Source organism: Vicugna pacos, chromosome 20 (genome assembly GCF_048564905.1).
Source record: "Vicugna pacos chromosome 20, VicPac4, whole genome shotgun sequence".
Lineage (NCBI taxonomy): Eukaryota > Metazoa > Chordata > Mammalia > Artiodactyla > Camelidae > Vicugna > Vicugna pacos.
In genome coordinates this window covers 43,218,842-43,502,304 of record NC_133006.1, presented here as the reverse complement: position 1 = coordinate 43,502,304, position 283,463 = coordinate 43,218,842, and the positions used below count along the sequence as shown (strand labels likewise).

Genomic DNA, 283,463 nt, shown 5'->3' with positions numbered 1-283,463 from the left:
CCGTGCTGTGAACATCGACTCACCAGAGGCCGCATTTTGCCTCATTCTACTGCGCAGGTGAACGCGGCAGAATCTGAACATGCTGGTCACGGCGCTGGCCCCTGTCCGACAGGACAGCACATGCAGTAACTCGGGGCGCTTCTCACAGTGCGTGACCCGTGTTGTCCTAAAACGCAGCCCAAACAAGTTTGAGCTCAAGTCCCTTTTTTCCGAGCAAACTTCTGACTCAACCCAAATGGCCTAAGCGTGTTGTGTGGACTTGGTGCCCCCCACCCCTCGAGGTTGTTCAGGACACCCGAGCGGGTGTTTTGCTGCTGAAATCATGGTTTTGACCCATGAAAGATGTGAAGTGTCCTGACAAGGACAGAGAAAGGAGGACGGCAGTCATGCCTCCGGCCAGCGGCGTCAGACTTCAGTGTCGGAGGCATTTCAACACCGTGTCATTAGAACTCTCAGGAAAATAGGGGTCCAGGGGAAATTCCTTAGCTTGAAATGCAAAGCCACAAACACGCCACGACCAACAACGGGCTTCCTCCGTTTTCTCCTCTAAAGCTGGAGACGCCCAGGGGGGCGTACTGTCTCCAGGCTGTCATCGCTCAGAGCTGGAGGGCCGGCCACGGTGACAGAAGTGGAGGAAAGACCAGAGGACGCCCCCGGCTGGCTGCCTCTTCCCCGCGGGGACGTGGGGGTGGGGGGTCGTGGGGGTCGTGGTTTCCTGGAAACGTGGCTCGTGTGAAGACATCTCCTGGCTTTGCCTGCCATCTGCATGCGGGGCTGCTGGCCGCGGGGTCAGTGTTGGGTCGATGGCCTGGAAGCGTTTCCCCAGCCTGGGGAGCAGAGTCCCCGAGGCAGAGCGGGGCTGCCCGTCACACGGGGGCAGGTGTGCTGTGCTCTGTCTCGCCACACATGACACCCAGATCGCCACCGGCGGTCCCTGCCTCGTTGCCAGGGCATCACCAAGGGTTACTCCAAACCCCAAGAAGCCACACGACCACAGGATTAACTGACCACTGGGTGCTGGAACTTCCTCTGCAAAGACCCTTCTGGCTGCAGGAACGTGCACCGGGGAGCAGGTGCAGAAGGGCAGGGCCCTGACTCTCCAGCATCATGGACCGGTCCCTTCAGCAGGGCCAGTCCGGCCCCCACTGTCCCTGCCCCTCGGGGTGAGCAGGGAGCCGGCTGAGAAGGGCCTGCAGCGTCTGTGGCCACATCTGTGACCGCGGGGCTGTGACGGCAGCGTGGTTTCCACTTGCTCCTCGGAAGCCTGTCAGCTTTGCATTCCCGCATCTAGATGATGTCACCAGGCTCATCTGATCTCAGATTTGTGTATTTCCTTGTTGTTTAGCGACTTAAAAAAATCTGTAATAATGCTTTTCTACCCTGATGTCAAGTTTGCTCTTACTAACGTCACCAGCTTCTGTCTCCTCAGAGTCTGGGGAAGCGGGGCCCCTGCCGGGAACTCCCAGGGGAGACCTGCCCCGGGTCCAGAACCCAGACAGACTCAGGGGCCTGGGGGCAGGACCCCTCCATTCCACCGGGTCTCTGGGACGCATCCTTCCCAGCCCCTTGAGGGTGGTTTGCAGTTCTCGGCGGCCCCCCACCCACCCCAGGTCACACTCAGACTCCCCGCCTGACCCCTGGAAGCAACCCCGCCTTTCTCGCAAGCTCAGCGCCACCTTTGAAAGCACGTTTGCTAATGTGTTCCTGGCGCTTAGAGACATTTGCAGTTGGAGGGATCGCAGGCTGCTTCCCACCACATTTCTGGAACCAGAGAGCCTTCCTGAGAGCTGTTCTCGAAGGCCAGGAGTGACTCAGCTCTCGCCTCCAGCCTCTCTTTGCTCTAAAATGTATCCAAAGATTGACTCAACCTCCCATCAAGATGCAGCCATCAGAGCACGTCCCGGGTTGTGGGGAGGCCGCCTGGGACTCAGGAGGAACCCACAGCCCCTGTGTGTCTGCACCTTGGCTCACGGAGCTGGACGATGTGAGACACACAGACGCCCACGCGGCCCCTTGTCCCCGGAGCAGGACGGCTGGACAGGACGGGGCGGAGCTCACGTCCAACACCGTCCTTTCCACCCCAGGTGTCCTGGCCCCCGACCGCACGATCACGGCCCCTTTGGACCAGAGACCCACCCCAGTGCCCCCATCAGGCCTTCTCTTCTCTCTCCTTCTGCAAGTTAAGTACTGGGATTAGAAACAGTGACTCATGACGGTTTCTCCCAAACCCCAGAGCAAGTCAACGGCAGGACCGGCTTTTCACTCTGTCAACAAAGTGCTCGTCAGGGCCCGACCTCATGTGCGCGAGCACGTGGCATACACACACACAACTACACACATGTACACACACGCACCACACACAGGTACACACATACACACGTGCACAGGGCACACACAGACACACCCACTGCACACAGGGACACACACATACACACATGTACACACATGTATACACCACACACAGGTACACACATGTGTGTGTGTGCACACAGCCAGCACACACCACACACAGGGACACACATGTACACACCACACACAGGGACACACATGCACAGGGCACACACAGACACACAACACACCCACTGCACACAGGGACACACACGCACACACACGCACACACATGTATACACCGCACACAGGTACACACACAGGTGTGCACACACAGTCACCACACACCGCACACGGGGACACATGCACATCTGCCTGACCCCGTGACCCATAGCCCCCAGAGCGAGTGGGCTTCCCCCACGTGCTGTCCTCTCGACTGCTGGCTCTTCCATCACCTTTCCTCGTAAAACATGTTTATCGAGTGCCACCGTTGGAGACCCCTCGGGGGTGCGACAGCCAGGAGCACCAGCAGGCTGGGTGGCGTCCTGCGTCACCTCTCACTCTCCTCTCTCCCTGTGAGGTGGGATAACCCATCGCACAGAGAAGCTGAGTCTTACAGAGGATAACGCACCTGCTCAGCCTTCAGAGCTGCAGCCCCAGATTCGGGGTCTCACTCTTTTCTTTCCGGGGCCAGTCTTCCCCAAGCAGCAGACAGATCCACTGGGGGAAGCTGTCACTGACCCTCCTTCCGGCCCCCGGCCCCCCGCTGCGAGGCACCAAGCATCCAGCACGGTCACCTGCCTCCAGGCACCGCCCGTACCCCGTCCATCCCGGTGCCGCCAGCGCTCAGCACAGCTCCAGCTGAAGGAGGAGACACCGAATTACCCAACGAGCACTCCTTCAGGCCGGGCCTGGCCCTCCAGCCTCCTGGTCAGGCCACGCGGTGGTGACTGGCTCAAGGTTGTACACACAGTGCCTGGACGTCTTTCTCTGGCCTCTTCTGCGTCTCCCACCGGGCTTAGCCGTGTCTCGCCTCTGCTGGACCCCCCACCCACAGCCTCCCCGGGGAGCTGTACTGCTTGCCTGCGGCACCGCGGTTTCACTCTGAATGCGAAATCTGTCGTTACACCTCCTCCGTAAAACCACGGTGGAGGTTGACTTCTCAACATCGAGATGAGTTCTGCTTAATAAAATGCACTTCTAAAACCTTTTCAAAACCTCGTAGCTGATGTTCCAAACCCCAGCCTTCCCAGAGCGCACGTTTCCTTCTAACCACCCTGTCCAGGGAGTCACTGGCTAAGAGACGGTCATGGCACACACGTGTGAAGCGCCTCCCGTGCGCCGGGCACGAGCATGAACGTGTGGGCTCCAAGGCCCTCCTTCCTTCAGCCGTGAGCTCATGGGTTAAGAGCTGCCGTCATCACCCCCGTTTCAGGAAATTAACCCCCGGAAGCACAAGGTGCCAGAGCCTCGCGTCCGCTGGTTCTGGGGTCCGCCGTCAGCCCTGTAGTTTCTCGTCTACACGGTAAGACGTTCACCTGAGCAGAGAACCAAAGCAACCGCAGAGGCAGAAGCCTCGCTCCCCCCGCCTCCTGCTTTCCCTCTGCCCCTCAGCCCGCCCCGACTCCAGCTCGCAGGCAGCAACTTGCGCTAGTTTCTTGAGCGTCCTTTTTCAGTTGTTTTTTTAAGAATGTCTTCGCTGTGGTATGGCTGCTGGGCAGTAAGCCGCGCATGTTTCGGACGTACAGTGACGCGATTCTGATGGACGTATCCCCCACGAAGCCACCACCATCAGGACAGCGAATGTTTCCATCACTCCCCAGGGGGTGCAGATTTCTAAATCCCCGGTTTATCCCTTCCCACCCCTTCACCCCCGGGAAACCAAGTTTGTTGTCTATGTTTGAGTCTGTCTCTGCTTTGTAGATAAGGTCACTTGTGTCCTTTTTTTAGATTCCACGTTACAGCGATCTCACGTGGCATTTTTCTTTCTCTTTCTGGCTTGCTTCACGTAGAATGACGAGCTCCAGGTCCATCCATGCTGCTGCAAACGGCATTATTTTAATCTATTGAGTTCTTAATGCCAGTGAAAGAGTGTGGAGATAAGTGGAAATCTACGTCCCTCCGCTCCTTACACACGCCTGCCTCCCCTGCACGTGGTCCCCGACGAGACCTTCCCTCCGCGGCTCACAAGCGCCCTCTCACCCTTTCCACGTGGCGTCTGTCCCGCGCACCTGCCACGGCTTAGGCGCCCAGTCCCTCCACGGAGCTTTGGGGGGTTCCGCTCGTGCCATTTACACAGCGTCGCCATGAATCCGCCTTGTCCCGTGTGCTGCGCTGTCCATAGAGCAGATTTCCAGAAGAGCGTTTCCACGTCGAAGGGAGAATTTTTACGATTTTCTTAGCATTGACGGGCCCCCTCCGTGCTAACTGGCCACCCGCACGCCTCCCTGCAGGTTGAGTAAACGCCGATCTCGGTGTGCTGTTCAGGGGGCTTGGATCCTGGTCCGTCTCACAGGCGAGCAGAGCACCTCTCGGAGCCCACGTCTTCCCCGCGGCCCAGGTGGAGCGGCTTCTCCCGCGCTTCAGCTTCTTTCCCACGAGCCGGCCAGCCTCGTCCCTGCGCCTTTTCAGCCGGTTTGTCGGCCTTTTTCTCAGTGGGATCTGGGGGGGTCCAACCAAGTCGTCACAGCGACTCCCAAGAGGAGCGAAGACAATGTCAATGCGGGTGACTGAGGTAAATGTAGCTTTATCGCAGTTCTTTCCAGTAGGAGTTTAAAACCTGCCCGATTACTTTAAACATTGGACTCTATTCATCAAATGAAATGATTCATATTTTGTTACACAGATTCTAGTCTACTGGCTGCTTGTTAGTGTAACAGAGAAAAGCATCGCGAGACAATCATGTCAGAATGTAAGTAACTGGGACTGAGGTTCAGGCCCCAAGAATTTCACAAACAGCAGGTGGTTAACTTGTTCCAGTCGATTCGCAGACCGTCCCTTACGGGCGTGACGGAGCAGCCGCCCGCCACTTCTGTCCCGACCCTCTGACACTCCGAGCTGCAGCCCTCAGGTCCCAGGCAGCGGGCTGTCTCCAACTGCAGGTGCTCAAAGCCGAGGAAACACTGTTTAGTCCCCGCGCCTGGCGGCGAGAGTGCCCGTGGCCACCTCCCTGGGTGGTCGTTGCCCCAACTCTCCAGTGACCGGCGTCACTTGTGCTCAGAGCGTTTGGATGAGGCATCCAGGGCAAGGGCTGTGCAGTCCACCCTGCTCAGCCTCTGCCCAACCCGGGCCGGGCTCCGAACGCATCCTTCTGGCCCAGCTGGCACCACACGACCCTCCAAAGGGGCATGGGGGGAGTCCTGCCTGTCCAGCGCCACCAGCGCTGACCTTAGACACCGACAACTCGCTGCACGGCACGATGTTAACACGGTCCTCCCCCGGGCACGACTCCCGGTGGACGAGCGGCTGGGCTGAGTGACCTCAGGTGGGCTTCGTGCCTCGGGGCCTCAGTGTCTCCATCAGGAAAATGGGAAGGAGTCTGACGCTCCTTGCCCCTCTCCGCCCTCAGATGTGCTGAGTCTGAGCCCTCCCTCCCTGGAAAAGGCGTCTGCAGCGCCGGGCCCCGGCGGTCACAGCCACAACCTTTGGGCTCCATGGCGACCTTGCCCTGAGCCCTGGGAGGAAGCGTCCTTTGTGGTTTCCTCCCGTGACTGGAGTAGGGCAGTTTGGGGGCTCCGTTGGTCTTCTGGGGGGTCTCGGGCCGGGGGGAGAAGAGGATGTGGGGGTTATTCCGGCCACCATGTGTGCCCGCCCCAACTGCTGCTCTCTTGGAACCAGGGAAGGGGCTGTGGTAGTGCCTGGGCCCGGTGAGCCCGGGGGAGGCAGGCCTGACCCGGGACTTCCCTCATCCCGGCCCCCGGGACCCCCGTGCTGCGCCTGCGCAGGAGGGAGGCGCTGGTCCGCCGCGAGCAGCCTGTCTCCCCCTCCAGTCACCGCTCCCCTGAGAGATCCCCAGACGGTCTTCCCGACAGATCCCCGCGCAGAGAGGGCCTGAAAGCCGCCCGGGGCTGGCGTTCCCTCCGCACTCGGCCTGGTGAGAGAAGCTGCGGACGATACGAACAAGGTGCTGCCCCAGCGGATGGCCCTTTCTGAGTTACAGCATGTCTTCCAAGAGTCCTGGGCTCCCTCGGGCGGCACCAGGGAGAGCCCCACCTCCACGCCCTCCGACACGAAGCCCGCCAGGTCACAGGCCCAGAGGTGTCACCTCCTTTTGGCCGGTAGGATAGCAGCCACTCTGTGCCAACCTGCTGGGGTCACACGGTCATGACGGTGCAAAGCTCAGCGCCGCAGACTGTGGACAAGGGGACCCCCCCGACCAGCCCCTTCAGCTGACAGAGGCAACCTCAGCCCAGAGAGGCTGGGGCTCACCCAGAGGCACCTGGGGCAGTTGAAGGCAGAGGACTCCGTTTGACACGGAGCCTAAGCTCCGGGCTGTTGCCTGGACGTCACACTGCCTGGAGGCCAGAGGTCAGTACTTACGGAACAGACGTAAAAGCTGAGAAAATTACAATCTTGTCCTCTGGCAAATGCTTGCATTTTCTTTGGGCCAGCTTTCTTTGCAATTATCCTTAAGAAAATACGCAGAAACGAAATTTAAATGCAGCCTAGTGGTTCTTCCAAGGAATTCAAAGTCGATTACAGGAATACTATGTAAGCGAGAAGGAACATCTTACTGAATGTTTTTTGGAAAACACGAATATGCCACGAAACTGTAAAATCACACCTCATCATATGTCTTTCCTGTCTGCAAACCTCAGTGACTGAAAAAGAGACGCAGGCAGAAACCCATCTCATCCTCACGCAGGGGCTGCTGTGCCAAGAACGGGAGGAAGAGACGTGCGCAGAGAAAGGCAGTCAGGACCGAGGCCAAAGCCGCTGCCTCTCCCCGTGGGCAGCCCCTCTGCCAGCCACGCGGGCCCCAGAGGGCCCGCCTAGGAGGCGCTGGAGAAACCGGACTTAAATGTGACCCTTTCAGCACCAAGACACGTGACTCACCCTCGGCCCGAGCTCGGCCTCGGTTTGGGTACCAGCTGGGGCTCCGGGGAGGCCTGTCTCCTGAGAAGGGACCCAGGGACCCCAGCAGGCAGGGTGTGTGAACCCTCCAGCAGGGCCTGGCGACCTCGCAATGGGCCAGGTCACATGAGCAGGTCACTAGTCCACAAACGGACACGCACGACCCAGTGGAGGGCCCCGAGCCGCCCGTGCTCCCCGGCGGGGACCGCTCCCTCCCGGGGATGTTACTGTAACCTCCTCCACGTCGCAACGCTCTCCCTGGCTGAGAGAACACGGGGACAGAGCGCAGAGTCCTGAAATCCCCTGATTCGGGCTTAATCTTCTGTCAGGCTCTCAGCGCGCACGGGAGCGCGAGTGTCCCTGAGCGTGTGTGTGTCCACGTGCCCTTGGGGCTGGCCTACCTGCAGCATTAATTTTCAGAGGACACGCCCGGGGGGTTGTGAGGTGACCTGCTAGAATGTGGACGTTGTAAAGGGAACTGACGCTTTTCCAGGAGCAGCAGGCAGGTGAAGTCAAACGTGAGGGGAGGGGTCGGGGAGGAGGGAGAAACAGGAACAGGAAGGGCAGCTTTGGCGAGCTGAGGAAAGCACGCGTACACCCGCTGTTCCGCACCCCGAACACAGCCCGGAAGGTTCTGGGCCGGGGGTGGGATCAGCTGCTTTTACTCTCGTACAATCCATTCACTGCTCATTAGGCCCCCAAACCAGCCGTCCGGTGCAGATGGAGTGCAGGAAGGGTGCCGCTTCTAAACCGACTGGACGTAAGGACGACTTTCCGACCAGCTCAGAGCCGGGTTATTTCTCGAGGGGGCGGGAAGCAGGCAGGCCCTCTGGCCTCACCCAGGCGCCTGGGGGAGACGTGCGTGGAGCCGGGCGGTGGGCGCCCCGCAGGCCGGGATCACCCTGTTTTGGGATAAACAGGCCCCGCTCGGCACAGAGACTGGGGACAGCCAGGGTCGCCCGTGGGAGCATTTGCCAAGTCGGGCGCTACAGACGCTGCTCCTGGTGCAGCCAGAAGACAGCCACTTCGGGGGTCGCACAGCCACACCCTGGAAGTGGCCATGAGCAGGGCCCCTCACGGCATCAAGGACTCCGCTGCTGTCTCGGAGCAGGAGCTGGGGGCACGGTGGACCCCCCGGGGACCCTCGCCGGCCTGGGGAAGCCTCTCTTTCCCTGCCTCACAGTTGTGACGACAGAGAAAAGTCAATCTAACAAGGAGAGAGAAAACTCTTACTTTACCAGAAGGCACAGATTCTGGAGTAAATCTCAGTCTGAGGCCGGGCGGCAGTCCCAGCCCCTCTGACAGTCACTTCAGTCCTCCTCCGAACCGGGCTGGTGACAGCGGTCCAGCCCGCGCCAGCAAGGAGGCGGGAGACGGAGACAGGATGGTAGAAAATGCTTCCAGCACCTCGGAGCCGGCAGCACACGCAGGGGCCACCCCTCAGCGCTGCCACCGCTCTGGTCTGGGGTTCCAGCCCTTGGTGCCCCCAGATTTCCGTGCTGACTCCTAACCCCAGCATGATGGCGTCAGGACGGGGGCCTGCAGGAGGCGAGGAGGCCACGAGCTGGAACCCCCGTGATGGGACTTGTGTCCTTATCCGTGACACCCAGACACCCCAGTCCCTCCCCCCAGTGGGGACACAGCCAGAAGGCTTGGCCGGAGGGGGGCCATCACCAGAACCACCGGATGGTGGGCTCCCAGCCCCCAGAGCCGTAAGAAATAGGTTTCTGTTGTCTGTCAGCCACTGGGTCCCGGGGCCGTCACCGCCGCCCAGGCTGACCGCCGTCACGGCCTTGTCTCCCTGGAGGGGGGAGGACGGGGTGTGGGGCTCAGCCGCTGAAGCCCAGGGCCCCGGGGCCGGGTCGGTGAGCCGTCCCACGCAGGGGGGCTTGTGTTCCTGTCCCTCTTCTCCCCGAGTCGTCAGAGAGCCACCCCCTGGAGGAGGTGAGTCCCCAGGGCGGTGGAGACGGGCCACGAGGCTCTCCTCTGTTCAGGCCAAGTGTCTGTCAGGTCGTCCTGCTCCTGGAAAGGCAGCATTTTCTGCTTTGAAAGTAACCTGGGACGTGACGCCCGGGGGTCCTTCCATCCGCATCTTAGTCACTGCAACCCAGTCTCCGTAGTGTTCTTTTGTGGAAGAGCGGACCCCACATGTTTTAATGCATCTTTCCAGTAAAAGGGTAAATAGTTGCGGGCTCAGGCCAGTTAACCCTACTTGACGGAAAAAAGTAGTTTGAAAAAGCAGGACTCAGCTCTACGTTCAGCCGCTACAAAGTGGAGTGGAATTAAACCCACTGGATCCAGACAGAGGCCCCTGAGCCGGTCGCGCAGGTCACGTGACGCAGAGCCGGGTGCCGCACCCTCTAAACGCAACGCCAGACGCCGGGTCTGCATCCCGGCGGGACTCGAGACCGCGGGCTGCGTGAGAGCACGCACTCGCAGAGGCGACGCTCTCTGAGCAGTCTGTGTGGGGCTCTCTCACGGCCGCCTGCCTCCATGGAGTGGCTGAAGGAACCTTACAGCATTTCTGGGTACCTGGCTCACTTCCGGGAGCACTGGGGCAGGAAGCTCTCCAGAGCTGCCCAGGGCCTGCCCCAGACCTGAAGGGACGCTTCTAAGCCAGAGGAAGACAACTGGCCACTGCTCACCAGGCGTCTCTTTCACCAGCTTACTCAGAATTGGTGGGGCTGCTCGTCTGCGCCGGGCGGTCACGTGTGAGGACGGGGGTCCCGCCCCCCAAGCCGGGGCCCTGAGAGCCGGGGGAGGGGGAGCCTGGGGATGACGTGGGCGTGGCTGGGGGCTGCTCACCCAGGTAACGCTGTGCGCTGGACAAATCGGGGTCCCCGCAGCCCTTCCTGCAGCCTCTCCCGGCAGGCCTGTTTTCCCTTCTCACCGCAGGTGTCCTCCGGGCGGCCGAACCTCCCTCAGTGTCTGCCACTGTCTTGGGGGCCGGCGCCTCTCCTCAAGGGGCTGTCAGCTTCCTGAGTAGGGGAGCCGCGTCACCTTCACCGTGGAGCCCAAGGCCCTCGGCAGGTGCGGGGGTGGCGGTCCTTGCGGGCCCCGTTCGTCTCCCACCGCCCGGTGCCACACATCCCGGCTGCTCCCAGTGCACTGAGCACAGGGCGGGGCTGGCAGCCGCTGTACCACATGCAGCTGAGAACTGCGTCCCCATCCCCGCGGCCCAGGATGGGGACTCGTGCTGCACGACGCCCACGTCCTCATTCACGCTCTCTGTTCTGACCCGCCCGTCCTCGTCTGCCCTAGTTAGTTCTCAAATGCTGGAAGCAGGTCACCAAATGGTCAGCCCATCAGTGCTGTCCAAGCTCTGCTCTGGGTTTCTGACGTCGCGAGAAGCTGCGGTCGCAAAGCTGGTCCACGTACAGAAAGAACTCAGGGGAAGTCATGCATTTGAATCTTCTGTCGTCGCCATAATCACCGTGTCTGTGATTAAAGTCTCCTTGTTCTGTCATCCCTGCTCATGAGTAAAATGTACAAGCTTAAATTTCTCAAAAAACAAACAAAAAGAGCAGGACCCAGCCCCAGCCCCCAAGAAACTCACTTTCCAGAGGGCGCAGGGCCACCACGTCGAACACTAGCTTTTCCGAAATCGGCACATGTTCGCAACTGCCGCTCCTCTCTTCCTAGAGGAGCTGTCACTAGACGGTGGCGCGTGCCAGGGCGACTGGCCTCTCAGAGAGGAGGGGACGCCCACAGTGCCGTGTGAGGGGACGAGTCGGCCACGACGCTGCTGCCAGAGCGCGCGGCCTGCAGACGCCCCGCGGGAGGAGCAGCTCCTTGCGCGTCCCCAGTGGCTGCAGGGGCTCCCAGCCCGAGCGGCCCACTCCCTGGACTGAAAGGAGAGCTTCAACCCAGAAGCCCTCAAGCTGTTACCACCGAAGACCTGATGCCAGGGTCACCCACGAAGCTGGGCTGCAGCATCCTGGGAGGCTGGAGAGCAAGGGCTTAGGCCTTGAAGGTGGCACGTCTCCCTCGCAGCGACCAACTTCTGCTCCAGTGCCCCAAACACGTAAGGAAGAGTGTAGTTTATGGATGCCAAGCTTTGAATTCTGTACCATTTTCCTGCCGTGAAACCTGTTTTTGACTTTTCTTCGACATTTGAAATTGTGGAAACCATCCTTAGCTCGTGGGGTGTACAGACCAGGCTGGGAGCTGATCTGTCTCCGGGACCGTGGTCTCCTGACTCTGTTCCAGCCTCTGAGGATGGAAAGTTTTCGTCTCCCCCAGGAGCTGCAGACCCTGGACCACAGGCGCCGGGCAGTTTTCTCCTGATGTCCGCACCCAGCACGGTGCCGGGGCGAGGATGAAGCGTCGTTTACAGAAGGTGGCCGTGGGGCAAGGAGCCTGCGAGCGACTGCGGCTTTTCAGAGAGGAGGAGAGTTTATGGACGGCTGGCAGGGTGTCCGCCCACCAGTGCTGTGGGCACAACTCCTCTCAGGATACGGGGAATAAACCCACCTTCTGAAACAACCATGCTCAGCCTGACACGTGGCTTTTCCATGGCCAGCGTCCCCGGATAAACGGTCACCTGTTTCACGGTGTGTTAATCCAGCTTCACCACGCAGAAGGCGCACAGGGCCCAAAGGGCAGCGAGCGGATGGAGGGGCCGCTAGCCAGGTCATTCTGACCCGCGCTCGGGGCCAAGGGCAGGGGCTCCGGCCAGACGCCGCTGGCGGGTCAGGGCCCCGGCGGTGCTAAGCCTCAGGCAAGTCCACGGCCTCCCCCGGGGCTCCCCGCCCCCTCACAGACGCACCTGTACTCCTCACCACATGGAGCGCCTCAGCCACGCCTCCCCTTTCTGCATCTTTGCTCCTTTATTTACAAAACTAACACATGTCGACTTTTACAAACAAATCCAGTAGCATCCGAGCTAAGTGAACAGAAGGCCAGCCGCCCCTTCCCCCGCCAAAAAAAAAACCACGCTAGCAGTGTGGGGCGTCCTATGTCGTGGAAACCCGTGTACTTACATCACCATGGGTTTGGGCCGTTTTTGATGCCCACAAGGTCCCCGGCCACGTCACTGTGTGTGGGGGCACCGCGCGTCATCTGTCTGCAGGGCGCACCTTCCTCACCTGCCGGCAGGTGGGCACGAGGTTCTCACCTTGGGCAACGCCCAGCTCTCCGCCCAGGAGCCCCGGCGCACGGTCCGCCAAGGTCAGCGGCTTGCTGGGTTGCCGTCCTCACCCCGCGAGGCGACCACACCTGCAGACAAGAGGGAACTTCACCAAAGCCAAATTCCTACAGGCTGACGGGGAGGGACTTGCTGCCAGAGGTCCTTCCACAGAGCATTTTTTGGTTTCAATGCTTCTGGAATGCCTGTTAAAATAACCCCAGCCAGTCAGGTGACAGCTGAGATACTGTCTGGGCAAATCTGACTCGAGAGGATTCCTCCAGTCAGAAGTGTCTGACTGCGTCTGCAGAAACGTAGCCTGGGGCGCCCCTGCCTAGTCAGGCTGTAAGAAGCCAGAGCCAGCGTGGGGGCACGGCCGGGGGCAGAGCGAGCGCGCAGCTCTGTGTGGCCCCGTGTGTGCACCAGCACACGGCATTCACGCTCCTGAACACACAACTGGATGGTTTTCAGCCAATTCACGGAAGTGTGGCATCACTCCGGTCTAACTTCAGAACATCTCCTTCCCTGGCAAAGGCTTGCCCCCGACTGCATGCACCCCCATCCCCACCCTGGGCCCCCGAAGCACCAACCCACTGTCTGTGTGCAGGCTTGCCTTCCCTGGAGCTCTCATACGATGGACCGCGTGCTACGTGGTCCTCAGTGACGGGCTTCTTTCAGCGTACACGTTAGCGGCTCGTCCAGGTTGAGGCATGTGTCCGAACTGCTCCTTCTTATGGCTGAGTCATGCTCCACCGAGTGGGTAAGGCCGTGTGTCTGTACTCCACCAGCTGATGGACGTCTGCATCATCCCCACTTCTCTGGCCACTCTGCGTAAGGCTGCTGTGAGCATGTGCGCACGAGTCTCCGTGGACGTGCACCCGGGCTGTTCTCGTTTATCCTGGGTGGACACTTCAGGGATTTCTGGGCCATGTGGTGACTCTGCCTTTAACATTGTAAGAAATAGCCAAACTGTTTTCCAAACTGCACCAAATGTAAAGCGTGTTTCTTTGCCACTTGCTCTTAAAAAAGACCTTAGGTTTGTTTTTAACTAACTTGGCAGCAACTCAAGATGACGCACGGCTCCTTGTCGGCTATTCTGGGGGAAAGGTGCTTGTTTTCGAGTTGTTCTGCCCATAACCAGTTTCACCCCAATGGTCTGTGCTGATGTGTAACGTCCAGGGGTCTCCATCCAGCTCAGATTCAAAACGACAGCAATCGTGTTAGGGGACTTTGCCCCATTCTGACCATTTCCACCAGATCTGCTGTGCGGGTAGCTAGTGTTTCTGACTAAAGGCTCTCCGTTGCGTAAGGCACGGGGATCCAGGCAGAGACAAAGAAACCCAGACGCAAATTCACTCCATCAGTAAACGCTTACTAGTCTGAAAATGCTTGTCCCCTTTTCTTTCTTAAAACGTCTGCTCCTGAGTCGGTCGTGCCCTCTGCCAGTCATAATGAGCGAGTGTATTTATGCTCAGACACAGTCCTGAGGGTTTCCGGTCTCCAGTAGGACTTCACGTTGCGGCCACCGAGAGGCGTCTCTGTCGTTCTGACAAGTGCGCTCAGAGACGGCGATGGCTGGGTCTTGAGAGCCCCTTGGGAGGGGGTTCGATCTAGCAGATTAGGACTGAGCTACATGACTTTGTTGGCCGCGTGGATTAGAACTCAGTCTTCCATCTTGCGTTGAGAACAGCGCTGGGCAACCAAGAAGCAAAACTTCCCCGAGGACATCAGCGTCCTAGGGCCAGAGCCAGGGCTCCCGTTCTTCTCACCCTGAGGCCCCTCCCAGGGACCATCCTAGAGCAGCAGCCACACACGCAGTCAAAGCGCCGCCTTCAGGGCTGGCAGGGCGGCGAAGCCCTGGGAACTCCCAGCTGCCCACCGGGAGGGTCACTGCCCAGCCCTGAGACCCTCACAGTCTCCCACCCTCACCGTCAGCTGGTGCTCAACTCACTTCACTTGTCTTTAAATCCACTTTAACCCAGTTACCCTTCTAAGTCTCAGGAGTAACGTCCCAGACGTAACAGGGACGTGCAGCAGCTAGACGTTTTCCTCTGATACCCAGCGGCATAACGCGCTGCTGTTGGAAGATCCGTCTGTACGCCAGCGGAAATCACCTCGTACAGCCATGACCCTTGGTCTGATAACTTAAGGAAACCATGTGACATCCACACAGCAAAATATTACTCAGCTATTAAAATGTGGGAAACTGTTTACATTGTGATGTAAAGTGGGGTGATAAACACAGCATGCACTAAAGTTTTTAAAACTACGTACGTGAAAAATTGAGTGGAGATACACAAAAATGCCTGACTGATTGTCTCTAGGTGGCGAGGTTCATTCCTTGCTCTTTCCCTCTGTATTTACGACAGTGAGCAGGCAGCACGTTTAAACCAGGGGGCGGGGAGCTTTATCATCAAGCCTTTCATTAAGGACCCATTTGAGGAGTCTGTGAGCTGCAGGCCCCTGTGATACAGAAGAGGGGACAGAAGTGGGCAGAGGAGGGGATGCACGTGGGCAGAGGAGGGGACGCACGTGGGCAGAGGAGGGGACACACGTGGATAGGGGCCGTGAGCGAGGCTGGTGCATGCGTCCTCCCCGTGGAGCGCCCTGCCCGTCCCCTCCTTACTGCTGACATCAGAGCAATGGAAGGCCCTCTGAGGACTAGCAGATGTCCGGCAAGACCGCGTGGTTTGATTGGATCTCTGATGGCTGAGCCGCCGTAAAAGCGAGCCCCGGGGTGTTTCGCAGGGTTCTCCACTTTTACAGGCGGGCCGCCTGGCCTCCTAAGACCCAGGAGAATCAGAAACAGATGAGGGCTTGGCCCCGTCCTCACACGTGAGAACTGCTGGCCCCCGGAATTCTCACAGTTGATGTGGGGAAGCAAAGTCAACCTGCGCTCCCAGCAGTCACCTCGGCGGTCGTGGGCGATGACGTGTGACAGTGAGAAAGGGGGCGGCGTTCGCATGCTGACAGTCCGCTGACAACGGTGACAAGGACTACTGCTGGCACGTCTCCGCGGGAAGCCGAAGTCTGGCTGGACGTGAACACTGACCGCCGTCAGGGCTGCGGGACCAGCCGTGCCCTGGGGACTAAGGGCTGAGGGGCACAGCGTCCCCGCCTCAGGGTGCCCGTCGGAAGCCGGACTCAGACCTGAACGCTCGGCTGAAAAGGGAAATTCTGCTTTTAAAACCAAGTTTTGCCACATAACAAAATTTTCTCATCCTTCTGTGGGTTTAGTTCTTCCTCTGTTCAAAGTCGTAGTTACAAGCATCGCGCCGACACAAAGAGCAGGGAAGCCTATTCGGAACGAAGCGTCTGTACGCGGGGAAGTGCGGCGCGCTAATACGGGGCGATTCTGACGGAGCTGACTGTTCCAGTCCGTAACAACCACAGAGTCCAGGAAGCTTTACAGGGATTGCAGTGGGAGCAATGACTTCTAAAATTTCAGTTCCCATTTTAGAACCAGAACCAGGAAGTTGAAATGTCCAAAGAACCACCTAGAGCTGAGCCAGGGTCTGTCCAAAGCTCGTTCTCGTTAAAGAAAGTGAAGGGTCCGAGGAGGGGCCCGCAGGAAGGGAGGCCTCCAGGCTCAGGTCCCCGCATCCCCCAGGACACTCCCACTCCCACACCCAGAGACACACACACACTCACACACACACAGACACACACACTGACCCGCAAAAAACACCAATGCACAGCGAAAACATTGCACACCCAGGCCATCTTAACCCCCACACCAAGACGACAAGGGCCCCTTGGTGCCGGGAGCCCTGAGGATCCCAGTGGGTGGCCCAGGTCAGGAGGGAGCAGCTCTCAGAGGATAAAAATCTCGGTACAAAGGATGCCTGGGAGGAGGCGCGGGAACGGTCCTTTCCTCGGGTTCTGCCTGAACGCTGAACACCAACTCAGCTGGCCTCCCACACCAGCCCACTGGTCCCTCTGCGGGGCCAAGGGGGCACCTAGTTCTAACACTCTGGTCTCTCCCAGGTGACCCAGCTCCAAGCACACGGCGCAAGGCAGGACACGCACGGGAGACCCCGGCATCGGTCCCTAAGCGTCCTCCCCCGAGGCTCCCTCAGAGCCTCACGTCAGACCGAGGCTCCATGTGGCCTAGGAACTTCCCCACCCTCGAGCGGGAAGGAAGCCCCAGCGGACTCGAGGCACACGCTCCCGGCTTTGTGCCCAAGCAGGTGCAGGGACCGCCCCAAATCAGGGTCGACACTCATACAGTGTGGTCTCTGGCTAAATTCACATGAGAATCAAACGTCTGCTTGTTCACACGTGACAGAACAGCGCACGACTCGCAGCCTGTATGAGCAGAGTGCTTTCTGAGCACAGAGCATGTGGGACGCTCTGTAAAGGCTCTGTCTGGGGGAAGGGGAGCAGCTCTGGGGTTGAGATGCTTAATGCTGCCTGGAGAGACAAAGCTATTTTATTTTTCTCTCATTTGTGGAGGTGTAATTGATGTGTGATGTTACATTAGCTCAGGTTAACAACAGACGGAAATGACTGCTCCTCGCTGCCTCCCCTCTCCTCTCCTCTCGGGAACAGAGCCTGGGTGGCAGCCAGCAGGTGGCCCCCAGGTTCAAAGCTGCCCCCGCCAGCTATGCTGGCCCCAAGTGTGGCTGCGTGACTGTGTTCAGGGCAGCAGGCTGAGACCGTGAGCCATCTCCCGAAGACGCAGCCTGGCTGTCCCTCCCTAGGAGTCGGGAAGGCCGAGGGCGGGGTCACGGGTGGAGGGCAGCAGAGCCGCTGGGACAGCCCTGGACCACCCAGCCCACCCGCGAGCTCCAGCGACGAAGCTCCGCCTCACTTAACCCGCTCCGTTTGGGGTCTTCCACAACCTAACTCACTGAGACAGAACCGTGACTGCACGGTCGGATGGAGGGCGTGTGGATGGAGGGCGAGTCAGAGGCAAGGAAGGAGGGACGGAGCGCACGGCGCAGGTGGTCCGGTGGGACGTCCCCTGGCAGCGCCTGGGCTCTTCTCGGGGTGAGGCGGGTAGCCCGGGCCCGGCACCGTGCGCACGGCGGGCCTTGGCAAGCGTCTGAGGGGTGGCGGCGCGGCTGGAATGTGCGTCTGCGGCCCGACCCCCCGGAGGAGCCGTAAAGCGGCAGAGGGGACGTGGGCGCAGAGCTTGAGGAAAATCAGCTTGGCACCGGCGTGCAGAATTGGGTGGGCGCTACAAAATTTTAAAAACAAGCAGAAAAACCCTGCAGGCTAAGGTAATAACTTCTCCAACGGGCCCAGTCAACAGCGAGCAGGGTGCCTGCTGTCACTGCGCCAGGACACCAGGCACGACCGGGGACATCCCCGGCGAGCCATGAAAACCATCAGCTCAGATCCAACAGGGGACTTGAATGGCCTTCCAGGGGTGCTCCTGGGTTTTAGCACCTGCTTTGACAACCCCACCCCCCAAAACTGTCTACACCGACCTGAGGGGGGTCTGGCTTCATTCTGGCTCCAAAGAGTGGGCCAGTTTTGTGTTCTGTGCGCCACTGCGCTGGCTGAGAAAGGACAGCATTTTTCAAGACCTTTTCTCGTTACTCGGGAAATAAACACTGGTTATTTTTAGTCACCTCCTCTTCCGCCACACTTTCTGGAGTAGGAGCCGGTGGTAGCAGACCCTCCCGCGTTTGCGTTTTTCCCCTCCACACTATTCACAGAAATAGGCCGATTCTGTCCCACCTGGTGTAGACGGGACAGCGTCGTGGGGGCTCCTCTGTGTGGAGCCCGCATCCCGGGCCAGGCTGTGGGGTGTGGACGACTCTCGGAAAGGGGCGCCTAGAGCAAGAACGGCACCCTGAGAGTGCCCCGTAAGGAGTCGGGGGACTAATTCCGCAAGGTTGGGAGTCTCCACTTTTCCCTTTTAAGGCGTCCCGTGTTAACAGGCTTCCAGCACTGAGCCCCTAGGAGGGGTCTTGGCAGGGGTTCACCTGCTCCGTGGTCGTGCGCTGTTAGTGTGTTTGTGGATTTATCACTTCAGGGCACAGACCAGTGTCCCCGGTCTCGGATCTCTCATGGACGTAAACTCCAAGCAGGAAGGCGACAGCCCTCCTCCATGGCCCCGGGGGTCAGCCTGCCTCTGACCCGGGCAAGGGGAGTGTGGCCCCTGGGGGGTGAGGTGCTGGGGAGCTTCCAGGCTGCCAGGCAGGTGCAGACAGGCTGGAGCTGCCGCCCAGAAGTCAAGCAGCTACCTGTCCCAGCCCGACAGCCGCAGGCCCAGGCGCACGCCCTGTGCCACTTCGTGGACCCAGGGAGGATTCTGGGCCCCACAGCCCCCACCCACGATCCGAACGGACATCCCCGTCACGTGCAGTGAGAGGAAGCCAGAGTCTGGGGCCTGACCGAGCCGCACCTTCACTCTATACTCAGACGAGGGGGCTGAAAGCTCCCACGGGCGTCACCAGGGAGGGGCAGGGCTGCCGCTGCTGGCTCGGTCCAAACTCATGGCCCTGACACATCAGAAGAGCTCGCCGGGCTGGGGGTGGGGAGGAGAAGCAGAAGTGGGTGGGGGCGGCCAGGCTGGTGACCTCTCGGGGGAGCCAGAGCAGGCCCAGAGCTGCGCCTCACTGGGAGGGGGAGACGCACGGGCACCAGTGTCTGCTGGTGCGTCTGGAAGCACCCGCGAAGGGCAGGCCTTCTCTGCCTCCTGACCTCGAGGGCGGCTCTGAGCAGGGAGGCCCCGAGGGTGGGCGCAGAGTTGGGCGGCTTCTTAGATGGCAGAGCCGGCCATCTTAATTTCAAACCCACCGTCGGTGCCTTCCTGCGCCCGCCTCCGACATTAGCCTTTGATACTCACGTCCAGAAACGGAAGGCTCTTTCTCAGTGTCTGGGTCACAGTTTGTGTTTAATACAAAAGCATGGGCTCCAACCAAGACTCAGAACAACTGATACTCTGTCTGAAATGTAGCTTTTTATGCCCACGTAGTGCTGGAAACCCTGTGGAGGGGGAGGCGGGGGCCGGAGGGGCAGGTGTCCCTTGGCTCTTGTTTAAGGAGGCGATTCTGTCTTAGCCCCTTGTCGACACGCAGAGACCTCGGGCCGCGCTGGAGGGTTCGGGGGGCCTGAACAGGCAGCTTCTGCACGCACAGGCGCCGGCGCACCTGCACACACACGCTTGCTACCAGGCTTAACGCTGCAACGCCCATGGGCTCAGCTCTCCAAGGGCAGCGTAAGGAGAAGCAGATCACGAGAGGAGGCAGGAGGACGCGGCCCGCGAGGATGCAGAGATGCCCGTGTCGGAGCAGCCCGGTCGGCCATAGGAATTCTGGCCACGAGGCCTGCACGGAGCAGGCCTCCTGGGACTGGGGAGGGAGGGGTCCCACCTGCAGGGTCAGAGCAGGGACCCTGTGCCCAGGGGGACTTGGCAGGAAGATGTGTGTACCTCGGACCAAGAAGGGGCCCTGTCCACATCTCTACCAAGGTCTGCACCTTTCAACCTCCGCCTCCACATTCAGAGTCCACAAGAGCCACCAGCTGCCCACGCCTGGCTCCATCCCACACCCTGGGACAGGGAGAGGACACACCGGCCCCTTCAGGGTGCTGCATAGAGATGGACCGCCCACGGGTTGGGGGGGGTTTCTCCACGTGCAGGTGGTGCAGACGCCGGCCAGCAAGGCAGCAGCACCAGCTGCCATGTCTGCTCAGCGCAGGGAGAGTCGGTCACGTGCACACGTGTGCGGCTGACGGGCGGCGAGCGGGGATGGTGAGATGGGCGTGGGTGTCTGCAGGGAGAAGAGAGACAGGAAAAAAGGAGGTAGGAAAAGAAGGCTAGAGACCAAGGCTGTGAAAGACCGAACGTTGGCATCGCCACGCGGCGTCCATGGCCACGTGTGACCTCTTCTCACATCAAGGAGTCGAGAACTTCCAATGAACGTCCTCAAAACTATGAACATACCAACAGCTGGGTGTGAGGAGGGCAAAGGTCTTACTCTCATTGCTAAAGTCACACCTTGTCGAGGACGAGCCTTCAAAGGGCGGAGTGACCACAGCTTTGATGCAACACCCTGGTCTCAGGACTTCACTGGAAATGGAACCAAAGCCACGCCAGACACACCTCCCCCCAAATTAAAGCCCTAATTCTTATCCCCTTCTGGAAACCACTTCACAATCATCAAATCTTTTCTGTTTTTGAAGATGATTGTGGTGGGGCATCTCTGGTAGGACCAACATGAAACGAGGACTGAGCAACCGTATTCATTCATTCTGAGTTCTGAGCTGTTTTATCCTAGTTTACATACATCCCTTCGTAATATGTGCATATTTTTAAAAGTTATTCAGCAAGAACCCATTTAGGAAACAATTTGTCCCAACTTGTATCAAGTAGAAGTTGAACAACAATGAAAATACATAATAAATCACAAATTCTCCTCCAAATACGTGAGACAGCCACTAAGTACCATGGTTGCTGATCACCACAGCTGTCACCGGAGAAGCCCCGGGCTCGGGCAGCACCACATGCTGGAGGCAAGATGCGCCAGAAGCCACGGTCTACGGCCCTGAGGTCACCCTCGGGGCGGCCATGGTCATCACCACCCACACTGCTTCGTCCCTCTCGTAAGAAATAAATGTACTTTTATAGACCTTCCTCCACAGCCTTCCAAATGCAGCGATCTGGGGAGAGGGCGACCCAAATTCAAAGGAGAAGCCCTGAGCCCCTCTGCATGGCCCGGAGGTCCCAGCACTCCCACCTGGACCCTGAGCACACACGACCTGACCTCCTTCCACTCCTCAGCACGTCTGGAAAGCGTGCTTTCCCAAGTGAACGGGCCTGGTTCAGGAATCCTGACGTTCCACTCACACACGAGGGTGGGTTGCTGAACACTAGCTGCGGAGAGACAGATGGACAGGGACACGCACAGCGTCATCACATCTGGGAGTGGAGCTCCACGGTCAGACCGCGGGGGAGGGGACGTCGTGAGACACTCAGTCCCACAAAGGGCCACCCCGACCTTGGAAGATACAGTGTCCACCCCTGCCACCAGACCCCCGCCCCAGGCTCGGCCCCAGCAGCCCCCGCGGGCCCTCCAGACCCTGCACCAGCCCCGGGGAGGCCCAGGTGCCTAGGCGCCCTTTGCTGGCTCCCTCGTTTTTCCAATTCCAAAGCGTAACTCCAAGCAGCCAGACACCGTGACCACCCCCTCCACTCCCCCAGGGGAACTTCAGCAAGGCCTTCACTTCACTGGCTCCTTGCAGCTGCCGGACTATGCCAGCCAGGGGCCTTCAGGGTCAGGGATTCGCTGGGGGACCGGGCCGCAGGGCACTGAGGGCCGCAGTCTCTCCAGACCTGTGCTTGCCAGAAGCATGAAGATCAGCTCCGTGGGTCTGGGTGGAGCCTGAGTTTGGGAGGGTCCCCTCCTGTTTGCTCCATGGCCACGTTCTCGCCCCAGAGGGAGAGATGGAGGTTGAGTTCACTGCCCGCTGGGCTGGCTCCACAGGGAGCCCTGCAGAGGCTGCTGGCCCGGCTTGTCCAGTGTCCAGTCAGGGTGGTGGGCGGACGAGGGGTGTCCACTCAGAATCCACAGCCAGGATGGAGGTGGGCCTCCCACTCAGGCTTCTGTGACTAAATTCAATGTTTTTCTTCAGACTCACGTTGAAACCTTCCTCTGAGGTTCTCAGGTTCTCAAGGTCATAAAACAGGCTCGCCCTGGCTCCGCCAGCATCTGATTCACCTAATGGTTTAATCACAGCCGAAGGCACATCGTTTCTGGAAGGACCTCTTGCTGACAGAGGTTGTACTGGAAACTTTGCCTCCCAGCAATGGACTGGGGGGTCCCAGCAGACAAGGAAGACCCTGCCGACCCAGGGACCCCAAGCTCCTGGCAGCAGCCCCGTGAGCAGGGGTGACCCCAACAGGCCAGGGGTCCCTGTTTAGCCACTTGGATAAAGAAAAGCTGGTGGTTCATGGCTAAATAGCAAGTCGCAGGGCAATTCTGCAGGAACTGGGGACAAAAAGGCTCTTGAGCGTGTATCACTGTTGCAGGTACCGAAGCACAGAATTAAGGCAATCAGCCTCCACCCCAGGGAGCTGGTCCCTGCACCGCCAAGCGCCTAAGAAGCCCCTTGAGGTGGGCTCACCAGGGGCCAGAGGAGGGACCACCGCTCCACAGCTGAGGGACTCTGCCGCTTCCAGAAGCAGTGGGCTGCTGTCCCTGGAACAACAGAGTAGACTCCAAAGGGGACTTGGATGTGGATATTTGGGGACACATAGGAGCTTCGGGCAGGACAGTTTCCTGGAAGGAGGATGAAGCTCTGGGGACCCTTCCTGGGCCATCTCTTGGGGGCTCCTGGACCCACCCACCATCTGCCTCTGGGCTCCTTCCTCTGTGTCCAGGGCCCAGCCGCATCTTCTTCCTCCTGGTCAGCCGGCCTGCTGGTATTGGACTGACACGTTACAACAACCTTTTCCTGGCTCAGGTGACAGCTCCTGTGGATTGTCCCGGGGCACCAGGAATGCCCCGGTGGGGGGGGGACCACAGACAGCATCATCCCTGGCCCCGACAGGCAGGGCGCAGCACCCTGTAAACCTGGGACTGCTCACAGAGCAGCCCCTTGTGTAGGAAAAACGCTTGTCAAAATATAACAGCAACTACCTGAAGGCACTGGAGAGAAACCTAAAGGAGGCAGAAGTGGGAGGGAGTCCACACTTGGGAGAAGCGGCCCAGTCTGGAGAGACAGCGTTTGGAGTTTCAGTTCAGTCGCGTTGATCATGTGCTGAAATGAAATCCAATACTCTGAAGAGGAACATACCGTAATTCAGAGTCCCTGCAACGAATCAGTCACTTTTTCCAGAATAGGATTCAAAACCAGACACTTGAAGAATGTCGTAAGTTTTGATGGGAACTGACCCAAGGTGACCCAGATGCAATTAGCAACATCTGCTAATTAAGTTCTGCTTCAGGACATAAAGGAAATCACGCTTGCAATTAACGAGCAACTAGGAAAGCTCCTGAGAGGAACGGACTTCCTTTAAGAACCAGACTGAAATTCTAGACCTAAAAGATGGAGCATCTACAAAGAAAACGTAGCAGATGAGCTTAACGGGAGAGCGGAGACGTCAAAAGGAAGCCCCAGAGAGCCTGAACACCGATCTGTGGAAATCAACCAACCTGAAGAAGAAAGAGCAAAAAGAAGAAAAATGAGCGCGTCTCGGTGACAGAATGAGACGACCTGCAACGCACACAATTCGTGTGGTTAGAACGAGAGGGAGGGGGATGGCACAGCACGTTTGAAAAATCAATGTTCAAAATTTGGTGGAAGACAAAATTTTACATATTGGAGAAGCTGAAAAGAGCCCGAAGACTTGAGAGTGACAACGTGTGCAGCATCCCTACTCAAGTCCTCATCAATACGCGCTCTTGCTTTGTGTGCCGTTAGAACCGACGATTCCACGACAGTTGAGCCGTGTCTTGCTTCTGAGCACCTTGTGGTTACCGTGGAAACCAGCCTTCGCTTACATCCTTGTCCTTGCTCTCACAGAGCATGATCAGAACACGTCTTCCTCTGGTGGGTTAGCTGTTCCTAAATTAATTTAACAGATGAGAATGTTTTAAACTCTAAAACAAACATTTGAATTCGCAGTACTGTTGAACCTAAAAAGACGGTGTGGGTTTCAAGGGAAGCACGAAATTTCAGATGGCATTGAAGAGAGCCTCCTATCTTTTGCTTTCTTGGCTTCCAATTCACCTCACGAGGTGACAGCATGAGCGCTGGAACTGCGGCTTCTTCCTTCCAAAGGGAGAGCTTAATTTTGCAACAGCTGGAGCCAGATTGTTGGATTCTGGCCCCGATTTCTCCACCCCCTGACATAACAGGAAGGAGTCATCCTATGGTCGCGGCGTTACCCTCCTCGCTGGGCTGGGAGCGTGTGTCCTCTGAATCAGCCTTCGATGCCCAGGGCGCACCCAGGTCACCCGGAGGTTGTCAGTTGTGCAACCACCTGAGCACTTTGGACAGGAGAACTAGGAAGAGGCCTGCCCAACTGCCAAGCAAAGAGGACCAGCGGTGGCTCCCCAGACCTTTCTCCAGAGCAGAGGCTCCACTCCCAATGGGCCCAGAAACCTGCCTTTGGACTTAGACCAACAGCACAGGCAGCACGTGGGGCCCGGGCCCTGGGAACCGTGTCACCGGCGTCCTGGCCGCCAGCCCCGACCCCGCAGCACAGGCTCCGTGCAGACTGGACGCGGCCTCCCTCTCTCGCTGAGCGGCTCTTTCTTACTAGCGTCATTATGCAGAGGAATGTGGAAAACCTGCTGTGTGTTGCAGAAAGTCCCCCGCTGCCGGAGCCTGTGCCGCGGCCGGGGTGAGTCAGGGCCCCGGGGCTCCCTCCCGACTCTGGCAGACGGCCCCTTTCTGCAGGGAAGAGCCAGCCCAGCAGCTGAGACATGTGACCTTCCCCAGCGCCACGGCTAGTGCCAGCTCATGGTAAGCTGGGCTCCTAGCCTATTAATAGTGATGACTCCATTAGTGCTGGCAGGCGCTGGTTCCAACACCAACTGCGAGTGAACACAGTCCTGGCGGTGACTGGTCAGGTGGCAGTGGGACGGCCGCGTCTCCCCGGGCTCCCACAGACTGCAGCTCGGGGATCAGACAGATAAGACGCACACTGTGGTCGGGAGTAGGGATCGGAGCTAAAATTAGAAACATGGATGGCTTGGCACAAAACCTTAAATTGCTGCAAAAACAGGACATTAAAATAAAAACACCTCTCCGCAGCAGAGCTGGCCCCTCCCTCCCTGTTTACACACTTTCCCTGAGCAGCACGTAGCCTTCAATAAGACCAGAATCCCACCCCTGGGCGGTCTGCCCGTTGGCCGCGTGCCCGCTCGCTTTGAAATCTAGTTTATTGAAATTACCACACAAATACTTGAAGAAGTTTGAAAAGTGATCAATGCATCTCAATTCACACGCGTACACTTCAAGAAAGGTGACGTCTGCCACTTTGACAGGCCCCCGTGCACCTCGAGACAGGCGTGAGCTGGTCGGTCCCACCGTTTACCGCCGGTGTCTGAGCGGAGGCTGCGAAGATCGTCTGCCAGGTAAACACGAAGCAGCTCGAACCTGGCCGAGCTAGGCGTGAGCCCCGTGACGCACTGCGGCATTCTGTGATTATCTCAGATGATAGGACTTGCCCCACACACAGTGCATGGAATTTCTAAAAACAGCCTGCTGCTTTGTAAGATCAAGCGAATTGCAAAGGTCCCTCCGAGAGACGGTCCTGACTTGCAGCACGAAGAATTCCAATGACATGGGGTCACTCCCCCGTGGTTGCCATGGGGATCTGAGGTCACAGAATCCGTAACACAGGAGAGCAATTCGTCGCACATCATCCCAAGCTGGAAACTGAGTAAGCTTCACAGCAGGGTTATGTGTAAACTGCAGGTAATGCTCGTTAGTCACGTGTGCATTTCAGCCCACCCCGCCCGACGCTGGAAGCACCCAGGCGAGGAGGGAGTGTCGGGAGAAGGGGAAAGTGACGTTCCTCGTTCTCTGACCGTGGACGCGGTGCACCCCCAGGCTCGCAAGGCTATTCCGTTACCCGGAGGAGTCGGAAACGGCCCGAGTGACAGAAGGGCTAATTGGAGTCAGGAGAGCTGTTTCACAAAGCTCCGAACGGCTAAGTGGCCTTTGCACTTCTGTTTCCCATAAAACCCAATGCACTGCAAGGCCCACCTCGTTGCCCCACAGACAGAGTGACGGCCTGAAAACCGAGATCTGCCCAGGAGGTTTCCACCGCCGGCACACACACTGGCCTTGTCGCCAGCCTGGGCTCCTCCCCTGCCGGCGTCTCCCCAGGCCCCGAGCTAACCAGCTGCACACAAAGCCCCCCCGTCACGGTGCTGGATGCGAGCTGATCCACCCACCTCTTCCACCTGGAGCCACACACACCTGTGGAAAGAGCAAACAGCATGTCCCCAGGAGGGGAGGCCAGCGGGGGTTTTCCCTGCCTTAACCCAGTTGCTTCCATCAGCTTCACGCATACCAACGAGCATTTTTAGCAGACACTTCAGTTTGGGGCTGAATCCCGAGGGCTGTGAGGGGCCTTATTTCTTTCCCTGATTTCCTGAGCTTCCCACCCCAACCCCAGCCCACGCTAAATGACACAGTTTGCACCAGGGACAAAATCTTCGCAGAACTGAGAAGCAGAAAGTTGATCTCTGATGTATAACATAGTCAACCTAGGTACTAAAATTTGAAAATAAAACCAACCGTGTGACTTACGAATATGAACTGTGCCAGCCTTAGAGTTTCTGATGACTTTACATGAATTACTTCTCCTCCCTGACAAGGTTGCCTAACTATCTTACTGCTGGGGTGTTATATAAACGAGCCAAAGATGGTCCCATTATGTTTTCACTGCACAGTGGGACCTATCAGCTCCAAAGTCTGCTGGAACCAAACTCAAATTTGTACACACCCAATTATTTTGAAAAATAGCCCAAACAAGCAGATTTCTGGCCATCAGAGTCTGTCTGCTTTGCACCCCCACGAAGCATCACCTGACAGTTGGTTACAAGCAAAAGGCTGGAAACAGATATGCTAACACCAGTCAAAGGAAGCTTCGGTGACTAACGCCAGACGAGAGTAGATTTCAAAGCAGTTTCCCAGGACAATTGGATCATTTTCCAGAGACAAAAGGGGTTCGCTACTCGGGAGGACGCAGTGATCCTAAAGGTGTATTTCTTTAATGACAGGGTTTCAAATACACGGAGCAAATAAAGAGAGAACTGTGATGAAGAACAGATAAGGACACAATTACAGCTGGAGATTCCAGAAACCTCTTCTCTGACGCTGGTAAAACAAAGAGACAGGGGATCAGCAAAAACGTAGCAGACTTGAGCCAAACGTCAAGCAGCCTGGCCTAACTGCCGTCCACAGGGCATTCCCGCGACAGCAGAACGCGCCCTTCTCGGGGCAGCTACCAAGACAGGCCGTATCCTGGGCCACAAAGCACGTCTTAGCAAACGTAAAATCATTCGGGTTGTGCAGATTATATTCTCTGATCCCAATGGAGTTCAACTGGAAATCAGTAACAGAAAGAGATCTGGAAGACCCCCCCAGTGTTTAGAAACCAAATAACACACTTCTGAGTAACATTTGGCTCAAAGAAGAATCTAAAGGGAAACTAGAAAGTGTGTCGACCTCCCATAAGGGCTGGAAAGGAATTCCCAGACATCCACACCCTTTGATGGTGTGGAATGATGAGCTCTGCACTTTTAAGTCTCTGGGTAGGTCTCTGACACCATTAGGAGAAGCAGTTTTAAGCCCGACAGGAAAAGGAAGGAATTCAAGGTCCTAGCTGGAGGGAAATGTGGTGTCCTGAAAATCGTAATGAAAAAATGCTAAGCTTTTACCACGTTCATTGAAAGTTAGCTCCCACTTCTGAAGCTTCGGACATCTCGCACTCTGCCCACCACCCCCTCCTTTTAAACTCACTTGCTCAGGTTTGCCCTCGGCCTCAGGCCTTTGCTGCAATCCACACTGCAGTCTAACGGTGCGACCCGTCTTCCCGCCCAGGAGCCCTCCCAGCCTGTCTCCCGACCTGGTCTGACCAGGTGGGACCATCACTATAACCCTCCTCCTGCAAACGCGGTGCTGAACCGGCCTCTGTCCGGCTCTTGGAAACCCGCCCCTGCATGGAGCCTGGGCTGGACCTCCAGCGGATACCCCACAGCCGGGCGCGCCCAAGGGCCGTCCCAACGGGGCTGCCTGGGTCCACTCTGGATGCGTGGCCTGACCACAGCCGTCCTGCTCTGTGTCTCAGGAGGGCTCACCACCCACCCGTTCTTCCTGCCCCCGTCCGTTCCTCAGCAAAGTGACCTCACGTGTCGACAGGACCGAGTTTCCCTGCTACTGAAGCCCACCCGTGGCTTGCAGACGCACTGCGGATAAAATCTGCGGTCTTTGCTGGGCCGACCTCTCCACTCACTCAGCCATCCTCCCTCCGCTCACCTGCTCAGGCCGCACCCGGGGGAGCCGCAGGGGACGGTCACGTCTAGGTGCTGTGACCAGTCCGTGGGATCGCCTCCTCTGGGCAGTCCTCCGCCTGCAGCTGCCCTGCTCTGTCGCTCTTTGCTTTGTCCAGATTCCCGCTGCCGTTAAAGTCTACCCCACACCAGAGTGACTCTGCGACTTCTGTTGCTTTTTTGTGGCTTTTTTCACACTTGGACTGTAACCTTGTAGGAAAGAGACCTACGTCTTTTAACTCCTGTCTACAGTCTGACCACAAAATGGGCCTCAAACATTTGAGTTTATCACATCATAACACACATTATCCAGTGTTCTGTGTCTACTGGATTTGATTTGCTGGCATTTTCTTTAGAATATTTGGACCTATGCGCATATATATACACATACATTCGTCATGACTAAGTGAGGCTCAACCCAGGATTGCAATGTTGGTTTAGCATTCAAATATCATCAATATATTTTACCATATTAATAAACTAAAAAAGAAAAAACATTTAATGATCTCAAGGACACAGAGTATTTTACAAAATCCAGCTTACAGTAAACTAGAAACAGGAGAGGAGCTTCTTCACTCTGAAGCACTGGTGGGTTATTCCTGAGACCGAGACGAGGACCGTGGCTTCCAGCTCTTCTCTTCTCGGCTGCACTGAAGGGCCCGGGCAGGCCTTTCGGGCGAGGAAACGAACTCAAATGCATCCAGATGGCAAAGGAAGAACTAAGCCTGTCTGATTTACAGACAACATAACACCCACGCAGAAGGGCTAATGGGCTCTAAATAAAGTGATGCAGGAGTTAACATGCGTATCGGGGTGCTGGGGACAAGCCTGACAATGAAAGTCAAGTGCACCTCTGTGTACAGTCAGCCCTCGTGTCCACGTGTCCTGTATCCTCAGAGTCAAGCAACCACAGAGCAAACATATTTTTAAAAAATTCCATAAAGTCCCAAAAGGCAACACGTGAATTTGCCACGTGCCAGGAACTGTTTACGTCGCATTGCACTTACAAGTATTTACGTAACAGCCGCGCTGTCCCCGGCACTGTGCGTAACCTAGAGCAGACGAGCGGAGGTGGCACACAAAACTGCAACGTTTCACAGAGGAAGGGGGCGTCCTTGCGTCTGGGGCCCCGGAGCCCGTCCCCGCACCGCAGGCCGATGGCTGCACCAGCGATGACTGAGGGGCTCTTGGGGATTTTAACTAAAAGCACAGCCCCATTTGCAATGACCTCAACCTCATGACTCAATCGAACCTAAGGCGTGTGAGACCCACACACCAGTGTGAGAAAGTTAAAGGCCCACAGGAGGGGAGAGACACGCCTTGCGCAAGTGCAGAGTCAGCCTAGACAAGAGGTCAGCTCCCCTCAACTGACCCACAGACCTGGGGCAGTCCCGGCTGGCACCCCAGGGGCCGTCTACGGCCCCCTGGGGACCCTCTGCTCACATCAGCTCCATCCCGCGTCTGCCAGTGTCCGAGACAAAACTCAGACCCCAAGGCAAGGAAGCCTCGTCGTGGCCGCGGGACACACCACGCCCTGACTTTTGTCGCTCTGTCTCCTCCATACGTCGCCAGTTTGTTCTCTTTTTCTTAAATTTTGATTTTGATGGATCTATTTGTAGGGAGAAAAGAAAAAATATGTTTGTCACAGGAAGATTATTGAGACCAGCCAGGCAGGCGAGGCCAGCCTGTGAGGGTTATTCCAGGTCTCCTGGAGGCCCTGACACTGCAGCCAACGTCTGCACAGAGCTTGGGGCCTGGAAGGCAGCCCGCTGCGATGCGCAGGGCCCCGGCGGGAGGGCAGGAGCCTGGCCGCCCACCCGTCCAAACAGCAGCGGTCCGTCCACGTGTGGGCGAAGCCTGGCACCTCCCACCTCCTCAGGCAAAAGCAGACCAGGCCTCCCATTTGGGGTCCCGTTTGGCGGCTTCCAAACTCTTTGAATTGTACACGCCCCCTCCAGGAAACCCCTCGAATATCTACGCCCAAGAAGTACATTTACCTATTTGTAAATTACATGTATGTGTCTGTCCGACCACATCAAATTATCACATAAACTGGAAAAAAGTTGCAGAAATGGCTTCTTCAAAAATGAGATGAAAACAAACAGATGTGCTCACTTTGGAACAGGCTGAAGGCGGAGCCCCACCTTCCGTCGTCACTGCGGGGGTGGGGGATGGAGGGACCACGGGACCACAGGCCCTGAGGCCACGCCGGCCCCCACGAGCGCCACCCCTTCTCTCCCCGTATCAGAGGTCCACGGGCGGCGTGAAGTTTGAAAACCATTAAACGAGACGTTCTCTAAGGTTCCTTTTGTTGAAGAACCTAATTCCTCCTTAGCGTCCCGCCATGTACACCATGAGGCGCTCCCCCCGCCTAGCACGTCCGCTGCCTCTTCGGCTTCTGTTTGTTTTGTTTCCCACGTGACCTGTGCGGCTGTCACTACCCACACCGTGCGTAGCGGAGAAGCCGGGGCAGATGAAGGCTCCCATGAACGAGGTCACGAGCACGTTTTAGCAGCTAAATACAGCCAAGGAAGCGAGGCCCCTGCGTAAACCGCCATCCCCATCCCAATCGCCCGAAGGAAAGCCCGGGAGGGGCGGTCAGCTGGGACTAGGTGGCACCGGCGCCCGGGCGAGGGGCCGCGGCCGGGCCACCTAGCAGAGGGCCTCCACCCCGCGACGCCCCTGTCAGCCTGCCCACGTGCAGAGGAAGGAAGCGCAGCGTGTCCCCTGCTTCAGGGCAGGGCGGCGCCCCCACCCCCCGCGGTTCTGGCCGGGCCCCCAGGGGGCAGCGGCACCGACGAGCTTGGGGGGCTTTTGTTCCACGTTCCCAGAGGAAGTTCAAGAGGCACCAGAACAAAACTCCTGTTTCCTGCGACTGCAGCTTCGCCCTTGAAGTGAGCTTTCTCTGAGGTAGCTTCCCCCGAGTGCGACCTGGGAAGAACAGGAGGGCTTTCCTCCCAAAACCGGGTCGCTGGCCCTTGAGGTGCAGCCAGTAGCCTCCAGGCCACTCAAAGTGCTCCCCGGGACCCCACCGCCCCCGCCCCCACCCCCGCCCTCAGCGGGGGGGCTGAGCCCTCTGCCCCTGGGCCGCCCGAGCGCTGGGAGGGCGGACCGAGCGGTGGCGCAGGCCGTTGGCGTGAATTCCAGGGACATTATCCTCACACATTGGGCTGCAGCCCCAGCGCCTTCCCGTCGCCCAAGCGCCATGAGGATGATGCAGGCTTTGTGCTGTGCCGGCCCTGCCCCCACAACCGCGAGCACGCACAGCACATCCTAGACGTGGCCCCGCGCAGACCCAGGCCCTGCCCGGCGCTGGAACTGGGCCACCGCCTGCGGCTCTCTGAACCAGCAGACCCCAGACTTCACAGAGCAGGTCGCAGACCAGCGTCGAGGGCTGCAGAAGACAGAGCCCGTCTCCGGTCAGAGGAGCCTCGAGTCCCCCCAGACGTGTGCGGACGGCCTCCTCAGCTAGCCAGGCCCAGCAGTGACCCTACCGCACACCTGCTGGGGAGGGGCAGCGGCCACACAGAGTAGGATCCATAGACTCTGAGAGGAGCTGGCTTTCTCTGAAAGAAGGAAATAGGTGTGCCGATGTGATGGCACAAGTGTCCTCCGCTGTCGGCAAGCGGTGGGGGGGACAGGACCCCAAGCCGGGCCACCTGCCGTGTTGCCCTGGGCACTGGAGGGCACGCACACACACACATGCACACACACGTGCACACATGCACACATACACGAGCACACACACGTGCACACACACTCACTCACACACACAGGCTTAGAGACGGGCAGAGCGCACAGATCCCCAGCCCTCTTCCTCTCCAAAGTGATTCTCCTCCCCCGAGCCCCACAAGCCAGTCAAAAGCCTCTTCCCTATGAAACACCCCCTTCTCCTTGCACAGGAGGTGGTGGTTTGCTGGTGGTGACGTGGTGCCCCGGAGCGGGAGGCAGAGTGGGGGCCCCAGGGGACGCTGTCATCTGACCTGGCAGGGCCCCCACTGCCCAGGTGGCCCTGAGCTCAGGCCTGGCAGGGCTGTGACCTACCCTGAGAAGGCGCGCCCTGCAGTCCCAGGGGTGGGACTCCTGCTCTCCAGGCTCAGCAGCCCTGTATATGGTCTCTCTCCCTCCTGGGGTCACGGTCCTGGGCGCCCAGGGGGCACATGGTCATAGACGGTCAGATCACCCATCGCCCTCACCTGGAGCTGACCAGCCCTGCTCCGGGTTCCCGCCTCCCCCAGCACGGCCTCTGCAGGACAGGCACCGAGCACCCGCGCCACCCTCCCATCACCCGCACTTTCCTGCAGATGAGTAGCTGGGCGGGGGCTTCACGTAGGCCAGCGAGACCGAGCACGGAGTCTCCTGAGAAGAAACATCGGCAAATCGCTGCAGACGGTGGCCGAGGCTGCGCCCAAGCTGCCGGGGGCGGGCCAGCCCCCCACTGACCCCCATCCCTTCCTCCGGGTGCCCCTGGTTCTGATGACCAGATGGGCTCACGCAGAGCGGCGCTGGCTGCAGGTGCTCAGGAGGCCCAGGGAGGCGGCCTCGAGTTACTCAGGGGACATAATGAGGGCTGCTTCTGGTGGCAGAATAGTTAGTAACTTCTGTTCACCCGTTTGTCAGGTTTATCTGTGAACAGCCGATTCAGGACAAAGTGTTTCCTGAGTGTGTGTGACGCACAAATGCCCGCCTTGTGCCTTCCGTTCAGGTCACGACTGCCGCTGGCTGTGCTCAGCTGGGCCCCACGGACATTGTCTGCGACGGGCCAGGCAGTGACGTTCAGGATTCATGGGCTGTGAGGTCACTAGGGACGACCGAGCCTGCCTTTGTCACCACAGGTGGCCGTGAAACGGCCCCAGGGGCCGCAGGTGTGTGGTTTCCTGACCCCCGTCTTCAGCCACCTTGGCTCCCGAACTAAGAGTCTAGAAATAAGAGGAGACAAAGCCTCTGCGCATCCGAGACATCAGCGACCCCCCACCCCGTACGACCCCCACCCCGTACGACACCCCCACCCCGTACGACCCCCACCCTGTACGACCCCCACACCCTGTACGTCAGGGCTGCCCACCCGCGGTCCCCGCTGACTTAGTGCCATGTCCTATGATCTCAGGATGGTCGGCTGATTTTTGTGAGCCTGTGCAGGTGCACAGCTGAGCCCCTGTCAGGCGTCCTCTGGGACCACCGTCCCCTGTGGCCGCGGAGGCAGGACTGGGACCCAGTTAGACAGAAGGTCTGCCAAGCCCTGCGCGGCTCAGCCCTCCAGGACCAGCCTGGGGATCCCGACCTGGCCCAGGGCTGTGGGGCGTGGCTCTCCCTCAGCTTATCTAATGACGGGCCACTGTCGGCAGCGCCTGCACGTGAAGTCCCGGAAGGGAACAAACACGGGGCCTGGTAATTGAAGTGAAGCCAGCGAGGGAGGCTCAGGCAGGAGCGTCGACAGCTACGTCCCCGACGAATGCTGACTCCGGCTTCCCTGAAATGCCACTTCCAGCTTCCTCACTAACTAGGGCGACTATTATATTTGCTTGGGTAACGGCTGCTCTTCATCTGCCCTCCAGTAAATTAAATGCAGGTGCAAATATTCAACAGACGCCACAGTAGTTTCCATCCTCTGACCTTTGAAAACGTAGCCAAGCTTTCGTGAGGGCGGGGCTCTTCGGAAAAAGGGGCAACAGCCAGGTAATGGTGACCCCCTCCCCGCCCCAGAGAGACAGTGACCAGAGGACGGTGACGTGAACGAAGCTGGCCCAGGCGTCCCAGGGAAGCGCTGCTGCACAGTGAGAGCAAACGCAGGGCAGTGTTCCACGGTGCCGGGCGGGTGCGATCCAAAGCGTGGGGAGGGCTGGAGTCCCGGCGGCTCTGAGCCGGGGCTTCGCAGACGAGCCTCCTGGACACACAGCCGCCGCCATGCAGCCTGGTCCGGGATGCCCCACGGCTGTCCCTTGCAGAAGTGAAAGGGGGCAAATGCTCAAACAGGGGGATGATAATTGTCCAGAGAGACTTTAAGGATGGTGAATTTGGGGACCACACCCCGGAGGCCCTTTGGCTGGGTCCCTCCCCACACCTGCCCTGCCCCTGCCCCGCCCCCTCCCCTTTTCCTTTTTCGTCTCTGTCTTCTCTCTGACTTGCCCCTGGGCCCCTCGTCTTGGTAGAGCACGGAGTCGCTCCCCCAGCCATGGGTGGGGCTGGGGGCCGGGGTCCCAGCTCTTTCCCCACTGAAATTGCAGAGTGAGAGGCCCCCAGGTTCATGCAGCTTCCTCCCGGATCGGAGGTGTCTGGAACCTAAGTGCGTCCCTTCAGGCAACAAAACGCGTCCTGCTCTGCCTTTTAATGCTGACGGGCTGACGCGCGTTCGAGGACAGCTGCTGGGTCTCGTCTAATCAGTCGTTCACATTGTCGTCTCAGTCCTGTCCTCTCCTCCAAGGAGCTTTCAGTCCAGCCGAGAGACAAAACCAGGCAAACACTGCGGAAGACAGCGAGTGTCTCAAAGGCACAGCGCACAGTGGTGACACGGACGGCATGTCGGCATCCCGCTGCCCACTGAGCGCGAGCCTTCCCCACATCAGAACTGTCCCTGGGCTGCTGACCCGGAGCCCGGGACACTCAGTGCCAGCCCGAGCCCCCTGGACACCCCCATGCCCACGCAGGAGCAGGGACCTCAGAGGAGAGCCCACACTTCCATCCACGGCCCCCAAGTGCCCCGTGCAGCCCTGCAGACCCGCACAAGCCGAGGGTCTGCCTGGAGGCTGGAGCAAGTCAGACGAGGGCGGTCAGGGGACCGAGGGCCGGACGTGGTCCCCGAAGAGGAGGAACGACCCGAGACCCGGCCGCGGTGTCGGGCGGCTCCGGCAGCGGAGGAGGAAGACGAGGACCGTGTAGGTGGCCGGACAGCCTGAGGGGCGCTCGGCTGTGAGAGCACAAAGAAGCTCTGGAGGAGCGAGTCAGGGGCTCGGGAGGCGGGAAGAGGGGCTGGAGGGAGCATCCAGAGGCCTGGCCATCCTCAGGCCACAGAGCCAAAGCCAGAAAGGAGGGCTGAGTCCCCGGGGCGTCCAGGGCACAGAGCGACTGATCTTTCGTACAAACACTGACCCTCCGTTGGATCAAATACCGGAGGGCATGTCAGGCACCGGCTTCGAGGGGCCACGTCAGAGCCGAGACCGGCCGTCTTGTTTCAACAGGGCAGGACCGGGCCACGCAGACATCAGGCCGGTTCACGATGGCGTCAGCCTGTGTGTCCCCTTCCAGATCTTTCCTTGAGCTTCTTCCCAAGGTTCAGTCCAGTGTCAGTGTCCCTAACTGCTGCAAAGGACAAGCGGTGACCCTGGGAAGGTGACCTCGAGGGCCGGCCCCAGGGGCGGAGCACGGCAGGGCGCCTGGCTCGTCCACGAGCCCCCGGTGGAGGCCTGGCAGCCATTTAAGCTCCCGTGGTCACAGCAGGCGTGGCCACAGGGCCGATTTTAACACCGGAACGTCGACGGCGTGGAAACAATGTTCTCTTCTCTTGGATTAACTCAGTTAAAATCGAAGAAAGTCGTCTAATGCTTTGAAGAATGGTGCACGTCTCTCTTTTCTGGTTCAAAGATCAGAAAGTCGTGGACGGGGAAGGGAAAGTAAGTGCACCGCTCATCACCATCTGTTTCCACGTCGACTGGGAAGGAAGCCCACTTGAGTTTCACTTTAAAGGAGCGTATGTAGGATTTAGAAAAATGAAGCCGATTAAAAATCCATATGCTGTTTTTACAAAAATAAACATGGGGAAACAGACAGAGCATGCAAGCCTGCTGTCTGCGGTGCAGCGAGCACTTAAACGTGCGGGGTTTATCCGTGGCGGTGGCCGTCCCCCTCCCAACCGGGGTGAGTGTCCTCCCTGCGTCCACGAGTGCGATGTTCGATTACAGACACCTCAATTAAGAACCGAACACACACAAACCGCATTAATAGTGTGCTTCCTCGTGTAGTGGCAGAAGCAATCTGAGAGACGTCATTAAAGGAGCAGTGCTTAAAGTGGACCGCGTCCCTCGTCCTCCCGTTCCTCCCCTCCCCCAGGCCCCCTCCTCTTCCAATTCCCCCTCCTTCTTCCTGAATGAAAACTGATTTAACTGAAGGCTTTAAATCAAATCTGCCTGAGATCATTCATGAGAAAAACTTAAACCAGTTTCTAAGCCTTGGCAAGAACCCACTCAGAGGAATTCACACACTGGCTCCGAGGGAAGCTGACGGAGGGGAGAGAAGCTAGGGCGCTCGGACTCAGGGCTCGGACCTGGGTAAAGCCCAAGAGCGTGCGGGGCGCGTGGTCTTGAACTCCGTCAGCCGAGGAGGACGTCCTCCGGCCTCTGAGCGACTACGTTGGCGTGTGGACCCACAAAACACTCACTTTGCACCTCGTGTACACAGAGGCCAGGGACGGAGACGCTTCTCAAAGGACCTGTTCTCCGGCTCAAGAAGTGAAAGGGGGAGAGAGTACCTGGGTCGATCTGTTCTGAAGACTCGGCTGCTGCCTCCGGAAGAGGCCGTGGGAACATTGCTCGAGACATTCCTGCTGAAACTGGACCAGACCCTGGGGGGAGGCTGCGTGTCCTCCGGCGGAGACGGACTTGCTGAGACATCCCCCGGAGGCGTCGCCCTAGGGGAAGCAAGCTGGTTCGCAGGGGCATCTGTGACGCGCGTCCCGCTGAAGTTCTGCCCTCCCTCTGCAGAGCCCTGTCCCCCCGATGGCTCCTCTCAAAAAAAGAAGCCCCGGTTCAGCCAAACGCACAGCGTGGCTGACAGAAAGAAGTGAGGAGAGGGGCCAGGGCCTCGCTGCAGGCGGCGGGAGCGGCAGGCTGCGCCGGCACCCCTGGCTGTGAGCCTCTGCCTGCGGGGCTGCTGACCCCTCCCATCGGAAAAGCGAGGCGGGTCTAGATGCGCTGTCCTGCCTTCACGGGACCCCCCCACCCCAGGGGCCCAGACCCTGAAGGGGGTGATGAGGACCTCCCTCCACCGCGACGTTCGCGTCTGGAGGAATCGTGCTGGGTACACAGACCAGGGTCCTTTTCCGCCATAACGGCGGTTCCCACACTTCGGTGTGTGTCAGAATCACCTCTTCCTCTGAAACGTGGTCACAGCAGTGCCAGCCACCGGCTGTCGCCAGGCGCTCCCTGCCAGGCACGATTTGACTTGCTTTATTTTAATTTCTCTACGAGGTAATCAGGATGAAGCAGAGATGTCCCGCTACACGTTTAATCACCGGTTCTGAGAAAACACAAAAGCCCCGTCTCTCAGCGTTTGCCACTCTCTCTGGTGAGAACTCTCCTGCTACAGCGGACGGCAAGCCACCAACGTGACATCGCCAAAGCAGGGTGGGCAACTGACTCTTCCCCGTTTTACCAACAGAGACACAGAGGCGCCGAAGAAGTCCCCTGGTTTCCAAACCGGGACTCTCTGCTAGTGAAACCCGAGCGTGGATATGTTGATGCCACCAGCTCCGCTGACGGTGTGACGTCCCCAAGAGAAGTAACTCTGCCGAGGGCTGTGCTGCTGTGTGGCCACCGCGTCAGCCGGGACAGAGGGAACCAGGGCACGGGGGTGCGCTCGTGTGCTCGTGTGCTCGGCGGAGCCAGTTTCAGCCAAACGTCCTGGAGAGAATTTGGACCCCACGGGGAAGTGAAGCTGTAACACCAGAGCCCAAAGGAACATCAGACTCCCCCCGGATGATGTCCTGAAAATCGTCCCCTCCAGGCAGAGGCAGAAACAGAACGAGGAGCCCAAGAGTCCTTGGCCAGTTCCCCGGGACTCAGGACTCTGCGCACACTTGCAAGTTACTAAGGGCCCCAGAGGAGCGTTTACAGACACATATGTAGACATACATGGATAAGGTTTTAAAGCATTAAATCATTCATTTAAAATGGAATAGCAGGTTTATTACACGTTAATGCACATATCCTTATCAGGAAAACCTGTGCTCTCCAAAACAACAAAAAAATTAACTTAAAAACAATTTTAACAAATTTTCTCAAAAAGCAAGGAAAGGGGCGTTGTTTTGCGCTGTCGCAAATCTCTCTCACGCCCAGCTTCATGTGAGGTGGTTGGACTCGTATCAGCTTTGGATTCAATCTTTTGCAAAAGCGTGTTGTTTTGGTTCAAGCACGTGAACAAAATCCAGCCCCACACAGACCCAGACGCGCGGCTGGGGAAGGGGAGGGGCTGCGGCGGCGCCCAGGTCACTGTGGGAGCTCCTCTCTGACGCCTCGTCGGTCCTGGGGAAGCAGTCGCCCCTCAGAGCCGAGCCGCAGTGTGGAATCTGAGCCGTTTCGAGGAGCCCCTCAGGCCGCGTCTCCCCGAGACCCACGGGCCTCTTGCTCGATGCTGAAACACCCACTGAGCTCTGCAGCTGGGTCTCCCAGGGTTGAAACTTTCACTGTGCAACATTAAAAGTCACCTCTGTTAAGATTACCTCTGGTCCTATTAGAAAAATATTTAAGGATCGGGAAGCTGTAAGCTTACAGTGTGGATAGAAGTTTTCCAAAATTCTAGTCATCACTTCAAAACTCAGTTTATCGTTGGCAAGTGCGTGCAGTTGGTTCTCTCCCCTAAAGGAACAGACTCTCCTGCATCTTTGAGAAACTATCTGCCCCCTGGCTGTGTCCGGATAACCGTGATTTTCCCGCCCGTGGTCCTTGCACGTGGCAGTGCTGTCCCAGGGAAGCACCTGTCCAGCAGGCACCACAGCCCCCGTGTCCTCTTCTGTGGATGATGCTGCACGTGGGAGGGCCTGTGGGGACGTCCTCCCGCTCCAGACGTGACCAGGACCTGCCCGGGGCCAAGACCGGACCCCATCACACTCGCTGCCCCTCGAGGACGTCTGTCTGCCCACGTGCTTTCACGAGGGATGCGGACAAACATGGCCAGAAGCCAGCATCTTGCCCGCTGCCACTTTGGCTCCATCAGGAGCAGTGAAAGGGGCCAGCGCCCGGGCACCTCTGTGCCGGAACCGGGAGCGGGTTTGGTGGGAAACAGACCCTGGAGCAAAACCCCGGCCTGGTGCCCTGCGCGGCCTGGACTCAGGCTGGGCCACGGAGGCGCTCGTGTTGGACAGCCCGCCACGTGCTTAGGGCTCTCTCTTCTCTCTCACGTGGGGACAACGGAGACACATTAGCCCTGCAGGTCGTGACTCTGCCTCCCAGGCCCCACGCTGCAGAGGCAGAGCTCCAGCATCCTGAAGCGAGCGGCTCCATCAGCAGCCACGCGCTCCTGCCCCGGGCCCTCACGCCAGACGCCTGGGGCCTCCGAGAGCCCGGGGAGGGGGTCGGGACCGGGGACACCTCCCTCCGCAGACTTGGCAACACGGGTGCTGCTGAGGACACAGACCCCGAGCTCCGACCGTCTTGGACCCACCCAGCGCTCCTCCCGTCGGTGGGAAGGTAAGCTCCCACCCCCGGGAATCCCACGACAACCCCGGGGCCAGGGCAGGGAGGGTGCCGGCACCTCGCCAGCACTCGGGGGGGGGGGGCGACGCTGTTGGCTACTTTTAAAGCAAGGGTCACCACCCGCTCGCTGTTTAAAACATCACCTACAAGAGGTGTTCAGACTTTTCTGCCTTTGCACCAACAAAGAAGGAAAATTCCACCCGAGAGACGTGAGCTGATGACGGCGCTGAACGGCGCCCAGCAAACTGCCCGGCTGCAGGTTATGTAAACTCTGCTAATTTATTAGCGAGGGAGTGGCAGGTAGAGGATCAAGGTTGATTTGTTCATGTCTGGGACAAGGAAAAAGTCATGATTTTCAAGTCTGACCATGTCAAACGCTGACGGTTAAATGGGCAGACCTCACGCTAATCCCCAGGGGAGCGGGTGGGGTGGGGGAGGGAGGGTGCGGCGGCTGGGCAGGGAAGCTTCCTCAGGCGAGTGCAGGACGGCCTGGCGGAGACCTCCCCACACACAGGCCCCCCCTGCAGCCCCGCTCCCCTGCAGCAGCCGAGCCGGTGACCAGTGACCCCGACCCTCCAGCCAAGTGCGTTCTCACGCACGTGTGCTCGCGTAGGCTTTGGGCAGACACGCAGATTTCCAGAATGGTGTTTACAACAAACGGACAGAAGCATGTGTTCGTGTCTGCAGCCGGAGGAAGGGCAGAGTGGATACCTACTCACTTGTAAAGAAACGCCTGAGAGGTCACCAATCGGTTAGGGACGCACTGAGCGGCAAGTGGCAGAAGACTGGACTACGACGGCGTTAGAAGGGCTCAGGTCTAACATAATGGCGCGTTTCAGCGTAAGCAGCATATGCAGCTGATCAGTGATGCCAGGCTCACGTCTCTGCACCTCTTCTACCCTTCCCCGCATGGTTGCAAGACAGCTGCTGCAGCTCCAACCATCACACTCACATGCAAGGCAGGAAGGAGACTGAAGGCCACACCAGCCAGATCTGTTTCCTTTTATCAGGAAAGACGACGCACCTCAGAGGCCCACAGCAGACCTGGGCTTGCGTCCAGCCGGCTTGACGCGGGCTCACCTGTCGCTGTGACAGACGCGTCACCCCGGGTACCAGGGAGGCTGGGAGATCCTCTGGGTTATCCCTCGCCTTCAACCTGTGTGGTTCCACCCGCAGGGAGCGGGGAAGGAGGGCAGTGTAGGCGACAGGTTCCAGGCAAACTTGTGTCCTGGTCGCCACTGACCCACTTGCTGTCACTACGCTCAGCCACCAGCACTGACGGAGAAGCCGGCTTGGACAGGGGCAGTGGTGGGGCTGCTGGACTTCCCAGCCCGGCTGTGGGCAGTCCTTGTGATTCTGTGGACACCGGGACGATCCCTCCCTCCCTGTGAGTTCTCCTGTCGCCAGAGGCCCTGGAATATTGGCCCAGAATGGACACGCTAGAGGAAAAGTGAACCGGCCTCAGCCACAGCCACGCGGTCTGCGCGCCAGACGTGCTGAGCCGCGGGTGAAGAAGCTGAAATAAGAGGTTGAAACCAGGACAGGTGTGGTCATTCCACTGCGCCGACTTCCCGTGTGGCTGAAAAGAACAGCTTGAAGGGAAGGGAGTCTCGGGGACGCCCTCAGAGGTGGCGGGTCTGTCCCCAAGTCAAACCTGGGCGGTGACGCTGTTTGCTTTGCTGGGCCACTCCTCTTTTAAGGTCTCTGTGTTTAGGACCAAAACTGGGACAGGTTAAACTCTTTGTGAAACAGGTGCAGAAATTACCACATTTGAGAGGGTCCCCCGGCACCTGTGTTTCAGCAGGGCCGGAGCAAACAGGGAGACGCCCCCGGCCCTGCCCCAGTCTCTCGGGGGCTGCACTGGGGGTTACACGCAGACAGGTTCCTGTGCGCCCTTAGTATCTAGTAGAAGCCACGGTGATTTTCCAAAGTGAAGGCTGCAGAGCCACGTGTTCAGAGAGAATCAGGGTGAACGGGCTACAGGCGTGGGTGTCACCTCGGGATCCAGGGAAGAGGCTCAGAGTTTCGCTCCTCATCCTCGGGGACTGGTTCCTGCGGCGGGTGGGGGGGTGAGGAACAGGGGAACACAGTGGAAATCTCACTACAGATCATCCGTCTGCACCCACGAGGAAGGAGGCGAACGGCGGGGTAAGACAGACGCAGGGGTGGACGGAACAAAGACGCCGTGACAGAGTGACAGCCGTGCGGACCACAGACATGGCCCCTGTGCGGTCCACAAAGACGTAGCTTTTAAGCCCCGTGGGTGGGGAGAGCACAGGGGAGACCCGCATGTACATGCCCCCCCACGTGCTCCACGTGCGTCTCGTCACGTGTGCTGCTGGGGTTTATAACAAGAAACCCGTGTTCGCTTTTTGTTCAGATTCTGGCGCAGAGCTCCTAAAACCGTGGGACTCCCTGAGTGTTGAGGCGGTGGAGGTGCTTTTCGTCTTGTTAACGAGGTGGTGTCTGGGGACACCCGAGGACAGGTGGGTTGCCGGGGGACGCACCAGGGTCCGCGGGTCGGAACTTTCAGCCCCACCTCCTGACCCCCGGCGAGGGCGGGGGCTGCGGTTGAGTCGGTCACCAGTGACCAGTGATCCAGTCAATCGTGCCTCCGTAATAACTGCAGAAGGACGGTTTTGCAGAGCTTTCGGGCTGGGGAGCGAGGCGCCTGGCGAGGGCGGGAAACGTGCCCCGTCCCTGCACCTGCCGCTCTCGTCCTCCCGCGTCACAGCCCCATGTGCGCGCTGGGCGACCTAGCTGGCAGAGTGTTTCTCTGAGCTCTGGGAGCTGCTCTAGCAAGTTCGTCCAACCAGAGGAAGAGGCCATGGGGACCTGCAGACCACAGCCAGCTGGTCAGAAGCACAGGGGATGGTCTGGACTTGTGACCGGCATCCGGGGTGGGGCCGAGCCTTGACCTGTGCAGTCGCTGGGGGGACGACGGGGTCAGAGCTGGGCTCGATTGCGTGGCGTCTGGGGGGGACAGCCTGGCCCCCTGCTCACCCGAGCCGGGCCCGGAGGCTGAAAGACACTGTTACACAAACACGACAAGACAGCTGGTACGTCACAGCCTCTCTTGTGTTCTCTTTTCTTTTCTGAGTTTACAAAACTACTCTGTTTGCTGTGTTTCCCACGACCGGCTCCTCCTCCTGATTTCGTGGGCTGAGAAGCCACCGGACCCGAGGACGCTCTCACATTGGGCCAGGAGCGCCCGCCCAGGCGTCCAGCCCAGGCTGGAAAGGCAGAGCACCTGCAGTCAGACGGCCCGCGGGTCCGAGTCCTTTGACACAGTCTGCCGCGCTGTCCGCGCCTTTGCGCTTTCCCGAGAGGCCCGTCTCCTTGGTCCGGTTCTCCCAGGGGCTCACATCCTCAGCAGGCCAAGAACATTTCTCTTACGGCAACCAGCTCGAGACCTTTACCTGAGGCAGTTTGTGGATATTAATAATTCAAAAAGGTTAAAAGGACCCTAACTCACACCGTGTGATATGATTTGGTAAAAACTTACTTACAGACTTTCAAAAATAAGTTTAGCTTGAGCATATTCAAGAAATTCAAATGACAGAACTAGACTTTATACTTAGGTCTAGCTTTTCAGGAAACTGTGTGAAATAACAGTTTTATTCTTTTGAAAGGAAACTGATACTTAAAAGGGCCTTGAAACAATGGTTCTCCTTGGAAGTTTAAGCAGGTCCGTGTAACTTTTCTTAACTGTCAATTTACTTGTCAAACCCTTTCTTTTGCTGGTAGTTCAAGGTGAATTGGTTCAACTTTTGTCTAAATTCCCACACGCGCCAACGGGAGGAGCTCCAGTCAGTTTGTTGCACAAATACAGACGGTGAGCCAGACGCCAGGCCCCGCGTCAGGTGACGGCCCCTGGTGAACTAGTTAACATCGGCTCGGACGGTCTCACAGCCGAGGGCAGCGACGTCTGTGGACCTGAGGGACTGGCCGCCCTCCTTCCCGGGCCTCGGGGGGCTGCCGGCCATGCCCCGCCCGCTCCGCCAGGTGCCAGGGCAGGGCCCAGGCAGCACCTGCCCCTTTAATGCTCTTCTGTAATTGTCTCCTGTTTGTTTCTAATTCTGGCTACGAGCGCCTCCCCGGCCGGGTTTGAGCCTGTGTCTACGGGATCCAGCGCATGTTTGGTGCTAAGCAGGGGCCGAATGAAAGGCGAGACCCTTTATAAGCCGGAAACCAGCATAAGAATGCAGGGAAACAGACATGCACTTGAATCCCGCTTCCTCTTTCTCCTGAAAGTTCTCATTTAGGGAAGGAGCTCCATGCTGCCTGACGTTCTTTCCACAAACACAGCGGAGGGACCGGCAGTGGCGCCAGGGTGCCGTGCCCGCCTCCAGGTGCGCCCCCCGTCCCGCTCGGGGGCACCGACGTGCCGCCGCTTGCACGGGCCCGCGGCTCCCTGCTCGTGTCGACGGAGCCTTGCCCAGCAGGCGAGCTGTCTCCCTGGCAGGTCAAGCCCGAGTGTGGCACGTCTGCGTCGCAGGGGAAGGTTTAAGGCACCGAGAGACAGTCACCCTCGTTGCATCATCAACAGCTAATTAGCCGGCGGTATTTCCAAATGGCCTCTGATTAAAGCCTCCGAAGCCGCCGCGGTGAAGAAGAGCAGGGCCAAGTCCTCGTTCATCAAACAAAACAGACGCCGCCCACAACAGGCAAACCTGGAGCTCTGGCCAAGAAAGAGGACCCCCTGGGACGGGCCTCACCCAGCTCCCTGGGACCGGGGAGGCTGTCCCAGCCTGGAGCCTGCGAGATGCCCCCTAGTGCTGGCAACACAGAGGCCCAGAGCCACTTTCCAACGAGCCCACGGCAGGCCCCGCTGCCCGGGCAGAGAGCACAGAGAATGAACAGCAGCTGTGGTGGCGAGGCCAGCTCTCCAGGGTCTCCTCCGGGCACACGTGTGGATGGCAGCTGCGGGTTGAGCTGGACTGAGTCTGGCCGCATCTTCGGCTCCAGGCTGCTTGGGGCCGGCCCCTCCCTGCCTGTTCCTGGCATTCCCCCACCCCCACACTCGGCCTCTATACAGCCATCACGTCTCTGCTCCGTGTCTCAGCGAGATCAAAGGCTGTGCGACGTCAATAAATCACGTCTAATGAGAAAGGCGGTCGGCCGTGTTGCTGCCCCACCTGGACGGCAGGGCGGTGCAAAGGGAAGGCTTTGTCCTGGGGAGGAGGGCTCCTGCTGGGGCCCGTTCCAGGCCTCCAGGTCCAGCGCGGCGTCCACCACACACTGCGTGGTGCCAGGTGCCCCACGAGGAGCCGAGGATGAGGGGTGGGTGCGCACACCCCTGCTGTCAGCTTGTGCGATCCCGCGGGGCCTTGCTGGGCGGATTCAGGGCAGTGGCCTGGTCTCCCCACAGGGGAGCTTGGTCATGGGAACCTCTGCTCCAGGCTCCCTCCCCCACTCCTGTGGAGGACCCTGGTGACTCCTGGGCTGGATGGGCACGACCAGCTCGTGGGCAGCTGTTTAAAGACTGAGGCAGGAAGAGGGCATGTGTGTCAGGACAGCAGGTGCCGTGGGGCAGCCCAATGGCAAGCACGTCCTGGCGCAGGGTCTGTGGGCCCCCGCCGCCCATCAGCCAATGGGGCCCGGGCTCCTAGAGGCCTCACGTCCGCCCCAACAGCCCTGCTCCCCGAGGCTGAGCGGGGCCTCTGCAGAGGCTGCCTCCTGCTCTCTCTCCCTCACCTATGCAGTAACTTGGGTGCCCTGAGGGTCTCTTGAAATGCAAAGAAAAAAGTAACCCCAGATCCACCAGATCTTGTCAAGGAGAGACAGACACAGACCTGCAGGGATTTCTAAACAAGAGGAGGCCCGCGGTACACACCTGCCCTGGGTTGACCTCCAGGACACCGTGGCTTTCCTTCCGGTTCGTGACTTAGATTAAGACTGGACCCCTCGTGGGACTAGAAGGAGGAAGGAGCCACTGCTGCTGGGTCATTGCGCCCCCGCTCCCCCACACGGCACCCCTCGCCGGACCAAATACAGGGCTTTCTGTGGCTCCTCCTGCGTGACGGTCAGGACTGAGGAGCGACGAGCCGTCTCAGCTGAGCCCTGGGACAGACCACAGGCCTGTGTGCGGCCCCACCCCACGGGAGTCAGCACTGCTCCACCCGCCTGTAATCACAGCATGATTCCTCCTCCAGCCCTGAACCCACAGAAAAACAGTAGATAATAACCAGCTTATTAATAAGAGACAAAAGTGTTATTTTTAGTTTAGGTTAACCTGGGAAAACGGTGACTCAGTTGGGTTTACTCAGATGCCTCGGACCATGTCCACTGACGGCACACCTGTGTGTGTGCTCAGCCGGGCCCCGGCTCTGAGGACACCGCAGGACGGCACGCACGCTGCGTGGATGCCAGCCTCACCCTGAGTTAGCACCTGCTCGCGCCCCCTCCAGGTGCCTGTGATGGGGGCAGGCGGTCAGCGCAGGCCTGACCCAGTGCAGGAGGGGCTGGTGCTCCTCGTCAGAGCGAGATCCCACTGGAGAGAGGTCACTGGTCACCTCTGCCCCAGGAACTAACTTACAATGAGGAGAAGTGGTGAGAAAATCTCTTTTTCTCAAAGAAACTTCTACTCATTTCAGCAACTTCAGTCGCTCCCACAATCAGATGAGAGGATGGTGTGCCCACGCTACAAGCGGAGCATTGGGCCCAGGAGACCCATCACTGCAGAACAAGTTCCTGCCAATCCTGGGACAAACCTCGGTGTTTCTCATTTCACTTCAGTGCCGGGACCCAGGCTACGTGCATTTCACCATCTGAGTGGGCTGAGTGAGACCACGGAAGAGGAAGGGGGCTTCCAGGTCAGAGCCGTCGACACAGCACTTTTGCTCCTGCTCTAGCGGAGCAGCCTGTGTCAATCCAGCCATCCCCCTGAGAACAAGGGTAAAATCTGGACAAAATACTAAAGGAGTTGTTGAAAGACCATGAACGGCACCTGCGTCAGCCGGGACTTGAGGGGCCAGGATCTCAGAGGAAAGAAACTCAAGTGACCCCAATATTCTCGCCTGCTTTTCCCGCAAAACATCTGCCACGTCCTGGGCGATGCTCCGGCTCACGCAGAAGGCAGAGACGTGGCGTGTTCACAGGCGCCAGGGTGGAGCCCAGGGCCCCCAGGGCAGCAGTGCCGGAGAAGCCAAGGGTGCGGAGAAACAGAATCCCAGAGAAGGGAGCGTGGCGCCCTGCAGCGCCCTTCAGCTCGGGGCCCGGCCAGTCCCCAGCCCGTGTGCAACGAGAGACAGGAAGCCGGGAGGCGAGCGCCAGCTCGGAGGCCACAGACCTGAGCAGAATGTCCATGAGCCTCGTGGTACCGGAGAGAGAAGACAGGACCCGACGGCCAGGCCCTGGTGGTCAGGGGACGTGGGGCTAGTCCCGCCCACAGAGACTTGGGCTGGCTCAGTCCCTGAAGGGACCAAGGTAACCTGCTCCCCTCTAACTGTCTGCTAGAAGGAAAGAAACTCCTACAAAAGATGCAAGATAACATCATGCAGAGAGCCTACAGTTCTGTACACAGTACCCAGCATCCAATCATAAACTACCAGGCATGCTAACAAGCAGGACCCGAAGAGCGAAAACCAGGAGAAAACATAGACGGTAGAAACAGCCCCAGGTGACCGAGGTGTCAGTTATCAGGCGGAATTTTAAAGTAACTAGGATCAATGTAGTTGAAAGAATAGAGGACAAAGATGTGGCACTGATGTTTTTAAAGATCTGTAAAAAGTAAAAATTCTGGAAGTAAAACATAGACTCATCAGAATAAAGAGGGCAGAGAGGCTGTCAACAGTGAGCTCAGCAGAGCAGTGGACAGAGGAGGGGAAACGGCCTGAAGGAGGGCTGGGCAAAGAGAACAGTGATGGGAAATGCGCACAAGAAGATAAGGAAGTTCCCACACAGTCAACAGGTGTGGCACACGTGCGGTCGGAGCTCCGGGGAAGACAGAGACGTAGAGGAACAGAGGCAGTGTTTGAAGAGGGATTGGCCAAGAAGTTTCCCAAAACGGTACAGACGCAGATTTAAGAAGCTCTACAGAACTGAAGCAGGATGAATACAAAGGTGGGAAAACACATTTAGAAACATCAGAGTCACATTGCACTGAAAACGTCACTGGTCAACATGCTGAAAACCAAAAGCACAGGGAACCTCCCAAGTAGCCAGGGTGAGACCTGACGGCAGCAAGGAGGCTCCATCCCATTCAGGGGAGAAAGGGTCATGCTCACAGCTGAATTTTCAAAACGAAAAAATCAAAAACAAAGACAAAAGAAAACAGTGGAGCCCAGACGACGATGGGTAACATCTTTAAAACGCTGCAAGAAAGTAGTTGGCAAATTCCAGGCACAGAAAAATATCTTTTAAACGAAGGCCAAGGAAGGCATTTCGTTAACTCTGCTGACACGTAGCACAGCGGACAGAGCTGTCAGCGTGTGTCCCAAAGACTCTGTGCAGCACGTGCTGCCAACACGCACGCTCCTCCCGCGAGGCTCAGACCTGCGAGGGACCGACGAGAGGAAACCGGGCGTTACGAGCGTCAGACGAACGTATCTCCTGTGCCCCCCCGGCCCCGTTCACAACTTTCCGCCAACTTCCTCCTTTGTCTTCAAACACAAAAAACACTGGGCCTACACAACTGTGCGTATATAAGCCAACTGGTAACTCAAAACCGGAGGCAGTGAATGTGTCTCGCCGGGCACCGCCCGGGGCTGAGGAGGGCGGGGAGTGCCGGGCCCCCTCCTTCTGCGTCACCTCCTAATGTGTCCGCGCTGGACACGGGACGCTTGGGGCCGAGGGCGGAGCCGAACACAGGCAGACACCATCCTCTGAGGGGAGCTTCATGAGGCATCTGAAAACGCAATCGCACCTTTTCCCAGGAAAGCCCGTGGGGTGTGAGGGGAAGGTCGCGGGCCTTGGCAGCAGACAGATCTCTCGACGACTCTTCAGCCTCACCACTTCCCAGCTGAGTGACCAAAGCCCTTACTCTCTCTGAGCCTGGTTTTCTCCATCTTCTAAATGGGAGTACTAACACTCACCTCAAAGAGCCGTGCGCCTTAAACTAGGTCGCAGATACGGGGCCCCGAGGACAGTGCGTGCCCCGGTCGTGACCGGCCCCGACCCAGCGGGGACTGCTTCTATCTGCAGGTCTGTCGGGGCACCGGGCGGGAGGAAGGTGCTGCACGACAGAGCAACGAGCAGGGAAGGCGGATGCGTCCCTTGTCACCCGAGAGGTGGGGGCAGCGGGCAGGGGACTGACCTAGCCGCGTGCGTGGAGTCGTGCGCGCGGGCTCCCCTCTGCAAGCTGTGAAGCCGAGTCGTCTTAGAGACAGCACGGTGATTAGCCACCAGCAAAAATAAGCACAGCGCTGAGAATTTACAGGAAAATGCATTTAATTAAGCGCCATTTGAGCCACCCACACTGCAAAGGAGGGTTCTGGCAACAAGGGGGCTATTGTTGCCAAGTTCCTGCCAAATGTTATTTTCCTAAGTTCGGGTGTTGGTTTTTTCTGACCGAGGCCTGAACAAAGAGTTCCAGATGGCAGCGGGGAGGGAGGAAGTCCATCCCCTCAGACCAGAGGCCTCCCGGAGCCCCGGGAAGATGGGAAACCTTTAAACATACTTCCCCTGGCTGGAGGAAGGGGGCGGGAATCGCAGCAAGTGTGAAACGGGGACCAGTGGGGCTACACTTGGCGGACGTGAGCCGGTGTTCTTTCGTCGCTGACCGTGCCCCTCCCCGTGGGGCCCGCACAGCACAGGTTCTCAGAAAGAGCCCTCGGGGGCAGGAGAACACGGGGGCCCGAGCCATGAAAGACGCCCGTCCTGGCCCCGCCAGCTGGCTCCTCGCGCGCGCCGCTCCCTGCGTCCTCGCACATCTCGGCCGCAGTGCTCAGGTGCAGGACCCAGGCCCAGAGAAGTTAGTTTGCCTGTTGCCACGGGCTCGCCAACAACAGAGCTGCACTCCAGCCAAGGCCTGTCTGAGTTCAAAGGTCGCCTCCTGCCACGGCCCTGAGAAGCTGGGCGAAGTTCTGAAAAGTCCGCCTTCACATAAATAGGTAACTAAAAAAATCAATGTGCAAGATTAAGCTTCGCCAATAGGGGAAGACTGGCCCGTAAGAGAATATAGGTCAAGAAACACACAAAGATACCTGCTGTGCTCGGAAATCACAGCACATTCTGTGTAACAAAGAAGTTCAGGGTCATGAGGCTAAAGGTAAAACCATCCCCAGAGTCACCGAGGGCCAGGGGGTCGCCTCAGCCCCCTGCTTTCGCCGGAGGAGCAGAGCTCACAGACGCGCGGTCGTGAAGTCCCGCAGCCTCGTAGGGGCTGCAGTTTGTCCTCCCTGCTCGCTCCTGAGCCGGCAGGAAAATGAGGGTGTGCAGGCTGCGAGTGTAAATGTGAAAACCGTTTGCCCCTGTTGAATTTTCTTCTGGATGTCAGGTGTGAGGCCAAAGAGAGACGTGGACACAGGTCTTGCTTCCATAACGCTTTAGAGACAGAAAACACTGCAGTGTGGGAGCGAAGGCACTTAGGTGGGGGCTGCGGCGCAGTTCTGTGCCGTCTGAGTGGCCGCCTCCGCGTCCCGGGGCACCTGGACCCGTCATCTGTAAACTGAAGACGCCTGCGTCACTCCCAGCTCGCTCTGCCGCGCCGCCACGCCACATACTAATGATCTTCCCAGCAACCCCAGTCGTGCGTCACAAACAGTCCGACTTCAGTACACCCAAAATTGAGCTCAGCATGGTGCAGCCCAAATGCAGTCTCTCTTTGGTGCCCCACGCCCCACAGGGACAGCCGCTAGAGCTTTGACGCCCCGTCTGTCTCCCTCCACGTCCAGTCAGCACCAGCCTCTGCCAGGTCCGCCTCTGTGTATCCCTGATCCAGTCCCACTCTCCGCTTCCAGAACCGCCTCTTAGCACGTCATTATTTCTCAGCTGAAATAAACCAAGTCCCCACTCACTCTCCCTGTAGCCTTGTTCCCACAATATCCACTCTCCACACAGCATCTAGAGTGGTCTGCATGAAGTTTGATCTGGTCCTAACCCTTCAATGGCAAAAAGCCTTCACTTTTTCTCCAGACACTACTGTGCCGGGTCCAGAAGTCTGGGCAAGATCCCCCGTGATCTGTCATCTCTCCGACTTCGACTCTTGACATCCTTACCTGTTTCTTCTATAATCTCATCAAACCAGACAGACATTTTATTTCAAAGTTTCTATAATAGAGGAAATGATAGATAGGAAGACAGATAGATAATTGATAGACAGATAGACAGATAATGGATAGATGATAAAGAGGTGCTGACGAGCAGACAAGTGCATAAACACATAGACAGAAGGAGCAGGAGAGCGGGAGCAGGGTGGACGCCAGCGGACGGCCAGAGCAGTCAGCCCATCTTTGAGATGGAAGTTATGGTCTGACCCCACAGATGGTGAGGCCTGTGGAAGACCAGCCTCCTGGTGCAGAAGCTGGGAAGAGTGAAAGGAAGGACAGACAAGAACTAAACGAGCAACGAGGAGAACAGACCGCGGAAACAAGCAGACACCGAGCAGCGGGGACGGACGCGGTCAGGCTGACACGGGAGGAGAGCCCGTCGGGAAGGAGGACACGGCGGTGGGAACGGCCCTCAATTCAGGGTGTGGACTTCTGTTTGGGACAGAGTGACAGGGATCCGATTCACCCTCCTGCCTTTACTGACAACAATAAAAAGGAAATTGGAATTTCAGACATCGGCCAACAGGCAGCACAGGAGAGTGACTCCTGAGAGAAGAGAACAGACGAGGTCAGCCCTGGGATGGCACCGCTGCTGCCTGGAGAGGGTGCTCCGTGAAGCAGCAGTGCAGGAAGGAGGCACCTGAGCAACGCCTGGCAGCCTCCCTAAGCCAGGCGGGTGCGGCTAAGAAGTCAGGGTGTCGAGGCGGCTGAGCTTGCCAAGCAGAGTAACGGGGAGAAGGGAGCTTCGTGGGAAAGAGAGCCCTGCCAGGGGCGGCGCTTCAGGGGTGTGCCGAGGGTCCCCCCTTCTCTCCAGCGGCGTCTGACCAGAACGCGGATGTGAAAAGGCGTACTGAGAAGGGAAGAAATACCCCTAAAGGGAGGTTGCTCTGGTGCCATGCAACCAAGCTCGAAAGCGAGCTCCAGGAGGACGGGCTGTTTTCAGGTGGCTCGCGGTGTCCCAGGACAGAGCCCGAGAGAACCTGAAAGAACACGAGAACACCGGACACCCAACGAGACAAAAACGGCAGTGCCTGCCACCCACTCGGAAATCAGCAGACACACAAGGAGCAGGCAAACGCAGTCCACGGTGGGGGCGTCATCAAAGCAGACAGACCCGGAGACCACGCAGACCAGAGGAGTCACAGACCAAGACACCGAGACCGTCGTAAGGACGGCCCCACAGAGGAGGAGACTGAAGAGCGGCTCGGAGGATACGCACGTGGGAGAAGAAGGCCTCTGCGCCCGGGGTGTCCCCGAGATGCGCGGGAGGGAGGCAGCGACCGACCTGCATCACCGGGAACGGCCGCACCCCTTGCTGTCCAAACTCGGGCGCTTTCGAGAGCGGAAGGGCGCTGCTGGCCATGACCTTGGGAGCACAGGCAGAAACTGAGACGACCGGGGGCACGTGACGTAAGGGGAGGAAGCGTCCCCTCCCAGAGCTCAGCAAGGCCGAGCTCAGGCCGAGGAACTCTGGTTCACGAACGTCGAAGCTCCTGCGCTTCAGGGATGAGCCGCTTCCCGGGAATCTCAGCCCCGACACCGATCGCCAACGCCACAAGCCCGTCTGAGAGCAGCCCGCCTTTGGCAGCCCTCTCGCTCCGCTCCGGGGCCGCCTGGACCTCTTGTCGCTGTGTTGTGTCCGACTCTTCCACTGGAGGCGCAGGCTCAGGCTCTCGGGTCCTCCATCTAACCCAGCTGCCGCGTCTCTGCCCCACAGGACCCCACTGCCCGCTGCTCAAGGGGCTGAGATGAGGGTCGTGATGGAGTGAAGGAGCTCCTTGGAAAGACAGGTGTGTCATGCGTCACCCTTGGGAGGTAGAGCCTAGACCAGGGACTCCGGGAGCAAGGACGCCAGGGGCCCTCTGAGGCAGGTAAAGCGGCCTCACAGGACAGCCCTGAAGGGACACCGCTTTGCAAGCTCCATTCTGACCAGGGGGTGGCAACCCCCCCGCCAGGTGGAATCCACCAGCACTCCGAATTATTTGCCCAAGAGAGCCCAGGAGGAAGGTAATCTCTGGAAGGGGAGAAACCAGTCTCGTGACACGTCCAACTTTCAATCTGCTGGTGAGAAACTTCAGTCCAAGGGCAGAGCATGGAAAGGCAGGGGCGTGTGGGCAACAAGAGTGTCTCCCATTTCAATGAGCCTCTGTTCCCGTGAGTAATTAGATTATCACAGATCCTAACTTCATGCTGCAACCTGATTGAAACCCGGCCCCAGCCCTGTCCTGGAGCCTGTGACGGGCCAGACGAGCCCGGAGCCCCGCTGTCACCACCTCTCCAAGCGCCGGCGTCTTAATTAAAAAATTACAAGCTAGGCTTCTGCCAGGGGTTCAGATAAAACATCAGAAGTGGGGGCGGGGGGGTCCTTATTCCAGTTAAAGGGCAGTGTCAGGGCTGCGGGTGGGGCAGAAGCCCCCAGGAGGCTCCCGGGCCCTGGACGACCAGCCGGGGTGCAGCCCGTCCTCCCGGGGGGCTGCCCTCAGGGGAGACTGCGCGGCCGGTGGCCACGTGTGGAAACAAGCGCGCCCCGCCCACCCCAAAGCTGGTCTCTTGGAGCGGGCCTGTCGCAGCCTGTGGGGAGGCACACAGCACGTTCGGCTCAGCTGGAAACCCGAGTGCGATGGAAACCAGCCAAGAAGTGGCGTCTCGTCGGCCACCGACACTGCTTTCGACCCTCCCGTTCCCTGCAGGTAGGTGGGCGCCGGGACCTGGCCTGGGCTCCCGGGAGAAAACTGCTTAACGCCAGGAGCACCTGCGTGCACGTGGCAGCGTTCAGGGCTGGGACGAGATGCGGGGAGGCCAGGTTTGTTAGTGTCAGGCGTCCCCTTGAGATGACAGAGCTGACCCACGCCCACCTTGAAGCCAAGAGAAAACCTTCCTCCGCGGGCTTACAGGGACAGCGGCCTGGCGTCTGGGCGTTCAAATGAACAGACTTTTGTGAAACGACTAATTAACGGCTGAAGGTTGTCAGTGACGCTGGAACACTGAAAGGACAAGGGCTGGACTTGGTTTATGTTCAGTATCTTCCATTTCTATGCCCCCTCCCTTCGCCCCTAGAGTGACCACATCCTGGGACTTGGACAGACCTGAGCAGAACTGGGGTGACATACAGACACGACCCTCATCCAGGCCCCCCGCACTTGGGTGCCCAGAATTAGGTCTTTTCAAAGGTTCGGACACACGTGAGACCTCAGGGGCCTCTTCCCCAGCCCCGTCTTCGCCCTCCTTCCAGCCCAGTCTAGAGTCTGAGCAGGTGGTTCTGGACGAAGGCGCAGCCCGAGAGGTCACGTGTCTCGCTCCAGCTCCTGGTTCGTACATCCTGGAAAAAGCTGTGGACGTGGAGGGCTGAGGCTGCCTACCAGCATGGGTGTGACAGGCCCTAACACAGGGCCTCCCGCTGTGGGATGGAGACGTCTCAGAGGCACATTCAGCTAAAGACCAGACAGTCAGACTCTGCACGTCCACAGGTTGCCCTGCGTGGTCACTGACAGGGTGTAGTGCGGACGGCGCGGAAGACTGCAGGTGGAGGACCCTTCGCCGGGGTTCCCAGGGGCCTGCGGGCAGCTGCCGCCTGGGGCTCCTCCCTAGAACCTTGCCAATGAGACAACCTCCAGCCACCAGCTACGCGGGACCCAGGTCTGCCCCCACTCAGCCTGCTCTCTAGCCTGGCCCTGTCCACCCAGCCCATCCCCGGCCCAGCCCTGTCTACCCGGCCCTGGCGCTGTCCACCCAGGCCCCATCCCTGGCCCGGCTTTATCCACCCAGGCCCTGGCCCTGGCTCAGCCCTGTCCACCCGGCCCAGCCCCGGCCCAGCTGGGCAGGAGGAAGGGCCACTCTTGCTTCTGCCTCCTTTCCCCTCCTATCCACCTCTCCCTGTTGCTGCCTTTATGGTTTCTTTCCAAAATTTGTTCCTTTGGGTATAAATCCAGAAAGCACAGATGGTACCATGTAACTACGAGAAGCCAGCATGCAAATCCTCCACGTGGCTGCGAGAGGGGACCGGAGGGCCGTGGGCACCTCTCGCGTTGTCACGAGCACAAAGGTCTGGGTGCCTGTAATTCCCCTGCTGTGTGTGTGTTTGCGTGTGAAATGACTGTCACCCTCCGTGCGTCATTCCTCTTCATTTCTTTCTTTGGAGAAGGGTTGTGGGTTTGAGTGCTCGGCCCTCTGCAGCAGGCCTCCCTGGTGTGAGGTGTGCGCGGGGCGGGTGGTGGGCGTGCGCACACTTTCAAAGGTCACAGCTCCCCCCGCCTGGTGCGCCCCAGCCCCAGCCGGCACGCGCACAGGGCCCGCCCCTCACCTCCAGTCCCGGCTCGAATGTCAGCTGTCCCCCCCCACCCCCGTCTCCACAGCCCTGATCACCCCCTAAGGGACTACAAAGCGTGCTCATTTAATCCCCGTGTCGTTTGCTGCCCAGTTCCTCTCATAGCGTTCACGCCCCAGGAGGGCTCTTTCTCTTCTTCTAGCGTAGCTGCCCGGCGCCGGGAACAGGGTCTGGCCCGTGGAGATGCTCAGAAAACTCATGGTGGAAAATCAGTTGTGCCGCGTCCCTTCCCAAATTTTACTTCCTCACTGCCGTCTCCCACTGGAGAGGTGAGTGGGTCCCTCCCACCCTCGGCCTTCAGGAGAAACTGCAGGCGGACTGAAGGAGCAGCCGGCCCTCTGGGGGACCAGCCAAGGCTCTCAGGGGTGCCGAGGAGCTCGGAGCAGCCCTGCCCGCCTTGGGCTGCCGGCCCTCTCCTCAGGGGCCGCGTGGCAACGTCACAAGCCCTCAGCACACGTGGCTTTTGTCCAGGTCCAGGGAGGAGGGGTCCCTTCTGGCCCAGATTCTGTCAAGATAAGATGCAAGTGTGTGCTGAGCGGAGGGACACCCCTGAGGGGTCCTGGGAGAAAGCTTTTCCACATGCTGATGGGAGGTGTTTAAACTTCGCCACTGAGAATGACAACCCCTGGTCAGGAAGGCAGCCAGTCCCGAGGAGCGGACGCCGGACGGGAAGCCAGGCCCCTGGGCCCCGTGCTGGGCCCGCCAGGGGGCTGTCCAGAGGGGGCTGTCTGGGGGAGGCCTCACTTTCCTCGTCTATAAAATGCCGGGGTGGGACTAGATTACCCCCAAGGTCCTTTCAGCTCTAATTTACTGATGCTCCTGGCACCTGGGGGTCTCTGAGGTCACCTGGACACCACCCGTGGCACCTCTTCTGTCAAATGCTTGTCTAGGTGAACCCTCCGTTGGATTAACCAGAATCATTCCTGGTGAAGAGGCTCAGTCTGAGGGCTCAGAGCAGCAGCCAAGGACACAGGACACAGGACACAGCAGTGTCCATCCACTGCGGGCGTCCGTGGAGCCCCCAGTCGTGCTGACCACCGCCCAGAGGGGCCGGGCACCAGGCGCACAGAGGGGTCAGGCCAGATCTTCCCGGTGGTTCCTCAGCTCTACCTTCAGGGACGGGAAGTCCCACGACAGTTCTCAAAGACACCCTACAGGGCTCTGCCTGGCCAACCAAATGCCAGGCAGCTTGTAGGTGGGTAAGAAATTACACCAGGGCCAGGCAGAGCCACGGGGCCCACACAGAATGAGCCGTGATGAATGGCACCCAGGAGAAGAGCCAGGACGCGTGGGCCAAAGAAGAAAGAGAGGGCTCACGTCGTCAGACGCCGACACAGATGTAAAGAGTGATTTGGGAGCAAGAATCAACAGCGGATCGACGGAGCAGGGCCAAGGACGAGCCCGGACTCAGACACAGATGTGGAGGTTTATGTAGACGCGTATGTGCGACGGCGTCACGTTTGATAAAAGCTGCGTTTAAAATCAGAAGGGAAAACGGATTATTTGATAAAGAATCTTACTTCTAATTCACATCACACACCCAAATAAATTTCAAATGGACTGCAGAATCACACACAGAAAATTACCAGGGATAAAACTAGAAGGCAATAAAGCTCACTTCTCATCTGAGCCCTCGTAGGGACAGTGTTCCAAAGCATATGTGCAGAAGAAAATAAAACAAATGAAACACCAACATTTAGAACTACATAAAAATTTGAAATTCTCTCCATAGAAAGAGCATTCGTTCGATTAAAAGATGAACAATAAACCAGAAGGCGAGAGCTTAAAACGGTAAGACAGGCAAGGGGCTAAAATTCTGAACGAAGCTCTTGGTAAGTCACACCGTGTTACTGACTGTGAGCGTGGGTGCCTCATTTACCCCTCATAAACTTGTATTATTTTAATGGAGATAATAATTGCTTGTATCTCGCAGGAGGTGAGGGTTAAAGGATATAAAACAGCATTAGCGCCTACGTGTTTACTGTCATTATTACCACTAGGATTAAACTGTTTATTAAATAATATTAAATATTTACATTCACAAAGAAGACATTTTATTATGAAAGACCTCAATAGAGTTATGAGCAAGACTTGGAAAGGCAATTCAAACCAGAAGAACACAAATAGGACGAGGAGAGTGTCGAAGCAGACGGGACAGCAGGGCGTCTGAGAACACAGCGGGGGGGGCGGTGCAGAGAATTCTCACACCTGCGGGTGGACGTGCCAACTGGTGTAAACTTCCTATATGGCAATTTATCAAAACATATCAAAATGGCAGAAAACGGCATTTACTTCATGATGAATGACATACTTACTGACTCTACTTCTAGAATTTTATGTAAGGAAACAATCAGATTCGTGCAAAAGAAAAAAGTATCCTGAGATTATTAAGCACGATAGCAAACGTCAGAAGATCCCGCAAAGGACGCGCTTTCCCAACGTGCAGCAGAGTTCTGTGCAGCCCCTGAAAAGCACACTGCAGAGGAGCATTTAGGGGCCTGAGAAAATGTCCACAATTACTTGTTCAACCAAAAAAAGCAAGTTACCACTCTGTTCTGTATGTTATTTCAACTTCTTAAATTCATGTATTTTAAAATTTATCGACAGACCTTTCTGAATAAGCAGACATACACACGTGTTCATGTATGTATCTGAAACAGAAACGCACTGTCTAGATCTGGGCGGCAGAAATGCTAGTGATTTTGATATTTTTTTGTATTATCTTTGTGCCTTTCTCTGTTCTCTGGCATTTCCTTTTTATTTATGTGCACACCTTTTTCTTGTTAGAAAAAAATGCAGCAAATGTTGCTTTAAGAGCCCTTGAGGTGGTGCTCATCCTCATCTCAGACCCAAGCTCATCTTCTCATTGCAAATTGGAGATCAAGAAGGCCAGCCAATCGCTCACTGCAGCGTCCTGTTTCCACCCAGTCTGGTGTGAGAGCCTCTCTCAAGAGTCTCCTCCCGAGTCAGTTACTGCCCGACCAGACAGTCCTGCTGGCCCTCGCCCGCCTCCCCGCCCCCGTTCCGGGAAGCAGAGGTGCATGCAAAGAGCTCTGGACTTGGAGCCCGTGGTCCTGGCAGCCGTCCTCGTCCTCGCGTTCTCGCTCTCGTTCCCGGTTCTTTTGTTTCATGTCACACATTTTACTTTGTAACGTTACAGTTGTTGGTTGGTTTGAGATTTGTCTGTCTCGTGCCCTAGACTCTAGCAAGGCAGGACCACATTAGGTTTTCTCAGCACCAAGGACAGCTTTAACACATAGTAGGTACTTAACAAATATTTGGTGAATCAGTGACAGGAGAGTCACCGCTCAGTGGCGAGCACGGCGATGATGGTGGAGGTGGTAACCGCGACGTGATGGATGAAGATGCGCAGAGCAAGATGAGACCAAGACGGGGAGGGTAGCCTTTTCCACCCTTTTGAAGTGGGTAATCGAGAAGAAAGACTTGCTGCAAGAGGAAGGGTTGATTGTCCTTGAAATATGAAACAACAGATGCAAGTAGCTGGGATAATAAATGGGGGAGGGAATCTAGTTAGAGAGAAGAACATCCGGAAAGCGAACGAGGCACTAAAGAGAATGAGCACTGGGGGGTCTGCCAGTAGCCGGACACGGTCAGAGCACAGGATGTCGGGAGCGAAACAAGAGAATGTGGGCCAGGTGGCGGCCGCCCGGTCACAGAGAACCTCTGGTGCTGTGACAAGGAGTTGAGATTTCACCTAGGAGACCTTTGGAGTCTGAGAAATCCTGAGCAAGGAGTGACGAGCGAGTTTGTATTCTAGAACGCTGACTCTGACAGTCTGGAGAATAGTTTGGGAAAGGGGGAAAGGTGGAACAAAGAGGAGATGGTCTGATGAGGGACGTCGATTAGGCAAACAACTTGGCAACCAGCCTGGGCGACAGAGAGATGGTGTGCAAAGCCATGAAATAAGGAGAGTGCAAGAAGGCTCCGCAGGAGAGGAAGGGAACGAACGTCCCCTGGGATACCATCAGATGGTTCTGTCCCCATTTTTGCGCCAACCCCTTGCACTCTGCCCAAGGCAGCCCTGTCTGGCCACACCCGGACCGCCTGACCCTCTAATCAGGCCAAACGCACCTCCTTTCAGATCCGTTTTCCCTGGGCCCCGGAGTCAGCTGAGTGGAAACGCAGTAGCGGGGCCACAGCTGCAGGCCACGTGTGCAGGTGTGGTCACCCCCGGGCAACCCTGAACGTTTACTTCAACAGCGGCCTTGTTGAAAACGAGCAGGCTGAACGAGTTAGTTTGCCTTGGCGGTTCTGCCCAACTGTAACCATTTTCTTTACGTTTACTTGCGTTAGTATTTTAACGCAATAAAAATTTGAGGGAAAAAGCACAATAGGAGAAAAAGAAATGAAGAGCAAAATGTGCCCATAATACTTACGGTCTTTGAAAAAGAAGGCTTTCTAATGGGGAAGCCATCAGCAAGCATGTGGGCGGCACTCAGGGCAGGCAGGGACAGGGACTGTGTCCTGTCCCGCCTCCTGCCTCGTGCGTTTAGAATCCAAAACCAGAAGCTGGCTCCTTAACGACCATAGTGACTAAGGTAACAGGATGTCTCCGGCCCAGGTACCCAGGTCCGCACACCAGGACTGCCACCTCCTCGTTCTGTGGCCTTGGTCTCTCTGTTTCATCATTTCCTCGTCTCCAAAACCCTGACAACCGTTTCTATCTCACTGAGTTGCTGGGAAGACATAATGAGGCTCCGTGTAAGTTCTCAGCTCACGGTTCATCGAGAGATGGCAGCTGTTTCCAGAGGTAGTAAGATTCCTAGGGCACCTCTGTGCGTCTCCAAGACTTGCCGCACCTGTATGGTGAGGAGGCTCACGCTTCTCTGTGCATCCTCAGAGCTGGCGACGGGCCGACCACGCGCTCCCCGGGAGCGCCAGGTAAACAACGCGAGACACAAACAGCATCAGGCAGCAAGTAAACAGCCGTGCAGTGAAGCAGCAATTAGGGCAATTAACTGAGCAGAGGCGACTCAGCCAACTTCAACCAGCGAGCATCCCGCTGGCAGCCTGCCGCCCCCTGCGCCTCGCACCCCCGAGGGTCGGAAGGGCAGGGAAAGCGTACAGCGCAGTCCCCCGACAGCAGGACCCCGGTCCGCGGGGCGCGCTCAGGGTGGGGTGGCTCCGGGACTGGGCCCGGCCTCTTTTAAGGCTCCATCGTGTTTCCCATCTGGAGGGCAGAGGAGGGGCTGCGGTCCCCGACGGTGGCCGGGGACCCACTGGACCTACCTGGACCTACCCTCAGACAGAGAGACACCCGGGAGGAGGATGAAGCCCCCCACCCCCTGCACCCCAAAAGGAAGAGCAGAGGGGCCCGTGGCCGGGGAGGTGACCCATCTGGGGAGAGGACTGGGGCTGGGGCCTCTTAGGGGTGAGGACATCGTGTAGCCCCGCAGAGCCCGTGGGGGGAAGCCCCTCATGGGGGCACGGCAACCAGTCACCCAGGGAGCTGTGCCCTGGGCATGGGGCTCCCGGCCCAGACCCTGGGCACAAACTTGGCAGAAAGCATCAGAATCAGCGGCCTGCGGACGACAGCGCAGACACACGCAGTGTGCACTGCAGGCCGGCCTCCCGACCACGGTGAGCAGCGCAGCGGGCACCGCGAGTCCTGACCGCACGGGGCAGCTGGGGCCCCGGTGCCGAGCAGACTGAGTCTCTGGCTACGCAGGCCAGAGGGGCCTCAGGGTCAGCTTCCGACAGGGAAATCATTCTGATTTTTGCTGTGGTCGGTGGCGGTGCAAGTGTATTCCCGCTGCACCAACATGCCTCCAGAGCATCGCCCTGTGAGTGTATTTCAACGGTTAGCTTGTGTGACGGACAGGGCTGCAGTCACGGCAGCAACTGGCAACCCTGCTCCCCCCTCCCCGGTGCCGCCCACAGAGGGTCCCGGCCCGGCCTCTCTCCTCCCATCTTTGCTCTTTGACGGCCTCTGCTCGGCCAGAGGGAGCTGCGGGAACACCGAGGGTCACGGCCAGCACCGAGGAGAGGGGAGCCCGGTCCCCGCTGCTCTCTGCCGGGCGGGGCACGGCCTCTGCCCTCTAGGGACCGGCTGGAAGGCTCTCCTGCGTCTCCCAGCCACGTTCCTCCCTGGAGTCATTTCCTGGCTCGAGAGGAACCCTGCCCAGACCCTGACCTGAGGGACCTGCTCCCGCAGGTCGGGCAGACCCCCCTCCTCACCCGCATCCTGGGTCCCTTACGAAACCGCACAGCCGTGGGCCATTCCTGCCCACCTGGGCTGGGGGCAGAACCTGAACTATGGACTTTGGCAAAAGAGATGTTCCCCCAATATGATTTTTAGGAATAGAGGAAAAAATTGTCACATGTGCAGGAGAAAGTGCTCCGTTCTTTATAATGACACTAACACTCCATGTAGCCACCTGCCGAGGCCCGTGCTCTGCGCTTCGAAGCCCTTCAGCCTCCACGTGGGCTCTCTGACCTCACCCGCTTTGCGCTCCGAGAGGCCCCCGCTCATTCGGGGTGTGTCTCCCGAGGTCGCCCTTAGTCGCCGGCTCACTCGCCGCTTACACGTCAAGCTGTAAGGCTGCTCTGCGTCTCCGCAGCCCCCAGCCTTCCATCCCCGCCCCTCCCGGGCGGGTCATTACCGGCCACGCTCACCCAGGCTCGGGCCTCCCTGCTCACCCGATGCTTGGCGGCACCCTCGACCGCCTTCCCAGGGTCAGGTGTTTGCGGCCCTCTTGAATTTTGCTAAATCCCCTCACCAGGACGGTGACCGGCCTGGGGCAGGGCCGTGCTCTCGCATCCACCCCACAAGCCCCCGCGCACGCGTGGGCCTGGGCCAGGCGCGCGAAACCCTCGCCCAGTTGCATGAGGCGGAGGCCCGTCTACACCAGACGCTCCCGCCACCGTCTGCCAGCCGAGTTCTGACCCGCCGCTTCCCACCCGGTGCCATCTGAACACACGCTCTCCAAGCCTCACTTCCATAAATGTGACTCCTGGACCAGCTCCTCTAAACAAGAATGCTACGCGAATACACAGCAGTGGTGACGCTAAGACGAGAACGCTTTGTGACCTGCGCCTCCGGTGGAGGCTGAATCCAAGGAAGAGGTCAGCTTCCGGAGGAGTGTCTGTGGGTGGGCTTGCTGGACCACGCACCCCGGGGCTTGGCCTTTATCTGAAAGTCCGGGAGCTGGCGCATCCGTGCCCTGCAGGAGGAGACCCGACGCAGTGACTCCAGGCGGAGTGTGGAGGCCGGGACACAGGAGGCTGCCACGGCATCAGAGTGAGGGGCAGCCTCCCTCCCTCGGGGAGACGGTGGGAACGCCAGCCCTAAGTGCTTTGAATGAGAGCTCCCGGGGCACACCGGCACCTTGAAACCTCCGTGTCCTAACCCAGCGTCACTGGAGCTCCAGTCCGGCCGGTGAGTTCCCAGGACCCTGCTCGACGTGGCCCTGGGGTAGCGGCCCCGGGCAAGGAGGGGTCAGACTCGGGCCCTGCCACCTGCTGGCCGCACGAGACCGACCCGGGCGAGCCACGTCAGTGACCTCAGCCCTCGTCCGCTGACACGGGAACGAAGGCGGTCGGGAGGGTTTGGTGCGGACGGCCTGGTGGGCGCAGTCCCACGCAGGGGGCACCTGACAGACATTCATCACTTTACTCTTAGAGTGATCGCACGCAAATCCTGCTTTCCTCACAATGTGAGCCGAACTTCACAGAAAGACATTTAAAGCGAACGCTCCTAGTGGGTGATGGTAGCTTTTCCCAGGAGGGAACAACAGCCCAACCGGCCCTGCAGCTGTGTAAATGGACTCCTACTAACATCTGGCCAGAGCTGGGAGAAGCAGATGGATCCAGAAAGCACAGGTCCCTGGTCCTGACTGACCACACCCAGCCGACGCCCTTAGGATGCTTGCTTCGCCGCTTCAGAGGAGCCACGCGAGACGAGGAGGGGAGTTTAACTCCCCTTGATCGAGCCCTCAGCGCTGAAGCCCGGCGCTGCGAGGGGTCCAGACACGGGGGCGACCCTGCACTGGGTCTGCCAGGAGGAGACAGTTAATAAGGCAGGGTGTGCACCGAGAGCCCGCCTGCGTCAAGACTACATTGCTTTCAAAAATAAAAACAAAATCCTGTAATTAGACACTTAAAGTTGTGACTAAATTACTAAAAACATCCAGTAAACCACAGGAATGTGTCTGAGGAGCTGGTCCGTCGAGTAGCTGGGGCTATTTTCACACCCACACGCGGCAGTGCCCACCGCCCGGTGAGGTCGGCTGCGGTGTAGACAGGGGTCCGGGTTCTTCCCGAAACGCAGCCTGGGGAAGAAACACTGAACCCGCAGAGGCAGCGGAGCATCGCCGACCCACGGCCAGGCCAGCACCCCAGCAGCCCCAAGTCCAGCAGCGTCCACATCCCAGAAATCGGCAGAAGACCCATTGGAGCTGGTCGGTGGCCCCCCGCTGCCCCCCGGCTGGGGCTTAGACGCTTACCAGAGCTCCTCAGAGGTGTTCAGTCTGGCCCAACCAGACCCGAAACTGCAAACCCAGAGCTAGAACCTACCTGGAGCTCGTCTTATCAATGGCGTTCTTTACAGAGACGGTCAGCGTGAAGGATTTATCCTGCTTTTATTTTACATGTGTGTGTACATATATTTGGAATTAATACATGTTTTTGTGGGAGAACAGAGGCTTCGTCCAAAGAGAGGAGAACCAGACGAGTGAGTGAGTGGGGCTGGCGGCCGAGCACACGGAGGGTCCTGCTCATCGTCCGCCTGCCGGGCCTCGCGCGCCAAGCACCACACCCTTTAGCGTCAGTGACTGATCCGTGTCCTTCTCGTTCATCCTCCTCCTCGCTCTGGGGAGGGCTCGTGGTGAGCTCTGTCTGTGAAACTGCTGCTGTGTGTGTACAAGGCTGGCCTTTAAATGTGGGCGGACACACGAGCAGAGTGTGCCGCCGTGGACAGACACCAGCAAAGGCAGAGTCACAGCGTTAATTTTAAAAAGGTGTAATTTAAAGGTTTCTTTAGATCATTAAGCAAATTCAAAATACATAAAAGCCACAAACATGTATTCAGCCAAAAACAATTACAACTAAATTTGTCAATACACTCCTTTCAGAATTAGGTCTAACAGAAAAAAGTAAGTTAGGATATTCTGATTGTAATCCAACAAAATTAGAAAAATACAGTGACAATGGCTTTCTCAGAAACTAAGTAATCCACGTCACAGAACCGAATGCGAAATTTTAAATTAACTCTGTGTAGAAGGCAGTCACAGGAAACGTCAGAGCCAAGCACGCAGTGACGGCGGCAGTACCTGCTCCGTCGGGGGACAGTCTAAAACAAAGCAGGATGAATCAATAAAAATAAGCTGAAATTAAAAAAAAATAAGAAAAAATAGTAGAGAAGAGAAGTAAATCCTAAAGCTGATTATTTGGAAAGACCATTAAAATAGATCACCCCTTCGTGGGCCTGATAAAGAGAAAGAAAAGTTGACAAGTAAATATAAATTGGGGAAGAGAAAAATGCAGACAAGAAGGGGTTGTAGGAGCAGTAAGTGTGCAGCATGTAGCTCTGGGGCAGAGAGGTTCAAGCCTAGAAGGATGACTGATTTTTCTAACCAATACAGAAAAGCCAAAACTTCCCCAAGGAGAAGGGAAGCCGCGCACGTGCTATGGGAGAGGCTGGACGAGTGATTAAAGACCTGCCATCGACCCCCGGGACAGCTGGGCCGCGTCCTGCCCGACATTCCTTTAAAGTGAATCTGAGTGTTGTAACATACTAGCCTATGGCATACGAAAAGGTGGAGATTTCCCTAGTTCAGTCTCTAAAGCTAGCACATCTTTAATAACAAAATTTGACCAAATTAGCACAGAACCCCCCAAATCCCATAGACAGATATCATTTATGAATTTAAAAATTTTAAGTTCCAAATGAAATCCAGAGTGTCTCAAAAGAAAGACGGAATATGATCAAATCGGGTTTAACCCGAGAGTGAGTGTGCATAACTGTTTGGAAGCACAGCCAGACAGCTCCCTCCACCCACAAGGGGAGTCGCACAAACGCACCGAGAAGCCTTGGGTAACAAGTCAGTGGCCGTCCCACCAATAAACGGGGACAGAAATTGCACATGCCCTGTGTCACAGACGACTGAATGCGACGGGCCTCGCTGTACACGAAGGATCGGTGTTTCTGCACTGAAATCTGGAAGACACAGGGATGGCCGCTCCTGCAGGTGCTACTCAGAGAGGGGGTGATCTGGCGAATATGATGAGGAAAGAAAACAGTCGGTATGAAAATGGGGAGTGTGAGGGCAGAGTTTCTGTCCCTGCTGGCAATGTGGTTCTACACGTACGACATTCAAGACACCTCAGGAAAGAAAGTTAGAATTCATCAGTGGATTTCCACGGTATCTACCCACATACAAGATAAACACACAAAAGGCCATAACTGTTTTCTATAGTGATATTAAATCACTAAAAATGCATGTTGGGGAAATGTTTAATTCATGATAGCAATGTCTATAAAACAGGAAACCAGCCCGTAAGAAACATCGTTTACATCAAGTGAAGAAAACCATGACGTCTTATCAAAGGACGTAAAACAAGCTCTGAACAAAGGGGAAGATCTGTCATGTTCTTGAATGAAAGATTCAATATGATAAATGGTCAATCACCCAAAATTAATATATAACATAAAACTGCAATTTTCATCTTACTGGATTTGGGAGGAATGTGGGTTGAATAAAGTTATCTTAAGTTTCATAAGGAAAAATCGACGACCAAAGGTAGCAAAGAGAAAGTTCCAAGCACATGCGGGGCTGCGGTGGGGCGGGGAACGGCCTCGCCAGCTATTGAGACCCAGTAAGTCACTGTCAGGCCAACGGAATGAGGCGGCGTTGGCATAAAGACAGGCAAGCAGGCTAATGAGACAAAACAGATTCTGGAAACAGATCTGCATTTCTGTGAGGATGAAATAAATAACATGGTTGGTATTTCATTTTGGTGGGTGGAGGTGGGTTTATTAAATAAATGAGGTTGGCCACATGGCAAACCATCTGGAGGGAAAGAAATTGAGAGGGACTCTGCCTCACACCACACGTGAGACTAACACTGAGTGGGGGGGTCCACGTGCAAAAGATAATTGGTGAGAATTCACAGCAAATTGCAGGACAATGCGAGTGACGTGGAGCACGGGAAGGTCTTTGAGCAAACAAGAAAAAAGGGGTGAAAAGAAGAGGGGTTAAGAATGTACACACGCACACATCACGCACAGACACACACATACACACACACTACACACAGACCTCACACACATACACACACACAGCACATACACACAGACACACACACACACACAAGGCTGACTCAGACCCATCCAGTTAGTCGCTGTATGGTCTCGTCCCGGGGCTGCTGGTCGAATCGTTCAAATCCAGCGTCCCTCTCAGTGGGGAGCGGTGCCACCGGTGCCACCACTAACCCTGAGGAGTGACGTGGAAACAGAAACAGCAAGCACCTGTCACCACCTCCACACAGCCACGTGAGAGGAGACGGGAGAGAAAGCACAGAAGATCATCCCGAGACCCTGAAGCTGTCAGGTGGGTGATGACGCCCTTCGTGGAAACAAAGCTGCTGAGAAAGGGAACCAGCTGCGTCGCTGTGACTTTGGACGTGTTGAGCTTGAGACGCCTGCGACGCATCCAAGCAAAGACCCTCGGGGAATAGCCAACGACAGGAGGCTGGAGGCAGAGCAGACCTCGGGACGAGCGTCCCAGCTTCGGGGCGACAGCTGGGGGCGTGAGACCAAGACGTTTGCTGGGGACCGGAGCGCGGTTGCACTGGCGGAGCCCGGGCCGCAGGGGGGCCCCGGGGAGGACCGAGAGAAAAGGAGTCGGCGAGGAGACAGAGGACCGAGCTCGGACGGAGCAGAGGTCCCGGGAGGAGGAGGTTTAAAGGGCAGCGCGTGGCTGTCAGCACTGAACGCTCCGCGGAGACCAAGAGAAGGCAGAGGGAAGGCCGGATAGTGCCCGGCGGGCGTCAGAAGCGCGAGAGAGGCGGGTGAGGAGGGAACAGACCAGCTTCTCATGGAGGCGCTCGAGGGAGACCGGCTGTTTGAGAAGAAGCAGTGGGGGGAGGTCGGGCTGGAGGACCCCCGGGCAGGGCCGGGCCGAGCAAACACATTCTTCTTTAGACTGAGAGCTCTTTACCCAAGTCCTTAAAAGTGGGGGGAAGTGATCTCCACTGGGTCGACCGCTCCTGTCCGAGGAGGGGAAGGAAAAGAAAGAGCAGAGCCATTTGACGAGTGAGGGGAACGGGAGAAGCTTCCTTTACGCGTCAGTCTACATCAGGGGCCGAGAAAGGCCGCGCGCTTCCCGGTCAGCCTGAGACACCAGAATCTTTGGGGTCGATGTCCAAGTACAGAAACGCACCGCATGGTAACCGGGCGGCGGCTCCAAGCGCAGCCTCGGGCCGCGATAGGCTTGCATCGCTAGGAGATCCTCCTCCTCCCTTTTCAGGTTAGACTCCACAGCTTCCAGGAGAAACTCACGCAAGATGTTTGGCATAAACCTGCCAATCAGTGCTTGTATTTCAAAAGCAGGGGTAACGGATTAGCTCGGTAAGTCTGCTTCAGTGCCAAGGGAGGAATGGCAACACTGCCCTGAAGTGGTTCCAGCGGCTGATGAGCCGTATAAAAGAAACGAGAGGCAACTTGGAGGAGCAATGACGACTGGTGAAGAGAACGGCTTGCTTGCTGCTTTGGCTCGGCCCCGGGTCCAGTTACACGAACGTCCTCTGTGAAGCTTGCTACGGAGTCAGGAAACTCAGATCCAACCCCGTAACTGCAAAAGTGTGTTCCACATTCTTAGCAAAACCCAGAAATCTGGGTCAAGGGTAATCATCACCTAAATTTGTTCTACTTGAAATAAAACTTTATACAGCCATCTTTTTAAACCCACCTTGTTCCAAAAGGTTCTAACGTTAAATGTGTTTTCTTTACAAAGACACAGCCTGTCCTAAATTTCATGGTGTAGCTCATGACCAAACGTGAGCACCCGCGGCACAAATAAAGAGCGCCGAGACTCGCGGGCGCAGCCTCCGCTGAAGAGCACGTGCAGAATCAGGACCAGCGTGCGAGCAGGAGACTCAGGGACCATCCACCCAGCGCTCCTCCAGCAACGTGTACACGGTCGGCAAGCCGAGGCCCACGTCCGCGAAGCAAGCTGCCTGGACGTGCCTTCACCTCCGATCGTAGAAAGGCCTGGACCAGAATCTCGCTTATTTTACCTTCAACAGAATTTTATTTCCTTCCCTGAGAGCGACCCCTGTGGTCGGCGTAGATTTTGTTAATAGCAAAAAATAAGTAAGAATAGCAACAACAATCATCATAAACCTTGGGTTTGGGAAAAACACTGATAATGTTCAAAGCTCTTGATTTCTGGTGGGAGCTCACGGGAGCGAGAGTCAGCTCGCCTGCCCCGCCAGCCCCCACCAGCGGAGGCGAAGAGCCCGGGCTCCCAGCGGCCTGGGGGCCCGGGCTGGTGGGACCCGGGACGGGGGCTCCACGTGGTTGGAATTCCGAGCACGAGGATGACCACACAGGACTTTAAGGAGGAGTCCGGCCGTGGGGGTCAGCAGAGCCTCAGCAGGACACTTCCCAGTGCCACTTGTGTCCAAACTGTGCCTCGTACCAGGCAGCTCGGGGGACCCCAGGGAAGATTCGAAGCAGACGGGGCGCCGTCACTCTGCCTCCCCCTCCCTCTCAGGCCGCTGCTTTTCCAGCTGTCACCGAGCAGGTGTCCAACAAGCAGGGGCCGAGACTCTGTCACCAACAACCTGACTGGAGCAGCAGACCTCCGGCTGCCGCTGCATCGCAAGACATCACCGTCGCATGAGCCCCCCAAACCAGGCTTCTCACTTCCTTTCGCCCAAGTCCCTCCTCCTTGGGGCTTGACTCTCAAATGGCAGTGACTTCCAGCATCGAGAATGACCCTCCTCTTCCTAAAACCAAGTAATGGAAGGATTAATGGCTTTCTCCACTATGTTCACGTTGCCTTAACGCTTTGGAAAAACCATAAAACAACTTGCTATGGTGCCGGCCGGCGATTGCCCGAAGACCGGCTTCTGTTCGGTGATCAGCCAATGCTGGGGTTTGACAAGAGCCTGTCGTGCAGAAAATGGTTCTCAAAGAAGAAAGAAAAGAAAGCCTGCGTAATATGCCAATCACGCTGGATCTAACCTGCTAGAGTTCTGACATCTATGAATGCAGAGAAGAGAAAAGTCTTTTCAGTCTGACTCCCCTGGTCAGTGGCCTTGCAGCCCCAGACACAGGTGAGGAAGGACCAAGAAAGGGCGGTGGAGGGGAGACGTGTTGGGTAATAACTCGCTTGGCACGGATGCTGCTTCCGATGCCCAGGAAAATGCATTAGCTTGAAGCAGGCCAGTTCTCTCGTGCTCCGTTAATGGTTTCCGCGGTGAAGGAGTTTTGTTGAACAGGGAAGAGTTGTGACCACTTCATAAACTACTGTGAAGCTGACAGTCACTCCCAGAGCAGCACCCACCCCAGGTCCGAGGGAAACCGGGCAGGGTCCCCACAGTCGGACGGCAAGCGCTCGGCACGCCGCAGCACTTCCCGGGACACGCTGACCACCCAGAGTCCACGTGGCCCCGGAACCGTCTCCCCGGGACCCCCACAACCCAGGCAGGCCTCGGCTCCCTGGGCTCCAGTGTGAAACGTTATTCTCAAGTCTCTCGAACAGCCATCCTTGTAAGTAGTTTGAAAAGGCCACTTGTGATCTGTTTTCACTGACCGTTTTCTTGGTGAAGTCCTTCCTGGCAGGTAACCCCCACGCAAACACTGCCCAGGGCCGCATTAGACCTCAGGTCAGAGTCAGGCAGGTCTGAGCCAGCGAGGGTCTGGGCCACACGTGTGCCCCCGATTGTGACAGCCCAGAATGTCTCCAGATGTTGCCAGACGCCTGCTGGGGGCACAGGCCCTCCCGCGGGGAGCCTCTGACCCGCCCCCCACAACCCTGGGGCCACTCCTCTCTGCCCTATTAAGTCCCTAAGTGAGCCACGGGAGAGAGAAAACACACCCCCGGGAGGAATTAGCTTCCTCCGAGAACAGACACCACGTCGCCCTGGGGGCCAGTGTCAGCCCTGCTCCAGAAACAGCCTAGAGAAACCACAATTCGTCCCACATTCTCCCCGGCCCCAAACACGGGGGGAGAGATGGTTAGTTGAGTGTGTGCCTTAAGAGCATATTCAGAACTTACAGCTAAGGCTCCCCGGATGCAAAACAGCCACAGAAATGAATACCTAGCTCCGTACAGGTCACGGGAAAGCCTGCCCGGGTGTTCCCAGGAGGGACGGGGGCCCCCAGGTTACGGGCAGAGTCTGCGTGGAGCGGCGAGCCTCGTGGCCACACGCGGCAGTGACGGTGAGCGGAGCAGGCGGACCATGTCTGGGCACAGGCGGCCAGGGGCCCCCACAGCACCGGGCTTGTGCAGCCGACCCTCCGGCTGCCGGCGACTCGCTCCCCTCAGACTCGCCGGTCCCCAAGTACCCGTGCAATTGCCACCCTGGCGTCTGTGTCCAGCGAGAAGCCACATGCAGACATCAACACCACCTCCCTGAGGAGACTGACGGCCACACCTGGAACAAACAGGCTCCCTGCGAAGCGCGGGTGGCCGAGGGCAAGCACCGACGGGCTCCGGGCAGGCGGCCTCCTCTCCTCACACCGGGGCCCCGGCCGGGATCTTCGGGGGGCAGCACTCCCAGCGCCGCGCAGGGCAGGTTTCCCGAGGGCTTTGTTGGAGTCAGGGACTCGCGGGGCTGACCTGCATTTAGGGAGAAGCCGGGCCTCTGTGCTTCTCCCCGGGGAGTCCTCCCCGCCCCCGACCCCATTTCATTTGTGATCACACTTCGGATGCCGAGCTCAGCCTCCGCAAAGTCTGCCGTTAGCGGCTTAGATGCTCAGCAAACGCACCCCTTCCCGCCTCGCGCCTTCAGCTGCTGGTCGGGTGGGCGGCCCTCGGAACCGCTCTTCCACGGAGCGGCTGTGAGACGCAGCTAATGACCTGCTTTTCAGAGAGGCGCGTGGGTGGGGAATCTGCCCGAAGCCCTCTGAGAAGACCCCAGCCTCGGAGCTGGCCCTGGCCCCCACCCTCCGGCCACCTGGTGGGTTTCTGAACATTTCCAGCCGCAAGTCTCCCCACTTCCTCAAGGGGGGCCAAGCCCTCCAGGCAACAGCCGTGGGCACCGGCAGGAGCCTTGGCCTCATCTCCGTTCAAGACGCATACTTTCCAGATGAGCCCAGAGCGCGGCTTCTCCAAACACTCCATTCCCTGCGGCGGCCGGCCGGGGTCGGGGAGGGGTGGGGCTCGGCGGGTTCTCTTTGCCCGGCAGCCCGGTGTACTCTTCTATTTCCTGCCCCGGGGCAGCCGCGAGGCTGGGGGAGAAGCTGTTTTCTGGGCAAAATACCTCTGGACGAAAAAGGCACCTTTTCACCTGAAGCTGGGGCTGCCCTGAAGGAAGCTGGCCGAGCCGGCAGGACCCCCGGCCGGAGACCAGGGACGGCGAGGGGTTCCCTGGGGGCGTCTGTCACCAGACAAGAGTGAGGGCGCCTCTCCACGCACCTCTCCGCTTACACAACTCCTCGGCCGTGTTTGCTGGCACCTGCGGTGAATTCAGCTCTGGCCGCGGACTTGGGACAAGAGACAAAATTCATGGAAGACATTCATTCATCTAAAAAGATCTGAGGGACTCCCGACCAGCAGGCCGTGCTGACCAGGAGCTCAGTCTGCAGGAGAGGCCTGCGTGCGGACCAGGCCTCTCAACCTCGGCTCCGCCGGCCTCTGCGCAGACGGCCCTTTGTCGCGGGGCTGCCTGTGCTGGAAGATGCTTTGCAGCGTCTCTGACCTCCACCCTCTGGTGCTGTAGCCCCCACCCCCAGGCTGTGACAACCAAGAACGTCTCCAGACAGAGCCAAATGCTTCTGGAGAACAAAATCACCACATCCCCCACCTCCCACCCAAACCCACCCCCAGCGATTGAGGACACAGGCAAATGTTTGCCAATATTATAATAATAATAATAATAGTAATAAAAGCTTAGGGGTAGAGGTCTATGCAAACGAGGGGATGCACTGAAGGACGTCTCAGCCCCTCTGCCCAGGAGGGAACTCCAGGGGGCAGTGCCAGACGGGGCCTTGCAAAGAAAGCAGGCAAGCAGCGGACAGGTGAGACCGGGTGGGACGTGCAGTCCAGGCGGGAAACCGTGGGCGCAGCCAGGAGGCAGGAGACTGCAGACACGTGGAGCCCGTGCGAGAGACGGCCAGAGAGCCCAAGAGAGGCTCTCGAAGGCCTGGGCGGCCCGCAGGAGCCCGGCCCCTTCACCTGGAAAAGATGGCTGTACACGCAGAGGTGTGGCATCAGCAAAGTGGGTTTTTCCATTTTTCTGTCATTGTAAAGAGTGTCACAATTTCCAGAGTGAATGTTGCATGTGAAGGAAGCAGCGAATGCCGAGCTCCACCCCGGCACCTCGACGGCAAGTCAGATGCAAAGAGCTGTCGCCCTGACGTGCGTGACTCACGCGCGAGGAAGCAGGAGGCTCGTTCTTGCGAGAGCATCGCTTCGGCACCCACTGGCTCCGTCTCGCTCACGGTGCTGCTCCTTGCAGTTCTGCAATTAACCCTTAGTCACACCATTTTCTTACATAAGAACGACCCGGACTGTGTATAAAACCCGTCTGTGTCCGCGAGGCCTTTGATCTGCAGCTCCGGTCCGCGCGGGACTAATGACGGACGGTTGTGAAATTCTGAGAAGGGCTGAAATTCTCTGTGATGTTGCAGACAGCAAGATCGTTACGTTTTGCTGCTGTTCGTCTGAGCGGCGGTGCTTTCAGTCTAATTATTGGTGGTAAATCTCTTAGCTGAGTGACTCTTTTAAGGATGACTGTTATGTGAGGACAGATGGATCTACTCCCAGGCCTGTAAGTGCAGTGCAGTGTGTAAAAGGCCCGAACACTGGCTCAAATTGGACGGCTAATCCCCTAATTACCCACCGAGGAACGGTTTCGGGAGTAATCACAGGGCCCGGCCCCACTCACATGCACGGCTAATCCTTCCCAAAGCCTCACGAAGCTCTTTGGCTCGACGATGTCCTGAGGCTGAAGTTGCCGCAGGTTTCATAGACGATTGTTTTAAAATGCTGTCCTGGACACACATACAAAACAAACATATTTGCTTTCAAAGAGCCCCCGCATTTGAAGTGAGCATCGAGGCAGGAATCTCTCCCGGGCTCTGCGTGCGTGGAGCCAAGCCCTTTCTCTTGAGGGCAGGGTGGCCGTTAGCAAAGATCAGAGAGACTGACTCTCAGCCTAACTGACTTCTCTTTGCCCCGAAACTATTTGCTCCTCCACGAAGTCTTTGCTGAAGGCCTACCTGAGGCCAGACAGCCCCCTTTCTGCCCCGCTGGGCCCGGGGCCTCCTTGCTCTGTGCAGCGCCGCTGCTGCTGTTGCAGAGAAAGGAACAAGGCACCCACGGGGGAATAACTGGAAAGCAGTGAGGTCTGCTGACTGCGACACAGCGAAGGCCAGAGGAGGCCCTGGGCTTGGAGAAATCCAGGAAGGCTTCAGGGAAGGGGTGAGCAAACGCAGGAATCACTCAGGCACTTTCCAAAGACCCTCCCGGGGCTGCGCACAGGGACAGGCACACCCTAGAGCAGCCACGTGGTTACCATAGTCAGTGAGGCGGCTCTCGCCCCAGAGCGAGTAAGTACAGAGCGAAAAGTCCACGCGTCTTTCACACAAGACAGATAGATGAGTCAACGCCAGTAGAACCTGGTGGGATTTTCTTTGGACCCCACCCACCATTTCTCTTTTTTTGGTTCTTTCCACCAACAGTTGCGTCCCCTCCAAACCCCGTCCGATCTGACGGTGACTGCGGACTCGCTCATTTTGAGGTGAAGATAATGGGAAGGGTGGCTCGAGGCTGCGGGAGCGATGCTCTCCCCAGCGAGTGGACGCAGGAAAGGGGGGACTTGAGGCAGAGCGGGAGCGGGCACTTGGCGTTCTTGCTACACCACCACCACCTTCGCTTAGTTTCTCAGTTTAGGGATGCCACGAAGGCCGTGACGGGAGGACAAGGCTGTCCCCTCTGTGGAAGCGGACCGTCGCCTCCCCACCTCCCTTGCAGCTGACGCACAGGCAGGAGCCACCCCGATCAGCACAGGTGGCATCTAGTGTCCCCTATGAGGCGGCCTCAGTGACGTCAGCACCGCAGGCACCAGGCTGCAGTCACAGGACTCTGCCCCCAGGCTGTGACATGCAGCAGGGGCTTCCCGGCGCTGCAACCTCCGGGACCGGCCGTCCAGGCCTCCCAGAGAGTCTGGCACACTTTATATTTAATACATTCCTATTCTTCCAAAATTATCCAAGTTGGCTTCTGTTGCAGCTGAGAACTCTGACTGGAGGGAGTGGACGGAGCCTTGGAGAGCGGCCCCAGGACTGCTTCTCCAGGGTGACCTCGGCTGAGGGATGAACTTTGCGTCCATCTAGCCACACCACCCTACACGTCCCAGCAGGACGCAGTCCCGGGAGGAGAACGCGGCCCATCTGCCCGCCTAGAGATGGGGTTTCTGACCTAGAGGGCGGAGGGAGTGGGGGCGGGAGGGTGGGCTCATGCCCCCCGTTCCTGGAAACTCACCAGAGGGCATCATGCCCCCTCCCACAGGTGCCAACAGACCTTCTCTGGGTGCCCCCACCTTCCCCTGAGCACACACAGCTCCGCGTCTCCCTCCTGCGCTGCGTGGGAGCAGACGCAGCCACTCAGGCCCATCCGTGCCCCCTCCCCAAGCGCCCCCTCCTCTCCCCTCTTCTTGCCAGTGCTGCCAGCTCTGGTCATCCACGGTCCTCGGCCAGCCCCCCCGGCAAAAGGGAGGCTGTGCAGGTCCAACGAGCTTGAGAAGCTGGGAGCCGGGGGGAGCGCAGGACAGCACAGAAGCCGGGGGGGGGGGAGGTAGCATCTCCGCACAGGGTGGAAGGGGGCCGGTGTCGGTCGGGGGCCTGGAGGCTGCAGGGGCCAGCTGCTCTGTCTGCTGCTGACATGAGCACTGGGGGGAAGGACCACCACCTCCACTCCGTACAGTGCGCCCGTCAGGGCCAGTCCCTGTGCTTGGCTATCCTCAGCACGATAGCCACTAGGTGCGGCTGCGCGTGTTGCGCTCAATCTAAGTTTTATTTTATTTCAATCCTGAGCCTCGTTCTTGCTTGCTCCATCTTCTGTTGTCCTGCTAACATGCTTTCCTGATCAGACTCTAAAAACAGAGGGAGTGTCAGCTCAGCACGACCGCATTGTTCCAGCACCTCCCAGCGACCTCCTCTCCCTTCTCTCTCATCTCCACCAGGACCGTTTTGGAGATGACTGTGTATGTGATGAACTGGAAATCAGGGCACATTTAAAAGGTATAAATACTATGGAAAGTCCATCAGGAATTATGCAAGAGGAGAAGCCTAATCGCGGTAGCGACCCCCTCACCACCCCTCGTGACGTCAGTAACGTCCACAAAGCTACGGCTCCTCTAACGGCACAACCCTGCAGCAGTGGGGGGTCCCGACGTCCCTGGCGCTCAGCCCGGCATGTGTCTGGGACCTACGGTATGAAGGTCCTCCACTCCCTGGCTCACAGCTTGCACCTGTTGGGGTTGTGTGTCCTTTCAGCCCCGGGCACTCTGGAGGTGGGGCTAAGGGGAGTCAGGGACGGACGGGGGTCCCGAAGACCCTAGGGCGTGTGTCGAACGAGAGGCACCAGCATCCCCTGCTCCCCAGTTCTGGGCTTTCGCGCCTCTTCTTACACAAGTCCCCAAGGTCCAGCAAGTCCAGGTATGAGCGTGGGGGCCCCAGATGACGGGGGTCTGGTGGGGAGGAGGACCCTGGTTGCCTCGGGACTTCCATTCCACAGCTGACGTGAAGTTCTGATCCACGTTTCCAACGCATGACCGCATCACACCATGAAGACCCACCATCGGACCCCACAGATGGAGCCTCGCTCCCTCCCCGCTGCGGGAGGACAGGCCAGGGCTCTGCTGGGGGAGCCGTGGTGCCGGGAAGGAGGTGGGCTCTGGAGCCTGACGTCCTGAGGCGAGCCTCCGCCCTGCTCGTGACCTCCAAACTCCATGGCCCTGGGGCACGGCACTGAGCCTCAACCTGCTCACCTGGCAAGTGGGCGTCCTCCTGGCCCTGCTGTTGTGACGGGCCCGCCTCCAGCGACACGGGGCGTGCGTGTCTCCTCCCTCCCGCGGGCAGGAAATTCAGGCGACCGGCTCCTCTTTCAGCTTTTCTTGCTGTTTAAATGAGACCAGCAACAATGGCTGCCGGGTCCTGCCCTCAGGCGCTTCGAGGACCCGTCGGACGGTCGTGTCTGTAATCCGTAACTGTTTATCTCCTCAGAGCGAGGAGTCACACAGGAGATTTAGTTTTCCAAAAAATAATAAGCCGTTATTATTCTACCTGTAATTATCCAGTTGTGATACGGTAACTTTACTACGGCCGGCTGTGCGGCTGCGGAGGAAACTGCTATTTAAAGCTAGTGAGGCAGAGGAACACCTGTGTGTTAGGTAAGATGACCAGCGCGCCCGGTCCTCCAGCAGGAACCCCCTGCGCTGGAGCCGCCAGGGCGGCCCCGCACGGCAGGGGCGGTCCACACTCAGTGTCCGCTCTGTCTTCAGTCGCCGGCTCTGGGGGAAGCAGCTGCCATCCAGGAGATACCCGGGCGCCTCTGGAGACGTCCTCAGGGCAAAGAACTGCGACCCCAGCCTGCAGGCCCGAGCACAGATGTCCACTCACGGCCACGTGAAGAGGACACCCCCGCAGCTGAGCCCTCGGGTGCCTCCAGGGCAGGGTGATGACAGACCTGAGCTAGAAGCGCTGGCTGAGCACCCCTGGACTCCCAGCCCACAGACACTGGGATGCAGTAAGTTACCTCCAGTTCCTACGTTTGGGGTGATTTGTTTACTCAGCAGTAAGTAACCAACAGGTTACCTAATAACACGGACAGTCACACACGCACGTGCACATACACATCGCCGACGTCCTTGCCACAGGGTTTCGGCCTGGTCCCTGTACTGCATTCCAGAGCCCTGCCCTCAGGCTGTCCACACAGAGAGGCCATCCCATCCTGGTGCCCTGCAGTCCTTCAGCCAAGACGCTTCAGTCCTGGCGCCCAAGAGGCTCATCCGACGCCAGACTTCATCCCACACCAAAGAGTGTTCTCCCAGTTAAAGAAAGGAGACAGACCCTCTTGGTGCCATGTCTTTTCAGGGAAAGACAAAAGGAAACTAAAGATTCCCCTACTAAACAGAAAAGCCCTCGTCAGAGCCTCCAACAGAATGAAAGGATTCCAAACGCTTTGACCTGTGGCTATGCAGAGTGAGGTCTGTGGGCCCTTGGTACGTTGTCTGCTGGTCAGAGAGATTCTCCTGAAGCATTTATAGTGTGGGTTATTATCGAAAATAAATCAAAGAACCAAAATGAAGGAACAATGTATGCATATATGAATTCTTATGCTTTGAAATACATGGGAGGCTTTTTAAGAATCCAGAGATATTAACTACTCAGCAGTTACGTAAAACACAGTATATAAATATATTCATAAAGATGGAAAAGATTATGCCTCAGATCTGTCACAGCCATTAAATTCTACACCCATCATGTGGTTAATCCCCAAATGCTCTGCCGTCATCACGAGATGAAACACCCTTGATCAACAAACTGACTTGCTTACTTACATAAAATAAGTCATGAAATAAAACTTTATTTCTGGTCCAGGCTATAAAATCCAGTAACAGTAATGCTGTCATGAAATAAAATGCTGTAGATACTAATAGTAATACCATTAACTGATATTGCAGAGGTGAGCAAAGAAGAAGTAGGCAGAAACCAGATGTGTAGAGCAACCACTGCTGACTGAATTTGGGGGCGGTGGTCTGCAATTTGAGTTACTAACATGGTTTTCAGACAAGTCTGGCATGTTTTATTCTGGACCTTGGCTTATTAGAGAATGAAAATCTTCCTCATAATGCCATTCAAAGACTAGGACGGCCGCCCGGGGGCCTTGAGAAGAAAGACATTGGGCCTGAAAATAGGTGGCATTGCTCTTCAGACTGAAGACAAACAGATCAAACGCCATGAATTCAACCAAGTACCAGATAACTCCTCTTTGAAGAACTCTCTGCAGTCTACTCCTATTTAATTCAGACTCAAATGCCTAGAAATTTCCTGAAATCTCAGTCTTTTTTTCAATTCAGATTTGAATCTTCAAAGGCCAGAAGTTCAGACAAACTAAAACTAAAACCACTGAAAGTATGTGGTCACTGAAATATATGCACAAAAAGCATTTGCCAAAATGTAACACCCATTAATGATTTTAAAAAAAACCTCTTAGTTGTCTGGGTACAGAAGGGACATCCTCAGGCTGATAAAGGAATTTATAAGCAAAACCTAAAGGGGAAGAGTGAGTGTTTTGCTTTCCCCCCAGGGGAAATGGCCTCGCCATTTTATTCAAAATTGTACTGGAAATCCTAATCATTGCAATAAGGTGAGAAAAGAGACATAAAGACCAGAAAAGAATACGTAAAACTGTCTCTCTGTAGATGACATGATAGTTTTAGAAAATCCTATAAAATATATAAAATAACCACTAAAACTTACAAGTTCTCAGGATACAAGATTAATATGCAAAAGTCAATGATATTTTTAATATTAGCACAAACAATTGGGAAAAAATTTTTTAATGTCATAGCACTGAAGACATGTAATACTTAGGAGTAAATTTAACAAAAGAAAACTATAAAAATATTACTGAGAAAAAAAATTCAAGAAAACCTAAATAGAGGAAGAAGCATACCATGTTCATGGACTGAGAAACGCCATGCTTTTAAGAAGCCAGTTCTGCCCAAATTCAGCTACAGAGTCAATGCAGGGTTTTTTCATAGACATTAACATGGTGATTCTAAAATCTCTATAGAAATCCCAAAGACCTGGAGGAAGCAAGGCAATCCTGGCAAAGAGCACGGCTGCGGTTTATACCGTCTGACTCCAAGGCGTATCGTGAAGCTACGTTCACCGGGAGAGTGTGGTGTTGGCACCTCCCCTCTCACCTTACTTTACCCCACGTACAAAAATTAACTTGAGATGGCTCATTAACTAAAGTATAAAAGCTAAAACCTGAAGCTTTTAAAGGAGAACATAGGGATATCTTTGTGACTTTGAATAAGCAAAGGTTTTTCAGAGAAGATATGGAAAACAATAACCAAAAACTAAAAATGATTGACTTTATCAAAATTTTAAACCACTGGTCATGAAAAGATACCGTTAAGAAAATGATTAGACAAGACACAGACTGGGAGAAACGTTGCAAAACACACATTCCAGTTACATAAAGAACTCCTAAAACTCAATAAAAAAAAAAGGAAAGAAAAGCAAGGTAGAGATTTCAGCACTTCAGACAAGAAGGGATACAAGTGGGAAACGTTCAGCGTCCCAGTTGTCAGGGAGCTGCAAAGAGAAGCTACCCTGAGACACCACCTTGAACCCACCGAAAGGCACAAAATGAAGAAGGACTGACAATGCTAAACGCTGGTGAGGATTTAAAGCAATGAAGTGAAGGTATAAAGTGGCATACTTGCTTTGAGAAAAGATCTTGTAGTTTCTTAAACACTAAACATACATCTACCTATGATTCATTCATTCCAGGTAGGCATCCGCCCAAGAAAAATGAGAGAGTATTTCTACAAAAGATCTGTAAAGCGTGTTTACAATGGCTCTGTCTACAACGGCCAAGAGGGGAAACAGCCGGTGTCCATCTGTTGGAGGATGGGCACGCTGACTGCAGGGCTCCCCCGCCGTGGACTATTCAATGGCCAAAAGCAGTGAACGTGAACCCGAAAGCATTTTGCTAAAAGCAAGAAGGCTTCACCCAAAGCGTACGACAGTCCCACAGCGAGAAGTGACCCTGAGGATGTGGGGTGGGGTGAAGAGGCATCATGGGACTTTTGGGGTTGATGGGAACGTCCTGCATGTTGACAGCGGTCTGGGTTACACAGACACCTTCACCAAAACCCAGGGAACAGGGCCCCAAGGTGTGCATTTCACGCTAAGCCAATTCTACAGCAGAGGGAAAACTGTAAATAAGTATCAAACTCTCTCAAGGCTAATATCTGTGGGCACAAAGGCATTCCTGACGTGTATCTGAAAACAAGACACACTGACACACACTGGAGGAGCGGGTGGGGGCAGGCACGCTGCAAGGCTTGCTGGGCGGGGGGGGGGGGGGGACCTGTGGGGCGCAGACACCAGTCTCCACTGCGAAATTCATTCAACTTTGCCCGCGTTTTTAATCTTCATAATAACGTGTTGGGACAAAATTTCTCCAAGGCCATAAGTTCCTAATAACTACATTTTTTAGCATCAGACTGTCATACAGGGTTTGATTTCTTCTTTCTTTTGCCTACAGAACACCTTCCAGTGGTCTAAACACGGTGACAGCCAGGGGCCTGGCCCTGTGCGTCTGGCCTGAGGAGAGCTCACGTGGCCGTCAGGCTCAGGCCTGAGGAAACAGGGACGGCCCAGCACTGTGCTCGTGAGGAGACAAGTTGCCAAACTGACCTGTAACTTACGGATGGGAGATACCTGCAAGCCCACGGAGTTTATAAGTTAAAGTTCAAATGCATTTGGACAACAATCGTAAGCCAAGTTTTAACCGAGATAAAATTATGACTGTTGGAGGCAACCAACAAAACTTTAAGTTATCACAAATCTGAGTAGGTTAGCAAGTTTAAAAATCTTGTCACAAATTTGTTTTTTAAAAAAAGACTTCTAAGTGTGCTAGTTTAGTAAAGGATACAGAAGCAGAAAGTCTGATCTGCTTTGCAAAGAATAGAGATTTGATAACAGAAACAAAACAAACTTATAGAAAAGAAGCAGGTAGCGCTGCCGTGTTGACCTGTGAGACAGATTCAGAGTCGGCCAGATGCAAGCCCGCGGCGCAGACTGGGACGAAGGTGAGCAGGATTTAGGCCTAAGGACACCAGCTCAGGTAAACGGCGCAGCAGGTGGCAGCCCTCCAAGTGCCTCCAGATGTTTCTTATGGACGGAGAACTGCTGTGAGACACACAGGGCTGGATACACTCTCGATCTTATGGATGAGCTAGATCATTCGGCGGGAACGCGGTCGGATGGGGGCTCAGGTCCTCCGGCCCCTGGCTCTCGGGTGGGAGGGGAGGGACTGTGTAATCACACCTGGGGGCATGGGGATGGGCCGGCGGCTCGAACGTTACAAGGCTGGACCAGGAAATCAAACTGGATGAGTCAGGCAGGGCCTGGCGATCACAGACTTGGGAAAGGCAGCTTGGTGGTGGAGGATGCAGCTTTGGGTGTCCAGCTCCGGGGTTCTGTCCTCACACCCAGAGCCAGCGTGTGACCCTGGGCAGGCTACCAGCATCATCCAAAAACTCTGAACACGTTCAGCACGCCAGCCTCACTTCCTCCCCTCCAAGGGGCCCCTGAGCTGTCTGAGCCTCCAGACCCCAGAAGCTGGGTCTTTCTTCTTCTTTGCAGTATTAGCACCTCATTATTTCATAACACACATCGTGGGGTCTTGTCATCCTGGACGGGGTGGCCAGGGGGATGGGCTGGGAAGGAGGCTTCCTCCTCACGGCCAACCTTCGCCCCCCAGGACCCTACCCCAAACGTCTGCTCTGTGGCCTCTCCAGCACCAGGGACATCAGCTGGGACAGGCACCTGACAAACCTGCGTGCACCAGAACCTCTCAGAGCCCAGCTGGGCCGTGCTACATGCACTTGGAGGGCGACCCTTCGGAGACTTTAGGCACCAGGTTTCCCCTGAATTGAAACAAATCTCATCGTTGCCTAGAGAGACGCAACTCAGGTCTCCCCTTCTACCTATGGGCCAGCATCCAGGGGCCGGCTCTCACACCCATGCCGCGACTCTGTTCCACTCAGGGTGAACCGGCCGCACGCTCAGATGTGGAAAGCATTCGTGCGAGTGAGCCCTCAGCGCTCCGGGAACCCCCAGGCTCCCAGTAATGCTGGGCTGGTACCACTAACTTCCTTCCTGCATGCTAGGAAACTGGGGCTCAGAGAGGCTAAGAATCTGCAACAAGTCACCCAGCAGCTGGGTGGTGGAGCTGGGGTGCGAACGCCAGCAGCCATCCTGCAGCTGGTGATCCGGGCAGCACCTGCTGGGCCTTCTAAGTGCGACGGAGTCACTGACCGGAGGCAGCGTGACCACTCACCACACCCAGGCCCTGAGCCTGAGACACTGTATAAAAGGGCAAATGGCGGCAGGACCAGAAAGGGTCTCTAAAGAGCCCCTCCCCCAGCGCTCAGACACAGGAGCCTTTGGAATCTGTCCCGCCCTGTCCCCCGTCCAGGAGGAACCGTCCACCCAGCGCACCTGAGACGGCTGGGCACCACCTCGTGTGTGCTCCGTCTCCTGAGCCAAACTGACCGGGTCTGCGGAGCTCCGGGCTCCTGGTGGGGAAGGTGAGCTGAGGCCCAGGAAGGGCTGTTCACGCAGATGTCAGCTTTGGAACAAGCACGGTCAGGCGGGCAGTCTGCACGGGCGAGGACGGTCCAGACCGTAACAGACGCCCTTCATCGGCGCTCAGGGCAAGCGCTCAGTTGCAGAGCTCCCTGAGCCGGGCGACCGGGCCCCTAGCCTCCAGCTCCGGGGCTCCGGGCGGGGCGCAGGCCGGCCTCGGGCGGGTGCTCTCCGTGTGGACGCGGGCCTGGGCCTGGACGCCCAGCGTCCACACAGCAGGGGCCCAGATAACGTGGAAGCTGCAGAGGCCTCAGTGGGGTGTGTCCCTCCCTGTCCATAAAACACCGCTTTCTTTTATTTTCTCTGTAAACAGAAACGCTTTCTTCGCGTTGCTTGGTCGCTCAACCAGGAAAGAGGAACTGTTTCTTTCCTTATCATCTGCTGTTTATTCAGTGCACAGAGGAGAGCCCGGCGCTGGAAAGTCCCCCGTACAGACTGGAAATTCTGGCTCCTTAAAGAATCTGTCCACGAAATTTTATTCTCCCTGGATGTCAAGAGAGTGGTTAATCCTGCCCAGGATGCTGGGGGGTTTTGGTCTTTAAAAGAACTGCAAAGCTGTGTGAGAGCAGGAAAGTTGAGGTAATTTTTTTCCTGTTCCTTCTGTTTCCTTCCCTGTTTTAAAAAGAAAATGCGCTAAAGGAAAACTGAAGACAAGAATAAAAATGTCCAAATAATAAACATCTTTTAAATAAAAAAAAAAGTGTCCGTGGGATCACGTGTGTTTGGACAAAAGCCGTCCGTAAGCAAAACAAAAAAGAAAGAAACTTCAGAAAATTTAAATTGTGAAGTTGGTCCCAAACATTTTAGTGGATATTCTCTAGAGCGTTCACCAACAGCACAGAGTGAAAAATCCTCTACATCTGTTTGTCCTCGTGGATGCAGACGAAAGGAGGATTAAAAAAATGCTCAGCAGGAGAAATGGGCCCCTCAGACTCTCCATCCGAGGGCCCTGAAGCTGCGCGCACAGGAAGTGACCCAGTGGCTGGGTGCCCGCTGGGTTTCCTGCAGCTCCCAGCACAGCACCGGCCAAGGAGAGCCGCAAACCCCGCGCTGTCCAGACGGGACGCTCTGGAGGATAAAACTGCCCCCGATGTTCCAGAAACAGCGCTGGGCCCACGGGGAGGCCCTGGCTCCTGCCCGCCCGCTCGTGGTGCCGCGGGGCCGCGGGTGGTCTGGACTCGCACCTTCTCCTCTGTAGAGGGCAGCTCGGCCAGGATCTCCGAGGCCGCGCAAGAACTTGGACCTGCTGTCACGCACGTTTCTGTCATCACTTTATTTCTTGCTTGCCTTTCGTTCACACCGTTAGTGTTCAGGAGTATGTCCAACACATATATACTCAACTCTTCCTTCAGACACGTTCTTATAATCCCATTTCCGGCTCTGGGGGACCATTCGATGCCTCGGGCTGGAAACCTCCCTCCAGGTGTGGGAGCCTTGCGGCTCTTCCCCACAAGAACCCTTCCTGCTAAAACCGCCCTGTTCACCCGCATCCCGACAGCCCTTTGGAGAAACGTTTAGGCCGGCAGAAGACGCCCCGCGCAGAAGGAGCTGAGCCCAGGGTGACAGGTGCTGTGGCCCAGCACAAAGCTCTTGCCTGTCAAGGGGCCATGTCCTCACCTGGGGGGATTCCTACGGACTGCAGAACGGCTCTGCCCTCTCCCATCAAGACCTGGGTTGTTTAACCTTCGTCCCCTCACCTAGACTCACGGGTCAGGCCACGCCGCACCTCCCTGCCCCTGCCCAGCGCCGCAGCCAGCGGCCCCCGGCACGGGGACACCGGGCCGAGGTGGAGGAGGGGCCTTCAAGCCCAGTCGCATGAGGAGTTTGACAGACACAGTTACAGCTGTGTCTGCTTGTGGCGGTGGCTGCTTTGTGCCTGCCCCGATGCGTTGCTGCAGTCAGCCCCCAGGACCTCAGAATCTGACCTTGTTTGGTGTTGGGGGGGGGCGCGCATGTGGGACATTCATGCGGAAAGCTCACGGGCCCTCACGACGGGCTGGACTCCAGCCTCGTCTCACGCTGCGGAAGCATTGCTCCTGGAGGAGGTTTCCAGTGAGTGGCAGCTTTCACAATTCTTGCTCTAGAAAACGTTTTCTTGGGACATCTCTGCCCATAAATGCACACGAGCAGGCCGGCAGTGAGGCACGGACGGAGCCGGTGAGGCCCTGCGGGTCTGGCCCGGAGGCAGCCGCAGCGTGAGCGCCTCTGGAAATGGGGGCCTCAGTGGAAACTGCGCTGCGAAGGCCCCGGGACACGGTGGTTCTCACCAGAGGCAACTGGAAAGGATGAAAGAGACTTGTTTTGAAGTCATTCGGGCGAGACATCAAACAGGGTCTCCCCAGGCTCCCCAGGCAAACCGTGAAGTCCCCGTGAGCGAGGGCCACGCCGGCCTCGCGCAGGAAACGGCTGGGGCCCAGCAGGGGGGATGCGGACGAGAGCCGCCTGCGGGGCTTGGCTCCCCATGGGGCAGGCCTGTGTCCCCTCCAGCCCAGCACCGGGGAGCCGGGTCGGGCTCGCAAGGAGCGCGGGCAGGGAGATGCTGCCGCCACATCAGCCCGACACCCTCAGTCCACCGTTCTCATCCTCGTGAAGGCGGAGAGGGTCCACCCTCGCAGAGCAGCGCGTGGATGTTAGAGAGGTCCCGGGAGCGCTCAGGGGAAACAGGGATCCTCACCACACAGCAGGCGCAGTGACACTCACACACACTCACACACGTGCAGAGCTTGACTCAGACGGGTGGGCGGTGGGCCTCCCTGGCCCCGCCGCAAGGCCTTAATTCAGGCGTCCTTCCCTCGGCTACCACTGTACGCAGACCAGGTGCCAGTCCTTCTGTGGCTGCGCTGCTGTGTCTGCACTGACCTGGGGTCTCAAGGCACAGAAGGGAAACACAGTGGCACCTGCTCTCAGGTTCCCAGAAAACAGCCATGCACGTTTCCTTATGATTCTGTGTAAAGCACATAATTTTTAAATTAAAATACGGATTTTTGCTGTGTATTAAACCAGAAATCAGAATCTGAAGTTACACATCTGTTTACACGTTTAGCATGTAGCAGTAATCACAGTCTACAAAATCCTTGTCCATCAAAGCAGCTTTTGTCACAAAACGTATGGCTCTAAGGGACTGACTTAACAATGACAATGACGCAGCCTGGATTCGCCGCGGGAGCCCAGGAAGGCCCACGCAAAACCACAGAGCTCAGATCAGCCCGCGCTTCTGAACGCAGAGCGGAAGGCCGTCCTCGGGGCCGCAGGGAGGATGTGACCCGAACCTCACGTTCCGCCACCGGTCAGCGCGCCCAGCAGTGCAGGGTCTGAGCACCCTTGTCGCGGGCCTCCTGGGCTGCTCTGAGCGTGAGGAGGGCCGCACGTGGGGCCCACCCTGTAAACAGTGCCTGAGTCTGAGTCTAACCCACGGTCAGACACGCAGGGACAGGCTCGGTGAAGGCGCGCCCTCAACGGCTAACCGTGTGGGGCGGAAATCCGAACAAAGGGACATCCCGGCACTGAATACGAAATAATGCAGCTCGTGCAGAGCCGCGAAGTGAAGACACAGGCCAGCAGTAAGGACGGCAGGGAGCAGCGCTGAGCACCTGCTGTGCGCCACCTCGCGCTGCACCTGACACGGACGATCCCACCTAATCCCCATAACTGAGTGGCGGGCTGCTTTTCCCCCATTTTACAGACAGGGGTACCACGCCGGAGCCCGTGGCACAAGAGGGGGAAAGCCGGGGCCCTGGGTGGGACCCAGGAGGCAGGGAGGCCCAGCCCCTGGACCAAGAAGGGGCCAGCCTGCCCCAGACAGCCTTCCCCTGAGCAGCTCCTGCCGCGGGGACGGGAGAGGTGGTCTGACACGACCGAGTCCCTCCTTCAGGTAAGCAGGTACCAGCGAGAGGCACGGCCAGCTGAGATACGAGGGAAGCCTGCTGGATATTTAGGAAAAGGTACAGAAAAGAAGAGGCTGATTCTGTGACACCAAAGCCAACAGACAGGCTCACCAGCTAATCTAGATAAAAGTGAGCTATCAGAAGAATTCCCTTGTGGCCCATCTTCTTTGAGTTTCAGGCCTAGGCCTCTGGGTCCACACCCTGTTGCAGAGGCTCGGGTCAGGCACCGACCCCTGCATCTGTGAAACCCGCAGTGCCGTGGTGCTGGGGTGCAGTGGTGCTAGAAACCGCTGAGTCATGGCACACCTGCGGTAGAAAGGCTGCACTTTGCACCTTGAGTCTTGTCTCAGTGCGTGTGTGCGCACACGTGCGAGTGTGTGTGCGTGGGTATGTGGGTGTGCATGTATGTGCGTGCTTGCGTGTGTGTGCACGTGGGTGTGCTTGCACGTGCGCATGTGTGCACGTCTGTGTGTGCATGTGTGCATGCGTGTGTGTGCGTGCGTGTGTGGGACCACAGTGGAACGCTGTGTGTCTCGGGCAGGAGGCTGAAGGGCAGGGCCCGGTGGTCCGTGGAGCTTGTGTGCAGTGACCATGAAAACAATGGTTTTCCGAGTTGCTCTGCAGTCACAGGGGACAAAGCCAAACCAGCGGGGACAGAGGACTCTGACTCCCGTCCCCCGCCAAGCCGCAGTGCTCTTTGAGCCCTCTCCTCGTCTGAAAGTGAAGATGTACGTCGTGCTCGGCCACCAGAGGGCTGCCAGGCGGCTCGGAGGGCGCGGCGAAGGTCGCGGCTGACCGAGGCTGCCTGTGAACCTCCAGTTTACGGTGGTTCCAGTCACGCCAGGAAGGGGAGAGATGGCTAATAGGAAGGCTGGGAGCTACTGGGGTGCCCGGGGGGTGTCCCAGGTCCCCCAAGTCCTGCAACACCGCATCCTGCTTGTTCCTCTACGTGTCCAGCCAGGTGACGCCTCGGGAACCCCTCCGTGCGGTGAGTCTGAGCACCCTGAGCAGAGATGCTCCACGTCTGTTTGGCTGCGCGCCACCGGCCCTGGGCTTGTCTGCGAGAGCGCCTGTCTGTCTGATGCTGACCGGATCTTTCTGGCTCCCCCACCCCTGCGGAGCCTTGTCTCTGCTGGCACAGGGAGGCAACGTCAAGTGTGTGCCTTTCACTGGAGCCAGCGTGGAAAGGCCTTGCAAAACCCTGGTTCTGATGTCTTCCTGCCTGACTCATAGACTGAGGAATGAAGAAACACTTCTGATTGACAAACAAGGAAAAGAGAAAAGGAAGAAAGCTGCAGTGGTGTGTTCTTGGACCGTGACCCCGAATCAATCTACGTGAGTACAACCAACACGCAGATCTCCGTTCACAGGGGAGGCTGCAAAGGACCGAAAAAAAAATAGACACACAAAAATCAAACAATAAAATCAGTCCCCAAGAAGAAAGGAACGCCAGCACTTTGAAGTGCATCTTCCAAACTTGCTCTTTAACTGAGCTAATAGGCGTGCAGACATAAACGCAGGCACCCGGCAGGTGTCACCTTGCAGCCCGCTCTCCGTCCACCCGTGCGTCAGAGCGCTTTCCCAGGTGGCGAGGAAGGCCGAGAGCCCTGCTGCTACGCTTGGCGCTGCTGCAGGGGTCCCTCGTACGATGAAGCCTAGCGGGCTCACCTGCCTCACCGAGGGGCTTCTGCGTTTCTCACGGAGACACAGTTGACATACAGCGGTCTGCACGTGTAAGGGTAAAGCAGGTTGGCCTCGTCCGCTGATGGTCGCTGCTGAGTTGCTGCTGGTGTGAGCCGTATTTACACATTCAGCCTCCTGCACTCGTCCCCTCGTCTCTCTGGGGCTAATTTCCAGGAGGAGAACCAGCCAAAACCGTCTGCATTTCCGGCGTTCACGCAAACTGCCAAGTCGCCTGTGGAGACGGGGGGCCGAGTCCACTGCCCAGAAGTGTAGGTTCCCTCCCCGCGCACGCTGCCTGCCCCCAGTCGGGTAGGTAACAGCAGTGCTTCACTGAGGCTTTACGCTCGTTTCCTTGACTTCAGCACGGGGAGACGTTACCAGTGTTGCTTGTGATCCAGGCAGCTCTGCCACCAGCAGTGAGCGGCTGACGTGCCTGGAGAGCAGGCTGCGCGCCCGGCCCTGTGCTTGGGCCCTTCTGGATTCTCTTTAACCCTCGTGACAAGCCCTGCGGGGCGGGCAGGCAATGCTACCATCGCGATTTCACAGAAAAGAACAAAGACTAAGCCGGGTAACGGCCGAAGGTCGCCGGGGCGATAAACACAGAGCCCAGAGCTCGGTCAGGTAGACCTGCCCCAGGCCACGCAGCTGAGCTGGGCTGTGTGTCCACTGACGGCCACGCAGGTGGTGGGTCTGTGTTTCTTCCACGGGGGTTTTCACACATGTGATGTGTTTGTGCCTTTGCCCATTTTACCCAACAACCCTCTGTATTCTAGACTATTAACACTGTCGTTCTTGCCGCTGACTTCCCGAGGCAGGGAGCGGCGATGCCCCTTCAGTGGCTCTCCTGCTGAGTGTCCCCCGAGCAGGGCTTCCTCTGCCGCTTCCGCCCCACCCCAAGACGTGGGGCTTTATCACTCGGTTCATCTGAGCTAAACCTCTTCTTCTGTTTCCCAAAATTAAATCACCCTTTACTGAAGCAAAGACTAAGCTCTGGCCATGGACCATTTTCCAGAAAACAAGGCACGTGCCACAGAGGGCATGTGGGGTCACGGGCCTGCAGGGCTCCACCTTGATGTGGGGAAACTGATAACCACGTCACACAGCAGCTCGGAAACAATCATCAAGGCTGCTGCCTCGAGGGCCCCAAGTCCTCCGCAGGCGGCCCTGCCCACCCGCCACCAGGGCCCTTAGAGACGGAGCTCATGCAAGAGAGAGAGGCCTGGTGGGCGCACGGAGGAAGGTGAAGGCTGCTGTGCCTCGGCGGCCCCGCTGTCCACCTCGGACCTCAGCTCCCCTGTCTCCCAGTCACTCCCTCCCACGGGACAGTGAACGGCCCAGCTGGGGGCTGTGCGCTGGCTCTGTCCGCCGACCACAGCCGTTGGCCCCAGTGGCTCTTCCAGAACTGTCCACGGTCCCAGAAGCTGCTCCCTTCTCCCTTTGCCTTTGGTTATACAGGACAGCAGAGGCAAAATTTACAAAGAAAACCCCAAGTACATCACAATCCTAGAAGACGGATGAGATCAGCGATCCACTTAATTCACCACCAGGACCAAAGCCACCCCTCCCCAGCTGAGACCTGCTGGTCAACCCCAGCCCCCCTCCCAGCACCCCCCTCCCCCGGCCTCGGGCTGAGCCAATTCCAGTCACGGTCTTCCTTCCGAAGCACTTCAGACTCAAAGGACACGTTCCTACCACGCCTGCAGCCCTGCTCTTTGCAGAGGAGGAGACGTACAAGCAGATGACCAAAGTGCAATTCAAACCCAGGGGCGCCTACCCGTGCCTGCCCACCGAGCCCAGCGTGCTCTCACCCTGGCACTTGGCAGAGGCCTTCCACACCCGCCACGTGCCCCGTCTTCCTGCAGACCCTCGGGCAGCACAGCTCCCCGCCTCCACCTCCCGATGGGAGACCGGAAGAGGCTGCAGGTGTTTGCACCCACCGTCACAGAGGGGGAGCCAGGCTTCAGCCCACAGCACCCAGGCAGCCTGCACCACCCGGCGCCCCCACCGAGCAGCGCACGGCCCCCCGAGCAGCCCTCTGTGGAAGGAAGACACAAGGGTCACATTTCAGCAGATCCAGGTCAGGGTTGAGCAGCTCGCTGGGAGCCTGGGTGCCCGGGCTCCGGGCGCCCACCCTCCTCCCCGGGGTGGTCACGCTGGCTTCAGCGAGCGGGTGCTGCCCCCAGTCCTCCAGCCTGACCCCAGGGCCACTCCCACAGCTCAGCCCACCTGTGAAAGCTGTGACATAGCCAGCCCTCAGGGCCACTCAGCGGGAGGTAAAACCCATCACAGCTCTTCAGGGAGCTGAAATGCGGCCGAAACCAGCGTTGCCCAGATGAGGGATTAGAACAAGCCAACAAGGGAGGCTGGCACGACGGGGCAGCACACCCGAGTTCAAGGGCACAGACACCAAGGACGGCTTGTCCGTGAGAGGAGCCGCTATTCTGGCTGCTTCAGACAGGAGTCCTTCCCGCCGTGGAGTGTTCGAGCTGAAAGGGCTCTGGGATAATCCCGTCTGATCCTTGGGTTTCACAGTTGACGGAACCGGGGGCCAAATAGGTCAAGTGACCTGATGGGTGACGACGGCAGGAAAACGGCCAGAAATCAGGAGGCGGGGCTCCAGGGCCATCGTCACACGTGCCCAGCACCTGGGCTTGCCTGCAGTGCTCCCTCCTCCGTGTCAGCAGCACATGCACACATGCTCATACACACGCGTGCACGCATGCACACACGCTCACACACGCACACACGACACACATATGCTCATACACACATACGCTCATACACACACACGCACGCTCATATGCACACATGCATGCACACACGTTCATACACACACAAGACACACATATGCTCATACACACATACGCTCATACACACGCACACACGCATGCTCATGCACACAAGACACACACACGCTCATTCACACACACGCACGCTCATATGCACGCATGCATGCACACACGCTCATACACACACAAGACACACATATGGTCATACACACGCACGCTCATACACACAAGACACACATATGATCATACACATGCACACACACTCATACACATGCACACACACGCTCATACACACGCGTGCACGCATGCACACACGCTCACACATGACACACATATGCTCATACACACATATGCTCATACACACATATGCTCATACACACGCACACACGCATGCTCATACACACAAGACACACATATGCTCATACACACACGCACACAGTCCCACAGACACACATATGCTCACACACATGCACATACGCTCATACACACGCACGCACGCTCATATGCACACGCACGCACAGGCACACGTAGGCACTCGCATGTGAATAGACACATGTACACACGCACCTACATGCACACATGTGCTCATACACACAGGCGCACACACTTCTCCACCTGATGCCTCTGACCCCACCTGTCTCCTCTCACCAGGCAGGAACACGTCCCGGGGCGAGTGCCCCACTCCTCGTGGGTAAAAGCAGACACTTCCAAGACACGTGTCTTCAGGCACCGCTCCTCTGGGGCCGTCTGCCCCCATCAGCACCTGGCAGGAGCTTTCCTTCCCTCCGCCCCCTCCCCACTCCACAATCCTGTCCCCCCCGCATCAAGCCTCTGTCCCCACCTCCGTCTCAGGGTAGCCTGGACTAAGACACATAATCCCCACAGTAAAAATCCAACCACAGCTCTGCAACCCACAGCAGCGGAGGTCTTACAAAGGACATTTCTGTCGGTTTCTGCTCCAAGGAGGCGGTCGGGGGACACAGCCGAACACTGGAGGGTACAGAACTCCAGGGCAGCGTCTCAGCGGTCTGTGTGGACAGTCAGCCAGAAGAGTCGAAAGAGGGCCTCTCCCCAAACCCGGGCTGTATGGTGGCTGTGGCTGTACCAGAAAGTTACACGTCACTGCCCTGAGGAGCGTGAGACGAGGAGGCCAGGAAGACAGGGTCTACGTGGCGAGAAGCCAAGGACGGGCCACGTCAGCGCTAAGACGCCATCGCCACACCTGAGCTGAAATGGCCAAAGCAGCTTTCGAAACATGCCTTCCAGGAAGTTGAGACCAAACACCCCATGCTAAAATACTTTACCTTAGAGGGATGAGCCTCTAAGGAGTGGGAGTGCAGAGGAGGAAGGAACCCTGCCGCCGCAGTGCCCCAGAAGTGAACAGCATGGAGCCTGGGAAGCCAGTGTCGTGCTTCACCAAATATACGAAACCTCGGGGATTATCCCAGGAGGACGGGGTAGCTGCAGACGGACTGGCTGCGGGGCTCGGCCATGCTGGGAGCACACCTGCATGCGCTGCTGGCTGAACTGCCCAGGGAAGAGCCTCCGAGAACTGGAGAGATGCTTGGGGGATTCCCGGACACTCGGAGAAACGAGGTTCGAAGGCAGACCCCAAGAGCACACCTGCGCCGCCATCACCACCCCAGCCACAGAGAACCACCAGCGTCGGCACTTCCGTGCAGCTGTCCTGACGGGGGGACCGGAGAGCCTTCCGACGGTGGCCCAGGGCGCGGGGCACAGGTGGGTGTCAGCAGGGACTGTAGGCCAGGAGCTAAACGAGGCTGTCCAAGTCCCAGATCATCTGTGCCCCAGTTTCCACATCTTACAAAATTAGGTTGATCATATCCCAGAAAAATCTCGAGGAAGAAGACATGAAAGAGCCTAGAGGAAAGGCTTTGTGAAAATAAACAGCAGCCCGTGTACTGTGACACTGTGAGCACTCGAGCTGGGGCAGACGGGCAACTTCACTTAGGAAACTCTGTGTTCATGAGCAAATGTGTCAGCCCCATAAACTAACATGAAAGGAACTATTTAAACAAATTTACACTACAAACAGCTTTTACAGACCCTTAAGCACCACAGAAGCATCCTTGTCTCTCGTGCCTCCCGGGGGGGGGGAAGAGACTGCAGGGTGCCTCCCCGGCTCCCTCACCCCCGGCAGCCCTGCCAGAGCCCAGAGTTAATCAGAGCACACCCGGAAAGTAACGCGTATGGGCTGATATCACCCAGGCTGGCCTCCCTCCAGTTTGCAAAAATGGGGCAACTTTTCCTTGAGCAAGTTTAAAAACATTCCAGTTTTTCTTGGAGCTCCAATTTGTCACTGTACTTGATGTTTTGAAAACAAGTACATGGAAATAATAGCCCAACTTGCATAGCCTAGAAATTCATCCTCGCTGAGGCCCAGCGTCCACGACAAACCAGCAAGTTAGAAGTGCTTCGGTCCCGTCACTGAGCACCAGTGGCTGCTAACACGACAAAAAGACGTGCGCCTCTTGATGGAAAAGCAAACCAACACCTTCAGAGTCACCTCAGGGGAGAAAACTAACCTGAATCCGGTCACGTCTCTAAAAGGCGTCACCGGTTACCAGGGAACAGGTATGGGGAACAGGCTAAAAGACACCACAGGAACGCAGGCAGTGGCGACCAGAACGCGGGAAACTCGACGTACGAACGTGGCCGGGTTGCCCACAAGAGTAAATGGGAGGAAAAGGGAGTGAGGAAGGTGAAGGATGGACTTGATTATTTAAAAAGGCAAAAAGACACACCAGCCAATCAAATTGTGTGAACTTTTTTGAATCCCAATTCAAGTATATACACTTTTTTAAAATTATGACAAATTCCTGGCCATGAAAGACAAACAATAGAAAACTGTACAAAATCTAAATAGAAAGCTTTTTTAGACATAAGTTATCAAACAGTAGGACCACGATCCCTGAGAAAAAGAAGCTGAGTTTTACAGTTGTCCTGGATTTTGCCCTGAAAGCAAATTTAAAACGTCAGCAAAGGGGCAGGAGAAGCCAAGAGGAACCCGCATCTGGGGGAGGGAAACAGACCGGCGCTCAGGGAGGCTGAGCCTATGGGCAAAGCTGCAGACAGAACTGGATGAGGCAAAGGTTCAGAAACCTTCCCGGGGCCCCGGGAGCCGCTGGTGGAACCCGGATCCGGGCCTCTATGGGGTGAAAATCCACGAGGCTGGACAGAGAGATGAGAAGGCCTGCAGGGACAGCGCCCAGAGCCTTGGCAGGGCTGGGAGGGACGCAGGCCCTAGCCGCCGCCCCGAGCCCCCGGGGCCGTGCGCAGCAATGCTGGAGGCCGCACCTCCGCTGCAGGGCTGACTCAGCCCTGAAGGACAGGCTCTTCTAGAACAGCCCTCCAAGGGGCTCAGAGACAAATCTGGTAAGGAGGAATCAGAAACTAACTTAATGGTCCACCAAACAAATTCCAAAACTCTTTAAGGAGGAAAACAAAACAGCACAAACCTCATAATGTCCTGCACCCCATCAAGTATTACTAGACATGCGAGAAATAAGCAAATCGTGACCCACAACAAGGAGGAAAATCAGCCAAAAGAAACAGACCCATAAATGAGTGGGATATTGGAAACTGCGGGCAAGGATTTGTAAAACGCTGTTATACACGTATTTAAGGCCTCAAAGGAAAACACGCCTGTAATGAAGAGACAAGTAAAAAATACTTTTAAAAGAATCAAATGGAAATTCTAGAGAAGAAAAATATAGTATCTGTTGGGAACGAAGCATTTAACCTTTTCCACACAAACTGAATTTCCGAGCGACAGCCCGCTGGTGAGGAAAGGCTTTCTTTACGCAAGTTTGGAGCTCGTAAAGAAAGCAGAGAGGGCGGGAGCATGCTGTCCCCTTGCCACCCCTGACCGCGACGGCGCTGGGCAGGGACGCCGCAAGGACCAGGAGGTGAGACGCCCACGGGGAGCTTTGCAATAGATGAGTCAAGTTCACGCTCAAATTCGCCGAGTAGCCATAATTCACCAAAGGAGCAGCAAGCCGTCACAATGGGCCTCCCGGCAGAAATCCACAACTTCAGGCTGTTCCTGGAAACCCTCAGCAGTGAGCACAGTCAAGCCTCTGGATCCACCTGCCAGTTCACCGGAAACACAGTGGACAGAGGGGTCCGTTAACCCACAGGCTGCGTCAGCGAAGCCCAAGCGCAGGAAAACGCTACAGGCAGACAACCTGAGTTTTTAACCATTAAATTTAAAACAGGGAGAAAGATCGCTCGGCTCGAGAAACTCAGGAGACCTACTGATCAAACGCAAGAAGGCTTGTTTGCATCCTCACCTAACTGAACCGATGCTTATTAAAAATGAGGCCACTGGGGAACTTTAAACCCTGGCTAGATATTTAGAAATATTACGGAAATACTGGCAACTTTTTGCGGTTTGATAATGGTACTGTGGTTATATTTCTATTTTTCAAAGAAAAGAAGTCCACATCTTTTATTTTTAATTCACTTTATTTTGTGGGGGAAGGAAGGTAATTTGGGCTGTTTGTTTGTTTACTTAATGGCAGTGCTGGGGACTGAACTCAGGACCTCGTGCACGCTAAGCAGGTGCTCTACCCCAAGCTATACCCTCCCCCAACCATATCTTTTAAAGATATTTAAGTAATTACAGAAGAAAAAATATTATGTCTTGGATTTGCTTCATAAAAACCTACTAGGGGTGGGGGTAGGAGTTGGGGAGATGCAGATGAGACAGGAGAGGCCATAAGTGGACAAGCATTGATCAGGGTGATGGTTCCATGGGACTTCCTTACACTGGCCTCTTTACTTGGGTATATGCTCGAAATTTTCCATGATGAAGCTGCCTGGTGGACAGACAGACAGACAGACAGGAGCTATGTTCTTCCCAGCTCCACCACAGACTTTCTTATGCGATTTGCTAATGGGTTTTATTCTTTCTGCTCAATTTTCCAGAAAAAGAGCTGTGGACTTTCCTTTGGGGGCCCAGGTGCTCGCCACACATCAGGTCTAAGTGGCCCCGTTCCCTTGGGGACTTGTCACTGTTCCAATTTTCACCCGAAAACTTCACTTGGTGTTTTAGTGCAGGGAACCGCCCACCTGTCCTTGCAGGACAACCTCCCCAAGAATGAAAGGGAACGAGAAAGACTAAGAGCATTTGCTAAGGGCTGGAATCTAGAGTTCAGCTGTTAGAGCTCCAACAATGCTTCTTGTTCTAGATTTAAAAAAACAGAAGTGAGGTCCAGGGACTTGCCTGATGGAGCAGAGACCCAAACCCGAGGTTACCGTCTCCAACATCCATGCCAGGTCAGAGTGACAACACCTTCTCTAGGGTTCGTGGGGGCGTTCACTCCACCTGCACCCCATGCACAAGCCCTGCCCGTGGTCCAGGCACTGGGTCAACCGGCCAAGGCAGGGACGACGCAGACCCTTCCCCGGCCGCGGGGACGGCTCAGCAGGGGTCCTGCCAGCACCAGCCAGTTCCAAGGACACACCAGACCTGTGCGCTACCCGCCCCTCCCTCGCCAGCCTGTGTGACAGTGGGAAATTGGAGCAGGACCCCCCAGGTTCTCCTCAGTCTCCTTCCCTCGACAGACATTGAGCAGGGTCTGATCTTCAGTGTATTACAGGGAGTGACCGTCTCAAAGTCTAAGAGAAAACTGAATAATTCACGGCAAAGAGAAGCTCGATGTCTCCTGCTCTGCTTTTAAAACTTACGAGTTAAGGAACTTCAGGTAAAAGGGGAACTGGACAAACACTGACCGGGGGGTGCTTGGACACGGGTCAGCTCTGAGGACGGGCTCAGAGTCTGGCACGAATGCTTTCATCTCACTGTGAGAAACCATCCAGGGCTTTCTTTCACTCTTTGATATCTTTCACGCCTGGGCACGGTTTTGTCTGTGAACTTCAGATCCGGCCGCTTTGGCCTGACCTCTAACCCCCGATGCTGCGCTGGTCTCGGATACCTCCCCGCCCTCTCCCCTGTGCCCTCCCCAGTCCATCCCCACTTCCTCCCTTCTCTGGCGTCACCAGGCCAGCCTCCCTGCCCTCCCCACTCCCAGGACCCCCCGCCTAGAGGGGGCACTTAGAAGCTCAACAACCCCCAGCTCAGCGGAAGCCGGTGGGGTTTCCTGTGGTTGTGACCCCTAGATTCTCCAAAGAGACTTCAAGCACAGCCCTGTGTGTGCACATGGTAGGGCTGCCAGACAAGAGGCTGGATCCTCAATTAAACCAAAAGGAACTGTGGGAACAGAAGTGGCAAAGTGCAAACCAGCAAGGCAGTTCTGTCCCACGGATGTGCACAGACACCTGGGCTGGACCTGCCCATGTGCCCACCCCGCACCTCTGCGGGCTCCTCCCTCCCACGGGCTCCATGTCTGCAGGAGAAGGGCTGGCTCAGAACAAAGTACAAAGTGCCCCCTTTCCTCCTGTCTTTCCACTCAGAGAACGGGATGTGCAGAGAGCTGGGCTTGAGCTCTGAAGAGGACCCTCAGGCCCCGACTTGCAGCCCCCTCTGTCCCCAAGCAATTGTGCTTAGACATAAGCCTTTTGTGACGCCCAGGGCCCACCACATGCGCATGTTCCCGGTGCCCCAGGCACAGAGGGCTCTTCGGCTCTGGATAGCATATAAAGTATACCCTCCACCCAGATCCCTAGGGAAGGCAATTTTAGGTTCGCCTTCTCTTCAGACCCAGAGGCCAACCGGGCCAGAAGCTCACAGTTGCTCCCAGGCTGGCTGGGTGAGTGTCACAGAGATGGTTCCCTGTCCCATCGGTGCCAGGAGGCCGGGCGCACTTCTAACGCACGGGACAAACTGCCCATCTTTCCACTGGGACTCAACGTCCCGTCTACCAAGTTACCATCTGTGTTTCTGGAACTACACGTCAGTGTTCAGGAACTGGGGCAGAGAAGCACTGGCAGATCGCAGTGAGCACTGAATTTGCAGATAACTAAGTTAGTTCTGGGTGTCTGGAGGTGGGCACATTCTCTTCCTTTGCCTGAAACCACTTCGGGGAGCCCAGGAGGTCACTGAAATGTGAACTCATCCTTTGCCAAAGTTTCTTCACTTGTCCCCACGGAAATTAAAGGGCAAAGGAATAAACCAACTAATGGTCTTTCATACCTACACAGATTTGGCCAGGCTCCTCCTACAGGCATTTGTTACTAACCCATCAAGGGTGGGTCCCTGGAGGATTGAGAATTAAGCAGCAGAAATCCCCAAGCACCTCCAGGGAATTTCTGAACTAACAACATAGCGCATGTGAAATGCCTGCAGTATCTGAGCTGGTAACACGCGCCGACCTTGAGGGAGCGGTGGTCAGAGGTGCAGGAAACAGATGTCCTTCTCCAGCCAGCTCCGTTTTCTTCTATCTGCAGAAAATGAAGGACTTCCCGGGTGGGAGAGAACAAGCAACGGTGAAACACCAAAAGCAATCAGGAAACAAAAGATAAATGCAGCATCTCCTCAGAGAGCGGCCTGGCGTGAGAGCCTCGCAGCCAAGACTGGGCTCACAGCAGAGACGGGGAAAGGCAGCCCTCCTGGCCCAGTGGGGGCTCACATTCTAGCTCCTGGGGGTCCTTCGAAACTTCTAGGTGGCCCCCTGCCCGCCATTCTCAGTGGGGCCTTCCTTTCCAAAGCCCACCACCCTCTCCCAACGCTCTAAGTCTCTCTGAAACAGAAAAGGTTTTCCTGGTGAGAATTCTCCCACCTCCATGCCACTCTTTACCCCTAGACCTCAGCCAGCGGCCCACCAGTGGCCCCAAGGCCAGGGAAGGCCCTCCCTGTCGGAGTGCCTGGCTTTGCCCACCTGAGAAGTGGGGTGGGGGCAGGAGAGCCTGCTGCTGCCGGCGGGCGGCGGGGGGAGGCTCTACCTCCCCGGCACTGACCAGTGCTCCTTTTGTCGCAGGAGGGGAGATGCTAGGTGAGGAGCAACCCGTCCACCCAGCCCCTTCCCACTGGGCTGGGCACCTGCATCTGGCTGCAGAGTGAGGCGTGCACCCTGGGGCCCTGCGATGGCCCCAGAGGCAGAAACGCAGTTCCTTGAGAAAGAACCAGCCCCAAAAGACCACCTGCGCAGGCATCTCTTCTTTTCAGGCAGAGGAGGGTGAAAGGCAGCCCCCAGGCCCCGTGGTCCCGTGAGTGTGGCAACTGGGCCCAGGGACTGGACAAAATCCCCATCAACACGCCCAGCTCTGGCCCTTCCCAGACTACCCTGAGGGCCCCGGAGCTGGGCGATGGGGCTTGCGGGGGGGGGGGGGCAGCAGAGACAGAGGTGAGGGTGCTGCAAGACCAGTAAAGGAGGCCGGGGAAGGGAGCTGCCCACCGGGTGAGTGTTACTGCCTGGGCTGCTTCGGGGCAGGGGTGTGGCGGCAGCCGGTGGCTGGGCCAGCAGGAGGGCGCACCTGTGCCCAAGTCTAGGATAAAACTCGTGCCAAGGCCCTGAGTGTCTCAGCGGCCTCCCTTAGACCCAGTAGCCAACCTGGCCTACATCTCAGCCTGCCGGCTTACTGCTCCCATAAACAGGCCTTGGTTCTGCAGTCCTGCCCGCCTCCAGAGCTCAAACGATGGTACACTCATTATGAATGGCTTTAGCCCCAGCTCTCTGTGTCTCTGCTTTCTTGTCTCAGCCCACTCCCCTCTCCAGGTCCAGGGGCCCACCAACTCCCAGGCCCAGAGCTGAGCCCTCCAGGGCGGCTATCTCCAGAAGGAAAAAAAAAAGCCATAATCCACCCGCTCTCAACTCGCGCAGGCACGCAATAAGCAATAAACGTCAGTCTAATCTCTAAACGAGATCTTTTCCCCAAACACAAAAACAACAGAGCCTGGTCAGGTCTGTCATTTTTCGCACCCCACGCTGAATGCCTTTAAAACTGCCTGAATAAAGACAAGAGATGGTGTGTACATTTTCTGCACAAATGGTGGAAAGTAACAAAATAAACATCCAAGGTGGGCTTCCACGTACTCACAGCTCTGTCGGCGTTTGCAACAAAGGCCGGAAAAGGACAAAACCTCGGTGTGGAAGGGCATCGGGTTAGAAGTGCACCCTGGGGGCGGGTGCAGGGATGGGCACCCCTTCCTGGAGCATTCATGGCGCCTGGGCATCAGGCCCTAAGCTCCTGGCTCTGAGAGAGGACCCTCTTTCCCCACCGTCCGACCCCAGTGCCATGGAAACACAGCAAAGGTTCAGGAGGAGGAGGAGGACTGGACAGAGACTGCTGTCGACACGCCACCCCCAGAAGCCGCCCTCTCGTGGGTGGGAGACTCGCAGACAGAGCCAGCACCACGCCCAGGCAGAGGACCCGACGCTCCTGGGGGAACCACCAGCCAGGTAAGGGAAGAGGCAAGGAAGACAAAAGAAAGTGAAAGTCTGAGGCCAGCATTCAAGCAAGAGTCAAGGTCATCCCAGCAGGCTGAACCAATTTCAAGTCCAGTATTCTATTCATTAAAGAAGGAAAGAAGACAGGGGTGGTCCTCAAACTGAAGTCACAAGACGGACACACCCTGTGGCTCCGGTGGGAGTCACTGCAAAGTGTGTCCTGCGCATTCTGCGCTGTAGGGCCCCTCAGCCAAGGCGAGAGGGGTTCGCATTCGGAAGAAGCACCGTTGTCACCACCAGAGAAGTCAACACATCGCGTGTAGTTTAGAAAGACGGCGGGCCCCAACAAGTCCCTGCTGCCCGGGCCCTGCCCCGCCGGGTGTCCCTTCAGGTGTCCCCCCCCCACTACCACCGTGCCCACTTGCCCAAATCGCATCCGTGAGCTCCAGGGCGCAGAGGCCCCTCCCTCCCAGGCGGCTAGGCGCTCCCCCCACCCCACCCCGCCCCGCAAGCCGAGGCACACATACACAATCACGGACTCGGGGACATGCACACTTGCACACACACTCGCACACGCGCACACTCCAGCCGCGCGCACACTTCCCATTGGCAGGAGGCGGAGGGCGGGCCCAGGCGGACCCAAAACAAACAACCTGAGCCGGGAGACTGGTCGCGAGCCGCCGCTTGGCCTCCGCCTGGTGCGCGCCCGCTCGGGAGCCGCGGCCACCTGGGCCACCTCGCTCTCCACCCATCTCCGTCCGCGCCCAGGCCCCGCCCCCGCGGAGCGGCGCATGGTTATATTGGGCCGGGCCGAAGGTGGAGGCGAGACGGAGCTGCGGCCGGCCGGCGCGGAGATGCGGCTCCGGAGGACAGGGGTGGGAAGGAGGCGGCGGGCGCCACGGCCTCGGGGACTCGGCTCCGCGGGCGCTCAGGGCTGAAGGTTGGCACGCGCAGCAGCCTGCACCGTCTCGGACAGTGGGGACGCCTGCCCGGGGCCTGGGGCGTCCAGTAAAGGGACCCTCGTCTCAGGAACAGAGGGCGGATGCGCACGCCGCCTTCTCCAGCAGGATCTCCAAGCTCCGCGCGCTCGGGCACCAGAGGCTGGAACGGCAGCCCTGAGCGTCTTCCCCGAAGTCTCTAATCGTCGAACTGAAGACAGAACCCACCCAATTCCCTCCTTTCCGCCCCTCCCTGTTCACCCTCCCAAGAAAAATTCCAGCGGAAGAGGACGCCTGTCCGGAAAGAGACTGTCTCTCGCAAGAGGAGGGCGAGCTCCGGGAGAGAGAAAGGCGAGGACCTCGGCCTCCGAGCGCCACCCCGTCCCCGGCGCGCGCTAGCCAGGACCGCGCGGAAGAGAAGGGTACGCGCCGGGGAGGGACGGGCTCGGGCATGAAGTTGGAGGTGTTTGGCCCCCGTGTGGCCCTCGGGGACAAGCCCGGGAGTGACCTGGAGGGCGCGGGCGGCAGCGACGCGCCATCTCCGCTGTCTGCGGCCGGCGACGACTCCCTGGGCTCGGACGGGGACTGCGCGGCCAACAGCCCGGTGGCGGGTGGCGGCGGCGCCGGGGCGCTGGCGGACGGCGGCGAGCGGAGCGCGGGCGGCGGGCCGGGCGCCCAGGAGGCGGGCGCGGCGGCGGCGGCGCCGGGGACCGCGGAGGCGGGAGCGACGGGGACGGGCGCGGGGGGCGCGGGCGGCGGCGAGGGCGCGCGCGGCAAGCCGTACACGCGGCGGCCCAAGCCCCCGTACTCGTACATCGCGCTCATCGCCATGGCCATCCGCGACTCGGCAGGCGGGCGCCTGACGCTGGCCGAGATCAACGAGTACCTCATGGGCAAGTTCCCCTTCTTCCGCGGCAGCTACACGGGCTGGCGCAACTCCGTGCGCCACAACCTCTCGCTCAACGACTGCTTCGTCAAGGTGCTGCGCGACCCTTCGCGGCCCTGGGGCAAGGACAACTACTGGATGCTCAACCCCAACAGCGAGTACACCTTCGCCGACGGGGTCTTCCGCCGCCGCCGCAAGCGCCTCAGTCAGCGAGCGCCGGCCCCCGGCCCCGGGCTCCGGCCCGCCGACGCCGCCGCGCCACCGCCGCCCGCGCGCGCCGCCCCGGCCCCGGCCTCGCCGCGCGCGCGCTCGCCGGCCCGTCCGGAGGGGCGCGCCAGCCCCGCGGGCCGGTTCTCCAGCCCCTTCGCCATCGACAGCATCCTCAGCAAGCCCTTCCGCAGCCGCCGCGCCGGGGACGCGGGCCCCGGGGCGCGCCTGCAGTGGGGCGCCGCGCCCTGCCCGCCGCTGCCCGCGTACCCCGCGCTCCTTCCGGGCGCGCCCGGCGGGGCCGTGCTGCCGCTCTGCGCGTACGGCGCGGCCGAGCCGCCGGTGCTGGGCGCTCGCGGGGCCGAGGCGCCGCCCCTCCTGCTGGCGCCCCTGTCCGCCCCGGGCCCCGCCAAGCCGCTCCGGGGTCCGGCCGGCGGCGCGCACCTGTACTGCCCCGTGCGGCTGCCCGACGCCCTGCACGCGGCCCCGGCCCGCGCGTCCGGCCCGCACCTGCCCTGCCCGGGGGAGACGCTCCTGGCCTGAGCGCGCTGGAGGCAGCGGCGGGGAACTCGGGCTCGGGGGCTCTGCCCTTTCCACCCCAGGACAGAGACTCGGAAAGAGAAGTCTCCATCAGACGTGCCTTAAAGCTGATGCGTTTTGACACAAGTGTTTCACTTAGTTCAGAGTTATCTCCCCTCGTCTTGCACGTTACAGAGAACCAAAGCGAGTCTTCACAGCTGTTTTCGTTTCTAGGCCAAGCCTGTCCCTGCTTCCCTCTACAGAGACTTTCCCTCCCCGCTTACTGCCCAGGCTCTGCCTTAGTCCTACTGTTTTTGTTGCACCTTCAGTGATTTGCCCCTTTAAAAACAAACCAAGCACATCAGGGAACCTTTCGTATGTCAAGGACATCAAGGACGTGACTACTGCTGGGGGCTCCACGCCCTCCTTGCACGTGGGCTCACAGGTGAGAGAGGGGCCAAAGAATCTTCAGTCACTTCTCTGATAATGACCAATGTTTCACTGTGCCAGGAGGTAAAAAAATATATATATAGTTGGGTTTTGTAATTAAATTATTTATATATTTTTAAAACCTGAGTGGCAAATGTTGCAGGCAACGGTTAGGGCTCTACGCGCGGTCGGGTTTTCTCTTGACTGTGGTCTCCTTGGGCAAGACAGTTCCTTCCAAGGAAAAGTTAGCATTATGCACGTGGAGTGCCAGGGCCACTGCCGCGTGAGAGCAAGCGTGATTTTTATTTTTAATATTATTTTATTTGTGTCTGTGCATATTCGTGTATAAATTTCATGAAACCCAGGCATAGTGCTTATTTTTTAATAAAACTCACAGTTGACTTTAGCACTTTGGAGATGGAGAGCTTTTTACCCCCCAACATGGGTTCAGGTTTGACTCTCAAGAACTTCCTGTGGAGTTCAAAATATTTTCCCAAATGATTCAGGAAAGGTGGAGGCAGTCAGTAGGTTTCCCCACGTGACAGACTGCTGCGCGAGTCTCCAGGCTGGGGCTTCCGTCACGGGGCTTCCTTAAACTTTAAACCAATGGCCTCTCTAAGGATTCACTTAAGAGTTATCAGAACAAATGAGAAGGTGCGTGCCCTTCACACAGGCCACGGGAATCCTTCAGCGGACAAGTTCAGCTATTAACAATCTTACAGTTAAACGGGGGTTTTCACATGAATTGGTTCCGATTGTGCTCAAAAAGCTGGATGCAATCTTGGCACAAGACTGTGTTAAACCACTGAAGATTTCTTCAGGGCAGTTTTAAGAGCAACTTGGAAGTCACTTGTTTTGGGGCGTTTTTTTTTTTGTCAGAACGAAACCATCCACCTTCCTAGGAATGTAGAAGTTCGTGTGGGTGGGAACCCCTCAGTAGAACCGTGTCACGCCCCCCTTTTGTGTGAGCATAGCCTCTAGAGGTGGGGCTGCCAGGCCTGTTCAGCTGAGATCTGGAGAGGGAAGCCACCCCCCGTGGGGTGGAGACCATCGCCCACATTAAAGATGGAAGGCTCCATCAGAGGAAGTACCAGGCACGGGACGGACGTTTCTCCGTAAATCCAGAGGCAGTGTGGCTCCAGCAGTTCACGGATTGCAGTGTTCTAAAGGGTAGCACAGAACGAACACTTCCAGGACCAGCCCCCCTGTCGTTCCCGAGGTCAGGCAGGTGCCATCTTATCCAGGACAGGAGGATAGCGTGGGGCCGCTGTGCTGTGAGAGGGGAGGGAAGTGGAGTTTACTGCAGGGTGCTGCCTTCGTCAGGAATGGGAGAAAAAGTCCCATTCCTGAGTCTAGTTAACAAGAAACAAGTCTTGCCTGATTTCGGTCACATCTGCTTAGTAGCCATGGGGGGATAACGGGGGTGAATTGTGACAAAAGGCGCCCATTTCAGTGGAGGTTTGCGCCCACAAGGTCAATAATTAGACCAGAAAGGAAAACTGAAACAGAGGTGGGGGGCCTGGGCTCGCTGGGCTGGAATGATCAGGACCCCTTGCTCGGTTCTTTGCTTGTCTGGAAAAAACACTGGAAGGTTGGAGGAGAGCCCCCTTCCCCACAGGGGACCACTCCTCTTTCTGCCAGGCCTCTGGAGGCCAGGTGCCGCCTACTTTTACACGGGTTTTTGTAAAGCCACTGTTTTCATTTCAGCATGGACGCACAACAGTTCTGCAAACAGAGACCTTAAATTGCTGCTGATTTATTTACGTTGAAGAGCAAGAAGTAGCAACGAGAGGAAGAGCGCTGTGTTCAGCCACAGCTCTTCTCCCCTCCCCTCAGAAGCCCTTCCTGACGAACGCTCCGGCATCGGGTCCCCTCCCTTGCTGGAGTCCCCTTTGCACGTCCTCAGGCACCACCAGGTTTTCTAGAGAATGGCCAGGGCCACAGGACCTTTGTGCCCCTGTCTGGTGCCAGGGCCACTTGCAAGCTCCCACCCCCATGATGCTGTGGCCATCACCCTCAGTGGGCCAGGGCCAGCGCAGTGGAGGGTGGGGGTCCTGCTGCTCCACACCCCCAGCCCCAGGAACTTCAGCCTCCCCTGAAGCAGGTGGGGCAGGTTCCCTATGTGACCAGGCACGACAAGCCCATGAGAAGGGTGACCCTGCCAAGGCCCACCCCTTCCGCATCTGCCCAGAAAATCTGGTTCCTCCTCTGTACCCCAGGACCAGGATCGCTCGGTGGGCAAAGGGCAGGGCCTGTGCCTCCCTGGCCCCCAGCCCCTCAATCCCCCACTTCCTCAGCCCCTCCCCCTCCCCCTGGTCCCAGCCCATTACCCTCCCCCTCCTCCAGCCCATCCCCTCCCCTATCTCACCCCACTCCACCCCCACTCCCAGCCCATTCCTCTCCCCCAGCCCACCCCGTCCCCTAACCAGCCTCAGTCGTCTCCGCAGCCTCCAGGCCACAGGGGCCAAGGCCCACCTGTGCAAACACCAGGCTGCCCAGAGCAGCTGACCCTAGGCCAAGGCAGGGGCATGGACCTCAGGGTGGGGATGAGCGTCTGTTTGGTTTGGGAAACACCCTTTGATACCTGGGAGCCAGGGGTGTGGGCCAGGGCGCCCGGGTCAGTTTTCAAAGACTCCCACAAACACCCTGCCCCAGCTCCGCGGGGAGCGCTTTGCAGTCCCCTCTCCCGGCCCCCTGAGAAGAACCTTCCAGGCCTGGGGGCTACAGCTGTGGAGAGACGTGCCGGACCCACCCACTTCGGTCCAGCGGCCCTCAGCCTGAAGGGCCTGGACCCGCCCTGACGGCCCGGCCGGCTCTCCCCCCAACCCGGGGTCAGTCCGCTGCCTTGGGGGCTGAAGAGCTCTCCCAGATACGGGGGCACAGTGCAGCCACCGCAGCCACCACTGCAGATGGCCCCTGCAGGCCCTCGGCTCGGGGTCGCGAGCTGACGCAGGCTCCCTCTAGAACTGTGTCGGGTTCTTGGTCCCACGTGAACCCCCAAAAGAGGGAAAGAGAAACGGAGAAAGCCTCCGGCTGGCAGATGAAGATGCACCCCTGGCGGGTTGGGAGGGGACACAGGAGGGGGAGGGAGGGGGAGGGGCAAGAGGGGGGAGGGGGAGGGACGGGAGGGGCAAGGGGGAGGGGGAGGGGCTCCCCAGAGTGGGCCGCGAGCTGGAAGCATCGAAGGAGAGTCTCCACGCCCAGTCAGGGTCCGCCGCCGCGGGTTCACGGACTGGGCCTTTTTCAGCCTCAGGGAATGTGGGTTCACACACCAAGTACAAGGTCACATCCATCGGCAAAGAGGCCCTAATCTTACGATGAGAAGACAGGGGCCACGGAGCAGCTTAAACCCTCCTTCCTGACAGACCCAGGTGGGAACCAAGCCCCGACTCCGGTTCAGGATTCTTCGCGCCGCAACACAATTACCTGGGTAATTCAGACCAAACACATTTTGGCCTGAACTTCGCTGAGCTATTCAGTTCACTTTTATTCAACGGTAGGCAAGCTTCCCAGACTGGAAGGTGGGCTCTTCCACTACTGAGAACTCGTATCCGCCCACCGTCCTCTCCTCTCTCCTGGGGGACTTGGACGTGGAGCATGGGGCGTCCCAGACATAAGCGTCGTGGTGTGAGGGGTCCCCACCAGGCTGAGGGGGGCAGGCGGGATCCGGGGCTGAGAGGGCCTCAGAGCCCTGGTGTGGGTGCCGCGCCACACGCCCCACTCTCTGGGGACAAGTGTGAACGGGGCTGGGCTCCCACACACCTCACCACCTTCCCAGAACAGCAAACGGCCCCTTTCCCACCCTGGAAAGAAAGGACATCTTACAATCATTTGCCTTCGGTTTTTAGCCTAAAACTGCCAACACGAGGCAGTCACGTGACTGACAACTTTCCTGGGTGTTGGGGGCTCTGTGGGCGCCAGACATACAAGGGTCTTGCTCGTCTGTTTCCCTGCTCTCGTCCTTCAGATCGTTACAGCTGAGCTTTGCCTGGGTTCTAGAAACTAGGACCCAAAAGGCCTTCAGGAAACATCTCCTGCTTTCTGATGCCACCGTATGTCTCTTAAGCCACAGAGCTCACAGTTTTCTGATGAGACCATTAAACTTCCGTTACACTTTGACGATGTAATTTGTTAATTCTTCATGTTGTCGACAAATGGCCCTAACGTGCGTCTTTTGAGAAGATCGTGATCAAAACCATAAAAATCTAACTTCCCCCAATTCGAAGTCCTCTTTCAAACTGGCAGAGACTCAGACGTCACCCTCTCTGTGTCCGTCTGCTCGGCACCGAGGCGGGCGATTGGACGCAAACGCTGTTCCTGCCACTTGTCACCTTGCGGACAGACCGGAGGACGGCCCTAGCCCTGGTTTTGGTGAGCTTCAGCCAAACACATGTCAGAACTTCACGCACCCTTCCCAGCTACTCGTGGACTCCCCGTGCTGCTCTTTTTGGGAAAAGCTGGGCTTAGAAGACTTGCCACAACTAAGCCTTTTATCATGTGAGTTTGGAGCCGTAATAACAATCCAGTCAACACCCTTGACGTGGACGTGTCGTTTCTGATCACCAGTTTCTAACCGTGAGGGGGAAGGTAGACAGCCCTGCAGCCCTTGGCCGGCTGCGCTCACTGCGGCCAGACGTCCGGGAAGGCTCAACCTCGGAGGGGCTGCTCAGCGAGGAACTCGAATGCAAGTTCGCAGAAGTCGAGCCTAAACTCTGGCTGAGTCCCTCGCCGCCAGGCGACCTCAGGAGAGGACGAGAGGATGAAGCCAGGCCCCCCACGCGCCCTCTCCCCTCACGGCTGTCACAGATGTCGTGCTGGCCAACGCTGCTTCTTTCCTTTAGAATCGGTCAGCTCGGGAGCAGACGTGTATTTCCGGGACAAGCTTCCTTACAACGTTATTGAACATAACGGAAGCTCTCACAGACGCAGTGAAACACACACCTCGTCGTGTAACGGGTCACAACACGGGTCTCCAAAAACACCTCCCCGTGTGTCCTCAGCTGCTTAGTTTTGCACAAAACCCCAACTCAGAATGAGATGCGAACCACCAACACGCTTATTTCACAGACGGGACAAAGGCCGAGGGGCTGAGCTGTTCTCACGCGGATTCGTGATGCGCGCAGACACCCGAGGCTGCGCGCCTGGCCCGGAGGGGGCTCCCAGCCCAGCACGCGGACCCTGGGAAGAGGGACCGGCGCAGCCCTTCGTTTGGTCAAGATCGAAGTCCACAGTTGCCACAGCCCATCCTCAGGGCAGCAGAGTCCACACAACCCAAAGATGCCTCCGGCACCGGGGACGCCGGGCAGGGGAGCAGGCGAGCACACGGCCGCGCAGAAACGTGGCAGGAACGTGAATGCTGAAATAAAACCAGTGCGGGAACTCGGAAGGGGGGCAAAGCTGCAAACTAGAGAAAAGCCCTGAAAGTACCAACCCAAAGGGTCGCAGATACTATTTGACAGAGTGTGTTGCAGACACAGCCTCAAGCCTGGGGAAAGCAGGAACAGTGAGGCCACACAGTCCCTGCAGGGACGCACCTCCCTGTGGGGAGGCAGCGTTTGCACCTGCCGGGCGGCGGGCCCTGTCATGGGTCCCGGGCCTGGGGCAGCACAAGCAGGCTTCTGTCCCCAGGACGCTGGGCCAGCCCGAGCGGCTCAGTGGCCCCTGGGGCCGCAGTGAAGTGCTCCGTCAGGTTCCGCTGCAAGTCCCAGCTCCTCTCCTCGGGGAGAACCCCCCACCAGCCCTGCTTTGGTCACAGTCGTCCGCATTTCTGTCCCTGGGGCCCTCAGTGCCATCCTGCGGGGTCGGCCCAGACATGGTGCCAGGCCTTCCCAGTGCGAACAGCCCTCCTGCCACCAGCCCCCCAGGACACCCACAGTACAGCCAAGAGGATGCAGGGACGCAGAAGCCGGGGTCATGTGCGGCGGGGTCAGCGCTGCCCGGCAGCCCTCTCCCCAGGGAGAGACCTTACACAAAGACGGGCACTCCAAAAGCAGGGGCCACCGAGTCAGAGACACGAGGCACCTCCAGAACTCGGCTGAGTGAGAGGAGCCAGTCCCACAAGGTCACCTCTGTGTGATTCCACGTGTGACACTGAAAAAAGGCAAAGGGACAGAAGTCGGATCCTTGCCAGGGGCTGAGACGGGGCTGCTCTCGGGGCGCAAGGGGACTTGGGGAGACAAAAACAGGCTTCACCTCGATGGCGAGATGGTTTCACAACTGACTACTTTCATCCAAACTCAGCTCCAAACACCTGAGGAGTACGTGCTGCTGTTTGCAGACTATACGTCGTCACCTGACCTAACACACGCTCCTTCGGAGGGGGGACCAAGACACGCTGCGCGGCCCACACCAGGGGCATTTCCCAATCACAGCTTGAGTTAAAGGAAGTAGAGCCTATCCAAGGAACATCGGCTACGCGGCCGCAGTCAGGGGATTTGCGAAGGGAAGACACACGTCCCCGGGCCTCTCGGGTCACACAGGGCTCGGCGCCCCTCCCCACGCTGGGCCAGGCAGCCCGTGGCACTGGTACCACCCCACCTGCACAAGGGACGCCGCCCAGGGCCTGCCGGCCTGTGTTGCTCCCACGTGCAGCTGCACCGGTCCCTCCATCTGGCCAGCTGCCGAGAAAGGACCGGGGGGCCGAGGGGAAGAGGAGCCGCGTCCCTGCGTCCCACCCCCGCCTGGAGCCAGGCTGGGTTCACAGAGCAGCTCCTGGGCGAGGCCGCCAGCTCGAGGCCTGGAGTAGTGCCCAGCTCCCTGCAGGGAAGGGTCACCAAGAGGGGCAAGGATGGGACCACCAGGGCGAGGCGCCCCAGGCCCACCCTGCCCAGCACCTCCACACCAACCCCAGGCTCCGGAGAGCAGCCCTGGGGGAAGCGAGCGTGCACACGCAGTCGGTCCTGCCCCCTGACCCCAGCCTGCACCCCAGTCCTGCAGCCACAAGCCAGGGTGCGGGGAGGTGGGGCCTGCGGGACACTTGACCCCGAAAGCAGTTACTCAAGTCAGCAGTCTGAACCGGGGTAATTATTGGTTCTCACAGTTATTAGCTGAACCCCTTTTGAGTAACAGCCTCTGGGGACACTTACAAACGCAATAAAGACTTCATCACTGCTAAGCGCAAAATGACGCGGCCCTTTCTGGGTTTTTACTGAAGCACGCCCTCAGGCCCGTGCAGCACGTCAGCCCGGGCTTGGGAAGGTGAGGGCTGCGCCGCACCCCTCTCCCACCCTGCCCCGTGACCCCTCGCCTCTGCTTCCTGTGACGCCAGCTGGGAATCAGTCAAGATACCCCAGAGTCCAGACCGCCAGCTCGTAGCCCCGGAAGGACCTGAGGCGGACAGAGCCGTCTGGTGGCCCTGGGCAGCCACCCCTTCAAGCCGTGCCCTCAGCAGCCAGGGGGCCTGAGCTCACTCACGTGGGCCTTGGGAACAGCTTGCCCGATGGGCCTCTCTTAACGAGTCACAGGAAATTGAAACCAGCCCCTCTTTTAGTCACAGCCGATTCCACAGCATCAGGTCCTGCCATCTGGGGCCGGCCATGGGCTGTGTGCAGCGTGATTCACGGACAGGCCCCAGGGCTTGGCGGGGCGAGGCCTCCCTCCCCACGTCTCTGCCCACCAGGCCGCCCACCCCTGGCTGCGCTCTGCTCAAGTATCACCGTTGACTCATTCTGTTAAGTTACAGGATAAACATGGGGCCTAAGTTCTCCAAGAGGGAAAAGAGAACACAGGCCTGGGGAGACTGAGGCGATCGTGTTCCGTCGCAGACACGACCCCCTCCTCACAACATGGTTGCCGGGAGCGTGGGGCCTGTGTGCGCCGGCTTGCTGGCCTCGAAGTACGTGCCATCCACAGAAACACAAATGGCTGAGTCTTCCAAAACTTCTTGGTGCCAATTTTAAGCTTTTATCTTCCATGTTTCACTAGCGGAGATGCTAGGTATGAGAAACACTTCTGGTAACCAGCGGTGAGCTCAGGTAACCATCAGTGAACTCAGGTAACTAGCTCAGGTGACCAGCAGTGAATCAGGTAACCAGCTCAGGTAACCAGCGGTGAGCTCACGCCACGCAGTGAACAGGGTAAGTGCTGCTGCTCACAGACCCTATGTAATCAGCTCTCCCTCTGGGCGGTCACTGTTCCTTTGTCCGAGGATATGAAGTGATACACATTGTGCACTTGAATAAATTTGCTTTTGAATTCCTTCCACAGATCACGCTGCTCCTGCCTCAGCCTTTTATCAAAGTTAGAAAGCAAACTCAGACTTAACCAAACACACAGTGCACACTTAGCAGTCAGGCTCCAGGGAAGTGGGGGTGACGGTCACCTGGGAGGGGCCGTGGCCCTGCTCGCCCCCCCGGCCTGGCTCTGGGTCCAGCCGCTGGCCCTGAATCAGACGCTACCTGAGGACGCCGGTGACCACTGCAGGCACACAGATCAGCTCACAGCCTCTGCGCCCTCGCAGGCCTCGGGAACAAGCTGGCTCAAACAGTCTGCTTCCCAAACGTCCTGCCTGTGAGGTCTGTTACTGCTGCCCCAGCAAACTGGTGGGCTCCCCCAGCGAAGCTCGGGTTGCTCTCCTGGCGGGGGCCCAGGCCATGTCTACTCTGGGCCTGCGGGGCCCCTCTCGTTAGGGCCAGAATGAATGGTGTCACTCCTTTCACTGAGACCCTGCGGAGCCTCCCCGGGCAGCAGGCTGGCAGTCAGCAATGCTCCACCCAGAGGGGCGCGGTGTGAGGCAGGGCCACAGCGCGAAACCCAGCAGGGATGGAGCTCTGAAGCAGGGGGCAGGAGGCCGGCGCGAGCACGCAGTCGTTCAGTCCTCAATACCGTGCACAGGGAGGTAACGGGCGCCGTTCCCACCACAGTCATAATGATGCCATGTGTCGGGCGCAGCTGCTCCTCCCCGAGGGAAGGGAAGTGTCTTCAGGAAAGGGTATGTTTCTAGCATGCTCGAAGGCCCTGAGGGCAGCTGGAGCTGGACTCCAGGGACCACCAAGTTTGGGAGCCCGCACGACATCCAAGTGAAGCCATCTACTCGATGCGTGTCTGAGGTTCAGGAAAGACTGGGCTGGAGATGTAGACAGGGAAACACCAGCACACAGACCGTTTTTACCACCATAGAAATGACGCTGTGCAGGGCAGCGTGGGTAGACTTGGGGTACAGTGGACTTTGCTGGAAATCAGTTGAAAGAAATACACAAAACACCATATTAAGCTTATATCCAAAATGGGGGTGCGGGGAGAAGGCAAGAATAAGGCAGTTCCTGAGATGAAGAGCGTCTTGAGCAGAGGGAGGGTGAGAGCCAGGCTGTCAGCTGGGGGCAGGGTGGGGGCGGTCAGAGATTGTGGGGCTGACCTCCCAGCAGGACTGGCGGCCACCGCAGGGCCAGTCCTCTCAGGACTCCGACTGATGGAGAGGACGGGTTAGGGAAGAGCTGGAAGAAGAAAGAGTCTAGAGGCCACTCTTCCTTTTTAAGGAAGGAAAAGAAAAGCCTGAACACTCTTCAGTGACGTCAGGGGGGAGGAGGGGTGCAGCCGCTGGACAGCGGCAGGTGGGGCTAGACCGGGGGACCCCATTGGACACCAGGCCCCTAATGGAGCCTCACAGACACCTGGCCAGCAGGTAGGGGTCCGTCCCCAGGCCCCTGCCAGCCCTCGGTTCAGCCTGAGGCTACAGGTGGCCAGGTGGGGAGTGCTCCTGCCCCCAGGTGCCCTGTGGACCATCCTGGGAGAGCCAGGACAGGATGTCAGGATTCCCTGGTAAATGGCAGAACTGGTGAAGGGGGCAGAGTGTGGCCGACATGGATTCCTCACGCTGGCGAGGGATTAAACTTCCACCAGAGAGCGTCCTGGCTCGCACTGTGGGCTCCTGTCTTCAGGGGAGCGGACAGTAGTGTGAGGCTCCAGGAGGACCACAGGGTGTGAGGTCACGTCCCTGTGTGATCACACACCAGGCACATTGTCAGCCCGAAGCCCTGTACCTCCATCTGTAGGGAGGGCATAATGGAACTGGCCTTGGGGAGCTCGCAGGGGCGCTGGGGCTACATCCGAACTCATACACTCACGTCTGCTTGTTGGACACAGACACAGACGCTGGTCGGCGTTAATGGCAGTGAAACAGCTTGGCCCTTAATGACAACATCAGATCCTCGTCAATCAGCGTACAATTACCACACAAATCACACAGTTTTCCGTGAGACACAGACACTTCGCGGGGAAGAGCTCCTCAGCTCCCGTTAGCTGAGCTTCCTGGAATTTGACCGACAGGATTATATTATTTCTGTTGCAAACCCAAGGATGTGGGTCTTTGCCAGCATGCCTGTCACATCACTCGTGCCGAGAAACAGAAACCTTCAATGCCACTGGCTGTGCAGTCAGCCTGCTTGGTCGTCAAAGGAAAGATGCCCCCGTGTTTGGGAACCGTGGGGGGAGAGCTCAGCCACGCCGTGAGCAAGAGCTCTTGAACTTCCCACAAGAAGGATGTCAAAACAAGGATGCCCACTGCGGAAATGCTGTTCCAAGGAGAGTAACAAGGAGGCTGTGTGTTGCTTCTCTCCTTGAGCAGAGCGGGGCGGGCGAAAGCAGAACGCACCTGCTCGGCGTTCGAGCCCAGCAACCCTGTGCTCGCATTCACACGGTGGAAGGAGAAACAGGCTCATGCACGTAGTGGTTTTGTCATTCTATTTAATCTTCTGTCTTTAGCTCACCTTCAATCTTTTCTTATTACTGAAGTAGAGTCAGTTTACAATGTCGTGTCAACTTCCGGTGCACAGCGTGGCGTCTCCACCACACACACACGTACGTGCATTCATTTTCACACTCTTTCTCGTCATAGGTTACTGCAGGACGTTAACTGCAGCTCCCCGCGCTCCACAGTAGGACCTTGTTGTTTCTATTTTATACACAGATTCTGTCATCTTAAGCTGGTGTTTTTCTCATCCCACCAGAAGCCCTCAGCCTTCCGTTTTTCTCTCAGTCTCTTTCTTGCCTTTCCTCTTGGAAACCTCCTTCAAAGTACAGCCCCATAGCCTCCTGACCTGGAAACGGGCCGAACCCCTGGTCCCGGAAGAGAATGAGGCAAGTTCCTGCTTGGGTCCTGCAACAGCCTGTCTGAACCCTTTTCTTTCCGAGGGAGCAGAAAGCCCCCACCGGCGGCAGGTCACGCTAAAGCCTCCAGGCTGGCGCAAAACCACACAGAGCCGACGGGACCTCCCCAGCCAAGCCCACACCTCACACCGCACAGCAGGACGAAGGGCTGACAAGCACAGGCGCCCACGCCAAGAGCAAGCCCGCGGGGCCCAGGAGGACGGCGCGGGAGACTGAGGCCTTCTCTGCGCGGGCGGGGCTCCCAGGGGCCTGGGGGAGCCCTGGGTACTATCCAGGGAAAGCAGGCGAACTTGACTCCATAAACACCATCAATTCCTGCGTCCTTAAAAGACAGACAAACAGGGAATGCATTTGTGGCCCAGCTGACAAAGGCTAATGATAAACAAAATCTTTTATCAATCAAATTTTAAAAACTACTAAAAGCCCAGCAGAAATGAACAGTGGCCAAGACCAGCAAGTTTCCACCAAAAAGAAAAAAAAATGCAAATTCTCCATCAACATCCTTCGTAGTATAAATGCAAATTAAAAAATAACAAACTGCCATTTCTGTCTCTCGGCAAAGATTTAAAAGCTGGATAGAGGTGGATTTGGCGAGCTTTGGAAGAAATCGGCTGTGCCCGCAATGTTAATGGGGTTGTAAACTGGGGCAACCTTTTTGCAGGGCAATTGGGCAACGAATGTCTATTAAAATGTAAAATGCACATAACCTCTGGCCCAGCAATTCGATGGCTAGGAAGTTACCCCAAGGGTACGCTCTCTCCACTGCGTACTGTGCGCTGGGACCAGTGGTGCAGCTCTGTGACCTCCCAAACTGGAGGAGAGAACTGACATCCAGCCTACAAATGAGGTGACATTACCTGAGACGCGACCTCACAGGGGACCTCTCAGTGGTGAGGGAGTGACTGTTATGGAAAGACGTCTGCTACGTGCACAGGCCACGGCCTTGTTCACTGCACGGACCTTTATGTGTGTCCACACGCACAAGTGCTCATGCAGGAAATGTCCAGAGAGCTTTCCATCAGGCGCTCAAACTGCAGAGTTACCTCTGGGTGACTGATAAGGAGCTGGGCGCGGTGAGAGCAGTTTATCTTTCATCTTACACGCTTTTATTCGGGTTGGAAGAGCTATTTTTACCATTACTGTGCACTGCTTTGCAATGTAAACAAGCATAGTTTACTAAAAGGGAAAGAAAGCAAAAGGGAGAAAAAGAGAAAGAAGGCAGAGGTGGGACAGTGGTGGGTGGGGGCAGAGAGGCTCTCGTCCTTCTGAGCAGGTGGGCCCTCTGCCTGCTTGGATGGAGGCACGCACCAGCACACTTTAAACCTCAGCAATCTTAGCAAACTTCACAGACACAAATCCTTGTAACTTCTGTAAAGGATACAAGGGAGTGCCGGGCTGCTGGGCCTGTCCACGCTCTCCCTGGTCCTGCAAGCCGCCCCGGGATAAAATCCTTACAGGCTGGAGGCCAGGCATGGCTCCGGAAGGCAGCCGGCATTTCTTCCCACAGACGCAAGTCTGTATTTTGCCTGATGGGCTTGTCCCCATGCCCAGACCCCACGGTGACAGGGGCCACAGAGCACACAGACGCAGAGAGCTGCCAGGCTTTGCAGAGATGACAGGGACATCTAGCCCCCCCCCCCCGTCCAGGGAGGCAGAGGGAGCGCTCCCCGGGGCGCGCGGGGCAGCGGCGGGGCAGGTTACACGCCTCTGCCACTTGTGCGGGAGGTTCCACCAGCTAAAGGAGCTTTGTTTTTCTCCCTGAAGATTCTGGTTGCTGACCGGAAACTACATTAATTTTTTGCACTTATTTTCTAAAGTTAAAACCATATTTGAGGTCTATTTAAGAAGGTAATGGGTTGGCGCAGAGGATGTTTTTTCAAGAACTGTTTTTTAAATATTGACCGACTTTCAGAGGGCTTAAACCTTCTGTGGGAAAGGAGGAAAGTCCAGACGTGCCTCGGGGCCAACCTCTGCAGAAGGGCCAGACCCTCTAGGAACAGCAGTGGGCCCGGCGCCTCCACACCTGACCCAGCCCACACTGAACTCTGGGGCCGGGCCGGGCTCACCGATGCTCTGCTGCACCCGCAGCTTAAACAGCTTAAACATTAACGAGCATGTAAAGGGACGGGGCTGGAAGCAAGTCCCGGCTGGATTCTGTAATTACTTCTTGCGCAACGGCTGGTGGGTCGGGTCTCCGCAGACCGCAGGCTCCCGGGCCGGGCACGAGGGCCGGGCTCTGCCAGGTTGCATAAGCGTCTCCATAGCAGAGCAGTTAGTCACAAGCAGCAGAACAAAGGGCCATTCTGAGCACGGCGTCGGTGCATCTGCTTCCTGGAAGGGACACGAGGCTTGCACCCCCCCCCCAAGCCGAGCAGGGGTCCCGGGGGCTGGGAAGGAAAGCCGGAGGCACCAGGAGGCAGCGGCCGGTGGAGCATCCGCTCCCAGCCAACTCTGCAGGCGCCTTCTGCTCCTGCCACCCGGTGCTTGCTGGGGCTGCCACTGTGTGTCCCCAGATCAAGCTGTTCCGTCCTGACCCATTGGCCCTGCACCTCCCCGTGGCCTCGGAGTTTTCCAGCCTCCTGTCCTGTCCCCATCTCCTCCTTGTCAGCGCCATGCCACACGGTTCTTTTCCGTCAGAACAAGTATTCATGAAATCTGGGTTCTAAAGTGTTGCCAGCATGGCTGCTTCTAACAAAATGGACACAGAGAATCTGAATTTTAGGGGCAGAGAACCGGCTTTAGAAATCATCTCATCTAGTCCACTGAGGTTACAGACGAAGAGACTGAGGCCGGAGGAGCCAAGAGGCTGCCTTGCAAACCTGCAGGCCTGTGAAGGCCCTGCTGTGCCTTTACTCTCAGCTGCGCAGCTACGCTCACACGCTCCCGTCTCGGGGACGAATTCAGCGTCTGCCTGAAGCCTCCACTGGCCCGTCTGTTCACCAGAGAGCCCGGCCTCGCGTGTGGGCGAGGAGATAGTCTTGGCAACACTGCAGCCTGCAGGTAAGTCTGCAGATGACAGCTGTTCACCTGGACGGAGCCACCTGGCGGCACAGGGCCCTGCCTCCAGCAGTCCCACCCCCCGGCCCTGCGCCAAGCAAGCTGTGCAGAGACGGTGACAGGGCCACTCTGGGTTTGGATGGATGTGCTGGGGCCAACAGGTGCTGGTTCCTCAGAAGCACATTTGCAAAAAATTTTCAATTTCCCAGTTTTGCCAAGAGATTTTGGTCTTGTCACCTGGGGCTTACAGACGAGGCCCCTGAGGATGGAAAACGGCCGGGAGTCCCCTTCTCCTCTGCCACAGCAGCCGTCGCCACCCAATGCCGCAACAGAGGAAGCCAGGCACGTCCCTGGTGTGAGAGCCAGAGCAGCCTAGATCGGGGGTGCCCTGGATGCTGAGTGCCCAGGTTTTCATGCCCCCCACATGTCTTGAAGAGAGCACAGAGACGTGCAGGCTAGAGACCTAAGTCACAGGGAGTTTCAACAGACTAATCAGGTGTACCCCACGGTCCAGTCAGTGGATCCGCATCTACCCAGAGGCAGGTCCCTAGTGACAGACGGAAGAATTCTTTCTCACCATATTGCCAATAAACTGGACGGAAGCACCCGCAGAGCTCTGCTCAAGTGTCACCAGCTGTGAGGTGACACCCTGCTCTCTCGCCTCCCTCCCTGCTCTGCTCCCTGCTTTATCCTCCTCCTTGGCCCTTGTCACGACCACATCACCCACGTAACTTATTTATCTTTGTTTAATGTCTGTCTTCCCTACTTGAATGAAAGCTACAGGAACACAAATTCCTTTCTGTTTTGTTTACCACTGGACCCCCTGAGCTCAGCACAGGGCCTGCTTAGTGTACAGTACGCAGTTGACAGTCACCAGATGGGTGGGTGGATGGATGGGTGGATGGAGGGGTGGGTGGAGATATTAGATGTGAAGATGACATACACTCTGGGGAACAAGGGAAAATGCTGGATGACAAGGCCATCAACCAGAAGAATCTTGACAGGTGAACCTCACAGGCTGTGTAAATCAATCCCACACTTAGTCTTCAGGAAAACAATTGCACAAGAACGAGATGGGAAAGATAACAGGGCTAAATAACAGCACGTGCAAAACTGACAGCACCTCGGAAGACGGCCAACCCCGTCTGAGTCAAAAATGACGGCAGCTGTCAGAGCGCGCGCTCTGTCCCTGGGTGCAAGGTGACTACTGGGATAATCGCCGTTGTCTGTGTGCACGTGTGCCCACACGCGTTCCTTCGTGTGAACTCGCATCTTTTCATACCAACGCGCACTATTCCTGCGGACGCGGCTGTTCCCTGCAGCTTGGCCTCTAAGAGCAAAGATGAGAAACCACCTAATTGTCCACCAGTAGGAACTGATGTGCCCTGGAGACGGAACAGCCTTCAAGTGAGGAGGACTCTTAAGCACTTACTAGTATCTCAGGCAGGCAGGTGAGTGGGGGGAGGGACAGCGCTAAGAGAAAAGAAGAGAAATGCCCGCGTCTGCTGAGCCGTCAGTCAGAGCCGTGCCCCCAGGCTGATCTCTGGCCACGAGTGGGGGCGTTGTTGAGAGCCCGTCAGAAATGCAGACCCACTGGCACAGAGTCTGCGTTTTAATAGGATTCCCAAATGGTTCCTGCACACCTTAACTTCCGAGAAGTGCTCTCACCCCGCCTCATCCACACCCCCGGAGGGCCTGCCGGCCTCGCCTTCCAGCCTCCCTCCTCACCGTCCTTGTCCCGGAGGCCAGGGAGCCGTGGGCATCCCAGTGGCCTTGGGGCCGTAGCTGAAAGGCTCTCCAGGACACTGTCAGGAGCATGGGCTTTTTCAGGGCCCTCCTGATTAGCTCCGAGGTGCCCACGGCTCAGGTGACACTACTGTCAGCTGACTTTGGCCGACTCCGTTTTCCACAGGGACATCTGGAGGTGGAAGTAATTTGCTCTCGTTGGTCACACGGCTCAGGTCAGGACGCCTGCTGCAGCCAGTCCCTGCTGGCTGGGGGTCACTTTCTGTTGTCCCCATCTTGGTGTTCAGCCCAGCTGGCGCAACCCCATTCTCCTCCAGGGACATGCCACAGGCAACGTTAACCTCCAGGCCACCCGAGGATTCTTTCCAAATTCAAGATCACCTGCTGGAACGAGGAAGGCGGTGGGGCACTTAGCAGCAGCGACATCAGAGGGACCCACCCGTCCGGGAGCTGTCAGCTCACGCGGCCCAGAACTGAGGACGCCCCGTGACTTTCTCCTCCCCCAACCAGGCGGCCAGTCTCTGCGATAGCCCAAACTGGGCAATGACAGGCAGCCTGTGGTCCTCGCCCTGTCAGTATCTTGGAGCCAGAAGCAAAGCACACACATCGGCATCACGCCGCGTGGAGGGGAGTGTGTCTGGCTCATGCCTTGTGGCCATGGTGACATGCAGCACACACTGTCCAAGGGTTGCTGTGGGTCTCAGAGGTCCCACTGATCATCGGTACCCCCGTGACCAGGAAGTCCCCACTCTGGAAGTCAGATCAGTTGGAGAAAAAAATGTGAAATTCTTTCTGATTCATTTCGGAAATAATGAAGATCTGTTCGATGGAGCTGTGGAAAGACTCTGGGAGGGGTCCAACCACCGGCTCACAGGACAGGACGAGGCCCTGCGAGTGGATGTCCACCCAGGAGCTGCGCATGGCCCTGGGGGGGGGGGTGCAGCCTCGTGGACCAGCCCAACGCAGCCTTTCCCAGCTCAGCTTCGTAGCTTACTCCATCGCTTCCAGCACAAGAACCACCTTTCCTTTCCGTACAGACTTCAATGTGTCTTACAGCTGACGTACATGTTTATGGGGCAGTGTTTCCTTCGTTCTGGAAAACTGTACTTCAACTGAAGATTTATCCCCTCGACAAAGAAGGGAGGTCACCCGCCCCGCACCTGGCACCTACAGCAGCTGCACCCACCACAGGCTGCCAGCCATCAGGCCACTGAAAGACAGAGGGGACCTTAAATGCACGTTGCCAAGTGGAAGAAGTCAGTCTGAGAAGCCTGCACGCTGTGTGACTCCAGCTACGACGTCCTGGAAAAAGCAAAACTACGGAGGCAGCGAGAAGACCGGCTTCTGAGGGGCTTCCGAGGAGCAGCGCAGGGGGTTTGAAGCAGTGACGTCGCACTGTAATGGTAAACTATAGACCTTGTTCGTACTAACGTGCCGGTATTGTTTCCTCACTTGTAACAAATGCCCCAGAGAAATGCAAAATGTTCAAAACAGGAGAAACTGGGAGCGAGTTAGGGGGTAACTGGGAACACTCGGTACTTTCCACTTAATTTTTCTAGACCTAAAAACCTAACACTGCTCAAAAAATATAATCTATTAAAAGTAACGAGTCATTTAATAACTAAAAACAGAATTAACATATGGTCAAGCAATGCTACTTCTAGGCATATACCGCAAAGAACTAAACGCAGGGGCTCAAGGAGATATTTGCACACCTGTGCTCACGGGAGCACAGTTCACAACAGCCCAAAGGTGGAAACAGCCCAAGCGTCCGTCCACAGACGATGGATGAACACAAGCGGTCCATCCACACAGTGGAATATTACTCAGCCTTAAAAAGCAAGGCACACAGACCACCACGTAGGGGGACCTGGAAGACATCAGGCCCAGGGCGAGCCCACTTACAGGAGGTCCTTGGGGTCACCAAACTCAGAGACAGAAAGTAGAACAGTGGGTGCCAGGGGCTGGGGGGAGGAAAACAGGGCGTTACTGTCTAATGGGGACAGTTCCAGTTTTGCGCATTGACAAAATTCTGGACATTGTGTGCACAACAGTGACACTAACTTGGCACTACTAACCTGCACAGTTAACGACGACTGAGGTGGCGGATTTTGCCTTACGTGTGACTTACCACAATGAAAATTAAAAATAATTCAAGAATAGGTAAATATCTGGCATAAAATTTCTCGTGCACAGGTTATTCCTGGAAGAAAACACAAAAGTGGGCACCGTAGTTACTTCAGGGAGGGATGACTAGGGGCCGAACCGGGAAGGTTTCTCATACATTTTGAACTTAAGCTTTTTTTTTTTTACTATATACATTTCTCAACTTTTCAGTTTCAGAAAAGAAGTCTGGCCGACCACCCCCGCATCCCTCAAACAGAAGCAGGTCGTTCAGAGCCAGCGCTGGTTTGGGAGGAGGGTCCCACATACGTTTGTCAGCTTTTAAATGGAGAATCTAGGTTTGTGGCTTCATTCTCTTCGCACTTACATCCCCACAAGTGGACCTTCCCCAAGACCGGGGAGCATGGACTCACGGGAGCCCAGCTCTGCGGCCTCCGCACATACAGGGGCAAAGCCCGTGGACCGCGCGGCGCGGCCTCTGCGGCTGTTCTTAGCAGCGGCGGCGGGTCTCTGTGAACTCGCTTCCTCCCGGCCCGCCAACACCACAGCCTGGAGTTACTGGGTATGTTCAGTAATTACACACATATTAGGGGTCACCGGGGTGCCCTGCTCTCGTGTGCCATCCCCTCGCAGCCCAGTGACCCGTCGCAGCCCTGCGCTGCTCTCTCCGTGTGACAGGCGAGGAAGCTCCAGAGACGGCTGGACAGGTTTTCCCAGCCTGGCCTGCAGCCTCAGGAAGATTTTGCACCACCTTTGCCCAGTGATCCCAGGGCCTGCACTAACCGTGACCGCACGCCCCGTGACAGCGCCCGTGCAGGCATGTGGCTGTGAAGCCACGGGGCGCCCGGATGCACGCGCGCTTCCGCCCCCAGCTCGGAGCACAGCCCGGGACCGAGGCCAGGAGCCAGTGGGCCTCAGGGCCGAGCGCTGGTTTCCCGGGAGCGCAGGCCCGAGCTGAGCCCCCCAGGAGCTGCGGCCGTAGGTCCGAAAGAGAAAGAAAAGTACCATGTGATAGTGCTTACACGTGGAATCTTTTAAAAAGCACATAAATAGACTTGTCTGTGACACAGAAACAGACTCGCAGACATAGGGAACAAACATGGTTTCTGGGGGTGGGGGGGGTGGGGAGGGATAAACTGGGAATTCGAAATCTGCACCCCTTGGGGAGGGGTGGAAATGTCAGTGGCTGTCCTGATCGTGGTGGTGGTTTCATGGGTGTGTACATCCATCGAGATTCAGCAAATTGTACATCTGCATTTCAGTATGTGCAGTTTACTGAACAAGGATCATACCACAGTAAAAGTGTTTTTAAAAGAAAAGTTAAGTCCATTTCCTGAAGTTCGTGGGGCCGGACTTGACCTGGTCTAGGCAGAATGCTAGACCAGTGTTTCTCACGCTCTTTTTTTTTTTTTTTGGTCTCAGGACCTCTTTACACCCTTAAAAATTGACCCCAAAGAGCTGCTGTTTTAAGGTGGTTTATATCTATCAATTTTACTGTATTCAAACTTAAAACTAAGTTTTAAAACATTAATTCATTACTTTTTAGAAATAATAAAAGACCCATTACATGTTAGCATAATTAAAATATTTTATGAAAAGTAACATCTTCCAAAACAAATTAGTGAGAATGGTGGCATTGTTTTATATTTTTGCACATCTCTTTAATATCTGGCTCGACAGAAGACAATTGGGGTCTCATATCTGAATTGCCCTGCATTTTATCAATTGTATTGTGTTGCTCCGCTTTAAGTATATAAAATAGGTCCAACCTCGCACAGATAAGGAGCTGGGAAAGCGGGGAGTGTTTTGACTGCCTTTTCAGCCACTACATCAAAACTTGGCAAGTAGCAGTTTCTTAAAGCTTAGCTGCGATGCAGAACCTGAAACCAGATCGATGAACTTTCTAACCCTGCTCCGTAGCACCGGCTGGCCTGTCTTGCACGGCCTTGTAACATCTGGAAAAACTGATTCACAGAGATAAGCAGTTTTTCTAAATTTGACTCATTTCATTATACAGCATTCTTAAAAACCATTTGTTAATATCACCAACTTTAGCTGAAACTTCTTTAAGTTTTAGGGATTTCAAGCTCACAGTGGTGGACACGAGTTTGCAAAATTCTAATTTCCGCTAGAAGGCTCAAGTTCTATCATTGCCGACAGTTAATGCTGCTGGTTGCTGTTTCCCTCGAAGTGACAGGCTCCCTTCACTCCTTTTAAAGAAAAATTCTACCAAATGCCTAAGTCGAAATAATCACAGATCGTCAGCAGACGATGGTGCGTGGAAAAGCAGCTAATGGGAACAGTTTCGTCCACACCGCTGTTCCAGCCCCGCGCTCGGCGCGCCTGCCGAGGCAGGAGCCGTGCGCCCTCCGCCTCGTCCCGGGGAGCATCGGGAGGGCGCCGCGCGAGGCGAGGCCGACGACGTCTCCGGTGAAGTGGGTGGTGGTCACCCCGCGGGGCGCGCCTAAGGAAAGGCGGGGCTTCCACCCGCGGCGGCTGCGCGCCCGCCTTCGCCGCGCTGGGCCCGGCGGCCCGGCCGTCCCGGCCGTCCCGGCCGTCCCGGGGCCAAGCAGCAGGCTCGGGAAAGGCCCCGCACGCGGGCCCGCCGCCGGCCCGCGCTGGCGGGAGCGCCTCCGACGGCCAGGGGCGCGGCGCCGGCCACCGAGGCAGGCCGGCGGCGCAGCGCCCCCCCGAGCCGGGGAGCGGGTCTGCAGGCAGGCTCCCTGCTCGCCTCCCGCCGCAGCCCCGCAGCCCCGCGTCTCGGCCGAAGAGCCGTGACAAGCGCTGCTCGGCTTTCCCAAGCGCTCACCGTGTCACGCCTGCGCTCAAAACACCTGATTCCGCTTCTTTCCACTCCTACCGACAGGCCCACGTGACGTCACGGTTTAACTGGCACCTGAATATAATTTGAGTTTCTTCTGTTGCGTTCACACAGTGAGGCGACTTCTTGGTCTGCGCGGCTGCGGGGGCAGCTCCGGTCATACGTCCCTCCTCCGTACGGCTCCAGCCGGTCCCTCGGGTCGGGCGTCTCCTCCCGCGCGTGAGGACGAGCGAACCGGCTTCTCTCCACAGCGCGGGCCTGGGCCGCCGGCCGCTTCCAAGCCAACCGTCCATCCTTAAACGTAACGGAAAACATTGTAAGTAATTCCATTTTATTTCAGAATAAGACGTTACATTTTAAGCCAGTAATACTTTCAGATAGAATTATAAAAGTTAGAAATGGTTTTCCCGAAAGTTGAAATATTACTGAAACAAATCAAAAAGTTACACTTTCTTCGTGCTAGACTTCTGTGTGGTAAACTTGAGACTTTTCTTTTTTTTTTGCCCAGTGTTAAGTTACTGTTCTCTGAGTTTTAGTGACGTGGAACATCTTTTTTATGTACAATTTTTCATGTTTCCTCTTCAGTGAGTTGCTTACTTATAATTTGTTCATTTAAAAATTAGGTTGCTTCTTTCTTAATAACAAAATTTCACCCCATTATACTTAACATTATTATATTTAGACTTTGGGTTTTTCTCTTCCGAAATGAAGCTTTTTCGTATTTACGTCATCAGATCTGCCGGTTTTTCCTTTATAGCTGCACTTCCTGCACAGTCTGCACGGCATCTCCAACGTAAGATGACAAAACTGTGCTCCACCGTTTTCTCCTAGCTTTTTATTTTGCTTTCACATTTATGTATTTCAACTGCCTGATGTAGGTGATTATTCAGGGTGTTATGTATGATTTTTTTTCTTCCACTTGGACAGACAGTTTTTCCGGCACTATTTATTGAGTAATTCCTTTCTCTCCCAATGAAGTGACACGCCACCTTTATCATAAAGGAAGCTCTTTCATGCAAGTGGACTGTCCTCACGTCTGAATTTGTCCCACAGGTGTGCCTGCCCATCCTGTGCTGGCGCCGCACTGCAGCTCCTAGGCAAGGCGCATCCCCCGGTCACTAGTCCTTACGACCAAAGATGTCCCGTCAGACCCCACGCCTGCCCTTCTCCATACACACGTTAGACACATTTTGTCTAGAGAGAGAAAGTCAATGAAATTCTGTTTAATGTTGCATTAAATTTATGTATTAATCTGAGGAGAATTCTTGTTTATTTATTCATTAATTAATTTATTATTGCCTTATTAATCAGATCTTACATTCTGTTTTTTGATAAAATACTATGATTTTTTAAAATATATATATAGTTATTTTGATTTTGCTTATCCTTGGGTGTGAATAAAATTTCCCCCTTAATTTTAGACTAAATTTCCTGCTCAGTCCTAACTGGTTTGGTATTGAGTCTCTTGGATTTTCTATGTACACAGTATTTGATTAGTAAAAATTAAATTCAATTAAATTTTAAAATCCTACTTTCTTTTTCATTAGCATATCTTTTAAAATGCTGAACACTAGAAATCACCTGATTCTGGGGAGACACTCTTAGTGTGTCACAACGTGAATGGTTCTAATGAGAGCAAAGGGAACTTGAGACTCTGAAGTCACAGTTCATGGACAACACAGCAGGAACGACAACAGGGCGAAAGCGGAGCTAACCTCTGTGATGCACACACGCACGCCTGGCCGCGCTCACCCGGAACACCCTCGGGGACGTAGGAGTGACGAGCACACGTTCCACAGCGAGCGACAACCCCGTCACACACCACGCAGCCTTGGGAAAGTCCAACGTCCGCTCATGGGAGAGGGAGGCAAGAATGAGTATCGGTGTCAAGTGTTCAGGATTATTAGGAAAGAGAGTTTCGACCTCACAGAGCCCTGAAAGGGTCCCAGAGACCCCAGGGGTCTGCAGACCAGGTTTTGAGAACCCCTGTTGTAACCCCTCCGAAAGCCTCAGGGATGCTGGATTGAACTGGTCCTGAAAGTGGAGTCTGGGAAAGAAGAAAGACCACAGCACTGGCGACCTGGGCTTTCCGGCCGGCTTAGGGAGCTTTGAAAAGGAAAAGCCTCATAAACGCTCGTGAGCTGTCGGCTTTCTCCTGCAGCTGCAAGCTTCCAGAACAGAAAGGACCCCGAGGGCAGCCTGCACGTCATCCCTGCTCCTCCGCAGCTTTCCCTCAGTTCCCAGGGATGTGTTTAGCTGAGCCGTCAGCTCCACACATGTGCACACCATTCCGGGGACGGCCGAGAACATTTGGACAATATTGACTCAATGATGGGGACATTCTGGCTCCAGACTGTGCTGAACTTTGCCCATTCCAGAAATATCCCATAAGGCATTCCCAAGGCTCTGAGTGATGCAGACCACATTTACCCACTTAGCAGGGACATTTATCTACTTCCCAGGGGCAAAACGAGACTGAAAACAGGGCCTCGGCTTCTTCCGGATAGAAGACGTGTGAACAGTGCCCACCATACAAAGCCTGCCTTCTCCCAAGGCTCACGACAGCTCTTGGAGTCCAGAGCGATTTTCTGTGGACCTGGTATCAAGCCCCACCCTCCCTCCCGCCCGTAAGCGTGGGGGTGAGGGCGTCACCCCCGGGACAACGGGGCCTGGGAACGACCACGTCAGCCCGCGGTGGTGAGCGCGGAGGGCTGTGTCCGCCCCTGCCGACAGCCTGGGCAGCAGTGAGCCTGCATTCAGCTCGCGCCCGGGCCCGGGGTGTGTCTGCCCGCCACGGGATGCGCCAGCCCTCAGGGCCGCCCGCCTTTCTATTCGGGACGCAGGGAGCCATCTGTCTGGCTCGGGCTGCTCGGGCTGCCACAACCAAGCGCCACGGGGGGGTAGCTGACACCACAGACGTTTATTCCCTCCCAGTTCGGTGCCTCTCATCCCAGATCAAGGCGTCAGCAGGGCTGGTGTCCTGTGAGCCTCCCTCCTGGGCTTGGAGAGGCCGCCTTCTCCCGTGTCCTCACATGGCTGTCCCTCTGTGTGTGTCTGTGTCCTCAGCTCCTCTAAGGACACAAGCCCTGTGGGATGAGGGCCCCCCGCAAGACCTCATTTCAACTTAATCACTTCTTAAAGGTCGCATCTCCAAACACAGTCACCTTCTGAAGTCTTGGGGATTAGGACTGAAACATGATTTTGGGGGGGACATGATTCGAGTCAAAATACTGTTTCTCCTGCAACCCATTTATGCTCCTTTAAGCTTTTCTCATAACGAGTCAGGAAGCAAACACATGCACCTCATTCACCTCTGAATCTGCAACACTTAGCAAAGGTTTCTGGCATGTAGCAACGGTTCAATATGCATTTTTTGAAAATACAGAAGTTCTACAAATATTCACTTGTAGATCCACTGGCATCACAAAGAGGAAAAATAGTAAAACAAACAAAAAATCCCGGGCCTCCCAGCCTCCAGAACTGCAAGAAATAAATTCTGTTGTTCAAGCACAAACCCCCTCCAAAAAAAAAATCCTATTTTGAAGAGACTCCGTTCTATCCATAACTTCGTAATAATAAATAATCATTTATTCTCAGACCATACCCCGAAGCGCTAGACGTAAGAGATTATTACGTGCTGGAATTATTAAGCCTTAAATTGCTTTCCTGGTGGTAACACAATGATTCTAGGACTTGACTTAGGGTCCTCACCCTGTTTTAAAGATAGAAGAACTGAATTCACTCTTAAAGCATCATTTTCAGAAGGAGACTTAGGACCAACTGATCAAGCTGCTCACCGAGTAGCCTGTGTTTTAAACTGTGCCTTCCACAGACCAAAGCCTGCCCCGCTGTCGAATAATGGCTTAGGGTCTTCACCCTGTTTTAAAGATAGAAGAACTGAATTCACTCTTAAAGCATCATTTTCAGAAGGAGACTTGGGACCAACTGATCAAGTTGCTCACCGAGTAGCCTGTGTTTTAAACTGTGCCTTCCACAGACCAAAGCCTGCCCCGCTGTCGAATGATGGCACTTTCAAGACCCACAGCATTTGCAGATTAAAGGAAAATGAATTGGAGTCAAAATTCCCCCACACGCCATCGCATGATTCAGTTTCATTTGTAAATGAACTTCACAGCGTCAGTGTTTAAAGCACGAAAGTAAGCAAAACTGGTGGCGCTTTTTTCCTTTCTCCCCTCTCGAAATAGAAAGCAAAACAAAACCAAACAAAACGAAGAATGGACGCCCCTCAAGGCACACGGCAAAGCCAGGACGGCTACATCGTCTTTCACACAAACTCACAGGCGTCTGCGTCTGTGACCAAAGCCATCGCACGCTGGGTCTGGAACACGACTCCTCAAAAGGAAAAGTGCTGCAAAATGCAGCCAGCTTCTCCAAGGTCACGGAAAAAAGTCTTGAAAAACAAAGTCGTTCTGAATTCCACAAGATTGGCCAGAAGCTCAAGCAGCTCAGATTTTTCCCTGCGGATTTTGGCCTCCGTGAGCACCACGGATCCCTGACGTACCTCCGCGGGGAGCAGCAGAGAGAAGCAGGAACAGCAGCCCCCGGCCTGCGTGGGCCGCCCGCCCACGGGCCAGCTCCTGGGCCACATGTGGGGCAGAGCACAACGTTAGAAGCGCAAACAACTGGGAGTGCCCCTGCCCGCAGATAGCCTGTCCCACAGCGGCACCTGAAGAAAGAGCTCGCTTGAAAAACGACAAGGGAGGAGAAACCGGTACAGAGAAGCCGCGTCCCCCTTTCAGAAGCCAAGTCCGCGAGACCTCGGGCACTTCGGACCCCACTTCGAAGGGCCTGCTCTGGCTCAGAAGCCAAGCCGAGGTGGTTCCCCCGCAGTAAATGAGCGGGTCTGGCCCAGCCGGCGGGCCAGGCTCAGGTTGCCCTCAGCACGCGGGCCCCGGAGGGCTGGGCTCCTGGGGGAGGTGACAGCAGGAAACCTGAGACGCACTCCCGGAGACAGAGACCAAGGACCCCGTGCGTGCGTGCGTGCGTGCGTGCGTGCGACCCAGGGAGGCTCAGACCCAGGGGACGGGGAAGGAAACCCAAGCACTGCGGCCTCGCCCAGAAGCCACCATCTGCCTCTGCCGCAGGGCAGGCCCACAGCCCTCCACCCGGACTTCATTCAAAACAAGAAGTATTTGAAAAACCTTATTTTCATGTTCAAACTGTGATAACCCAGAACAGCAGGAAACCTTTGATTGTTTTGTTTGTTTGTTTAGATTTTTTTCTCTTCTCTGTCTCTCAGACAAAGGAAATTCTTTTAAAAATAAGGAATTTAGCAAACTTCCACCAAGGTATTCAAAACAAAGTGTGGGGGGTAGGTCTGGGCCTTGGACCCACAGCCACAACCGCGTTCTTTTGAAATCAAAACGGGAAAACGTGAGAATGTTTAAGTTTTTTCATGTGAGAGGAATCTGAAGTAGAAATGGGGACAAGGGGACAGAGAACACACGGGACAGACCCTCACTGGATGCGTCGCCAGGTGCCAAACACGGCAGGACGCAAGCAGGAGCTGCACTGTCCCCGCGTGGGGCAGCCCCTGGCCGGGGACCCTCCCCACCTTCGCCCCCGGGGCCCGCCTCTGGAGGACCGAGGCTGGCAGAGGTGACCTGCAGCCACCCAAGAGCAGCCTCAGGGCGGGGGCCATCGCCGCCCCTCCCACCCCTGGGGAAGGGGTCTGAACTAGCGGCCGGCATCCACACCTCACAGAGGTGTGGTCCGTGCAGTCCCCAAGGATGGACCCTTGGACACATGTTTTCTATTTGAAAACGGAGACAGCCCATTGTGTCATCTAGGAATCGCCAAGCAGAGAGTTTACAGCCCACATGCTAAGTGAGGAGCTCGGGACGGGGAAGAGGGGGCTCATGCTGACTCCGCACTGAACCCGTACGTCTGCCGTCGAAGTGCTTACAGCTAGTTGCTGGGCCTTCTGTGATCGCTACGTCACAGGCATTAACAAGACTCACTTGTGTAAGTGTCAGCCCATCATTCCAGCTCTTCAGCGTGTGTCAGAGGGTCCCAGGGCCCGGACAGCCACACTGATGGCAGGAAGTCCCACCTCGCCAACTCCCTCCCTGCGCTCTCGTCACCGTGGGTTCTGAAAGGACGGTTCCACCCACAGGAAAATTAGTTTTCGGTCCCAGCATCTCTGAAAACTTCCGACCTCACAAGAAAAGACCCATGAAGACGAAGAACGAGCACTGCATCACTAACTCCCACCCTTCCTCCTCCACCTAGCGGTCAGCTTGCGTTGCCTTCACTCATTCAAATCAAACTTCCAAAATTTCACAGGTCCCAGGTCGGGGGCAGAGAGCAAGAGGGAAGAGAGAAGTCACCAGGCTTTGTCACTACCGGCTCCTATTTTGTCACCCTCTTAGATTGGGGTTTCACGGCTGTTCCTGAAAACTGCCTTGTACCCACGGCCAAGATGAAGACGTATGTGGAACCGGGGATTGTGCAATCCGACTGCACCTCATTCCAGCAGCCCGGGCAGGGGGGGCGGGGCGGGGATGACTTGGACCATGAAGAGCAGCCTCACTTAGACAGAAGGGCCAGGGACATTTTATAGTGAGGTTTGTAACAAAACGTTTGGGTGGGAGGGGCTGGTTGTGCAGCCTCAGGGTTGCTGCTAATAAAAGTACTGGTGAACCGCTGTGCTAGGCGGCCAGACCTATGATGTCAGCGTTCATTTTGCACATAGGAGCTATTTACTGCCCCATAAGCTGGAAGACAGGGAAATTATAAATGAAAAAATAATTTCCAAAGCTGAAATGCAATCACTCACTTGACAGCACCCTGAGGACCACCAGGTCCATCTCCAAGGACTTCTGCAGCCAAAAGCAAAGCCCTGTGTCCCAAGTGGTAAAAACCTTCCTGCCCTGATTCTGTTTTCAGTGTTTATGCCACATCCAAGCCACGACTGGGTCAGCAAGTGATCTCTCGGGGAAAGATGTCCCTCCGTGTCCCAGTGCCTGCAGTCAAGGTGCAAAGGGGGAGGGAGGAAAGGTGAGGGGAAGAGAAAGGGGCCTGAGAAGGAACCCCACATCTTGGGCCCTCTTGGCTGGGGGTGGGAGTGCAGAGAGCCTACACCAACGTCACCTCTCTCCACCTGGCTTAGACCAACCATGACCAGAGGCCGCACTGCTCCGGAGGTGGAGCCAGGCTGCAGGTGACCCACCGCAGTCACTAGAAAATGCTTGCCGAGCAAGCAAAGTAGGTGCCCCACCCTCCTGCTGCCTAGGGTAAAGGTTTCAAGCCCAAATGCTGCCTCTGGGAGACACTGCTCGTGCCTTTCCCAGCCCAGTGCAGGAGCTGTGTTATTCCAGGAGCACTGGGGAGTGTTCCCCAGTCCATCCAACATGCTGTCCATTTGATGAACAGTACCCGACACTCAATTTTCCTCCTTTGTCTGGGAAGCGGAGTCCTTCACATTCAACATCCATTTCTGGTTCCTTAAGTCAGAAAATAAGGTTATAAAGATTTTATCTTAAACTCTTGGCCAACAGAGTGATGAAATTCTAGAAACAATCTCATTGAATTGGGCGGATAAAACACCCACTACCACCAACATAATTTGGCATCGTCTAGATGTCCTAGCCAATGCAATAAAACATGACAGAGAAATAAGAGGTACAATGTTTGGCAGCATTTCTGAAAACATGTTCCTTGGAACGCTACTTTTCTGAAATGTTAAACAGCATTAAACGGTTTCTTCGTTGTAAGACTTTTGCTACGAGTCTCCAAGAGAGACACATTATCCAGCATTTCCCAAAGTTTTAAATATTAAATTGTTTTTTCTTCTGAGAATTTGAGAAGTCTTATGTGCTTTGTTTGGAACACTCTTTGGGAAATTCTGACTCCATTTGTTTCTAATCCCCAGATATTTTAATTTATGTATTTAATCAAATATATCCCCATGAACTAAAACAGCAGTTAAGAATAAGGGCTTTAGAGTTAAAAAAAAAAAAGGTTAAAATCCTTCATCCTGGACTGAGTGACATTTTTCCATGTTTCTTGAGCTTCAGTTTTCTCCTCTGTAAAATACAGAGCATGACATCTACCTTACAAAATACTGTGCATTTTAGGTTGGATAATACACATAAAGTTGCTTAATATGCTGACCAGGGTATCTTTTAAAATTCCAATTAAAAGAACCATGACATCCCACCTCCATCATGGAATAATCAAAACTAAGAAAGATGCAATGAGGTGACTCCTCTGTTATCACAGCCAGCGAGGCTGAACATTCTTGCAAAAGTTAGAGAAAGTAATCGGACAGTTTAATCAAAAGCCTTAAAATTATTCATATCTTTTGATCTAGCAATTTCACTTGTGGGGTAAGAATTATGGAAAAGATGCTTGTTGAAGCTTTTTTGTAGTAATGAAGTTTTAGAAACAATACTGATGTCCATCAGTAGGGCGCTAATAGCTGCTTCCAGGCACTAGAGAGTTGTCTGGGCTGCCCTGTGGGGATGTTTCCTCTCGGGCACAGGCTTGTTGGAAAGCAGCACCTGCCAACCCAGAAACTAGGGGCCAGAACCTCCCTCCTCCCCACAGGCCCAGAGCGGGCACTGAGTCCCACCTGACCAACAATCACCTCTTTCGAGCTGAAGAATTATGTTGATAAATTACAAGCCCTCTACCTTAGCCGCTTCCTGGTGTGTGTGCGTGTGCGAGTGTGTGCCTGTGTGTGCACATGTGCGTGTGGGTGACATCAGTGTTTTTCTGAGTCTCCTCAGAGGTGTGTTTATCTTACTCTTTTCAAAGAAACATCTTTTGGTCTATAAATTATCTCAATATTGCAGAGGCAGGTTGTACACTTTCTTTTCCTGTTTCTTTTCTTTGTTTTTTGTCTTCAGGTTTGGGCTGTGTTTATCTGTTAGAATAAGGGAGTTGAGAACAAGCTGGAATGCTGACAGTACGGGGTCAGTGGAAAGAAGGATGATTAAGTTCAGGAGAACAAGAGGGTAACAACTGAGCAGGAGAACGAGAAGGCGAGGGGTGCACCCCCAGCACAGGTGGGGAAGTAAACTTCCAACAGGAAGGGAAAGGCGTCTCCCGTTGCAACTAGAGGGAAGGAGGAAGGGGAGTTTGTAGGTGGGGAGGGTGGCAGGAGGAACTTGGGGACAAGGGTTAAGAGAGAGCTACTGTGCAGAACAGGAGAGAACTGAGTAGGGAGACAAGGAATGACGGTCAGGCCACCCTGAGAGCCCATCTGCATTGGCTCCCCACAGACTTTTTGTTTTTTAATGGAGGTACTGGGGCCTGAACCCAGGACCTCGTGCACACAAGACATGTGCTCTACCACTGAGCTACATCCTCCCCCAGGATGCCCATTTTCTTGAGACCTGCCATTAGCTTTATGGTGTCCTTCCTTCTTGAGTGCAGAAATGCCCTTCTGGCCAGGCGACTTCAGGGCATGGATTACTCGAGTGGACCCTGGTGTCCAGCAGTGGCAGCAACTACAGAGGGGTCCTTCTGCAGCTAAGTGGTGGGATTCAAAGTTGTTCTGGTGATGCAGCCTCCAGCGCTCACCCTTCATCCCTCCCCAGCATCTTTAAACATCCTTTAATAAATGCATTTTCCACTGAATCTAGCCAGCGTGAGCTCTGTTGTTTTTCAGTAAGAATTCGGACTAACATTTGTTCCTTTGCATTGTTTCACCACTCTTATTCCAGGGTCTTGAGTTCAACCATTTGCTTCTTTGCCCTCAGAATTTCTTTATGTCTGATCATCAGTTTCAGAGCTATAAATTTCCCTTTAAGTAATGCTTTAGCTGCACTTGGTCATAGAGTCTTTTTCTGTCATTAGCTCTCAGCATTTCATAAATTTCCTTATGATAAGCTTTGTAACTCTCTCCTTATTTTGTACTGGGGGGGTGCTCCCAAACGGTTTTTTTTTAAGCTATCCCTTTTATGTCCTTGTTAGATATGTCTAAATGTGTTGCACTGTGGTGAGTGAATGTGGTTCATATGATGTTAATTCTTTGAAATTTATTTAGACTTTTATATAGACTTCCTTTGAGGCCTAGGACATGGTCAATTTTTGTGAATGTTCCTTATGTGTTCAAAAAAAAATGTCTATTCTGTATTCATTACCAGTGGTTTCCAAATGGAGTTCAGCTGACAGACTACATCAGACTCATATGAATCAGTGTTTAAAAATAGAGGACCCCCAGAGAGGAAAAGAAATGTGACAATGAATATATGTGTGTTCATGTATAACTGAAAAATTGTGCTCTACACTGGAATTTGACACATTATAAAATGACTATAACTCAATAAAAAATGTTAAAAAAAAAAAACCAGAACCCCAGACCGCACCCTTACACACTGCATCTAAATCTCTCAAATCTCTGTGTTCATCAGCACCGCAGGTAACTCGAATGGTCATTTTAGGAAGCATTCTTTTTTGCCCCCACACTCAAGACAGGAACAGATTCGATTTCAGACAGAAAGACTTACAGTTTTGAAGAAACAGATCTCACATCCTCCCACACCTCATTTTTGTTGACATTCAAATCATCCCTAGTAGGTGCTTCTTCCTTGGAGGGACCTTAAATGCCTCCTCCACGGTTTCTGTTCTGCATGCACTTGGCCTCCTTCCTCCCTGAAGAACCCGGGTTTCATTTCTTAAGTCCACAGTACACGTGAGACCCACGATACCATGTGATCTAGGGGGACTGGCTCCAGGTCTAGCCCCAGAGAGGGGTCTCCGCGGGCCGAGCGCACCACCTGTGTTTGGCCAGGGTGTACGTGAAAGATGCCCGCGGGAGCTGATGCTGACCCAGAGGGAAGCATGGGATCGAAACTGGTCCCAAAAGTGAGGCGAGGAGAGCAGTCCTCCAGCCACTGGAGAACTCCGGAACGCAGATAGCGTGGCACACAGACGGCGCTGTCACTGCCGGAAGGGAGACAAGTTGTAGGAAGAGGACTCTGGGCGAGAAGCATGGAAGGAACGGGGGCGGGAGGGGGGGCTCGCTGACGTCACCGAGCGGCCTGCACCCAGAGGTCTGGTCCCACGAGAGAAGGCGTGGGCATCGCGAAGATTCCTGTGGCGGCCCGCAGCCCGAGTCAGCCTGCTGGGCTCTTGGTTCCCTTCCAGGTAAAAAACGCGACGCCCCACTTTTTATTTGCAAAGTATGACTCTCACCTGCCCAGCCGACAGCCGCGAGTCAAAGCCCTCGTCAGCTTCATGGAAACCCCAGGCTCGCTCCTCCACCCTGGGCTTTGCGTCCTGACTGCCTTCCCTCGGCCACTTCATCAGAGTGACCCCCCTCCGGGCCTCCCAGCTTCCTGAGCCCCAGACCTGCATGTCTCCTACCACGGTTGTAAGGGCGCCGACCTTGATAAGACTTTCCTCCCATCCGTCATGCACCCATTGCAATCCCACAGCCATAATCCAGAACCAACAGAGTTTAGGAATAATGGGCCTCTGTGACCAAAATGAGAAGAAATCAGCATATCTGCAAACACATGCAGGTGACCGTTAAAAGCTCTGTGACCTACTGCGCTCCTTGTAAAAGTCTGTAGCAGTGTTGTGTGACCACAGCAGAGCAGTGGGCATTTGCGGGGCGACAGCCTAGAAAAAGCAGCACCCAGAAGTCAGACGTGACCGCCGTCTCTCTCACCACACACGCCCGCCCCTGGAGGGGAGCGCGTCAGTCCAGGCACGCTGGTCCTCGGGGACCCTCTGAACGTCCCGAGGTCATTCCTGACGGCCTTTCACTCTCTGCCCCGTCTTCCCACAGCTGGCTCCTCTGAAGCATCAACTCCCAAGTCAATGGCAACCCCGGGGCTTCGTGTTCGACCACCTACCCACGGTCCACTTCTCGCCTGCATCACCCTGTTGTGTCATCACCACCCACACTGGAGGGAGGCAGACCGTGCCGCCCGAAACACGCCTCCGCAGCACACGGGCCCCTTCCATCCGGTTATCTTTCAGAGACAGCAGACAAGGGGAAGCTCTGAGAAGTGAGAAGCAGTTGCCCTCTGTAAGGGCATTTCCATTCACGAGGGACATCTCTGTGTGTAAGCGTCTCCCTCTCTGTCCCAGGGAGGCAAGGAGCACGGGAAATCACAGCAGACTCTAACCAGCGGACAAGGCACCCACCTCAATCTGCACACCCGCCTTCTCCTTGTCTGCCCTGCTTGTCCTGGCAGCCTTCCGTCACCGGCGTCCCCACCCTGCCACCACCTTTCTTCCGTTTCTAGCTGAAGAGGGTATTAAAGTGTTGGCCTGGCCATTTCAGGGAGTGCTCGGCCTTCCTGGTCTCCCCGTATCCAGGGTGTACACTGTTATTAAACTCCTGCTTGCTTTTCTCTTGTTGACTTGCCTTTTCCTCGGGGGAGCCCTCAGCCACAGAACTCAGAAGGTAGAGGGAAACCACTTTTCCTCTCCTGCGCTGCCGTCAGAACGCATCTCACTTATTCATTTGTTTGTGGTCGCTTTTCAGCCACTTTCCTCGGTCTGAGAGGTTTTCTTGTACATTTGTTTGTTGTCTGTCTCCTCAAATTTAAGTTTTGAGAGCAGAGACCTAGACTGTCTTCCCCGACTACCTCCCCGGCACCTAGCACACAGCAGCGCACAGTGACCGTGGAACAAAGGAACTGCTGATGAGATGAGAACTCCAGGGCTGGCCAGCGCCCGCCTCCAACAGTGCAGTCAGCTTACCCTCTGTCTCCTCTGCCGCCTTCCAGGGTCGGCCCTCTTCTGTTGTCAGTGGGCTTCTGCCAAGGAGCCCGGGAAGTGACGAGATGATCACAGAAGTTCCCAGCAGGCATCCCTGGCTCCTGGTCCAGGAGGGAAGAGAGCAAGCCTCTTTCTCATTATCTTTACTGATGATCCCGGAGAAGGACTTTAAGTGCCTTCACTGGGCCAGCCACTGCAGCCAAAGGATGAGTGACACAGACAAGCAGGGCCCTGGGGCAGTGGATCCACATGGAACAGCACAGAGGGGAGGGGCCTCCCAAGAGGGATTCTGAGACAATGTGGTCACTAGGAGAAGGGACTGCAAGATGCCAGGGAAACACAGAAACAGAAAATTCTAGAAAATTCTCTAAATATCCCAGAGGTTTTAAAAATATTTTTTTCTCCCATTCTCCAACACACTGCTTTCTTTTGAAACTCCCAGTTGTTACTGAAAGTGTCAAACTGCTTGACCTCAGGGTTCACTTTTAATCTTCCAGTGATTCCACTCCCCCAGTTTCAAGGGGTTGGGTGCTGTGTGTACCGCTTCCTCTCCAAAGGGTTAATGGGCGACTAGTAGTCACGTGCTGAGTTGTTCACCTTCTCTACAACAGAGTGACTGGCAAATTGGCAGGCAAATACAATGCAAGTCGTCATACAAAAGGGAAATTTAGAATCTTTTAAAATCATTTTAAATTTTCAAAGTGTAGTCCTTTCCTGAAAGTAACGTTTAACGCTTTAAGAAGCAGTTCACATGAAGGTAGCGTCGGCGAGGCCACTAAGCTTCTCCGAGTAAGGAGTGACAGTCCACTCCTGTCAGCTGAAATTCCACTGCTAACTCAAGGTATGAAAGCAATGCGCACTGCTCTAGCAGAAGAGTTACTGAAAGCAAGAAAAATATAAATATTATAGGCCGGAAAAACATTTCTAAGTGGTGTTACCTACGTTTTGTGGCTCTTGACCTTCAGGTTGCGGTGACACCCAAACCCAGACATCAATCCAATCTTGGCTTGCAAGCAATTTCCTAGGTGGGAAGGGACCAAGGACACATCACAGTGAATTCAGTGCCCCCGGAATCACCTACGTTCATGTTACTGTGGACTTGCACGTGCTGATGTTAGAAAACAAGAACAAACAAAAAAGTCCAAAACTTACTTTCCGGTCATACTTACCTGCTACACACATCTACACGCTCCTCCTTTTGTTAAATCCCTGCGTCCACAAAATGCACAGCAAAGCTTTTTCTGTAACTGGTTTACAAATGGAAAGGCCCTCAGACTCAGATCTAAGAGCCCTCCCTCTGCAGATGTTTTTTCCAGAGGTAGAAACCACCAAAGGAAAAGCCGTTTATTACATTCCATTCTCACTGAGCTCAGTAGGGCCCGTTCTCGCCGCCTGACGCCAGCACACCCCCTCCACCTGCACAAGCAGCTGACCAAGGCGGCGGTGCTTAAATCTGCTCCCCTGGGAAAGCGACCCCTAAAGGCCCCTGCCCCTCTGCCGTGCGCTCCCGATCCCAGCCCGGACCCCGAGCCCGTCTGTGCCCTTATGCAGGTGAGCTCTCTGTCCAAAAGACCACAGAAGCCCCCACCAGCAGCCGCCACCTCAAATCCTGTCTGCCGCGGGGGCCTGTGTAACTGTCCACACCCATTTCGTCCTGAGACCTGGGTTCTGGAGGCTTGGTTTATATGTTCATGTCCCCAGACAGCGGGGGCAGGGAGGTGCTGTGAGCTTTAAGAGCCTTTTTGCTGAGCGAGAAGCTGACCAATGGAAACAGCCCAGAGTTGTTCAGGCTCTTAGCAGATTTTAACTTCGGGGACTGGGAGATGGAAGAGGCGACTCTGTGGCTCGTCAAGTGGCTGCGTCTCTTAAACCCCAGACGCCGTCACAGCCCAGTCTCTCTTCCGGCTCTTGGCCATCTAACACCCCACGGCCTTCTCATTCACTAGCTAGTAACCAAACAATAGGGGCATTTGCTTTTTCCAGAAGCACACTATCCCTCCAAATGGGAAAATAAAGTTCTGAATCTACCCTCAGCCCGCGTTGACGAGGAAAGTCACACGAGCCTTACAGCAACACAGACGGCAGTTACAGGTAAAAGCACTTCGCAGCGCCACCAACCTGGAGGTGAAACCTCAGCTGCAAAAGCCAGCCACAAAAAGGAAGAAAAAGATGCCAGATGGAGAAAAGCTATTTCGCGCCAGATCATTCAGAGTAAGAGTTTATGCGAAAGATTTATTTCAATGGCTACTAAGCTGCGAAGGTGTTTATATACGTAAAATATGCATATTGGAGGAAGTCAGCTGGTGGTTTAACCCAAAGTTCATTACCAACCGTTGGTCTACCGCAGAGAGGCCTGCCCGCCCCAGGGGCCAGGGGTTCTAAAGAGGCCATTCAAGCCTCAGGTGGACCCCGTGTGTCTCCATTTCCCTGTCCTTCCGCTGCTTCTCTTTCCGAAAAAGAACTTACAGAATTTGCATTTGATGAGGTTCAGGAGGTCACTTCCCCTCTCGCTCTCGAGCTCCGGCCCGCGGAGCAGCCGCGTCCGGTCCCCCCTGAGCGCCTCCCGAGCCCGGGCCCGCGCGGGCGGCCCTGCCGCAGGCTTTGCGCCGCTGCGGGGCCGCTCCCGCCTCCGGCGAGGCCCGCCTGCCCGCCTCACCGGGCCCTGCGCCTCCCCCGAGCCCCGGAGAGGCCGGCGCCGGTCTCAACAAAGGCCGACAGCCAGAGGGTGGCCGTCTCAGGTCCGCCTTCTCCACGCACTTGTGTGGAGACAGCCCTAGATGGGGACGAGCCGGCCAAGGATCCTGCCCGGGCACTTGGAAGGCACTCCACGGAAACGCCTTCTGCCCTCTCCATCCCCGCCGCTGAGCTTGTCGCCCTCCCGACTTCGCTTCTGTTCCGCTCCCACCGAGGAGCCCCGCTCCGCGTCCGGGGTCGCAGCAGCGCGCCGCCGCCCACAGCCCGGGCAGCGCCCAGCGGGTGGGCAGCTCCGAGCCGACGGGCGGCGCCTCCGGGGCTTGGACGCGCGGCGGTCCCCCAGCCCCGAGCCCGACGCCGGCCGCCGGCCGCCGGCACCCCTCCTCGGAGCGCTGGGCCGGCGCACACCTGCTCCGGGCGCGGGCCCCGGGCCCCGGACCCCGGCCGTCCGCCCTCGGGTCCTGCGCTGGCCTTTTCGTCCTTCCTCCCGGCTCCGTTGCTAACTCTTAATTCTTACTCGGATTCCAAAACTAAAACAAAGCGCTGGAGTTTGGTTGGGGTTGGGACGGGCGCAGGGGCCCAGTTCTCCCGAGGCCCTGCGAGCCGCAACGGGGCCCGCGCCCACGCAGGTCCGAGGTGGCCGGGCCCGCGCCGCCAGAGCCAGGCCTGACGTTTGCTGCGGGCCCTCCGCGTGCGGCGCGCTGTCTCCTGGGCGCTTGACAGTATTAATCCGTTTAATCTTCCCAACAGCCCCATCGGGCAGCTGTTACAACGTCCCCAGTCACAGAACTAACAAAATCCAAGTCCATCGAAGTAGGTAACTTGCTCAAGGTCGCGTAACTACTAAGTGCAAGATCGACTGGGGGGACGGGGGACACACAGAAAAAATTAAATGAGCAAAATAGCATTTGCGACCTCAGTACATATTTAATATTAGTTTTTCAAATTGCAGGTTACTTTGCAGAGTCAGAGCTGCTAGAGCCTAGGGGGCGGGTAGCGTGTTGGCGACGAATGGTGCCCCTTGGGTCTCGGGTGACCAGGGCGACAGACCTGGGCGTTTGATTAGGGTGGACGGGGAGGGTTCTTTGCCTGCCTCGCCGCCTCAGGCAGGAAAGCCCAGAGCCCGCGCGTTCAGCAAACGGGAAGTGGGGCGGGATGGGGAAAATTTCCGCCTAAAACAAACAAACGTGTGCGACTGCTTTGCGGGCCATGCGGGTCCGCTGGGAACACTTGTCGCCCGCGCAACAGCGCGCTGGTAGTTTTCCTTCAGCGCTTCCATGCCTCCCCAAGGGCTCCGGAACAGGAGGGAGTGCGGGTCAGCTGTGCGAGGTTCCACCGAGCCCAGGTCCCGCGTACCCGGGCTGCCCGCGCGCCTGGCATTACCGCGCGGACGCTTCGCGCTTCTGCGAGGCACTCTTTCCTCGGGACAAATGATGCTCTACCCTACTTGAGTAAGCTCTTCTACACACATAGCTCATCCACACACACACACACACACACACACACACACACACACACACACACACTCCGCGCCCTGGTCTCGTGCCCTGCCCAGCCGCCGGCACCCACCCACCGTGCTGCGAGGGGCCCCGCCCGGGTGCAGCGAAAGAGATGGATCTCTCCAGAAGCCGTGAGATCTGGTCCAAGGGCAAGGTCCCCGCACCAGGGGAGAATTCGCCCTCGGCGGTGAAGCCAGGGGGCCCCACCCGCAACCCGGACACACCCAGAGAGCAGAGACCCCAGCCCGCCGAGGCAGGCTTAAACTTGTAGACAGAGGACCCATCTTTTCCTCATTAAGAACCCAACCCAACCCCACGTAAGACATTGCTCAGGGGAGGAGAGAGCCCAGGTACTCATGAAACTCACAGTATACCTTAAAACTGAACAGCGCTTTTGTTGGATTGGGCCAAAAATAACAGTATAAATGTGTATATTTCAAAATGTTAATTTTTATTTCGCCTTTATAGTCACCGTGGGAGGAGGCACTCTTAAAATTATTTTTATTATTCCCATTTTACCAGAAAATAAAAACTGAAGCTCATAGGCTTACCCAAGGTCACCGGAAGCAGGTGCAATTGTCCAACAAAATCCAGCGCCACCTGTGACACCACACCACTCAGGCTACAGGCTACACCGAGGGTGCGGGGCATGCTAACAACAACAGTAACACGTATTGTTTGGGTGGGGGAGTAGGGAAAGATATGACAAATCAACTAAAAAATATTTGTGAAATTTTTGTACAGAGTCCTGGTGTGGACTGGGCATTGGAAATTTGAGCCAATCAGTGCCTCCAGTCTACCTCTCTGGACCCCTTCACTTGCCAGCCTAGTCCAAAATCCTCCCACAAGCACTTTCCAACGATATGAAAAATTCTTCCCTGGCTGGCCACTGTCTGGGCAAACGATTTGGAAAGTACTGTTTGGTCCATGGGGATGAACACACACACACACACACATCACATACATACGTATACATATATTCGAAGGACACGTGTGATCTTGTGATAAAATTCATTCTGTATGTAAGATCTGGTGTACAGGTACTGAGGCAGGGTGAGGGTAACTCTGGTGACAGCACTAAAGGAGCATCTCTCTCTCTCAGTTTCCTGCTAAAGCATGCACCCCAGCCCCAGTGATGGTGGGGGAGAGATGTCTGTCAACCTCTTGGGGCTCCAGCAGCAGAAACTCGGGGCTGGAAGTCACTTGGGGGGAGGGGACAGTAGGACAGAAAGTTCCGCCTGTAAAATACACATCCAGAACAATGTTCCAGCCCTACATCAAACTTCCCTAAGGAAGTGTGCTTGTCTGCACCAAAATATAATTTTGGGCATCAGAGACCTAGACTCCTGGGCGTGGGGAGGGATAATAAAGTGCCCTTTTAAAACATGCCGTCTGTATTTACCCTAAAATATTTCAGCAAGGAATGAAAAAAGAAGAGATAAGTGAAGCAAAATCTGATGAGTGTTAAGTCTAGGTGATGGTATACCCCTCTACGTCTGTATGCTATGGAACCTTCGGTAGTAAAAAATACAAAAATTAAAATTCAATCTCTTCATTTAGATGGCTTTTTTATTGTACCTAAGTTAAACCTCAATAAAGCTAATTTTTAAGTAAGTTTTTAAATAAAAGATGTGATGGAGAATGCCTTCTTATCTCCTAAAAAAGAAAGTGCGGTTCCTTCTGATGACAAGTGGCAGAGGAAGGTCAGTGGGTGACATCCTGGTCTCAGGTTCCAAATCCAGCACCCCTGGACTTTCAACTCCTAAGCCCACTAGCTCCGTGCCTGCTACCTCGCCTTGGTATACAGCCTGACCCCGAAGGACCCAAAGTTCCTTTCTATTATACAGGCTTTCACCAGGACAAGGTCGGGGAGATTTCCTTGGTTAAAAGGAAGGAGAAATACAAGCAAAGGTGGTCTGTCTTTAGACCTAGAAGACAAAAGGTGCGCTTGCAGCCTCTTTGCTACGGTCCAGAGCACCGCGCGCTCCCCCCAGGCGCCTGGCTGCGGAACCAAGCCTGCTGGCTTCTCCAGGTGCTCGGAGACCTGTCTGTCTGTCCTCGGTTTTCTGCCAGACCTTGGCTCCCTCAGCTCCAGGGTGACTGCACATGAAGACGCCGCCCCTGCCCCTTGCTGGCTGTAGGAAACCAGAATGGCCGAACTGAGTGCTCAATTTCTTCTCCAAGATCGAAGCATGTTTGCAACGGAGAGCGCGTGTCCGTGGAGGGTTCCACGGTACATGACTGACTGTCTTCTTTCTGTTTTAACGGCTCGAGGAGTAGGAAAGGCAGGATGTGTCCTCAGGTGGCCAACTGAGTCCGGGGGAACGAGAATATTTGCAGGGCTCTGTCCGCCTGGAGCCGGGCAGCGGGGCTCGGCAGGTCAGGGGCTCGCGCGCGCTCGGGTCGGGTTAGGGACTCGCGGGGCCCGAGATTCCCGAGTGCCTGGCGCCACCCAGCGGAAGCGAGAGGAACTCCCGTTCCTTCCGCGCGGGCGCCCAGGGGAAGGGGAGGCCAGCCCTCCACCCCGCGAACACCCAGGACTCTCGCCAGGAAGGAGGGTGACACTCATTGACGGCTCCAAAAGACCATGCCTAGTCTTCCCCGCTCACCCCTCCCACCAGCAAGGACACCCAGCGTGACCTGACCGGAAGTACATCGGCCAGGGAGACTCCCCCTTTCCCCTGAGCCCCAAGATGAAAAGCGCTTTCCCCTAAAATGCAGACCACCCCACGGAGACGCGCTCGGCTGGACGCAGGAGCCGAGTGTGCGCTGGCCTCGCGTCGCAGGCCCAGGGCAGTCAACGTCGGGGCGGGGGCCGACCAGGGCCCGTAAATTATCTGGAGGGATTTTTGGCCTGAGTCCCTGTTTCTGAAAGGTTGCGGGACGGCTCGGACGTCGATTACACAGCTGCTCGCTTTTCAAGTGCGCGCCCCTCCCCACCGCAGCCTGTCTGGTGTTCGAGGATTGTTTGAAAGGAAGGAAGCATTCTTGAAGTGGTGTGTGATGGATCGTCTAAACCCTTCTGGGGTGTTTTGGGCGGGGGTTCGAGGCAGCTCATCAATAAAGATTCCCCCCGGAGAGGGGGGCGCTGAAAAACAGCCACCACCGCGCAGTCCGGAGGCCTCAGGCCTGGACCGGAACCTCGAGGGCCAGGGGGAGACGGGAGGGCGCCTGGGCAGGTGGAGACGCCTTGCCTGGCCCCGCCGCCACGGAAGCCCTTCACCGCGTGGGCGCTGCAGCGTGATTTACTGAGGGAGGGGGTGACGGCGGAAAGGCTGGTGGACTTCCGACACCACGGGGTCGGGGCACAGCAGGGAGAGGGCCGTGCCAGAGGCAACCTCGGGCCACCTTCTGGGCTGTCCTGTTTGCCCTTGGGCTCTTACTCCAGCTCCTCAGCCGCCCTGTTGCATGTGGCTTCTCTTGCTATAGACTTCTCTTCGGAGCCCCAACCAAAAACCTGTCCACCTTTCGCAAACTGGAGGGAGATGGGGCGTAAGGATAACCGGCTCAAGCCATTCCGAGGTTTGATGGGCTCGGAATCCCTGGAACCAAGCCGCAGACAGGCCGCAGCCGCCGACGCTGCAAAGCCTTCTTCCTTCCCGTGGAGCAGCAGCCCTGAGATGCTCCCGCAGGATCCCCTGAGCCCGCCTGGAAGAGGAGGCGGCCCTGGGGCTGGGAGCCCCGATGAGGCACAGGGTGGCCGCTCGCTTCTTGGGAAGATGCGAGGTGGGCCTGGAGAGGCAGCTTCAGGGCCTGTCTAGATGCGCAGCCGCCGGTGCCTTCCCGGCCCCCGGAGCACTCCCGCCTCCTCGTGCGGGCCTCGCGGGACATCGGCCTGAGGTTTCACCGAGGAGCCGTCTTCTCACTCCCGCGACAGGGGGTCAGGCTGCCTCCGAAACAGGACCGACGGCCAGGTTGGGGCGGGGGTTGGGGGATGAGGGATGGGGGATGGGTCGGAAAGAGGGCTCCCGAAAGGCAACTCCTCCAAGGCGGCGTCTGGGCGCCCCAAGGTCCCGAGTCGGGCTCTGGGCGCCGAGCACGTTTTATTTATCCCTGCAGAGGATGCTGGAGGACAAAAGAAATATTTGGACGTCAGAGCTGATTTATATTTTTGGAAGAGCTACGTTTCCTTTTCTGAAGAGCAGCGAGTGAGCCGCATATCCTGAGCGCAGCGGGGAGACAGGAGAGGAGTTTTGATGCTCCAGGAAGTTCATCCATCGCGGCGCGCACTCAGGGCCCGGCGCCTCGCGGGGTTCGCTGCCTGGGGAGATATTTATTTATTGGGGGAGGCGGGGCACGAGGGAAGGAGGCGAGCCAGACGCGAGAAGAAAGCCGGACCTGGGAAGGGTTGGAATCTCCAGAGCGCCTCTGGTCGGTGGACCGCAGCCGCCGACCTCGCCTCTCCGTCGGGGGGCGTCCGCGGCGCGGCCTTGTGGCCTCCGAGCGCATTCGCTTGGTGCCTCCGCAGCCCTGGGCGCGCACCCCACTTCGTTATGTGCCCGGCCCTCCCGTCAGCCTGCCCATCGTGCGCGAGGCCCAGCCACCTCCCTCCCACGCCTGGGGAATCTGAAGCAGGGCGCGCGGGCCTCCCAAGGCGGGGCCGCAGAGCAGGGGCACAGTGGGGTGGGCGCAGGCGAAGGGAGGCTCCCAAGACAGGGTCTGGCTCCACCGGTTCCTTCTCATCAGCGGGGACTTCCTCGCAGCCACCCAAGTGGACGCACAATGAACTCACAGTTGCCTCTGCCTTTTTTTCTCCCAAGACTGGGAATGGTGGGACAGGATTCCCTAGTTTTCCTTGGCCATTGGGGGCCTACTCATTCCTGCCCCCTTAGGAGATGGACAGACCCTGCCTGTCCCAGCACGGCCCTTTCTCTCCTTCCTGCTGGCATCAGAGCTGCCTTTGAGGAAGAATGGCCATCCCTGCCATTGAAACCCACTTCTCAAGGCCGAGGCCTCCCACCCACAAATGCAGCAGGCCGCAGGAGATGCCTATGACTGGTCCACCATGGAGCCGCACCCAGGCTGCCGGCAGACTGGCTGGCTCCTGGGACCACCCCGAAGTGGCATCTCTCAGTAGAACGGAGCTGGGCCTTGAAACCTGGGAAGTGCGGGGATTGGAAGGGGCAGTCTCCACAGGGGGCCCTTTTCCTCCTCCCCAAGCACCTCAGATCTGGCCAAGAGGGTGACAGGAAGGTGACCAAGTTGTGCGGGCCGCCAGGCCCAGGAGACGTGGGGCCCAACTTCGGATCTCGCAGGAAGGTAGCTATAAAAAGGGCCCTGCCGGGGACACAGGCTTTGGAGAGCGGAAGAATCTATCTAAATAAACATTGGGAATTGGGTGGCTGGCGTTCCAACCCGGAGGTCTGGGGGCTCCTGATCAAGGAAGGCGAGCAGACGCCCAACAAGGGTGTAAAACCCCCACAGACACCGCTCCTGCTCAGGTGCCCTCTCCATCCCCAGCACCACCTCCCTCCCCCCCACCCCCACCGCCGTCGGAGGATTTCCTATTGTCAACTACAGCTTCCAGCTGGGCCTCTGTGGCACACAGGCTCGAGGGCCTCCAGGGCTTCCTCAGCACCTCGCACCCCTAGACTTCAGCAGCCAGTGCCCACCGCCCGTCCGGAAAGGCCCCTCACGTGTAACTCGTACCAAAACACAGGGTGGTCAACTTCTGACTGAACTGGAAAGAGGCTTGCTCCGACAGGGCAGGCGGAAGGGGGGGGGCACCGCGGGGCAGAGGTGCCCGGAGAGGAGAGGCCTCAGATGGCCGAAAACCCAGTGGGTGCGGGCGTGTCTCCCCAGTGGGTAACCAGTTTAGTCTGAGCCATTTCGTGTAAAACCCGCGAGACAGAGGAAGCATGCTAAGAACATAAAATGTAAACAGCAGTAACGAAGAGATTTCCTAGAATAAAACGCCAATCACAGAACAAAATCAGAGAAACCCAGGCTTCCCCTGGGTTTACATTCCCCTGCGCTTGGGGCTTGGATTGTAAAGAAACCCGCAGCACAGATGCAGACGGGCACCCACTGCATCCGAGCACTTCTGGTTAACCCAGGAGCGCCCGGGCTGATCCACACTCATTTTAAGGAACCATACCTTTCCTTCCTACAAGGAAAAAGAAGTCAAGACTTTTGTTTATAAAGCAGTGAAAGTCAATCAGGAAGAGCTCCGAGACAGGGAAGCCCCCTGAACAAGGCTATTTCAGAGACCAACACAACTTTCCTTTTCAACCGTCTGCTACACAGAAATTCAGGTACTCCCGCCAGAGACACAGTTTGACATAATCTGTTACCACACACATTCTTACCCAGGAGATTTGTACAAATCAGTAGTTAAAGTTCTACCCTGTAGTGGGTACTGCACTGGATGCAGGCCCGTGTGGTCACTCGCCCAGGCAGGTGTGACTTGCACCGAATCACCTGATCCTTCTGAGCCTCTGTGTTCTTGTCCCTAAAGGGGAAGGTACTGAGACCACATGGCAGCGACACGATGTGAGCAGAAAGGCTTATATATACTGTGATGTCTATGGAACAGATGTGGGGGGGTTAGTATTTCTCCACCTGGGGGGGTCTCTGCCAGGGGAACAGTTTCCATAGGCAGAAGAGAGGTCTTCAAGAACGAGTCCTGAAGAAGAGTCCCTTCCTGCTCAGATAACTAAAGCCACCAAGCTCCGATCTCCCTGGACTGCAGGGCAGTGCCAGGGCCCCCGGGGAGAGGGAGGCTCCACGTCTGCAGACCCACTCTCCAAGGTGCGCTGCCATTCCAGGGCCTACCTGGCTTCCTGGAACACTCACCAAACTATGAGGGGTATTTCTTGCAAATTTAGAAGGGTTAGGTAAAGTGGATACCACTGTCACTTGGATGGGAAGGGAACCTTTTAAAATTCCTGATAATTTAACCAAATGAATTGGTGGAAACAAAAAAATGTATACAGTAGGGTTTTTAAAATACGTATCTCTGAACCCCTGAAATCCCAGGCAAAATGGGAGCATTTTTATTTTTTTGCAGGTAGACTCCACAGCCTCCAACTATTCTCAAAAAGACCCATGACCCCATGACCCCAAAACTGGCAACTAATGATGCACAAGGTTATCACCAGCCCTGCCCAGGGCTTTTCATTCTTCAGTCTCCGGGTCCCAAAACTTTTTAGGGCCTGAGACCCAATGTGCACAGAATTCCCAGGTGCAGGACCCCAGAGCAGGTCCAGGGGCAGTGATATATTGGCTTGCTAATCTTCCCCAAATCTGCTGCCCGCCACCCCCGTCTAGAAATGAGACGATGGCCTTCCTGCTTCTCAGCTGGGCCTGCTCTTTCCCATCCCATCCACGCACGCACACGCACGCACGCATGCACACACAGAAGGCTGTGTCAGGGACACGCGCACACGCATGCCCATGTATGCACACGCGCACATGCACACACACATATGCACACACATGCACACACACACACACAGAAGGCTGTCAGGGAAGCGTCTTTTAGATACTCTCCGTCCTCCTCACTCCAGCTTCTATTTATTTCCTTACTTTTCGGACAGTTGAAGCACTGACTTAGTGAACACACTGTATTCACTTCCACTTTCAGTTATTTACAGTTAAGTTATTTTGTGTGAAAGGACGAAAGCGGTAAGAGAAAAATACCATGAAATTAATGAGGACCAATCCAGGGAAAAAAAAGTGTCACCAGTCACTCAGAAAGGGAGTCTTAGATGTGGAAACAACAGCAAACCCCTTCCCGAACTCAACCAAAACATCCCACCCGGAAAAGGGCCGCTCGCTCCTTTTTTCTGTTGGAAATGAGCGGTAAACTGAGTTCATTTTGGCCGTGTTTTCTTAGCTGACTCTGGGCTACAATCAAGCCATTTTCGGACACATTCCCACGTAGGTACCAGGGGTGCTCTGGAGGAAGCTGTCGACGCCTGTTCAGCTAATTTAGGTTTTCTTTGTCTAATTACAGTGGAGCTTAGGGAAAAGGAGCCCGGCTGAGGGCCGTAAACTGACACTCGGTCTCTGTGTGTGGTATCCAGGCAGGGTTTGATGGAAAAAGCCTGCTTCCACTCAACTTCAGGTCACTGTCTGGGGCCAGCCCCAGCCCAGCCCCCAGCCTCCCCCTCCACCCCTCCCGCTCCTCGCTCTCCAGCCCCACCGGCTCGCTGGGCCGGGAGCCATCCCGGGGCACAGAGGGCTAGTGCAGCCCCAAGGGGCCGGCTCCGTTCTGTTCCACCCAGGCTCTTGCTGCCACCTTCTCCAGATCCCGCACGATCTCCCTTTCTCTCGGCCCCCACCCCAGCTCCCCAGTCTCCCCAGCACGTGGCACTGCACCTTGGGCCCTTCTGGGCAGAGGCAGACGAGCGCCCAGCCCGGCCTCCCCCGGGGTCTGCTGCCTGCAGCACCTCCCCAATGCTCCCCTTTCTGCCTGTGTGCCGGGCCAGCTCCAGGGCCTCCCGCCATCCTCCTCCCACTTTCAGCCCTGTCTCTGGTCAGACATTTCCTTGCACGTGGGCTCCAGTAACTAACTGGTCTCATTGGGAGTGATTCCTCCCAGGGGGCACATCCTCTCTCCCAAGCTGACTCTTACTTGGAGAGGAACTAGCCACACGGGGGTAGAGTGTTCTCCCAGGAAGGCAGTTTGGAGATGGCGCACATGTTTGGGTGGGCAGCACTGAGAGGGAGGATGTGAATCCGGTGACAGCTGCACACCCTTCAGGACTGTCACTACCTCACTCTGTCACTCAGCGTGGACTTCTCTTTGCATTTTTTAAACAAAATATCAAGTGGGAAACGGAAAGGAAATGGAAGCAAATGCAAACATGAGTCGTATTCGACCACGTTTCCAGAGCCTCTAAATCTAGAGTCTTTAAGGAGCCTGGCCTCTGCCCCCGGCTAACAGTGGCGCGGAGTCTGCAGCCCCGCAGAGGAGAGGATCGGCACGTTACCTTTGGGCGTCAGGCACCCCGGCGTGTGGCTGAGGCTGCAATGTCTAAATGAAGCTGACAGATGGTGTCAGTGCGGGCGCGGGATGCAGCGGCCAAGGAGGTCCGGCGGCGGCACCAGCGGCAGCACCACTCGGCGGAGGACCGGCCAGGAGGAGGAGGAGAGGGAGGGGGAGGGGGAGGAGGAGAGAGAGAGGAGGAGACCGAGGGGAGGAGGGGAGGAGGAGGGGAGGGGGGAGGAGGAGGGGAGGGAGGAGAAGGGGTGGGTCCGCTCCGCCGGGGGCGGCTGGCTTTGGGATGGGGGCAGGGGTGCTGTAAGGGGCCAAAAGAAGGAAGATTTCCTAAAGTCGGAGGGGGTCGACTTTTGCGGGGGTGGGGGTCGTCCCAGCCAAACGTGAGTCAGGCTGCGCTCCCTCCGATGGAGAGAGGGTGGGTAGGGGAGAGGGAAGGCGTCCGGGAGAGGAATTAAAAGGCCGAGGGGGACCCTGGAGAGCGAGGAGCGAGATAAGAGAGGGAGCCGGCGGCCGGCCGGGGGTGGGGGGAGGAGTGAGCGCGGGCCGAGCGCGCCCTCCCCGGGGCGGCGGCGGAGGGGGCAGGGCGGGCTGGGGGGAGGGCAGCGGGGGAGGGCGCGGGAGGGAGGAAGTCCCAGAGACAGAGCGAGGAGCGCTCCTGAGGGGAGACGTCGGGCTCGTCCCCGGGGTCCCGGCCGCGGTCCCCGCTCGCGCGCACAGCTGCCCGGCGCCCGGCCGCTCGGGCTCAGCGGCCTGGAGGCCGCCGCGCAGGCCGGGCCCGAGGCCCGGGGAGGGATGCGTCGGGCGTCGCCTCCGGTCCGCGGCCGCCGCCTGGAGCCCCGGCGGAGCTGAGGGAGGCGACGCCGAAGCGCTGGCTCGCAGCGGCCGCGGCTGCAGCCCGGGCGGCGGGCTAGGGCGCTCGCCCGGCCTCTGGGCCGACCGCGTCCCCGCGCCCCCGCGCCCGGCTCCCGGCCCACCCCCGCCGCCCGGCCCCGCTCCCGGGCCCCCGATGACCTCCGAGGGCGGGCCGCCGCCGCCGCCCCCGCCGCGCCCGCCGCCGGCCCCGCTCCGCCGCGCGTGCAGCCCGGCCCCCGGCGCGCTCCAGGCCGCCCTGATGAGCCCGCCGCCCGCCGCCGCCGCCGCCCTGGAGACAGCGTCCTCGTCCTCGTCGTCGTCGTCGTCCTCGGCCTCCTGCGCCTCGGCCTCCTCCTCTGCCTCGGCCGGCGCGCCCCCGGCCTCCTGCAAGAGCGCGGGCGGCGGCGGCGGCGGCGGCGCGGGCGGCGGGGGCGCCAAGAAGGCGAGCTCGGGGCTGCGGCGGCCCGAGAAGCCGCCCTACTCGTACATCGCGCTCATCGTCATGGCCATCCAGAGCTCGCCCGCCAAGCGCCTGACGCTCAGCGAGATCTACCAGTTCCTGCAGGCGCGCTTCCCCTTCTTCCGCGGCGCCTACCAGGGCTGGAAGAACTCCGTGCGCCACAACCTCTCGCTCAACGAGTGCTTTATCAAGCTGCCCAAGGGCCTCGGGCGGCCGGGCAAGGGCCACTACTGGACCATCGACCCTGCCAGCGAGTTCATGTTCGAGGAGGGCTCGTTCCGCCGCCGGCCACGCGGCTTCAGGCGGAAGTGCCAGGCGCTCAAGCCCATGTACCACCGCGTGGTGAGCGGCCTGGGCTTCGGGGCCTCGCTGCTGCCCCAGGGCTTCGACTTCCAGGCGCCCCCTTCGGCGCCGCTCGGCTGCCACGGGCAGGGCGGCTACGGTGGCCTCGACATGATGCCCGCGGGCTACGACGCGGGCGCCGGCGCCCCGGGCCACGCGCACCCACACCACCACCACCACCACCACGTCCCGCACATGTCGCCCAACCCGGGCTCCACCTACATGGCCAGCTGCCCCGTGCCCGCCGGGCCCGGGGGCGTCGGCGCGGCCGGGGGCGGCGGCGGCGGCGGCGGGGACTACGGCCCGGACAGCAGCAGCAGCCCAGTGCCCTCGTCCCCGGCCATGGCGAGCGCCATCGAGTGCCACTCGCCCTACACGAGCCCCGCGGCACACTGGAGCTCGCCCGGTGCCTCGCCTTACCTCAAGCAGCCGCCCGCCCTGACGCCGGGCAGCAACCCCGCGGCCCCAGCGGGCCTGCACACCAGCATGTCGTCCTACTCGCTGGAGCAGAGCTACCTGCACCAGAACGCCCGCGAGGACCTCTCAGGTAAGGCGGGGAGCCCGGCCCACTGGGGTGTCGCCAGCCTTCTGACCTCCTGTCACAGAGACTGCCACTTCCTGGGCTACCACGGCCTGGGGGGAGCTGGCACCCTATTTGTGGGGTAGAGGATCAGGGTCATGCTGCCTTACCCCACCACCTTGGCCCCAGCTGGTCCTCCAGAATTTGTACGGCTGGGAGGATGGTGCCATGTCGCCTGCCTTCTTCGGCTGCCCGGGTGTCCCCATGGACTCCAAGTCTCAAATCTCAGGCCTGACTTAGCTAGAGAGAAGGCTTGTGGCCTTAGGGGACCTTGGCTGGGGAGCTGTGGCTGGTTTCTTTTGTCTTTTGTGGGGTTGGTTTTGCTGTGCTTTCCCCACAAGTAACTGTCAGAAAGGGAGATGCTCCATACTGAGGGGTGCGTTGGGAGAAAGGGAACCAGGGAGGGGTGAGGAGGAAAGCAGAGGGGGTCCCAGTGTCGCCAGGGAGGGGCGCCAGGCTGTTGAGAAGCCCCCCACCTCCCCCCACAGTGGACCCAAGTTGATGACACATGGGCCTGGCCTAGGCCATCAGGACCTGGGGCCCACCGGTGGCTCCCCTGAGAGACGCCTGCCCCTTGGGCACCTCTTGTAGTGTTTCTGGTGTAAATTGTGTCGCTTGCAGATTATGGGAATTTATTGACTTGCCAAAAGCGGTGAAAGGTGGGAGGGGACAGTGGGGGTGGAGGAGGGAATCTGAATAGCCCGGTTTATGGGGACAGTGGAGATGAACCCACCCTCAATATTAACCCCTCTGAGATGCGCTAGTCCGCATGGCCAACGGTGCCCAGCTGACACTCGCCCCAACTAGAGAAGGGCTCGCAGGACGATGCACACATTACCCGTTGTGAATCGGTGCGGGGCTAGAGCGTCAGGGAGAAAGGAAGCCAGAAATGGGCAAAAGATGCCGGTTCCCTGGACGGTGAGATTTCCCAAATAGGCCTTTTAAATGCGGGTCTCAGAGGTTAACTAAACAAAGACCGTCTGGGCAGGACCACACCGGAGAGGATTTTAGCCTGACTTAACCCACTGAGAGCAGAGTCTTGTTCAATTTTATGGGAATTTCAACAAGTAACCCACACAGACGACCCTCCCCTCTTATTTTTTTTTTCCATTCCCTCGGACTGGCTGTCAATCACAGCCTGGCCCTGGCGAGCGCTCTGCACTCTCCCGCCCACCCGCTGCCCTCCGGGCTCCCGGCTCCGCGCTCCTGGCTCCCCGCCGCAGGATGCCGGGATCTGCTGCAGCCCGGACTCCGAGGCCGCCGTGAAACAAAACCCTGAACACTACAAACCACGCGGAGACTTCTGAGCCTTCTGCGGGGTCGTCCTCGCTCTGGCTCATACGCCCGGTGCAGGCACAGGTCCCAGAAACTCGGGACCCTGGGAACACGACTCTCCCGGATAGAAGGGACGCTACCTCACAGCGGCCTCCTCGGACAGTGCTCAGGGAAAGCCAGGGAGGCCGGGCCGGGCGGGGACTCCCTGCTTCTTCCTCCCTGGTGCTGTGGCTCCCGCCACGAATGCTCTTCCTGCCCGCCTAGTTGGTGTCCCCTAGGGCCCCTGAGCAGCGGGGAGGCCAAGGCGGTGCCCAGGGCGCGCGAGCACCCCCAGCACGACCCACGCGCGCACGCCGATGTGGCAGCGCCCTCCAGCTCTGGACCCCACGGCCCAGGGGTAGGGGGTAGGAGAAGGGCCCACGCCCTCTCTACGCCCTAAAAGCCAGGCCAGAAGGAGCCGGACTTTTATGGCCCCTAGGTCACATCAAAGCGCTGGCGTCGGTAGGTGTGAGCGCTCAGGGTCCTCCCGGGCCTACCGGTTAGAGATGCAGGAAATGGCACCACGAGGGCTTCCACGGGGTCAAACGCACCTGCGCCGCAGCGATAAGCACACGTCGGGGCCGCGTCCTGAGAGCTGTGCTTGTAGGGCAAGCCTGGCCACAGTGGTGTCATCGGGCGCCAAACGTGGGCCGAGGCGCCGGCCACGGGGCAGCGCGGTCGCCTGCGTGCGCTGGGCTGCGGCTGGGCCGAGGCGCCTTGGGCGGGCGGGTACGGTTCTCGCGCGGCGATAACTGAATCGGGCCGGCCCCAGAGTGTGACCTGAGGTCCCTCCACCGCACAGGAGACGGACAGAGTCTCAGGCAAACGGGCCTAGCTCCGCCCGGCACGGAGAGATGCCTGGAGCCCCGGGGCGGGAGGCGAGGAGAAAGCAAAAGCAAAAGCTGGCGGCCGGCGGCCCGCCTCGGGCCCGAGGAGAGGGACGCGGGGCCTTTGCGGCCCCGGCCAGCCCCGCTCTCCGAGGGGCCCCTGCGCGGCAGACCCCGAAGGGCAGCTGCAGCCGAGCTCTCGTCCGAGGGCAGCCCCTGCTCCCCGGGTCTGGCTCTTCTGGAAGCGCCAAAGACGTTCACCACCCGCTAAGAGGCGCGCGTCTCTCGGCCCTTCTCTGGCCACAAGATGGTTATCGCGCCGGGAACAGCCCCGCTGCAGCCTGCTCCTCGGAGAGGCCGGTTGGTTGGGAAACAAGGCAGGAGGCTTGAAACCTGAGGTGAGGGCGATGGCGGTGCTTCTGGGTCAGGGGCTCGGCCTCGGCAGCTCCGGCTAGGTGCCCTGTGCCCGGGGTCTGGGTCCAGCCCCCTTACAGTCTCGGCCCGTCTCCAGGAGAAACGGGGTCTCAGGCACAGCGAACCGGGCCTAGAGCGGACTGTGCTCTGCATGTGCCGGCAGGTCAGAACCAAGCCAGGATTCCAGAGTCCTCCTCTGGCCACAGCTTGAAACATGGAGAAACGTTACCAGTTTTACAGCATTAGGCAAAAACACAGGCCAACCTCTTTGGAGTCAAAATAAGACACAAGTTAAGTTACAATTTACAAAGTACTGTGTGCTATCCCCAGCTGAACGAATGTTTTTGAAAAGGTTTCCTTTTCTCCCTTCCAGTGGGGCTGCCTCGATACCAGCACCACTCCACGCCCGTGTGCGACAGGAAGGACTTCGTCCTCAACTTCAACGGCATTTCCTCCTTCCACCCCTCTGCTAGCGGGCCCTACTACCACCACCACCACCACCAGAGCGTCTGTCAGGACATCAAGCCCTGTGTCATGTGAACGGGGGCACCAGGCCCTCTGTCCCCCCAGGGGCGATGGCTGAGGTGGACTCGGGCGGCCGCCGTAGCAGGAAGTGGCACACCGGTCCCTTCGCCAGAACCCCCCCGCGAGCGCTGTGCACATCTGTCTACCGTTGGTGGAAGGACAGCGCCTGGCAGAATAATGCCCAAGACGCGCAGGCTCCCAGCGAGGGGGGGACGCCGCTTCTGAGCAGAGATGGCGAGAACTTACCACGAGGAAAACAAGCATGGACTCTGGGATCTTCACTGCCTTCAGAAATCAGGGTCTGTGTGTGTTTTCCTTTGTGTATGGAAAATGCACGTGCTTTTCCAGAAGGCAGTGCTGAGCGCAGGATTTCAAGAAAGCCTCATCTTGCTCCGTAGCTAAGCGGGAGAGCTGTGTTTTGCAACAAACACTACCTTTGGATACAGGTGCCAAAGAAGGTTCTCAAGAAAATATTTAGCAACAACGTGTCTAGTTTAAGAACATGGTTTTCGGTATCATGACAATACGACGTTTTTTAACAAGGTTGTTTTGTACCACATTTTAAAGCTATTTCTATGATTGTCGTGTATACTCACACTTTGCTTGTATTTTAAAAGGAGGATATATTTGCACTTACGTATACTTTTACAGTTTGCCGAACTATTTTGATGTACAATTTTTTCAATAAAATGTATATAACAAATAGTCGTTGGGGGACCGCTTTCCTCCCCGGGCATCCGATCCCTAGGTCTCTTCTCCACCAGCTGGTGCTGCAACTCTACACTGGGCTGATTTTTTTCCAAGTTATATAATTGACGTGGTGTGGGGTCTGTGCCTTGAATAACACAGGCCAGGTTCTGATTGTGGGTCTGCTCAGGAGAGAAAGAGAAGAAGCACCATTTTCTGTTCTTTTCTTTCTAAACCAAAACCAGAAGTAAAAGGAGCCTAAAAGAGAACCCGGCACGACACCAGCTCAAGGAAGCCCTGTTCTGTGCCCCTTTGTCGTCTTTCCTGTGCGCATGGGCTCTGCTCTTTGTCCTCTCCTCGCCCCACCAGCACGGGGAGGAGAGACTGGCCGGAGTGGTCACCCAGGGCCGGCCGGGCCGGGCTGGGCTCCGAGCTGGGGGCAGTGCCCAGTGAACAGGTCCCGCTCTCCCTGTGAAAGTCACAGCTCTTTGGGTGGCCATCACATCCCGAAAGTCTCCGAGCATCAGGGTTTTCCAGACTTCCCTGGAGGGTGACAGAGCGGGCTGGGCCCTCACTCGCCGTCCGCCCCACCCTCCAGTTCAGAGCTCTTGGCCCCACCAGCCCCCACGCTTCTCTCCCATCCCTCCCCGGCCCCTCGCCGCCCTCCTGTCTTTCACGAGGGAGTGACCATGTCCCCTGGGTTCCCTTCTTGCTCGGTTCCCGAGACTGCTCCAGGCCGGGCTGCTGCAGCTCTGGACAGAACGAGAGGAAACAGACCTGCTCGGCTGAGGACCTGGCCAGCCCTTCAGGCTTGAGGCCGCGCTGGCAACTGTCGGCCTGAGTGGGGACAGAGAAGTCCTTCTGGTTTTGCTTTTGCTTTTGAGAACTCACCTTTGTTTCTCATTCCCGGGAAGGCCTGTCTCCTAGTCAGTCACCAGGCACCTCGTGCAGAGGGACTTTGTATTCTCAGAGATTTCAGGCCAAGCACGGTCTCAGTAAAACTTCTTGTTTTTTAAAGTCCTAACCATCTTCTTAATCCTTAAGTTTCCTTTCTATATTTTCCAAAATTAAGCAGTGATTAAACACTTTTTTGTGTCTCCATTATCATATTTGCAGTTAAATAGGGTTGTTTTTTTTTTCTTTTATCCCAAGCTACTCGGGGGCCTGCTATAAATTATGAAGTCAGTTTCAGAGTTTGCTCCGACCACAGTGCTGTGTTTACATTCCTTCCAAGGCAGCCGGCATGGTCGTAATTTATATCCTAAACACTCGAACGTAACTTGTTTATACAGAGAATGACAGGACCTCGAAGAGGAAAACGCTGCGGCCGCGGGGGCCTCGGAAAGCCCAGCGCGCCCCCCAGTGGTGCGAGGGGGCCGTGCGCATGGAGACGCAGGCGTCTTCAAGCTGTGGGAGAACTTGCCAGGAAGAACCCCAGGAAGGACTCTGATGTGGGGACGTTGGTCCTCTTTACAGACCTGTGAGGCAGGCCTCACAGACACTGTGGGCTCCACTTCTGACCACCACAAGAAAGTACATAGTGCAATGAAGTGAGTCACAAGAAGCTTTTGTTCTCCCCGTGCGTGTCGACGTCATGTGCACACACTATCCTGGAGTCTGTTAAGCATACAGTCGCGTGATGTCTAAAAAAACAACGTGAACAGATTAATTTAAAAATACTCTATAGCTAAAAAGTGCTAACCATGGTCTGAGTCTTCAGTGAGCCGCAGTAGTGACATCCACGCTCACTCATCACAGAAAACCAAACATCTAATTGTCATCCTCATAATAAAGTCAGGAATTGGGCGAGAACTGCCCAGATGTGACACAGAGACACAAAGTGAGCACATGCTGCTGGGAAATGACAGCAACAGACTTGCTTCATGCTGGGTTGCCACAAAGCTTCAGTTTGTGTAACACCCCCCTCAAAATCTGGGAAGCCCAGTGAAGGGAGGTGTGGCTGCGCTAGGTCCTGGCTGTCGGGGGTTCGAGCCATGTCCCCTGGTCCAGTTCATTTCACATGTGCTCACTGCCGTCACTCACAAGACCTTTGCATCTGGTGTCGCAGACACAGGTGTGGTGGGGGTCCTCACTGACGCAAGGCTCCGGGGTAGCAGGACACCGAGGGCTGGTTGAACACAGGCCACTGGGCCCACCCCCGTTTCTGACACCGCCTGTCTGGGGCGGGGCGCCAGGGCTCGCATCCCTAACCACCTCCCCGGCAATGCTGATGAGACCACAGGTCCGGGAGCACAGTTTGAATTAGATACTGTACAGGTTCAGATGCGTAAGTGTTAAGGCTCACTCATTAATTAGTTAAGCAAAGGTCTGAAAAGGTTTTTCAAAAGTAGTTTGTCCACCAAAATACCCCTGTGATTGTCTACTGGCCCCTGGGGAACATAGGTGCAATTTTGAGCCCCGCATCAGGAGGCAGAAACTGCGTTTTTAATTCAGAGCAATGATACTTCTTGTTTCATCCTAGCAAACTTTGCAGAGAGGTCAGGTGGAATCACTGAAGTCTACCCATCTGGGTACAAGAAGTCTGGGGTCCTTACAGGGTCACAGCAGTGATGCCATGGTCCTCCAGACGGAAGGAGGTGGTGATTGGACCACTGAGAAAAATTCCTTTATAGGTTATAAAGTCTTTTGAGGGAAGGCAAAGAAGTGGGGCTGGGGCTTCAGTGATCCAGACGCAGATGCGTCAGGCAGGACCCTGGGGGCGGGGAGAGAAGAGAGATCGGCAGAGAAGGGATCTTTGAAAGCAGGAGTTCCTGTCCCAACATGAGCAAAGCAGCCTTTGACTCGGGACGGCCACCCTCGGAGGCTGCTGTGACCTCCCCAGGCCTCCAGCGCCCAGGCATTGGCTGTGAAGCCCGTGAATTTCCGTTTCCCTTGGCTTCTGCCTGGATTCTGGGGAAGTACGTGAATTCTCCAGCTGTGCATGCTCAAATTTTCTGAGCTGCTGCAGCAACTTCTAGAGCATTTAGGGAGGATAATCTCGACTTACATTTTAGAAAGTGGAAGTCTGATTTCCGGGGAAAACCTTCAGGCACACAGCCTGTGCCACTGTCTGGTCATAGATGGAATTAGCACCTCCCCCCTGAAAGAGAAGCTCCCCCGTAGACGCATAGACACCTAATTACTGGGCACTGTGGTGATTAATTCAAAACAGGCACCGACTTATTTAGAATGGAAATATATTTTAATATATTTTATCAGAGCGGAAATACATTTTAGCAAATCTGCCTCTATGAAACAGTATCTGAGCAAGCAAAAACACCACCAGTGCTGACCCTGGGCCAAGAGGCCCACGGCACACGGACGCTGAGATCATTTGGGAAAAGTGAAAGTCCTGGAAGTCCTTCTGGAGTTCAGAGCGTCCCGAGTCCACAGCAATCTGACTGGTAAATATGCAGCTCCCAGTCCCTGCAGGATGCGTGGTCCCAGGGCTGAACCCCAGTCCTCTTGGCATGAGTCTCAGGAGAGGAGAGGGGCCCGAAGGGCGGTGTTCCCTCCAGAAGGGCCCCGCCCCCCCCAGCCCGGGAGTGGAGGGCCCGGGGAGGGGCATGGCCAGGCAGGGACTCTGTCCCCCCGACAGCACCGGGCCACCCCGAGACCTGGTGGAACCCTCCAGAATCACAAGCCGCTCTGAATTTGAGGAGTCCAGGTCCCAGAGTTGAGGGGGAGGACCTTCTGCCATTTCACCTCTTCTCCCCGGCAAGGTGGCCCTCATCTACAGACAAGATAATGACCCCCATCACTGGGACTCTGTCCAGGACCCCCATTTCCTAAGCATGTCCCCACAGTCACCCCCACGACAGGTGATGCAGTCCTGCCCTCCCAGGCGGTTCATCACAGGCGAGGTGTGTGCTCGAGAGGCCACCGGCGGTCTTGCTGGTGGGGGCTGTCCATAGGCAGCACCTGCCGCTCCCCTCCCGCGTGCCCCGTGTCTCCTGGCTTGCCTGGCTCCAGTACCCCAGCACTGAACAGGCAGAAGCACCAGTAAACCGTGTGGGGTGAGCAGCGGGACACAGGCTGACCTCAGCTCACAGGCGTCCTTCAAGAAGACAAGGGAAGAACCTCTTTACCGCAGTGACATTCGAGGCCAGCGTTTGGTCTGAACGGGGATCCCAGAGATAGCAAGTCAGCCCCGTTATGCCAGGGTCTGCACACACGGTGGAGGGTCTCCGCCCCAGCGCCTGGCAGTGGGACCTGAGGAGCTTTGAGAAGCACCCTGGCAGGCTCCCAGGGACCCAGTCTCCAGGCTCTGCCAAAGGGCCCCAGCTGCCTGGGCTGCCTAGACGGGCCTGACAACCACTAATGAACTTCATCATGTTTATGACTCAGAAATTCGCCCAGGAGGCCTGGTCGTCACGAGCTTACCAACTTGCAGACAAGAAAGGGCCGCCCAGCTGTGCTTAGCTGGTGTCCACACCAGTGCCCCGTCTGCAGAGCGAGTGTCCCACGGCCTGGCACGCAGCCTGCCACCTGGACAGCTTCGGCAAATTGGCACCCACCCTCCCCACATGCTCACACAGAACCTCTGGGTGGGATGGCGGCGTCAGGACGTGGAAGGTCCCACGAAGCCTTGGCCCTGCTCCTCAGCGCCTGGCCCTCTGACCCCTCCTTTGCGTGCAGGGAGGACCCTCTGGGAAGGGGGACACGGCCCCGCCCTGTGCCACCACCAGGCGCAGCTTCAGGGTAACCGACCACTCAGGTCTGTCCCTAGAGGAGAGTCGGGTGTGGGGGTGCAGGTGGGAGGACGCAGGGTGGACGGGGCGGGGGCAGGGGCAGGACCAGCACGGGGAGCTGAGGCGCTCGGCCCCTCCCGGGGCAGCCGGCCTGCTGGGGGTGCTGTGTGGACCCCCAGCCTCAGGAAGGATGCAGACGCTCTGGCATAAGGGCCAAGTAGGGACCCCACACTGCCTTGGAGAGTCACACTAAGGAAGCCTGGTGCCCGGGCCACCTGCATCAGAGCCACTGCTTAAAGAGCACACATGGGCTGACATGCACACACACACGTGTAGACACACATGCACACTCACACTCTCTCTTCTATTCAGCTGTGGTCCCAGCTCAAGTACCCAGAGGCCGACATTTTACCACACCTGCCATCTTTCCAAATCTCCAAATTGACGGCAACAGTTTCATAATCACCTTCTGAGGTTTCCTTTTCTAAAGGCAGAAACTTCCCCCTCCTCTAATTCTAGAAAACAGCCTCTTTTAAATCAAAGCATTGCTCCTGTTTTCAAAGGCGACACCAAGCCACAGGCCAGAGGCACGGCCACCTGCTGGAACCCGGGTGCAGCACAAAGCCTTCCGGGACGGGAACAGCCCTGTGACTCGCTGCGTGTGGCCACACACTTGGAGGGGCCCTGGCCGCGCCCCGAGGCGGCGAGGTCCCTCCCCGTGGGCTCTGCTGCCGTCAGCCCTGAGATCGGGGTGCCCTGAGGCGAGGAGGGCGGGTCTGGAGGGCAAGCCCTCCTTCTTCCAGGTGAGCCCTCTTCACAGCGGGTCCCCTGACCCGAGGGAACCAGGCAGGAGCTGGGCAGGGCCTTGGTCAAGGTGGGAATTAACCAGTGAACGTGAGACTCCAACTAAAAAGGCACCCCAGCCCCAGGAGTTCGAGGGGGAGGCAGCCGGCCTGTGGACAGACGAAGCCCACAACAGTCCCCTCCAGGCCACAAGGCGGGACCCTGGGCAGGGCTCCTGGAGGGAGTTCCTGCGCTAAGGGATGTGTCCCAGAGGACTCCAGACACCCCTCCACCCTCACACCCACAGGGCCCTTCCAAGTGGGAGAGCCCAGGTCCTCGTGCAGACCCGGCAGAGCTGCCTGGCTGGCATCCTGTCCCTGCTGCGGCTGCAGGGCCACGGGGTCCTGGTACCAATCGTGGGTGTGGGTGGGGTGACCACAGGGCTACAAGGCAGCCAGCGCCTGGCTGCAGAGACGCAGGGTGTGGGACAGCTGCAGCGGCCGGCCTTCCGACGTGGGACCGTCCCGAGCAGGCGGGAGCAGGCCGGCTGTGCTCCACACCTGCAGACGGCGGGACGGGGCACAGAGGGCTCTGAGGCCGCTGTCTCAGTCTGCGGGGGGCGCCGCCACAGGGCCGCAGGCAGGGGGCCGTGGGGTCTCACAGGGCTGTTTCCCCTGGAGCCTCTCTCCTTGGCTCAGAGACGCCATCTCCTCCCCGGGTCTGCACGTTACCTTCCTCTGTGCATCCACCTCTGCGTCCGGCTCCCCCTTGGATTAAGGACACCAGTCACACCAGATCAGGGCTCACCTTAACTTGATTGCCTCTGTTAAGACCCGACCTCCAGATAAGGTCACTGGGGGTCAGGACGCCAACACGTGTTTTGGGGGACAATTCACCCCCTAACAATCATAAGCCACGTTCACGGCTGAGCGGAAACACACACGACGTCTCAGGCGACTCCGGGCAGGCAAGCTCTCGGGAGGAGCTGGCCACCGACACACGGCCTGTCTCTCCGTCTGCCCCTCGAGCGGAGGAGGCTGGGCTGCGTTTCCCTCAGGAGCGGGGCCCGCCCGGCCCAGCCTGCGCCGCGCTCTCCTGGGCAGAGCCTCCGAGGCTCAGCTGCACAACTACATCCCCAAGAGGTGCGCTCTTCCTGAAGCTGCATGGGACGCCGGCCCCGCGCTGAGGATCATAGCTCCCAGAAGGGAAAGGAGGCCACAGAGAGGGTCCCCCTCCGGACTGCGGCCCTTCATGCAGGGGGAGAGCGGGCGTCAGCACCGTGTCGTGGAGGCTGGGTGTGGGGCAGGCAGCTGCTGGGCTCGCGGCACACTCCCTCCACCCTTTCGGCAGTCGTTGAGGCTCCTGTTTCTGCACCCCATTTCCTGGACGACAAACGTGCCCCCGGCTGCACGAGTACCTGGGGTGCTGAGCCCCCCCCACCCGGATCCACCGACCCCACACATCTGAGTCGGGCAGCCACAGGGGAGGGGGCTCCACTGAGGGTGGGCAGGCCCGGCGCGTCAGGGCGTCCACGGCATCCACCCCGGCGATCCACGACATGCTCACAGATCCCCAGGGCACACCCACCCTCCTTACATACAAAGGAACTGCCCACACCCCGCCATGAGGCCGCAGAGGCAGGGGCCTCCAGGGCTCCCCTGACCCCGCTAAGCTCCCCTGAGAACCAACCGCACTGACAGCCTGGCCTCACAGCCTCTGGGATCTGCGCTGAGCAGGTTCTGACCCACCCTCAGGCCAACTTCCCACCCAGGCATCCCAGGCCTGGTGGGAGGGCAGGTGGGACACGGCCCACCCGAAAGGGGCTTCGGGGAGAGGAGAGCCGGCGGCACGTCCAGGGATCTGGCCCAGACTCCCTCGCAAGGACTCAAACTCTGCTCCCCACAATTTCTCCAAGGACTGAAATGTCCCCTCAGCCTCTAGGACAAGATCTGCCTGTGGAGGGACCCCTCGGAGAGGCACAGCCAGCACCCGCCAGGACAGAGCCCTCCTCCCGCCTGCCAGCCCCGCCCCACGCCCCGCGCCGGCCTCTGCTTTGCTGCTGGGACTCAGTTTGTCAGGCCTGAGCAGAGCCTCAGTCACTGAGGGCTTTCGTTTGGAAAATAAGATCACAAAAGCAAGAAAAGAAACCACAGTTCTATTAACAATCACACAAAGAACGGGGCCAAGGTTCCAACTTTCATTTTCCTTCCCAAAGACAGCGCTGCCCTCCGATGAGGCTTTTCAGAATTTCCAAGCAGGCGCTGTTCTCGTGGAAGGAGAGGGGCCTGCAGGGAAAGGGGGTCTGTGCTGGGGTTTCACTCCCTTCACTATCAGCGCCCAGATGAAAGCGGCCTCTGGGACGAGGGAGGGTGAGAGATGCTCTCAGAGAACTGGGCCTTGAAAGCCCGAGAGCCCGTGTGTCCTGGTGGAAAAGCCTGGGGGCAGCGACAGAGCCCTCAAGCCCCCGGCTGGCTGCTCCGGCCCCCGGAGAGAGGGTGGGCGGCCAGGACTCCCGGCACTGTGACTTGAAGACCACCCCGTGTTCTTGATCCTCAGTTTTTAAAGCAGCCCCTGCATCTCCGGGCAGAAGCCCAGCACGGGGCAGCGGCCGGCTTTGTGCTTCTCCTGCCCCCCTGCCGCCCTCTGCCGCGCAGGCCGCCTCTGTCGCCGCCTCGTTTGATATTTTCAGATCCGGCCCGAGGCAGATGATGGGGCCACCAGAGAATCCTTCAGGGTGTCTTGTTTGGTTTGGAAATATTTAAATGTCTGCTGCATTTCCTCCGAGAGGGTCAGAGTCGGCCCGTGGGAGAGGCCGGCGCTCTGGCCCCAGCCCTGCAGGGACTTGGCTCCACTGCCCACCCCAGACCACGTCCCCAGCGCCCCCACCCACACCCGCCCTGGGCACCACGAGAAACTCCAGGCGCCCGGCCCCTCCCCACCACCTGTTTCTGGGCCAGGCGCCCAGGTTGTCGCTCCTTGTAAGCCAATGTAGCGATTGTTGGTGCTTACAGAAAACTTCTTGGCTCCTGGAAAAATCACCAGCACATTATTAACCTCCGTGGGGAGACACATGTTTTCCATAGATTTAAATGCTAGTGGCCACCGCATGGGAACACAGCCTTTTAGAATGAAAAGCGTGTAATTAAGACATAATCTCCCCTGCTTTGTAATATATGAAGCAGTAAATGGCTACGAAGTCGGATTAAATTCTCCAGCTTCCCTCTGGCACAGGAGCACCCGCCCCGCGGCTGGAAGGCCACACGCTCAGAGGCAGCGGTGATGGTCACCACATCACAGCCTCTGGCCGGGCGGGTGGACAGCCCGGTGCACGCCTCCAGGGGTCTGAGATTTACACTCTGGCCACCGTGGGAGGAAGGTGGGGAGGAGGACGTGGGGCTGAGCCACCAACACACCCAGTGCCGATGGGGGCCCAGGCTCGTAGGGGGGCGCTGATGGTGTGGCCCCCGTGCCTCCATCTGCTGCGTGGGGGCAAATCCAGTTGTTTCACGGTTCTCTGCACAGAGGATCCACACAGGCGGGGCTGGTCCCCAGTCACTGGCTTCGCCCCCCGTGGGCCTTTCAGCCTCTGCACCCAGTTTCCTGCCAGAGGCTATAACCTTAATCTCTGCTGTGGGGTCTCAGCAAAAGCTCACCATGAAGAAATGAACTTCAGGAGGGATGACCCAAGACTTGCAGTCCATCTCGCCCACGCTCCACGCCTCCTACACCAGCAGAGCGCGGAGGTCTCACATGCAGGGAGCTGCCGCCCCGAGTCGTGCGCGGGTCTGGGCTGGAGCCCCCGCCGAGGGACACTGTGGGGACGGTGCCCCACACGCTCCCTGGAGGCCAGCACAGGACACGTCCCTGCACCGGGTGTCCCGCCAGCACCGGCTGGCTCCTGCCGCGCACTTGGAATCGCGCGAGTGCAGCCGAGTCTCTCTCGGGGTCTGGCCATGGGGAGGTTCCTCCTGCCCTGGCAGGGCCTGCAGCTGCCCCAGCCCCAGTGTTTCCCCTCCCCGACTTCCCCTCTCCTGTTAAACTGATCTCTGCCAGCAGCGCCGACCTTTTTTCTTTGTTTTCTCTCCTTGTCTTGGAATGCTTCTGTTTTCATGTTTGGCTTTTTGATCTGTTACTTTATGTTCTAAATGGTATTCTGTTTCTTCACCAACACAACGCACATCACAGCCCTGCAGTCGGTCCCCTGGTCTGAAGAGTGGAAGCTAACCCCTCCTGGCCCTGCTGCTCCCGGCCGCAGCTCTCAGGGCGCCCTGCCTCTGTACCCACATAAACGTGTGGCTGCACTGAACGTCCTTATTGTGATTTCGGGACGTCCTAGAACCACACGAGGGCCTCCCCAGCTCCCCAGTCGGCTTTTCCTTCTTGTTCCCGTGCACGCGCTGGTCTTCCCGAAAAGAGCTGTGGATAAAACACACGAACGCGCACAATGTTGCTTTTTCAGGCTGTGGCGTGGATGGCACTCCTGCTGCCTGCGCTGTTCCCTAGACAGTTCAGATGCAGAGCCTGGCACGAGGCAGAGGCGGGTCACCAAAGCAGCCCCGTCCCTGAAACTCCAGCAGAGACGCCTGGTGCCTGTGTGTTCCCCGGGCCGCCGGCCTCTCCTCCTTGGCCGACTGGGATGGGCGGCCGTCGGTGGGCGGCTGGTGAACACGGGGCCCCAGGGAGCGACGACTCACTGCCTCGGTTCTGGAGCTTCAAACGCGAGCCTGTGGCTTTGAGTTTTCTTACAAGAATCAGAAAAATAAATACACTTTATTTACATGTCGATGCAGAAACCGTCGGCCTCCCTCTGGAATGGCAGTCCCGGGCGGGAGGGGCTGGGGGACCTCCCTGCGCCCTGCGTCCACGGCGGCCCTGAGCTCTGCAATGTCCCTGTCCCTGCACAGGTGGGCTGGGGCCACAGTGCTCATTCTTCTTCTGGAGAAGAGGAAGCAAATGCACCCGGGTCTGGGGAAACCAAGCTCCAGGGATGGTCTGGGGCAGAGCACACAGAGCTGGGCAGGCTGGCTGCCGCAGCGGAGGCCGGACCCCCGGCACTTTCCCGGGAGCAGCCCACCTGGGCAGGAGCCACGGGCCCCGCGTCACAGCAGCCTCCACTCAGTCCCCAGCTGGGCCTCCCGGGGCCTTAGCGCGGGGACGGGGGCCGAGACAGGCAAGCGCCCGCCCCGCCCCCGCCCGGGCACCAGAGGAACAGGACAGACACCGGCTCTGTGCTTCGACTTGTAAGCCCGCTCGTCGCCTTCGGGGTCCAGAAAGGGACGTTTTCTGCCTTATCAGCCCCTTTGAGACTCGTAGACAAAATCCAAGCGCAGACGACCCCGGAAGGCCCACTGCCGCGGCTCTCAGCCGGGCCAGTCCTGCCCCCGGGCCATCTCTGAAGATGGTTTTGGGGGTGATCCTGCAGCACTGAGTTTAGTGGGTGGAGACCAGACGATGGAGGGAAACACCCACGGGCACCGGACGCCCCACGACGAGGAATTATTTGCCCCGGGATGTAACACGGATTGACAGAGGCTCAGAAACTGAACTGCTGGCACCCCACCTCATAGCTGTGTGGACACTGCTTCAGAAGTGACACAGACCCTCGAGGAGAGCGCGCGACCCTGCGCCGGCTCACATCCCTCAGGTTTAGTTTTCTGTGTCTTTGGGGGAATGGTGCCCCCCTGCTAGCTGCGGTCACTGGGGGTCTGACGGCCCACACAAGTGTGTGGTCAGTAACGCCCGCCTAAAGGAATGTTCTGAGTCCTGCTAGGATTTACACAGCAAGATGGCAAAGCTTCGCGTGAATACAGATGCCAAGGGGCCTGGATCCGCACGAACAGGACGGGAAAGGACGGGCCGCACCCCCCAGGCGGCAGGCGCTCTGTGTGCGCCAAGGTCCAACTCTGAAAACACAGAAGCCTCAGTGATGGTGGCTGCTGCTGCTGGGGACTCCTGATGAAGTGACCCCAGGTCCCCAGGTGATCATGGATGGTCACATCCTGTCTCTGCGGCAGCTACTTCATCATCAGCCCACGTCTGCCACGTTCGCAGGTGGGGCTCGGCTGAGCAAGCCCTCGGGGACAGGAGGGAGGCTCTGCTCAGGGACAGCTGGTCCTCCCCAGTGGAAAAGGAGATGTCTGCGCCGTGGCCGCTCCGCCCCCGCGCCAGGGCATTCCTGGACCTGCTGACGCTAGGACCACCCGTCCCAGGCAGGGAAGTCGGCCAGCTGGCAGCGCCTTGGGCGGGGCAGCAGGACAGCCTGTGCCGTTAAACTGCCGCCACCTCCCTTTTGGACTTTCCTGTCCTGAAATCATCACTGATTCTGGGAGCACCACGTGACCAGGAAGGCTGCACCGACTGAGTCTTCAGCCCGACACTTAAGCTCCTCCAAAGCTGTTGTTTCTACTCATCACTATAATTTTTCAACAACATTAATTAAAGCTTGAAAACGAGAAGCAAATCGCCCATGACCCACGCTTTCGGGATTTAAGTGGGAAGGGCAGGGGACCGAGCGGCTGCGCTGCCGCCGGCTGCGAACTGTCTACAAAACGAACTGGTTGCTGTGTGCAGCCTCCTGCTCTTCACACGTTGGCTCTTATTCTTCTAAACGTGGAGCCACTACATAGAACACACCTGCAGGTTAAGTTCAAGTGGCCACCAGTTTGGAACCCCTGGTGTGCAGTTTTGCATCCACACAAAGGGCTAACAGAAGAAGCCGTGTGAGTCTACAGATTACTGCAGTTTTAACAATCAGAACGTACTGAGGAATTATTCTCTGTACTGTGAATGGGTCTTAGGCCTCTGAACGTATTCAGAGGACACTGAATAACGATGTAGCTAAAGCAGAACTGTGGGTGAAACTCCTCCTCAACTCCTCATCACACATTTCCACCAGGAAAACACCACCATCGTGCATCTGATTTAGAGCACTCCCTCACCAGGAAAGCCTACCAGCAACGCAAGTGCCCATCAGCTGAGGGTGAAACTGAGCTAAGTCTGGGACAAACCGTGAAGTCACAGTGACAGCGCAGCTGGAAGAAGACCCTGACCTGCTATTAAAGTATTAAGAGCGAGAAAAAGTCCCGTTTCAATGCTGACGCTGAAGGAACTAAACTGAAGCTCAGATCATAAGTGAACGTCACCGGGGAACGTCGCAAGGAGGCATCGGTCTTTCCAGGGAGGGGAGGAGGTGGCCAGACGCGGACAGCAGGGCGTGTCCCCGTACCTGGCAGCGGTGAGTTTGTCTGCCACAAGTCAGGTTCACTCAGGTGCTAACGCTGCTCATTCCCTGTGAGGATCCTAGACCCTGGGAACAGGGGGACAAGCAGCTCGGACACGCCCCAGCCTCACGCACGCGGCCTGACGGGGAAGCGTGAAATAAACACAGCGTCCAAACGCCTGCGTGGCTGTGAGACAGGGACGAGGGGCCACACGGGCATCGAGCTGCCGGTGGAAATGCCGTGGCTCCCGTCCGACACTGACTGGGGAAAAGGCCACAGGGTTGTGATTTGCACCCAATTCACAGCCTGGACAGCTTGAGGCATGAAGGTCCTTTGGGGGAGAATCCGAAAGCTGGAGGTGGACACTCTGTGTGAAGAGTTAGATGCTGTCACTAAAAGCAATGATACCCCCGGAAAGAAGTAACCCGCTCCCCGTCCAGAGTCAGGACGCCCTGGTCAGATCACCGTAGGGAAGAGCGTTTTCCGTGGCAGTGACCTTGTGCACCGAGGGTGGGGTGCAGAGCCACCCTCGCCCTTGTGAAGCCCAGCCGGACTGGATTTCATAACAGACCCTGCAGACGCTCCCTCACCCCAGACTCACTCCAGGATGAGGAAACCTCCATCCACCCCCAGACGATTTATTAGGTACCTGCCCTTCCATCCTGAGCTTAAGGTCTATCGTCACCAGAAATGACCTGCTATTGAGACAGACAACCACGCCTGACTGCAAATCGGGGGGCGTGAATGAAGACTGACTGCAGGTCCCGCCGGGCAGGCTTTGAGTGAGGGCTCGTGGATGAAGTCCTCCCGGGCAGAGCCCGGCACCGCGTCCTGGGGCTGCCCCGGTCCCGGGAAAGACTGAGCACAAAGCCCGTGGAGGTGAGCACCAGGCCGTGTGACTGTCCCAGGCAGCACCGATCACTAACAGGAGTCTGGCTGTGTTTTCTCCCCCGGCTGCCGCACTGCCAGTCCCCATCGGGTTCCAGCAAAGCTGCCAGGGAAATGCAGGTTGGCACTTCTTGGGGTTCCTTCTCGAGACCTGCAGCCCCGACGGTGCCTGGAGGGGTGGGGACTGCAGGGCCCAGATGGTGGGCAAGTCCCTCCAGGAGGCTGACAGAGGTGGCGTCCGCAGCGGGACACGTGGCCTCAAAGACCAAAGACGCGCCGAGAGTTGGCAAAACCCTCCTGCTCAGGTGGGCTCACGAAGGATCCTGCCCCATGCGGGTGGCAGGAGAATCTACCGGCCCTACGTGTGAGCAGCCTGTAGGTCGCCACGCTGGGGTGGGTAGAAACTTCTACCTCTATGGTCGTCACCGCTGTCACTAAATGCCGGCGCAGGTGTTTTACATACAGTTTCTTTCATCTTCCCGGTAGCCCTTCAGGTAGCTTTTTAAGGATAAGGAAGCAAGGCTCAGAATGGGCAAGGAACTTGCCCAAGGACACAGAGCTGCTCCCCCGAACTCGGTGGAGAAGCTGGGATTGCACGCAAGTCTGCGAGGCTTCCAAACACACTCTCTTGCCCCATGTCTCGTGCCCCGGGCACTCGTTAGATGTTTCCACAGGGGGAGCTTTCACTACTGAGCACAGAACACCACCACGTTGACCTCGGCCATCAGCGGGTCCCAGGAAGCACGTAGGGCAGGGGCTGACGCTGCAGGAACTGCCTGGGTGGAGAGTCTGCGCAGACCAGGTCCCAGAGAGGTGGCGAGGAAGGGGCACGCGGGCTTTGGGGGTCGTCGCCCACGGTGGGAAAGCCAAGCCTGCTGGCGTCCTCCCCGCCAGAGGGAAGGGCGCCCCGAGGCCCTGGAGGACAGACCACCCAGGAGAAGTCTAATCAGGAGCAGGCTTCCGGCACCGGGGAGGACCGCGCGCCTTGGGATGAGGAAGTCTCCGCTGCGAAATGCCTTCCAAACCCCCTCTGAGCAGAAGCCAAGCCAAGCACTGGGGCAGGACAGGCTGTCCGGGAGTATCCTGCCCGCACCGCTCGGGAACCCCCACCCCTGCCCCGCTGGGGCCTCGTCCTCGCCTCTCAAGTCCAGCTCCCCTTCCCAGCCCCCGCCTCCAGCCCGCACAGCTGCCATCACCCTCCCAGCTGGGGTCCCCCAGCCCCTCTCCGACCCACACCAAGCCCATCGGGAGCACTGGTTCTGTAGCCGACCCGACTCTGCCTCCACACACAGGCCCGGGTCAGCAGCTGGTTTTCACGGATGAGCTCAGCGGGGCTCGGAGGTCGCCCGTCTGACCGCGGCCTCGGAGCAGGGCAGGGCAGAGCTGGGCTCCCAGGCCGTGACAGTTGGCACCCGCCCGCCACCTCCCTTTTATGCCAACGGAGAACAGACACAAACGTATGAAAAGCAAAGTGATGAAAAGGAAAGTCCAGAAGCAAAGATGTGCCTAAGCTTGGCCTGGGCTTGTCCGAGACCCCTGCGAGGTGGGCAGCCAGCCCCCGAGGGGCTCTGGGGGCCGGGGGCAGCAGGGCCGTTCGAAGGGTTTGCTCTCAGAAGAGGGTCCGAGCTCTGCCCCATGGCACACCAGCTGTGTGGCTCTGGGCACTTCACAGCGGCCTCAGTTTCCTCGTCTTCAAAATGGGATGACCATTGCTCCTTTAGGGGCATCTGTGTTGTTATACCCATAAATACGTCCATCTCAGAGCCAGGCAGCGGGTGTGGGGCCCACACTGACTGAAAAGGTGCTGCTTAAGACTTTACGGAGGTGGTTCCCTCCACTCGAACGGCACATCCCGATGGCTTTTGGTAGATTCACCAGGCTGTGCTACCGTCACCACCACTGACTGCAGAGTGCTGCTACCTCCCCGAGTGGAGCCCCGCGCCCATCGGCAGTCATGCCCCGTCTGTCCCCTCCCCTCCCCCCGACAAGCACTAATCCACCTCCCGTCTCTGGGTTTGTCTCTTCTGGACCATTCTTGAAAACCGAATCCCACAGCATGAGGGCTTTTCTGTCTGCCTTCCTTCACTAAGCACCATGTTTTCAAGACTCATCCACGCTGCAACGTGCGTCAGAACTCCCTTTATTTCATGGCCGAACAATACTTCACTGAATGGTTGCATCTTACTTGCCCGTTCATCAGCTGCTGGGTATTTGGGCTGTTCCCACTTACTGGCTGTTAGGAACCTGCTGCTATGAATGTGCTTGTGCAAGATTTTGTGTGGACACATGGTCCTTTCTCTCGGGTCCATGCCTAGGAGTGGAATTTCTGCATCCTGTGGTGACTCTGTTTAAGCTTTTGAGGACCTGCCAGAAGATTTTCAGGAGAGGCTGCACCATCTCACACGTGAGGATTCTGATTTTTCCGCATCCTTGCCAACACTTGTTCTTGTCTGTCTTCTGCGCTCAACCTGCTGGGTGCCGAGCGGTCCTCATCCTGCTCTCTATCTGCATCTCCCTGATGGCTGACGAGGTGGGGCACCTTCTGACTTGCTTATTGGCCATCTCTACATCTTCTTTGCAGAAGTGTCCACTTTATCCTTGGCCTAGTTTTAATTGGGTTGTCTTTTTATTATTAAGTTGTTCTTTATATACTGGCTACAAGATCCTTATCAGATACATGTTTCCAAAACGCTTTCTGCTACTGTAGGCTGCCTTTTCACTTTCTTGAAGGCACCACCTGCAGCACAAACGTGTTTTGAGTTTTAACGGAGTTCAATTCATCTATTGTATCTTTTTTCACGTGTGCTGTGGGTGTTGTATCTAAGAAAGGTTTGCCTCGCCCTCAGATCACAAGATTTACACCTGTGTTTTCTTCTAACAGTTTTACAGTTTTAGTCTTACATTTAAGTCTTTGGTTCATTCTTACTTCATTTTTTTAATATGGTGTGAAGTGTGGGGTCCAACTTCATTCTCTTGCACAATTTGATGAAAAACTACTCTCTCCCTCATGGACGTGCCCTGGCACCCTTGTGGAAACTCAGCTGACCACAAACACTGGGCTGTTTTTTGGATCTTCAACCCCATTTCATGAGTCCGCACGTCTCTCCTTACGCCAGCCCCACACTGTCTGTCTTAACTTTGTAGTAAATTTTGAAGTCAGGAAGTTTAAGTCCTCTGACTTTGTTCCTCTTTTTCAAGAATGTTTGAACATCCTGAGTCAATCTTTGCATTTCCATATGAATTTTAGGGTCGCCTGTCAATTTCCGTAACAAAGCCAGCTGCAATTCTGACAGGGATTGCATTTAATCTATAGATCAGCTTGGGTATTAACTCCATCTTAACAATGTTAAATCTTCTAATTCATGAACATGGGATGTCCTTTTATTGATTTAGGTCCTTTTTAATTTCTTTCAACTACGTTTTGTAGTTTTCAGAGTAAAGTCTTGCATTTTTTATGTTAAATTTATTCCTAAATTCTTCTGGATGCTCTTGTAACTAAATTGCTTTATCAGTCTCATTTTCAGATTGTTAATTGCTAGGGCATAGAAATACAATTGATTTTTGCATATTGCTCTTGTGTCCTGCAGTCTTGCCTGAAATTTCAACTGAAAAAAAGGCCAAAGGAAGGTAGACTGTGATACCAGTAGGCTGAGGAGCAATTTTGTTTTTATAGATGCACTTTCAAAGTGCAATATAATACCCAACCTCACTCTATTCTTATGGACAAAGCCAGCAGATTCTATGCCTGTGTGCGTATTTTAAGTAGTGCACAATCATATTATTTTAAATAATTAAAATTTTATTTTTGACGTCATTTGATGTCCTCTCTGAGTGCTTGGATGTGAAGAATGAGACGCTGAGGCAGAGTCCGCTGGGAGCAAGGGCAGTGCCTGGGGGAGGCAGCCCTGCCTGGCACACAGGTGGGAGTCTCGCTCCAGACACGCAGGTACTCAAAGGCATCCTGAATCCCAGTGTGAGTGGCTGGCCAGCTCTCCAGCTGACCATTGGACAAAGCATCCTTCCAGAAATGCTGTTTCTCCCCCATTGAATTATTATAATGGGGAAAAAAACAAAACTTAAGTAAAAATTCAGAGCATGGCCGTTTTTTGATAATACCGATGTGTTGCTATCTGTCAGTCTTCCATGATGTCTGGTCCTTACTGAAATTTAAGAAATGGGCTAAATATCTGCATATTCAACCCATGAATGAACACCGGGTGGGGCCTGGGAGCTGCCTCCTGCATTCAGGCCCCTCTCCACTGCCTCCAGCTGGGAGACCACGTGCCCTCACCTCCCTGGGCTTCTGCCTCCGCTTCTGAGAAGCTGGAGCTCTGAGCCTCAGCTGCCCCTCGGGCTACAGAATCTATAAGGTCACATTCTGACACTGTCCCCTTCATACAGCTCCTCTGCTTTCAAGGATAAATCTGAACACTTCTGCAGTGTTTTCCCAACAAGAAGAAGGTCAGTGTGGCTTCATTTTAAATGACCGTCCCAGAAAGCGGGCAGTGGAAGGAGAATGGACTGGAGGGAACAACCTGCGGAGCGTCTGGGAGGTAGACGGCGCCGTCCGGGTGAGAAACACCCACCAACAGTCCGAGCGGGAAGCTGTCAGGAAACAAGCTCTGTCCCGTTACGTCCGGTGCGCGTGCCCAGCGGGGCTTCACAACGACCTGAGCAAGTTCTGGTAAAGATGTGGAGAAACGGGAACTCTGGTGTGCTGCTAGTGGGATGCAAAATGGGGCAGCTGCTGCGGAAAACTGCACAGTGGCCACTCAAAAAATTAAAAACGGAATTCCTGTATGATCCACTCTGGCTGTATATGTGAAAGAACTGAAGGCAAGCCTTGAAGAGACATCCGCACCCTCGTGTTCAGCAGTGTTACTCACAACAGCCAAAAGGCGGAAACCACCAAATGTCCATCCACAGATGATGCACAAACAGGACGCGGTCTATACACACAATGAATACTGTTCAGCCTTAAGAAGGAAGGGAGCTCTGAAGCCTGCTGCAACACGGATGAATGCTGAGGACACTGTGCTCAGTACAGAAGGACAGACACTGCGATGCCACGTGTGTGGGGCCCCTGGGTGGTCAGACTCACAGACAGGAGGCGGGACGGAGGAGCCGGGGCTGGGGCAGGGGTGGCGAGAGTGTTTACTGGGGACAGAGCTTCAGTTTGGGAAGATGGAGAAGTCCCGGGCGGGGCGGGGAGGGGGGCCACAGCAGCACCAGTGTGAATGTGCCTCGTGGGCAGCACTGTGGACCTGACAGCGGTGAAAACGTTACATGTACGCTGTCCCTTCCACCACAGTAAAAAGCAAAGGAAATGATCTGTGTTGCAGGAGAGGGACGACCCCCTCTGCATCCCGAGGGGCCCCGCCCTCCCGAGGACCCCAGCATTGCCTTCCCGGGGCAGACGGACGAGCCCAGCCCTGGAAGCAAGGCAGGCAAGGCCCTGAGAGCGTGTTAGGGGCACCACCCCGCCCCCGCCCCCGCCCCGGGCAGAAACACGGGGTGGGGCGCCGCCGCAGGCCGGGGGGGGGGGGCGCGGCGGGCCGGCCCGGGGCGTCGGGCGGCGCTGGGCCCGGACGCGGCCCGGCCGCCGCGGCCCCCGGCAGGAGCGCCGCCCCCACCCCTGCTCCGCGCGGGGAGCGGCTGCCGTCCACTCCGGCAGCGGCTTTCGAGTGCGAGACTCGACGGCACGCGCGACCGTCTCCGTGCCGTCCGCGGGCGCCCAGGAACCGTTCACCTCGCGACTGGGACGTCCTGTTAAACCCGCTCTCGGGCTTTCCGGACCCGCAGGGAAAAGGGACGGTTCCGTTTGTGGCGCAACAGCGCCACCTCCTGGGCAGCGCTCATGTAGCACGAGGCTTCCTAAAAGCCGGACTCCCCCCGAAACGCGCGGCGTTCTCCAGACGGCCGGGAGGACGATGCCAGCTTTGCAAGTCAAATGTGCGGGGCAAAATCAGAATCTCGTGTTGTCTCCACTTCGCTCTTAACGTTAAAGAGTCTTTTTCGACACCTGAGTTTGAGATGAGGGTCTGATCACTAGCTTAGTTTCCCAACCTGGAGGAACAGTCCACAGAAACACGCGATCTTGCTCACAAGAAAAAGCGAAGGAAACCTCATCACAGCCAGCAGGACGGACCGCTGAGGAGACGACCCTCCTTCCTCATCCCCTGCCAGGCCAGAGCTCAGCTCACTTCCCAGTTCTAACTTTTATTAGGGTGCAGGCTCTGCTGATGTGGCTGTTCTGGGCTGTATTTTTAAATCAATGTGAGAAAATTTATTCTGGACATGTGGGACATCTTGGATATGTTTATCCAACTGGGGAAAGTATATTTTTAATAATAACTATGTACTTAAGATGTGCAGCATAATGGTTTGACATACATTGTGAAGAGCTTCCTGCGGTCAAGCCAGCCAACCTACCAGTCTCCTCACACAGCTGTCGTGCACACGGGTGTGCATGCGTGTGCGCACGTGTGCATGTCTGCACGTCCGTGGGGGGTGTTGGCACCTGAAAGTGCCCGTGTTTGCACAAGACTGTGAAGCACGGCCATCACCTGCACGTCGAGTCCCCACTTACCTCACCCTAAAACCGGCAACTCTGTGCCTCTGACGGGTGTCTCCCCACTGCCCCCCCGCCGGTGACCACCCCCTACTCTGCTTCTGGGAGTCTGGCTACTTTAGATGCCACACAAGAGCGAGATCACGCAGCGTTTGCCTCCCTGTGTCGGGTCCATTTCACTTCATAATGTCCCCCAGGTTCAACCGCGTTGCCGCAAATGACAGGGTTTCACTCTTTAAAAACATATATAAACCTATCTCTATCTCACATCTTCTTTATTCGTCCCCCCCTGGTGGGCTCTTCGGCTGTCTGCCTGTCTAGGCTCCTGGACACATTCCTGCCATGAACACAGGGTGCGGACATCTCTTCGAGGTACTGATTTCCGCTCCCTGGGACACACCCCCAGGGATGTGACTGCTGGGTTGTGTAGCAGCTCTCCTTTTATCTTTTTTGAGGAAACTCCATACTGTCCTCCACAGTGGCTGCACCACTTTCCAACCCACCAGCAGTGCAGGGGGCTCCCTCTTCTCCACGTCCTCGCCAACCCTTGTTATTGGTGGGCTTTTTGATGATGGCCATCCTGACAGGTAAGAAGGGATAGCCCACTGTGGTTTTGAACTGATGAGGGAAAGCAGGTTTTGGAAGGGGTTCTTGGCAAACATCCTTGAGCCCCTACTGTGTGCCCGCCGCATGTCATCCTCCAGAGATAGAGGCAGCATCCTGGGCGGGAACGTCACGTCCGGTCTGGTCCTGCAGGACTCAGACGCGGGGCTCCAGGCGGACAGTCACATGATCTGGCTACTGGAGCACAACTCCGGTCTCTGAAATACTTCATGCTTCTCGTTTCCTCACCGGTTTTGCACTTGGTCCCTCGGTCCCCGGCTTCCTGGGCTGAGAGAAGTTGAGTGCTGGCTGGAAGGGGTCTTCTCGCTTCTGCCACGGGGGCTGGGACAGCAGAATCCGGGGGCCTCCCATCAGGAGACCATCAACCCTCCCGCTTTGCAGGACCATTTCCCTCAAGACACAGACATGCTGTCTCTCCTCTCAGTTGTGGGCTCGCCTCCTGGCAGGCCCCTCGGCTGAGCCACTGTGACCTCCGCCCTCTTGCCCCTTGAAGTCCCTCCACTGGGCCCTGCTTCCGTCCGGGTCCTGAGCAGCCGCTCCCTCTCCGGACCCCTCCTCGCGGCCTCCTCTGCTGACCGGCCTCCACAAGGCCCAGTGCCCGAGAGCAGCCACTTCTCCCTGCACCGCTCTCCTAACCACAAGTGCCTCCGCCACCTCCGCTCCCGTCTAACGGATGCCCCGAGTCCCTGTTCCCCCAAACCACGCTCCTGGGTCCCCCCCAGAGCCTGCTGCTCCCATGACCCCCAGGCCAACAGCATCGGGGTCCACATCTTCTCTCTCTCACCTGCCATGTCTAGTCCACCAGAAAATTCCTTTGAGTTTATCTTCAAAATAGATCTAAACACAAACGCTTTTCACCGTCTGCACGAAGCCTGAGCCCCCGTGGTCTCTCACGAGGATTTTCCCCAGGACCCTCCTCCTGGTCACACACCTTTTCTTTTCTCAACACTGTAGCCAGAGCACGTCGCCTCCCCGCCAAATCCTCCCAATCCAGAGTCCCTGCTCTGCCTACAGGGTCCGACGTGAGACCTCCTCCCACCTCGTCAGCCCCTCCGCTCAGCCTATTTGCCCGGCCACACTGGCCACACCAGCCACCTACCCCCTGCTGTCCCAGGGCCCCTCCGGCGGGGCCAGCGCTCTCACGTGTCTGGGCCTCCGGGCAGCCTTCCCCGACCTCCCCCCTCCCAGCTTCGGGCCCTGTCACAGCAGGTGTACCTGCACCTTTCCCTCCCGAGGCTTCTCTCCAAGGCAGGGACCTTTGCTGTCTCGTCCACTGCCATCCCCCCAGCTCCCGGGATGGTGTCTGGTCCGTGGTGGAGGCTCAGTCACATCTGCTGACAAACTCACAGCACAGCAGGGACCAACGGAGAGTGGGGCTGCAGCACAGCGTCAGTCCGTGTGACCTGGTCACTCAAAGATTCTAAGACACAAGAGCAAACATATGGTCCAGAAAAGAGCAAATTGATGAACTGGATTTTACCAAAATTTAAAACTCCTGCTCTTCCAAAAGAGACGACTATGAGAATAAAAACACAGCCGCAGACTGCGAGGAGTGTTTGCAGAGCGTGCATCTGACAGAGGACGTGTGTCCCGCATACGTAAAGCATCCTCAAGACTCAGTACACAAACAACTCAGTGTTTTCAGTGGGCAAAAAATTCCAGCAGACGTTTCTCTGAAGATGCAAGGATGGCAAATACACAGCGAAAGGCATTAGTCGTTGGATGTAAACTGAACCACAGTAAGGTACACGCACCCCGCATACCCACAGCCCAGCAGACTGACCCGGCCAGCGCTGAGCGGACGCGGGGCCTGGGTGCCTGGACGCCTGGACACCGCCACAGGGGGGAGGGGCGGCGCAGTTGCTTAGGAAAGAGTTCGGTGTTTCTGTAAAAATTTAAACGCCTGTCATATGACCCAGACATTCCACCCCTAGGTTTTTGTCTAAAAGAAGTGAAGGCTTGTCACCCAAAGTCTTGTGTGTGAGCGCTCACTGCAACTTTGCTTGTGAGAGCCCCAAACTGGGCACAAACTGATGTCCGTTGTCCACCCATCCACCAGGGTGGTAAGCAGCAGCCCAAAGGGGTGAGCTGTTGGTCAACAGGGCGGATCTCCAAACCATTACACTTCGTGAGAGAAGCTGACCCGCCCCCTCCACCGCCAAAAAGAGTACATGCTGCCTGCTCCCATTAATATGAAACTTTAGGAAATGAGAAATAATCATAGTGGGAGAAAGAGGACCAGCGGTCGCCTGGTGCTGGGAAGAGGCTGGGTTAGGGGGTGGAGGCAGGAGTCCTGGAGGGTCAGGAGGGAGCCTGGGGGCCCGGGTTCGGGGGGTGGAGGGAGGGGACCTGGAGGGTCAGAAGGTGCTGGGGGCATGTTCATCACCTGCGTGGTGCTCGCGGTTTCACAGCCACATGAGTGGGTCAGAAATGGTCAAACACATGCAGTTTTGTGTGTTGATTATATCCCAGTATAGCTGTTAAAAATAAAATCGCCATACTAACAAATAAGAAGACGTGGGTAAAAAAAAACCAAGAAAGTGAGACAGAACAGCCCAATGCACACCACGCGGCCCTCTTTACCAGCAAATGCGGCTCCAGCAGCAAAGCAAAGAGGACAGCGCGACGTTCTGGCCTCACGAGACGGACCAAGCGGCCTGCGCTGAAGCGCCGCTCGTCTGCGGCTCTGAGAAGGCCCCTGCGGGTCCCCGGGAGGCGCTGTGCTGGGTCGCAAGGTTCTCAGCCACGCGCTGACACCTTTCCCGTTTCTCAGGGACGCCGAAGTGGGGATGAGGCAGGAAGCTCCACAAAAGACCAGCCGGGCCCCTGGGCAGGGCCTGCTCTCCTCTCAGCACCGCCCGGTTCCCCGGCCCAGAGGCTTTCTCTCACTTTTTGCCTCTAAAGCGGCTAACTTACACCTAGAATTCTATTGGTTCCCTGAGCTCACTTCTGATTGGTTATTTCCTTCACTCCTGATTGGTTATTACTCACTCCTGATTGGTCATTAATCTCACTTCTGATTGGTCCACTTACCTAACTTCTGATTGGTCCATTTGTAGTACTTTATTCACATGGAGCTCACTCCTGATTGGTCTATTTCTACAAAGCTTGTTCCTGGTTGGTCAATTTCTATTATACTTTATTTGCATATGATGTTGCAAAGTGTAAAACTGGCAGCCTACAAAAAGCCTGTGTAACTATACACAGGTCCAGAGTTTGAAATGTTAACTTTTATGGGCTTGTTCGCGTAATAAACCTGAGTTCTCCAGCTCCGTGAGTGCACTTGGTCTCTTGCTTGGCTCCAGGCTGTTGTCACAACTGAGCTGTAACACATTTTTCCACAACAGGGACAGCATGGTACCCACCTTCCAGGAGTGCCTGATTTCTCCCAGGGGGATGTTTGAGGGAGGAAGAGATGTGTGATGGAGGTGTGGGGTTGCGGATGAGAAAAGGCACTGCCCACCCCATAAGTTTAAAGTGAAAGGTGTCAGGCGGTTGTTAGCCCAGGGTTGAAGGTCTCAGAGGGAGCCCCAGATTTATGGACGGAGATAGCCGACCACATGCTGGAGCCAGTGTGATCTCTGCTCTCCCAGCAGCCCTCACAAATAGGATGTCGGCCACCAAGTTTCTGAGAACTGGGCAGCAGTGTCCAAGGCTCTCACCACCAGCGTGGATCTGAAGTCACCAGAATTTAATGAGACCCTGGGAGTGACACAAAGGACCCCACCCTGAAGGTCTGTGGTGTGGATGGATACTTCTTCCAACATGGCTCTTTAGAACCCCAAACACCCCCAAGCACGGCTGGCTGCCTTGGCTTGGCCAACAAGGGTCTCTCCTGTGACCAGTGGTAAATTCCTATCAGTTGTGGACATGGGGCCTGCAGATTTATTTTGCACCAGGCCCCACAAATGTTGCAGCCAAGCCTGCCTCACAGTGGGCCCTCTGGAGGACTGGTTAATTCCTGTTAACTGGTGTGAAAATGGAGTTGGTCTAGGAAACGCTGAGTTAAACTTTACTTCCTCTTTCAGGACAACCTGTGGCAATAGTTCAGATCAGCTACTCATATTTAGTTACCTTACTGCCAGTAGGAAAGTCTCATCACGCAGACCCTCTCACCCAGGCAGACCTCAGAGACACTGCAGGTTGGGCTCCAGGCCACCCCAGTAGCGAGGTTTTGGTTTCCCAGTGCACGTAAAGTCATGTTTACACAAGACCGTGGTCTACTAGACGCGCAACAGCATTCTATCTGAAGAAACAATGTACGTACTTTAAAAATAATTTTGCTGGGAAAATGGTGCCAATAGATTTGCCCAACTAGGGTTGCCACAAATGTTCAATTTGTAAAAAAACATGGTATTTACGAAGTGCAGTAAAGTGAGGTCTGCCTGTGCCATGGGTCACATTCTGTCCCCAGACAATGCTCCTCCAGCACCGATATGCAGCCAAGCCCCTGGGTCTTGTGTCAGCACCATCAGTTCAGGTCCAGACATGGCAGCGCCGACGCTGCTGGTCCTCAGACCACGCTTTGAGTACCACCGTTCCAGAATACACCTGCAGCAGGTGTCTGCGCCCTGGGGGTTGGTTCTGTCTCCAGTCTGCAGACTGCTCCACGATTCAGCGATGAGGTGATTCAGGAGAAAGCACCGCCATCTCTCTGAACCTCAAATTCTTCAAGGTACTGGTAACTTTTCCTACAATTGTTTCAAGGACCAGTGATCTCACAGTCGTGTCAGAGCTAGGCAGTTCTGCACTGAGAGTCTCATTTTAACAGCGCCTTGTGAGTGAGGCACGGCGGACGTCCTGACTCCACTTTTACAGGTGAGGAAACCAGGCTCAGGGAGGGGAGCCGCCCTCCTGCAGCCACGCAGGTGCCCCACGAGGGCCTAGACCTCCCCTGGGGGCTCGGGGCCTGTGGGGCTTTGGCTTTGTGGAATATTCCAGAGCCTCTCACGGACCAGGCTCTTGTCTTTCCATTCAGCCGGCTTGCAAAGGGGTTTGCTTTACAATGAGAGTTTAAGTTACGTTTCTTTTATAACTACTGGATCCTTTTTCTTCTTATTGAAAACAGTTCCATTTTTTTATCAAAATGATAACTGTTCATTGTTTAAAGAATTCAAGCAGCACAGAAAAGTGCAAACAACTGAGTGAAGTCTCACTGTATCAGGTGCAGCCTCCGTGGACGCTGCCAGGGCCACCCTCCCGTCACCTCCCGGTGACCGAAGGCCGACCCACCTGAGGGAACGGAAGAGCAGAGGGTCCCTCCGGTCAAATCATTTTGAGAACTTCCCCACCTGGCGGTCACAGAGAACATTAGCTCTCCAAAGGCCCACGAGAGCACAGCAGCAAACACTACTGACCTTGCATGCAGAGCTTCAGCCAATGTCCGGAGCTGCGGGGATCTCTTTCAGCTGTGTTAGCGTTTCCTTGGGGGAAGCAAGGACCCACACGTCCCCCACGAGGGCTGTGGGAGCCGCACACCCACAGGCCGCCCCGCGTCCCCGTCTCCCAGGCCCCGCTGCTCGCGGACTCCGCCCTCGCCCTTGCTGGCGAGACGCACGAACAGAACTAACCGCTGTTTTTGTTTCTTCCTGAACCTCTTCCCCCCCCACCCCCGCCGTGTGCACTGGTCGCCTTGTAAGCTGCCTGTTAATGTTCTTCCCACATCTTCATTCAGGTTTTTTTTCTTTTCTGAGTTCCTTGTTTCACAAGAAAATTGACCTCCTACCATGTGACTTGAAAACAATTTCACCAATTGGTTTTCAACACGCCCATTTTATTTTACTCTATTCATTTTGCTACCCGGCAGTTTAAAATCCGTGCACCGTCAAACGCACGGGTTTGGGCTTTCTGGCCCGCTGCTCTGGAAGAGCTCCCCCAGCCGAGATTATGAAAATCCCCCCCCCAGGTTTCCTGTGCCGTTCTGTGACTTCTGCATTTCAGTTAAATCCTCTGCCCACCTGGACTTCATCTTCACGTGGGGACTGGGGGCATCGGCCTCTGTGTGCCTCAGTCATGAGCCTGGCGCCACACCCTGTGCCCCAGACGACTTCTCACTGGAAGAGGACGCGGTGTCCTTTAGAATCTGTTCTATATTTGATGTCCCGTCACTCACTCTTGGGGTTTAGCTGATGGGTTCCAACAAGTGTAGGGAACTGTGCACATAGCATCACAAGTGAGACACAGGGCAGTGCCAGCACCCAGACCCCCTCTCACTGCCTTAAGTGGACACAGGGCAGTGCCAGCACCCAGACCCCCTCTCACTGCCCTAAGTGGACACAGGGCAGTGCCAGCACCCAGACCCCCTCTCACTGCCCTAAGTGAGACACAGGGCAGTGCCAGCACCCAGACCCCCTCTCACTGCCTTAAGTGGACACAGGGCAGTGCCAGCACCCAGACCCCCTCTCACTGCCCAAAGTGAGACACAGGGCAGTGCCAGCACCCAGACCCCCTCTCACTGCCTTAAGTGGACACAGGGCAGTGCCAGCACCCAGACCCCCTCTCACTGCCCTAAGTAGACACAGGGCAGTGCCAGCACCCAGACCCCCTCTCACTGCCTTAAGTGGACACAGGGCAGTGCCAGCACCCAGACCCCCTCTCACTGCCTTAAGTGGACACAGGGCAGTGCCAGCACCCAGACCCCCTCTCACTGCCTTAAGTGGACACAGGGCAGTGCCAGCATCCCAAACCCCCCCTCACTGCCCTCTGTAGTCAGGCTGCACCCCACCCCTAACCCACGGCCACTCACGGTCTCCTCCCATCCCCAGGGATGTCGTGTGGCCGGAGGACCGTGCGCCTCTGAGCAGCTCCTTCTGTTTCACTCCCGGCTCCCTCCGTCCCCTGGAGCATCACCACTTCCTGTGCTGAGCAGGATTCTGCCCGTCCTGCGTACCCATACCCCTGCTGAAGGGCATGTGGAATGTCTTCTGCTTTTAGTGATTATGAATACGGCCGTTACTGTGGAAGGAATGTTTGTGCCCTGTGCCTCCCAATTCCCGTGCTGAGCTCCTAGCCCACAATGTGATGGTGTTAGGAGGGGGCGCCTCTGGGAGCTGATCAGGTCAGGAGGGCGGCACCCCAGCGTGGGGTCAGTGCCCTCCAAGAAGAGACCCCACAGGGCTCCCTTCCACCTCTGAGGACATGTGAGGACAAGGCCATCTTCGAGGCAGCAGACCCTCACCAGACACTGAGTCTGCACCGTGATCTTGGATGCCCGGCCACCAGGACGGTGAGAAGTAAACTGAGGCCCCCAGCCTGGTGTCCATTACAAGCAGCCTGGACGGACAAAGACAGCCATCCACAGGATTCTGTGAAATCGAGCATTTTCGTGTCTCTTGGGTAACTACCCAGGAGTGCGAGCACTGGTCACACGGTAGGTGTTTCTCGCTTCATAAGAGCCTGCCCCTGTCTTCCAAAGTGGCTGCACTGTCTGGCATTCGCACCAGAAGAATGCGTTCCAGCTGCCCCTGCCCCTAATTCTTATCGGCAATTTGCATTATCAGTTTTGTATTTTTAATCCGTTCTAATAGGTGCGTGGTGAGGACTCCTTGCGGTTTTGATGGCTCTAACGGCTGGTCGTGGGCTTACCCGCCACGTGCGTGTCTGCCGGGGCGCAGGGCCTATTCCCGCCTCATGCGGGTGTCGTTACGTGTCTGTTTTCCTACCTGGGAGTCGGCCAGCCGCTGACTGCGCTGTGCTTCACATCTGTGTGCACCTCTTTCTGGGCCCTCTGTCCAGGCCATTAATCTGCCTGGCTCTCCCGGGCTGGGACCACACGGTTTTACTACTGCAGCTGTTTTATTGCTATAAGAATGCGTTTCATTCATGTAGGGCAAGTCTTCCTTTACTATTTTTTCAAAATATTCTCAGTGAGTTTCAAATATTTATTGTCAGATTAACTTTAGAATAATTTTGTCCAAGCCCTCTCCAAATTCTGTTGAGATGTTTACCTGAAATGATACTGAATTAAATAAAATAATTTAGGGGAAATGACCCTTCATAATACTATCTTCCAACCCGAGAGAAGACAGATCTTCCCCACCTGTGTCTGATGGGCTGTTGTTTTCAGGAATTTGCATTTAGTCTGTTTTCACATTCAGCACGACCAGAGCCCAGGACAAAATCAGAAATGAAAACAGGACCCAGGACACCTCTTGGCAGAGTCTCAAACTGGACAGGCTGGAGACTGGACCGGGACAATGCTGTTTTTCACATCTGTCCTATTTTAGCTATTTGTAAGGCCTACAGCATTAAATCTGAGGATTAGGAAAGCAAATACCGGCCGTCACAGCGAGGACTCCGTCTCCTCACACAGCTCATAACTCTCGACGGCGAATGAAAACTCTCTCAGTTTATTCTGCACCCGAGGGAGAGCTGACCTTTCAGGAGGGATTCCAGAGGGAAGCCACGTGGCCGCCGTGGACGGGCCAGACCATACGCGGTGCACATCTGTGACATGAGGAAAATGCCACTTTCTTGGTTTTTGGTACAAACGTAATCCCACGCGAACACTTCTCTCCTGAAAAGAGCTATTTAGCCTCATGCACAAAAGAATTCCTGTGGATAAAAACGCAGTTCGTCAGCCTGGCTGCCCAGCGCCCAGACCCGCCCCCTCCTGCCGGTCAGCTGATCACAGTGACCGGTGCCCCTCCCAGGGCCTCTCCCCGCGCTCCCACATCCAGGCTTCCCTCCACTTTCCAGACCCGTTTCCGCCATCCACGCTTCTGAAGGAAGAAAGCAGCCCTCAGGTGCCCTGCTTCACGCCTCCCGACAAACTCTCCAGGACACGCGTGTTCTCAGCGTCCCCTTCACCTCGCCTCCCGGAGCCTTCCCGTCCTGCGGCATTCAGGCGCATGTTCTCACGATAGGGCCTCAGCCTCCCTGTAGGAGGCCTCAAGTCACAGTGGCTTAAACGAGAAAGAAGCTTATTTCTCTTTATGTAGAAGTATGAGCTGGCTTGACAGTTCAGCTCCCGAAGTCGTCGGGGCCCCCGCCCTCCTGCTCCGCCAGCTGCAGCTGCACCCTGTCCACGAGCGGTCCCTGGCACCCACAGCTTCCTTCCACAACGGCGTTCCAGGTGTTTGGGGACAGAGAAGCGGGAGGGGAGGCTGGACCCTCCCCGTTACCAGCACAAACCAGAGATTGCACCTGCCCCTCCCACGCACGTCCCCAACCAGTGACCTAGTGTCTGTTGTCATCGCACACCACCCCAAGACTCAGTGCTTTAAAGCCAAAGCGTTTAGTATGTCACAATTTCTCTGGGTCAGGAATCCAGCCGCTCCACCTCAGGGTCTCATGGTGTTGCGTCGAGCTGTCAGCCGGGACTGCAGCCTCATCTGAAGCTCTGACTTGCGGGGCTGCGGGCAGATGGGGCTCCGTGCGGGCTGCCCCTTCCCACCCCAGCCTGTCCAGAGGGCGCTCACAGAATGGCAGCGGGTTCCCCGGAGCAGGTAGGGGAGAGAGGGATGGAGCACCGAGCACGGAAGACGCGGTCTTTATAGCCTCATCTTGGAAGTGGTTTCCCTTCTGTTTCAACCCGAGGCAGAGCGCAGACAGGACAAGCCAGCTGCCTGGGACCAGTTTTGTTGGGGCTCAGAGAAAACAGTGAAGCAGACAGACAGAAACCAGGGCTGCCTGGGACACCACGGCCACTACGGCCGGAACTCAGGGACGCAGCCCCACCCCAGCTGTGAGGGAGGTGGGGATTAACGTCACCTCTATCTCATGCATCTGCTGCTCAGCTCAAAGTCCCTACCCATCCATGAGGGACGAGGGACAGCGCAGCAGTGTGGGAGATGTGTCACTGGGATCTCGTCAGGACGGGCGAGGTCATGCAGTGACAAAAACCCCGAGTCCCAGCAGAAACATGAATATGTGGCTAACTGCGTGAGAGGTGGGGTCTGCAGAGCGCAGGGCTCCCCCTCAGACACGGCCCCAGCAGCTCAGCCTCCCGGCTGCGTCTCGGTCGCATCTGGTGCTGCGTCCTCCCAGCCCAGGAAGGGGACAGCAGGGGGGGACACTGCTCGCAACGCAGGGCTCCCCATCCGCACGTCTGGCCAGGCAGGCTACGAGGGGCAGAAAGGCCCAGGGGCCCCTGACCTTGGAGGGACAATGACTGGGTGAGGAGGTACGGGGGGCTCAGAGCTGGCCGAGGGGCAGGGAACAGTCCTCGGGAGCATGGGGACAGCTGAGGGACCGCGGTGTCTCCAGACTTGGGCACCCCTCCCCACTGGCATGCTGTGCCGACTTGGAACTCATTTCAGCTGCAGGAACCACGAGGACCACAGAAAAATCATACTGTCCACTGGTCAGCACAGACCACCTCCTCTACATCACTCGGCACCCTGGTGACCTGTGAAATAACTTGTCCCCAGACATCGCACACGGTGAACTCAACGACTCGCTGTGAAAAGCCCTGACGGTGATGCCACACAAGCACAAATCCCTGGATTCTCTTCCAGAGCGGCTGCTGATCGCGGGGGACGCAGTTTTTCTAAATGGGAATCAGTCTCCCCCGGGTTCTGGCCCCAGATCACGGAGTCTCCCCTGCGGCCTCGCGTGGCTGCAGCACGGGCTCCCTCCCAGTCCCAGGGCCACAGTGACCACTGCGGAGTTGGGGCCGCCGCACCCACTGCTGCAGCGATGCCCGAGTGCCCGCTGAGGATGCGCCTCCACCGGGCGCCACCACCTGTGTCCCTCCAGCTACTTGGAAGCTGCTCCATTTGGGGACGGTAATCCTGCTGCAGTACTAGGTAAACCTCAAAATCTCCATGCCTTCGCCCGATACAGCTTTATTTCTCATTTACTTAGTATCTCCAGGGTGGCCAGTAGCCAGCTCCAACCCACAGACTACTCAGAGACTGGCCAGTGGAGGGTCCACCATCCTCAGCCACGATTCAGAGAGCCGTCGGCCGCACGTCCCACCCACGCAGGAGAGAGCAGAGAAACCACTCAGTCTACGCGTCCGCTCGGACGCCGTGACCAGGCACCCTGGACAGGGAGGCTTGGGCAACAGAGTCTGATCACCTCACAGCCTGGAGGCTGGACGCCCCAGGTCAAGGAGTCGGCAGGGCTGCTGTCCTGTGAGCCTCCCTCCTGGGCTTGGAGATGCCGCCTTCTCCCCGTGTCCTCACATGGCCGTCCCTGTGTGTGTGTCCGTGTCCTGATTTCCCTCATCGTAAGGACACCTATCAGAGTGGCTTAGGGCCCAGCCCGACGAATCCTTTAACCCAAATCACCCTCTAAAGACTGTTTTTCCGAACAGTCCCTTTCTGAGGTCCTGGGCATTAGGACTTCAGCATGTGAACTTGGGGGGACACGGTTCAGCCCATGACGCATTCTGAATCGCATCGTCAAAGTCACGGCCAAAGCCAACGCCACAGCCCCACCTCAGGCGAGGACGGCTGGGGAGCAGACATGCCACAGCCACGTCCACAGGCGTGGGGAGCCGGGGTCGTGGGGTCGGTGAGCCAGCTCTGCCCACAGGAGTCCTTTCCTCGGGGCGTCTCTCTAACTGTCCCAACCTTCATATTGAGATTGTGCGGAGCAGCGAAATGCAAGCCCCAGAGGGTTCTCAGTAAGTACAAAAGCAGGTCAGCTCACTCCTGCATTTCTTCACTTTGCAGCGCGATGGCGACCAGACACGCTCCCAGTGTTTGCATCGTGAGCTCAGTGTAGAGCCGTCTTCAGGACCTTCAGTTACACGCTGAGACAGTCGCTACTGTCCCCACTGGCATCGTCTCCAAAAGCAGACAGGGTAGCTGAGAGAGACCTGGTGGGTGGGAAGCAGAACGTCCACCGTGGCCCCATGACGGCCAGGGTAAGGCGCCCCGAATGTCGGCCCTGGCCCCAGTCCTGACAGCCCACCCCGCAGAAGTGCTGCTCCGCCCCAGCCCTGACTCTCCGGAGTCTGAAACTCCAGCTGGCGACAGCCCAGCCCTGGTGCACCGCAGCTGATGGGGCCCAGACACGCACAGGCTCCCGCCGAGCGGGTGGCTCTTCACGGACAGCAAGTTGCAACACCCCCATCGGGCGTGTTCAGACGCGAGCCTGGCTTCCCGACCCCCGGTTCCCCTGAAGCCCAGGTCGCCAGTGATTCCTGCCTGCGCCGTGAACCCCGCGGTCACCTGTGAACCCTAACACTGAACAGTCTTGGTGAGAGAGGGGAGTCAGTCAACACGCACGGTGGCTGTCAGCACGGGGCCCTCTAAGGAGCTCCTGGCCCCTGCTCCGCCTTCAGACCCAGGGTCTCGCGCGGCGGCTTCGCAGCGCAGACGGTCACACAGGGAGCGCAGCACGTCCGCGTGCCTCCCAGCTTCGGCTCTGTCTCCGGGACAAAGGCACGTGACGGAACGAGGCACTTCCTGACAACCTGGCAGATGCGTGTCCTCGCTTTCTCCGCTTTGTAAACTGATGTAAACAGAACATTCGTATAGACAGACTGTATTTCATTTTACCCACTAGATTCATCGTGTACACATCCATTTCAACAGGCTTCTGACGTTACATATTTTACAGAACGTATCTCCTGTCCATCAGGGAAACTCAAGCTCTGTTATCTGATTTCCTTTTGCAGATAGATGACAGATAATACACAGACAGATGATAGACAGGTAATAGATGAATGCTAGATGGATAAACAGACAGCTACGGATAGACAGATGGTAGACTTTATACAAATGGGATCGAACCGTGCGTCTCAAGTTTCATTTCTGGCACAGCCTTGTGACCCCTTTTGGCTTGCCTTGTCCTGTCTCGTCTCTGTGGCCCCCACCTCAGGTGACAACCTGGCGTGTGTCCTTCAGTACTTTGTTTGCACCTACGTAACCAACTACATCCATAAACTGTCCCTCATAGACACACACAGAGGATTGTAATCGTTTGTTTTATAAACGTGAGATCTTGGCATTCACACGTCTCCGAACCTTACTTTCTTCACCCGGACTATCTGCACAGAACTCACTCCAGGGCCTCTGGCAGGGTTCCTTTTTTCAGTGGCTTCACGATACTCCGTGTATCACAGTCTATAGCTGACGGGCATCTGCTCTGTGTACATCTCTGCCTCCTTCGCACGTCACACACGGTGCTGGCGAGTACCTGTGTCCCGTGCATCCTGGAGCTGAGGACGGTGAGAGCGTCCGCCCCCCAGCACGGCGGGCAGCTCCGTATGTGACAGCTGCAAAGAGAGCAGATCCTAAAAGGCCTCATCACGAGAAAAACACATTTTTGCATCTGTCTGTGGAGGTGGATGTTAACTAGACTTACTGTGGTGATCATTTCACAACAAAATGGTTTTTTTTCTGAAAAAAGACCTCAAAATTCTACAGCAAATAAACAATTTGTTTGAAAACAGTGAAGGTTTTAGCAGGCTTTGATCAGTGAAAGTATGTGATGACAAGTAAGCACATGAAAGGCTGCTCAGCGTCACTCGTCACCAGGGGACGCAAACTAAAGCCACCATGAGCTGAGCGGGCAGTGCAGGCTGGCTGGGTCAGTGAGAGTAGAGTGACGATGCCAAACGCGGGGAGGGCGGCGGGTGGAGAGACGGTGTGCGGCGCTGCCGGGGGAGGAAGCAGTGCGCCCGACCCACGTGTGGACCAGGGTAGGCACCACCACAGGCAAATTCGGACTGGCCAGCGCCACCAAGTAACTTGCTCGCCCTGCTTCTTCACAGCCCCCTCTCGCCGTGCAGCCGCCCCATCCCTGTTCCCTAGAATCCACGATCTTCCTCGTGTCTGCACTTCTGCCTCCTCAGTGCTACGCACATGGACCCCTCCAGCGTGTAACGTGCTCTTCCCAGACTGGCTGCTCTCGCTCCACGTAAGCGTTGTGACCCGATCGTGGGGCTGCACATGTCAGTGTTCACTCCTTCTTATCACCGAGGAGGGGGTCCATCCGAGCCCTCTGCTGACCCGCAGTATAGGTGTGGGGTCTCCTGTCAAGGGGAACCCTCCTGGCGAGAAGGAAAAGCAGGCTTCAGTCTGTAACTTAACTTCTGCAGGCCAGAGCGTTACGACAGGTACAACCAAGAGTTCCTATTTCTTCTGCGTGCCAGGTCCTATATGCAAAACACACACCTACCTCAAAACTTCCTTGAATAATTAAGTGAGCTTAGAATCCCACATTTCCTGGCAGAACACCTTATCAAGAAAGCAACTGATAAACGCTGCACTTGAATAAACAGCACCCCTAGTGTCACAGGAGCCAAGAGGGAAAAGGAAGCACGCTTCTCAGACGGCGCAGAACTCCCTGAAAAGACCACCAGACGCGGACCTCAAGTCCAGCTAACTCGGTATGTGACTTCCAGTCATTAAGTGTGCTCGGCACTGGACGTTAGTCATGGTCCCTGAAAATCTCAGCACAAAGACTCTGTGTGTTGGCTGTCACATGGTCCTGCAGTTGGATTTCTCCTTAAGATGCTCAAAAGATTAAGTGCCCCCCTTAGCGTCAACAGCTTAGAAAACACAGAGCTACTTCCTTTCGTCTAACTATGCAACGATGCATCAGCCAAAGGCAACACGGAGAACACAGCTGGGGAGAACTGCAAGGAGCTTCGATGAGGTGCAGACTTGAAATGAGGTAAAGACCTTGAGTGAGGGTTTGGCTGAACCGAGGAATAAGATGCCAAGTAAGATCTGACTTTGATGCATAATCTGTGACACAGGAGAAGGGCTGAGTTAGAGAAGTTTTGTAACAGATGGCTGCTAAATTAGGGTTTTAATCCTCTTATGCAGACTCGGTAAATAGAAATCCAGGATAGGCTGATATCTGCATGCTCATGTTTTCTCTTTGTTTTTAGCCTGGGGTATCTGCCTTCAAACATTGAAGGTGGTGGTGGTGTGCTGGTGAGGCTGATGATGGTGGTGGTGGTGGTGGTGGTTGACGTCGTGATGGTGGTGGTGGTGGTGGTGGTCATGATGGTGACAGTGGTGGTGGTGGTGATGGTTGACGCCGTGATGGTGGTGGTGGTGGTGGTGATGGCAGATGTGTGTATTAGTTGCAATCAGCACCTTAGAATAAGAAAGATAACATGCCCAACTCCCATTACAAAGGACCCCAACAGGAAACTACCAAGGTAAAATACCAAGTTAATCAGACAAAACTCACAGATTTCCCAGCATGTTTTCCCCGCCACTTGTTCTGTTCCTACCTTTTCCACCTTCTTCTTCCTTGGAGCTCAGTGAACTGTTTAGTTTCCAAGTTCATTTCTGCATTTCAGTTTTTATGAAACCCCGCACGTGCTTTCAAAGGCCAGCTGTGACCACCTTGATTTGGGTTTGCCCATTTCCCCATCTGGAGGGAAATAAGATAAACGTGTGACCACATAAGGGCCCCGCCTCCCATGTCACCGTGTGTCACTTTACCCTGTCGAGGCCTCAGACGTGGTCTTTGGGGAGAATGTTTGAAGTCAAACACATCTGTTTGAATTTATTGTGAACACAGGTTCCAAGCCCTGTGTAAAATGGAAAAACGATTTTGTGTGGTTTTCAAAGCAAGTAAAATGGCCAAAATCACTTCCATTTCTTAACGCCACAGGACCGCTAGGTCCCTCAGGCTCCCTCACGTCCCACCTCTGGCCTCTTCAGTCTTCTTCCTCAGCTTCCCCTCAGGGCAGTTGTCGGGTCTCGAATCTCTGATCCAAACTGAGTCCACTGGCAAGTGTGTGCCTCTCAACTTGTTTTCTAAATTACATTTTAGCCCCTTAGGCCCAAAGAGAAAACACCTGGAAAGCAGGTGTGTCTCAGAAATTCGTTCAGCAGCTTTAAAAATAATTCAAATGAGCTTCATTCCCGAGCTGAGCTTTCTGTTAGCTGTTAATTCTCAAAAAAAAAAAAAAGAAAAAAATCCAGCAGTCCAGAGTGCAAGTACACTGAGGTCTACATAGCAAACGCTTAAGAGAAACTTTTAACAGCGTATCCCGCTCCACTTCTAGAAAAGACCAAAACAACAACAACAACAAAAAATCAGAATAAACCAGCTGATGTTGGGGATTTTGTGAGGGGAATTCGCCAAAACAAAGGAATACCCTCCCCTGGGGCCGTACGTGATGAGCCCAGTCTCCTGCGCCTGCTCCTGCCCATGACAGGGCTTTGAGGGAGCAGCTGCTCAGAACAGCATCACAGAGGGGTCACGAAGTCCTCAGCTGGGACACGAAGTCCACTGCTGGGCAGCAAGTCAGTCTTCATTCTCCAGTGCTGTGTGACTGGTGGCCCCTACGTTCCAGGCTGAGGGGCGGGTGCCCAGGATGGAGACGTCCTTTCCTTTGTGGGGCTGGTCCCCCCGGTCACGAAGGCTCTCTGCTGCCCTGAAGTACTGGTACTGCTCACTCGGCCTGTTTACAGCCAAAATCAGCACTTCCTAAATACACCCCGCTTCCTTTGCCTTGCAGGTAACAGAAACGCAATAAAAGTAGATTGTGGGGGAAAAAAAGGGTTATCCTGGGACACAGCGGGAACCTCGCAAGGACCACTGGCAAGAAGCATGGCAAGCCCCAGGAGGGACAGAAGCGGGGACCACGGACACCAGGGCAGGGCAGCCCTTCTGCCCCCTCCGTCCCTCCGTCCCTCGCCCCGGATGCCCGTGGTCTCCTGTCCCTGCTTCTCCTCACGTCTCTCCGTCTTTGTCTCCGTCTGTCTCTGTCTCTCTGCAGTCTCTGTATCTCAACGATGGGGCAAAAGATGGCCACTCCTCTGTTCCCAGATTTTTACAGCCTCCCAGTTCAAGTTGTAACTGAGTCTATTTAGTGACTCCAGCCTCCACTCCCAGTTCCTAGGAGAGAGCATCTTATCAATGCAGTTCCGTTACGAAGTTAAATACACACACAGATAGCTCCTAGGGCACCACTGCCTTGGCCGCGGGCAGTGCTCCATAGCGGTTAGAGCACCGAATGGTGGTGGGACCCTGGTCAAGTCACTTGCCTCCTTGTGTCTCACTTTCCTTGTCTATAAAATAGGCTCAGTGAGGTACCTGTCACACAGAGCTGCTGTGAGGGTTCAATGAGATCGTGCAGGAAAGAAACCCATCACAGCCTAGGCCCAGAATGTGCCCCAGTACGACGTTACCTACCACTGCTAACAAGGGCTATTTTGGGTTGATGGTTGGGCAGCTGCCTGAACACACTTTATCAAGGAAACACTGAACATGGCAGCTGGGTTCCCAGTCACACCCAGGCAGATCTTTGAGACCCACCAGCCCATTCACGTCAAGATTCCATCCCGCTCAGGCTCCTCCAGTGGATCTTCTTGGGAGTTTCTGGACACCTCAGCTGTACTCACCAGCATCACTCTCATTCACGTCCAGTCGAGTTTCTGACTTGACACCTACACTCAGTCCCCTGCACTTGGAGCCCGAGAAGATGCCTTGTCATTGCAGCGCAATGACACCCCCGTGAAGAACACTCTGCCTTGTCGAGGATGACCTCTGTCTACGTCCCCACATGACCAGCATCTCATCCCACGTGCACAGTGGCTCATTTCCCTCCAGGGCTCGCTGCTGTGGCGTCACGCAGGTTTTCACACACGCGGGGACAGGTGCAGGTAGTGATTAGGGTACCAGCTTCCGAGCCAGCTGTCCAGCTGGATTCCTTCCCATCACTGGTGAACTGTGTGATGGCTGGCAAGGCACCTAACCTCCCTGAGCCTCAGAGTCTTCTGCAAAATGATACTGATCCCCTTGGAGGCGTGGGAAAGATGGAATGAGAGCGTGTATTTAAAGCCTTAGAGACGTCCAGCTTCCAGAAATGGCAAAGAACTTTATACCAGACCAACCCTCCTGCCAGTATCGATCATCGACTTTGGACAAAAGTTGGAATACAGCTAGTTTGAGGCCCCAGAGAGCAAAGAAAAGAGGTGTAAGCCGGGGACGTTTCAGCTCTTGAAAGACAAGTCGCACGCAGAGTGAGAGCCACTTTTACCCCACTTATCCCCTTTGGGCACGTCCCCGTAGCCCCCAGGGGCTGGAACTCATGCAAAAGCTGCAGGCTTTCTGGGCCAGTCAGGGCCAGGGCTGGGGGCTGTCACCATGACTAGAAATCAAGAGTTGGAAGGAATCCCAGAAAGAGTGGGATCTCACAGGGGATTCACCACCTGCTGGCATTTTTCACTTTCATTTTTCACAAGAATATAACCCGATCTGGAAGTTCTACACCATGCCATCCACAACGTCCAATACACAATAATAATTACTACACACGAAAAGAAGCAAGAAAATGCAACCTGTGGTCAGTAGGCCAGAGTCACAGATGACCCCAAGTTAGCACACAATAGACATGTTAAGAAATTTGCAGGGAAAGATATACAGATAAAGAGTTAGGATTTTAGGAGAGAAATAGAAATTCTAAATACATAAATGAATAAATACATCTCCTAGAACTGAATATTAAATATCCGAAATTTTAAAGAAGTCGGCACAATCAGGATATTTCAAGATCAACAACCTTGAAGACAGATAATTTCAACAGCAATTATCCAAACTGAAGAAATGGGGAAAAAATTTCAAAAGATAGCAGATAGGGCCAAAATGACACACGAGACAGCATGGAGCAATCTAACCTAGATGTGCCTGCAGTCTGAGCAGGAGAGAAAAGAGAGAAACGGGACAGAAAACAATATCTGAAAAACTGCTGGCCAAAATTTTTCCTAATTTGACTGTAAACATCAATCCCCAGATATTTGAGATGATCAGGTCCCAAGAGGGATAAATACAAATGAAACCACGCCTGAGGGCCTCACCATCAAATTGCTAATAACTACCAAGAAAGAGAAAGGTCATAAAACACGGAAAAAAGACACAATGCCACTGGCTTCCTATCAGACATACTGGGAGCCAAAATAAAGTGGAACGATATCTTTAAACTGTTGAAAGAAAAATATAAATCCTAAACATCTCTGCCCCATGAAAACATTTTAAAAAATGAAGGCAAAATAAAGACTTCATCCCACGGTCATGAGCGTGCCACGCTGGACAGACGTTTTAGAAGAGTCTCCCCGGAAGTCGTGTGGAAGAGGAGGAAGACAGGCGGTCAGCAGGTAGGAAAGGAGGGGACAGAGCTGAGGGACAGCGAGCAGGCAGAGCCCACAGAGCTGGACGGCCGGTGAGGTAGGGTGGCCTGCAGCCGCCCAACATAAATAGTAGTTTTGCCAGTGAAATGGGGTATTATTTTATTTTTATTCTAATAAGATGGACTGAAAGCACTGGTTTGAGCCTGTGCTCCAGTGAAAGGTTACATCGTGACCGGCAGAGCTGACCTTAACAACTTTTGACTTGGGACAAAATTCTTGACAAAACTGTAAAGTTGAATTTCCAGCGCGTCCAGTGTCCCCTTCCCATTTTGCGGCAGGCTCGCCTTCAGGAAGCACCCACCCACTCTGCCCCGTACACCTACAGAACAGCACTGATCACGGCGCTGCTCTCAGTCGGGGTGCTCCAGGTCTGCAAAGATGGCGGCCCCCGTTCCTCCTGCCTCTGCGCACACAAGGCGGGGTCTACTTCCCGTCCTTTGGCTTTATGGCATTAAAGCCTGTTTTGACCCATGAAATGCAGGAGACGTGGTCGACAGTTGGTGAGGTACTTAACCTCGCTGAGCTCCAGTGACCTCCACAGACCTAGACCTTCGCAGGCTTGGTCTTCTGGAGTCCTGAGCTATGGAGCTGGAAGCCTGGCAACCCTGCTGGAGGGAGCAAGAGCGAGACAAAGGCTCAGCCCGCCCCGACGCGGCGCCCGCTGTCCCATCAGAGGTGTCGGCCATGGGCGTGAGGGTAACTTGGATCATCCAGCCCAGCTACGCATCCAGATGCCTGCTGCTTCGTGAAGGACCCCAGGCGAGACCAGTAGAAGTTCTGCCCAGCTGACCCTGGACCACAATGCCAAACTATTGGTAAATGAGTGGTTATTAATTTAAGCTACTAAATTTGGGGGTGGTTTATTGTGCAGTGATAAATAACTGATAAAAGAGCTAAAGAAAATTGATTATAAATGTGTGAAAGCTAAGATTTAAGGACTAAATAAAGACCTAGTCCTTTTTTTTTCCCCTAAAGAGGATCGGAAAGAAGGCAATATTTATTACAAGTGAATTGATCCATTGGCCAGCACCACTCTACTTAATACCAACGGTATGCCAAGTATGGGATGGTTACTCCACTGGACACAAAAAGTGGAAGGCAGAGAGTTTGCAAGTCAGTAAAAGAGACATATTTATAGAAGAGAACAGCACACAACACAACCATTCGTAATGGTGGAACCTGGGCAGGTCGATGTGGTATGTATTTCAGGCCGATACCCCAGAGTTTCAGGTGGTAAATCAGAGAAGACACTAACCTACTAGAGAGCTGAGTACTGGGCCCTCTGGGCCTGATTTATTTAAAACACACAAGCATCAGAGCTGGACTGTGCCACCCTTTGTAAATGGACCCAGGGTGGACACAGACTCCAACAGAAGTGACTAAGATACAGGATTCGGAAGGTTCTGGCATTTTTTCCCTGGTAACTATTTTCTTTTACACAGAAGTTTATCTAAGGTTTATGAGCCTCGTAAGTAGGTTTAAGCTTGAAGAAAGTGAGTCCATGAGTAGCAGTTCAGAGAGCGGACCAAGGAGGGTAAACACATGTCACCAAACAGAGCCTCTGCCTGGTGTCAGAACTCACAACGCCCAGCACTGAGGACAGTGTGGAGCCAGCATATGGACACATGGAGACCATGAAACAGGACAGAAAGGCAAGAGATAAATTTGCCAGTAATTCAAGAATGAAAGGATAATTTCTCGACAAGGAGTGCTGGGACAATTAGATACACATATGCACAAGAGTGAAATTAAACCCCTGCCTCACACCGCACACAAAAATCAACTCAGAACGGATCACCGGCCAAAATGTAAGAGCTGAAACTGTAAAACTTCCAGAAGAAAGCGAAGGAGGAAATCGTGATTACTTAGATACGACACCAGAAGTACAATCACAAGAAAAAGTTTGATAAAGTAGACTTTGTAAAACTAACTTTTTTGATGTTACAATATTTGATTTACTCTAATTTTTTTAAGTATAGTTGATTTATAGTGTCGTGTCAGTTTCTAGCGTACAGCACAGTGGTTCAGTTATACACGTATATATTCTTTTTCATATTCTTTTTCGTTATAGGTTATTGCAAGCTATTGAATGTAGTTCCCTGCGCTGTACTGATTTTCAAAAGATACCACTACGAAAATGCAAAGAAAAGCCAGAGACCAGGAGGAAGAAACTGCAAATCATATACATAATAAAGGACTTCTAGCCAGAATATAAAGAACTCTTACTCCTGAAACTCACTAACAAGAAGACAAACAACCCAATTTTCAAGTGGGCAAAATATGTCAGTAGATATTTTACCGGAGGAGTGTGGATGGCCGACAAACCCATGGCAAGCACTGCAAGCCCCCGGGACGGCTGCAGCTTTGAAAGAGAGCCAGTACCACGGGCCCAGACCACAACTCAGATGAGTCACAGAGACTTACGCGAAGCGAAAAAAAACCCAGAACAAGTGGCTCTATTTGCGTGAAATGCCCAGAAGTGGCAAATCAGAGAGGTGAGCACTTGCCTAGGCCTGGGGCGGGAGCCAGGTCTGACTGCAGAGGGGCCCACGGGGGCTCTCTGGAGTGAGGGAGACGCTCAGGACGGACTGCAGTGACAGCTGCACAATTTTACACGTTTACTAAAAAACACCATTGGATTGTACGCTCACAGTGGGTGAATTTTAAAATATGTAAGTAACATTTTAATAATGCTTTTCAAAAAAATAAGAAAAGCACACCATGAGAAGCTCACCGCGACGGTGTAAGCCGGGCACGTAGCGTAGAAATAATGATGATCAGGCTGGACGCTGTGATCGCAGGAAACAAAACAATTTGGAATTTACTAACTTAAGGTAAATTTAGCAGCCAGCGGAATTCGGGCTAGACGTAAAGAAGGACTTTAAAAGCTTTTTAAACGTTTAACGCTTGTGAAACCCTGCAGTTTGAAAACCCATCCCAACTACCATCTAGTGCCTTTTCTTCATTTTGACCCTCAGCTTCCAGCGAGGAGGAGAGCAGCGAGGGCCAGTCAGGCCTCTTCGCGCCCGGTGGCTGCAGGGCCTCCAGCCATCACCGGGAACACTTCAGAAGAGGCGGCTGCGGGCAGCTGTCCCTTTTGCTGCTCAGCACCTGCTCTTCGCCCCCTCTGGGCGTTCCTTTCCATTTCCCAGGCTTGTACGTTACGAGTACATTTGGTGTGTGTTTATGCTCGGTGGCCACCTGCATTTCCTGCCCGGCTATCCTGGGGCCCAGTCTGGCGGCAGGGGTCCTGGGGACGTTTTCTTAGGGTGGTGGGCGTGCAGGAAGGCAGGAGGGGCTGCGGGGGCGGGAAGGCCGGGGGGTGCCCCAGCGCGGCTCCCGGCGTACCCGGGGCCGGCCTGCACCCCTCCCGCAGGGCCAGTTCCCCCCGCCCGTCCTCGCTGCTTACGTCGTGTTGTTGTTTCTAGGACCCAGTCCTGCCTACGAAGGCCTGACCCCTCCTTCCCTGGGAGTTTTATTCCACCAGAACTTTCCTCCTCAGTCATCCCACCTGGAGAGACTCAGGGTGACCGACGGAGGACCCCAGACTGGCTCCCTCACTTTCTCTCAAGTGGAGCAGCGTCTGAAGACAAAGGCGAGAACCTGGCGGCATCTGCACAGCAGCTGGACAAGGACAGCCGACCCTGTGGCTCCCCCTCCACGGCACTCCGGGGAGGGCAAACACTGAGACGGTGGGGCGTTCAGGGGTCTCAGGGGTGAGCGTGGGGGAGGGGGAGGCGAGGACGGAGGATCCGGGACAGTGACACTGCACCGCACGAGGCTGTAACGGACACACGTCACCCACCCTCGTCCCAACCCGCAGAACGCTCAGCACCAGGAGTGAGTCCTCGTGTGAACGGGGCCTGGGTGGTGACGACACTGCCCACTGCAACAGCGGGCACAGGTGGGACGTTGAGCGGGAGGCCAGGCCAGGGCCACGTAGGCAACTTCTGTACTTTCTGCTCAATTTTGCTCTGAGCAAAACTGAGAAAAACTATTCAAAAATTCCTACTAAACTACTCTAAAATAAAGCAAATTAAATTTTAAAAATATAAACTAAAAGGATTGGGTCACTAAGTGCCCAAGTCCCCGTGGGTCACCCCACTTCTGCGTGGCCATGCCCAGAGTACAGCAGGTCACTCACCTGGCCTCTCCTCCCACTCAGGTGCTGGGGGCAGGTAGGGGGCAGCACCAGTTACGATGCAGGGTTAGTCCCTCTCCGACATCTCTTACTGCTCAGAACCTCAGCCTGGTCCACAAGCCCACAGACGCACAGGGCACCCTCCAGCCCTTTCATCATCTCTCGGGCTCCAGAGATTTCTAGGCCGCCGGACAGCCCACACTCATGCCCTCGTCCCCACACCCCTGCCCGGAGTTCCTCCCAGACCAGACCCTCCGTTCTCCCTGCTGGCCAGCTGCACCCGCAGAAACCAGAAAGCTCGCACCAGCTCAGTCTTTCAAGTTCACGGCTCCTGGTCTTGCTCCCCAGACTTCTGCACGAAGGAGGGGCCTCCTCAGAGCTCACAGCGTATTCAAAACAGAAGTCCTTCTGGTTTTCCCAGAGAGACGCCCGCAGCTCTAAGGCCGATCTCACCAAAAGGCCTGGTCAGCACAAAGCCTTCTGGATTTACACACGGGCCCTGGAGAAAGCCGCACGGTGTCCAGGAGGAGCTGGACTGCAGCCTCCTTTTTGGCACCAGAGTGACATCGAATACCCTCCACAGTCTTGTTTTGCAGCTTGAACTGTATATTCCCCAAGGCCCCCGGCTGAGTAAATAAACTGATCCAGGGGTGGGGCGCCCAGCTTCGCTCAAGGCCGGGCTGGTCCGTGGACATCCGTATGGCTCTGTCTGCGACGCAGACAGTTGTTCTTGCCCCAAATGATGGTCTGATTCTCACATTAAACGTATTAGTTTGACAGAGGGCCAAGAAGTGCAGACTCAAGAATCCGAAACAGCCTGTTTTCCTCAGCAAGGCCCTGGCACAGCCAGCGACCCTGGGAGATGGGAAAGGGCCCGGCTTCCGTTTCTGCAGCCTCCCCGAGGAGCAGGCACGGCTGGGACGCCGGCTTTGATGTGGAAACCGGAGAACTTCCGTACCACTGATGCTTCCGCGGGGATGCCGCACGGGGGACCTCGGCCCAGGGAGCCCCGGACTGTGACGCCTTACGAGTCGGGGGGCAAGGACAGTGGCTCCGGCCTCCTTCCCAGGGCCTCTCAGGAGTCCCAGGTGGCTGCTGGCCTCTGTCTGCTCACAGCCGCAAGAGAGGGACCTTGGCAAGGCTGGTCTCCCAGGGCCAAGGGTGGGCTCCAAATGTGGTGGCCCCCAAAACTGGAGGTGGTTCTTATTTGTGAAAACCCAGCCGAAGCCACAGGACACGAACTTGCAAAAGATCCTCTTCTCTGCTCTACAAAGTGAAGGTCGACTTCCCAAAGTAAAGCTCAGGGAACCCGAGGGCGTTCAGTCTTGTACTGGTTCTCACCCACCACCCGAACCCGCCTGCGAGCCCCTTCAGGAGAGAGACTGGGCTGCCGGTGGCTGTGCCCGTGGCGACCGGCAGAGTCCGGTCCCTGGTAACCACAGTAACTGTGCAACCGCCGTTTGCACGAATGAAAGAGGGAAGGAGGGGACACACCAGTGAGCTGACCAGAGCTCACTCCTTTCAGCAACGCTGACCAGCGCGGTAGCTATTAAACACCAAAGCCGGGATTTTCTCGTATCATGAGGCTGAAACATGCCTAAATTTTAGGATGGACTCCAGAATTCAACCTGCGAGAACAGTGTTTTTCAAGCTGCAGTTCTCACCCCATTCGTGGGTCAGGAAACCCACTTAGTGGGCTGTGACCCGCACTGTTTACAACAAAATAGAGGCAGGAAATGAATGGGCACCCGGGAAATTCGACTGGGGGTACGGAGCAGATCAGAGCAGGGGGGAAAAGCGTTACTTCGTCTTAGTGACATGCGTGGATGAGCGCTAACTTGGAACATAACGTGTATTTCTTGATGTACACGCGCCTCGGGGTCTGAAGGTGCCGCGCAGAGCAGGCCCCCCCACTGCGTCCTGCAGCCTGGCCCCCCGGGAGCCCCCCAGGGCTGGGAGGGGCTGCTGCGCTCGCAAAACCCTTTAGGAGGCGTTCAGTTGATCTCACCACAAAGGCTTCACCTAAGCAACCACCCTGAGTGAAAAGCTAGGTCCCTGCAAGTCTGCCGTTTGCTATTTGAAGGCGAAGAAGCCACAGCTGCGGCTAAACTGGTCTCCTCTCGGGGGACGCAGAGACACACGGTCCAGAACCCCATAGAAGGAACTGAAGGCAGGGCCTGGGGGCCCCACATAAAGTCTTGGTTCCGAAGTCCTATTTTAGGAGGAGAAAGTCCAAGGCTCGGAATTGGACGCTTGAACTCTCGGAGCAAGAAAGGCCCGGAAGTCAGTGACCAGCCCCCGTGAGCCCTCCGTGCGGGTCACTCCCAGCCACGGGGTCTCACCTCCTCTCAGGAAAGCTCGCTCCATTCTGAGCAGCTCTAACCGTTCCAGCGTTCTCGCTTCTATGCAGCACAAGACCCTCTCCTGTCCCTCTCGATGACTGATCTCAAAGCCAAAGGGAAAAGAATTCTGCCTCCCTTTCGAGTCCCTAAACTGATTGATTCTGAAACTGACTCAAAAGGTCCGACCGCCGAGTGGCTGTACACCCCCCGCCCCGTCCCCGCTCGCACCCCTCGTGGGACTTGCTCATAACGCACGTCCTCCTGAGGCCCACCCTGGTTCTGTCGGTGGGTTGATTTTATAAGAAACAAAATGAGCAGAAAAGCCGAACTATTACATGAATTTAAGGAAACCGAGTACCTTTAAGACGAACTTTCTCGACAATACCGACATCCAGCCTCAGGCTCCCTTAGGAGGAGAGAATGGAGCTGTGAGCACAGGTGCCCCCCGAGAACACGGCCCCAGATCGGGGGGCCACGGGGCGACCCCAGAGTGGCGCCCCAGCCCCAGGCTGATTTCTGCGGCAGAAATGCCCTCTGGTCTCCAGCCAGCACGCCTCCCCACATCCACAGCAGCCTCACCGCTCTCCTTCCCGGCTGCTCTGAGCACAGCTGACGTGCATGCTAATTTGCTGCAAGAAGTCCCCCCCCCCCGACAACCGTGCTGCTGGCACCGAGAGTCTCAGGGTCTCGGGACCCCAGGGCCCGTCTCTCCGACGTGGAAGCCATCCACCTGGCCCCTGCTGGAATCCTAAGGAAGGCACCTGCCTTTACAGCCTGGAAGATCCCATCCAGGCCCCAGAATTCCCCATCCCAGCCCTCCGCCCACTTCTCCTCCCTCACCAGCTGAGTTTACTCTCCAGCGTTGAGTCAGGCGGGACAAGGGTCTCACCACGCCAGTCACCCCAGACCCCACCCAGCTCTGTGGCCCAGCAACCCTGTGGGCCCACGTCAGACCCCAGGAGAACGCAGGAGGCTGCCTTCCCCAGGTGTAAAACGCCCCGCCTGGAGTTGCTACGCGAGCTCTGAGGGACCTCTTAGGCACTCCGCTGTGTTTCTAAGTAGAGGTGCGTTTGTGAACACCCAGCACGATGCATAGCCACACCCATTCTTTCTCAGAGGCCACCACCACGTCTCAGCATCTCTCCACCCCACCCCACCAGCCTGAAGGTCGCCAGATCACCCGACTACTTGTTCGGGGACTCAGTTTGGCCCCTGTGCTGGGTCTGGGTGCCCCGACGGCACTGGACGTGTGAGTCTCGGACGGTCCAGACCAGACGATTCACCACTGGACAGCACCCAGGGACCTCCTCCAACTCCACACAGAGCCCAAGACTTGCCTGGCTGAGCCCGGCCCGAGCTCTTCGCCCACAGCATTGTGCACTATGAAAACCATGGCTGATACGTTAAGTCAGCAGGTTTTGGAGCAGCTGCAAGTAACCAGCATGCTGCAGGCCTGGCTTCGTCCTCGGCTGCGAGGCCTTCTGGAGCAAAGCCCCCCGAGTACCGCCGGGCCCTTGGACGACAGACACTTCTTTCCCAGTCCTGAGGCCGGACGCCGGCAATCCAGGCGTCAGCAGGGCTGGTTCCTCCTGAGGGAGGTGCCGCCTTCCCCGGGTCCTCACGCCGGGTCCCGCTGTCCCTGCCTGTCCCTAATCCCCTCTTCTTATAAGGACCCCGGTCATTGTGGACAAGAACCCGCCTTACTGAATTCATTCAACCTGAATAACTCCTTAAGGACCCCCAACTCCAAATGAGGTCACAGTCTGAGGCGCTGGGGGTTAGGACTTCAACACATGAGTGGGGAGGGGGCGTGATTCCACCCACAGCATCTCTGGAAGTCCTCTGGTCACCGATCCCACTGTGGGGTGGGGTTTCCCACACGACCAACGACTCTGACACCAGCCGGGTGTCCCACAGTTCGGCTCAGTTTTGACACCATCTGCACAGAGCAGGCCCAGGTCCTGCGGTGAAAGGTTCGCCCCACGAGACTGCCCGCCCCCCTCCAGATGCCAGCTGCAAACCTGTTACCACCTGTGTCTCCGACCAACTGGCTGTTTCAGAGGTTCCAGTGACCCCCTCCCTGGACTTGATTACTTTACTAGTGTGGCTCACAGAGCTCAGGAAACCTGTTTGCTCATGGCATTAGCAGTTTATAGCAGAGGATTTGAAGGGGGTAAGAATCAACAGCCAGGGGAAGGGAGACCTGGCGCAAGGTGTGGGGGGCGGAGCTTCCGCGCCCTCGCCAGGTGTGGCTCTACCCCAGTCTCCACGTGTTCAGCCTGGAAGCTCTCTGAACTCTCTCCTTTTGGGTTTGTATGGAGACTTCATTACTTAGTCGTAACAGGTTAAATTACGGCCAATGGTGATTGATTGGATCTCCAGCCTCCCCTCCCTGGAGGGTGGGGGGTGGGACTGAAGTTCCAACCTGCACTCACAGTTGGTTCCCCGGCAACCCCCCCCATCCCACCCTGCTTTCCCCCAGGTGCTTCCAAAGTCACCGCATTAACGAAAACCCAGTTGTGGGAGAAGGGCTTGCTATGAATAACAAGACACTCATTTCCCCTTTCTGGCTCTGAAGTGACGTCAGAGCTGCGGACGAGAGTGAAAGTGATGACAAAGACGCCCCTCCCCTTATCGCCCGGGAGACGCCGTGGCCCCGGGGGCTGTGAGCCCGGAACCGCGGGTGAACCTACCGTGAACCCCAACAATGCCACAGCCTCCTTAAAAGACAGGGTGCCGAACGCCACCCACACCCTCCGCCCCTGGTTCTCACAACTGCTGTAACCAGAACCACCTCTCGGGGTGCCTGCCCGGGCCCCGCCGTGACAGCGTGTCCCAAACAGGCTGAAGTGATACTCATGGACAGGAATGAGGATCGGTCATGATCAAGCAAGCTCCTTCTTGTGCACAAGGGGGTCACCAGGCCCTGCCTCCTGACGTGCTCGTGACACAAGTACCGGGGGCCCAGAGAGCAGCGGGTCCAGGAGGCTGGAGTCCTTGGCGGTGCCCGAGCTGTGTGACCCTGGCCACTCCGCGTTCTGGGCTTTGCTGGCACCGGCACCCAGGGCTCCGCGGTGAGCCAGGCCTGGGTGCCCCCGCTGCAGACACGGATACACAGGTCACCCCGTTCCCTCCCCGCTGCCCTGCAAGCCCTGGGCCCTTGCCACCTGTGCGGAGCTGTGCGGAACCCGGCCTCCCACCTCTCCAGGGCCTGGACGCCAGCCCGGCCCTCCCTCCACACGTGCCTGCACTCGGCACACAGAGCCTGCATCGGGTTTGTGCAGAGTGGGGAAGGCGCCGGCAGGCAGCTCCTTCAGCAGGGGCTGCAGGGCAGGGGCCGGGCCCAGGTGTCCATGAGCCTCCTAGGAGCTGGGATACAGACCAGGCTTCCGTCAACAGAACTGGACCCTCCCACCCCCAGCTCGGCTCCCCGACGGATCACCTCCAGGCGCCCACCCCAGCCACCCTCCCCAGCTACTGGGCTGTGTTTAGTAGCCCACCTTCCCCAGGAGGGGCAGCTCCCGTTCCCCCAGGGAAGAGAAGTGAGCTCGCTGGCTCTGCCCCCAGCTGCTTCCCCGTCCGGCCTCAGGCCCTTCTGCCACAGAGTCCGTCCCACCGCAGGGCTTGGAGACTCACAGGGTGGCTGGGACCAGCCCGGGGCCACCTGGTTCCAGGTGGGCAAGACGCCATCTGCTGGTCTCTACTCTCCCCAGGCCCGCGTCCCCACCGGGACTCTGCCACACTCTGGTGTGGCCAGGGAGTCTGGGTCCCAGTGTGGGCTTTAAGAGGCCTTGGCAAAGGGACTGGGGGTCTAACTCCCTTCAAAGCAACTTTATGTGATACAGGAGGGCCTTCTGCACCACAGGCCCATCCTTAGACGCAGGAAGCCCCCCATCAGCAGGGACCACCCTGAGCAGGGGGCAGTCAGCACTGGGACCGGTGACACACTTGACTGGACGGTTCCCCGGGACCTGGCAGGACAGGCCCTCTATTCATTTTACAGAGGTCAACTATTTGGTTCCTCCAAGGTCACTGAGCTGGGCGTGGGGTGGCCAGCAGACCCTCACAGCCCACCCCTGGCAGCCACGCCCCACTCTCCTTCTCCCCCGGCCCCGTGCCGCAGCCTCAGCGGAAAGCAGGGACGTCGCCGGGGCCGGACGTCAAGCACCTGCAAACCCCCTGGGCCCCTTGTCCATTCATCCCCGGCTCCAAACTCGGCCTCCACGGGTCTCCTGTGAGCAGGGAGCTGGCCTAGTAAAGCCATCTCCTTCACCAGCAGCAGTGTCAGGCTCTGTCAGGAGAGGACTCCGGAGAGACATCCCAGACAGAAGGCCTCCCTCCTGGCCAGCCTCCCGCACCCTCGGAGCCCCTATAGCAGCAGGTGGAGGAGCCCCTCCGGCCCCGCAGCAGAGCAGCACTGGTGAGATGCCTCTGGGGGGCGGCTTCCTCTGGCTGCCAGAGGGCAGATACCCAGCAGGTTCTGTGTGTGGCTCTGCTGTCCAGGGAGCCACGTCCACACCCTTCCGAACAAGACCGGCCTCAGGTCAGCGCCCAGGACCCCTTCTGGGCTCTGTGTCTCAGTCAGGTGTGGCCACTCCTTAGAGTTCACTTCTAACCAGCCAATCCCTCAAGATTCCATCCTGTTAGTTCATAAGTCTTTACGTGAAGCTTCCCCTGTTCAAATCAGGAAGTGCTTTCTGCCTCCTGATTGGATCCCAGGGCATGTTGCCCAAGTAGTTACCATTTTACCCTGAAAAACAGCATTGGCTTTCCAGACCCAGAGGAGGGACCATGCCATCTAAGGATGCGGAAATAGCGCCACATCAGGGACAGCTGTGTAGAATCAAGGGCAGAGAAGGACGTGTGCCAGGATGGCCTGCGGCCTTCGGGTTCCTGATGTGCTGGCCGTGGAGATGGGCTTGGCCCTGCTGGGCTGGACTCCGAAGTTGGATAGAGAGACAAAAACAGGCAACAGCTGTGTCGGGGGGACAGGTTCCAACCCAACCTAAGAAGAACCTTCTAGACCTTCCAGCTGCTTGGACAGGACATGCTCTGCTTCCACTGGCCTGGGGCTGCCCAGCACCCACGCTGAGTGAGGGTAGCCAGGCTGGACAGTCGCCCGGGGAGGAGTTGCAGAGGGCGCTGGGGTACGATGGAGAGGATTTCCAAGAATTTCTGAGAGATCTGAACAAACAGAATGGAGAGCGGAGTGTTGCAAAGACAAGACAGCCAGAGAAAGCCAAATCGTAACACTGGGGGTCCGGCCTAAAACCTGGGTCTCCGTTATGCTAACGTGGTTGTAACTAATCACGTCAGCGTGAAAACAAGTTTCTCACCAGTTTTTAATGTTTGGTTCTGGTGTGTCTGCCTGGCTGAGAGCAGTGCATCAGCATAGTGCCAGAAACGCTGTTCTGCTGGGATTCCACCTACGTTTACTCGCATGAACAAAACGCTCTCCACCAAGGTAAAAACAGCACTGCCAGCAAGTGGACGTGGTCCAGTTCTGTATTTAATTTTTAATCTGATCATAAAATCTCATCTGCCGTTTTTAATCTTAAGAACCCCAGGGCTGTGTAACAGACGTTTATGAAGCACTGAAGTGACTGAGGCTGTTGAAGTAGTTAGCATTAGGTGCACGTGAATTTAGTTCCGTAAATGTCCTCTTAGACGGCACCAGACAGAGCTCCCCTGGACACCGAGCGGAGAGGCTCGAGCCTTGGAGCATCTTTATTTCCCAATCAGGGGCAACACGCTCATCTTCACCAATTTAAGTTAACAAGCCTGAAGGTTATACCAAAAAAGTCCGACTAATCGATCTACTAATTTGAGCATTTATGACCCGTCTTCTGCCAGGCACTCTGCATACAGCAGCGAGGGGACACGTGGCCCTGCCCTCACAGGGTGAAGAGATCGTGTCTCACTGCACACGTGGTGCAGACTCTGGGCGTGTCAGGCAAGGCCCCCAGGAAGCAGAGTCAAAGGGTGAGTCCGCGAGGTTGGGGCAGAGGGGAGGGGCAGGCGGAGGGAACTCGTGTACTTGTCACACAAGAACACCGCAGGTTCCCGGATCTGAAATCACACCCGCGTGCGGTGGCAGGAGGCCAGGGTGGGCAAGGGCCCCAGAGCTGAGCAGAAAGGCATGCAGGGGCTGGGGGACCACATCCGGGGGCCTCAGGAGCCACGCACAGACCTGGAGCTTCATTCTCCGTCTTATTTAACTTCGGCCTCTTTATCCTCACTCTCCAGCTCAGCGCCATAATCCATGAAAGTGCGTGTGTGTGTGCTCACACCTGCACACAGTGCGTGAGTCTGTGTGTTCACTGGGTCTGGATGTTCATCCGAATCAAAAACTGTGGGAAAAGTGTTGTCTGTACGCTGGGAAACCATAGAAGGCTTCAGTCCAATGATACGGCCAGATTCCATTTCAAAGTTCCACCCCTACTGCAGAGAAGAAAGTGGGCCAGGGAGGAGGGAGCCTGGGGTGGGGGCGCCTGCATGCCTCGGGGGGAGGCCTGGGCAGAGCCAGACGGAGACGTGGACAAACCCAGGAAATACTCAGGGAAAGAAACACTGCGACCAGGTGACACCGAATGTGCCACGTGAGGTCTCGGGAGGAGTCCCACCTGCCTCCCAGGACTCTGGCCCGAAGGCCACTTGCACGTGGGACCGTCTTCCACAAAGCGAGTCCCGTGGGGGAAGCACGCTGGCTGGGGAGGAGAGACTCCCTTTGGGGGACGTCGAGGTAGAGTTTCCGTGGGACGGCAGCCTGGGGATGCTGAGCCAGCACAGGGGACGCGGGCCGGGGGCTCGGGAGAGAGATGAGGACTGGAGAACGTCTGCTCGGGACAGCATCCTGAGCTTCTGCGCGAACCCGGCGGCACGTTGCTGTTTGGTAACAGATGTGACCACTGCCCCTCGGGACTTGCAGAAACTGACATTTGAATAAAAGTGTAATCCCAGGAGTGGGGTCAGTTTTAGATCAGAGAGCATGGGCTGAGAACAGCAACATCAAAGACTGAAACAGAGGAAGAGGAGTCGGCAGACAGACCACGACGGAGAGAAACTCCACCTGCCCTCAAGAGCCACGGGGAGGAGGGCGCGGGCTCAGGGCGGTCGCAAATCTGACTGCAACGCCACGGGATGCCACCTGCCGGACAGACCCTCTTCCTCCCTCGGGGCTGCCCTTGGGTCGAACCTGGGGACGGCAGGGGAGCCCTCTGAGCCCCAGGATACGAAGTACCAGCAGTTACCATCGCCATCATGACAGCCAAGGGCCAGCACCAGAAACCACAGTGGCAAAAAGTGACAGGTCACCATCCAGAACCACCCTTGTTTCAGAGATCAGAAACTGGACAAGGGCTACCCCAAAAGACAAAACAGAAAAGACAGTAAATTTGAGAGTAAACTAAAAAATAAAGCGGACGCGAGTTTCCTGCCGTTGCTAGTTAACTGCAGACGCTGTTGTTGCTGTTTGTTTATTCTCTGCTCTCCGTGCAGTGATGTAAAGATGATGCACTTAATGCTTTTCTGATATTTAAGAGCCTCACAACCTGGGGAACCCCACTACCTCCAGGTGGCTGGCAAGTGTCACCATACAGGGAGGTTGGCAGAGAGCTTCGCGCGTCAGACGTTACCTCCAGAGCACTGGCTTCTAGGTGATGGAGGCCCACCTCCTGGGGCTGAAGCATCGTGGGGCTCCCTGAAGAGGCCAAGTCACCACCGCCATTGTCTGTAGTCTGCTGTGGTCACTAATTTAGAGGACAGGAATACATCAACGAGGGACCCTGCATCACACACTGGAACAAAAAAAGGAAAAACGACATTAATAGAAAAATAATCCCTTATACGTGGAATCTAAAACAATGATACAAATGAAGCTGTCCACCAACCAGAACAGACTCACAGACACAGAAAACAAACTGGTTACCAGGGGGAGAGGGGTTGGGGAGGCTAAATCTGGACTCTGGGATTAACATGTTGCGGGAAAAATGTGTTACAGCTCAGTTGTGACAGCAACCTGGATCCAGGCAAGAGACCAAGCAGCACTCAGAGAGCTGGAGAACTCAGGTTTATTACGCCAACAGACCCACAAAAGTTAACACCGCACGCTCTGGACCCCGTCTGTAGGTTTACACAGGCCTTTATAGGCTGCCAGTTTACACTTTGCAACATCCTATGCAAATGAGGTATAACAAAAGTTGACTAATTAGGAACAAGCTTTGTAGAAATGGACCAATCAGGAGTGAGAGAAATAACCAATCAGGAGTGAAGGAAATAACCAATCAGAAGTGAGCTCTGGGAGCTAATGGAATTCTAGGTGTAAGTTAGCCGCTTTAGAGGCAAAAAGTGAGATAAAGCCTCTGGGCCGGGGAACTGGGCGGTGCTGAGAGGAGAGTAGTGGCCCTGCCTGGGGGCCCTGCCTGTCCTTTTATGGGGCTTCCCGCCTCAAACAGATACACACGACTGTATGTGAAATCAATGAACAACAAGGACCTCCTGTGCAGTACAGGGAACCAGCATCCTGCAGTAACCTATGATGGAAAAGAATCTGAAAAAGAATGTATGCGTATAACCGAATCACTGGTGCACACCAGAGACCAACACGACACTGTCCATCAACTGTACTTCAATAAAAATAAGTTTAAAAAAGTAGAAAAACAAATAAGGTCTGTATTTTAGTTAACAGTATTGGACCGACCTTCATTCCCTGCCTTTGAATTAAACCCCAGGTGTGCCCTGTGTGATCACCAGGGAGACGGGGTGAAGGTCACACAGGCGTTCTCGCCACTGCCTTTCCAGCACCTCTTCTCTAAGTCTAAAGTTATCTCAAAATGAGCAGTTTCTGCTCAAGTTCCAAGAAATGTTTAAAACCACTAAATAAAACTAATTAATTGAGACTCTGAACCCTCAACGCAGGTTTCAGAGTCTGAATTGCTCATAACTGTTTTCTAATGGATCTTTGCTTTGATCCTTATGATGAGCTTGGGTGAGGGTAACATCACATCTACGTCAGTGTGTCTTCGAGATACTCTGACGCTTCATTCTTCCAAGTTTTTCTGCACTGAAACATGACAAACCACCTTGTTTGGACCTGTCGCTCCAGGAGAAGCCTGGACTCCACGCCTAAGCATAAAACAACATGCAAAATAGCTCCGCTGGCTCCTAAAAACACGGGTCTGCATTTTATTTTATTGTTTTAAATTTACGGCCTATTATTCCAACAAAATATTTTTGTACACTTGATTTTTAATATCTGTATCAAACTATTCTCTGCCCTTAGCCATCTTCTTTCTATCCATTTTCAGATGGTCCAGTTTAGGCTACAAACCCTCTCAATTCATGACACATTTATATAAAATGCACAGCCCCGCACCCGTGCACCACCCGCCCCTCCTGCGTGGCCAGTTCACGCGGCCAAAACATGCTGCTGAAACAAAGCACGGTGTGCAAAACACTGGACTGTCTCCTGTCGTGGTGATATCCACACAATGAAGTCCGGCTGTATCACCAGGAAACACTTGCCTGCCTGTTCCACGTCGCCCTGTTATTTGTAAGTGCACCAAGTGTTTGCCAAAATCAGCAAAGTCAGCTTTAAAAACAGCCTGGATATTTGGCTCTGAAAGTCCTCTGGCTGCATTCTCACGTCCCTTTCCCAACTCTGGACTCGAATGGCGACCCCAGAGGCTCTGTGTCTGGGGACCCGCAGCCGGAAAGCCCTTTCATCTCGGCCCTCTTCATGGAAATGCGGGTCGCAGATGCATAATGTGCTCGGGCATCTCGCTGAGACACGGGGAGAGGGGCTCGGCAGGAATGGCGTTATGCAGAGTGGCCCTGACTTAACGAGAACGGTCACACTGAGCACACGTTGACCCGTCCGCTAAAGGGCAGTCTGCTCCAAGTACCCACCACGGAGAGCCGCTCCAGTCACAGCACGAGGAGGCAAGAGAGGAGGCTCGTTCAGGGCCACGGGTGCACGGAGGCGGGGCGATGCTGGGAGCCCACGCCGTCCCCCTCCACCCGCTGTGCTGTGACAGACGTGGTGTTGACATGGCCACACGGCCACGCCAGACACAAAGGCGCCTCCTCGGAGGAGCTCACCTGGCCTGTGGTCTCCCTTACCCGGCTGCCTGCGGCTGATTCTCAGCGTTCCCGGCAGAAAGTGGCCGTGCTGGGTATTCCACGGGGCGCACAGGGCAGGATAATCCTGGCCACTCACCAAAAACACGTCCTTCTTCTCCACTGAGACTTAGAGCAGAGGGTCCATCTCAGCTGGACCACCTTTAATACAATGCACCCTTCCAAGGACAAAGCATTCAGGACCCCGGGGAAAAGCACCCACGATGAGTGTCACAAAGTGAAAGACAGAAGTGTGCTGAGGCCTCTTACGGAGATGATGTTAAAGCCAGTCACTAGTAACTGCATCCCTGAATAGGGCCCCTCAGTTCTGCGAGCCCCAGAAAGACAGTCCCTTCCGAGAACAAGCGCGTGGCACCGGTCAGAGAGAACAGCAACTGACAGGACAGTCAGACACGGGAAACGAGGCCGCTGACCTCATCACAGCCCCCGACGTCCTGCAGTGCTGAGCAGGAAGGAGGGACGTTCCGCCCATGGATCAGATGTGGGGGGCACAGAGACCAGGAGGCCCTGGCAGCGCTGGACAGCAGGGGGCAACGTTGCCACACGCTGGTGGACGGCGCCCAGCCACTGCTGAGGAAGCCACGGACGCACTAGCCACAAGAGTGGGCACTGTGTCCTGAGAGGGCAGGGGAGGCAGGGACAGAGGGGACATACCCAGCGTCCCTGGTCAGTTTGCTTTTGTTCAAACTGAACAAGGAAGAAAGATGGAGATCGTGGTCACCCTGGACACAGGCAGGTGGCGCCACCATCCAGGGTCACAGGCAGACAGCATCGGTGGTCAGTTGAGCAAGATTTAGGGACAGAGAAGGACAACGGGATGGGGACTCCCCCACCCATGCATCTGCTCCAGCCCCCCGCCTGCCAGAATCACAGCATCTCTTTTTTTTCTCTCTGAATAAATCTGGGCTCCTGGTCTTCAGATGCCATCCATCTGAAAGCCAGTGTCCCTCAGCTCACACCAGTGAGATCTGGTGGCCAAGACAGAGGCTGAGTGCCCGAGTGTGCGGGAAGGGCCCGCCTCCTGTTTCTTGCCCCGGACACCCAGTCCAGCGGGAGTCCTGCCAGACCTGCGTCAAAACGGACCCCCCGGCCGCGCCCCGAGCTCTCCCACCACCCCTGGTCTGGCCACCACCACCTCTCACCTGAGCCACCACCAGAGCTTCCAGGTGGTCCCCTCCGGCGGCTTCTCCTCTCACTCCCAGGCCCCCGTGATCTGACCTGCTACCCCCGACCTCCTCTCTGATTACTGCCCCTCTCGCTCAGCCCAGCACAGCCACTCTGTCCCTCTGACCCCCCAGGCACCGTCGCACCACAGGGCCTTTGCACAGGCTCCCCTCTGCCTCCTGGGCTCTTCTCCAGCGTGTTTCCGTGGCCCGTCCCTCCATTCCCTGCCTCTGTTCTACTGCACAGCACTGATCGCCGCCCAGCCGGCCGCTCGTCTGCCTCGTTTAGCGCCTGTTTACCCAGAACTCAAGGACCAGGGGGGCGGAGGCTCGCTGATTTCACCCGGTGCTGTGTCCCAGGGCCTAGACCACGTCTGGTCCATAGCGGGGCCGCGCGAATCCCTGGCCGTTCTCCCGCTGGTGAGACGGGTGAACACCGCAGGGACCCTGCAGCTCAGGCAGGACAGGTGAGGCCGGGGGTGCTGCGGGCCCTCCGGTGCCCGGGGCGCGGTGCCACACCTCAGGGGCGAGGGTGGGCGGGGTGGCTTCTCACACAGGCTCCCCGTGTGCCTTCCGTGTCCTTATGGAGTTGTGCGCCCGTTCCACGCGCAGAATAACTGCCCTGTTCGGGGTCTAGACAAGCCCGCTTCCTGCGCTTGCGAGGGTCACGGGCCACCAGGTGGGGGGCCTGACTGGTCTGGCTTTACCTTTAACCCAGCGCTGAAGGGACTGACGCTGTAACCGCTCACGTGCCGAGAGACGAAGAACTCAGGTTTAGTAACTCTGCAGTGATTCAGAAAACGAATGTGCGGGTTGCAGGGTTTTTGTAAATAAAGCTGTTTTAACGGAACTATTATGGGAGGAGGGTGGGCGGAGCCCCAGGGCAGCGGCGGATCGGGCAAGCCCACAGTCCCCCCAGACCCGCCCCAGCTGCAGTTCTCCCGGGGCGTCACTTCCCACCAGCAGGCAGGGTTTTGTTTCTTTAACCCGACGCTGCCTCCCCAGAGCCTAGATCGGGGTCCCACCTCCTGGGTGCAGTCTCGCCGCCCCCTCCAGCTGTGCTGGGGGCAGGAGGTGGCAAGGCCAGGGTCCTCGCAGGCCAGACCTTCCTGAGGCAGCTCCCGAGCCCCACTCCTGACCCCACGCCCATGCCTGTCCTGCTCCGGCCCAGGACAGCTCCCCCCAGCCCCCGGCAAGGCGGACAGAGCACCGGAGCTGTGGCCACGTGTCCCACTGGTGCTGAGAAGGACGCCTCCTTGCCCTCTGTCGCCCTCGCCTGGGCGCCCCCGTCAGACGCGGGGCAGGTGGGGCTGCTCTCCCCCGCCCCGGAGACGGGGACATGAACACACCCGTCCTACCTAAAGAAACAATCGCCGGGAAGCAGCTTGTGTCACACGCACTGGGTGGACTGAGGGGAGGTTCTGTGTTAGTTCCCGAAGGCCGCCGCCGCCCTGGGGTGAGGACGCCAGCCCGGCCCCGAGGTGCGGAAGAGGGGCTTGGAGGAGAAGTCATTTTAGTGTCACATGACCGGCGAGTGGCGCCCCAGGCTCGGAATCAGGGTCCACGCGCCGGCAAAGCTCACATGCTTCCTACCATGTGTGCCGCAGCTTCCAGCAGGAAGAAGGCTACTTCCAGTGTCCTGGGGGTCCGCACGGCGGGAGGGGGCCCGGCGGGTAATCCAGGGGGAGCCTCCATCTTTGTGCATCGGACTACACGCACCCTTACGTTAAATTGGACGAAGGCTTTATTGTGTTGACTGGAAACACGGCCCTCGTGTGACCCAAGGTGGTCACAGTGACCCCTGTCACGGACTCAGCAGCAGCGTGGCCGCTGTGTCCAGCCCCAACCCCACCTCCGAGCAGCACATGGGCCGGGTGTCTCTCAGACCCCCTTCTTCACCAGCATTCATCACACGTGTCTCCTGTGACGAACGCCCAGCAGCGCGCACCTGAAGCCGCTGGCCTTCGTCATCCCTGTTTGATGCTCACTAGTGACGCTTGCGCTGGTTGAACGGCCTCTAGTTAAGCCACCCCTAGGAAAGTTGGAAGCTGTTCTCTCGCACGCAGATGATTAGGTTCTGAACGTCAGACTCCCCTCCGCTCAGAGCTCCGCTGGGGCCGAGGGCGCGTCTCACGGAACGACTGCTGCCCCGGCCGCTCCCCGTCAAAGACGGGTTTGTTGTTCTCCATTTTTGAATTTTTCAACATCCACGAAACACAATTTGCCAGAATGAAGCCCCTCGAAGGCCTCTGGCGCTGAGGTCTGCCTGAGCGGGGCGGCCCTGACAACCAGGCGTGTCTTTTCTGCTGGTGTTTTGTTTGATGGCATGAACTTCCGTTAATCCCTCTGCATCTGGCCTGCTTCTGGAAAGCTGGTTCGGGCTGCTTTCACCTAGACACCTGTGCCCTCGCCCTGCTGGGGCGTCGCTCGGGGGTTCACACACACATACTCTCAGTCTGACGTCATCTCTGATACGACTCAGTTTCTAAAAACTGAGTATTTTCCGATTTCCTGTGTCTGTCATTATTTCTTGGGAGTTGTAAGATCAAGAGCGTAAATTCTTCTGCCAGAGAGACATTCTAGGACCGTCTCTGCTGCTTCCTAAGGTCCCCAAGAGAGTGACAACCTCCCCACGTGCCAGCTTTCTTCTCTACAAAACAAAGACAGCGATGACACGTCCCCTGCAGCCCCGCCGCGTGAACCCGGTGAGACGGCACAGTGGGGAGTCCACACAGGCACCAGGCGCTAATATCAGCTCCTATTCGAACCAGGAAATTCTGACTTTCCTACCACAGATCAAACAAGAATCAAGACCAGAAAATGACAGCGAGGCTACGGGGTCAAAATCAGAAGAGGCACTTGGTACTGCGTGGGGAGCCTCGCGGCTCCGGGAGCACAGACCAAGGAGAGGTCCCGACCGGGCCTGGCCGTGGGGACGGCCCTGCAGCGCGGAGAAGGGAGTCGCTCCCTCCGCGGTCCGGCGAGGGCCCTCACTCCTGCCCGGGCGCGCGGGACCACGTTCGTGTGCTCAGGTCTGCAGCTCTGTCCAGAAGCAGAGGCTCCTACTTGTACTTAATCAAGTAGGAGTTTTATGAGGTGAACAGCAGTGCCCCAAGGGCCAGCTCAAGGCCCGGGATTTATGGAGCTCCGACTGCAGGCTGACAGCACACACAGCACGGAACCACCTGACAAGGGAGTCAGTGGTGCAGGATTCTTTCCAGGCAAAGCGAGGTTCCCAGCCTCTGGTCGGGGTCACTGCTCACGATACCAGTGCGTCCAACAAGGAGGCACATGGAAGGGAAGATGGGGGGCAGTGACCCCGGAGCACCCTGGGGGCCAGCCCCGAGGTCGAAGGCAGCAGACAACAGAGTTCTCATGGCTGGAGGCACCGAATCAGGAAAACCAAGGACAGTGGGGATTTGCTTCCTCCGTCTTCTCGGGACCAGATGGCCGGACAGGGCACGACTGCTAAGTCTGGTGCCAGGGGCAGGAGGCCTGGAGTCAGGCAGCTGGCTCAGAGCATCGCACAACCCCAGCCTCTGTCAGCCGGACAGACGGAAGGCCTCAGGAATCAGAGACGCAGCCCGCGGGGGCGGCTCAGCCCGGTCACCACATCTGGCTTTGGGGAACATTTCTGAACGGAGATTTTAAGACGCACAGAACACCCCGATGAGACGTAAAGAAATGCACTGTAGACTTAACAAGCCTCCAAGCCCTAGCCCTAAACGAGGCAAAGGTCACTAGGATTTGGAAGCACCTGCCTTCTGAGACTTCACGCCTCAGCTCTCTGGGGAGCTCCCCTGGCAAGACCAGGAAGAAAGGCGAGACCTGAAACGAGCCTTTGTTCCCTAGAAACATCGTTATGACGAGACCGTGTGCTTCCTTGCACTAGTCCGTAACCCTCCAGCCTGATTCTAAGCCAACACGTGAACACACAGGACGGGGGCATGGGAAAGGCCGTCTCCGGGGGTCCTTGGAGACGCTTGCGTGTTTCAGCCAGCGCCGCAGGGCCAGGGCTCCCAAGACCCTGCAGGGGCTGGCTGGTGCCGAGCAGGTGGCTCCCGTCCTTGCCTTCCCAAGGCAGCGTCTCTCATTTGTTGTCCCCGGGGAATCACCATTATCGCCCCTTTCATTCTGAAAGGCATCTCAGTTTGGACGACAAAGTATGTCCTGACCTAGAGCTGGGCACTGACCGTGGAGATCTGACAGCTTCCAGGCCTTCAGGCCAGGGTTCCAGCAGCCGCCACGGCCCTGGCTAAGAGGCGGCAGTGGGTGACCGGCAGCCCAGGCCCACCTGAGCCTGACATCATGTCAGCCCCGTGCTCGCCCCCTGGAGGGGCTGGTCTGCCGGCACAGGTGGCCGCGCATCTTGTCTAGCGCCAGCCTTGTGGCCTCTCGGGCCACCGTGCTGACAGCGGGAAGCACTTCCCCAGCTTTGTGGTGCAAAGGTCAGGACTTCACTCTGCCCCAGCCCAGCCAAGGGGCCTCCCTAAATCTGGGATGGCTCTTAGCCGCTCCACTTGGTTGTCACGGAAACCAGAACCAAAGGTCCCGTTCTCGTTAGGGTTCTGTGACTTTCACACATCCTGGTGAGAGGTTTGGGGGATCCACTTGCCTAGAAGTTCTGCAGAGTGGAGCACGGCCGGTGGGAGAGGAGGGCGCGGCGTCCACGGCCCCACAGGGCCCCGTCCCTGTGTCCTGTGCGCGTGGAGAGCACCTCGCCTCCCACCTTTCTGCAGTTTCCTGGACATGCGCACAAACACTCTTCAATTACCTCTAAGAAATGGCAGGATTGTCCGCTTACTGTGCTCAGGGGCCCCCAGGCTGGCTCTGAACTGGGGACTGTTTCCCAAGCTGGGGTCTCTTCCTCAGTCTTTACTGGTCTGAGGCAACGAATGAGTCACGATATTGGAATCAGAGGAGCAGCATTTAGATCCTGGCTCTGTGACCGTGAGCATCTTAGCTTCCCTAAACGTTCAGAAAGAGGGTAATACCGGAGAGGCAGAATACACTGCTGTCACGGAGGGAGGGCCAGAGCTCAGGAGCCCGGGGACAGAGGGGCGTGTTGCTGCCTCACGCCAAGGTTCAAAGAGCGTGTTCCAGTTTGCAGTGGCCTGTGCCCCCCGGCCAGCCGACCCGGCGAGAGCCCGCCACCCCCTCTAGCCCACGGTTCAGGTACCGCGCGGGCGGGTACTTTACACTCATGAATATGCTCCGAGGTCTAAGACGGAGGTATCAGTGTGCCCATTCTGCAGATGAGAAGACCGTGTCCTGCGGGAGTGAGAAATGTCCCAAGGTCGCACAGTATGAGGTCGTACTGGGGCTGCACCTCCCAGCTCAGGGCCTCTCCCGACACCACGGGTCAGAACCGCCTTCCTGCCGTTCAGCTGGCCAGCGAGGCTCCAGAAAGGTCTGGGAAAGAAACGCCCACTGCCTGTGAGGATGGCCCAGTGCCTCCCTGTGGCCGCCGTGCCCTGCCTCGGCCCCCTGGCTCCTTGGACCCCCTCCCTCCCCCAGCCCACAGCGCCTGCCCCCTCCCTGCAGCCCCTGCCAGCCTGCCGGGTGTCACCCGGTCCTGCCCGCCTGTCACGGGGTCAGCTTCGCCCCCGACTGGACTGCAGTCTTGGGGAAAGGAGAAACGCTCCATACAAAGCCAAGCAGAGACTGAAAAGCAGAGGTGATGGGGCCAGGCTGTTCCTGGCAACTCCTCTAGGACTGCAGCCCAACTTCCTCAGGGTGAGCAGCCGGTGGAACACTACCCAGCCCTGAAGAGGGAGGGCGTCCTGACCCAGGCTGCAACGGGGATGGACCTCGAAGACACTCTGCTCAGTGAAGGAAGCCAGTCACAGACAGACAAGCCCTCAGTGATCCCACTTGTACGAGGCCCCACAGCAGTCGGGCTCACGGAGACGGACAGTAGGACGGGGTGCCCAGGGCCGGGGAGTCAGTGTTTAGTGGGGACAGAGCTTCAGTCGGGGAGGATGGGAAGTTCTGGGGGGGATGGGGGTGACAGGTGCACAGCGATGGGAACATACCTAGTGCCACTGACCTGCACTCCTTAAAGTGGTTAGCACGGCAAGCTTCGTGGATGCACGTTCTGCCGCACAAACGTGCGGATACTGAAGACTTACTTAAGTACGCAGACAAGATGCCTCCCCTCCTGCCCGTCACGGCCCCAGGGCTGAGCCGGGAGCTGAGAGGCCAGCCTTCTGTTGGGCCCTCACCCGTGAGGCCTAAGGGGCAGGCTGGCCCCACCCACCCCGGGCCCCATGGAGACCCTGCAGGGACCCGAGGCTGGTCCGCCACCCCGTCCCCACCCTGGCCATTTCTCTGCCAAAGTTCCACTCAGCTATTTCTGAGGGGCCTCTCACGTGAAAAAGAGAGAACCTTCTGGAAGGCCAGGTACGGGTGCACACCAGGGTAGCCCGTGGCGTCACACACGCCTTCTCCCGCGGCCCCTTCGCAGACGCCACCCCGGCTGGGCTGCAAGAGCGACCTGGCAGCCCTGGCAAGTCGGCAGATGTGTGCTGTCAAGGCCTGGCGTTAACTATTTTCTCTAAAATACGTAGCGTTAACTCATGAAAAACCCAGAAAATACGCTGAAAGCCACACAGCTTTCTGAATCTTACAAGAGGGTGTGAAAATCGCCCCCCACCGGTTGCTTTTTCCTTTCCGCTGCCCCGATTCCAAGTTCTCCTTCCCATGTGATCCAGTAGCAGGCGAGCGCAGACGGCTGTCCAGCTAAGGCCCAAGCTCGAAGAGCAGGGGCAAGAGCGTGGAGCGCCCAAACCCAGGCCGGGCGCCCCTGCCAGCCCTCCCGCCGCCGCCACGAGCTCTGGCTCCGAGCGCTGGGGAGAGAGGGAGGGTGTGTGCGGGTCAGAATCGCCCTGCTGCAGCGCGGGCGAACCTGGAAGTCACGCACTTGGTGAGCTCTGCCAGTCGCAGGAGGACAGGAGCTGGACGTTTCCCTCGTGGGAGGTCACAGAAGGTAAAACAGAGGCTGCCAGGGCCTGAGCGGGTCGGGGTCACATTTGGTGGGGAGAGTTTCATTTGGGAAGGTGGAGGGAGATCTGAGATGTATGGAGGGGACGGCTGCACGACGTGAATGTGCTCAAACCACTGAACTCTCACTTAAAAACGGTGAAGATGGTAATATTTATGTTCTCTGTTTTACCACAATTAAAATACGTGAAGGTGGCTAATCCTGAGCGCCCCCTGCCCAACCTTGGAGAAACGTGTGGGCAGACAAGGGAGGGGACTCCCCCTGCACCCCTGGCCCTGCTGTCTTCCTGACCTCCTTCCAGCCGGCACCTGGCTGCTCTCCAGGCCCCTGGATGGCCCTGGGGGCCGGGAGAGCCGGCGGGGCAGGGGCAGGTGGCACATGCAGGCTGGGCTGCCCACTCTCGGGTCCCCAAGTCCACCCCCATCGCTGGCGCCACACAGGCTGAGCGTCTGCCTGCGGTACTGAATATTCACGCCCACAGAGCAGCCCTGACCGGGCAGGCGAGCAGCAGCAGAGAGGGAAGTGCACACCTGGGGACCCCAGGTCCCGGGCTCAGCTCTCAGGCCCCCGGGCCCCTCAGGCAGTCCCACCGCCTCCGGAGCCTCCGTCTCCTTGTGGGTAAAACATGGGGAGAGGTAACCCCGGAGAGCTCTGGCTTCGCGCCCTTCTGAGATGTGGCCCAGCAGTCCAGTGCTCAGCCACACAGAGGGCAGGCGGGTCCCAGCCCCTCCAGGGCCTCTGGCCCCAGCACCCCCCACCATCCACACTCTCCTGGCGCTGGGCCGGCAGAGGAGCAGCCCTGCAGGCCCTCTGCTCGCTCTGCCTGCCTTCTGGGCCTGCACCTGCTCTGCATTAACTCTGCACAATTCGTGAGGTGGGGGGGGGGCGCTGGCTTCACAGAGCCCTCCCTCTGACCAAGGCCCAGCTGGTCTCCTGGGGCACCCGGAGCCTCTCCTCGCCCGCCTGCCTCTCTGGACAGAGGAGAGAACTTGGGGCTGGTGCTCCGGGCCTGGGAACTCTGACTATGTCCCAAAGCCATTTCAACCATCATGCAAGGAGCACTTAGACACGGGGAGCCGGTGAGTGGGACCACTCTGCTCTAAAGCCCTGGGGACCGGGCAGCTGGGCCCTGGCGTGGCCACCAGAGTCCGCCTCCATTTACCAACAGGAGGACAGAGGCCATTCCTCTTCTTGGAATGCAAGCCTGTCACCCTGTTCAGAACCAGAAGCCTTCGGCTGCTGCACGCCCAAGCCAACAGGCTCCCGCCCTCAGGGGAGAAGGGGGTCTGTGTGCACACGCACGTCCTTGTGTGGGAGACACGCACACGTGTCCATCTGGGCACGCCTGCCGAGGCTTGGGAGGGGCAGGCTCTCCACAATCGGACGGAAAACGCATCACGGCCACGCTTGGCCCTCACGCAGTATTTAAAATCCAGCTTTGAATGCGTGCAGTTTGGTGGTGTTGGACCACTTGGGGCTTTTAAACTGGCTGGCTCTGAGCCAGACTGCATCTGCCTCCGTGAAAGGGACCATTCTTTCTCCAGGGCCCCCGCCCGGCCCCTCCCCACACACCCCCTCCAAGTGAAACCTGAGCGGGGCCTTTCCCGCTGCTGCAGAAGCCGGGGCACCCCGAGGCCCAGCCCCGCAGCACCCCTAGCCCACAGGACTCCTGAACAGCACCAAGCCCCAGGGTGGAAACCGTCTGTCAGCAGCCCCGTATTTATGACTGCGAGGTGGGCTGGTCCCACCTGCGAGGCCATCGTTCAAGCCGCCAGCAAGTCCAGAGCTCCCAGGTCTGCGGGCTCCCCTCCCCAAGTTCTCAGCTTTGAAGAAACGCCGTTCCTCCACCCGGGTCTCCTGCCGGAGGACCGCGCTGACCTGGGGGCCCGTGAGGACGGGATACGGCCACCATTCTCGGCTGGAGAAGGCACCGCCAAGGAACCCAGGCCATCTCAGTCCCAGCACTGCGGCCCGACGCTGGACACCCCGTCTCGGTCCCACCACTGCGGCCCGGGGCTGGACACCCCGTCTTGGTCCCACCACTGCGGCCCGACGCTGGACACCCCGTCTCGGTCCCACCACTGTGGCCCAGGGCTGGACACCCCCTGCTGCCCCTGCACCCCTCTTCCTTCTCCGGTAGCCTTGGTCTGCGTTTGCTCAAGTCTGCTCTCTCAATCCCCCATTTTCACTGTGAAACAGCTGAGCATCTCGTCGCCCTCGACTCGACTTTGTCAACCCCATGATTTCCAGTTGTCGTACTTCCCAGTCCTGATTCTGGGAACGTGCACTTCAAGTTTCAACTGACGACCAGTGGTTTCACGTCACATACCATGTAATGCTGCCTCCGCGAGCCCTCCCGCTCGGACCCCGCTCCGCCCGGCGGTGCGTGGGTGCGCCTTCACCCCGACCCCTGGACTCGGGCGCTGGGCTCTCCCGCAGAATTACTTCCTGGGGGTGAATTTCCACAAGTACGTGTGCCTCCACTGCTATAATCATTTTTAGGATTCAAAGTATTCCCACTTGCTTTTGGAAAAGCTTTTAACAGCTTAACAACAACTAGCATTTTCAAACTGCAACCTTTGGCAGGAATGAAATTGGTTTTTGCTGACTTAGTAGCTTAAAAACTGATAACTTAAAAAAAGTTTTAATTAGTATTTCTTTGACGATCAGAGAAGTTTCTGTTTCCCTTAAACTCCATGCATTTTTAAAACAGCCCGTGGCTACACCTTCATCCACTTTCTCCAGATTCTGCTTCAAAGCAAACAGGGCCCGAGGGGGAAAGGGAACTGAGATCATTGAAAGCCCTGACTTTGCAGAACCAGCCACACGGCTCCATTGCTCCAGGTCGGGACTGAGCTGGGAGACGGGGGTGCCAGGAAGTCATCTCCAGGGAGAGAGACGAGATGGCTGCGAACCGTTTCCGCCCCTCTCCCGGGTGGTGGGGGGTGGTTTCTGTGCTGACACCTCCTTCCTCCCCAGGGCCGGCTCCTTCTGGAGATCTCAAGGTCCTGCCAGCAGAGTCACTGTTCCTGACCACGTGCCCCACACATCTGCTCGCTCTGTACAGCTGTTCTGTCCTTGAAGACAGCACCCCTGGTGCTCCAGGTTCCGGGAGACTTTCCAGGAGTGGATCAGGTGTTCAGTCTTTCCTTCCCACCAGCTCATCTGAGGCATCACTGACATGTGACAGGTGTAAGCTTAAGGTGTACCCGTGATGACCTGATACGCTTACACATTGTGCATGATGACCACCACTGCTTTAGTGAACACCGCCTTCACATCACATAATTACCATCTCTTCTTTGTGGTGAGAACATTTAAAATCCACTGTCTCAGCAGCATTCACGGACATGAGACAGTACTGTCAGCTGCAGCCCCACGCTGTGCGCTAGACCCCCAGGACTCTCCGCCTTCTGCCTGGAGGACTGTCGTCTGTGACCAACGTCTCCCCTCCTCCAGCCCCACCCCTGGCAGCCACCCTTCCAGTCTCTGCTTCCAGGAGCTCGGCCTTTTTGGATTCCACGTGTAAGTGAGATCACGCAGTCTTTGTCTTTCTCTGTCTGCCTTATTTCACTTAGGGCAACGCCCTCCAAGTCCGTGCGTGTTGCTGCAGATGGCACGAATGGCGAGATGTCCCCCTCTCTCGCGGCTGAGTACTATTCCACACGTATGTCACACCTTCTTTATCCACTCGGCCATCAACAGACTCCTAGGTTGCTTCCGTGTCCTGGGCGTCACGAATGATGCTGCAATGACCACCGAAGCACAGGTCTGTCTTCAGTGTCTGGTTTTCATTTCGGATCTACACCCAGGAGTGGGACTGCTGGACCGTACGGTAGATGGAGCCTTGGTTTTCGGAGGTTCTTGCATGCTGTTCTCCACAGCAACCACACCAATTTACATCCCTCCCAACAGTGCACGAAGGCCCCTTCCTCCACGTCCACACCAACACGAGTCAGTTACTTCTTGTCCTTTTGAAGAAAGTGGTTCTAACAGTTGGGAGGTGGTATCCCCGAGGCTTTGGGTTGCCCTTCCCCGATGAGCAGTGCTGCTGAGCGTCTGTCCCAGGACCTGCTGGCCATCCACATGTCATCTTTGAAAAGTCTTTCTCCTTTACAAAGGGGAACCTCGGGACCCTGGTCTAAAGCTTCCAGAGGTTAAACTGAATCAGCAGCTGGAAGCACTGCTCTCCCGACAGCTTGGAGAGCCGTGTGGAGACCCAGACTCCAGCCTCACGGCCACGACACACACACGCCGTGTCAGCCCCCCGGAGCGCCCGGGGCAACCCCGGCTCCGGGCTCAGAACTAGGTCCCTCCGAGCCATGGGGCCTTGAGCCAGTGGAGACATCGGTGCCTAACCGTGGGCGTGTCCTCAGGCCAGCAGGGACTTCCAGGGGAAAAGGATGAGAAAGGTCGAGGGGACACCTTTAGGTTAAAAGAGACTTGCATGACATCAGTTCCGATGTGTGGGGCTTAACATGGATCCTGATTCAAACAAACAAGCTACCGAAAAACAATGACGTTCATGAGATGAGAAATCTGAACATCTACTGGATATTTGATGACATTAAGGAAACACTGTTAATTTGGGGGGTGACAAAGGCATTAGGGTTGTGTTTTAACCCTCATCTGTAAGAGGTGAGTACTGAGTATTAATGGATGAAATGATACAATGTTCGGGGTTCGGAGGGTTCAGAATAACGTAAGAGGGAGGGAAGTGGCTGGGGTGCAGAGGTAACAAGAGTGGCCATGGCTGGCGCCCATTAAGTGCACACAATCTTTGTCAATTATACCTCAATAAAGGCTGAACAACAAGAGGGGCCACTGTGAAGCTGCGCGGTGGGGACGTGGGGGTTCATTATACCACCCTGCCTACTATTACATCCTTTCTTAGCTCTCCATTATGTAAAGTTTTAAAAAGCGAAAGCCAACGCCTTTTCAGCGTCTGTGGAATGGTAAACAGCGTCCTTTTGTGTTCTGTTAACACGCTGCATAGGGTCAGTTTCTCACCCGCAAGGCAGCCCTGCCTTCCGGGAAAGGCCTCGTGGTCGGGTCGGCCGTTCTGAGGCTGGTTCCCTCTGCTGCTACTTTGATGAGAACCTTTGAAGCATTATTCATAAGGGAGATTAATGAAGACTTTAGTTTCAGGGAAAACCTAAGGGTGAGCGCTTGTCCGAGAAGACACCTTGAGGCCCCTGGGAAAGTAATGACCGCACGGGAAGTACTGATTGCCCGTCAGTGTGCTGAGCACCTGCGTCCTCGCTGGTCCTGCCCTTTGCTCACAGCTGGGGACAGTGGTCCCCAAGTGCCCGGGAGCCAGGGCAGAAAGGGCACAACCCGCTGGGCCACCCCACCCTGAGCCTGCCTCTTCCCAAGCCCGCCGCCCACAAGCCCGGTCTCGCGTCACGGGCCTTGATGAGAGGTCTCTGCCTAAAGAGTGACCCGAATCAGATGACAACCACTGCCTGAAGGGCCTCCTTGGCCAACAGCCTGCCGCATCAAGGCCGTGGGAGGGAGGTCAGAAACAGTCCATGGGGACATCCTGCGAGTCCCCGAATGATGAGCGTACGTGGCAATCAAGGCCCCATTTCCTGGCACAGGGGTGTCCCCTGAAAGATACAGCTGACGTTTCGCAGGGTGAACTCAATCAGCACAGCGTGACGGCCACGCGGAAGGGATGCTCTTGGCTTGACAGTCAATGAAAACAAGGTTACAAAATAAAAAATAACAACGTGAACAGTAAAGCCCGCTTTCTAACTCGTAACACAGGAAGAAAGAAGACACTGGGAAGGAAAAGGACCAAGGCCTCGAGAGGAGCTATGCCTGATGGTGCATCGCGGTGGGTTTTCGTTTGTTTTTTGCAAATACTTTTCCATGAACACACTAATAGTTAGAAGCTACCATTGAAAGTCAAAGAGGCGGTGGCGTCCCGCTGGCAAAGGACTGCAGCGTATTCTGTTCTGCTGGGACTTCATCCTGTTCAGCTGGATTCCAGACACACAACCTCCTGGCGCTCGGTAGACCCAGTGGGTAAAAGGGGTGCTCTCACCCCACTGCGCTGTTTCGCAAAGCCTCCTTCAGCAATGGGCCCAAATACCTCCCCACACAGCCAGCACCTTCTGCTTCCCTCCTCACTGCTCACCGCGCGATCTGATTAAGGCTCCTTTCAAAATAAAAAGCGACCCACTCAGGGGTCGCACACACCACTCGAAAGTAAACAAACCACCATGCAGCAGGCGCTGCCAGGCAAACAGCGCTCATTTAAAGAACGGCTTTCCTGGGCCAAGGGGGCGAAGGCTTGTGTGAAGGAGGGAAGGAATGAAATGATTTGGCTTTGCTTTCAGTACCACTGCGCCGTTTGCAAAAACAACAGAGACCCCAGAACTGTCCAGAGTCCATTCCTCTGGGCCGCAGAGGCAGGATTCCAGGCACCTGGGTGGTCAGCGTCCCACGAAGGGCAGGGGCAGTGGGCCCAGGGAACCTGGGGAGGAAGTCAGCGCCCAGACCCGGGAGCTTCATTCAGGAATGTCGCCAGGAACTGCATGGTGATAGCGGGTTGCGTTTAAACCAGGCCATGCTTCTGGGGGAATCCAAGTGTGCCCTGAAGAAGCTCATGAACTCTGAACATAAAGTGAGTACGTGTTTCTGGACCTGCTTACAGCAGAAGTAATGAATTGTCCCAGTGTCTGCGAGAGCGCAGGACAGTTTGGGCAAATGTCTGTTTTACTTGAATCGTCTGTTGTTGGAACTGCTCATTCCGACAAAATCTCATGTGTCACCTAATGGATCAAAGAATGATCTCTGCCAAGTTTCCCTTGGTTTTTAACCTCATGCTCAGCGATCATGCTTTGGGGGGTTCGTTTCTTTGTATCTACTCCATGAGCGAGCAGGAATCACTCTTAAACCAAAAATGAATAAATAATAGACCTCAGCAATTGCCTTAAGTTGCAAAGTCAATAGAGACAAAGACCAAAGGAGAAGCCAGGGCGGTGGTGGAGAGTGTGGAGCGGGGGTGTCTTGGGGCCGCCTCACCTCTGCACCCTGTCCGCCCGTCCTCAGCTCAGACTCAGTCCCCGGAGGGCGGAGTGTCTGGTCCCAGAGCTGCAGCTCAGAGCCAAGGGCCCCTCTCCCAGAGGCTGGACTTGGCTCCGACGAGCACGGGCAATGAGCTCTTTCCTTGAGTGAGACCCAAGGGTCCTGGCAGCCCACCGGTCTCAGCTCCCTGGCCGATGTCTGTCAAACCAGAAAGACGGCCAGGGAGAGTGCTCTGCCCAGCCAGCGGAGAAGGCAAGCCCGCTCTGGTGCCTCTCGGTGCCCCACGGTGGACACCACCTCCAAGGTCCCAGGAGCTTCAGACACCTTGTAACAGACACACCCGTCACCACGCTGGCTGGAGTGTGTGCACACGGGGGCCTAGATGCAGACCCACCCACTCCACTGCCCGGCTGCTGCGGAGGAAGGAGCGACTCTGCCCAGGCTTGTCCCCAACTAAGACTTAGTCACAGAGGCCTGGTTTTATTTGGGAGTGGCAACATGTCCAACCGACAGACTGTATTGCCCAGGCTCCCTGACAGCTAGGTACCGCCAGGTACCTACATTCTGCCAAGGAGGCAGTGCCAGCAGGAGTTTGGGACAGATTTCTAAAAGAGAGAACTCAGTTGTGTAGTGAGTCCATTTTGCCCATTCACCACTCTTTTTTCCTGCTGTCTGGAATGCAGGTGCAATGGCAGGAGCGCCACTGATTATCTTGGACCACGAGGTTACCCTGAAAACAGAAGCTATGCACCGAGGACATAGGAGCAGAAAGGCAGAAGAGGCCTGGGTCCCTGCTGACATCAAGAAGCTTCCGCATCAGCCCAGAACACCTCCACGTGGACCCACTTCACACCACAGAGAAACTCCTGCGTGTTTAAGTCGCTGTTACTGGGGGTTTTCTTTTGTATGCAAGGAACGAAATCTTAACCAGAGGAAGGAGAGTAACTGCTTGGGAGAGTTTATCGGTATTTCTGCTGCTGGAGTTCACTGGCCAAACTTCCACCTCCCCAGCTGCCGCTCCAGGAGGAACATGATCTACTACCTGATGACCATGGGCAAAACTCCCCTTCCACCGCAGGGGTCCTCGCCCCAGAGTCGCAGCCTGGCCCTGTCCTTCCCGCGGGGCGGGAGTTTGTCTTCCTTGCCAGACTCCCCAGGGAGCTAGGTGACGTGGCGTCTCACCGAGCGCGGCTCCTCTCAGCGTAAATCTCTCCTGCAAGCCTCGTTCTCATTTTCTGGCAGGCACCTCCCTTCCGGAAGGAGCCTCTCACCACAAGGCTGCCGTGTCACTCGGCTGTGACAGTTTCTTCAGGCGCCTGCCCCTTTTCTCCATCTGTCAGGAGGTGAGTTTCCGGGAAGAGGAGGGTTCTGTTCGAGTCAGTAAGTGGATGAAGGAGAAGGGAGAAGGGCAAAGCTGTTCTGTGTGGGGCGTGTTTGCTCGGGGGCCCCTCCCGCTGTGCGAGCCACGTTCAGGCGCTCCTTTTTAATGCTCTCTGTGTGCGGGGACCACCAAGGACACCACAGGCCAGGTCAAAGGGAAAAGGCTTGATTACTCTTCATCCCAGAAGGCCTGCCATCTAAGGGAAGGCTATGACGAGGTTTGCTTTCTTCTCGTAAGCTGGCTTTGACGCACAGTGGTCTGTGGAATTCAAGATCTGAATTTTGTGACAGTCGTCCCAGTCCTCTTGAGCTGCTGTAACAAAGCACCACAGGACGAGGGGCTTCACAGCAACACGTTTACTCCTCGCCCTTCAGGAGGCCAGACATTCAAGGGCAGGTGCCAGCATGGTCAGGGTTGGGGGCCTCTTCCAAGATACAGACGCTGACTTCTTGCTGTGTGATCACGCGGTGGGAAGGGCCAGGGAGCCCCATGGGGGCTTTTCCAAGAGCTCTAATCTCTCTCACGAGGGCTCCATCCTTGTAACCAAACCACCACCCAAAGCCTCACTTCCTACTGCCACCCCACTGGGGAGTAGGTTTTCAACATAGGAATTTTGGCGGGACTTAAACATTCAGACCATCACAAAAATATTTTGGTTTACTTTGTCATTCACTTTAATCCCTACAATAAGGATGGAAGGATGGATGGAAGGATGGGTGGATGGGGGGGTGGGTGGGTGGGGGGGTAAGTGGATGGATGGGTGGATGGATGGATGGGTGGGTGGGTAGAGGGGTGGGTAGAGGGGTGGGTGGATGGATGGGTGGGTGGGTGGGTAAGTGGATGGGTGGATGGATGGATGGGTGGATGGGTGGATGGATGAGTGGATGGGTGGGTGGATGGATGGGTGGGTGGATGGATAGGTGGGTAAGTGGATGGATGGATGAGTGGGTGGGTAAGTGGATGGATGGATGGATGGGTGGATGGGTGGATGGGTGGGTGGATGGGTGGATGGGTGGGTGGATGGGTGGATGGGTGGGTAAGTGGATGGGTCGATGGGTGGGTGGATGGATAGGTGGGTAAGTGGATGGATGGATGAGTGGGTGGGTAAGTGGATGGATGGGTGGATGGGTGGGTGGATGGGTGGATGGGTGGGTAAGTGGATGGGTCGATGGGTGGGTGGACGGATAGGTGGGTAAGTGGATGGATGGATGGATGCGTGGGTGGGTGGGTGGGTAAGTGGATGGGTGGATGGATGAGTGGATGGGTGGGTGGATGGATGGGTGGGTGGATGGATAGGTGGGTAAGTGGATGGATGGATGGATGGGTGGGTGGATGGATGAGTGCGTGGGTGGACAGCTGTAGAAAATACATGATAGCTAGACAGACAGATAGATAGATAAGTAGACAGATGAAAGAGAGACAAGGAGACACGCAGGGAGAGAGCACTGTTAGAATCATAAAATGGCTGAGAGAGAACGGAATTCAACTGCCTTCGTTTACTGATGAGGAAACAGCCCAGAGAGAGCAGCCCGCAGTCTCCCCGGCCTCCCAGCCCCCGGAGCGGGGGTCGATCCCTGCCGCACTGCCTCCTTCCCTGCCGCGTCAGTCAGGTTACACCGAGTCGCGTCGCAGTGGAATCTCTGGGGCTCCAAACTCTGATTTCTGGCTCGCACCACTGCTGGGCCGCAGGATAGCGTTCTGCTCAGCTTCGCCAGCCACGGCCGCCCGCACCTTGGGTCCCAGCATCTCAGCACATCCTCGAGTTGCCAGGGAAGATGGCACGGGCGTCCCCAGCGCTCTTCACGCCTCCTTCCAGAAGCAGCCTGTGTCCCTCGCTGCCTCTCACACTGGGGGACGGTCCGCATCTGCTCTGCTGTGTGTTACAAAGGTGGGGGCTGGGGCCAAGGAAGGTGCACCTGCAAAATGGTTCTCAAGATGACACAGAATTCACCTCTGATGGAGGCTTGGGAACTCACAAGCCCAGGTCACTGCATCTCTCAGCGTCTCTGACTCTGGTTCTTCACCTTCAGATCTCAGCCTTCACAATCCGGGACGCTCAGTGCAGTGGCCGTGGAGGGAACCATCTGTGGAGCGCACGTGTCGCCAGCTGGACGCTCCCGGAGAGCATGCGCCTGGAAGGCAGCTTGGCCTTCTTCACCCATCCCTGTGTGGCTGTGCGGTCGATGGCATCCCCATTTCACAGGTGATAAAACTGAGACTCGGAGGGTTAAAGAGAGTGAACCAAGCGCGTCAGTCAGAATGTGCCAGGCTACCTGCAGTGACCATCCATCCTCGGGTCCCAGGGTCTTAACGCGGGCGTGTGTTCTTGCTCGCGGGGCGTGCCCAGCCCAGGTGGTCAGGGAGCTGGCTGCACACGGTGCGCGGACGCAGGGCGATGGCACCCCCCCCCACCTGTAGCTGCAGCTCTGGGAGCAGGTGCCCTTCACAGCCTCGCGGCAGAATAGAGGCCAGCCATCCAAACGCTTCTGCCCATGTGGCACACGGTCCCTGCCGCTGACCGGCTGCTGGCAGAGCTGACCACACGGCCTGGCCCCCTGCAGCACGGGGAGGGACAGACGTGAGCGTGGGGCAGCAGTGAGGTGCAACGCCCAGCCACCAGACCGAGGCGTGGGCAGCAGATGGGGCAGGACCACGTCATGGGAGTGTCCCTTAGGCTCCCATCCAGCTGTCAGAACAAACAGCTTAAACTGAGGATGGGGTCTAATCCGTCTTCTCATCTGAGACTCAGTCTGCTGGCCTGTCAGCTGGGTGGTGAGATTTAGCTCCGGGGTGGTCAAGGACAGGATGGGAGGACGGGATGCGAGGGCAGGAGGGGGGATGGGAGGACGGGGGGATGGGAGGTGGGGGATGGGACAAGCTCGTGCCCGTTCACGGGGGGCTTTGTCAGGCACCGCTCCGGCGGCTGCAGGGATGACTCCTTGGCCACGGCCGGGCGAGCAGAGCCCCTTGCCCTTCTCTCCAGGCCTCGGGCTTTGTCACAAGGGCCCTCCAATGGCAACCTTTATCGAAACTGGCGGTTCATGACTCAGACACTGAGAAGAGCCTTACTGCTGGTAAGTCTGGGCTCTCTGGAGGAATGTGTTCTAACTCGGTAAACATTTCTGCGGCACACTGTCCGGATGCTGGGGACACACCGAGGGGCAGAGAAGACGACAAGCGGCCTGCCCTGGAGGTGCCCATGCTCTCTGCAGACGCAGGCAGGGACCGGGCAGGGCCAGGGACACACAGGGAGGGAGACACGTCGCCGGGGCGGCGGGGCCCCCTCGCGTCAGGGACAGTGGGCAGGGGGGCCGGGCTGTGATGGCCGGCTGTCCCTCCCTCCCCAGACCACACTTCTTCCACAGCCACAGCCTCACGACATCTCCCTCCTCCCTCGGCCGTCCCACTCCCACACTCTGATAAATCTGGTCAGTGTCATAGAGAAACAGGCCGGAGGCTCTGTGAGGGCGGCTGTCTGTCCCAGTTGGACTCCTGGTCAGTCCCTCCCATCTCTGTCAGTGGCCCCCACCCCGTCTGTCGTGAGGCCCCACCAGGACTCATGCAGGTGACCCAGGTGCCCCCCATCTCGTTCTTATGAGCCTTCATTGACTCACGGCCAGAAACCTAAACACCCCAGACGCAGGCAGCAGCAGTGTCATCTGAGCAGGGGGTCAGGCCGCCGCCCACCGCCCAGACCACGCCTCCTCGCGGCGAGGCCACGGTCATTTCCGAGGGCTCTGTCAAGAGCCGCCGTGCTCACCGTCCCCAGTGATTCTGTGAGCGTTTAACGGCCTGTAAGGAGCCCCCTTCTGCTCAGACCACTGAGGGTGAGTCTGTTCTGGGGGCCAGCAGGCGTGGCAGAACCCCGGGGACCCTGAGGAATGAACCTGAAGACGTGCTGCCTCAGTGGTTTTCACGGTCCTGGGTCCAGGTGGAATCCAGATCATTTACAGAGACCGACTCCCACACCCTCAGCTTCCACATACACTCCTGCCCCAAGGACAGGCACGAATGCCCACCTCTAACAGGAGGCCGCGGCCGAGGCCGCCCCAGACGCACGCAGGCGGGCGCCCTGGGCTTAGATAACCGCCCAGCGCTCCACAAACCGCCGCCCCTGGTCTGTCCCCATCCCCCTGACTTTCTGGCGAGGGGGTGGCTTGGCGTTGTGAACTGAGTGCGCTGGCCTGCGCTGGGCTGCCCTGAATGCAGGTGGGCGGTGAAGTGGGGGGGGAGGGGGGGACAAGTTTGTTTGATGACTTCACCTCTCGCCCCTCCAACCACGGCATCATTTTGGAGTGAGAGTCCAGTGAGAGGAAAGGAAAGAAAACGTGGTAAGAAATGCGGGGTGATTTGGGGAATGGAATTCAGAAGGAACTGGAAGAGCTGACCGACATTTCCGAGCCAGCACCCGTCCCATTCCTGTCGGCCTGGCTCCGTGACGGGGGACTCCCAGCAGGGGCCCCCACCAAGCACGGAGAGCAGGACAGACGTGGAGAGCGGGTCTGACGGCTCCACCGCACAGCAAGGAAACACAGTCCACTCTGCGAGACGAGGGGTGTGTTGCTCACCTTGTTCCTGGTAATCAATCCACAGTGCGTGTGCAGACCAAGTCAGCCTCCGCACCCTTTAAATACGTGTGATTGCATCTGACAATCATTCCTCCATAAGGTTAAAAAACGAGCTGCCGCTGCGTTCCGGCGGCGGCACGTCCATTCTGCTGCACAGAAGAGAGAACAGTTCGTCACCCAAGGGGCGCGTCTCTAGTAACATCTGTGCCCTGTGCTCAGCGGTGGCTTATCAGCATTTACAGCAGATCCACGCTGCCTTCGTTAGTTGTGTATGAGAGCAATAATGTACTGATGACTCAGCCCAGAAAATATTTTAAACCCCTGAAGCCTTTGGGCGTCTGATACACAGCCATCCCTTTGGGAAATGCTTTTTTCTGTTTCCTAATAAAACCACCAGAAGCAAGATTCTCTCATCCGCAGGGACAGTAACGCAGCGCCACACCTGACCCCGTGCCAGGCTCCATCTTCTCTCTGGATCCCCCTGCCGAGGACCGTGCTCACTACCCCGTCCCGAGGACATCGTGCGGCACACCCCTGGATGCGCACGCTATTTTCAAGCCTAGTGAGAAGAAATGGGAACATCCGACGCCTGGGTGGGGGCCAGAGGGCAGACGTGTTCCCCCAAGGACCCAGCCACCTGCTCCCACAGCAGGACTGCCGTGTCCAGTGGTCTGCGGAGCGAGGGTGTCTCTGGGCAAAGCAAGAGGCAAGCGGCTGCACCTGCACGCCCACTGCCAGCGAGGGGGCAGGGCACTTGCCGGGACTCCGGGTCTGGGACTAACGTGGCCCTCGCGTGAGCGGCAGCCCGACCCGCTTCCCGGACCCCCCACGGGCCTGTCAGGAGGCCACACGCGGGCAGCTTGACCGCCCGAGCTCAGGCCTGACGGGCGGGAGCTGCCCCTGGGAGGGCAGGCGGCTGGTGGTGCCTGCGGAGGCCCGGGCAACCGCAGCTGAGGCTGGGCGTCCAGGCGCGGAACTCAGCGGGAGAAGATGGCATCTCAGGCAGGACCGACCCCCTGGCAATAGCAGCTCCGGGAGGAGAGACTCAGACAGAGTTCTAGCAGCAGAGGCACCGGGAGCAGGGGAGGAAGGCACGGAACCAGGACGGAGAGCGGCTGCCGAAGGGCCCACCCCGGGCTCCAAGGCCTTGAGAAAGCGAGGACCGCACAGCAGCTTCCCTCCCTTCCTCTGTCACACCCCCCGCTCTCCTCTTCCTCCTCCGCCCCCGCAGCACGAGGGTGTGCTTTATAACTGGGCCTGTGGGTTACGAGACACTCAGGGGGGACTGTGCCTGAGCTGGAACAGAACACGCGGTGCAAGGCAGACCTCCCACGAGAAGCGCAAACGGTGGCTGACAGGGCTCGCGCTTCATCTTCAGGGAAGAAAATGAGTTCTTTTATTTCTCCAGCTTTATCGAAATACACCTGACACATAACACTGTGTAAGTTTAAGGGACACAGTGTTGATCTGTCACACTTACACACTGCAGAATGGTTGCCACGGTAGTACTAGCTAGCGCCTGCCTCGTATGATCCATTTCTGTTTCGTGCTGAGAACTTTAGCATCCACTCTCCTGGCGACTCAAGTATGTAAGACAGTCCTGTCGGCCACAGTCCCTACGCCGTGCGCTGGATCCCCAGAACTCATCCCTCTTCCGCCCGGAAGACTGCCGTCTGTGACCAGCATCTCCCCTTCCCCCACCCCCATCCCAGTCTGTTTCTCTGAGGTTTTTTGTTTTTTTATTTTTAGATTCCCTGTTGAGTGATATCACACGGGACTTATCTTTCTCCGTCTGAGCCCTTTCCCTTGGCATAAGGCCCTCGAGGTCCATCCATGTGGTCACAAACAGCCGGATGTCCATCTTCCTCAGGGCTGAATAATGTTCCGCTTTGTGCGTACACACCACATCCTTGCTGACCTCATCCACTAACGGACACTCAGGTGCCTCCACACCTGGGCGACTGTGAGTAACGCTGCGATGAACACAGGGTGCAGCTACCTCTTCAAGATCCTGTTCTCATTTCCTTCGGACACACAGCAGCAGTGGGACTGCTGGATCACATGCTAGCTCTACTTTTAATTTCCTGAGGCGCTTCCATGCTGTCGTCCATAACGGACACACCATTTTGCATTCCCACCAGTGGTGCACAAGAGTCCCAGTCTCTCCCCTTCCTCACAAGCACTTGTTGTTTTGAGTGTTTTTGATAGTGGCCGTCCTAACAGGTCTGAAGTGATATTTCAGTGTGGGTTTGATTTGCATTTCTCTGATAACTAGCAAAGCTAAGCACCTTTTCATACACTTTTTAGTCATTTGTGTGTCTTCTTTGAAGAAATATCTGTTCAGCGCCTTTGCTCATGATTTTGTTGTTGAATTGTAGGAGCTCTTTATATATCCTGGACAGTAATCCCTCTTTAGATACACGACTTGCAAATATTTTTCCCATTCCGAAGCCTGCCTTTTAACTCTGTTGATTGTTTCCTGTCATATACAGAATGTTTTTAATTTGATGTAGTTCCATTTGTTTATTTTTGCTTTTGGTGTCAAATCCAAAAAAACGCAACATTGCCAAGACTAAGTCAAGGAGTTTACCCTCTACGTTTTCTGGCAAGAGTTCGTAAGTGTCCAGTCTTACGTTCACACCTTCAATCCACCTCGAGTTGATTTTCCCGTAAGGTGTAATACAGCTTCATTCTTTTGTGTGTGGCTATAAAGTTCTCCCAACACCGTTCATTGAAGGAACTGTCCTTTCCCCATTGCGTAGTTTTGGCTCCTTTGTCGTAACTCAATTGACCATGTATCTGTGGGTTCATTTCTGGTCTCTCAAGTCTGCTCCACTGGTCTTCGTGTCTGTGTTTATGCCAATACCGTACTGTCCAGATTACTACGGGTTTTGGTTTAGTTTGAAATCAGACAGCGGGATGAATCCTCTTTCTCCTTAACATGACTTTGGCCATCCGGGGTCTTTGTGGGTTCATAAACGTTTTAGGATTGTTTTCTCTATTTCTGTGAAAAATGCCTTTGGAATTGTGACAGGAACAGCACTGAATCTGTAAGTCACTTTGGACAGCACAGACATTTAAACAACATTAATTTTTCCAGTCTATGTGCAAATAAAAATATACCCTTCCATTTATTTATGTCTTCTTCAATTTCTTTCACCAGTCTCTTTTTAGTATATAAATCTTTCACTTCTTTGGTTAAATTTATTCTTCGGTGGCCTTGTTTTGTTTTTGTTGTTTGATACTAGTATAAATGGGATTGCTTTCGTCATTTCTCTTTCTGACAGTTCACTGTTCTTGTAGAGAAACGTGGCTGATCTTGGCACATTGATTTTGTCTACCGCAACTTAGGTGAACTCCTTGATTAGTTCCAACAGGCTTTTGATGGAGTCTTCAGGGTTTTCTATACATACTATCAAGTCATCTGCAAAGAGACAATTTCACTTCTTCCCTTCCGATTTGGATGCGTTTTCCTTTTCTTGCTGAACGGCTCTGACTTCCAGGACTACGCTGAACAGATGTGGGGGAGGGAGAGAGTATAAATGTAGAGCTTCTGTATATACTTGAAGTTAAGTTGTTAGCAGCTCAAAATCATTATAAATAAAGGATGTTGTATAAAAGCCCCAATGGTAACTACAAAGCAAAAACCTATAGTAGACACGCAAAAGAGAAAGGAATCAAAGCATACCACAACAGAAAATTATCAAGTCACAGAGGACACATTTTACATTTTTGGTGTCACAATTGACATCTTTTCACATTGTATACCCATTAACCAATTATCATAGTTACTTCAATACTTTTATCTTTTTATCCTTACACTACAAATATGAATGACTTACATACCACCATTAAAACGCTAGCGTGCTCTGAGTTTAACTCTATATTTTCCTTTGCCGGTGAGTTTCATGCTTTGGCATGTTTCGCTGTTGCTAATTCGCACCTTTCCATTTCGCCTTGAAGAGCTCCCTGTGACGCTCTGTGAGGCTGGTGCGGTGGTGATGGACTCCTTCAGCTTTTTTAATCCAGAAAACTCTCCTTCCTTCGATTCTGAAGGACAGCATTGCCATGTGAAGCATCATTCATTGGCGGTTTGTCGTCGTCATTGTTTTTCCTCTCAGCACTTTGAGTGCATCACGACACGCCCTTCCTGCCGGCAACGCTCCCGCTAGAAAGCCGCTGAGAGCCTTGCAGGGCTGCTTGCGTGCATCAGGCGGCTTTTCTCTCACTGCTTTTGGGTTCTCTGTCTTTAACTTCTGGCAGTTTCACCACAACCTGCCTCAGGGTGGGTGTTTTGGGATTCGTCTGGTTGGGGAGCCCCCTAGGACTCCTGGATCTGGACGCCTGTTTCTTCCCCCAGGTCAGGGAAGTTTCCAGCCACTATTTCTTTGAATAAGCTTTCTGCCCCTCTCTCTGTCCTCCTTCTGGGACCCCTTATAGTGCAGACAGTGGTCCACCTGATGGTCTCATATGTCCCCTAAGCTATCTTCACTCTTTCTTCTTATTATTTTCTTCTTGATCCTCGGATTGGATGAATCCCACTGCCCTGCCTTTGAGTTCACTGCTTCTCTCTCACACTTGAACTAGTCAGCTGATGAGTCCCTCTGCTGCATATTTCAGTGCAGTTACTGCATTCTCCAGCTCTGCGAGTCCTGCTTGGTACTTCTTAATATCTTTTATCTGTTTGTTGAAAAGCTCATTTTGTTCATCTCCTGACCTCAATGGGCATCTTCATGACTGTCATTTTGAACTCTCCACCAGGTAAGTCACTTATTTCCATTTTATTAAGGTCTATTTCTACAGTTTCATCTTGTTCTTTTGTTTGGAAAATATTCTTCTATTTCTTCATTTTTCTTGATTCTCTGTGTTGGCTTCTACACATCTGATGAAACGGCCACCTCTCCCAGCTTTGACAGAGTGGTCTCCTGCAGAGAGAAACCTCTCAATCAGCCTGGCCTGAGCTCTTCTTTGTCTCTCAAACCTTTGTGACTGTCCAAGCCATCTTCTTTGTTCCTGGTGCCTCCCAGTAGTTGAGGGTGTGCCGAGACCTGTCAGTGTCTCAAAGCAGAAGATGATAGTCAGTACTTAGATGCAGGCTGATTGGAAGCTGGACTGTCAGACGGTAGGTAGGAATACATAGTTAGGGCTCTTCCAGGGAGAAACATGGAGATGAGCATTTTTGCCTGCTCTCTCTGCACCTGGCCTGGACCTGGGCATACAGCAAGGGGAAGAACTGCTTCTTTGTTTGCTATAGTCCTGCAGGACTCATGAATGCAAGCCCCACTGGCTCTCAGAGCCAGGTGATCCATGGACCCATCCCTTGGGTCATAGCTAGTAAAGCTGGGGTGCAGACGTGTGTCCAACTCCTCCCAGGGAGATACTGGCAATCTGGCGTGGGTTAGAAGGAGAAGACTGAGGAGGCATCCACTGGCTTCTCTAGTCTTGGTCAGTCCGTGGGTGTGTGCTACATTAGAAGCCTGACCTTCAGGCAGCAGGTTTTAATGTGCACAGATACGCCCTTTTCCGGGAAAGGCTGGGAAGCGGGGTCTTTTGTCTGCTCCCTGGACTCTGGGACACAGCTACAGTGAGTCCTCTCGAGACCACTGAGAAGGGGCCTTCATCTGCGAGGACTGGCGGGCCTCCCGGACACCAGCCCCACAGGCTCTCGGAGCTGGACGCTGTGGGGGCCTGGCCCCCGTCAAGAGTCTTAAAAGCTGGGGTGCTTCTTGTGGGGCCCAGACCTTTTGCTCCTCAGGGAGGGCACGGCAGCTGGGAGTCCCCCTGACACTGCGCAGCGATGTGCCAGGCTGGGGTGTGTGGCAGGAGTGTGTCTCAGCCTTTCCTACCTGTTCGGTGTGGGCATCTTCTCATTTGCTCGATGTGTAGGAGTCACTCAGCTCATTTCTGGATTTCCTTCTGGCAGAATTGCTCTGTGCGTAGCCGTACAGTGAGTCCACAGGACGAGGGGCATTCAGGAGCCTCCTGTGTCACCGTCTTGGACTAGAAGCCAGAAGGAGTTCAGTTTCTTACTGAGTGATGGATGGTTGACATTTAAAAGTTTAAATATGGGAAGAAGGAAGTGTGTGTGAGTTGAGTAACCAAGCAGAGGACCGTGGCACGTACTGTGAACTGAGTCAACCAGCGTCCCCGCCGACACGCTTCCAGCGTGCTTCCGTGTATCTCAGCAGCTGGAAAACAAGAGTTTTCACTGCATTTCCCCAATTCTCCAGCATCTAGGGTCAGACAGCACTTTAGGTCCCACTACAGAGAGACAGCACTGCAAGATCAGGAAGGCCTCTTCCAAGCATTTCTGCTGACAGCACCGTCACGGAGGCGCCTGCTCTCCCTGCATAAGCGGTGTCTCTTCGCTGGCCCGTGGGGAACTGAAAAGCACTGCCCAGGGTGGGCGTTTGCTCGGGAGGGTCCCGCCCGGCACGGCACGGTCCTGGGTCCAGCGGCACAAGCGGGATCGACTCCGTGGAGCTCCCGGCGGTGCAGGCTGCCCAGCAGGGTGGCCTCCTGCCCTCGGCAGGCTCCGGAGCTGCGCCGTGGCCGCCACTCTCCGGGGTGGCCGAGGTCTGCTGAGCTACGGGGTGGGGGCAGTAGCTTCTCCCGTCCCGCAGGGTGGCTTTGGGCAGCGTCTTAGAAGATCAGTCTGGAATCTACTTCTTCAGTTTCCCCAAAGAGCCTGTAAACCATGTAATATCCTGTAATAAATCCCTTTCTGCTTAAACTAACCAGATTGAACCCTGCTGTCTGCAAGCGGACCCGGACAACCCACCGCGTCACCCTCTTTTCCTACGTATTCTGTCTTCAGTGAACCAAGTCACGCGGGTAGATGCAGAGTGTAGTATGCATTCTCCTTGGCCAAACCACAGGCTTCCCTTGCTAAAAACGCAACTTGAGATTTACCCTCCATGAAGCTGTTTCAGATGAGTTCAAAAACACATCCCATTTCCTCTGGAACTGTAACTTAGACACTTAGGAATGGCTCTTTGGGGACTCCAAGAACATTAATCAGTTTCAGAACCAGAGTCAGAATACTTCCCCTGGGAAGCATTTTTCACGTGAAGTAGAAAGTCCTTTGACCCCAGCAGGGCAGATGAGGACTTAAAAGAAAAGCTAGAATTTCAGGCTGGAATGGCGAAAGATGTGACGCTCATTCCTCTGGTCCTTCAAGCCGGTTCTCTCTCTCCTCCTTACCTCTCTCCTTCCCACAACTCTGGGGAGTTGTCGGCAAAACTGGATGGTAGTTAATCACACCAATGACGGCACCTTTCAGATAAAAAGTCCAAATCCATCAGCAGAGCATCCGCACCTTCCAGGAGGCCCTGGAACCCAGAGCCACCCCAGGTGCCTGACCTTCTCCGGATGGCAGGTGTGGGCTGCTGAAGGCAGGCGGGCAGCCCGCACCCCCTGGCACACACACCCCCTTGGCACTGCTCCCAGCCTTCTCAGGGCCTCTGTCCGCTTCTCAGCTGCAGACTTTTCCCTTGGCCCAGAGCAGTGGCAGATAAGGCTGCAGAAACACACTCACCAGCAGTTTTAAAGAGAAACTTTCCAAGGAAAACTAAAGGAGGAGGGGCCGTTCCAACAAGTCTGTGAGAAACAACAGAAAACGCATAAAGTGAATTTCTATTTAACTGTGACTCCCAAAGTCGCCCTTTTTCCCTTTTAACCTGTGACTGTCTCACTCAGAAGTGATGCCATGACCCTCAACGAACCACATCACCGGGCTTTGGCGGCAGCACCCAAAAACTTGAAAAATTAAAAGAGATAATAATGGGTAATTAATAGTGTCATCGACACGTTGATACATTTTATACTAAAGAAAAATGCAAAGCATACTGTTTAGTTAATCCTACGTGTTTACGTGTCATTTCCAAAACTCAACATTCGTTGAGTAATAATAACCAACACATCCTCCAGCAACTCAAGAAGTAACGGTGTGAAGTGTCACTGAATCAGCATTTGGGAATTGGAACTAAAATTTAATTTGTACAGATTCCTTAACTGCAAGGTTGGCTTCCCTGCTGAAGACACCAACCTGCTTCCACCTTAATTAGCCCTTCCTTTAACAGACTGGACTGCGGCATACGCCTCTTGGCTCACACAGGCACGAAATGCTCGTCTCGTCAGCAGTCAGCTCGATGTTAAAAGAATTTAAACATTTTCTGGCCAAAATTTATACAAATGCGTTTTGGGGCATGCTAAGCACTTTTATTATTTTCCACCTATAATGTTACAAACGTTGAGAAGCGGAAAGGCTTGAGAGCACCCTGGCTCAGTAATGCCCAAGAAAAGTCCCGACTACAAGGAAAGGCTCACGGTCTCACAGACTTCGCCCAGCCCAGGAGTCGGCCATCCTGCCGCAGCTGCTCTTACAAGATGCTGCAGAAACGGCGCTGGGCGGGCGCCTCTCACTCCTTCCACAACTTCATCTTTAAGCAAAAATGGCACCTTCTGAAGAAGTTTAAAAGGGACGTGTGACTTTTTGCAGCCGTCACGTGCAATCAGCTGGAGTTGCTCCCAGTTATGTTCACTTAAAGGCAAAGATCCAGACACATTTTTCGCATCCTCTTTATTAAAAATAAAATTTGGTAACAAACACAAGCATGAGCTACTAAAAGTGCCTTAACTGCTTCCGAAAATGTGCGAGCACATACATGTTTGAAATCCCTTCTTTTCATCATTTTCAGAGACAAACGTTTAATTTCCTGCTCTGAAACATGTGGAATGTCATTTTTAACAAAAGTCTCCTTTGATGGGCTTCCAGGCCCGGCACGGCCGCTCGCTGCTGAGTGTTTGGGCCTCGGGTGTCCCGGTCCCCACACCGGACACGAACATGGCAGCTCCACACGCAGATGCGGCTTGCTCCCCGCTCCCCGACCATGTGAGGAGCTCGGGTGGCCTGGCTTCCACGTCCCTGCTCCTGTCCCCGGTGCCACGCTCTCTTTACTACACACATGGGACCCCAGGAGTTAACTGTGAGGGCTCCCCCATCTGCCAGGCTTCTATGTCACAGGGAACCTCTCATGTGGGTCCTGGGAGGCAGGGACAGTTGTCACCTCCGTGTCCCGCTGGGCACACTGAGGCTTAAGGACCACAGATCCTGTGCCCAAGGTGACGGAGCCCGGGACCAACCCCCGACTTCCGTGCCGGCTCCCTGTGCTCAGCCGCCATATTGCTGCCCTTTGAGAACTGCCTTTGCTTAAGTAATCGGCCACGTTACTCCTCCATCAGGCTCTGTCAATCAGCCCTCAGACACGTGAAATCCGCGTGCCGGGGAGAGCCGAAGGATGCCACCACACGAAATCAGGGGCTTTAGCCCTCGCTCACGCTGGGGACTTTTCCATAGTGCATTTCCTCTGAAGAGCTCCACAACTTACTTCTAAATTAAGGCTGTATCTCAACTCATAATCAAACACACGTCAGCATTTATTTATTTCAGGTCAAGTCTAAACGTATCATGAAATATTTACGCTTCCCCAGCAAATTAAGAAAAAAAACGGAGCTACCTAATTATACACTTGAAAGAGCTTTATCATGCCCATATAGTGAAAAGATTTCCCAGGCCAAGACAGCGCTGCCAAGAAAATTAAACTTTTCCTTTTCTATCATAAGTATTCACTTAAAAACAAGCACTAAGGGGGTGGGGGGTTGGCTCCGCCGCAGAGCGTGTGCTTGGCACGCACGAGGTCCTGGGTTCAATCCCCAATGCTTCCGTTAAGGGAAAAATATTTTAAAAAATTTTACAAAGCAAGCATTAAACACTGAAGAAAAAATCGGTTAAAAAGAATAGAAGAATGGACGAATTCACATTTTTTCGTGACTGATGTTACACAAAGAGGCTTCAAGCCCCAGCAAGAAAATTAGACGAGGTAGCTCGACTGCCTCCCATTTTTTCTAGATTTTTGTTGAAAAATATGTTAAATGTACACAAAGAGTCGAGAGAATGTTGTAATGCTCCCCCTCGTACCCGTCACTCAATTCAACAATGATCGACATGTATCTTATTTCTACAGACCCCCACCTAACACCACTTCCTCCAGTTAGTTTGAAGTAAATACATGGTGCACCGTTTTATCTAAAAATAATTCCGTGGGTATTCCTAAAAATACAATTACTTCTCTGGGGAGAAAACATAACTGCACTATTACCATCACAGCCGAAAACTGTGAGAGCAATTCTCTACCATCATCAAATATCCAGGTGGCAGCCACGTCTCTGGTCATTTCATGATCTCTCCTTCCGGTCTGTTCTGTCGGGTCTGAAGTCCAGACGCTGTGCCTGGCTGATCCGCCACCCAGGTCCTTTTCAAGAGTTTCCCTCTCTTTTCCCTTGAAATGTATTCGCGGAGGAAGCCAAGTCATTTGTACCATGGCGTGTTCCCTGTTCTGAACTTGCTGATTGCATACCGGTGGTGTCACTTAAACGCCCCCTGCACTCTGTGTAAACTGGTAGTTGCATCAAGGTCCTTTCTGAGATTTGGCATTGCCTCTTCTGAGTCTGTTGAGCTGTATGGTTGCCCCTGCCTTTCAAAAAGAATGGCTCTGCACCAAGACCCCAATCCCACGAGGCAGTGCACAGCCACTGTGGGCGAGGGTGCTTCTCCTGCGAAACTCTGGGGGGAGGATACAGAAGGTCCTGCATGGCCTAAAGGAAAGAGTAGGTACAAACTTCAGAGCCCTAGACTCACTGGAAGACCCACGACCTGGGCGTTACGCGGTCTTGAGCCAGCCGCCTACGCCTCGGGTAGGTCATCTGTGAACAGGAGAAACAGCACCTCCCTTCCAAGGTCGCTGCTGTCAAGATCAGAGAGAGCCGCACACACACGGCCCCGCGCAGCCCGAGTTCCAGCAGGGACACCACGGGGCGAGAGCTCGGCAGCTCTCGGCACTGCTCTGCCTCTGCCCGGCCCTTCCCCGCCCTGTCCCCTCGCCTGCCGAGTCCTTCCAACGCTCTCTCGGCCACCACTGCCTTTCCCGCAGGTGCTCCCAACCCCCACGCTGAACCGTCAGCAGCTCCTCCAGGACCCACCGTCTCTGCTGTTACCTGCATTTACCAGACCACTGAAACGTGAGCCACACAGATAACGCCTCTGTGCTTTCTTTAACTTAAAGTTGTTCTAGGGGAGAGGGCATAGCCTAGGGGTAGAGCGCATGCTTAACATGCAGAAGGTCCCGGGTTCAACCCCACTACCTCCAATTAAATAAATAAATACATAGACACATAATAAACCTAATCACCACCCCCCCAAAAAAGCTTAAAAATTTTTAAGTTGTTTTAATTATAAAACATCTCACACATTAAAATGCAGGAATTCCATATGTAACTGTCACCGATTTACCCTCTACCATAATAGAGCAAATATTAATATTTTCTCTAATTGGTTTCATCCTTCTCTCTTTTAAAAGAAATAACATCACCGACTCAGACAAAGCCAACCCTATACATCCTCCATTCCTTCCTTCCCAGAGGAAACGCTCATCTTCAAGCATATTTCTGTGTGTTCCCTGCACGCACACAAATTGCTGCTCAGCATATGCTGCCATGCATTTGAGTCTTTGAGGTTCGTGTACACACTTATCAGGCTGTACGTGTTCTTTTGCAGCTTGCCTTTTTTGCCTGATTGTTATGCTTTTGAGATCTTTTCCGTGTGTGATGTGTACCTCTTCTCATCAGTTTTAATTGCTGTGTAGTATTCCATCATATGAATGGACTAAAATCCACTTAGCAATCTCCCCACCGTGGGACAGTTGGATGGTTCCACCCTCTCGTTACTACAAACAGTGCTCCGATGGACAGCTGGGAACACTTGTCCTCACACCACGGGTTTCAGGGAGGAGGGGTGTCTCATCTCCATCCCAAATCCTAGCACAGTGCCTGCAATGTTAAGTGCTCCATCAGTGTTTATTGAGAGAAGGAATTAAAAAGATGAAATTTTTCATTCATTCAGGCATGAAATGCTGATGGGCATAAAACCAAAACATCACTAGGGCCCAATTATTAAAGATACAAAGACTTCTGAGAACATTTATAAATGTGAATGGGCTATTTCTTGGCTGAAGCCGCGGAAATCCCTGTTCTCGTGAGCTGGAGGGGAAGTGAAAACAATGCCAGAGAGAAGCAGCCACTCCCACGTTGATTTCGGCTGCGTGTTCAGTTCAGTTCTGAGGGCAGAGCGTCAGCTGTTACCTTGGATGACACAGAAGGCCAAGGCAGCCACCGGGCTCCGGTTTATGGCCGAAGGGCCCAACACCCCACGTCACATGGAGGCCCTACTCCCCTTTGTAGGAATGATCAGGATGGGGTCAGCGTCGACAGGGATGCAACTCGCCCCTCAGAGGCCACTGGACACATGATGCCCCATGTTGCAAGCTGACGTCCAGATCACTGAACTACCTAAAGAACTTGATAACTGGTGCTATCTGAGGGAAGAAACACGCTGCTCAGTTTCTGACACTGCTTCGGAAACTAAATCGGAAAACTTCACGACTTTGCCATTTTCTATCCTTCCCAGCTATGAACCCCCGTGTGCACAGGCAACATCAGGAACCCGTCCATCCCAAACCATGGAACCACCTACATCTTCCTCAGCCAAATCAACAGCAATAAGGATGCCATCAGCCTTAGACCACTTAGACCCACTCCCCGGAGCGGAGGAGGAAGTTAACTTCCCCGGAGGCACACGCTGCCCCTGGGAACCTGGACGCCTGAATGATCTTCAAGTCGCGTTAAGAGGAAGCCAGCAGCAGAGGCGTCCCGAGCAGACGACCCGCAGTGTCTCCACCCTGTAACCTCCCGGGATCCACACACACACCTCTTGCCTGATCTAAGATGCCCGTGCCTACACGAAACACACTCCAGCTCCAAACGGGGGCTCTCTGCGTGACACGCGGGCTTCATGTTCGAGGCATGCACGGGAAAACACGAGAGAGTTGCAACGAAAAACAGAAGCCACGTGAGCACATAATACAGGCTGGCTTTCCCCACCGGTCACTGGCTGGGTGCTGACATGGTGTGGAAGTCTGGGGGGCTTGTGAGAAGAGCAGAGCGACATCCCCCATGGTCTCACAGAGCCTTGAGGGCAAAGCCCGATGAGAAAGAAGGCGGCTAAGACAAACAGGCCTCCAGCTGACCATGTTTGTCAGAGTTGAAGCTCAGGTAGCCATGGGGGCGGGGGGGAAGAACCTCCAACCTCTAGACGGCAAACACCCAAGACTGAAAGGACAGAGAACAAAGCTGAGAGAGGCCACGCCCAGAGGACAGGGACAGACCAGAGCTGACCCGAGTTGTACAGAAGCTGCAAGCAGCCTCAGTCCAGCTCAGGCCCTGCTTTCACCGGCATCACCACACCTTTACGCTGTGGGGAAGCAAATGCAGACCCTTGCTGATGAAAGGTACCATATGGAGCCCCTGTGGTTCTTTTATGCACATTCAGGCACACAGCAGAGAGCAGGAGAATGTGGCCAATGAGCAGAAGGAGACAAAATCAGATGACAGAAAATCCAGATTCTGGAATCAGCAGAGAAGCATGTTAAAATAATTAACATACCAACGAAAGTAGGGGAAAAACGGACAACAATCAATGAAAATGGTTAATTCAGCCACTAGAATTAGAATACATACAGCCAAATGGACATTCTAAAACTAAGACACACACTATATAAAATTCAGAACCGCTGGCTGGGGGCAATGGCAGGCTGGAAGTGAGAACTGAAAGCAAAAACAAGTCAATAGGAAATCTATACACCAAAGCAGAGAAAGAAACACTATGAAGAGACACGTGGGGCACATAGTCAAAAAAACATAAAACACCTGTGATCAAAGTCCTAGGAGGAGAGGAAGGAGAGACTGGAGCAGAAGCAAATACAAAGCAGCCGAAGTAACAGCCAAGGCAGCTCTAAGACTGGTGAAAAGGCATCACACCACAGGCTCAAAGTACCTCGGGACTCCCAAGCAGGGTAAATCAAGGAAAAGCATACTGGGCACATCACAGCCAAACTCCCGGCAACCCTGAGAAAAGTGACCACCAGGTAAACAGCTACAGTAAAAAAAAAAAAAATGTATTTTTAAAAAGCAAAACTAAGGCTGATGGCTGACTTTTCAACAGCAGCTATGGAAACCAGAGGACAATGGAGCGATGCCTTCAAAGTGCTGAAAACCAACCTGCAATCCTTTACTCAGTAGAAGTGTTCTTTGCAAGTTAACAAAACAGACACTTTACACCCAAATGAAGGCTGAAGTAATCAGTCACCAGCATACTGGCACTGCAAGAAATACTAAGGGAACCGACAAAGGCTTGATCTCCAGAATATATAAGCAGCTCATACGACTCAATAAGAAAAAAATAAACAACCCAATCCAAAAATGGGCAGAAGACCTAAACAAGCAATTCGCCAAGGAAGACATACAAATGCTCAATAGACACATGAAAAAATGCTCAGTATCACTAATTATCAGAGAAATGCAAACCAAAACTACAATGAGGTATCACCTCACACCAGGCAGAATGGCCCTCATTCAAAAATCCACAAATGACAAATGCTGGAGAGGCTGTGGAGAAAGGGGAACCCTCCTACACTGCTGGTGGGAATGCAGTGTGGTGCAGCCACTGTGGAAAACAGTGCGGAGATTCCTCAAAAGACTAGGAATAGACTTACCATATGACCCAGAAATCCCACTCCTGGGCTTGTATCCAGAAGGAAATCTACTTCAGGATGACACCTGCACCCCAATGTTCATAGCAGCACTATTTACAATAGCCAAAACATGGAAACAGCCTTAATGTCCATCAACAGGTGACTGGATAAAGAAGAGGTGGTATATTTATACAATGGAATACTACTCAGCCATAAAAACCGACAACATAATGCCATTTGCAGCAACATGGATGCTCCTGGAGAATGTCATTCTAAGTGAAGTTAGCCAGAAAGAGAAAGAAAAATACCATATGAGATCACTCATATGTGGAATCTAAATCACAAAAACAAAAACAAACAAACAAAAACAAAGCATAAATACAGGACAGAAATAGACTCACAGACAGAGAATACAGACTTGTGGTTACCAGGGGGGTGGAGGGTGGGAAGGGATAGACTGGGATTTCAAAATTGTAGAATAGATAAACAAGATTACACTGTATAGCACAGGGAAATATACACAAAATGTTATGATAACTCACAGAGAAAAAAATGTGACAATGAGTGTGTATATGTCCATGAATGACTGGAAAATTGTGCTGAACACTAAAATTTGACACAACATTGTAAAATGATTATAAATCAATAAAAAATGTTAAAAAAAAAAGAAATACTAAGGGAAGTTCTTTGGGTTGAAGGAAAGCGATCATAGCTGGAAACGTGAGGTGACAGGAGACAACTCAGAGGGCTGGAGAGGGCGGGAACCACCCGCTGGAGGCCAGCTCTGAAGGCACAGACCCTGCGCCACGGCCCACAGGTACGAAGATGAACTGAACCACCCTCTCAAGAAAACAGTGGGCACTTCCTCCCGCCCACCGACCAGCCCCCTTCACTCTAGGACGCTGAGCAAAAGTAGAACGGACTCCTACAAGAGGTGTTATTTTGACGGTGCTGTTGAGGCACATCCATGCTGCAGCACATACCACTACTGCTTTTCAAAATTGTGTTAAAATACACATAAAATTTACCACCTTAACCATGCTAAGTGTACGGCTCAGTAGCCTCCAGGTCTTTTTCGTCTTGCAAAACTAGAACGCTATACCCATTAAAACATAACTCCCATTCTCCCTTGCCCCTGGTCCCGGCAAGCAGCGTTTGGCTTCCCGTTTCCATGAATCTGACTATTCCAGGAAACAGGTAAGTGGATTCATACAGCATTTACTTCTTTGTAACCGCCTAATTTCACTAAGCGTCATGTCTTCAAGGCTCAGCCATGCTGCGGCACGTGCCAGAATTTCTTCCTTTTTAAAACTGAAGACTGTTCCATTACACATCCCCCACAATGTGTCCATCCCGTCGTCTGCTAACGGACACTCGGGTTGTTTCTAGCTTTTGGCCGTGGGATTTACGCCGCTGTGAGCATGAGTGTACAAATACCTTTTCAAGATGTGCTTTCGGCTATTTTGGTTATATATCCGAGGTGCTGGATCATATGGTAACTCAATTTTCAGTTCTTCTCAGGAGCCGCCATACTGTTTTCCACAGCGTTTGTGACACTCCACATTCCTGGACAGTTCACTAGGGGCCCAGCGTCTCCCCGTCCTCGCGGACCCTCGTCCTTTCTGTCCCTTTGACGGCGGCCGGACTAATCGGTGCTGGGCGGCGTCTCACTGCGGCTTGACTTGCGTCTCCCTGATCAGTGATATGAGCACCTTCTCACGTGTCTGTTGGCCATTTGTGAAGCTTTTTGTAAGAAATTTCTATTCATATCCAATTTCTCTTTTTAATTGGTTTTTCTCTTATTACTGAGTTGTAAGTGTTAGTTACATAGTCAGATACCTGATCTGCCATATTTCCTCCCATTCTTACAGCTGTCATTTCACTTTTTGATGGTATCTTGCTGAAAACCAGTTCACTGTGAATGCAATGATCTCCCGCGGGCTCTAAGTCCTGTCCTGTTCAGATGCAGGTCCGCCCCATGCTGGCCCCGCACTGTCTTGATCACTGCAGCACTGTGTCAGGTCCTGAAGTGTGAACCGTCTAACGTTCTTCTCTTTCACTAACAGCCTGCTGATCGCTCTGTTGTTTTTATAACGCCCTGGTACCTGAGCTGTCCCTCAGTCTCCATCAAGTGATTCAGACCCTTCTCCAGGGGTGGTTCTGAGGCTAGTGTCCGAGCTGCCTTGACCCACCGAGGGTGCGTCTCAGTGAGCTTTTTCGCTGGCTCCCTCTGATGGACCAGCTGGCCTCTCCTGTCACTCATTTCTTCCGTGGGGCTGCAGGCCTTCTCCTGTTTGCCACCAGAATCCCCACTGCTTCCGAGAGCTCTCCTGGGCTTGGCCTTCCCACACTCTGTTCTAGATAAAGTCAGGTCGTTTGGGGAGAATTTTGGAGCTCTCCGTTCTTGGGGCCCACCTCTCCTGCCGGCCCAAATCTGCGCCGCTGCTCCCAAGCTGGGGGCAAGGGCAGTGGCCGGCTCCTCTCTGAGCAACCCCTTCTCTGAGCAGTAGCTCCTTGCCTCTCCCAGCAGGGAAGCTCCACCCTGGGAGTGAGCTGGAGGGAGGGAGCTGGGACCCCCGGGCCCCTGGCCTGCTGCCTGGAGTACAGCCTCCAATCTGCGAATGGAGAAAAGGAGCCTCTGGCCTCACCACACTCACCGGGAACGCGGCCTGTGTAACACCCACCGGGCCACTGAGAGCTGCTGGTGGGCTGCCCCTCCTGGAGAGATACCCTCCCCTTGACCGAGAGCCGCTGTGTCCTGGGCACGCCCGCCTGGAGGCAGCTCACATCATGCCGAGCTGACAGGGAGCGGGCTGTGCCCTGAGGGCCAGAGACTTCCTCCTCCTACCAAGACTTAGTGGAGCTTCCTGAATAAATATTTCTTCATTTATTGTATGCTCTTAGGACAATTTCCAGAGGTTTCAAATGGTGGGGACTTTGACACATAATTTTCACAACTGTGATTTATTTTTATGCTGGGGAACAGGTCCACCGAGTTCCTTGCACCACCATCCCAGAAAGGAATCAATCAAACGTACTCACTCAAGCACGATGATTCTCAGGGAAGAATATTCAAGACATCGAGCATAACAGGGTGAAGGGAAATAGAAAATTACTTCTCTCTAATACCAGTCCATAGTGGAATGTTATTATTTTTCTTTAAAAATAAATAGTAAAAACAAACAATTTCAAAGCTAAATCATAAAATACTGTGCACATCCTGCTTCTTTCACTAAGGAATTGCTCCAGGAGTCCTACGCCATCTTGCAGAAGTCTGTCCACCCCAAGGATGCCGTGCTGGAAGGAAGCCCCAGCAACAGGGAGACCTGAGCTCAGCCAGGTCACCAGGCCCAGGTGCCAGCCCAGCCACCCCCGCCATCCCCGGCCCAGCCATTCCAATCTCCCCAACTGAGGCACCAGACATCGCACAGCAAACACAGGCTGTCCCTGTCCAAAATCTGACCCACGGAATCTGCCACGTATTAGAACGGCTCCTTCACACCACTGAATTGGGGTGGCTCATTACACAGCAGCAGGCCGGGGGGGCTGCTCAGGATGTGCCCCCGTGGTGGCTGCGTGCTCAGGTCTGTTCTCTTTCTGACAGACCTTGGTCAACAGGCAGACTTAACAAGAGCACGGTGGGCTGCAGGTAAGATCCAGGACCACCTGCCACCAGGCGGGGACCACCCCCCACCCCCCAGAGAGCTCACACAAGTTAGAGCAGTTCTCTCAAGTGGCCTCCGGCTGGGCCCCCTCGGACCCCAGAACAGCCGCTCCTACAACTGTAGACCCCAAAAGGAGGGGTGAGAGAAGGAGGGGCTGAAGAGTTCCAGGGGGCAGAGCTTTCCTGGCTGAGGTCACCCCAGACCAAGGTCTGTGCCCAGCTCTGCAGGCCCGCGGCATGCACGCAGGGCTGGGGGCAGTCTGTGGACCCGGAGTGAGAACCCCGCCACCCGCCCCGGTTCCGGGTGACCGGAGGTTTGCAGACCGAAGGATCCACAAGGGCTATTTCGTGGGGACTAGATTCGAACAGGCTGGTGGGCCCAATCCACACAGGGGCAGAGGTGACCAGAGCAGGACAGGCACTTCTGGTGCTGCCCCCCTGACCAACACGTTGACATGTCTGCTTGGGTGAGTGGGCCCCCACCCACCCGCCATGCCAAACACAGGTGCAGTATCACATCCTCTGCCTTCTGGAAGGTAAGCTAGAAATCTGGGTTTTAAATTCCTGATTTTTCAAAATAATGACTCAGAACATTTGGAACCTGACCTGCAGGTACCAGGCTGCAACTTCTAGGTGAAGAGACAGATGTCCTCATGGCGTGTGGGCACGGCCAGCCCTGCTGTCAGAAAGTCCCCTGCAGATGGCGGGGGACTCCTGGGCCCGACACCACAGCCAGTCACCCCACGCCCCTCAGGCCGAGCGTAGGGGACACCTCCCCCTGGAGCCACCGCTGCCTCCCGGGGTCGCATCTGCCCTTTCTGGGGCTGATGAGCTGGAAGTACAAGAGGTGGAGCACCTGGCTGGGAGCGCCGCCGCCCACCACCGCCCTGTCTCATTCACACTCTCTTCACGGCTTACTTCCATCTTTGAGAGCAAACCGGAGTAAAGCAAGCTTGGACTCAGGAAGTCCTAGCCCCGACCCTGGCCCCTCTCCAATCACACCGGGGCCAGATTTGATGGCCTGGAGCAGGGAAGTGACTCTGAATGTCCTCCCTGCACCACCACGGTCCGGCCGCCCACTCCCCGCGGACGCACCGCTGGCCCCCACGCACACGGCGGGCCCAGCACCGCGACCAGCAGTGCTGACAGGTGACCCAGGCCCCTCCTTCCCCCACAATCAGCTGCTGGCTGCAGCCCTGGACTCCAGAGCAGCCTCAACTCCAAACTCCCTCAGAGTCAGACAGACATTCATCAGATGGTCTGGATGCTTTGTTCAGGAAATTTTCTGGCTGGATATAGAAAGGCTGCCCCCTCTGCCCCGGGTAGAGGACGCAGGTCCCAGGGACCTGAACGCGTCGGCCGGCCCAGCCTGCACAGCCAGAGCCCCGCGCCTTGCACTGCACCGGGTCCAACTTCCCAGCGGTGGGGAGACCCTGCGATCCCCTCCCCGCGGCTCTAGGCGTCTGGAAACGCAGGGAGGGCGACTGCCCGTCGGAGACCGGGCCTCCTCTCCACACCTCGAAGTGTTAATCATGGTCCCCGGCCAGGAACTCAATTAACACGAGCTTCCAGCACCGCTTTATCTCTCCACGAACCCCTAATCCCGCGGGAAGGGGAGCTGAGTTAAGGCCCTGGGCTTGTCCTGTGACGGCCACCCACTGACGAGGGAGGGGCCTGGGGTCCTCCTGGGCCTGGGGGCCCCTGCCTGGCCCCTCTCTGTAGGTGTGGGAACCGAAGCCCTTAGCAGCCCAGAGGGCTTCAGTGTTGAGAGGGGCTGGGACCATAAAGCTCAGAGCCCCCGAGTCCCCAGGCCCCGTGCCGGCCCACCGCGCCGGCCCCCCACAGCTAGGGCAGGCATGGCCCCACGCGCCCCAGGGAAACATTTAAGAGTCCGAGTCTGGCTTTTAGGTCGGGCCTGCGCAGCTAGTGAGAGGGAGGGAAGGCCTCCGGACAGGTGTGCTCACAGGACCCGGAGCTCGGGGCAAGAACGCTGCTCCATTCGGACGGCCAGCCCCCCAGCCTCCCGCCTGCTCCGGCCCAGTCACAATGCTGGCTCCCCCGGCTCACGGTTGCGTCTCCGTCTGCTCGCTTCCAGAAAGAAGGGGATTCCAGGAACGCCGAAAGCTCTCCCTCCCAACACGGCAGCCCCGGACGCCTGACTCTGAAACCTTTCCTACGGCCCAGGTCTCCGCCCGGGCAGGAAAGGGCGGTGCCACCCCAGGCCGTCCCACTCGCAGCTGGGAACCGAGGCTGGCCTGGTTCTGGTGGGAACCTCATTTTCTGATGAGGAAAGCATGCATTTCATCAGGCCCAGAGAAGGAGTTCTGGGAGAGGTCGGAGCGCAAGGAGGCTGCCAGGGTGCTGTCAGCCAGCCCCGTCTTCTCTGAACGTCTGCCCCGTGGGAAAGGAAAGTAAAACTTCATTTTTAACCTTCAGCTCTGATCCTGCTGAAGGGCCACAGGCCGGGTCTGGAAAACGCAGCCGTGAGAAAGATCTGAAATGCGATGTTCAAGGCCAGTCGCAGCCGAGGGCTCCCGCCACGGCACAAGCCTCGAGGGCACCATCAGGGTCGCCACAGTTACTCTGCAGACAGTGACTTCGAACGGCTGGGAAGATCCTGGGAAACATCCCTGAAGTCGTGAGTTCACGTCAAGGCCTCAACCTGCAAGGCACCCCGTGACTTCCACAGACTTCCCTACCTGGGCGCCACGGGCCCCGTCTCTCCCGGTCACTGCGCTGCCGTCTCAAGGGCTAGCCTGGTGCTCTGACCGTCCTTCTCTGAGGGCAAGAGCGGGAGTGGACGCCGGGAGACGTGGGCCCACCCTTGACGGTGACACCGACGTTTGGAGGTGAAGCCGGCAGGCAGACACGGAGCAACCAGGCTAGAAAAATTCTTTCATTTATGTTTCACTATTTTATGTGGAAAGTCCTGGTTTGGAACAACTCAGAGAGGGAACCACAGGAGGAAAGGCTGAGGTCGGGGGGGTGGGGCTCGAGAAGAAAACCCACCACTCTGTTCTCTGTGTTTCTTTGCTGGAACCCATTCTTGTGCGAAGCACAACAGACAACTGAATGGGCTGTTCCGCCATCTCTCCAAAAACAACGCCCCCTGTCCAAAGCCCCACTGTTCCAGGAGCTCCGCAGCCGACACTTTGTCAGCGGCCCCTCGGTGGCGACCGCCTCGTACCAAATAAATCCTGCTCTCGTCACCAGACAGCCATGTCCCCCCATCTCTCCTGTGGGCTTTGGACAGGCCATAAATCCGGGGTGAAGTCATCGAGTCTGACCACAGCTCTTTCCACAGAGGCTCGGCGAGGTGGGATGAACCAGAGCCCCGTGGTCCCGTCCCGGGAAAGTCATACAAACCCCTCTTCAGAGCCTGCGGATGAGACCCTGGGGGAGTGCCCGGCGAGCTCTCGCTCACGCCCGGGCCCACCACTGGCTGGCTGGCTGGCTGTCTGGGTGGGCGGTGGCGGGAGCCTGCCCCTCCTGGGCTCTGGTCCGGTGGACCGGCCGCCACCACGGCTGTGGTCGAGCCACAGGTCCTCAGAGCCCAGGCGCCTGGTCCCCAAAATTAGCCCCTGTAGGCTTCCTGCTCTAAGACTCCATGATCTTACCTTTAATTTGCAAGAAGCAGGGGGAAAAGATACCTTGGAAGAAATGGGCAGAAAGGACGGAAGAGAGTTGCTGGGGACAGCAGACAGCTCTGTGTGCTGTGACCTGAGGGACGAGGGATCTCTCTTCGCCTTGAGATCAGAATCCAGCCTTCCTAATCTCCAGAGAGCTGCTGCAGCCTGCGTCCGGCAGCCTCGACAAGCAAAGAGGGCCTGGCCTGACGCACACCATCCCCCAAGCTGCAAAGAGCCCCGCGCCCGGCGTGTCTCCACCTGGGGAGGGGGCCCCATCACCGCGTTAGAGGCCCCTGAAGGGAGAGAGGCTACGTGACTGTTAGTTAATTTCTGCTCTGGTGACACAGAAACACTGGGATGGAGACGTGGGAGAGCCAGATTCCAGGAAGGGTCTGGGTGCACCGCTGTAAGTACAAGCACGTGACGTAACACAGTCACAGGGATTTTTCACCCTTACGCCGCGCTGCGTGTACACAAAGACGCCAAACACTGAATGCCCACAGAGGCTGCTTCCTTCTGTGGATGCCAGCCCTGCGTTCAGCCTGTGAGAAGACCCCAGGCAGTGTGGGGCACCCCAGGTTCAGGAACGGCAGGACACTGGAGGCTTCCAGGAAAGAACCACAGAGTGAGTTACAGGCTGTGGAGGACTGAGCAGCGGAGGATCCCCCGCGTGAGAAGCTGAGCTACTGCAGGGCTAGAGGTCCACCAGGGCCAGGACGAGCTAAAAATAACCACCAGGCCCCGGGGAAGCAGCTTTCCATTCTCCCCAGAACCCAGGCTCTTGGCCAAAGAGCCAACAACATATTTATAACCTTCAGCTCCCAGGGCCAAGGCTGTGGGCCTGAGGGACGGGGTGAGGCTGGCCACCGCAGACATGGTCCAGCGAGGTGACGAGCCAGGCACAGGTGCCCGGGGTGGGTGCGAAGGTGCCCTGCGGGTGTCTCCCCTCCAACCTCCCACCACCTCTTGCTCTAAATTTAAACTGAAAAAAAAAAAAACCAAAACCCCAGAAACAAGAAGATATGGGAGAGTCACCTGCCACGTTCTGTCTTTGAAATCAGCGATCTGAGGATACGCGGCTTTCAGGTTCGTTAACACAGCACTTCCTTGGGGCAGCTGAGAGATGAATTACTCACGCTTCGGCTGGGAAAGCTTGCCTGAGCCTTTCTTTCTGTTTTTTTTTTTTTTTTGAAATAATACTGTGTTGACTGAGAGTAAGTGACGAAACCAGCGTAGAGAAGGCGCAGCCCCTGGGAAGGAGGAAGCCTGTGGCCCCACATGGCTGGGATGGTGTCCCCACACTTTGCTGTCATGGGACCCGCACACCCTGGGAAGCTAAAGTCCTCCCGGAACCTTCCGGACCTGCATCCACTCCTCTGCCTCAGAAAGAAGCCCTCGCCACGTGACAACAGCCTGCAGTTCGAGCTGGTCAGGGCCGCAGCCGCACCTGCCGTCAGGGCTGGTCTGTGAGGTGAGGACACAGGACAGAATGCCAGCTGGGCCCAGGCGCGGAGCGCGGACGGCAGGAGGGAAGGGCCAGCACTGACTTGGGGTCCGGCGTCGTTGCTCCCTTCTGTCTGTCCTGTGCTCCCCGCAAGCCGTAGAGTCCTGGGCCTCCTTCCACTGGCTGAGCCCCCGTCCTGCGGGCTGTGGAGCTGTGGTGAGCGTCCACCCTGGGGCCTCCCGCTCAGCCTGTGGTCCAGGAGCAGCTGGGCGGAGCTGGACAGCTTGCCGGGGAGACTCGGGCCAGGGTGGGTGAAGGCCCGAGTGCCATGAGACGGGGCAGGAGATGAAGGACCCGGGACTTGAGGCCTCTGCCGGAGGAGCCCAGGACAGCAGAGGCGGCGAAGCTCAGACGGTCCACGGGGCCCGGGGCCCAGAGGCCCTGGGCTGCAGACCATGGCAGAAGCTCCCAAGTGACCCCCCAACCAGGGGCCAATTTACCCCACGAGGCAGCTGGGGGCGGGGCCGCGTCTGACATAGAGAATACTTCACAAAAGGAACACAGGACTTGCCCCCCGAGCAGGCTGCGGCCCAGAGCGAGGGGCGTCCAGCCCTGGTCCTCTCACTGATCCCACCTCCAGGGAAACTGGCTACCGAGGTCAGTGGCCAAAGTCACCGCCGCCTCCTGGGACGCAGCGTTTCGGCTGATGGAGAGCAGGAGGGTGCTCGGCCCCGAAGCAGAAGAGGGACCGTCCTGAGAGGACAGAGGGCCGGAAGCCGAGCGCGGGGGGGCGCACGTGCGCCGAGGAGGGCAGAGCCGCCCCTCGGGCAGGATGTGGGCCGTGGGCCGTGGGCTGCCCTTCCAGCTGCGGGGGCCACAGGCGCCCGGGGTGTGACACCTCCCCCCGAGGGGTGTGCTTCACAGACACCCGTGCACGTCAGGCCTCGCGCCCGGGAAGGGCGCGGAAGGCCATTCCAACATCCCCACGCTGGAAACGACGCAGACGTCCAGCAGTGATGACACGAGTGAACGTGGGTGCAGAGGAGCCCCGCAGACGCAAAGCGACCTCTGCAGCACGAGAAGCAGCCTCCGCCCCACGGGCATCCGCCAGGGCGAGTGGGCGGGGCAGCGAGAGCAGAGGAGACAGAAAGTGCCGCTCCCGCCTCCACAAACTCCACAAACTCCACAAAACCCACGTCTCGGGGTGACGCGAGGAGCCGAGCAGGCGCCTCGGGGCAGTGGGAGGAGGTGTGCCTGGGGCAGCCCAAGGCACCCTCTCCGGGTGAGATGTGAGGCGCCCCACTTCTTCACCGGGGGGTCCCCGAGCTGGACAAACACAGGAAGCACCTTCTGGCCGCACGTCTACTTCACAGTAAAAGGTGGTGGCGGGGGAGATCATCGAACATGGAGACAAATCAGTTTAGTCCCACCTCTGTCACTTACTGAGCCCTTAATCCCGTCATTTAAGAGTCCTCAGCCTCCCTTTGTTACCTGCACGAGAGCTAATGGTAAAATGGGGGTAATTACCTCGAAGGGCTGTTGTGTGGCTAAAATTAGTACATTTCTGAAATGCTTTAAACTCCAAAAAGCAGCATACACATGGAAGATGTAAATTTATAAACTCCCATTTCATAACTGCGCTGGTAGCCGATTATCAATTTATCATCTGTGTACTCAACAAACATCTGTTTTGTACCTGCTGGGTGCCAGGCACTGGGCTGCACAGACCACAGGAAGTGGGAACGACGCTTCCCTGAGGACGTCTCTGTGGACGTTCAGAGCGAAACTGGGGTCCCTCGGCAATGGACGGATAAACAGAGGTGGTCTGTCCACACAACAGAATATGACTCAGCCTTAAAAAGGAAGGAAATTCTGACACTGGCTACAACACGGATGAACCCTGAAGACACTACTCTCAATGAAGTAAGCCAGTCACAAAAAGGCAGATACTGTGTGATTCCACTTGCATGAGGTCCCTGCAGGAGTCAGAGTCACAGACAGTGGGGGCCAGGGGCTGGGGAAGGGAAACAAGGTAAGCAGGCAATGGGTACAGACTTCCAGTTTTGCAAGATGAAAATGTTCTGGAGATAGACGGTGGTGATGGTTGTACAACAACGTGAATGTGCTTAATGTTACTGAACTGCATACTTAAAAATGGTTAAAATGGTAAACTTTATGTTATGGGTAGTTTACCAAAATTTTAAAAATTGTTAAGATGGTTTTTTGAAAAGTGAACCTGGGGAAACACCAGGGTATTCTTGCTAACATCAGTAAAAGAACAACAGTGTCCACCATCATCACAGCCATTAACACAGTACTGGTGACACTAGCCAAAGCAATTAGATATGACGAGGAAGTGAGGTATAAAAACGAAGAGGGAGGCAAAACTGCATCTGCTCAAGTGTGGCCTCACTGCGACCAGGAAACCATAGGAGAATCAACCAAAGCTGCCAACACCACGATACTTGAGGATGGTAGAAGAGAGGTCACCACGAGACCCCACCATGTCTTTGATCAACTTAGGAAAGTGTGCCCCGTTCAGGCCAATGCTTAGAAAAGGCACCTCTTTCTGGTGGTCGCAGCCCCCAAGCATGCTGCCTGACCGGGGTAGGGGGCAAGCTGAAGTCCCGCCACACACCCCCTTGGCTGGCTGCCTTGTACAGTGATATAGGTACACAAATGCACAGTCTCCATAGTGAGACAGAAAATTAGCACATAGAAATCAACACCTTCACATATCAAACAACTCTCCTTTAAAAGGTGGGAAAGGCAACACCATTTACAAGAGCAATTTAAAAACCAAAACATCCAGGAAAAACTCAACAAGAAATGTCTAAGCCTTCAGAATGAAACTTCAAAGGGCTCCTGAAGAATACAAAGGGGGAATTTTTTCAGTGGAAGGACATACCATGTTCTTGATGGGACGACAGTATCAGAAGTCACCAACTTCTCTGAGTTCACTGAACTGAATATGGATGCCATCTCAATTTTTGAAAGGGTTTTTTTCCTGGAACTAGACAACTAATTCTAAAGCCTATATGAAAAAAAAGTAAGGAAACCAAGAAAATTCTGAGAAGAAAAATGAGGGAGTCATTGCAAATTTTCTTGGCCGTGATAAGAATATGGTGATCATGTAAGAAAACGTCCTCCGTTCAGGAGGTGCATGCTCAAGTGCCGCCTGCATCTTGTGTTTGTGCACAGGCCCACACACACACACGCTCACCACACACAGCAAAGGGAAAGGTGGTAGCTGCTATCAATAGCTGAATGTCAGGGGCACGTACGCAAGTGATCATCGCACTGTTCTTTTGATGATTTCTGTCTTCATAATTGAAAGTTGGAAAAAAAGTACATAATAAACAAAGTCAAAGGACAACAGACAAACTGGGAAAAACCACTTGTAACTCATACCACAGACAAGGATTAGTCTTCCTCATACATAAAGAACTTCAATAAATCAAAAAGAAAATGTCCAATTACCAGAGGGAAAGGGGGCAGAGGAGGAAACTGCTCGTGGACAAAAACAGGAAACGTGAAAAATGTTCTAGCTCCTTCAAAAGAAATTTAAATGAAAACTGCACTGAGAAAACATGTCTTGCTTATCAGATTGGTGAAATCCCCAGTCTGACGCACGGAGGTCGTAGGAGGCGCAGAGCTGGGATGGCAGCAGTGAGGATTCCACGTCCATCCAAACCACAGACACACCGACTTTTGACCTGGCAACCTGACGTGTGGGAATCTACCCTGCGGGGACTGCTGCACACACGTGATGACAGATTCCACGTCAACCCACCAACGCACTGTTTGCTCCAGGCAAAGCCTCCCTCTGTGCGGGGCTGGTTAAGTAGCTTGGTGTCCCCGCCCCACAGCACGGCGGGCGGCCCCGGCACAGATGTCCCCTGAGCACAAGGAGGGGTCGGCAGGCTGCGGCGTTCAGAGAAAAACTGAGGTGTCTGGGTTATGAAAAGAAGAAACATAGCAATACGTTATTTATTTGTTTTTATCTCCACAGGGAAACACCAGAAGGACACAGCAAGCTCACCCTCCCCGACACACATGGAACTCGTACAAGGAGCCACCCCAGGGCTGGGCTTGCGACCAGGAGGCCCCGTGGCCTGGGTGATGTCTACCTTTACATCGTGTCTCTACCTAACCCATGTCCTGTACCATCTGTTCAAACAAGAAAAATGAATTTAAAAGAAAAAAAAATCCTTAAGAACTTCCAAGTTTTAGATAAAGCTTTCTCAGCCGTGAGACTTACTTTGAAGGAAATTCCGTGAGTGGCTGGCCAACAACTTGATTCCCGACTATCTCTGTGACCTCAGTCACCTGCTTTAAATTGTGCCAAATAATGAGCCCACTGCTTCCCTGCGAGTCTGGTCTCTGCGGAGAACGAACGCCAATAATTCAGGGCAAAAAATCCTTTCCTCAGTGGCAGAAACTATCCCAGGAGTTCCCCCGCAGGCCCTGCTCGTGCAGACACAGCCCAGCTTCCCCAGGGGTCTCTGGACATCGTGCAGGGAGGTGAGCACCTACAGCCCCCTTTCCAGGTAATTCCCACGCAAATACGGAGCTGAGAAGATCAACGGGGCAGGAGTGCTGGCTGCCGCTCAGGGAGGTGGGGGCAAGCGCCGCGCCTCACGGGCCTCGTCCGAAACACCAACACGGAGCGGTCCCCGCCCTTCGCAGCCACCCCGATGCCAGGAGGCCACACAAACCACCCTGCTCATCCGTCTCCTCACATGAGAGAAGAGACAGAGGGACCGAGGGCCCATCTGAAACCCAACACCCCGTCCCAGAAGCCACCTGTTCAGCAGGAAAACAAACCTCGTGCAGAACGCAGCTGCCTGTTGGGAGGATGTTCCTGGACCGCCCCGGAGGCCACGTGGGGACGCAGGCCCAGGTGGCCTGCAAGGGTCTCCCAGCCGCCCCCCAGCCTGCGTCTCCCCTGCAGACTTTGAACTGAGTCTGTGCTTCAAAGTGCCCAGGTTCCGATGGGCCTGCTGCCTCTCCTGGCCTGCAGAACCAAGCAGGAGGGCCTCTGGCATCCCCGTGGTTCGGGCTTTGCCTCGGCCAGACCGAGGGTGTGTGTTGAGTGTGTGCGTTGAGTGCGTGGGTGTGAGAGACAGTCGCACAGGCAGCATCTCCTGTGTGCACTGGGTCAAACGTTGAGTTACTGCTGAACTGAAGCCAAACAACTCACATGAAGAATTTCTTTTCTCACCGACTCAAGGAAGGCCTAACAGCTCTGGCAGAAACTCTCCAAAAAAGGTACCTTTGGGCAGACATGGCCCAGCACCAGACAAGAAGTTTTAGTCCCAAAGAATTTGGCAGAAAGTCCCCAGCAAGTGAATAAAGTTGCTGAGAAAGGCAGCTGCCTGTCACTCTGACCAGCCTCTTGTCGTGCCGGCGCGGGGGCCCCATCCACGCCCTGAGGGCCCCAGCCCGCAAGCCCGGCTGCGGGGCTGGCATGCCTGGCTGGTGGCTGCAGAGTCACGTCCCAGGAAGGCACCTGTGAGCTTCCATAAGGCGGCCCTTCTGGAAATGGCCTACACTGCCGACCTCCCAGCAAAACCTCTGAAGCTGCCTTCTTTAGGGAGAACTGTCCCCCTCAGAACACCATGGCCATCCTTCCTGGGAACCCTGACACACACAGAAGAGTGTTTTGGCACTGGGTTCAGAGCACACGTGTGTTGTGTTCAGAACACCGGTCCGGACATGACGTGCAACGGAGAAGTGAGGCCACTCTCCAGACTCGTGACCCCGACATGCTGGTGCCTGAATCCTCTTGGAGCACAGAGACGCGGCCACGCGGCTGACAGGATGAACAGACTCAATTCACCACCACGGCTGCACGTGTCCTCAGGTCCTCAGTGATGGTGAAGAAAAGATCTGCCGAAAACCAAGCGCACGGAAGTGAGCGCAGACCTACCATGGCTGCTGGCCAAGCGTCCTTTCTCCTTGATGGAGCGTCTGTCCCCAGCGGGGCTCCGAGGAGACGGGCGAACACGAGGAAGAAGCTGCGCTGGGACAATGACAACGGGCAACGAAGCCACTTTTCCTGCCACCGGCCAGACGACGTAGTATGTGCTTTACCACCACTCCGTGTATTCTCAACGGTTACAGTCACCTGCCCTCAAAGACCCTGTGTCCCATACACACCAGCAACATCACCTGCCGTCCAGGCCCAGCTGGGCTCGGGGAACTGCTACCTCTTCACTGCAAACGAAGCCCCGCTCGACTGGGACAGGAACGGACGTTGCGTACATGGCGGCCTCGCACCTGCACGAGTGAGAGGCTGAGTCAGGATGGAGACAGATGAGACCACAGCAACACTGCTGCCTCGCGGGGAGAGAAGGGTAAAGAGCTGTTTCCAAAATCAGGTATCTCTACAAGCAAAATGCTGTACAAATGCAGGGGGTTTTTACGAGGCAAATTATCTTTGCTTGATGTTAGATGAGACTGAAGATTAAATGACTAGACAACAGTCATCAACCAGAATTGGCAGATCTTAAAGTGCACGGTGGTTTTCCCAATATATGGCCGATCTCCGTTACTCATGGATTCCGAAACTGTGACTTCTCCTACTGGCTAAAATTTCATGTAACCCCAAAATCAACACTGCCCGCGTCTTCACTGCCACCCGTGGACATGCACAGAGCAGTACGGAATCTGAGTCGCCTTTCTACAGTCTTACTCCCACATTTTTGCACTGTTCGCAGTGGCCACCGGCAGACTGAGGTGCCGTCCCGTCCTCCCGAGAGCAGGGAGGCCGTGGTGCTCGAAGTGTCTTAGATGGACGTGCTTCCGGCAGAGGCACAGTGCTGCTGGCAGTGAGCTCAGTGTTAAGGGATCGACCACACACGTTAAATAAGGCGTCTTTGAACAGACGCCCACGTCAAACAAGGTCCTGTGCTGATGAGGCGGTGAAACGCCGTGACCAGAGGCTCACGGGAGCCAACCCCGTGTTGCCCCAGGAGCGACGGTCAGCGTCTCTAATTCAGAGCCCATGGCAACGTTCCAGAACTCGACCCTGCAAGGAGTGAGAGCGGGCTGTGCTCCGTCCGGGGAGCACCGAGCACAGGTTCCTTTGAGAATGAGTCTTCAGGCTGCGCAGGATGACTTCTGAAGGTGACCAAGCTGCCAAGAGTCCACCTCCGGCCACACAGCGGGCCCTGGATGAAGGCCCCGCGTCAGCAGCCAGGTGGCCCCAGCCCCTGCCGACCGAGGACACGGCGTCGTGCCGTCCAAGTGATTCAGCGCCACGTGTGGCTCTCGCAGCTTCACAGGTCTGCTCTGGGTTCCGGCTGATGCCTGGAAGCTAGACCTTCATTCCTGCCTCGAGTCTGCTGCTCCAAACGGTTGCTCCAATCTGGGCTCCCGTCAGGTTGAGACCTGCGTTTAAAACGTCACGACGATCGGGCACCACGGTGATTTCAAAGAGCCTTACGAGACCTGATGACGTCGGCCCGCCGGCTCCCAGACAGCACGACCTCTCCCTTCTCGCTGAAGAGGAAGCTGGGAGGTCGCTGTTTGTTGGGGGTCTTGTGTGAGTGTGTCCCCAGCCTGTGCGGCCCCCGCTGACTTCACAGAGTGCGTGCTGGCACGTGGGAGCGTGTGGTCCGCAGCGGCCCACGTTTGGTTCTTAAGGAAGACGAGTTCAAGTCTAACCTCCTGCTTCCTTCTAGAACATTCCCTGTGCCGCCCAGACGAGCACACGCACCTCAGCAAGATTAACTGTGCTTAACCTTTTTAAAAAAGCAAACCCTTCTAGGCTCATCCACGAATGGCAGTTTAGAGCCAAATAAGTCTGATTTCAAAGCACACGCAGTGGAAAGCGCCTACCCAACAGAGCCCTCTGCGGCCTGCCCCCGCCCCCGCCCCCAGGTGCAGCATGCTTTGTCCGTGACGTGATAACTCTACGGCTATAAAGAGATGTGTTCGGAGTCTGAAATAGCACATTTTTCCTTTGAACTGATGAAAAGGCCCTTGGGCGATCCGGAGAGCATGGTCACGTGGCTGGGAGGAGCGGAGCGCTTCGGGGGGTCCTGCCTGGTTTGTCACACGCACAGCGAGCTGGAGGAAAATGCGCCCAGAACCCGTCTCCGTGGGGTCTTCAGCCACAGGATGACTGGGTGAGTTTTCTGGAAACTTGACGAGGCTGCCCTCACCCCAGGAATACACCTGAGGGACCTGCACAGGTGGCAACCCGCCCGGTCTCATCACCAAACCAAAGGGCGCCAGACCCCGTCATCTCTGTCCCGGGAGCCAGCCTCTGAGCCCTGCCCCAGGCAGGTGACCCCCAGCCACTTGTCGAGGGGCCAAGGGGGAACGGAACAAAGAAAATGAAGACTTTCCTCTGGGGAGGAAGCAGGTACGGGGGCACCGGAGGGTCTCCTTTCTTCCGGTGGGGTTTTGACAGAGGCAGGTTCCTGGGGGGTGGCGGGCGTGCTAGGGAGCGCAGCAGCGTGACCTGACTGGCCTTCGCTTTACTGCACCCAGAACCCGCGCGGCAGCCGAGGGCCACAGCGTGTGAGCGGCTTCCATGTGTGTGATCGGATCTTTTAGATATTTTTGTTTTGCTACCTAAAAAAAAAAAAGCAAAATGCCAGATGAAGGCACAAAACACGGCTGGCCAAGAAAAACCGCCGGCCAGCGCCGGCTAACCAGCCGCTGGCTTCCTCGCAGCGCTTAGCTGGCTCCTGAACACCCGACGCGTCCACGAGGAGAGTGTGCTCGGCACTCTCGCCGGGGAGACACCGGCCGGGCTGGCCCCGCGCATCCGCAGCAAGTCACAAGCCTGCCAGCCCAACAGGACGGCCCTGCCCAGCCAGGGGCCTGCATTTAAGGCGCTTTGAATGTGAGAAGTGCGCCTGCAGGTTGTATCATGAGTTCTGTCCGCTTCAACAGGCCAGGGAACCTTGTCGAGGGCTAGTCCTCAACAAAAGCCCTTTTTGAAAATCCCAGGAAAGAGAGAAGGCGCTCTTTCCTCTCTGGTTGTCAGGAGTACCACCTGAGGCCGGGAAGTGGCAGCTGGCAGCGGGCGTCTCGGTGGCGGACCGAGCGGAGGGGACGCCGCGGCCGAGGGGAAACAATGAGCTCTGTGTTCTTCCAGAACAAATCACACACCTTCCCCGGCTCAGAAAGACTCTTCACACAGCTCCACTCAGGCCACGCCTGGACGGGAGAGTCTGCCGGGAGGGGGCCGCATCCCCCCGGCAGCAGACGTGCCAGAACCGGTCCACCCCGCTCACAACACCCAGGAGTGTCTCCACCTGCCGCCATGCAGCCTCGCCCCACGGCCTCCTCCCCACAAACTCCCCTCGGGCGCCCCCCACCAACCTGGGAATCAGCCGGGGCATCGGGGCCATGAGGGGAGGGGGCAGGGGGTCAGCTGGCCTGCGAGGGCCCACGACCCGGCCAGACGCATCCTGAGTGGTCCTAACCTACATGGCTTTCCCCACCAGGGTGCCGCATCCTCCCTGCCTCCAGTACTGAGGCAAGCTCTGGGGCTGAGAAGTGACAATTCAAAACAAGTGCCCTGAGCACCCATGATGGGAGTCTCGCCTTCTCATAGAAGACGCCCCACCCTTCTCTCCACCACCACCCCGGCTGCCCCCGCGGGCACCTGCTCACCAGCCGCCCCTCCGGGCAGACAGCCCCCTGGCAGAGCGAGGAGAGAAGGAAGGACCAGCCCAGCAGGACAATGAGTTGATGCTAGAGAAGCATCATTGAGCGTGCTGCCGCGTGGACCGGCGTCCGGAAAGACAGAATTGACGTCGCAGAGGTGCGGGTGAGCTCACAGTCGCAGGAATCGTTCCAGACGGTTACGAACACCCTGCGTCATTCAAACTCATTACTCATACTAATACATCAATACCAAGGATTCTTACCCTATGTTAATAATTACGTTCAGTTCATTATTTAAATTCACTAATCTGGCCATCCGTGGTCCTTCATGTGAGCCACAGGTGAGGTTCTTCCGAGGGCTGGGAGTTTAGGAGCCACATCCAATCCCACGGCTGCCCGGATGGCAAGAAGATGCCAGTCGCTGGGCTGGGGGGACCCCCAGTGAGTGCCCATCAGCTCCTTCCCAGGCTGGCGCGGTGCCGGGCCAGGGGGAAGGGCCCCACTGGCTCATCCACTGGTGCGCCTGCTTCCTCCAAGGGGCCCTGCGCCCCAGCCCCGACCTGAACTCCGAAAGACAGCACCACACCAGCGCCCTTCAGATGCTCTCGGGGTCAGGTGTCCAGGGCCTGGGCTCAGAAGACTCGGCAGCAGGGGCCTGGGCACGGAGCGGCACCTGCCCTCCGCACAGCCTGTCTCCAGCGCCAGCTGCCTGGGCTACTGGCAGGGTGCCTGCTCTCCCCGCCCCGCACCCCTGCCCCCACAAAACACGGGGACAGCTTGGTTTGGGGGGCTGCTTTAAGGAGGGGCTGCAGTGTTTTCAAAACCAGGTTAGGAAATTGTGAGCAGAGCTGCAGGAGACAGCTGTGTGACCCAGCACACGCTCTGAACCCTCCCGGCCTTGCCCGCCTCTGCTGGGTGCTTTTGGATTTGGAGGTGGGGGGGCCAAGTGGAAACCTGGGCTCCCAGGTCACTGATTCCAGCTCTTGTCCACCCTCCGGACACAGACCCACCAAATCAGACCCCACGGTGACCTGAAACTCAGCTGCTCCTTCTCCCTAACAAGCTGGAGCCAGTGCAGGAGCCCAGGGGCAGAGACGCCCCGCCTACTGCCCCTCCGAATCCGAATCCGGTAGGAAGGCCCTTGACCTGCAAATCTTTAGCCTTAAACCCCGACTGGCCAACCAGCCGGGGGAAACTGCACTCTCCGCTCGCACCGCGCGATGGCGCCAGAGCTCCACCCGCGCCGCGGCCGCGCTCCCCTGCAGCCAGGAAGGAGTTAAAACCGTGAGCTCCTGGCTTTGAAAGTTATTGAGCCGCAAGGGACCACTTGGCATCCGTAAACGAAAACGAGGAACAACTCAACTTGCAACAAAGAAGTACAAAATGCAGACCCTACCTTTAATTTTTACCGGCAGATAAAGCACTGAGTGTGTCTACAAGTTGACCCCGGGCTGCCTAATGACCTCGCCCGCAAGCTGCAGGGCCGCACTGGCTGTGGCGGGCACACTTCCGGATCCTCGTCCTCCCCCGTTCTCAGGAACTCTCTTCCGAGCTTACATCCCCTGGAAACAGCTCCGGGAGCTCAACAGCCCGCCTGCTGGGAGCCAGGAGTCCTCCCGGGCCCTTCTCTCTCCGGAAGCCCAGCCATTTGCCTCGGAGCCTCCCAGGCAGGGACACACACACACACACACACACACACACATACATACACACACACACACACACCACCACCACCACCACCACCACCACCACCACCAGCAGCCCAGAAGAACCAGAAGAACAGCCCACAGGCCGCGGGCCCTTGCCCAGCCCTCTCCCTGCTCACACCCAGCTCCCTCCCCACGCCCGGCCACAAGCCCAGAGATAAGATTCATGCAGAACCAGAGGGAAATCAATACTCCAAGCTTCTCCCCTACTTGCCTTCGTGGTGACTCAGCCCCTTCATTTTGTGAATCAGGAACGTTATATAAACGATTTACCATTTTAAAGGCGAGATAACATCCGAGCAGAGGGAGATAAAGGGCTTTACTGAAACTCGATGCCGGTGCTGGGAGCAGCCGAGGCCCCTCCGCCTTCCCAGGGCTTTGGGGCCCTTCTTTATCTCTTCCTCTCACCAAATTACTGCAGGCCATTTACACCTCTCCTTCCCCCACCGACACCCACTGCCCCTCTTCCCACACCTCCCGGGAGGCCCGCCCCCGGGACTGGTCCCCAGAATCTGCAGGCCCAGCCCCAGCAGGAGGGCTTCCGAGAAGCTCGTCTTGATGCGACCCTGTGTGACCCCGTGTATCTCGGGCTGCACGCGGTGTTTTCCACATTCCACTTTCCCACGTGGTAACGTAAAAGCCTGGCTGAGCACACATCACAGAAACTTCAGAGGCCACACGGCGTCTTCCCACCACCCCAACCACTGTTTCCTTCTCATGCTTCCCTGGACATGCTTTGTCCAGAGGCACTATCGGGGGTCACCAGGTCACATCTGCACGGTCCTCGTAACCACGATTTCTCTGTGATCCTGTGAAGTGGGTGTCCTCACTCATGGACGTCCAGTTTGCTTCAAAGGTCTTGCTTCAAGGTCTGCATTGTGAACACCCTCACTGGGGTTTAGCACCAGCTTACGCTGCAGCAGGCTGACACTGGCGTGTCTTCACACTCAAGTATCTCCTGCGGCACACAGAGGACTGTCCCCCTAGACGTCACCACCCTGTCTGTTTCACACGCTTCCCTCTAACGCTCAGTGACGTGCGGCCCCGCGTGACGCCCTCCGGATGCTGCCGGCGGATCCTCACCTGCAGCTTCCTTTCTCAGCAAAATCAGACTTGAACGCACAACTTGGTCAGCTGTGCTGTCGGGGCAGAGACCTTCAGTGGACGTTCACAGACCCAATGAGCTCCTCGTTTACTATTTATAATCACCGGTCTTTCATTTCCTGTATTTACAGTTTATTTTTTCAAAGGCATCCCAAAGGTCCTCCACTGAGACCGTTTTATAAAAATCCCTCTTTTAAGTTAAAAGAGACGGATATTATGCTGTTCTTCAAAAACAAAGTAAGCTGGTGCTGGCTGTCCCGCCTGTGTGGAGCTGCTCGCAGCCTGCAGCCCGCGCTGGGGTGGGCCCGGCAGCAGGGTCCCCTCCGCTGGAAGAGGGGAGGCGCAGTTCTGTGGGACTCTGCTTGCAGGCCTGGCTGTTCCGTTCCATGGACATGACTAGGGGAGGGATATCTCTCCACAGGACTGTGCTCCGTCACTCTTATTTTGGATCCGTGTCAGAAAGAAAAATGGCTTTCCTGGTGGACACTGAACGCAGGCAGGAGCTGGAGCAGGCGGGCATCTCACTCCACAGCGAGCTGGGAGACGCTCCCGGAGACGCCACACTCAACGGGGAGAGAGGGCGAGGGCCCAGCAGACTCAGGGCACGGGGTGACCTCCCCGGCTCCTGCCCTAGGTGACCCCCATCCTCCTGCAGATGGTGCACAGCAGGACGGCTGCCAGAAGGTCCCAAACCATGGGACAGACGGCGCCTTCTGTCAGGCGTGAACGGTCACTCTGAGCCTGAGTTCCCAGGTGGCTAGGCCAAGAGCCTCCCTCCCCTCGGACCCTCTGCTCCTGACAAGAGGCTGGTTTCTGGCTCCTGAGACACTTGGTTCCAGGGTGTCCAACGCCAGGGCACTGGTCTTGCCACCCCCCGAGTGGACATGCCATAGGAGAGGTGAGGGGGAGCGGTCTTGGCCTTCTCCCCATTGGGGTCTTCCTGTCCCACTGGCCCCCAGCAGGGGCACAGCGTCTCCACTGGAGGAAAATGGATGCTGCAGAAGGAATTTGCACTGAAGTGTTAGTTCATGCATCTTCAAAAAAAACAAAAAGAAAAGAGGAGGCATACTTGAGTAAAAATACCCTACCCCCTCCTGCAAAAGAAAAAGAGACACCCAGCCAGCTCACGGAGGGCCACCCTGGTCTCAACAGCTGGCCCCCAGGGGGGCTCAGGCGGAATCACCAGCCAGGTGACAAGAGGGCCTCCCCGCAGCACCAGTGGAATGTCTGCACACCCACCCCACCTCCGCCCAGGGGGGTAAGGAGCCCTTCCAAACGAGGTTGGCAGAGAACTCAGAGCTGTACTCACTCCGCTTTCTCACAGGAAGTGGCATCAACGAAAGGCCCACGAGCCTTTCCCTCACAGTGTGGTCCCCCGGCTGACCGCCCCCCTCACCTCCGCTCTCTCCTGCTGTGCCCCACACCTGGCTGGCCTCAGGTTTTAAATATAGTATTAAATGGCCAGAAGCGGGCACAGTGGGAGAAGACGAATGGAATCTATCCAGGCAGATATTCAAGCGGCCTGTTCAAAACTCAAACCTCTCCCTAGAGGAAGAACACAGCGAGCGCTCCTCGCCACCTCCTCTGGCCCAACGCAGGCACTGCGGCGCTCGCTGGTCGGTGGGCGGCACAGAAGGTCATGCTGTTGGAAGAGCAGGCCCAGGTGGATCAGAGAAATTTGCTTTTGAAGGAACAGGACCGAGAACTTCGAATCTAGCGCTTGCCTTGTGTTCTGAATTACTCAGATCTGCTAGCGCATGCCTTCCAGGCTCTAAAACGTCTACTTGGAAAATGTCTGGCACCTTGGAAAAGAAAGTATAACTGTCCCTTTATGAGCCTCACAACAGACTGTCAACACCACCTGATAACCGACTCTCCGAGAAGTTGGCAACGTGGTGGGGAAGCCGCCAGAGGAGCCGATGTGCAAACCAGGGAGGAGGAGGGGGGCAGGAAGGCCTTGCTCGTCTCACTTCATTTGGTGCACGGTCGAGGAACATTCAAACTCGGCCAAGCTCAGGAGAAATATGAAACACAGATTTTTCAAAATTCATTTAAAACTGAAAGGAAACATGGCTGCAGTGCACTGGCCCCCTCTCTCCAACTATCCAAAGACAAGCTGAAATGGACAGAGCATCACGGCCTGAGAAAGGCGGAGCCACGCTGGAGACAACAGGCCACACTGCTGACAGTGCTGGTCACGGGAAAGCCAACCTGGACACCGCAACTGACACCCGACAGCCGCGTGTCCGTGCTCCCCGCGGCAGAAGGAGGGAGGAGCCTGCCTGTTTTCCTCTTATGCCCGACGCCTGCCAAAACGTTTTCCTAGTGACAAGTCTGCCTGCCTCTGGACGGGCTCCTTACTAAAGCAAATACACCCACCAGATCATCTCTGAGGGTGAGGACTCACACAGTGGCCAGTGAGGACTGCCATGGGCCGCCCCCTGGGCGGGCACCGGCGCTCTGCCACGTCCACGCGAAGCCTGGAGGTTCTGCCTGGCGGCCGGGCCAGCTCCCAGGACACAGCCACTTGGAGCCGCTGGCTCTTCCTCGGCAAGCAGCTAACCGTCCCCCACTGGGCAGTGAGCGGTCCTCTCCCTAGTAAGTCACGGTGTGTGTAGATGTCGTCTGCTTCAGAGGAGAGATAAGTACAAAAACAAACTTATTACCAGCGCTCACTCACATAAAAAGAGAACGTCTTCTAAGACGATACTGGCACCTTATAAAAGTGTAATTTAACCTTATCTAATCTGGAGCCTGTTTCCTCGCAGGGATATCCAGTAATGTAAACCTTTGTGTTAGAAGGAGCACGAGGAGAGGCCTCTGCTGGGACGCCGGCTGCCGGGACAGACTTGGCCGCCCGGCGACGGTAGGTGAGAAAATGATGGATGGGCCAGGGTACAGGGAAGGCAAAAATGGCCGAGGGAAGCGTTTCCTCTTCCCATCTGTTCAGGAAGGACGTCAGCGAGACAGACTAAACACAGGCCCTGGTGCGGGATTACGTGTGTGCCTGCGGACACAGCGGCCGGCCTTTAAAAGAAGCTTCCTCCGCATGCAAAGGGGACAGACAGAGGGAGGCCAGACGCCCACGCCGGCCGGTCTTGAAGAGAAGCAGGACAGTCCCAGACTGTCGCCAGGGCTGGCCGGCGGGGGCCAGGGTCCCCGGGGAGTCTGGCCCAAGGCGCCCACCGCCTTTTGCGGCCACCGTTGACGAGCCCACTCACCAGGGCCAGGCGCTCCTGGCTCTTCCTGGGAGGACGCAGGCAGTCCTGGGGCAGGGCCCTGGGCACCACAGGGGCCGGCACACTCTGCTGCTCGCTCCCTGGGGGAGCAGAGCCCCTGCTCTGGAGAGGCTCCCAAGAGGCCGAGCCCCTGCCCCGCAGGCCTGGCTGAAGCTGCAGGGGCTCCCTGGCTCTGTGCCACGGCTTTCCAGCCTCACTACTGGCTTCTGGATCAATCCTCCAGGCCCAGATCAAGTCTGAGTCGGGCAGAGGAGGAACTGTTTTCTGTAAAGAGAAGAGGCCCTGCCCTCCTCACTCGTCCTCTCTCCCACCTGCCTCTCACCTTCCCGGTCCCACCCCAACCTGATTCAGCCTTAGGCCCCCGCTGCCTTGAACAACAGGAGCTTGGTGGGACTGGGGCTGAGGAGCTGGGAGACGTGCTGGGGCCACTGGACAGGCCTCTGCACACTCTGAGTGGGAGCCTGGGCTCGGCCACTTCAGAGGCAGGTGCTCTGAGCCTCGGTTTCCCTCTCTGTGATGGGACAGCTGGGCATTTCCCTCATGGGGTCCTGGAGACCAGCCTGGTGGCTCTGTCCCTCCCCCGCCTCCTCTCTGAGTCTTGGGAGGGCACAGAGCAGGGTCCTGGTGCTCCCAGCGGCATGGTGCCCTGCGAAGGGAGGGCAGGAAAGATTACCTTGCCCTCCTGCACCTATTCCCAGGAGAATCTTCCTTGAGAAAGGAAGGGAAACCCAGGAAAGGAGCCAAGACAGCACTGGGGACAGGAGCAAAATCAGCCACAGGGCCTGGACCGGAGTGTCTGCAGCCCAACACAAGTTACGTACAGGGATGGTGGGTGCAAGCACTAAGGTGGATGAACATTGCCCTGCGTCATCACATTATCAGTATTTACCTTCCCAGAGATGCCCAGCATAGGGTGATGCCTCTGGCTGCTGGGATAACGCTGCCCAGGGAAACCTCCAAATATCCGTGGATTCACTGAATTAATCCACACATCATCGATCTGAAATGCAATTTTAACATCTGAAATCAAGGCGAGACTTCCCACCAACAATGTTTAAGAGTTCAACTTTTTCTTCATTTGGTGGCACATGAGCAATGTCCCTTGTCATAAATGGCATCTTAGAGCTGCGGAGACCAAGGGGAGTGAAGTCCCGAGGGAGCTGTGTGGTGTCTGCAGGTCGCTCATTCTCACGCCCTGCTTCCTCCTGCACAAGATGCAGATCAGGGTTAAATGAAAAGGCCCCTCACAGCACCCGGCAGGAAGACAAACTCATCGGTGCTTTCTGAGGGTCTGCAGTTAAGGCTGGAGAGCTGTCCTGGCAAGCAAGTTCGCACCCCCTCCCCAGCATTTACCCGCTGCCCCGAAGGCTGCCCTCTGCAGAAGGAGGAGGCCAGCTTCCAGAATGACTTTTTCTCTTTCCAGCTGGGGTCTTTGTGATCCCAAGCCAAGGGGACGTCGGGAAGAGCAAGCTCTGGGTTTGTCTGTTGCCTATAATTTGGTGTTTAACGCGAGTCAACTGTTGGCCTTAAAAAATACAAGCGTAGTCACGGTGAATATTACGCAGCAAGTAAACTTCTTCCTACTTCTTCCTTTCGTACCTTTATTTCTACTTACTATTCTGTGGAAATTTGCCTCTCTGTTCGCCAGAGTGTATCTTTTCTTTTATCTTCGTTTCCAAACTAAATACTACTAATCCGAACGCATACCTGCCCCGTGCCAGCGTCTCGCCGCGTCTGTCTGACGCGCATGTAAATGCTGAGGCTCCGCGGCGGGGGCCGCCGCGCGCGCGCACGTCTGTGCGTCGTGCGTGGGCGTGCGGGTCTCCGGGCGGCGATGCGCGTGCGGGTGTGGGAACGAGCCACGGCCGCTGTCCCGGCCTTTCTCGCCTTCTTCTCCAAACCGGTTCTTTGGAGGTTCGGTTTTCCGTAATTAAGACTTAAGGAGCGGTTGAAAAACAAGTGCTTTTTCCTGGAAACCAGCGGTCTTCATTTGCAACTTTTATTGGCAAACCTGGCTGCCAGTAAATACATTCCTTGGCATCTCCCAGAATGTAATTCACTTGAGGAGGCGGCCCTGCTTTTTCTGTAACATGCACATCAATTAAAGGGGCCGCTAGGAAGGAATGTAGCCGGTGGCTGCAAGCCTCCTACCAGGTCACCTCGGGTCCCAGGAACAAAAGCGCCGCGGCCTGCGCCTGGGTGTCTGAGCCGGTCCCTTCAAGGGACCTCCCGACCAGACTCTTCCTGCCGGGACCCTGGGTAGGTTGCAGGGTGCTAAAGTCAGGAGCAAGACCGGGGCCCTCCAGCGGCGTGGCCTCCCCCGGGTCCCCTTCCTCAGAGCCCTCTCCCCGGGGCTGCTCCGCAGGAGCTGGGAGGGGCGGGCGGGCGTTGGGGCCTCAGGTCGCCCAGAGGGCTGCGGACAGCAGGGGGCGCTCGGGGCGCGCGCAGGGTCGCCGCCAGAGCCCGTGCGGCGGGCAGGCCAGGTCGAGGGGCGGGTTGGCCGGGGACCTGCACCCCGTAGCCCGGAGCTCCAGCTTCGGGAGCGGCCCCGAGACGCCCCTGCCTCCCCTCCCTCCCCTCCCTCCCCTCCTGGCGCTCGGGGGCGCGGCTGGAAGCCTGTGGGGAACACCGGGCGGCGCTCCCAGGCACAGACGTACGCGGGGACCGGGAGGCCGGCTGCGCAGAGCCGGCCGGGTCCTTGCCCTGAGGGCACCGACAGCGGCCCGGGCCGAGGGCCTCACCGCCGCCCCACGGCCTGGGGACTACGCTGTCCGCACCCTACGCGCACCAGGCCGGGCGGGTAGACGCGGGACGTCGGGGGCGCGTCCCAGGGCCCGGGCCGCCCGCACACGGAGGGACCAGGGCGTCGGGACTCAGGCTCCGCAGGCCGCCCGGGCGGGAGCAGGGCGCAGCCCAGCTTATGGGACCCCGGGGCCAGTCCGGAGAGCCGGGAAGGCGACTGCTCGCAGGACGGGGCCGCCGACCCCTCCCCCAGGGCCTGCCTGTCTGCAGGTCTGTCCACTGCCGAGTTCTTTCCTCGGCCACCTGTAGCATGCGTGGGTGCGGCAGACGCCTGCTCCGCGCACCCCGCGTCCCCGCGCCGCGCTGCGGCCTCGGGGGCTCTAGGGTCGTCCGCCGCGCAGCGGATGAGCCCCAGTGGCTAAGCTGGAGCGGCAGGGGCCTCTCCCGTTAAGGCCCCGTTGGCGGTTGCGCCCCGAGTCTAACAGGGACCTGGATGGGGAGAAAACGAGGAGCGCGTGACTAGTCCTTCCCATTCATCCACCTTTCACGAATTTTATTTTTGTCCTGGATGGACAAAGGAAGCCCAGTCGTGCGCAGCCGGGCACCGAGGTTAAAGCTGCACTTTCCCTTGTCCTGCGGTTCGTCCTTGGTACCGAGCTCGCAGTGGACCCCAGAACCGCTCTGGAAGACATGCTTTCCTGCAAAGGGGCGACAGGTGGGCCGACCCGGTGGTGACCGCGAACAGGTGCTGGCACACTCCCTCCCGTGAGAGTAATTAATGGAACGGCCTGTCTTGGGGTCTTGGGGGGAGTTAAATTACCCACCCCAGAAACTGCCTGTGGACGCTGCCCTTAGCAGAGCAACTAAACAATACATTCAAACATGGAGATCACCCTGTCTTTAAAACACAATCGAAAAATAAACGCTGTTTTCATTTATCGTAGGAATTATTTGTCTACTAAGGAGGGAGCTGAATTAGGAAGACTGCGTTAACAGAATCTCTACTCAGAAACCCCCCAGCTAAGAGAGAAGTTGATCCGCCTGGAGTCTCGGCCACCCAGACGTTGGGTCCCCGCCCCTCCCTCGGCGGAGGACCAGCGCTACCTGCCCGCTGACGGTTTGGTAACGAATAACAGTAACTGACAGCCGCCTACCCTCCCCCGCCCCCGGGCTTCTGGTCTTCATAAACGAGGCCATATGGAGAACTCAGTCAAGTACCTAAATAGCTCAAAGACACCCCGAAACGGACTTGGCTACAATTGCTTGTGACTTCAGTCTAGCGGGGAGCGTTCATCCTCTACCCATCTCGCTGCGGTGAGGGCGACTTGGAGCCCCGGGGTTGCAAAGCCCCCAGGTCTAGACAGGGAGCCCCTTCCCTCGGCTTGGAAAGCCAGCCTCTCCTGACTCCCCCAGTTACTGGGCCAAGCGGCCCCAGCCAGTCCCGAGCTCCCGACAGGCCAGCTTCCCGGCACAGCCCAGAGCCAGGGCCCGCATACGCCGAGACAGTGGACAGAAGGGGCCTGTGCGTGTCCCGTGAGAGCACCTGACCAGGGCTGGGGTTCTCTGACTGGAGGAGAATCCTCGCACCTCGGGCTGGGCTCACCCTTCCCGGGAGTGCTCTTCTGGAATCCGGGCCCCACCCTGACCCCTATTCTCTTTTTCTTTAGAAGAAGAGAAAAAGAGCTCCTCTGGCTCCTGGTGGCCTGCATTGGGGCACCACCCCTCCCCTCCTGATGCGGGGTCACCACATCCCGAACTGGGCACTTCCTGGAGGGCTCACCACCCCCCTTCCCAGTGCTTTTCCAGCCTAGGGCCCGGGAGGCCTGTTTCGGCATGGCTGTGACGTCAGCCCCTCCCGGAGCTAAGGCCCCTCGACGCCCCGGGAATTATGACCCCGCTGGCGGGTCAGGGAGGGGATGGGGCGGCAAGGGCCAGCGACAGTCCCACCAAACATCCATTACCGCTGTCCCCTGCGGGACCTTCAGGCCGCAGCCACGAGGTGTCAGAAAGCAGCCCAAGGTTTCCGGCGGCAGCATTTCTGCCAGTTGAGTCAGGGTTGTGGGGGAGACAGTGATGGAACTACCCGTGGAGCAGCAAAGGGGGGGGCATCAGAAACTCTAACCTGAAAATAAAACCTTTAACCCATTCCCCAAAGACACCATTTCTGCACCTCAATTTTCGTGTAACACCAACAATAACGTAAGTCAAGTACTTGAAATTTGAAATAGAATCAAGCCGTGTAGTGGAGGTTTGCTTCCGAGGAAGCTTATAAAACACAAATGCAAGTATCTTTTCCTGGCGAATGTCCAGAGCTCGACCAGGAGAAAGCCGATCTTCATAAACGGCGCCCTCCTTTCTTCCGCACGCCAGATACTAATTTCACCACGGCGACTTTTATACCCGAAGCGGGGCCGAGCACAGCCCCGCGGTCGGATTTGCAGTTTATGTAACCAGCTGTTTCCACCTCTCCGGCCGCGGAGCGGGGAGCAGGGGAGGCGGCGCGGGGACCGGGGGCAGCGCCGCACCACCGTCTCCCGCGCGGCGGCCGAGTCGCCAACGCTGCGTTCCAGCTAGCGCGCCAGGAGCAGCGGAAACGCAGTTTAAAGGTCGAAGTCACCAAATGGCGAGGTGTTCGGTGCGACCATTGACTCACTCGGCCTCGAGGCTGACGCCAGAGGGCCCAGAAAGCCGCGGCCGAAGGGGCTGATTCCGTCCGGGTGCGGTGCAGAGGCTGCACACGAATTCCTTTTTCCTGTCTCGGGGCCTCTCTCACCTCTTCCCCTCCACAAATGTTTAGGAATACTGAGGCTCCTGCCGATAAGTCGTATTTCATCCAGCCGTGGCGACGCGGCCTTGCGGACGCGTAGGAAAGGAAGATCGCGAGCGGCCCAGGCGCTCAGCAGGCCCGCGCAGAGCCTGGGAGCCGGGGCTTCACGGCACCAGGCTAGTTCAGAAGGGGCTGGCCCCCACTTCTCTCCATTTAACGGTCCACTCCGAAACACAGCATGTTAAAACTGCACAGGGCTAACTAACACCTAGACTGGGGTGGCAGTTCCAACTGTGAGGAGTGAGAAAGCCGGATTCGATCCGGGCAGCCAAAAGGCTTCCCAACACGTCCTCGCAGTTAAAGATTGTCAGAATTTGGGGGATGGAGGTGTGAGTTGCTCTTCCTCACAGCTTCCTAGACTCGCCAGCTCCTCCAGCTTCCAGTAAAGGACCAGGAATGGCTTTTCGGCGTTGCCGGAAAATGCAGAATCGCGCGGCAGGCAGAGGGAGGCCCATCTCCTTCCTGCCCCTTGGGGGTTTCCCTCTCGTTTCTCTCCTCCCCATTCCATCCCAGTCACCTGAAAACTGCGAGTCTCTGACGCTTGCTCGAGGATTCTCCTGTGTTTATCCCCCAGAACCCCTGAGCCGCCCTGCCTGTGCGATTCTGAACTCCCCCCAACCCCCAATCACACCCCTTATCTCTGCGAGCAGGCAGCCACGCACATGTGGAGGAGGAGGTGGGACGTATTTATTTGCTTCTTGTCCTCACACCTGCTATTGTCACTGAGCCTGCAGCCTGATCCCTCCTCTGAGCCGAAAGATGCCGGACTCGACGAGAGGGGGCGGTGGCGGTGAACCCCCAAGAGGAGCCTGGCTTCCCCAGGCTCCAGCAGCACGCACCGCAGGCACCCCTGATCACCAGCCGCGGCCCCAAGCTCCAGGCAAGGCCCCATATCCCCCTCCCTTATTTCTAATGGGGAGGGGTCGCGGGGAAGGAGAGGTGGGGGCAACAACTCCTCCCCCACCAGGAAAGGAGCTCGGCTGTGACGGAGCCCTTAGAACAGTGCCCTTTGTAGCCCAGCTCAGGACTGGAGAGCCTCCAGGTGGGGGAAACCTGGAGACCTCTGGGAGCCAGGGAGACTGGCGCTCGGGGAGGGGAGGGGAGGGAAGAGGTGGAGTGGGAGGAGAGGAGAAGAGAGGAGAGGGACAGGGGAGGGGAGAGGAGAAGGGGAGGAGCGGCTCGGGAAATCCCGGCGCTGGAGCCGGCCACATCAGCCAAGGAATGGGAGAGAGCCAGCGCGAGACGCGGCTCGAGGACTCGGTGACATCTGGGAACAGCGGGCGGAGGAAGGATCTACGTGGGGCCTGGAGGACCCGAGAAGTCTGCGGGAACAATGGACGTCCAGCGGAGGGCCCGGGGTGGAGAACGGGGCCTGGCGCGGGCGGCAGGGCGCGAGGCGCGCGGCTGCGGGCTCCGGCCAGGCGCGGGCCGGGAGCGGGAGCGGGAGCAGGACAGGCGAGCCGGCGCGCGTGTGGTCAGCCCCTCGGTCCTCCGCGGCGGGGCGCAGGCCGGCCCGGCTCGGCCTCCGGCTCCCTCGGAGGCGTTCCCGCCTCCCATTGGCTGCGGCCGCCGTGATGGGGCGGGGCTCCGCTGCCCGGAAAAAATGTAACTGCGTAAAAAAGTCCTCGCCTGGGTGACGGATGCTCAAAAGTTCAGAAGTTTTCCCAATGCTTCCTTAAGCGGCCGGCGCGCAAGAGACTGAAAAAAAGGTGACGCGGGCCCGGGCAGGCGGCCGGCGCGCTGCCCCCCGCCCTGGTTATCTGGCCGCCTTCGCCGGCGGCTGGGGCAGAGCCTCCTGGAAGGCGCAGGCGGTGCGGCGAGCCGGCGTCTTCTTGTTTTCTAGTTTGGGCTCCTTTCTCCCGTTCCCGCCTGGAAGCGGCTGCGCGCGTTCAAGGCCGTGGGCCGCGTCCTCGTCCGGCCCTCTCCGCCGCCCCGAGCCTCCTCGGCGGCCGGAGGCGCCGCGGAGTCGCGAGCGCAGGGGAGGCGGCGGCCCGGCACCAGCCCGCGGGCCCGGACTCGGACTGGGCGGCCGGCCCGAGCGAGGGCGGGGGGCGGCGGCGGCGGCGGCGGCGGCGGCGAGCGGGGCCATGCAGGCGCGCTACTCCGTGTCCAGCCCCAACTCCCTGGGAGTGGTGCCCTACCTCGGCGGCGAGCAGAGCTACTACCGCGCGGCGGCGGCGGCGGCCGGGGGCGGCTACACCGCCATGCCGGCCCCCATGAGCGTGTACTCGCACCCGGCGCACGCCGAGCAGTACCCGGGAGGCATGGCCCGCGCCTACGGGCCCTACACGCCGCAGCCGCAGCCCAAGGACATGGTGAAGCCGCCTTACAGCTACATCGCGCTCATCACCATGGCCATCCAGAACGCTCCGGACAAGAAGATCACCCTGAACGGCATCTACCAGTTCATCATGGACCGCTTCCCTTTCTACCGGGACAACAAGCAGGGCTGGCAGAACAGCATCCGCCACAACCTCTCGCTCAACGAGTGCTTCGTCAAGGTGCCGCGCGACGACAAGAAGCCGGGCAAGGGCAGCTACTGGACGCTGGACCCGGACTCCTACAACATGTTCGAGAACGGCAGCTTCCTGCGGCGGCGGCGGCGCTTCAAGAAGAAGGACGCCGTGAAGGACAAGGAGGAGAAGGACCGGCTGCACCTCAAGGAGCCGCCGCCGCCGCCCGGCCGCCAGCCCGCGCCCGCGCCCGCGCCGCCCGAGCAGGCCGACGGCGCCGCGCCCGGAGCGCAGCCGCCCCCCGTGCGCATCCAGGACATCAAAACCGAGAACGGTACGTGCCCCTCGCCGCCCCAGCCCCTGTCCCCGGCCGCCGCCTTGGGCAGCGGCAGCGCGGGCGCCGCCGCGGTGCCCAAAATCGAAAGCCCCGACAGCAGCAGCAGCAGCCTGTCCAGCGCGGGCAGCCCCCCGGGCGGCCTGCCGGCGGCGCGTCCGCTAAGCCTGGACGGCGCGGAGCCCGGCCCGCCGCCCGCGCCCGCGCCTCCGCACAGTCAGGGCTTCAGCGTGGACAACATCATGACGTCGCTGCGGGGGTCGCCGCAGGGCGCGGCCGCTGAGCTGGGCTCCAGCCTCCTGGCCCCGGCCACCGCGTCCTCGCGCGCCGGCCTCGCGCCCCCGCTGGCGCTCGGCGCCTACTCGCCCGGCCAGAGCTCCCTGTACGGCTCCCCCTGCAGCCAGAGCCCCGGCGCAGGCAGCTCTGGCGGGGGCGGCGGGGCGGGGGGCGCCGGGACCTACCACTGCAATCTGCAGGCCATGAGCCTGTACGCAGCTGGCGAGCGCGGCGGCCACGTGCAGGGCGCGCCCACGGGCGCCGGCGGCTCCTCGGTGGACGACCCCCTGCCCGACTACTCCCTGACCCCGGCCACCAGCAGCAGCTCCTCCTCTCTGGGCCACGGCGGCGGCCAGGAGTCTGGCCACCACCCCGTGGCCCACCAAGGCCGCCTCGCTTCGTGGTATCTGAACCAGGCGGGCGGGGACCTGGGCCACCTGGCAAGCGCGGCGGCGGCGGCCGCGGGCTACCCGGGCCAGCAGCAGAACTTCCACTCGGTGCGGGAGATGTTCGAGTCGCAGAGGATCGGCCTGAACAACTCCCCCGTGAATGGGAGCAGCAGCTGTCAGATGGCCTTCCCCTCGGGCCAGTCCCTGTACCGCACGTCCGGGGCCTTCGTCTACGACTGCAGCAAGTTCTGACAACATCCCCCCCGCCCCGCCCGCCTCCTAACCGAACTGAACCGGACCCCCCCCCCCCGAGCAGGAGCAGCCAAAGAATCCTCGATGCAAAACCGAAACCAAAAAACCCAATTTGAAAAACTTGAAAAACGTCCACCAAACCAGCGAAGAGAGTCCCTCCGTACTTCCAACTCACCAGCAGGAAGAAAAGCATTTTCTTAAAAGACGGATTTGGAGCCACCCCCAATTTGCCGTATCTAAATAAACAAAAGCGTAAACTGTTTTGCACAGACCGCAGAGGCATGGTTTGTTAAAGGACAGTGTTACTCCAGATAACACGTAAGTTTCTTCTTCTTTCAGAGAGCACGCGTTCCTCCTCTCCTCTCGTGCTGCCTTCACCTCTCACCTGTAAGATATTGCTTAATCCTATGTGGAAAGGAGGGGGGAAGGTCCCGTGTTTGAAAATCGCTTTCTTTTTATTCATGGACTTGTTTTAAAATGTAAATTGCAACATAGTAATTTATTTTTAATTTGTAGTTGGATGTCGTGGACCAAACGCCAGAAAGTGTTTCCAAAACCTGACGTTAAATTGCCTGAAACTTTGAATTGTGCTTTTTTTCATTATAAAAAGGGAAACTGTATTAATCTTATTCTATCATCTTTTCTTTCTTTCTGTTGAACATATTCATTGTTTGTTTATTAATAAATTACCATTCAGTTTGAATGAGACCTATATGTCTGGATACTTTAATACAGCCTTAATTATCATGAGAAAAAAGATTTCAGAGATTAAAACACTAGAAATTACCTGTCCTCCTAAATCTCTGAGTAAACGGAGAAGCCCTCTGACTACTTCTTGCCAAATTTTACATGAAAGTCTCTTCTTGTTTAGACTTTTTTTTTCCGGCAGCACCTTCTGCAAAATGTACTGTATAGTCAGCTTGCTTTGTGGCTAGTAAAAGGTATTTTCCTAAACAGATCTGAGTTAGCATATACACAAATGCATTTTCTCAGTAATGAGCACATGACTTGGAAATTTTAAGCCCATGAATCAGCAGCAGTCTTGCCACAGTGATACCTGTGTGTGGAGAGAGAGGACTGAGTCCAGATACACAGATGAATATTTGGCTTGCGTATCACATAAAAGCAAACAAACAAACCTGCGATGTGTATTACACGTCTCGGGGAGCCAAATGCTGGATGGATTTTTTCCTATTAATTTCCCTCCTTTTTAAGAGGAAAAATA

General features: G+C 56.5%; 3 protein-coding genes and 2 long non-coding RNA genes across 6 annotated transcripts; 4 read left to right on the top strand and 1 right to left on the bottom strand.

The window, feature by feature from the left end:
* Positions 1–101,311: 101,311 nt before the first annotated feature.
* Positions 101,312–104,071, top strand: FOXQ1 (forkhead box Q1). The gene has a single exon (XM_072944732.1). It carries the CDS (start codon positions 102,076–102,078, stop codon positions 103,258–103,260), a length of 1,185 nt encoding a protein of 394 aa, XP_072800833.1. The 5' UTR covers positions 101,312–102,075; the 3' UTR covers positions 103,261–104,071.
* A 19,134-nt stretch (positions 104,072–123,205) lies between these two features.
* LOC140687858 (uncharacterized) lies at positions 123,206–274,969 on the bottom strand. 2 transcript variants are annotated; one of them, XR_012062517.1, is made up of 4 exons: positions 273,855–274,969; positions 268,313–272,354; positions 210,252–210,413; positions 123,206–124,750 (listed from the first exon to the last, which is right to left on the bottom strand). It is a non-coding gene; the product is annotated as an uncharacterized lncRNA (long non-coding RNA). The 2 variants fall into 2 exon arrangements; XR_012062518.1 differs by lacking the exons at positions 123,206–124,750; positions 210,252–210,413 and adding an exon at positions 261,300–263,568.
* Positions 124,684–125,712, top strand: LOC140687859 (uncharacterized). The gene is made up of 2 exons (XR_012062519.1): positions 124,684–124,772; positions 125,510–125,712. It is a non-coding gene; the product is annotated as an uncharacterized lncRNA (long non-coding RNA).
* FOXF2 (forkhead box F2) lies at positions 150,941–156,292 on the top strand. The gene is made up of 2 exons (XM_031688040.2): positions 150,941–152,502; positions 155,464–156,292. Exons 1-2 carry the CDS (start codon positions 151,308–151,310, stop codon positions 155,628–155,630), a joined length of 1,362 nt encoding a protein of 453 aa, XP_031543900.2. The 5' UTR covers positions 150,941–151,307; the 3' UTR covers positions 155,631–156,292.
* A 4,707-nt stretch (positions 274,970–279,676) lies between the features above and the next one.
* Positions 279,677–282,942, top strand: FOXC1 (forkhead box C1). The gene has a single exon (XM_072945786.1). The coding sequence runs from the start codon at positions 280,622–280,624 to the stop codon at positions 282,236–282,238; it is 1,617 nt and encodes a 538-aa protein (XP_072801887.1). The 5' UTR covers positions 279,677–280,621; the 3' UTR covers positions 282,239–282,942.
* Positions 282,943–283,463: the final 521 nt, after the last annotated feature.

Bases quoted from the DNA above. Each gene is read 5' to 3' on its own strand.
- FOXF2 (XM_031688040.2), top strand. From the start codon at position 151,308: ATGACCTCCGAGGGCGGGCCGCCGCCGCCGCCCCCGCCGCGCCCGCCG. The intron at 152,503-155,463 runs GTAAGGCGGGGA...TCTCCCTTCCAG, and splicing joins CGCCCGCGAGGACCTCTCAG to TGGGGCTGCCTCGATACCAG.
- FOXQ1 (XM_072944732.1), top strand. From the start codon at position 102,076: ATGAAGTTGGAGGTGTTTGGCCCCCGTGTGGCCCTCGGGGACAAGCCC.
- FOXC1 (XM_072945786.1), top strand. From the start codon at position 280,622: ATGCAGGCGCGCTACTCCGTGTCCAGCCCCAACTCCCTGGGAGTGGTG.